Source organism: Natrix helvetica (assembly GCF_964273705.1).
Source record: "Natrix helvetica genome assembly, chromosome: 4".
Taxonomy (NCBI): domain Eukaryota; kingdom Metazoa; phylum Chordata; class Lepidosauria; order Squamata; family Natricidae; genus Natrix; species Natrix helvetica.
This window is the reverse complement of record NC_138550.1, coordinates 40,264,705-40,525,128: the sequence shown is the minus strand read 5'-3', so window position 1 is coordinate 40,525,128 and position 260,424 is coordinate 40,264,705. Positions and strand designations below refer to the sequence as shown.

At 38.8% G+C, this 260,424-nt stretch overlaps 4 protein-coding genes across 10 annotated transcripts; 2 read left to right on the top strand and 2 right to left on the bottom strand.

Moving 5' to 3' along the window:
- Positions 1-10,108: 10,108 nt before the first annotated feature.
- On the bottom strand, positions 10,109-49,559 carry GPA33 (glycoprotein A33). 2 transcript variants are annotated; one of them, XM_081952618.1, is made up of 8 exons: positions 49,417-49,559; positions 47,591-47,699; positions 28,951-29,111; positions 25,177-25,387; positions 24,378-24,542; positions 18,661-18,771; positions 16,266-16,389; positions 10,109-12,006 (listed from the first exon to the last, which is right to left on the bottom strand). In XM_081952618.1, the coding sequence occupies exons 2-8, from the start codon at positions 47,631-47,633 to the stop codon at positions 11,904-11,906; spliced, it is 918 nt and encodes a 305-aa protein (XP_081808744.1). In that variant the 5' UTR covers positions 47,634-47,699; positions 49,417-49,559; the 3' UTR covers positions 10,109-11,903. The 2 variants fall into 2 exon arrangements, with proteins under 2 accessions (XP_081808744.1, XP_081808743.1); XM_081952617.1 differs by lacking the exon at positions 49,417-49,559 and having other exon boundaries at positions 47,591-47,776.
- Positions 49,560-49,974: 415 nt separating this feature from the next.
- On the top strand, positions 49,975-62,538 carry STYXL2 (serine/threonine/tyrosine interacting like 2). Its single transcript, XM_081951468.1, has 6 exons — positions 49,975-50,120; positions 52,627-52,751; positions 54,838-54,932; positions 56,015-56,246; positions 58,257-58,474; positions 59,374-62,538. Exons 2-6 carry the CDS (start codon positions 52,645-52,647, stop codon positions 62,178-62,180), a joined length of 3,459 nt encoding a protein of 1,152 aa, XP_081807594.1. The 5' UTR covers positions 49,975-50,120; positions 52,627-52,644; the 3' UTR covers positions 62,181-62,538.
- Positions 62,539-90,131: 27,593 nt separating this feature from the next.
- Positions 90,132-203,353, top strand: POU2F1 (POU class 2 homeobox 1). 6 transcript variants are annotated; one of them, XM_081953343.1, is made up of 18 exons: positions 90,622-90,640; positions 151,629-151,670; positions 155,108-155,274; positions 156,319-156,387; positions 162,354-162,448; positions 168,643-168,696; positions 170,250-170,369; positions 172,113-172,292; positions 173,882-174,008; positions 179,721-179,815; positions 187,047-187,223; positions 187,838-187,979; positions 190,545-190,690; positions 191,760-191,936; positions 192,352-192,457; positions 194,345-194,690; positions 195,095-195,183; positions 197,377-203,353. In XM_081953343.1, exons 4-18 carry the CDS (start codon positions 156,327-156,329, stop codon positions 197,685-197,687), a joined length of 2,226 nt encoding a protein of 741 aa, XP_081809469.1. In that variant the 5' UTR covers positions 90,622-90,640; positions 151,629-151,670; positions 155,108-155,274; positions 156,319-156,326; the 3' UTR covers positions 197,688-203,353. The 6 variants fall into 6 exon arrangements, with proteins under 6 accessions (XP_081809468.1, XP_081809467.1, XP_081809466.1 ...); XM_081953342.1 differs by lacking the exons at positions 90,622-90,640; positions 151,629-151,670; positions 155,108-155,274 and adding an exon at positions 90,132-90,264 and having other exon boundaries at positions 173,891-174,008; positions 187,050-187,223; XM_081953341.1 differs by lacking the exons at positions 90,622-90,640; positions 151,629-151,670; positions 155,108-155,274 and adding an exon at positions 90,132-90,264 and having other exon boundaries at positions 173,891-174,008.
- A 9,815-nt stretch (positions 203,354-213,168) lies between these two features.
- CD247 (CD247 molecule) lies at positions 213,169-250,718 on the bottom strand. The gene is made up of 8 exons (XM_081951608.1): positions 250,365-250,718; positions 220,726-220,829; positions 219,486-219,542; positions 216,767-216,853; positions 216,468-216,503; positions 215,471-215,527; positions 214,247-214,282; positions 213,169-213,947 (listed from the first exon to the last, which is right to left on the bottom strand). Exons 1-8 carry the CDS (start codon positions 250,420-250,422, stop codon positions 213,879-213,881), a joined length of 504 nt encoding a protein of 167 aa, XP_081807734.1. The 5' UTR covers positions 250,423-250,718; the 3' UTR covers positions 213,169-213,878.
- Positions 250,719-260,424: the final 9,706 nt, after the last annotated feature.

Below are 260,424 nucleotides of genomic sequence, written 5' to 3'. Positions count from 1 at the left end.
GCAACATAAATCAACATGGATATGATACAGGGAGTCATCTACTTACAACCCCAATTTGGACTTGAAGTTCTGTTCCTAAGCAAGGCAGTTACATAAGTCACACAAAAATTTATGATCATTTTCTACCATGACTGATAAGCAAATGATCACAATAGTTAAGTGAATCACATAGATAAGGGCATCTGGGTTTACCCATTGACCGCTTGTCAGAAGTCAGCTGGGAAAGTTGCAAATAGCGATCCCGTGACCCTGGGACATTGCAAATGTCATAAATACATACCTCCAATACATATTTTATCCTCCTCATATACATGTATTTCTGTAGTTATTTCTATGTTTTAATCTGTTGTATTTTAATGCGGACTGTATACCGCCCCGAGTCCCTTTCGGGAGAGGGGGTGGTATATAAACGCTAATAATAAATAAATAAATAAATACCGTGTTTCCCTGAAAAAAAAACATGTCCTGAAATTAAAGCCTTGCCACATTTTTCGGGTGGGCAAAAATATAAGCTGGCAGCCTGCCCATAACCATAGAGTACACTCCTAGAGCGGCTGCTGCTGGAAGAATCTGAAGCCGAGTTCCAGAGTTTGGAAGCCGGAGAAAAGGTTTTGCTCGGAGCTCAGCAGCAGCTGCAAGGACAGCTGGCCCAGGGCATGGTGAGGCTGAGAGGCATGTGAGGTGGGGACGGAACAGGCGCTCACGCAACTCCTCCCCAGCCGGGCAGAACTCCATGCACTGACCTAGGGAGTATCCCAAATGTGCCAAGCTGGGGGGCGGGCAGAGTGCCACATGGCTTGGCGCCTTAGGGATACTCCCTAGGTCAGTGAATGGTGCTCTGCCCAGCTGGAGAGGGGATTTGCCGGGTGGCTGCTCGTGAGCATGGTCACCTCATGGCTGCTTTGCCCCTGAAGCTGTGCCCAGTCGCAAGGGAGAAGCTGTCCGGCAACCCCAAAACAATAAGCCCTCCCCCTCTAATAAGCCCAAAGCCATATTTCATGGGTCAAAAAAATATAAGATCCTGTCGTATTTTGGGGGAAACACGGTACCAGTTGCCATGCATCAAAATTTTGATCATATGACCATGGGAATACTGCAATGGTCATATTGAGGAGAGGTTGTAAGTCACGTTTTCAACCTTGTAGCTAAGCACTCATTAAAGTGGTTGCAAGTCCAGGACTACCTGATCTTCAAACTGAAAAAGCCAACTTGCTTTGCTTCGTTTTTATTGAAGCATTCTGAAACTTGCATAGCTATAATCAGCATAAATAAGGGAATGCTATAGGTGCTTTTTACATGTACATTTATAAAGATGTGGTTTGTTAGGTTGTTTTGTGGTTTCCCGGGTATATTTGTCTTTGAGTCAGTTTTTGATTCCTGGTTACTGCCTGGACAAATCCCTCCAGTGTTATTGACAGCGTTTTTCAGAAGTAGTTTGCCATTACCTCCTTAGTACTGAGACAGAAGGACTAGAACTCATGGTCTCCTGGTTTCTAGCCTTGTGCATTATCCACTACACTAAATTGGATCCTTATTTATAAGTAGAACATACAAATAAATTGGCCCGCATATGTATAAAATGAATTGTGTTGTTATAAATGAGATGATTTTATTCCTAGCTAATGTATAGGTATAATTACCATAGAGTTTGCATGCATCCAGAATAATTTTTTCTATTCATCATGCATCTGCTGAAGATTTTAATTGTGAGATAGATTCAGTGGTGTTTGCCTAGTATTAACCGCAACATTCAAGAAGGCCAATATCTTGGAACACCCAGCAGCTAATTTTTAAGAGTTACTTTATTATGATTTCAACGATGGCATTTTAACTATTTTTAATACAAAAAAACCCAGATCCTCTGAATTAATCATTTTATGTCTTAATTTTTAGGGAGACAGAAAATACATTCCAACCTCAACATGAGGCTGTTCGAATCCGGGGACCTTCCAATTTGCATCCTAGAGTATTAAAGGGTTACATTATCTTCAAAAGAAAGAAAGAAAGAAGGTTCAATAAAATAGTATGATGATACCTAGAAAGAATCTATTCTTTTGAAACCAGAGTAAAGCATGCTATTAATGTAATCTTTATATTGTCTCTGCTCACATACTTTTCCCTCAGCTCTGAATTAAGCCCTAACAAGTTCTAATTGCCATTTTCAAGAAATTTCACATACCCCAAGACTTCAGGTAAAAATGGTAAGATGTGATAGATGTTGTTGTTTTTTTCTCATATCTTTTCTTCTAAAGGAGTATAAGGGCCTTAATTCAATTGATTTACTGTACTTCTCTATGACAAAAGAGTCCCCAAAGAATCTAGTAAAATAAATATATGTGACTTGTGCTGGTTAGAGTTCAGAGCAAAGTATATAAAATGTTTAACAAGAGAGGAAATTTGTGAGGGGATCTTACAAAGTTTGCAGATTAATTGCAGTAGTTGATGTTTATAGCATAGCAGGAAACATATTTGTTATGCTATGCTAGGAGCACGGGAGTTTCTACAAAAACAGGAAAGTCAGCATGTCCTGTGAAGCAAGGGGGTTTTGATCTTTAAAAATTGATTCCACAAACTTAACTGACCCTGTCGGTATGTCTAAACTTCTAGAATTTTTTTACATGAGTTTGTGTCAGAAATTATTGATCTAGCAGTATTAGATAACTACTGAGAATAAATGAAAAGGGAAAGAAAAATCACCAAAAATACATGGGATTGTGTCATAAAGAAACAAAAACTGTAACTCGCATCTGAGCTGTAGTTAATGCCTGGCAGATATCCTTGATCCACCAATACACAATAGGAATCTGCAGTGAGGCATCAAGATGTTATTGATGTCTATCATTCTTTGCCAGACTGTCCAGTGCTGAGAAATCATGGGATCTGTAGCCCACAAACATTTGAAGGATTGCACATTCATCCTAATGTAAAGGTGGAGGCCTCTGATTTCTAATATGCTTATGTTGAAGTGTAGTGTTCAAGATGCCCTATTTTAGCTGCAATATGCAATGTGCCTACTTCTCATAGGAAAAGTTACTCCATTAAGTCTTTTTATATTAATCACAGTCTACAAATTATTATTTAATAAAACCTAATGACTTTTTTTACAGAAGGTTTTTCTTTAGCACTCATTTATTGAGTTAAGTGATGTCCACCCAGCCCACATGACATGATATATGCTGTCCCTAATGCTGATGTCTACCCTACTTGCATTGCCTTTATTCCGAAGTAATACATCAAATTTTAAGCATAGCTTAAGCATAGCATACAGACAGGAAAGACGTAACAAATGACTCCCATGACTGGAGAACAGCCAACTGCTATATTTATTTTTGTACTTTTATATTTTAACCAATTTTGTTAAACGATATCATTTGTTTAAAAGGAAGAGAAGCAAAAGAAAGAGGAAGTATATTGTACGTTTAAATATTCAGTTGTATTCAGAAATTCAAGTATTTTAAAACATTACCTGCGTGTATGAACAAATAAACTCATTCTGTTGGTGTCTATTGTTTTCCCATCCAAGGAAAAGAGGTGGATGATATTTTCAAAAACAAATTGGAATATATGGATTCATAATGATAGACTAAATAGCCTGACATTATGTCTCTGAAGCATGATCTTTTCATGAACTTTCTTCATAAGGTAGAAGACGACAAGAGAATCAGTTGCCCCTGATTTGTTGGACTTTTTATTTCTCAACAACTTTTTTCTTCATAATGTGGATGAAGATACAAGATAATCAGCTATGCTTAGCTTGATATCACAGCACTAAATAAGGAAAACTTAATTGACAGGTGGAAGTAGCAGCAAGGAGGGAAAGTGATAATGGAATCCTGTAGTTCTTGATTTTAATAAAATTGAATGTAATGAGACATGGTTTTGAACTAAGCAATGATAAATGGGATCCAGTGGTGGGTTGCAGGCAGTATGCCCCGGTACGGGTGTACTGGAGCCTGCCCGGAGCACCGGATATCATTCCGGTACGGTGCTCCGGAGCGCCCGCCCGAGCTCCTTACCTGTCTTTTAAGTCTTCGGCGCTTCCATGCACATGCACAGCAGGTACAGTGCCTGCACTCTGCTGAGCAGCTGGATCGTCGCAGAGGAGCTAAGACGTATACCCGTGCGCTGCATGCGTCCATGTGGACGCCGCGGGGCCCGTTCCAACCATACTGGGATCCGGAACCCACCACTGATGGGATCCCATCACATCATAATGCAAGCAAAATGGATGGAAACTGCTAAAGATAATGTCAGTTTTTTGCATCAGGTTAGATCAAGGATTACAAAAATGCAACTTTATTATAGGTTTTCAAAACAGAATTCTGAAAGCCTGCCAAGAGTTTTTCTCTTGCCTCTTAAACGATCAAAGGAGTGTTATTTTGAGTTTATTATATTTTCCTCTTTTACAGGACAAAATTGTCATTAACAGCTCCTGTATTCCTTTTGCAAAGGAGATATTAAAAGCACAGTTGCAAACAATTCAGGTGAGAACATAAAAACGGATAACAAAAGAAGTTGATCACACACACACACACACACACACACACACACACGGAGTGGGAAACAACTGGAAACATTTTTTAAATCTACAGGAAATGGAAGAGATCATAAAGCAAGAGTAAACACAGATTGTCTTATTCTGTAGAGTTTGTGCCAGGAAGCCAAAAACTAAGATTTGCTAAAATAACAAAGAATTAAGTATATGCCAACTAAAATACAAAGAAAATAATTAGTATACCAGCTGTTTAGTGAAACCAGTTAAATCCTAAAAGGGAACAATGAAAACAATACTTCTCAACCCTATTGTAATTCAATCCTTTCTCTTCATTTCTCCCCCACCAGAAATGTAATAAGCAGAATAGAAAGAGAATTTAGTCTAAGATTGATAGAAACATGGTAAAAGAATGTATTTTGTGTCTAAACATTCAGAGTTAAATAATTTGCATTCTAGAGTATTAAAGGGTCACATTATCTTCAAAAGAAAGAAAGAAGGTTCAATAAAATAGTATGATGATACCTGGAAAGAATCTATTCTAGAGCATTTCACAAAGAGATTGATAAACATCTTGAAAATAACTGACACTGCACCTTAAGAATAATTCAGAGAATGGCCATGAAAATGAACAAGACAAACTAAGCCTTCTAAAGACAAGGTGTTGGGTATGTTTAGAAAAGATGGCTGAAAATTGCATTATAGTAGGTATTACAGTAACAGTTAAAATGCCCATATGAATGTCAAATATAAGAGTCAAAGTTTTTCTTTTTTATATTGCTTAAATTGGGTGAATCTAAGCAGGTACAAATATAATGCAATTGATAACAGATGTGAAGATTTAACAATGCCATTGTTGAAATCATAATAATTTTGATTAATTTCATTAAATCTTAACAAATAACAGCACCACACACCTCATATCCCAAATTCCCATCGTGAATTCCCAAATGCATGCTTAAATAACATTTTACATATTAAAAGTGAACATGCGGTTGTTTCATTTTTCTTTTTATCTTTAGCAGTAATTTATAAATGTAACTGATTCCACAGAAACTGTTTTGCAAAGAATGCTTGTCTTAAGGTCTCCAACTGCACACCTCACAGAAGGACTCCTAACTATATTTTCGTTGATCACACCTCCAACTGAAAGTTCATTTTCAAAGCAAATGTTATTGCAGCTACCCAAGATTCTAAATCACGTAGAAGCTTGTAGATTATAAGCAGCACATTGATCTGGACCTGGAAACAAATGATAAGCAGGTGGTTCCCAACCTGTTTTTGGCCATGCCCCACCTAAGCATCTCTAAAATCTTGAATGCCCCTCTCTCTCCCCCCCCCCTCACAAACATAATTCTTACTTTACTCAAAAAGTGAACTCTACTCATGCGGAAGAAGCCTAAAAGGCCATTAACTTGGTTTAAACAAGGTTCAAATTGCCCCCATTAAAAATCAAATTGCCCCCAGGTGGGGTGTGGCCCCCACGTTGTGAAACACTGATAACCAATGCAGGTGGGTTTCCAATATTTTACTAGTTTGCTCGTGCATGCATGTGCGCACAATGCTACTGTGCATTGGCACAATGCTGTGCATGCACAGAAGCATCCAGGCAGGTAGGCAGAGCCTCCCGCCACCACTACTCCCAGTTTGCCAGATCTGGTCCAAAAAGGGAGCAACCCACCTCTGGTAGAGAGCCACCATATCCTGAACAGTTACAGTTGGGTAGCTTAATTCCTGGGTAGTCTTTGGCAATCTTGTACAGAGTTAATTACATAGTCCAAACACAAAGTAGCAAGACTATGAGTAAATATTGCTAATACCTAAGTTATACAAAGGCCCTTCTGACTCTAACTGCATCTAGGGAGCAGTGAATCCAAAAAGACCCTAAATTATGAACTTGCTCTTTAGGGGAAGCACACCTAAACAAACTGAAAGTTGGAATAGTCTCAGGATCTGTTAGCTTCTGGATCAGCAGTCTCTCCATCTTGTTTGGAATTAGCTTCAACTTATTCTTCCCCATTCAAACCCATAGAGTCCCTTGGTGGAGAGGGTGCGGCATATAAATTGGATTAATAAATAAATAAATAAATACACCCTCTGGACACCAGGTCAAAATATGCATTCAGTTTGGGGTAGAGATGTATAGTTGAGTATCATCAACATATTGATGACATGGGATCAGATTACCTTTCCAATGGTTTTCTGTAGCTATTCAGTAAGGTAAGAGAGAGGACTAAGCCTTGAGCCACTACACATCGGAATGCCCATTCCATACACACTGACTTAGAAAGGAACTGAACCTCCATAAATTGTAGCTCTAATCACCAAGCTTTGCAAATTGTTCAGAAAGATTCTATGTCAAGACTGTAGAACAATCCAGTGCAATAATAAGGTTATTCACACTGTCATTAATGAGATTTACTAATAAAGTTTATCTCGAGTGCCAAGGTCTGAATTCTGGTAGCAACAAATAATCTGTTTCTTCTAGAGGGTTTTGTTTAAAGAGTCGGCAATAGTTATCTGTCATCACTGGATCCAGGATCAATCTCTTGAGAAGGAAGTATATCAAGGACAAGACATTCACCACCCTTCCTGTCATATCTTTGGCAGCCTATACAGAACTCTGCCCACCTTTCAGAAACAATAAATTCAAAATCTTCCCCAATGACATCACAAGTTTGTTGTTTTATATTTATCAGTAAGTTCTTGCCTAGAGCAATAATAAATGATCAGTTAAAACTGATTTTAATAAACCTCATTATTTACTTAGAACTCAAGAACTGATTAACAATTTTAATTCAGTACCATAACACAAAAAAAGAGAACTGTACTATTTGCAAGTATTTTCTTTTTAAACCCACAGTAGATTTAAATAGCTTTTTACTTCGTATGATGCAGGTCTAATGACAAAAGAGTAAAATAATAGGAAGGGATATGTGTGGCCAACTAATTTTGTAAAATACAAACTTGCATAACTTTGAATACATTTGAAGTTGTTATTGGTGATTAAGGCTCTTGCTATAGTGATTAAATAAGAGGCTAATTTGAGTAAAATTGCTAAGGCAGGAAATTCATGGCCTTTATTAATTCTATGCCATGATTATCCAAGCAACATGTATTTCAGTTGTATCTAGAACTGGGGGCAAGTGGAATGCTTAGAACATTTTATGAAATGATTTATAGAAGGGCCATCAATTCTTCAGATTTGAATGTTTGATTTGACCCAGTGGTCTTTTCAACTGCAAACTTATTTTCTATTGTTCACTATGCATTTGTAGTGGCTTTTACGAAATATATAACCTTATATCCATCCTTAAGCTGCTTCTGAAATTGGATGATGTCTCAAGCATTTTTTTTCCTTCTCTGTTTAGAAGAAGCTGGTCATCTGTCATTTCTTCCCCAAAGAGTCACATAAGAACAGCAGCATTTAAAAGACATGCAGATAGAGAGAGAAACATTACTTTAAATATGATTAAATTAAAACCATAGAGGGGGAGAAGGAGAGATTTAACATGTGACTGGTCAAGTTTTATGTGAGGTCCTTGGTATTCTCTGAGCATGATTGTTTTCTTGTAGATATTTCATTACTAAATTATGTAACGTCATTATTGCTGCAAGGGAGTGGCTTTGCTCTCATTTTATATACTAGTGCAGTGATAGCTAACCTTTTCAGCGCCAAGTGTTGAAAGCATGTGCACACACACACCCATAATACAATGTGTGCGCTTCCTGGGTATATGTGTGTGACCCCCTGTGTGCGCCCTGCTCCCTGCGAATGGGCATGACCCCCCCCATGCATGTGAGCATGACCCACCCCTGTGCATGTGCATGTGCCCTGCCCACACATGCACACGTGTCTCCCGCATGCACCCTGCACCGAAAAACCAGCTGGCCGGTGAGAGACGCACACGCATGTGCAGCAGAGCTAAGCTGGGGCGACAGCTCGCATGCCTACTAGAGAGGGCTGTGTGTGCCACTTGTGGCACGCGTGCCATAGGTTCACCATTACAGACCTATAGAATTATAGCACTTTCCAAAAATCCTTTGGGAATGAATATTCAGTTGTGAGATCTGGTGTTTGGAATGCATACTTAGAAAAAAAGAGAGAAATAGCTTACTTGTTTATTGGAATAATAGAATTTATCCTTTCCAAAAATTATACTATGGGCAAAGAGAAACAGATCGGAGTGGGGTGGGAAATGAGGATTCATAATAATAATGTTCTATGATGGTTGTGTTTTTTTTCTGGATGCAAAAATCTCTACCCAGTACATGCTCCCCTCCTGACACACGTCTATTTCAGAGAATTAACAATGTTAATTGGTGATCAGGTAATGTAATGCAGTGCTATTCAGCCAGCCCCTTACTTTCCCAGTGTCCCTTGCCTACCCTGCAGATTATTGTGACAATAGGGGAAATGAACTCTGGCCTATTATTAAGGTATAGGGACTGAGTTTTTCCCTCTGCTATATTTAGTTTCTGTTAAAAGAAGAGATGAGCTTCTGGCTCTGAGCATCTGTGAAAATGTCTTGGTGAATCATATTCTTTGATGTTTACCTGATCTCTGTATTTTAACTCTTTATTTATGAGAACAATAAGACAAAAAGATGTTGACATTTTTTAAAAAAGTCACCTTGTGGTGAGATGGGTGGGAAGCAAATTTAATAATAATTGGGGGTGGGGTGGGGAGAGAACAGTGAATGCAATGCTGGTAAGCTTGACGTTTTTGCATGTTGCTGGACATACTTTTGGGGAATAAAAAAATTGGTGGCTCTTCATCACGATGACTATATATATTGGATAGTGGAACTATTATTGAAAGCATGGTGATTTAGGGCACTCCCTCCCAATTTCAGAAGGAAAGTGGTTGAAGAGAAGAATTTTGGGAGATAGGACTAAGGGACACTCAAGCATAGGAAAAAGTACTATGTGGGAATATACAGGAAAAGGGAGCTGCCCTTATTGTATGTCAGACAGACCAAACTGGGCAAATATTGTCAGTTCTTCCACAGCAGTCCATGATAGATTGTTTATAGGGGAGTGAGAGAGAGAGAATCAATTTTGAGATAATACAATAGAGATCAGGGGTCGGCAATCTTAAAAACTCAAAGAGCCATTTGGATTTGTTTCCCGCAGAAAAGAAAACACCAGGAGCCACAAAACCCTTCCCATGGCTGACTATTTTCTGAGCAGCCACAAAACTAGCATATGTAGTTGAATTAAACCAGGGGTGTCCAAACTTGAGAACTTTAAGACTTGTGGACTTCAACTCCCAGAATTCCCCAGCCAGCTGGCTGGGGAATTCTGGGAGTTGAAGTCCACAAGTCTTAAAGTTCTCAAGTTTGGACACCCCTGAATTAAACGTTCTGTTTTTTTTTTCTGAAACTTTTCTTTTCTTGGATTTATCCATGGTTGGCCTACCAGGGTTGAAAAGCTCAATAAATCGCATGCTGGCGTGTGTCACACATTGGCGGTTGTGACGCATATTTGGAGCGACAGGGAGCTGCAGCAGGGGAATGAAAGAGCCACATGCGGCTCCAGAGCCATGGGTTGCTGACCCGTGATGTAGATGATACTATGCCAATTTTAAAACTGCCTGTTCCATTGAGTACAACTGGCTATATTCCAGTCTCATGGCATTCAGGTAAGTTGAAGTGCGTTGTTATGGGCATTAGTGTCATAACATTAACGCTATTCCTCCCACTCCTAAAAGCAGAACTACAAACTTGGCGTACAAAATTATTTTAATTGTATTTCAGTTCAAAACAAGCCAAATAAAAAAGGAATGAAATGTTCAAATACCATTTGAATACAGATTCTGAAAGATTATGTACATTTTTAGATACTTTGTAATATTTGACATGGTATCACTGATGAACATATAAGTTTTCATAGTGTGGGATTTAGTTCCATAAAAAAAAAATAACAAAATAATTGTTATTCTGAGCTGGAAGGGACCTTGGAGATCTTCTAGTCTAACCTATTCAAGCAGGAAACCCTATACCACTTCAGACAAATTATGGTCAAATGTCTTCTTTAAAACTCCAGTGTAGGAGCACTCACAACTTCTGGAGGCAAGTCATTCCACTGATTTAATTGTTATAACTGTCAGGAAACTTATCTAGGTTGATTCTCTTCTTGATTATTTTCCATTTGTTGCTTCTTGTCCTTTTTCCATGTGCTTTGGAAAATAGGTTGACTCCTGCTTTTGTTTGTGGCAATCCTTCAAATATTCAAAAACTGCTATCATGTCACCCCTAGTCCCTCTTTTCACTAAACTAGACATATTCAATTCTTGCAGCCGTTCTATTCACTAAATATTACTAAACATTCACTAAATTCTACTTTCTAACAAAGTCAATGATAATGATCTCAACATTTTTAAAGTAAAAAAAAAACACCCAAAATATAGCAAACTATTAGAATAAAAATTATTAATAGATCACATATACAAAGCTGTAGCCAGCTGAAATTATGTTTCTTTTCCTTTTTATATATATAAAATCATCGTTAGCAGCATAATTGCACTGGTTCTGGAGCACTGTTAGCAAAAAGCATAAAAAAGCTAGCGGAAAACAAAAGCGAAAATGAAACATTTGTGAATAGTAGGAGAGGCACTTACATTTTCCTTCCTAAACAAGTGCTGTTTGGTTACTTGAGTTAGTGCATCAGAAAAGAGGATGGCTATTTAAATAAAAACTCAGAAAAAAATAATGGAAGCAGTTGGAGGCACAAGGGGAGCACATATTGCTGAATTGAAATCTGTGATAGTGAAGTAGTGAAATATAGCAAGAGTAATATATACAATTCAGGGAAAATCAGCATCTTTCTATATATTTATGTCATCACTGGAATAGTAGGAGAATAAGCTGAGTCTGAAAAGCTTTAGTATGAGCTGCACCTTGTCCGCCAAATGATTATCAAGTATCCAGTGCCTAGATGCTGCATAACGGAAGTCATAGATTTTATATATTTGTCTTACAATACTAAAAGTATTCCATAGAAACTGAGATGGGTTTAATTTTGCTCCTGTTTTCCAAATGCAACAGAAAAGGTCAGTGTTAAAGAATTCCCATCTGCTGCATTCAAAATTTGCATAAAATCTATGGTACAAGATAACACTTCCCAAGGTTTTTTTTCTTCTTTTCTTTCTAGCAAGCAGATGAGAAGGATCCTGGAAATTGATGTACCTTTTATTTCAGCTTATCTTACTCGGCTTTGTGCCTCCTTCTCCTTCTCCTGTATCTTTTACATAGCTATTCATCCTCTATTTCATCCCACTCCCAATGCATATATTAAAGTCCCATTTGTTGAATAACAAATAATATTGATTATAAATCAATATTTTCTTTCTCTTTCTTTTGGAAAGAAGGTTTTGGAAGTGTTTGCTTCTAGACAACTGAAACACAAATCACATTTCTGGCCTTTCTTCATCTTCATCCCCAAGATCTTCTTTGGAAGGTCCCCGGATTCGAATCTCCTCATGTTGAGGTTGGAATGTATTTTCTGTCTCCCTAAAAATTAAGACATAAAATGATTAATTCAGAGGATCCGGGTTTTTTTGTATTAAAAATAGTTATAATTACTGCATTTATTTATTTATTAAACTTGTATGTTGTGCATCTCACCTAGAAGCTATTCTTAGGTGATTTGCAATCATAAAATCATTATTGAAGAATATTTAGGCTATCTCTGTTAGCCTATTGTAGCCCAAAAAAACAAACTTTAGTAGCATCTTTTCGGATTCAGATTTAAATAAACAGTGATGTGTTCAAGAGAGTTGGGAAATTCTTGAAAAATGAGGTAATTGAGGCTCCAAACTCAATCAATATCAAAATGGATGAAGAAAGGCAAGGAAGAAGGTACCTAATGACACCAGTGTCTGGGATTCTTGGTGCTCTCTGAGATTGGTTGTTTTTTTATAGATGTTTCATTATCAAACTAGATCACATCATCAATGCCTATAGTGGCACTGATTATGTTACATAGTTTGGTTATGAAACAGTTACAAGAAAACAATCAATCTCAGATACTACAAAGGACCCCATAGTTCAACCTCGAGCTACAAATATACAAATCATCTATCTGTAAAGACTTCTCTGATAAACAAAGGAGAGAAACAAACAGAACAAGTAACAAATGGAAAGAAGACTATGTAAGAAAAGCAAAATTTGATGAAATAGTCTGAATCTGCAGTGATGTGATCAGGAAATCTAAGGGTCAGCATAAAATTATGCTTGGTATCAATGCCAAAAATCACAAACAAAAAGTATCCTTTAGCTATCTCCAGAAGAAGAGGGAAGTCAAGGAAACAGCTGGTGCACAATTAGAGAAAGATGGTGAGATGATATCAGATAACAAGATTGAATTCCTACTTTGAAATTGCACAAATTGAAATAGCAGCCCAAATTGTCAGAGGTAGAACCGTGGAGAATGTAGACAAGAAATGTAGATCAAAGTAAGTATGAAATTGGTAAGATAGCTAGTAGTTTTGAATGAATTCAAGTCTCCTGGGCTAGATGGATTAAATCCCAGGATGTTGAAGGAAATGATAGATGTAGCCACTAGTTGAAGTATTTGATCCTTTAAATCCTAGAGAAAAAGGATGTGTTAGAAAATTGGAAAACAGCCAAATGTTTAAGGGGGAGGGGAGTAAGCCCAGGAAACTACATACCAATATGTTTGACATTAATACCTGGAAAAATCCTAGGCAAGATAATTAAGCAATGGGTTTGCAAGCACTTAGAAACAAATAGGGTTATTTCTAGAAGTAGTATTCATCTGTTAAAAACAGATCATACCAGAAAAATCATATTCCTTTATTTGAGGAAATGGTTCAATTAATTGATCAAAGGAATGCAGTGGATGTAATATACTTTGGTTGACATCAGTAAGGCATTTGATACAGTTCAGCATTGTATCCATCTTGATAAACTGGAAAAATGTGACCACCAAATAACCATAGACAGTATGATCTTAGTGGTCTTTGTCTACGTTGAATGCTTTAACTGATAATTTATAATACGCTGGGATGAAATGGGTTGGGAGTTATTTAACTAAAGGTTCAAAGAGAGTCAAATTACAACTATATTATGAAATAACACTTGTAATATGTTAAAAACCCATTGTTCAGGCCTTCTGAGATAGCCTGAAACCTATGATTGATGCACATAAACTCAATTTGGCCTGTTTGTCTTACATAGAATCCAGAGGGGTGTTACTGGCAGATGGTGACATATATCACATTAGAAAAATAACATGTAAAGATGCCTTTAACTTTGTGTATGAAGTTGTTGGGACCTGCAACAAGCCACATGTCTACTTTGTATCTGTGCTATTGTTTGTCAACCTTGGCAGCTTTAAAAAAAAAGTGAACTTCAACTCCCAAAATTCTGGTAGTTGAATTCTGGCAATTGAAATCCAGACATCTTAAAGTTCACAAGTTGAAGAAACACTGCTCTACACTAATAAACTAGCACCATCATAAACCCTGACATTTTTGCACAAAATAATTTACAGACACAAATTTGGTATCAGGATTCAAAACAAAGACAAAAGCAGTAGCAAAACATTTTAACCTCCTGAAACATTCCATTGCAAATCTCAAAGTAGCAGTTTTAGAACAAAGAAGCTTTACCAGCACTACCAAGTGAAAGACAGCAGAGTTTACATACTGTAAATAAGCTGACGCAGTACTTCTGTACACCCCAACTTCATCCCACTCTATTTTAATCCTGAATAAGTTATACCACTCCATGCATCTGATGAAGTGAGCTGCAGCTCACAAAAGCTTATACCTTAAAATAAAATGTGTTAGTTTGAAAAGATGCTACTAAACTCTTTCCAATAATGCAGAACTGGAATGGCTAAACCAACTTTTTAATCTGCTGTAGCTAAATCCTGTATTCAGAGAGACTTGGTAAAAAAAAAAAAAAGCTACAATTATGTTTGCTGCAAGGCCAATACTTCTTAAGTAGATCTCTCTAGTGAAGTTGGCTAGGGTTATTTTCTTGGACAAGCATTTAAAAGTAGATTATTACTATTGAGGAAACATTAAATTAATCATTGAAGTTTCTTTTGTTCAACCAAATATGCTATGCAAATAATTTTTCTTGTTTTTATTTTGCTTTGTATTGTTTATCTGTCAAGCAGTCCTTGATTCTTCGTGCTTTTCTGTCTTTGTCTGTTGTTTATTTAACCAGTGTGCCTTTTGTATAAATTAAATCAGATTACTTAGAAACATGCCAAGAAAATGGATAGAGAGATGGGGCTGGGGAGAAATAGCTAGATTTCTTTTGGTCTATTCATAAACTTAGGATGTTTCATGAATTCATTTATGCTACTCATGCATATCCAAATGTGGAAAAGGAAAAATGTATACAATTAATTTTTAGATAATTGTTAAAATCTGAAACCTCCGAAGTGGTTTGGAATTACTCAATATGATGTAGCGTTACCAAGTAACGCTTGGTAAAAGTGTTATCAAGTGGCTTACCAACCCTTAAAAGTAGGGAGCAGTGAGTAATTCCTATTCCAAACAATGTCTAAATTGGTTTTTATCTGATAAATTTTAGTGTGGCAGAATGAAATATTTTCCTATATTTTTGCATATTGTCTTCCAGAAGTTATATTTATATTATCTAGAACAGAGGTGTTAAACTCAAGGTCCACGGCCCAGATTTGGTCTGCGATGTGGTCGGATCTAGCTCATGGGGCTGTCCTGGTCTACCCAATGCAAAGAAGAAAGATTGGGCCAGCATGGCTTCGCCCAGTATACCCAATGCGAAGAGGAAAAATGCCAACAGTTTTGAGAGTGGAGTCAAGCTGACCATGCTTACCCGGTTGTCCACGCTCACGCAGTTGTCCATACCTACCCAGTCAGCCATGCCCAACTCCCCCCCCCCCGAGTTCAACCACAGCCTTAATGTGTCCCTCAATGAAATTGAGTTTGACACCCCTGATCTAGAATAAGCTAAAAGCCTGGAGCTTTATAACTGCTTTAGAATGAAGAATAGAAATTTATCATATGCCAAAAGTGAAATGACCTTTCAGTCTGATGTGTTTGGGACACAGAATTTACCTGCAAGATCTCAGGTACTACTTTAATTGTTTAAATTAAGGGCCTTTGAAAGGTACATAAAAAGTGCTTTCCAACAATCTATTTCTAAGTTGAGGTTGACCTCAAAATATTGTAGAGTAATTTCTAAATTACTATTTTTATTTCATTTGCTCTCATATGTCACAGCATTTTCCCTGATATAATATATTTATCTCACACAGTTAGTTAGTTTACTATTATTACACCTCCTACACCCCCCCCCATAAAGCAGTAATATGTTACATCTGAATAGTATAATTTGAAGAAGAATGCTTTAAAGTTGGAAATCGTTTTATTGAATGGGAATTAAAATCCACCAATCCTTTTTAAAGGACAAGATGCACAGGTAGGTTTAACAGTGCACCTGGTGAGAGTGCTGAAAGGTTATACTTGGTTTTGCTGTATCAAGCATGAGCAAATCTGGAGGTGTAGAATAATAGTGGCAGAGTCAGGAAGATACTGACTAAATGTTAATTCGTAATATGCAAATTTCCCACTTTTGCGAACTAAACTGACATTGCTAAGCTTTATTTAGCCCAACTGTGAACAGTGCTGTAAATAATCTAAAGGAGGAAAAAAAACCTAGGTGTGACATCCATACCCTACCTTTAAAGTAGACAGTCTCTCTCTTCCCATCCCACTTCATCCCCACCTTTTTTACCAAAGGATACTCACGTTGCCTCATAGTCCTTATTCTTTGATTTCCTACAGCAACAACAATAAACCAAAACACTTATGATAATGATAGCAACAAGGATCCCACCAATGATTCCAGCATAAAGACCAATGTTCATGGATGCTGTAGAGAGAAAAGATCAGCTGTTAGTTATCACAGAACTAATAAGCTATTTGGCTGTGTTTTGGAAAACACGTGTGTTAGGCACATTTGAACATGTTTAAAAACAATATCCTGAATATTCAGTAATTAAGCAGCAGGAAATTCCATAAACGGAATAAAAATTCAGGATATGGTATGCTTGGGTGTAGAGCAGGGATGGGTTCTAGCCAGCATTACTGCCGGTTTGCTCATGCACATGATGAATGCGCACTATGCACTCATGCACAATTCAATAGATGTTGTTCTACGCATGCGCAGAACTTTTAAAAAGATGGCTGCGGCGACCGGGGAACCGGTTTGAGAACGTGGCCAGTCTGGGCTGCGGCCGGTTCTGTGACCTGGTTGGCATACCACTACCGGTTCCGGGGAACCAGGCCAAACCTAGGTAGGAAGCCACCTCTGGTGTAGAGTATGATTCTAGCCTACCTATCTATGAATAACAACGGACAGTTATTCTGAAATAAAAACATTATTATTAAATAATTTCAAATGAAATTTCTGAAATGATTTATTTCTGAAATATTATTAATAAATTAAATTAGGAAATAATAATATTACTGAAAAAAGTTATCAGGAAATAAATGAAGATTTTAAAAAGCCTGTCTTCCATGCAGCATTCCCAACCTTTGCGTACAGGTGGGGCAGGAGGGGCACTTCTGCATGAGTAGCAAGTGGAGCTGTGCCATGCTCACTGCTCATTTCTGTGGCCTGGTTCGGAATGGGGGTTGGGACCCCTGTTCTACTACATTTTAAAAATGTAAATGTGAACATCAACACACACACACCGCCAAATTCTGGGTGTAAAATTCTGGCATTTGAAGTTCAGACATCTTGAAGTTCCCAAGTTTGAGAAATGCTGCCCTACACTAATAAAAGGGGGGGGGGGAATACAAGAGATAGACATTATCTTTTTTTACTTTTAAACACAGAAAGTCATTTAATTGATAGCAGACTAGGTGAGAAATATTTAAAATGGGTGAAGTGCAGTTAAGGACTGTACGGTGTGGGAAGAAACTAGACATGTGGGCACAATTGAAATGTTCCATATTTTTTCTCATTTAAAAATGGGGTTGTTTTCAATATACTTCCAGTATCATAGTGGCCAGAAATTGCTGTCATTATTTGTAATGCTAGAAACTGCTCATGCTAAACAAGTTAATTGAACAGAATCTAGATCAGTGTTTCTCAAACTTGGTGACTTTAAGTCCTGTGGACTTCAACTCCCAGAATTCCGGGAATTGAAGTCCACAGGACTTAAAGTCGCCAAGTTTGAGAAACACTGATCTAGATCTTTTTGTTTGCCCGTTGGCATTCTGGTAGATGGAACATAATAGATTGCACAAACCAAATGCATCTGGACTTTTCATCTGACAATACCTTCTTCAGACAGTCACTAAATGTGCTAACACATGCCCTTAATTGTGGAGCTACTGCAAAAATATTTAGTGAAGTGTAGAAGCAAACAATAAAATAATTCCCTTTTTCCCCCATAATGAGAAAACAACACTAATTAAAGAGGGGGGAAAAAACCACAACAATTTGAAAAATATTTTGAGTTAAAATCCTTTTTAAAAACTGTATTTCAGCACTTATATGTTACTATTCCAGAAGAAATATAGGCTGAAACAAAAGAAAAGGGAGAAAAAGCAGTTAAATCAATTAAAAATATTTTTTAATTAGGGAAAATCTTTTGTGGCACGGAGATGTGTACTTGGCTCATCTACATAACAAATCACTAAAAATACTGCAAATACACCTTTTAGGGGCAGAAAATGAATTCTGCTGTGGACAAAATATAAATGGAGGATGATGTGATAATGTCCTATAGGAAAGCCTCTAAAAAGTGAATGAGCAATATTCAATGCTTAACTGAAGGACAGCACTCTGGAAGGCAGCTGCCAGTAAAACATATATTGGTAATTCTTATTGTGAACTACTCTCCCTGATCTAAAAACTAATAAGCTTATTCCCGTAAACCTATGGCAAACCTATGGCATGTGTGCCAGCGGTGATACACAGACCCCCTCTCTGGGCACATGGGCCATTGCCCCAGCTCAGCAAGCTGGTCTTTGGATTTCCGGCACACATGTGCCTTCCGGTTTGGGCACTCTGTGCCTAAAAGGTTCGCCATCTATTTTATTGACTTATTCTATCAGCTTATTAGCTTATTCTATCACTGTGGTATTCTCTTCTTCTTAAGTCTGCCCCATCCAAGCATCCCCAAACACTTACGAGGTAGAATAGCAACCATGAGATTGCATTTGTTCTCTCCAGCAATGTTTTTGGAAAGGCAGATAAAGTATCCGGTGGTGTTTATAGAAACATTTTGCAGCATCAGTATTCCTGGCAGAAAACAAGAAAAACAACCCGATCACATAGCAGGTTCAAGCAGAAAAAAATGTACACCTGTTTCTTATTTTACCATATATAAAATCAGTTTTGCATGATGTTCTAATAGCAGATGTATAACCCCATAAAGCATGATACAAGGAATCATAATAGTGCAGTTCAATTGCTATGTTTGTTGGCATGATTTGCAATCCTTTTAGAATGTTTTAGTACACCAACTCTCTAAGAACTCAAGAAGTCATCTAACATATTCTCGTCTCAGTTTTATTTTGAATGATCATGGCAAGATTGGTTAAGCAAAGAGAGACCTATAATCAACCAGGGGCTGGGTTTACACATAGTGTATTGTTCCTTCTCCTTTTCCTCCTACATCTAACTATGCCTTGGCAACATCTTTTTTTGCTGATTCTCAATGACATCTCCATCTTTTTCCCAGGAAAAAAAAACAGGTTCAAGTCATCCTTTATCACTCTTAAAGTAATACCCCTCCCCATACAGGTATACACTTTATTTGAACACAATCCAAGGACAGCCTAAAGGTATATAAAATCCGTCAGATTTTGTCACCAATTACCTTTGAGAGAAGTCAGATGATTGACAGTAAGTGGGAACAGAGTCAAGAGAGGTAGTATAGAAAAAGAAAACAGATTTCATACCAGTATAATTTTCTCTCCAGTTAAAGATTGGTGGGAAGTACTTTAACTCAGCACAATGGGAAACTCTCATGACATGGTTCATTTGCTTTTAACTGAATATAATGTGCATTGTGCAAGCACAGCCATTATGGTTGGTAAACCAAGGTTTATAGGTTTGCATGATATATTTAATCCTTCAGGGAATGTAATGTATTAACCTAGTTACTTGCGGGATCGCATCCTCCCACATACATCCCTGCGGCCAATACGCTCACACAGGGAGGGACTTCTCCTGGTGCCATCCACTGGACAATGCCGGCGGGCGACACCGAGGAGTAGGGCCTTCTCTGTGATGGGCCCAACCCTCTGGAATGACCTCCCCCCCGACATTAGAACCACTTCTGACCTCCGCTCCTTCCGGCAAAAACTGAAGACCCACCTGTTCCGATTAGCAGGCCTGGCATAATTCAACTGTCCCTCCTGGCAAACGCACTATATCTGGTTATTTTAGGGGTTTTTTAATTCACTGTATTTGTTTTTAGGGGTTTGAACTTATTTTAATCTGCTTTGTACAGTTCTTTTAATGTCATTCTTACCTCCTCCATGTCAACTGTCAACTGTACATACTTAATTTTATTGTATCTGATATATTTTGTATGAACTGTACACCGCCCCGAGTCCCTTTCGGGAGAGGGGGCGGTCTAGAAGCATTAAATTAAATTAAATTAAATTAAATTAAAGGATGTACTATGTAAAAGAACATAATAATAATTAGAACTCGGCTATCTATTAACGAACTGTAATACGTGGCAACTGCGGGTCAAAACTGTATATAGGTTTTGCTTTAATTCCAAATATATAAATTGATTTCTTGTCCTTATGATTTATTCCCAGATAAGGAATTATATTTTTACAAATCTAGAAGTAGCATATTTTTAACAATTGTGAATATAAAATGCAGGTGAGAAATTTTCTGAAATTTGTACAAATCTTAGCATTCTCTGTGAAATGGATTATAAACAAACTTGGTATAGTGCATGTGACTAATATGCCGCATCCATTAATAAATGTTTAGTAATAGAACACAGCTAATACAACAGCAAAGCTTTGTGCCTGCGAGTTATATTGGACTATTAATGATCCATGCAGGCTAGGCAACGATGATCTTATCATCTGGAAAATATTCTTCAGCTTTCTAAAGAATTTCATTCTTTGTGGGAATCAATGTTACAAAATCATAGTGTACTGATGAGACAGGACATTTTTATGGGTGCATGCTTATGCTATAAGTATCTGGATGAAAGCCATGAAGGTAGTGTTGGCTGCCAGTTTTGAAGACATTTCAGACAAGATGTCTTTAGTGGATTTTTTCCAACTTCTTTCCCCACTGCTTATTCACATCCTTCTGCCTTCTTATCTAAACTGTATATTCCTCAAAGGGGAAAAATGTGTTTAAGAAAGTGTTTCATCTTCTTAGTCTTGTTACAATGCTGCTTTTTTTGAAGTGACAAATGAAATGCAATGATAATCACAGGGAGCAGGAACAGTGACTTGCAGTTGAAAGTGGGCCCTTAGCAGACCTCATCTTGTTGAATACCTATCTATACCTTAACATAGTTTGGCATTGTAGCATAGTGATTGAGAAGCTAGATATCCATAAGTCAAGGCTGAAAATTATCCATGACATGCTCTGGATGACTGAGTATTATTTCTCTCTCCTTCATGGAATTACCTTGACTATAATAATAAATGGGGAAGGGACTGTAAATAATAATTGCTTTACCTGGAGCAGGAGGCATGATGTGTCATATAGAAATTTCTAAGCTTCATTCCTAATAATATTTCAAATGTTTCTTTATTTGCCCAACAAAAAGACTATAATATGCTATACAATGAATATTCTAAATAGTTCAGGAACAATACTTAGCCTCCAGTGTCATGCACTAAGAAGTAAATAAACCTAGATCAAAGACTAGAATTAAATTAATAATTTAAATTAGTTAAATGAATCTGACCATTTACCATTCATTTAGTAATTCTTCTCTTCTCCATGGGATAAGTAATAAATTGTAATCTAACTTTGAAATATTGTAAGACATGTCTACCATAATAGCAACTTGAATCTCCAAAGATTCCCAGTCAATTCCTTTCTACGTGGCAGTATGAAGAGCTTTTCTTGAATCAGGTAGGCTGGTTTGTAAAATCAGCCCCTGAATAGAATGAAAACTGCACATTCAAAGAAGAATGAATAAGGGGGATTTCCTTTTCATGCAAATCTTCAAATAGAATGAATAGAAACTCTGTGTTTGTCAAAGGTCATGCAATGGAGAACAGTGATAGAGTGAAGCAGCAGCATAGAAAGCTTATGTGCAGTAAAAGAAAAGCATAGAGAATCTGCACGTATTGATAAGAAAGCACTAACTTGAAATCCTCCATTTGAGGAGAAAATATATTATACCAAAATGTGCGAAATGCCTTGAATAAATTATTTTGTTGTGGTATATGTTTTGTTTCTTATGATTGCATTCTTTTATTTTTATGCAATTATTTATTGCTAGTCTTAATTTTTTTTTATCAGTTGTGCTGTATTCTCTGTAGACTTTTATATTGTTTTTACAATATTGTTTTATATTATGGGCTTTTTGCATTGCTTTAAAACATTTTATAATATGTTTTAATTTATTATAGTCCTAAAAATGTACAGTAAAGAGTACAATAAACAAAGTTATTTGTAAATAAAGCATATTGACCAAACAATTTGAAGTTGTTCCTTGCTCAATTTTTGTGCTTTTATGTGACCATTTATACTTTATCAATTTATATATAGTCTCTATTTCAGTCATATGAATCATAATGTTTAAATAGGGGAAAAGGCAGAAAGATTAGTCTTGATCTTTATTTTTGTTCTGTATTGTAAATTTACAGATAATATTTTTCATGTATTGGTTTATAAGAAAAATGAGAATAAAAGAAAAAGAAATAAGCAATGATATACAGGCAATTTATTAACATTTAGGAAAGTATTTTTTGATCTGGTGCTACCATCTATAGGTCCATCTGGTGTATAGCAAGTCTATTTTCTTTCCAATTCAGTAAAGTCTAATCAATGCTTTATTTGATGTTCCAGGATAAAAGCTATCTTCCCTTTTGTTTTCATTACAGTGTTGGTGTCAGATTTTGGTGAGTTAAACAACATGATGTTCTCTTTTATTTCACCTTCAATTATCAGTACATTTCAGTTTACAGAATATTGTACAATGGGGTAGCGCTTTCCAGCTATAGTAAGCCAAGTATTATGTCATACTAAGTATCATACAGTAAGCTAAGTATCATTGTTAGGATCATGTGGCATGTTACGAGACGTTATAGAAGCTTGCTACCTCCCAGAATGTGCCACATGACCCTAGCAGTTTGGCCTCTCATTTGGCCTACTAATATGGCTGACAGCTCTTTCCAACTGTGCAGTTAAAGAAATATGATAAGATAAGGTTCAAGGAAAATGAATAATGTTTCCACAGTGAGATGGTCTTCCTCTGAGTCTAGCTGGGAGAGTATCAAACTAACAAGATATTTGATAGAGAAAAATTACCACAAAATCACAAACTGCTGGAAACTGGCATGGTTTTATTCCTTCCACTAAGAACCTTGGGACTCACATTCAAAACTGGTGTAAAACCCACATTTAATATATAAAATGCAACTACATTTAACTGCTTGTGATTTCCTGCCCCAAAGCATTTTTGTATGACATGTTGCCTCATTGGACAATAATGTCTACATCAGCGGAGTCTAGTGTTTTGTGTTCAGCCTTGGAGCCATCTTCTCTCAGTCTTCATGCAGCCCCGGGGATGGATCGGCGTTCAGGGCTCAGGACACCAAAAAAAGGGTGCTGACCAGGGTCCTGAGCCCCGAACACCTATCAGCCCTGGAAGCCATCTGCGACCAAAGGAAGGTGGACCCCCAGGAAGCCACTGGATGTGGGGAAATTCCAGGCTGACATTTTTTTTTCTATCCAGGTTGCCAGGCTCACACATTTTGACTTCAAAATTATAGATATTCTAACAGCATTTATTTATGATACCAGTCATGTAAATGAATATTTCAATGTAGAAGTGAGATTTTAATCATACATGTTCAGACATTAAAGTACTTGTTTTAATTGCCATGGATCAAGAACCAAGCATTTAGTCTGAATTACTATGGGGAATAGAATGATTGTGAGTATAGGAAACCTCCCATTGGAAAGAAATAACAGCTTATAGCTGGAATCTGAGATATTCATTTCTGCATCGTTATACATACTGTTGCTAAAAGGAAATAGACAATGGAGAACTCCAGGAAAAATAAAGGTATCATAGAAATGCTCAGGTTAGATAGAAAGCTATTTTGTTTTTATTTTTTTTAAAGTGCATGTAGCTTTCAGTAATTTAAAGAAGGGTACTCATTAGCAAGGCCCCTTTTTCTCATTCTGCAGCAATAGCCTTTTGGCTTATTCTGTACTTCTGTAATTTGCAGAAGTGGAATTCAAACAAAGCTAGTTCTAGATAAGAAAATTTCTATCATTAATACTTAGGAATGATCATCTGTAAAATCCCTGTAAAATTCCTTTAAAACTACCATCTATTTCCCAAAGATCCAAAGTTATGAGGAATGAAATTGGCCCTGCAGACTCAGATAGCTGTATCAAAACAATGGATGCTAAAGTCAAACGTATAGCAAACCACTGATTAACTATTCACATTTTAAAAGTTCCTTTAGGCAGAGGAAAAATATGTTCTAGATGGCTCTTGCATGAGTTGGAACAGACTCAAAGAACATACTATGTCATGCATCCTCCCCCCTTTATGGAAAATTATTTTTAAGAAATTCAAATGACCATTCTCATTCTAATGATGAAGATAGACTTAAAAACATACAAAATAAAAGTAAAAAAATAATTTATATTAATGAGAAGTCAGAGTATACCTCCTACAGCTATTCCTTGAAGTGGTCGGCTTTGGTTCTGTATATCATAACTTTGCCAGGTATATTTAGGTTCCGGGGATCCTTCGTCAGAATTGCAAGTCAGGTTAATATTTTGACCGTATTCTCGTTTCCCAATAATATTGCATACTGGATTGGATGGACGCACTGGATTAAGAGAGGAGAAGAAAACAATAACCACGAACAGGTTCAGTAACATAAGGAGAGAAAAATCACCAGACACAGACACACACACTAATCCCATCCCCTCGTCTTTAAATTTTAATCCTACCAGTAATTCTCATTTTTCAAATCCATTTATTAGGAATAACATTTTTTTTGTTAGAGAAATGCAATTTATCTTTCCTATTTAGCTTCTTCATACAGACTTGTGGATAAATAAAAATGAGGGAAATACCACAGTTTGATGCCCTTTTAGTACATAAGTCTGAAATTTTTCCACCAGCACTTCCAGTTAAAAAGTGATTTAGCAAATGATGGGAAAGTCCTCTTCTGAGACTGTATATTCTAGAAATCTTCAGAAGAATCAAACTGGGTCCATCTGACTAAATATAGGATAGTTTATACCTTCCTGATTATTTCAATCATATTGCAAACTGGCACAAGGATCATCAGTACTGCCTCTCAAGTATTAGAATATATTCTACACCCCTGCACTGTACAATATTTTTTACAATATACACAACAGTGTTTGTCTATTTTAATCCACTTCCTGTTTAGTATACATACTACTAAATCCAGATATTGGACTGGCAGAAATACAAAGGGATGAATGCCTTACCAAGGACCAAAAGTTCTATGTCGACACTTTTTGATGGGAATACTCTACTCATTTCGACTAAGCATTCATAGGTCCCATTGTCTTGCATGGTCACCTTATCAAGGGTAATTCCAGCATCACCCTTTTCAAAATTGTTAGAGAATGTTAAACGACCTTGGTAAGTTGGTATAAGGCGTTCAATACCATCAAATGACTTCTTAGCAAATTCTCCCTAGATAAGAAAGAAGAGGACATGTTAGTGTAACAATGAGATTCCCACTGCTTGCATAAACAAATCCAGTGGGCGCTTTTCTTGCTACCATCTAAGCTTTTTGCCTTCTCAACTTATTTTTTAAAAAAGTAATGATTATGTTGATATGTGCACCAATGGGCCTACCGTCCCTATCCTAATGTTTCTTTTTATTCATATCCATTTCATGTATCCAAAATCTTGTTTATACATATATATGTTGTCTAATACATGCTTGACGAAATAAATATATAAAAATAAATAAATAAAATGTAGAAGTAAAATCAATTTATACTTCACAGAAACCACAAGTAATTGTTAAGAAAGAATTGTTAACTTAAGAATTGTTAAGGAAAGAAAGCCCATTGTCCCTGCTCTTATTTTAGTTATTGAAATGTTGAGTAGAGACATAAAATGAGAGGGCTGTGGGCATAAAAATTAAAAAAAGATAAGCTAAGAGATTTTCCAGATGATTTGGTGTTGGTTCTGAAAGACCCTTAAAGGGGAACTGAATTATTAATGGATAAAATAAAAGAATTTAGTGTATCAGCAAGTTTTAAGATTAATAAACAGAAGGATAAGATATTAATAAAAATATGAAAATACAAGTTCAGACATAATTGATTAACACAATGGCTTTTAAGAGTGAGAAGAAGGTTAAATAATTGGGTATCACTGTGACAAACATAAATTATATATTATTACAAAATAATTATGTTAAGACATGGAGTGGAATTGAAAATATTTGTTAAAATGAAAGAAAGTACAATTGTCGTTGTTGAGGAGAAATTCCATGATTTAGATGAATGTTATACCTGAATGTTTTTTTTTTAATTACAGATAATACCTGCTTTAACAACTGTTGCACCATTTAAACAATGGCAGAAGGATTATCTAAATTTATATGATGGGGTAAAAACTATGAATTAAACATAAGGTATTAGACAATGCAAAAGGAAGAGAAGGGTTGGTTTTACCCATATGAAATTATATTTTTCTGCTTGTTAATTAGTATGGACTAAAGGAGTGAGAATTGCAGATACACAGAAATCAATTGGAGTTAGGAGAACATGATTTGGTGTTTGGGTGACATAGATATTTGTGGTACAATAAAGCTACGGTTAATGTGGGTTTTAAAAGTCATTAGGCACTATTCTGAGAATATGAAATAAATACAAATCCAGTTTGTGTCCAAAACACACTTGTAGCTTTTCGCACAAGAAATATTTTACGTACAAGAAATGATGAAAACTTACTGTGATACATTAGAATTCTATTGAAGCAAATATAAAATAAAATCAAAAAGAGCTCTGATAATAGAAGGACATACTTAATGCTTTTCTTATGTGAAATTATTGGAAAGATTTGAAATATATTTTAAAAATTATGGTTTTAAACAATATAAAACTGAGTTTGAAATAAAATTATAGAAAAAAATATATGTAATTTCTAAAATGTAATTTTTAAAATTTTTTTAGTAAAAAAACAAGTTAAAGAATAGATGATAAGATTGGCTGAACATTTTGGTTACAATATACAAATGGAACATTGGGAACATATTTAATTGAAAGGTTTGGCATTTTCATTATACTCCAATCTTAAATAAGACTTTTATAAAATTATGTATTGTTGGTATTTGTCACTAGAGAAATTGCCTGGAATGTATAGTTATTTCAAATTTATGCTTGAAATGTGACACAAGCTAACTATCTCATCTTCTGCCATATCCTTCTCCTTTTGCCTTCAACGTTTCCCAACACTGAAACCTTTTCCAATGAGTCCTCTCTTCTCATTGCCAAAGCATTTGAGCTTCAGCTTCAACATCTGTCCTTCCAAAGGGTTAATTTCCTTTTGGATGTACTGATTTGATCGCCTTGCAGTACAAGGGGTTGCCAAGAGTTTTCTCCAACACCACAATTTGAAAGCATTAATTCTTCACTACTCATCCTTCCTTATGGTCCAACTCCCATAGCCATACATTACTACTGGGAAAACCATAGCTTCTTACTCTAGATATGTACTTTTCAGGGATCATAGATTCATGCCTACTGGTCACTTATTTCAATTAATTATCATGTACTCTACATGGAATGAAACTGGAACAGATTTTGGACAAGTAAACTATTGAAAAGAAGTAGTTGACAGACCAGTGTATAGCGTGCACTTTAAAGATGGTAACTCTGCAGACCTGAATCAACTATATTGATTTCCAATTGTTTCTGAGTATAAACTGAGAACAGGCTTTGCCTTATAAGCCTCTATGTAATGCCAAACTAGATTATCTGAAATATATTTCCTTCTATAGGAACTTGCTATAGTTATGAGCCTGGTGGCGCAGTGGTTAGAATGAAATATTGCATGCTCCTTCTTCTGACTGCCAGCAGATTGACAGTTCAAATGTCACCGGCTCAAGTTTGACTCAACCTTCTATCCTTCCGAGGTCAGTAAAATGAGAATCCAGATCAGAGGTGAGTTGCTGCCAGTTCAGCCCAGTTCGGCTGAACCAGTAGTGGAAGTCAGGCCTGGTTCACAGAACTGGCAGTGACCCAGGCCTGCCACGCTCCCGAACCAGTTGCCTCGCTGCCACCTGGCCACCACCATTTTGGATTTTAGTGAAATTGCACACAAAACAATTTATATTGAACAACGCATATGCATGCGGGCATGTTGTGCATGGGTTACAAACCAGCAGTAACGCCGGCAGCAACCCACCCCTGATCCAGATTGGTGTTTTTTTTTCAATAGATTTTTTTTATTAGTTTTACAAAATTTTGAGGAAAAGGGTAGTGGGTATGGTTACAAATTTTGACAGCTACATTATGCAGGAAATGGTACTCCCCCCAGTTCTCATAACTTTCACATGTTAATAAACAGAACAATTATTACTTAGCTATATTTTGACAGCTTATTTTTACCTTATATCTTCCAATAATTTCAATCTATTTTATATCAAACAGAAAAAATTCCCTGTATCAGCAATTGCATTATTTTTCTAACTCATTTCTGTGATCTAAGTTTTCTCAATGTTGCCTCTTCCCCCCCCCCCGCCCCCGCCAGCAAAGCCTCGGCACCTCCCGTGTCTTGTGTGGTATCATCAGCTTTATCTAGGAGAGCTTTGTTTTTTTCCATGAAGGCCTCCGCCTCCGTAGTTGTGTTAATTCTAACTCTACTGCCCTCCCAGAATATCAGCATACCTTCTGGCAAAAGCCACCGGAACCAAACCCCTTTTTCAAATAATTTTTTCGCTAAAAGCGCATACTTTTTTCTTTTATCTCTAACTTTCTTTGGGATTTGTTTCAGGATGACTATCTCTCTATCCTTGTATTTTAACATTTGCCCCCTTTGTGCACTCAGAATCTCATCTCCAGATTGTTGGGGCAATATGCTGACTCTGTAAACCACTTAGGGCTGTAAAGCATTGTTAAATGGTATATAAGTCTAACTGCTATTGCTGTTGTTATTAATAGAGGACAGAAAAGATTCTTAGTTTCCTTAAATGCTCAGCCATCACACTTTCCCCACAAGTGCATATGTATATATCTTACCGTATAGCCACTTCCCAAGGACTTTCCTCTCCAAGAGACAAAGTCTGTTGCCTGTGCCAAACCACTTTCAAAGTTGCATGGTAGGGTGATATTCTCTCCTCTTATCGTGTGTATTGCCTTTGAAGGTTCTGATAATGAAACCGCATGAACAGCTGCTACCACTGGCAAAGATATACACAGAAAGGTCAGATGTTTCTCTATTATCATGATTGGAAAAAAATGCTTTACAAATTTTGTATTCCCGAACACCTCCCCTTTAAAGTATTAAGAAAATGGGGGGAAATGAACAGAAACAAAGACTTTGAAGGAAAATCAGCTTTTGAATAGGCACTTTACTATTAAAATACCTACTACCAAATTACCAACTAATTATACAGCTCGATCTATTTATTTAAAAGATGTTAAAGCATAACTCTAGGAGGCTCACAACAAAGCCATAAAAAGAAAAACAAACGAAGCAAAAATTCAAATGCCAGATGCCACAACAACCATTACTTTACTTCAGTGACTCAGTAAAAACCCCAAGTCTTGATGGCATTTTGGAAGGCTAAATGTTGGAGGATTGTCTACAAGGGAGTTCCACAAGGATGGGGGTTCCACAAGGTAGAGGCACCCCCAGAAAAGGCAGGTTTCTAGGTCCTAGCATAAGTCAGCATTTCAGAAAAGGTACCTAGAATGTGCTACCCTGTCCAATCTGGGGTGATGAGCTTATCCCCCCAGATTGGATAGGGTAAAAACCCACAAATAATTTGGTCCCATGAAAGACAGGAACTTGAATTATACCTGGAAGAAAACTGGAAGTCCATGTAACTCATTCAACGCAATGTAATGTGGGTCAACCTGGGAGCATATCAGCTTTCTCGGGTCGATCAGATAGGAAGCAGACCAGATGAGCTAATTCTATTTTATTGCAAGGTGACATTAAAGGAATCTTGCAAATCTCATTTACTTCATGATAATTTAGGATTGTTTCTGAGCTTCTTTCTCTACCCTTTATGCAGCTGTGGGCTTTCCCACAGTGCATCAGTGCATCTGATATTTCCAATGCAGTATCTCTTCTCCCCTCCTCCCATCTTGTCCACATTCCATCATAGAATGTGCACTGCATGCAGCACTGTATTCTGGGTCAGTTGTAGGAATAAGGCGATCTTTAAGGACACCCCTAAGTAGAGAACATTGCAGTGAACCATACAGGAAGTGATTGAGGTGTGACTGGTTGTGAGCAAGGCCTCCCCATGCAAGAAAAGATACAATTGGGACACAAAATGAATCTGTGGAGAGCCTCCCCTTAGCCACAGGTAAGCAGGAGTTGTCATGCAGGAAGACCCCTAATTGTGCGCAAGCTCAGTCCAGGGATTACTGACTCTGCTGGCAGAACAGGCTCCGGCTGGAAGCAATGTGTGTGGGGCGTGGCTGTGTGCTCATTCTTGTATCCTAAGACCTACGTTCCCTCTAAGGTGTGTGGCTGCGCTAGCGCACAGGTGGCAAGAAAACACCGCACAGCAGTTTTCAACTGCCGCGCAGTGATTTCTATTGCCACAGGCTTTGGAAGCTGGGGAGGTCCTTTGCAGGCAGCTAGAACGGGCCGCCTGCAAAGGACTTCCCCAGACTTGCTTTGAGGAGCACGGGGCGACTGAGGCTAGTTGTGAAGCCCCAAAGCCCCCGCCGCCACCGGAAGAACTGCTGCCTGCCACCTCCTCCTCCTCCTCCTCCTCCTCTAACAGGCATGCGCTGCGGCTGAGATGAAGCCGCCAAAGCTCCAGCCGGCATCTCCGCGCGTGGCAGCGGCGCCTCCCCTCCGCTCGGAGCAGCTGAGCTCAGTCAGCGCTGGGTTACTCCTGCCCCCCCTCCTCCTCTGCCGTGCTTTTGAAGAGCCATGAGGCTGCGGGAGACAGTAGGAAGGCGGGGGGGAGCAGGGGGAAAAAAGCCTCATGGCTCCTCAAAAGCACGGAAGAGGGGGAGGGGGCAGAGGTAACCCAGCGCTGAGCTCAGGAGCAAATCTGGTGATTCTGTTGGAGGAGGAGGAGGAGGAGGAGGAGGAGGAGGAGGAGGAGGAGGAGGAGGAGGAGGTAGCAGCAGTTATTCTGGTGGCAACTCGTACTCATCGGCATCTTCAGCAGTAGCCCTGCCCACAATGAAGAAAGCAAAGATGGAGCAGATCCACACAGATGACGTCGCTGCAACATGACTGGAGGAGGAATTCTGGGAGTTGAAGTCCACAAGTCTTAAAGGTGTCAGATTTTTTTTCTAGGGGTGGAAGGGTCTTGTAACTTGACAGCTTTAAGACTTCCATGCTTCAAATGCCAGAGTTCCTGAGCCAACATGACTGGAGGAGAAATTCTGGGAGTTGAAGTCCACAAATCTTAAAGCTGTCAGGTTTGAAGACCCCTGGGGGTTTTATTCCCTAAAGGGTTAGGGGTGCAAGGGTCTTGTAAATTGACAGCTTTAAAAGTTGCGTGCTTCAAATGCCAGAGTTTCTGAGCCAACATTTTGGTTGGTAAGCAGGAGCGTTGTTAAGTGATACTGATATTATATAACACTTTGAATTAAGCATGTACCTTGAAGAAACATAACTTTGAGTTTCAAATAATACTGATTTCGTTGTTGTCTTAGGTGACATCTGTGAAAAAAAATTGGGTGCTCAGGCATGAAAATGTGCCGCTCAAACACTATACTTTTCTGCTCACATCGAAAAAAAATTAGAGGGAACATTGCCTAAGACTCTGAATTACTGTGAGCTAACGTGGATGTCATTTCAGTTTTTCCTGAGGGCTTTATCTTCGTTTATTAGACTCACTGTTTGAGCAGCTTGCTATTATTAAACTAATTGGCCATTGTCTAGGTAATGATCTTGATTATTAAACTGTGTTGGCTTTTTTGGCAGCTGCTGCACACTGATGGCTCCTATTTAGACCTTTCTTGATGGCTTCCCTACTACCTTTGGTTATGGGAAATTATCAGGGAAGGTTGCGAATGGCAATCATGTGATCATGGAGAGAGAGAGGGAGGGAGGGAGGGAGGGAGGGAGGGAGGAGAGAGAGAGAGAGAGAGAGAGAGAGAGAGAGAGAGAGAGAGAGAGAGAGAGAGAGAGAGAGAGAGAATGATTATATCCTCTCTTGGGCTTTAAACTTGCTTCCTGTTCCTGTAAAAGAAAGGTATTCTGATTGGTTGTCAGACTCCCATGGGGCCATACAGGGGTAATTTCGTAGGCTGCCTTGAGTCCCAGGCCTGGTTGAATCTTGCTGGGTGATGTAATGAAGGGGTTTTGGGCAATTCCTATTATGGTTTAATGGCTTTGCCCTGGTTAGGATCTTGACTGAGGGCTAATCCTATCACCCTGGAGCTGAAGGTCTTTTGTCTTGTAGATAAGCTGGCACCAAAATATCTGCTGGGGCTGCTAAGTTTCTGTGTCCCTTAAGATTTCTATTTCTCTTTTAGGGGAAATATTCTGCCTTTTCAATATTTCCTAGAATATTTCATTCTTCTAGGAGAGGGGTGGAAGCTAACTTTCTACAATGGGGTGTTGCAATCATCATAGTGAGCTGGTTGCCAAACTCCTGAATCACAATCACATGACCTCAGAGTACTGCAATTGCTGATAAATTGAGGAATGGATGGAATTATCAAACATTCACCACTGTCACAATATTGAATGAATTATCACTGAACAAGTGAAGGCTAAGTATGGGTTTCCTGTCTATTTAGTAAGAAAAAAAATGTGGCTTTTCATTTCAAATTTAATTTGTAGAATGTTCTTCATTGCACTAAATATAACTCTCCAGTACTTTAAAGATTTTTTGTACATGTCCACCACATGCGGTAAAATGTTTCTTCTCTTTCATGGCAACATTTATTACCACCACTTATTACAACCAATGAAAGAGAATATTTGTAGTTCAGTGTTGAACTATGGCAGGGGTGTCCAAACTTTTTGCAAGGAGGGCCAGATTTGGTGAGGTGAAAATGTGTGGGGCCGATCATTCAGCCTGACATTCTTTGAACCCTTAACATTAAATGCGAATTGACTACCGTATTTTTCGGAGTATAAGATGCACCAAGATTTTGAAGAGGCAAATTAAAAAAAAAGTTTTTGCACTCTCCCAAAAATGGCCCATTTTTCACGAAAATGGGCCTTTTTTTTTAAAGGGCATGAATAGCCTTTAAGAGGCTTCTAGAGTGCTCCTGGGGGCTGGGGGGGGGGGGCAAAGTTGAGCAAAAAAATGGCCCATTTTTTGCTCATTTATGCCCTCCACAGCCCCCAGGAGCACTCTGAAAACCTCCTAAAGGCTATGCGCAGCCATTTTGGTCAAGGGGGCAGAGTTTTGGGAGGCAAAAAATGCTGTATTCAGTGTATAAGATGCACCCAGATTTTTAGCCTCTTTTTTGAGGGGAAAAAGATGCATCTTTATACTTCGAAAAATACGGTATTTTATGAAAGACTAAACAAATAATTCCAGTGGGGAGAAGAGGCTGTGGGCCGCTTGAAATTTGAAAAAGGGCCACATTTGGGGCCCGGGCCGCACTTTGGACATGCCTGAACTATGGAGTTCCTGGTGCTCTCCACAGTTACCGGTGTTCTTATAATAATGGGTGTATTTAATGGCTATTTCAACTTAATAGTTTTTGTTCTGAAAATAGTTTATTGGCTGTAATAAATTGGTTTGTGATATCTATGTTGGTACTTTTGATAGATCATATATATTTGTGTATATCACAAACCAATCTATTATATCCAATATTAAATTATTAAACAATGGATTATTATTTCTAGCAATGTTTAATAGTTTTTAACTTTTTGTAAGGTTTAATTGTTGAGATTAGATTTTGATTATTATAGGGACACATTGAGGGATTAGATTTAGATAGAAATGGGTATATATATTTATTTATAAAATTATTTTAATTATGTTTTATGATACAGTGGTAAGTTATTAATATTGAATATATAGTAAACAGAAAGTTTCCTTTTCTTTCTATGTCTTTTTTCTTTAAAAAAATTAAATGTATTTTATTATGTTTTTGTTATCTGTTTTATCTGTTTAATACAGCCTTTAATAAAATTATTGAAAAAAATTGTTCATTCTTTGTGTGTAACACCAATCTGTGCAGAAAGGAAAGGAAACTAGGAAACAAACCAACCTACAACCCTGTTGCCCTGAAAATAAAATCTCCCTGGATAATAAGCCCAATCGGGCTTTTGAGTGCATGCACTAAAATAAGCCCTCCCCTGAAAATAAGCTCTCCTTGAAAATATTGCAACACAGCAGCAGCCATGAGGTGACCATGCTCATTGCCTCCTGCACCTCAAAAATGATAAGACCTCCCCCAAAATAAGGCCAAGGGCTTATTTTGGGGGTCAAAAGAAAATAAGACCTGGTTTTATTTTCAGGGAAACACAGCAGTTCTGCTGAGAGAATTTTGAGTTAAAAATTATACATGATAGGAAAAGAATAGCTGGTTAAAAATATTACTATGGAACCTGAGAATTTCTATTCAATGTAGTTGGATGTTACCAAATTAGAGAACACTAATCCCTTGCCACTATTCATGGGCATTGTCTTTGCAGACTCTGAGACAGCAGTCTTTCCATTTACATGATCTAGATATGTTAAGTAGCAGAAATATTCAAAACTTCCAGCTGTCATTAAGACATCATGGCTCCTTTCATCAATCAAATATGTTGTTTGGTTGCATACAAATGCCAATGCTGGTGTGATGAACAAGAGGGGCCCAAGCAGTTTTGAGAATATTTCTTGTTATATATCTATAACGGTAAGTAGGGTTTCCACCAAGGTCCTCTGTTCCAGTGGGAACAGAGGTTTGATCCTATTGGCTGAGAGTCCTCATAGAGGACTCTCCATGTGAAATGAAGATAGACACAGGGTCTTCTCTAACCATTATTCCTTGGGCAACCCTGAAGAAGGCTATTCCTAGCCTCACGAAGCAACACCTTCGCACTCCTGACATCCGCCTAAGAGACTACCAGGGGAACCAGCTCCCCATCGTGGGCCAAGGCTCGTTCCGCGTAAACTTCAAGCAGTTTAGCTGAAAACTCCCAGTAACCGTGATCAGCAACAAACTGCAAAGCCTCCTAGGGCTAGATTGGTTCCAAGCCCTGGGCCTCGAGGTGACCGATATCAACGCCGTGACAAACGCTCCCACACCACACATGCCGAAGGACAACGGCGCTGAGGCCATATTTAAGGAGTTCGAGGACGTCTTCGTCACTAGTCTGGGTAAGTATGTAAGGACCAAAATATCATTTAATTTGGACCCCAATATAGCCCCAATAAGGCTAAAACCCAGGAGAGTGCCTTTCGATCTCTGCCCTAAAATTGACAGGGAAATTGACAAGCTTGTAGGCCAGGGAATCCTAGAGCCGGATGATCATGCACGCTGGGAGACCCCTATAGTGACACCTGTCAAATCTGATGGGTCAGTCCACATCTGCACAGACTACAAATGCACAATTAATAAAGCGCTACAACAAAGCGCCTACCCTGTACCCATTGTACAGCATCTTCTACATTCACTAGGCCCAGGACAATTTTTCACAAAATTAGACATGGCCCAGGCATACCATCAATTGCCTGTAGATGGCGCTACGGTGGAGGCCCAAACCATTGTGACACACGGGTGTGCATTAAAATGCCACCACCTGCAATTCGGCGTTACTATCGCTCCTGGACTGTTCCAAAGCGTCATGGAATGGCTTTTGCAGGGGATTCCAGGAGTTGTCCCCTATTTTGATGACATTTTGGTATCGGCTGCAAATGAGGCGCAACTTTTGAAACGTGTATGAATAGTTTTGGCCAGAATTAGAGGAAAAGGTCTCCGCCTTAAAAAAGAAAAATGTCAAATAAATGTGCCTATGGTTGAATTCCTAGGGTACCTCATCAACAGCTCTGGGATTCACCCGACCTCACAAAAAGTTAAAGCCATTCAGGACGCCCCTACACCTCACAATCAAACTGAGCTACAGGCATTCCTCGGGCTCCTTAACTTTTACAGCGTCTTTCTAAAACAGAAAGCTACCGTTGCTGAACCCCTACACCGACTACTGACAAAAGTGGTCCTGGGGGAAGGCTGAAACTGCTGCATTTGCCGCAGTAAAAAGACTCCTGTCGGCCAGTTCCTTCCTTGTCCGATACAGACAGACCCTGCCTTTGGTGCTGATCTGCGACGCTTCACCTTTCGACATCGGCGCTGTCCTCAGCCATCAAATGCCCAATGAGACTGAGCCCCCCATAGCTTTTTATTCCAGGACCCTATCCACAGTGGAATGAAACTATAGCCAGTTGGACCTTGAGGCTTTGACTGCTATAGCCGGGGTAAAAAGATTTCACAAATATCTCTATGAGCAGGACTTTGAACTGATCACTGCTCACAAACCACTTTTGGGTTTGCTGGCTGGGGCAAACCAACTCCTGTGTCATTATCACCGCGAATGACAAGATGGACTATTTTCTTGGCTGCCATGTTCACCCTGTTCACCGACCTGGTGCCATTTTGGGGCATGTCAAAGCGTTGAGTCGCTGCCCATTACCAGAATTTCTAGCAGACCCTACTCCCGAGACGCCAGTCCTGCTTATTGACTGTTTGGAGACTGGTTCTATCTCATCTAGCGATGTGGCCTGCTACTCCTCCAAAGACTCCACTGTAAAACAAATTATGAACTGGGTGTGGAGGGGTGGTGCAAGGGGCCTGTGGGGTCTGAGTTCAAAATGTATTTTTATAAACATGATGAATTGTCTGTTGTTAATGGTTGCTTACTGTGGGGGGACCGGGTCATTGTTCCATCCAAACTGCTCATTGCAGTATTAGAGGCTTTACATGTAGGGCATCCTGGAATTGTCAGGATGAAGTCCCTGGCTAGGAGGTACGTGTGGTGGCCTAACATGGACAGGGAGGTCGAAGAATGGATGGCTACCTGCACACCAGGAGTCCAGACCAGCTCCCCCTGAGGCATCCGCTAAGGAGTGGGAGCGTCCTCAAGCACCATGGTCTAGGGTGCACATAGACTTTGCTGGCCCAGTTCATGGCCCGACTTTCTTAGTAGTTGTGGACGCCTACTCAAAGTAGTTAGAGGTAGTCCTGATGACCTCCACAATGGCAGAAGCGGTCATCAAGATACTACAGAGACTTTTCTCCACGCACGGCCTGCCTGATGTCTTGGTCTCAGACAACGGGCCCCAATTCACGGCCATGCCATTCAAGACCTTCCTAGCAGCCCAGGGAATTCGGAATGCCCTAGTCGCGCCATTCCATCCGGCTTCCAATGGTCAGGCGGAATGAATGGTGCGATCTGCAAAAGAGGCCCTCTCTAGAATGGGCCTGGAGATTGGCAAAGACGGGTTGACCACTACTTCCTAATTCAACAATCACACCCAGTGCCACCACCGGGAGAAGCCCCTCTGAGCTTCTAATGGGTCACTGGCTAAAATCCCACTTACACCGGCTACACCTGAATTATTCTGCCTCATCGCCCCCAGACTCCACAAACAAAATTCGGAATTTTAGCGTAGGGGACTCTGTATACTCCTATAACTATGCTGGGGGAACTCTGTGGATTCCTGCCACAGTGATAGGCATCACCGGCCCTCGCTCTTACCTTGTAGAACTCGAGGATGGTAGAAACTGGAGAAGGCACATTGACCAACTCCGGGCCGCCTCTCCAACTCCACACTTAGACCCCCGGAGGTAACTCCTGCTCGAGTTACCCAAAGCCCTACCCAAATGGAGCAACTGCGCACTGCTCCTACAGACAGCTCAAACCCGAGTTGTCCGGGATACTTATCTGGGGGTATTGCAGGCCCGCAGCGAGCTCTGAGAGAAACGGCTCTAGAAGCTCCAGCCATGGCCTGTGAAAGATTCCAGGAGCTTCCACCAAGCGGAGCTGCAGAGCAAACAGGTCTGTCCCACCTGTCCAAGGGAACCCCTCCTACTGAACTGCGCAGGTCAGGCAGAGCTACACAAAAGCCCGCCTACCTGCGTAACTACATCACCAGTAGGACTGTTCCATCTAAGAGGAGGGGGGTGTTAGATATCTATAACAGTAAGTATGGTTTCCACCAAGGTCCTCTATTCCAGCGGGAACAGAGGTTGGATCCTATTGGCTGAGAGTCTGACAGCTCCCTATAAAAGGGCTGCTGTCAGACCCAGACTTCGCTGGATTGTTTACACTTGTTGTTATCGTTAATAAAGAGCTGTTGCACTGTTAGCCTGTGTCTGCCTATCTATTGCCCACTCTAACATTTCTAATGTTTATCTCATGCATTTATTCTTATGATTTTTGCTACTGCCTCCCCTCACAGCAGAAAAATGTGTATTTATTTTCAAGTTCTTCCTGGTTGTCACAATTTTAACCAGCTTATAACAGGGATGTCAAACTTGTGCCATCACGACGGTGTCACATGATACATCAGGATCCCCCCCTTTTGCTAAACCGGGCAGGGGTGGGGCCAGCACATGACACAAGCTATGTGTTTGACAGCTCTGGCTTATAACTTTAGATGTGTGGCCCTTAGTGGCTCTAGTTAAAGAGCATTAAATGAGCTATCCCATTTTTGCTTTCTTAATAAAAGTGTCAAGAATAAATACTGAAACAAATAATGGGAATAATGGAAGGATTGTGGAAAAAGAAGTATGAGGAAATACTCTTGATGTACAGTGATCTGTCCATAAGGTATTATATGCATTGTACAGAATAAAAAATGAAACAGAGAGGAAAAATGATGATCAAAAAATATGATTTCATGGGTATTTTTTTTTCTGTATTCACTCAGTGCAATAAAATGTGCTCTGACTCAATAAGGAAGTGATCAAAGTCCTCTGTTATGCCTTTATTGGCTCCACACCTTACCAATGCATAACACAGTTACATATTTTATAATGCCGGTTTCACCCACTTTACCCTAATAAAATTTCCTGACAATGTAAGTAATCAGATAATGGGATTAATTATTATATTTAAGGAGATTAAAAAATCCTGGAATAGTCCCATCAACCCTGGGGGGATTCTGTATTGACCACTTTGGTCCTCGTAGAACCTTGGTCTACGTAGATTGCAATGTGCCCCCTACATTGTAACAAATGTCCTAATGTTTCAAGGTATCTGGGTAATTTTCTTCACAGTCCTTAGACTTGAATTCAGTGCCAGCAGGCAGCCTTACTCAACTTTTGATCAGCAGGAATCTCACAAGGTTTCTTTCATGTTCTGTCTATCACAATTGTCTGAGATAAGTCAATTTTCTGATGAAACATTATATACCTGGTTTCAGTTTAAATTCAGATCATAAAGTTAGCATTGAGACAGAGAATGGAAGAGAGCCTAGCCCTTTGGAGGAAGTGGAGAAAAAAAATACCCAGAAAGTTATATTTATATAAGGGGAGGGGAAGGAACATTGGAAAGTGACGTTCATATACTTGCTAAACCTTCTGAAAATTTATTCTGTCACCAAATTAATCTGAGACTCTTTTAAACTTCTCACATCTGCAAACATTTAACCAAATAAAAGATATGGGCTTTAAGATTAGGAATGTTCATATTTTAACATGTTTCTATTGTCTCCTAAGAATCTTATGTTTTCTTATTTACTTATAATGATTTTTATTTATTTGAAATAATTAAATGGAATTGTTAAATTGTTCCACAATGAGTTGTCTTGCAGAGAGTTGGCCGTGGTGAGTTTGCCTGCTGCAAGTTGGCTGTGGTGAGTTGGCTATGGCAAATTGGCCATGATGAGTTTGCCGCAGCAAGTTGAATGTAGCAAGTTGTCCCATTCCCCTCTTAGGGTTTATTATACCTTTCCTTCAGGCCCAAAGCCATATCTCCCATCTAAAGAATAAGTTACTCTGAGCCAACCAAAGCACTGCCAGACAAGAGAAGATGCAGGAGCCTAAACTCTGATTCCTCCAGAAAAATATCAGGAATTGTTATATATCAGAGAATCTAACTGCCACTTGGCCCTTTATGGTCTACTATGATTATTTGTTTATTTATTTGCTGAAATGTTATAGATAAGATGTTATAGATAGATTAAAAAGATAGACAGATTATAGTGGAAATTATAAAATATTAGAAAATAAAATAATATATAATTCACAGCCAGCATACATAACATTTTTTTATTTTTCACATAGGATCTTCTAGATCATTTGTGACACATCATTCAGGAAATCTACATTTAAAGCCAAAGTACTCAAATATGTAAGCACTTCTGCTTGTATAATTTAACCTTCCCAAAGATAAGCATCTACTTCATCATCGGTGAAATCATTCTTCCTCTATCCTTCACAAAACTTGGTAGCTACTACAAATTTCAATATCAGGAGGAAAAGAGTCATCTGAATAATACATTGACCATCTTTGAACCTCTGACGTTGGACTTGACATTAACTTCTGCCTTGGACAAGTTTCAGAATTGAGAGAGAAATCATTCCATGTCATACTTGAAATTTCTTTTCATCAGAACTTGGAACTCAACAAATTTTAAACCCTTACTGAGAAATGTATATTGTTTATATTTATGCTAAATATCTGTTCCTGTGCACTATTTATTCCCTACAAAAAAGTAATTGACATATAAGTTATTCCCTATCTCCAAGTGAAAGCATGTTTGCATTGGAGAAAAGAAATCAATTTAAGGTATTTCTATAATCAAACATTCAAAAACATTGCAAGATTTCTAAGATGAGGCAGAAATGACTGCCATCTCTTTAAAAGGTCATAATTCAATAGAGTGTTAAATACAAATTAATTTTCACTGATCATGTTTCACACTGTACATTTATGTTTTGCAACCAGTTGCTCCACATCAAGTTGTGTGGTGTTCCTATACTTATCAATATAATTAGAGTGCAGGACTTTGCATATAATAATAATAATAATAATAAATTTGAATTTATTAGCCGCTCCCTTTCCAAATAGGACTCGGGGCGGCGTACAATAGAACATATAAAACATAAAACATATATACAAACACATAAACATACATATATACAAGGACATACATGCACGGAGGAGGTAACAAGTTACATCACATTAGACAGTTAAAAATCACCGTTAAAATACCCCAATTATAACAAAATTTAAAATTTAAAAAATTTAAAAGGACTGTCAGGAGGAATAAGAAAAAATTTACGGTTGAGCCAGGCCAGATAATTGAAAGAGGTGGGTCTTCACCTGTACACGGAAGGAGCGGAGATCGGAAATAATCCTGATGTCACGGGGGAGGTCATTCCACAGGGCTGGGCCCATCACAGAGAAGGCTCTGCTCCTGGGTGTCGCCCCCCGACACTGTTTAGTGGACGGCACCCGGAGAAGTCCCTCTCTGTGTGAGCAGATTGGTCGTAGGGATGCATGGGGCAGGATGCAATCCTGCATGTAACTAGGTCCTGTGCCATGAAGCGCTTTAAAGATCATAATCAAAACCTTGAAACGCACTCGGTAGACTACAGGAAGCCAGTGCAGCTCGCGCAGGAGAGGTGTTACAGGGGAGTATCTAGTCCTCCCCATAATCACCCGCGCGGCCGCATTCTGGACCAACTGTAGTCTCCGAGTGCATCTCAAGGGAAGCCCCATGTAGAGAGCATTGCAGTAGTCCAGGCGAGACGTCACTAGCGCATGGGTGACTGTGCGTAGGGCATCCCGGTCCAATAAGGGGCGCAATTGGCGCATCAGGCGGACCTGATGGAACGCCCCCCTTGCCACGGCTGTTACATGGTCATCCATGGACAGCCGGGCATCTAGGAGGACGCCCAAATTGCGCACCTGTTCCATGGGGGCTAGTTGCACGCCCCCGATGGCCAGAGATGGAAGCACCTGGTTGAACCGGGAGGCCGGAAGCCACAGCCACTCCGTCTTGGAAGGGTTGAGTTTTAGTCGGTTGCCATCCATCCAGACCCGTATGGCCTCCAAACACCGGGACATCATTTCAACGGCCTCATTGGGGTGGTTCGGGGTGGAAATGTATAGCTGAGTATCATCAGCATACAGATGATATCCCACCCCAAAACCACGGATGATCTCGCCCAGCGGTTTCATGTATGTGTTGAACAGGAGAGGCGAGAGCACCGATCCCTGTGGCACTCCACATGTGAGTGGCCTCCGGGTCGATCTCTGCTCCCCTGCCAACACACGTTGCGTCCGGTCAGAGAGGTAGGAGCCAAACCACCGTAAAACGGTGCCCCTGACTCCCAACCCCTCTAGCCGGTGCAACAGGATACCATGGTCGATGGTATCGAACGTCGCCGAGAGATCTAATAGGACCAGGATAGAGGAACAACCCCTATCTCTGGCCCTCCAGAGATCATCAACCAATGCGACCAAGGCCGTCTCCGTGCTGTGCCCGGGTCGGAAGCCGGACTGGCGCGGGTCTAGATAATCATTTTCCTCCAGGTGACGTGGGAACTGCTGTACCACCACACTCTCTACAACCTTCGCTAAGAAAGGAAGGTTGGAGACTGGACGATAATTGACTAGGTCCGTTGGGTCCAGGGAAGGCTTCTTGAGCAGGGGCCTCACCACCGCCTCTTTCAAGGCGGCCGGTAGAGACCCCTCACCCAACAAGGCGTTCACTAGGCCCAGGAGCCAGTCGCGCGTAACCTCCCAGGATGCCAGTACAAGCCAGGAGGGACACGGGTCCAATAAACATGTGGTGGGTCGCAGACGTCCACGCAACCTGTCCAAATCCTCGATGGCAACCGAGTCAAACTCCTCCCAAAGCGGTCCCTCAAGACTCGCCACGGGGTCTCTAATGAACCACTGAAAGGGGCCCATCCCATCCGGATTTGAGCGACTTTGTCCTGTAGATATTTCCCAAACTCCTCTGCTCTGCCCTGTAAAGGGGCTTCCCGCGGTCTCTCAAACAAGAGGGAGCGAGTCACCCGAAACAGTGCGGCAGGGCGGTTATCTGCGGACGCAATAAGAGCGGCGCAATGTTGACGTTTGGCCGCTCTTAGTGCCACGAGGTACGTCCTCAAATAGGCTCGTCCCTGTGCTCGGTCAAATTCGGAACGGGAGGATCTCCAACGACTCTCTAGGCGTCTCTTGTGGCGTTTCATCACCCTTAGCTCCTCGGTAAACCAAGGGGCCAGGGTGGTTCGTCGCCGCAGGAGAGGCCGCAAAGGCGCCACCCGGTCTAGGGCCCCGGTAGTCGCACTATTCCATGCGTCTACCAGGTCCTCCACTCGGGGGCGGGTCAGGTCCACAGGAGGTGGCCCAAGCTCCGTCTGGAACCTATCTGGTTCCATCAGGCGCTTGGGGCGGAACCATCTAATACCTTCCGGTTCCGCCTCCTCGCGGCGGGGGGTAGCACCAGGGAAGTCCAGCCGGAGAAGTGAGTGATCCGACCATGACAGGGGAATAATGGCTGGATCCCCTATTCCCAGATCACTCATCCACTGGCCAGTGGCCAGAGACAAAATATAATAAAACAATGTAATTACAGCATCTAAGATATAGTTTTCATTGAGTCCTTTCAATTCATGAATATAAGTAGCTGATCATATCAAGTGTTCAAGACAACCAAGATACAATTCAAGAAATAGTCATACTAACTAGACTATTAAACTTTAACAATTTAAAATTTGCTAAGATTTTTTTGGGCAATTTGATTGGAACTTCACTCATTTGGTTGCAAAATAATATTTCAAACTATTATTTCTATTTAAAGAAAAGATATAAAGATAGCCTACTTGTAGCCATAGTCCCCTAAAATAGAAAAATCTGCAGTTTCCCTGCATATATTGTATAACATGGGCGTTTTCCATATTATAGTCTCCAAATATTATCCAATCATTTCTATAGAGCAGTTTTAAAAAGCAAACACATTTCTGATGGGCTCTTTGTACAGTTGTCAACAAAGTGCTGTTTCTCCCTTTCATCTCAGAAAAATGAATATGTGTGCCTGCATAACTGGCCATTGGCAAAGACAATTTATGAAAAAGACTTGGAAAGCTACTGAGGACAGGGTGGGCACTTGTATTGACAACTTCTTAAAAATAAATGCTTTCCTTTCCTATACACACCAGCAGCTTGTCTATCTACTGAAAATACAATAATAATACATTACTTTGTATATTTATATTACAAATAATGATGTACCTTTGTAATAAGTGTACCTGCCTGGATACGATGGGGTGACAGAATATATAATCTTTGGATTTTGGCTTGGCCTTTTAAAAAGAATAAGGCAGAGAAGTAAAACCACTTTAACTTAGTCTATTACAACCATACTAGTCTAATATTAGTATTATTGTATAACTCCGTGAAGGGCAAAAATAAAGCGAAGGACTTGCAAAGCTATGGAAAAAGTTGGAGGCTTAGGGAAAGTGCAATCCATTTGCAAGATCCTCTAAGCTTTTAGACTTTATCTAACAAAAAGACTTATGTTAAGGATGAGAGATTTGTCTAAAGGATCCTACAAACCAATTGCTTTACTAGAAAAAAAACTGGATTTCCTCCATTATAATAAATAACTGAAGAGGAAAGCTAAGATCACTAGTGTAGCATAGATATGAAGCTGAATTATGGGGATAAAGTCTGTCTATACCAGGGGTGTAAAACTCATGTGGTCACGGCGATGTCACGTGATGTAGTGTGACCTTTTCCCCCCTTTGCTAAACCGGGCATGGGCGTGGCCAGCATGTGATGCATTCATCCCACGGGCCACAAGTTTGACACTTCTGGTGTATACAATTAGGATTAATGAAACAATCCATTGCTGCTATAATCTATTTTGCAGAATAGTTTATTGTGTTCTTTTTCCCTTGTCTTCATTTAATTAAACAAAACAAAGAAGAAAAGGAAAAAAGAAGAAAAAAAGAAGAGAAAGGTGGAATTGGGGGAAAAGTTGTTCTCAACCAAGATATTCTTCTTAATAGAACAGACTAGGAGCCAGTAAACCCCACAATCAAATATCAAGTCAGCACAAATTTATCACAATAAGCAAGCCAGACCTCAACAGTGTAATTAATAGTAAATATTTAAGTTCAGTCCTTCACATCTCCAGTTAACCAATCTCAGATAGCAGGATTAAAAATGATGTTTTTCTGCCAGAGACACCCGAAACGTGCTACCAGTTAGAAAAGTCTGGTGCCAAAAAACCTACTGCCCTTGTCAACTTGCACAAAGTCCACAAAACCTTAGGCCTATATTGCCTGCGCTAAAAAGATGATAACTTGAGAAAGGAAGGAAGAGTATTCTGAATGCTCTAAGGCAGTGGGTCTCAACCTTCCTAATGCCGCGACCCTTTAATACAGTTCCTCATGTTGTGGTGACCCCAAACCATAACATTATTTTACGTTTTCTGTATTTTTTCAAAAATATTTGTTTTCCAATGGTCTTAGGCGACCCCTGTGAAAGGGTCATTCGACCCCCAAAGGGGTCCTGACCCACAGGTTGAGAACTGCTCCTCTAAGGTCTTCCTTTTGTTCCTTTATTGGAAGACATAGCCTTAAAATGAAATATTGTTCAGCTTTTTGAATACCTACAGTATATCATAGAAGTGATACATACTACTTTTATAAGCTTTTCACTGTGACATCGCACTTCCTTAATAGGTGCTAACCACAAGTGAACAAGCTCCACTCTGTAATCTTTATTAGCTAATTAGTACCTTCCAGGTCTCATGGACAGCTGCTTGAAATTGACAAGACCTTAATCAATTATAAATTAGCTGTATCTAGCATAGTCTTGGATTGATAAACCTATCTATCCCATGATGAACAAAGTAATTTCATATACATACATACATACATACACACACACACACACACACACACACACAACCACACACACCTAAGTCTGGTTGGTTGGTTGGTTGGTTTGCAGTTTTTCACCGTAATTTTTATCACAGATGCAAAGGAAATTAAACAGTGTGCCCTCATTCCCCTCCCTACTTGTCCTCCTTTCCAATTCTCCATGTCCTCCATGTCCTCCTTTTCAGATATCTGGTAACCCTATGCCTAGTGCACATTAGGTCAATATTTGGTTCTCAACACCCTGAACCACAAACTATTCAGATGAGAAAGAGTCAATTGCTTCACATCTCATGAGTTTGTAGGAAGAAGTGGAAGTGAAAAAGCAGGGTGGCAATTAGTGTGAGTTCTTTTAGACCCATCCCATTCAGTAGTAGCTCCATCTAGGTGACACCTAAAAAATAAGCTCCTAGAACATGATGGCGAACCTATGGCACAACCTGTCAGCTCCACCGTGCATTTTTTCGGCCATTTTTTGCTCTCTGGAGGCTTCAGGTAAGCCTCCTGAAGGCTCCAGAGAGCCTCCGGGGTGGGGCAGGGGGAGATTGTTTTTGCCCTCCTCAGGCTCCTAGAAATCCTTTGGAGCCTGGGGAGGGCAAAAAATGGGTCCATCGCATGCCAAAAGCAGGGAGTAGCATGGGGGTCGCGTGCATAGCATTATGGGTGTGGGCACACCTGTGCACAAACCCCCCCCCCGTGCTTTTGTCACACAATCCGAAATAGGTTAGCCATCACTGTCCTAGAAAATGTTGCCTCCAGCTTTAAAAAGATTATACCACAACTAAATAGATAGTATTAAGTTAGATGGGCTTGTGCTCTGCTTGATTATAAAGCCGTTTTATGTGTATACTAATATCTCATTTCACCCAAACCACACTTGGGGACATTTTTTTAACAATAAGGATCACATTTTCTCAGAAATAAGTAGTAGTCATATTTGCCATGAGAGGAAAGATAAAAAATCAAAATTCCACAAAGGCAATATCATGATTAGGAATACGCATTTTCTACTAATGAGGCTTCACATACTGGTTAGGGTAAATCAAGCTACAATGAAGAATGATTTTAAAGTATCTCTTTTTCAAATTTTAGAGTTCTCTCTAAATTCCTCTTATAGTATAGAAAAATAGCAAGACAATACCAATTTAGGAAAGCATTTCAAGTTATCCTTTTCCCCATATCAGTACAGAGAAACAAACTGAGTTTCTCTTAAACCTTTGGCAAGGCAATATACTAGAGTAACCTTACTAGTTTTTGTTTCCATTTTAATTCGTTCTATATAAACAGTTATTGTTTCACATTATAGCAACTACAATACAGAGAACATATCGGAAAACAAAAACATAAAAAATGTAACCTCTAGGAAGAGCAACAGCCAGAAGGAGATTTATATTGCTTGTCCCTAGAAATATTTCCAGGAAATTTGTAATACTAGATACACATAAAGCCATATTCCATGCCATATTTGAAAAAAAGAAAACAAGGTAAGGTTAGGTGAGGGTAGAAAAGTAACAAATTTGCAACGGAAGGCTAATAGATATTTACCCTGGCCTCAACTACAGTATATAACAGTAATACAGTCTTCTGTATGAAGCTTTTGGTGTACGCTGTCCTTATTTCATTCATGTTTATATTAAGAGTTCCCCATTTGTAACCTTCCTATTTTTAGCCCATTACTTCTAATGATACATTGCCTCTACACAGAGAGGCATTCACCTGGAAGCACAACAAACCAGTAACAAGTGGACATTTATCATGCCGTAAAACTTCAGAGATTTACTAAAGAAAATGTATGAGTATTTACTGACAAAGTAATCCTTTTGCCTGTCCCTCTCCTACAAGTGGTCTAAAGAATGGCAAGGTAGCATGATTCACTCACCTGCACTGATAATAAGGAGGGAGGCCCCCTTGTTTGCTTTCATAGTGGCTCCTCTGCTTTCCCCAGCCTTTTCTTCAAGTTGTCAAGAATGCAGGTGTTAATGAAAGTGCTATCCAATGTTGAAAGGAAGAAAAAAGGAATTGCTTCCTAGTTGTAGTTTGTACTGTGTCTTAACGTCCGCCCTAGATTTTTTCCACTCCCTCTTCCTTCTATACTTTCACCCTTCCTAACAAGAATTGCAAGTTGTGACACAGTATATTTGTTTTCATAACTTCCATTCTCTTGCTGAAGGGACAAGGAAACAATGCCTTTCTAAGTTGCTCTGACTTCTGCCAGTTAAACAAGCCACTCTTACAAATGTCTGTTGGTAAACAAAAGAACACGCAGAAAAGAATCAGTGGTGTTTAGGGCAGGGTTTCACAAAGTGTAAAGTGTATTTTTCTTGGAGATGTGCAGGGTAGAAGTGCAGAGTCCAGGGGAGGTGTGAAGAAACTTTCACTGTGTCCATTGTTATAATGAAACCATATTTCTCAACATTTCATTGTATGATTTCCATTGTTCACTTGTGTTCATTTTGATTTCTGGTTTTTTTTATCATACATTAAGATTACACTTAAGGGACGTGCGATGCAAAAAGTTTAGGAAAGTCTGGTTTAGTGGTTAACATGTTGGCAAGGACTGTGGAATCTCAGAATTACGTATACAAAAATTCACAGGGTTTTGTCTTCTATCAGCCCAAATCTACCTTATAGGATTGTTGTTATAGGAAAAGATCTCTGTTCATGATGCTTTGAATTTTCAGGATATATCAAATCAGGTTATAAATTGAACAAACAAACAAATAAATAAATAAAACAGCAATAAGCCAGATTTCTCAAGCAGCCAAATAAATGTGCTAGTACAGATACCACAAAAGGAACAATTATAGTAAGGCAACACTTTGGGTTATGGCATGTCTCTGGAGATTTTCATCCATCCAGGTTATGGATGTCCCAAAAGTATTTTTCCAAAGGGCAACTGGACTTTCTTGGGGGTTTTGTTTCCTTGAAAATGTTTCACTTCTCATCCAAGAAGTTTCTTCTGTTCTCAGACTTGAGGAAGCCTCTTGGATGAAAAGTGAAATATTTCACTTTTCAAAAAAAAGTCCAGTTGCCTTTTGGAAAAGCATCTTTGGGACTCTGGTCTGCATGTTTATGTTTTATTGGTACTGATTCAAAGGTAGCCATTACTTGTCATTAGAGAAATAAAAACAGTTCATGCTAGGCACTGTCTGTGGAATTGTGATCTAATTTATTTCTTCCCCTAGTGAAATGCTACAATATTCTACTTATTCAATATTGTAGCTACATTCCAGGTTACTAAAACTTCCGACTTCCTCCACCCACTACGCTGGAATTTGTTGTGTAGGTATATTTATAACTAAACTATTTTTTATGGTATCCCAAAAAAATCTACGCACTATCCAATCTATATTTGCATAGATGTATGCAAATATATTTCTATATCTATAAATTTTTGAAATTTACAAAATTTCATTTGCATTTTATACATTGATAACAAGCATAGAATATGAATGTGTAAGGATCTATTCAAATTTAATGGATATTTTGTTTTAACCAACCTCTTTCCTATTAATTTCTGAAACTGGGGGTCTAATATTCTGTATTCCACACTGCTTTGGGGCTTTTATTATAATATCAGATCTCTATTCCTTATATTATGTAGAGATTAACCAATCAATCTACTATAGACCAGACTTTCTTATTACACTTTAGTGCAAAAATTGTCACTGCTTTATAGTAACTAAAAATAATTATGTCTCTCACCTCTCTTTTCAGCATTTCTCTCTTCCTCGTTTCCTTCCCTCAGCCTCAAAAATAGCTCTGTGTGTGTACATGTAACACTCCTCCTCGCTTAGGGTAACATTTCATGTATCTCATTATGTGGGTACAATCCAGGAAGCAAGTGCCATAATTCAATCGTTAATCTTTAAAGTATCATAAGACTTTGGCTTATTTTCCCCAATTCAACTTCTCGTTTCCTTTGAGGCTTAGCTTTTCTGTAATAGCCCATTAAAAATAAGAGGAACAGGCAGACGGATATGACGATATTTAACCAGAGAATAATTTTAGTTCCTGATCCTCAAAGGGACACATGTAAACAGACATAGGAATGTAAAAATAATAAAATTAATTTTGGGGGGCATGAAACTTTGGAACTTTTTTTTCAGATAGTTGTTCCTTTATTTGAAAGGATAGAGTTAAAAGACCAGGCATGGCATTTCTCCTGCTATTACCCAGCAGCCAGCCAGTGCCTAGAGATGTTATATTTAGAAGGCTGATAAAGTTTGAAGCTGACAGTTGTCCTGTCCCTTTTCAAAAAAAATCACCGAGGAGGAAAGAAGGCAACTGCCTAGATCCTACTTTTTTGATTAGTTTCCTTTTTTTTCTTTTTTTTTAAAGATTTGTGCCTGAACTCTCAAAAAAGATAATTTTATCACCAAGGGATACACACGTTCACAGCATAAACGGTAAGTTGTTTTGAGCTTGTCATAATTTCTCAGGTCAGACTTGCTAGGTCACAGCAAAGTAGCAATAACAACCCACCCTTGCTTGTGGCTGCCTGGCTGCATTCCTGACATTTCAGAAAAGCTGCAAGGAGCAAAAATGAGAACTGCCGAAGAAGGAAATAAGGATCAAAGCTTTGGGGATTAGAGTGGGAGAGCTAATTCTATAAGGGCCACAGAATCCAGAGTAAGGGACCTACTGAAATAACATTGGCTTCATAACATTCCTGTAAAGTCAGAACATGATCCGATACATCCATTTCAGACTGGGGAGGTGGTAGAGAATTCAAAATGGAAATATTTAATTTTTTGTTTAATGTTCTCTTTTAGGTGAGTTCTTCTTAACTGGAAATAGATTCCATTAAACTCAATAGAATGTATTTCTGAGAAGACATGCAGAAATTTGTGTTTCCAAAACATGTTTGTATTTTAATAGCGTTGGACAAAAATCTGTAAAGAGAGAACTACTAGTCTTTAAAGATTTATTTTACTTCTCAAGAAGTTTGTTTTGTCTCTTTAAGTAGTACGTCAGAGTACCTCAGTCTCCAAACATTTTATTGTGGATTTGCAAAACCAGGTCAAGCATATGTGGACAGGTTCAGTAACATTCCATGGGCAAACCCCCAAAATTGGAAACAGTGTTAATAACCAAACAAAGCTTTGGGGATTAGAGTGGGAGAAAAAGAAAAACTAAGTGTATAAATGTTTACAATATACATATGTTTATAATTTATAAATATGTTTAAGTTATAAAATATTTTAAATGACTAATTTACAAATTAATTATAAAAAGACAAAATTTTGAAATAACTCAAGTTGCTATTTTGAATGTGCTAAATGGACCTGCTAAATGTTACACTACAACTGTAGCTAGCTGTAACTACTTTGACTAACTTCCTCTTGAAGCCTTACACAAATGCAACATATAAACTATTAAAATGTACCAAATGCTTTTAGTGCTTGCTTCTATTTGTTTGAAACATGACTTAATATTCAAATAGTTTCCATTCTCCCACAAACGTACACTCTGTGCAGTGGTGGGTTTCAAATTTTTTTAGAACTTCTTCTGTAGGTGTGGCCTGCTTTGTGGGAGTGGCTTGATGGCCATGTGACTGGGTGGGAGTGGCTTGGCAGTCATGTGACTGGGTGGGAGTGGCCAACTTGTAAAATATGGCGAAACTCACTTAACAATGTTCTTGCTTAGCAACCAAAATGTAGGATCAGAAACTCTGGCATTGAAGCGTGCAAGTCTTAACGCTGTCAAGTTACAAGACCCTTGCACCCCTAACCCTTTAGAAAAAAAAACCCAGGGATGTTCAAACTTGACAGCTTTAAGACTTTAAGGTTTAGATAGGACTCTTAGAGGCGGATGGGCCGATTGGTCAGCCAGCCAATCAGTGAGTGGCAGGCAGGGCAAGTGTGGTGCGGATGGGCGGGGGGGGGGGAGAGCTGGAGCCAGTTCTAAATGACACTGTAGATTTGTGGAAACTCTTCTATAGAAAAGGTTAGTAAGGCAGGACATAAAGCGAGATTTGGACATAAAACATGAAACAGTGTCAGACTATCAGACCTCCTGGGGGGCCCCATCTATCCCTTCTATTTTGTTATACATTTACTGAGTCTTGAACCGGAAACTTGAACTCTGGAAGTACAAATGTCAGATCATAACATCTGTTCTAAGGAGGCCAAGTCAGTTAGAGGTCTCGCCTATGAGTCAGGCATATAACTTAACTACATACGTCAGAATGAAACTAGTGTTTCCTGTATGCTTTTCTGCTTAGAATTAAGGAATTTAGCCAATAAGAATGCTTTAAAATATTTCCAAGTTTTGATGCTTTGAATACAATATAAAAATGTGTGTTTGGATTAGAACGCTGTCCAGATGTTAGAAATTGTTATCTCTGTTTGGATCTTTTGGTCAAAATAAAGCTTATCTTGACCTCGCAGTCCAAATCTCCTGATTTTCTGCAATATTTGAACTGGCAAGAAACACCCCCCCCCCCTGACTCTGTGTGTGTGTCTGTGTGTCTGTGTGTACACGTGTATGTAAGTACATAAAGGCATGCATACATACATAAATATGATTTGGGTTTTGAAAATGTATTTATTATGACACCATATTTTATTGCTATTTATGTGAATACCTAATAGCACGCAACTAATCTTTTGGTAAGAAATGAACAGACTTTTGCATTGGATAAGGTACTCATGAAGAATCTCATTTCCTTGCATAATTACAAACATTTTCTTTAACTGAATTCCATGGTTTAATTCTTCAGAATTCAAAGTTTGATCTTGGTTGTTTGAAATGCTTCATTGCAGAAAGCATCACATATAATAAACATTTAAAATTTCCCCCCTCTTTCTAAAATATAGTGTGCACTTTGTATGACTCAGCCAATGAGATTCCTTATGGAATTCTATGATTTAGCTGATTTTGATCCTCCAATGCTTTTCTTCCCAATTTCAGCTGGTTTCCACAACAGTGATGGCAAGCAGTATCGATTCAGACAGGGACCAGGAGGTGCCTGATGGAGAAGAACCTGATGTGAAGGCAGTGCAAGCACACTATCTTCGAAGCCCTTCGCCTAGCCGGTGAGTGTTTCACAAAATAAGTCTCTATATACCTCCCATTATGTAGAACTTTTTCTTTTTTTTCTCTCTTTTTATATTCACCCAGCACATTATTGAAATCCTTACCAAGAAGAAGGCCTCAAGAGTTCGTTCTTCTTTCAGAATCCACGATTGAGAGCACAAGCATTATTTTGCTAATTTAATTGATTCAACAGAGGTTTTGTACAAACACTAAGGATTCTTGGGAGAAGTGCTGCTGACATCCATGAGACAGAAGGAGAAGCCCACCCAGGCTGCTGTTTTTGCACCTATCTTTCTATAGCACTGATTGGTTTGAATGCTACTGTTCAATTCTACTTTTGGCACAGACTTGGAATTTGTGGGTATTCGATTGTAAACTAGTGAGTAAAATGGAGGGAGGTCTAGTTAAAAAGGTGATACATTTGCAATTGGTTTGTTTCAGCCTGTAGTGCAGTCTTTTTCATTGTCGCCTTCCCAATCCATTAAAAAAAATAAACTTGGTGAAGATTTAGCTGAGGGTGGGAACAGCCAGTGCTGCTGTTGGATAGCATTGGAGATCAAAGCTCTAAGCGGAATTCAGTTTGCATGTATTCTTTTTCTGTAATCCTCTCCCTCGCTCTGTGTTGCAAAACTGGAGTAAAACAGGAAGTAATTTCCAGTCTTGAGAGCACACAAAACCAGAAATCCATTGGAGGCTATCAGAAGGTAAATGAAGTAATTATACCAGTATAGAAAAACAGAAACATACCATCCAGCATTTGAAAAATGCAAGTAAATTTCCTTCTTGGATTTTTAAATAAAAAGGAGCTTAATATGAAAACCTGAGATGGAGCAATCTTTCAAATGTCTAACAAAGGAAAATGAAGGACAATGCTTGCATATTCTCTTTTCTTGCTTTTTCTATAGCCAAACCCTGCATGTGAATATGGATTAGCTGGAACTGGAGCCTTCTAATATTTGTACATTTCAACTCCAGTCCACATGGACATCCTCCTTGTTCTAGCCATCTTAGCTGCTATTAGCTTGAAACTTGACCGTACATGAACTGCTTCATGACCAGTTGCCATAGAAACCCTTTTTGATTAATACAGCTATGTTTGCAAGATTCAAAAAACTTAGAGACCCTCTAGTGGATAGAAAAGAAATACATTTTTCTACTTTAAAAGGTGACTTTGGCAACTTCTTAACTTGGATTGGTCAGCAAAGTACAGGAAAAGTTATTCTTATGGGTCTCCACATTGGTTTCCATTAGAAAGGCATTCTGGACAATAATTCCACAATCAAATGGAGACAGCAAGACATAATTTCACCTTCCTTGCCTCCAGCTTCTTTTCAATGAATTTAGATGGTCAACTCCATCTCCTACAACTTTTTAAAACATATTCTTCACATAACACCTATAATATCACTGTACCTGTTCCCCAGACGTTTCAGCATAAAGTTAGACTGGTCCTGTTATTGGTGTGTTTTTATGATTAGAAAGTCTCATTTATTGAGTGCCACAGGTTATTGCTTTAATCTTTGAATTTTAATTTCTGTACACTGCCCTGAGTCACTGCTATGAGATGGGAAGCCAAATAAATTACTTGAGTGAATAAATTATAGTTTTGACTGTCTACAATCTGTTACTGCTCCCATCTTATAAAGGAGAAAAGCAAAATGAAGATTGACATTGTGAGGTGGGAGTTGTACCAATAATATTTTTAATGAAATTTCTTCATGTTTTCTTTGATGAGTATGTGGTTACAAATAAGTTTCCACACTGCAAAAGTCAGTACACAGTAGAGAGAAACATCATCTCTTTTTTTGTAAAAATGATTTTATGTTGCAGTTGTTCATATTAGTATATTTGAGGAGAAGGGAATAAGGATGAAATCTTTATAGAGACATGTCAATTATCTGTAAGATATTAGTCATTTGGAGTAGCTTCTAAAAGCAACTCTCCAAACATAGACCCTCTGGAAACATCAGCTCCCTTGTATAATTTATCTCTTCTAAGCTGCTCTGTTTTCAAAAAGTAGAGAAAAGATGTAACAGTATAGAAGTTCCCAATGCTTGCTTTTATGGCATTTTCATTACCTGACAGGTTTTCAGTGCTATCAGATGCAGAGACGGAGAGCATCTTCATGGAACCCATCCATCTATCATCTGCTGTGGCTGCTAAACAGATCATCAATGAAGGTATGATTTGAAGAGCAGGATAATCAAACTATATGAGTATGAAGAAATAAATCAGCTGGCACTGGGAGGGAGAAAAGGGCTGAAAATTGTGCTACTTTTCAGTTCGGTTCAGGAATTCTAGAATATCCATAGGACCTTCATAAAACATCTTTCTAATATAGTGTGTGTGTGTGTGTGTCTGTTTGTCTGTCTGTCTGTCTGTCTACCTATCTATGTCAGGAATTGCCATCCTTTTTAAATTCACTTTCTATTCTGATTCCAGATCTTAGCAATCTTGATCTTTTTCATTTAAAATTTTCTGTCTTCATTTTCCATCTTTTTTGAGATTAGAATTTTTGTGATTTAAAGAAAGTCAAAAAGAATTGCACTATTATATGTTTGGTGCAGATGACAAAATTATTATTTGGAAAGCTACTTCATGTTTAATTCAAATTTATTTTGCCTGTACTTTCTCATCTGCAGAATTACAGATTCATTGTCTCTTAATTATTCAATTCTTTTTTCCCACGGGAAATTAAATTACTAGGTTTTTTCTCATTTGTTATCAAAAATTATGTTGTTTGTAGAGTTTAAAAGAAAAGAAAAAGAGTGAAGATTAATAACGTTCCAGGGGTTAGTATAGCCCTTGGACCCCAGAAATATCATTGTTGCCTTTTGGTCATACATCCAAATTTATAAGTTTTTAAAAATATGATTTTGTTGAGGTTCAGGGGTTGGAAAAGTGGAGGTTAATTCCATAGGTGCAAAATGTAGTTTTTACACATATACTTTGCACTTTCAATTCACCTAACTGAAATGTACTTCTCTGAAGCCCTGAGAAACCGAAGCAATTTTTACAATAAAGTGTAACCATCAATAAGCTAGCAATTAAGAAATGTTGCAGAGAAATGTGATTAAACAAATGTGAGTTAAATATTGATGAAACTCGACATTTTTTTTAGTAAATCCATATAGAGAATTATTTGTCTTGGGTGCAGGTATTACATGGCACTATAATTAGCTAATAATCATGTCAATGTCTATAGTCAATGGTAAACAAAAATGGTTGTAGTTTTGAAAATGACAATCTGGGTTCATTGCAGAACTGAAGACAAAGGAAGTAAAAATAGACACTGTATGTCCAGGGATGCTGGAATCTGCACAGCAGTTGCTAATGGAGGATCTATACAACCGAGTTAAAGAAAAGATAGATGATACTAGCCTGTTCAATACACCATGTGTTATGGACATTCAGAGAGCACTTATGAAAGACTATCTGGAATCACCAAGAGAGGCCATTGATGAGGTCTGGCCAAATATCTTCATAGCAGAAAAGTGAGTAAAACGATGTTTATGTCTGAATAAGATTCTCAGAGGATGCCTTCCTCTGTCTGTGTTATAGAAAATGACCACTATTGTTAGATTAATAATTAAGTATATTAAATTGCAATCTGTCCATCACATGAAAAAATGTGAGGAAATTATACAGTAGAAATAAAAAGTTACATTCAAAAGGTAAATACGACAGGTTTCTCTCAAAAACACAGTAGATAAATAGGGGAATCCTGATGTAATTACATTCTTTTCCCATAATATCAAGGACAGTAATAATAACTCATGAGACCAATACAAAGGGTTACAGCCTTCTGAATATACTGTTTCTTCCCAATATATATGAGGCTGACTGCTCTTCAGGTTCTGCAGGGAAGGCTCTTTTCACATCTTGATGTCAATAATAAGCCAGGGCTGACTGGTCTGTAGGAAAGGCCCTTTTCTGCACTACCTGAGTAGTGAAAATTTCTGTTTCAAGAGATCTACCTAGTCTCATGAATTTGTACTGCCTCAAAATGATTGTCAACTCATGAAGCATTCCTGACCTGCTCTTGGGTTGCCATAGGCAGGGGGATGGGGGAATGGAGCCTCACAGCTGCATCAAAGAACTTGCATTTCAGTCAAAACAAAGCACATTCCATCCAGCAATGTCAAGGTCATCTCCAGGGTGACCACAGTGACTAGAGGAAGTGACTTCTACAACCTGCAAAAAAGCTTCATTGGGGAATGTGACTAACACAACTTGGGGGGAGGGGGAAACAGGGTTAGAGCCAAGGCACGAATTAAGTGAAGTCAAAATTGGCTTCACTTGATTCATGCCGACATGAAACTCTTAATAAATAACTGGTTTCTCTTGAAGCTTGGCTTGAGGCTCATGATTTAATTAGGCCATCGGTCGGAACCCTGAGAACAACATTTTGGGTTTGTCTTTTTTACCCATTTTACCCTAGAAACTTTAGGTAAGCTCATTAAATGAACTCTCAGTTCATTCACCTCTTGTTTTTTTTTACAACAGTTCATTTGACTGTTCAAAGTTATAATGGCACTGAAAAAAGTGACATGACCATTTTTCATACGACACTCATTGTAGCATCCCCATGGTCACATGATGAAGCATCTGAAGTTGCTTGGAAACTGATTCATATTTATGATCAGAGATGGTTTTCAGCAGGGTCTGACCAGTTCTGGAGAACCAGTAGCGGAAATTTTGAGTAGTTCAGAGAACCGGTAAATACCACATCTGACTTGCCCCGCCCCCATCTATTCTCTGCATCCTGAGTCCCAGCTGATTGGGAGGAAATGGGGATTTTGCAGTAACCTTTCCCTGGAGTGGGGAGGGAATGGAGCTTTTACAGTATTCTTCCCCTGCCATGCCCACCAAGCCATGCCCACCAAGCCACACCCACCAAGCCACGCCCACAGAACTGATAGTAAAAAATGTTGATCCCATCACTGGGTATGGTGGTTGCAGTGGCTTATGGTCATGTGATCACTTTTTGCAATCTTCTGACAAGCAAAGTCATTTAACAACCATGTTACTAACATAACAACAAGCAACGATTCCCTTAACAACAATGACAAGAAAAGTCACAAAATGGGGCAACAGTCACTTAACTGCCTGCTAAGCAACAGAAATTCTGGGCTCAATTGTGGTTGTAAGTTGAGGAGTACCTGTATTTCTTTCTCTATTCTGTTTCTTTTTTTAAATGTAAATAGATGTTTTAATTACCACGCGGCTTACATCAACAATAAAAGGCAGCATGCAAGGAAACAAATAAGCTAAAACAAGTTGTTAAAATACAATCTAAGTCTCAAGAGTCCATATTTGCTTTAAATGATTTCTTTGTGAATTTTGTGAAACTATGGCAAAAACTTATAACTGACATAAACTTACTACATCAATTCATCATCAGATTCTAACAGACTTAACCAATTTTGTCTTGGATACTGTTTGGTACAAGTTAGTTTTCAGTTAGAATCTGGAATCTAATGTCTTTTCCCTTTGCATTGAAGGAGTGCTGCAGTAAATAAAGGACGGCTAAAGAGGCTAGGAATTACTCATATTCTGAATGCTGCTCATGGCACCGGTGTATATACAGGACCAGATTTTTATAATGGAATGAATATCCAGTACTTGGGCATCGAGGTGGATGATTTCCCAGATGAGGAGATTGCTAAACATTTCCGCCCAGCAGCAGAGTTTCTTGATGAAGCATTATTAACTTGCAGAGGTAAATAAGGCATACAATATAAGTTTACATAGTCAGGGCCTTTCTCCATTTGCTGAATTGAAGGAATTCATCCGTTGACTCAACTGAAAATTATACCAGTATGAGATTATCTGTCTCTATTGCCTAAGTCACTGCAGTCTTCTGATTCCTCTCCGAGGTAATTGATCACAAAACCTAGCAGTTTTTATATGCCATATATGACTTGGACAGCATCAAAATAATAGGAAAAATACTTCCGTCATAGGTAAGGACAACTGAAACCTGTTTCATTCATGGAGGATGGAACATCAGAGATATATAGAAAAAATATGATGTTGCCATTGCATCCTTATGCTGTTTCAACCTAGAAATGGAGACAGACTTTTCATACATTGATTCATTATGACTTGTGAAATGGCTTTTATGAACTTCGATACTTACAATGCAGCTTCTATTTTTTGGGAATTTTTTACAGTTATTTTTATCTTTTTTTAAAAAAAAAGAATAATTACTATGTGGTTACAAGCAGATTTAAAACTAGTAGATTTGTCATTCAACTTTGTCAATGATCGGCCCACTTATGAGTATTCGTGATGTTTAGAGTTTGGCTTTCCTTTCTTTTTTATTGCTGGTTATTTTGAAGTTATACTGATGTTTTAATGCTGTTCTATTTAATTTTTTTTTGTTTAGCAAAATACTATATAAAATAAAAGGATGTGGTAGGGAGATAGCATTATTTATTTAACTTATTTTATCTTACTATATATATATATATATATTATACTTACTTTCTAGCTTTAGATATTTGTATCATGAAGCCTAACAATAGCAGATTGTTTTTTACTTGCTCGAAATATACTAAACATGCAGCAATACTGTAATATGGTTCTGAAATTATTATTTATATAATTTATTTCTAGGAAAAGTTCTGGTCAGCAGTGAAATGGGTGTCAGTCGCTCAGCGATACTAGTATCTGCTTATCTAATGATCTTCCATCACATGACAATATTAGAAGCTTTACTGACTATCCGTAAGAAGAGAGCTATTTATCCTAATGATGGTTTTTTGAAACAGCTCCGAGAACTCAATGAAAAGCTACTTGAGGAACGAGAAGAGGAAGAAGATTCTGAAGACACAACAGATGACCAAAGTTCTGTTGTAAGAGCTGGAAGTTGTTCCTTGCTATCTGAGGCAGAAGATTCTAAGAGTATTGTGGGAGCCAAAGTCCACTCTATCATGGTAGAGGAAGAAGACACAACAAGTCTCCTAGGAAGTGCAATGAGTACCTCTTCTATGGGAAAGTTGAGCTTGTTTTCCAAAGAGCCTACCCTTATCAGTGAAGAGGAGGAAGAAGAACTCTATGGAGAATGGAGAAGAAAACAAGGCTTGCCTGACAAGGAAATTTTAAAGAAGAAGGAAGAAAGTAAGGCCTCAGACCAATCACTTCAAGGACAAGTAGAATCAGAGGGAAATGTAGATCAAATGATCCAAGCATGGCAATGCCAAAATGAGAAGTACCAAATGGAAAGCTACATGTTTTCCAAGGAAGAGGAATCTAGCATGGGACAAAAATCGTGCCTCATAAATGATACAAGTGATACTGAAAGTGTGAGTAGCCAAGAGATCAGGATCTTGAAACAAGAGCTAGAAGCAAGTAGCATCAACAGAATGAGAAGAGGGCGTACGGATTCTATGTCTACAGAAAGTAGCTGGGATATGTGGAATGAGAGGATGATGGAGATAGAAAAAGAAGCCTCTAAGAAATATTGCTCAAGAGCTAGATATAGTGATGAGAATCCAAGATCTGAAAATGGAACAAGAGAAAGGGATATAGATACAGAAAGTGTATTGTCTGATACTAGTTCATTTTATAATTTCTGCCAAAAAAACAAAGACAAGTTGACCGCATTAGAAAGATGGAAGATCAAAAGAATCCAGTTTGGTTTTCACAAAAAAGATTCAGAAGTTGAGCAATCCAAGGCTGAAGACAGTAGCCAACAAAATAAAGAGTCTATGGAAGAAGAGAAGAGCTTGTCAGATATCAATATGACTGCCTACCAAGCCTGGAAAACCAGACACCAAAAGAAAGTTGGTAGTGAAAATAAGGATGATATTGTAGAGCTTACCAAAGGTGAGGACTCCGCTTGTGCCAGGAGAAAACAGAGAAGAATGGAGTTACTTGAACACTCAAAGAAAGTTTTAGAGGAAAGCCAGTCTCTCTGTAGCTGGGAGGCAGAAGCTTCCATGAGTGGAAGCATCCCTCTGTCCGTTTTTTGGCCATCAACAGCTTCCGTCAATGGGACAGAGGATTCAGCTTCAGCAATAAGCATGCAGACCAATCACTCATCTTTTTCTCAGGCTAGAAGCAGTCATGGGGCTAAGTCAGCAAGTGTGCCTGGCCCATCCATTGGCCCAAATGATACAATATCAATAACCAGCATTCAGAATTGGATTGCCAATGTTGTTAGTGAAACTATTGCTCAGAAACAAAATGAAATCCTTATGTTGTCTCGTTCACCATCAGTATTGTCTTCCAGTGTTAAGTCAGGTGATCCAAATAGACATGCAGAAAATGACAGGTCCTCTCTGCTTAAAGCACAAACTGGCTTACCTTTACCTACTTCTACTTCACTGCTTCATCAAGACCCTCCGTATGCTGACACTCAATCTATCCTATCTTGTAACACTTCAGTCAGTATGGAGGACTCGGTCTCAACCAGGAAAATAACTCAGACAAGCAAGCCTCTTTTCAGTCTTTTTGCTGATGAGGTAGATCTGAAGAAACTTAGCAGAAAGGAAAGGGAGATGCAAACAGAAATGAGAGAGAAGATGTCAGATTACCAAACTGAGAAGCTTATCAGTGACAATAAACGTAGCACTTTATTTAAGAAGAAAAAGATCAAGGGAGATGATGAAGATGAAAAAAGAGAAAATATGTATGACAGAAAAATAGAAAATGTAAATGGTGGCCCTAGGCATCCATTAACAGATGATAATAATTCCAGTGACACAGTGTCTTCTCTCTCAGGCCAATTTGCTAAAGTTGGGGGTGTTATAAGGTCAGAAGTAGAAAACAATGTAAACAAGTGGCTCATAGGTTTGAAAGCAGAAGAAAAGCCCTCTTACCAGGACTGCACTGAGGCCAGTAGTGAGAAATATAGGAACTCGTCCACTTTCAGAAAGGTGGACGCCGAAGCTTCTAGTTATAGAAGTTCCAGGTCTCAGAGAGAAGAAATGAATAGTTCTGCAACCCATCAGTATAAGAATAAACTGCAAAGAACCTCTTCCCAATTTTCCTCTGCCTCTGCACATGAAGAGAAGGCATATTCATTTACAGAATCAAAAGTGAGTGAGATAAACTCTACAGAAGAAAGTCCAGAGCCATCTTCTTCTAGAACTCCAAAATCCTCCTATAGCTCAGAATCCTCCAAACCTTCGGCCAGATTGTATCACTTGGAAGAACATGAAGAGGAGTCCAGATTGGACATGACTGAATCTGGAGCAAAGAGAAAATTCACCCAGAGTTTTGCAAAGTCTGAAGAGGGTACAGTAAAAGAAGAAAATATGGAAGAAAGCAAAGAGTACAGCACATCAAAGTATTTAACAAGAAACAGACAAAGCACTCATAAGGAGGAAGAAGAAATGGATGATGATGCAATCATTGCTGCCTGGAGAAGTCGACAAGCAGAAACTAAAGCAAAGCTTCAGCGACGGAGGGAGGAGTAATAAAGAGTTAAGCCATGTCAGTCCATTTCTACCTTAACTTTGGAGAAAATCCTTCCAAGTATTTGTAAGCAACCAAGGTTTAAATAGCACGTTTTAATCACTTTATTTATATTTCTTATTCTCTTTTCCACTAAATAGTAGATCAAGCACTATTTAGGTCCAGATTTTCATTCAATTTGATCATTGTGGGAATAATCTGTAAACCCAATTTCTAATATTCTTTTATTTCGAATTACAAAACCACATAGCTATTGCTTGTCTCTTGTGTGTATCTATGTAGAAAATACTAAGGGTATACGTGTAATGTTGGTTCCCATGACAACTTGGAACAAAATATCACTTTTCAATCACATGGGAAGACCTTGTCTAAAGGTTTTGATTTTGTTTTCAAAGACAATTTCAGAAATAAAATTTACCTTTTAAACCAAATGGAAAAATCAACTTATAAAATGCATGTGATAGCAGCATATCCCTTTTAAGTGCCAATGCATGCAGGCTATGCTTTGGATTGGGCACAATGCCTAGAGTAGAGCTCCAGTGCTTAAGTATTTTAATAAAAGATGTCTCAGGACATCTGTTTGCATATTATGATAAATTCCAGTTGAGTTTCCCTAAAGATTCTTGTTCAGAACAAATCTAATGACAATAGCAATTTTTTTATAAGATCTCCTTTGTTCTGGCTATCAAAGGGACCCAGATTATTTATATCCCTTACCAAAATTTGATTTGGCCCAAACGATTGATATTTTGGAGGGGGGGGTGGATTTCCAGTCTTTGTCAATGCTTCATCTAATTTCATTCTAATTTTCACATAAATGTCCATCCCTACTAAACTGGGTATAGTTGGGGTTACCAAGTATCCAGTTAAAGGTATCCTTTTTTCTTTCATGCCCTCTGACACACATGTAACGAAGGCCAGATAGGAAGCATTCCCAGAGGAACTAATTCTATTGTAATATTGTAATGCAACCTATGCAAGGTACATTAACAGAATTTGCAAGTCTAAAAGTACATTTCTCTCCAGCTGCCTTTACAGCCTGAGAAATTAGGGAGGGTCCCTTCTGAGATATTTGGTAACCCCACATTCCTTCTGTAAACAAAGCTGCCTCTTGCCCAACGGTTCCCTTGGCTATGGGTCTTTCCCCCCCCCCACCTCCAAAGATCATTCCCATATACTATTGCAAGCACATTCCTGTCAATGGAAAAATAGTCTTTATGATGCTAAAGAAAGTAATTATCAGAGATAATCTAGTCAAGAAGCACAAGAGTATTATCAGTATTATCTTTTTGGGAATGAATACAAATACGTATGTCCCAGAATAATATTGCAGGCTCCAATCTGAGCTGGTCACCAGACTTGCGCTGGAGCCTATCCTCAGGGAACATCCTGGAGATTGACAAATTCCCTGATGGGCTCCAGCACAAAACTGAAAGCTTGGAAGAACCTCTGGTCTCGATGACTGACTCATACTGGACCCTGCAGATTGGATCCTTAAATTAACAGATTCTTGCAAAATTGAAAGAATTGCTCCCCTTCTTTATTCTCTGGAAAACTAGGGACTTCCATACCATTTCCCCCTTTTGTGGGTTGAAACATCTTTTACATGACAGGTGTCCAGTCTGCAGTTTTTCCTCTGTCTCCAAAGGGTCATTCCCACATACCATTACAGTTCAAGAAAGCAACAAGAGGCTCCAATATAGTAAGAAAAGAGATTCCTTCCTGTTTTATTGAGAACTCTACTGTGGTGGAATGTAGTCCAGAGTCGCAAGAAGGAGGGATTCTTTCACAGACAGCCAAGATTCCTGTCTCTTTGCTTTCTGTGAGAGCTCCTCACTCCTACGACTCTGGACTTTATTCTATCACATCTTCCCAGACCTGAGCCAGAAAATAGAATGACACATGGTGCAAACTCTGCCACCGTACCGTTATGAGTCACATGCTACAGATAATACAGGTGCTGATAAGGGCCTCTTGATAAAGCAGGAATAAACTGTTCTGTGGGTTTCCTTGTCCAGGCCAGATTCTAACACTCCACACATCAGACTAAAATCACTTCCTTTCTCCTAGCCCACATTAAAGAAAGTGACTGGCTGACATTTGGTAGAAATGCACTAAACACCGTAAATTGACTTGCCAGGTCTAAATCATGAGAATGGCATTGACTACCAGCCTTGCTAATGAACTGGGCTTGCCACTCAGATAAAATTTAAGTTAATACACTTTGTATTGCCTATCAGATGGAAGGAGGGACACATCAAACTGATCATCTGTATGTTTCCTTTGGCATAGACTGGTAAACACATGCAGTGAAAGAACCTGGTAATGAAGTTGATTGAATAGACTGTCTTATTTTAAATTGTAAGCAGGGGATCAGATATTGAATGGTTTCCTACACTGCTGTCACAGAAGTAGCAAAACAGGAAGCAAATTAGACTCTAGAAAGGGAACAGAGAAGAGCAAGAAAGGGGACTGGAGGCTAAAACATAAAAGAACGGTTGCTGGAATTAGATATGTCTAGTTTAATGAAAAGAAGTACTAGGGGTGACATGATAGCAGTGTTCCAATATCTCAGGGGTTGCCACAAAGAAGAGGGAGTCAAGCTATTCTCCAAAGCACCCGAGGGCAGGGGAAGAAGCAATGGATGGAAACTAATCAAGGATAGAACTTAGGAAAAACTTCCTGATAGTTAGAACAATTAATCAGTGGAATAACTTGCCTCTAGAAGTTGTGAATGCTCCAACACTGGGAGTTTTAAAGAAGAGATTGTATGAAATGGTACAGGATTTCCTCCCAACTCTGTTTTTTTATTCAATTTGATTCTTTTTTTTAAATATTTTTTTTATTTTCAGACAGACACAAACACACAACACATATAACATAAAACCCTCTTCAATTACACACAGTGTGTTGATTGGTTACAAAGTCTTCCTGTGTCCTTTCCATGTTCCTCACTTGAATTTTATCAAAATTCACATATTGACAATCAAGATATCTTTGTATACATTGTTATTATGCTTCCTCCTATTCTGAACCATTCAAACATTTTAGCATTGATAACATTCTCTAATAGTTTCCAATTCCATGTTTCCCCCCATTATTAGTATCATCAATCTAATATATACAAATTGATATAATTATTATTATTTTTTTTAAACATTTTCTCCCTCCCCCCCTCCCCCCACCCACCCCCCCATTCCCACCCTAACCCTCCCTAACCCATAACCCAACCCCTGACTTCCCAGATAGAGACAGAAGCACAGTTACCAGCAAATCTGAAAAACAAATATCCCAATAATAATATGCATATATCAGAATAAGAACAGGATAATACAAAAAAGACAAAAAAGGAAAAAAAACCATCATAACCTCCTTTCCAAAACCATTACTACATATTTATGAAACATTTCTCAACCAAATCCCATAGACACTTCCTTTGAACCGTGCCTTAATTTTACAAAATCAATCCAGGGATACCAATCTATAATATACTTATCGTAAGAGTGGTCTTTTAGATATACAGAAATTTTATCCATTTCGGCAAGATTTGCTACCTTAAGTATCCATTCTTCTATAAAGCATAATTCTGCTTTCTTCCAATATTGTGCTACCAGCAGTCTAGCTGCTGTAATCATATACAATATTAATTTAATTTCAGCAACAGTGCAGTCAGGTACTATGCCCAATAGAAAAAAAATTGGGGAGCAAATTTAATTTTTCTTTTAAGAATCTTCTTCTGCATTATCCACCATATTTTAATCCATAAAGCCTTAACTTTCATAAATCTACAGACAAATTACATCATTTTTATGCTGTTTCAAATAATAGAAAACCTTTCTTCTTTTTTGTGGGGAATTGAGTCCATTAACATTCCAGGTCCGCAGCCTGACCATCGTCAAGCTTAGTTTGAAGCTTCTGAAACATAGCCCTCATATCAGTAGGAAATCTCTTAGGCCTTGCTCCTCCCACGGCTTCAGATTGTGTAGGTACATCAACAGAGATACTCGAAGTTTGCTGTATAATCTTCTCCATTTTCTTTGCCGTTGCTCTAGTAATTCTCTGTTCTTTAAATTCCAATCCCAAGCCTACTGTTTCTTCCAGTCTCTCCACAAGCTGTTTATCAACTGACGCAAGTGCCGAGGCTGCTATCTCTATTGGCTCCTGCTGAACAGGCTGGGTCTTTTCCGATTCCAATCCTGGCTCGTCAGCATTCAGAACCTTGGAATAAAAATCTCTGGCCTTCTGAGTAGAATCCAATCGATATCTTATAATAATAATAATAATAATAATAATAATAATAATAATAATAATAATAATAATAATAATAATAATAATAATAATAATAATAATAATAATAAATATTTATTTCTTAGCCGCACCCTCTCCCGAAGGACTCGGGGCGGCGTACAACAAAACATAGGAAATAAATATATCAACATACATATAACAAAACATATACCAAGACATATATACGACATATACAAGGAGGAGGTGAACTGATAGATAAAAACAAGTAAAAACACAATGTTTAAAAACCCCTAAATAAATTGAATAAATAAATAAATTTTCCCAGAGTAAATCAAAGTAACGCCAATTGGCACCTCCCATCTAAATTGCAGGTTACGTTTCTTCAGCTCATCCGTCAAAAATTTAAACTCTTTGCGCAGCCTAAGCATTTTCAATGGTATTTCCTTCAAAACTTTCACCTCCTGATCTCGCACAGTACATCTCTGATGATATGCAGCCTGTACAATCTCATTACGCAGGTATCTCCTTTCCAGATGAACCACCACATCTCTTGGCAAGTTTCGTTGTCTTGCATACCAGGAGTTAACTCTGTAGGCTTTCTCAATCTGTTGGAGAATCTCTTTTAGATCCACTTGTAGAAGGGGGGCAAAAGCCTCCGCGCAAATCACCCTCAAATCTTCTCCTTTCCCACTGTCTTTATCCTCTGGCAGACCCCTTACCCGCAGAACAGCCTCTAACTGCTTGTACTGGAATAGCAACTGCTCAAGCTCAATTCTATCCGCCCTCTCTTCCAACTTGTCTGCCCGGTATTCCAATTTTCCAACATCCTTCTGAGTATCTTTAACCACATCATCCAGGAATTCCAAATTTACAACCAGTCCAGAGAGGGCAGAAACTACATCTTTTCTAATATCTTGATTAGCCAGAGCTGCCTGATCCCTCATCTCTTCCATAGTTTGGTTCATTTGATCCATTTGATCCTGTTGGCTTCTCATTTGTTGTTTCAAATCCAACATATTTTTCTCCATATCACCAAACTTAATGTTCAAAGTCTCCAATATTTCTTTATTGGTAATTGCTGCAGGTGGTGGATTTTGGGATTGAGATTGACGTTGTGCCAACAAGGACAGCTGAGATTGTTGTAAAGGAGAGGAGGTGCCCTTGGGCTTGATACCTCTCTGTGCAGCCATAACTTGCCAAGGCGTTTTTTCCCCCCTCTTTTTCAATTCCAACCACCAGATGGCACTGTTGTATAAGGTTTCAGTAAGAGTCAATTAAGGGGAACAAGCAGAGAAAGAAAAGTAGCCATTTTAAAAGGAAAAAGTTCTCCGTTTTTTCCCCCCCCAAAGTGAAAGTCTTTGTTATAAAGCTGTAGAATAATAAGAGAAAGCAGAAAAAAAAACCCAAAAATACTTGCAGCCACCGCTTCAGTCTCAGTCTGACCGTTACAATTCAGCACCAATCAACAATGTAAACGGAGACGTGCCTTCCAGAGCTTGCCCTGCAAAGCAGGGGGATCCAGCTGTTGGAGCTTCCTCTCGGGCCACCTGGGGAGCACCGCTTCTACCTCCAGGAATTCCTTCCTGGAGGGTCCAAACGGGCTCAACCCAGCCCGAAAAAGCTCTCCTCCGCCTCTTTGCCCGAGGCAGAGGATTTTCGCCCCTGGGGATCGCCGATGTCTGCGATTCCCGGCGAAACAATCAGCTGTAGATCGGACGCTCTAAAGGGAGCGTCCATTGCCCTGGTGGCAACCGCCGGAAGCCCTCCAAATTGATATAATTATTAAATATCCATTAAGCCTAGCTATTATTACATCCTTTCAACATAAAGCATATTAAATTTAAAGTAAATTTATATTATGACATTTTATTACATCATCCTGAAGTCATCCAATGATATTACATCTTTATATTCTATTCTATATAAAATTGTTTAACTTTTGTAAAAAGGTTTTTCAACATCATCTCCATATCCTCACTTACAGTATTGTATAAATTTCATATTATCAATCTAGTATATATAAGTGCTTTGTTATCATTATTAATCATTTATTTGACTACAGCTATTATTACGTTGTACATAGCACTCAAAATTTAACTACATTTAACTAAAATTTATTGTGACATTTCATTTCATCATCCTGTATCCTTCCAGAGATAGTGTAGTCCAATATCTCTTGCCATTTGTAAAGTCTGTATTCTAAATGTTTTATTGATAAGTCTTATGTGGACTTCTCTTAAGAACTTGTTGTTCATTGCATGCCTTGTAAGAATTCGAAACCCTTTATCTGCTCTTTTTATCAGCTTCATTTTTGTTATCATTAGTACTTTTGCCGAGATTACTCTCATTATTTCTGCCAAATTTTCTCCCCTTTCTTCATCTATTTTCTGACATCCGAAATGAAGATCCGGTTCATCAATTTCTGCTTTCCTTATTTCACACTTGTCATTTCCCTCCACTCTCAGTTTGCTGTCAGAGTCAACAATTTTCTTATCACTTTCATATGTCTCTGTTATTTTTTCAGTTCTGTCCTCAAACTTCATCGCTGTCCCTGTACTTTCTGTATTTTGATCTATAATTTCAAGTCTCTTTTCAATTCTCTCTGTAATTATTAAAACTTTTTGAATTTCTAAGAAAATTCTTTGCAAAGTTAATGCCTTTTCTTCTTCACGTTGTGCCATTTTCCAGATTATAAACACTGCCAAAACATCCGAGACTTTTTAGGTCAAACAAATTCAGTGGAGTTTTACAAATCAAGGCTTTCTCTTTCCTTCAAAGGAACACCTGTATCAATAAAAAGTTTTCACTGAGCCTTTCAGTAAACAAAGCTTATAGCTTTATCAGATATTTCCAAGCCTCTAGCCACTAGATAGCAGTGTTACCTCTTTTCCATCTGTTTCTGCCTCTCTGTCCGAGAGAGGAAAAGAAAAAAAACTTTAAACATTATGCTCCGTCCCAGCCTTACGAGAGAAGAAGCTTTTAATCCACAAATACAAAAAATGGAGAAAGTATAGGGGAAGAAGGAAAAAAAGAGACCAATCCAGTTTAAAAGTAAGAGGCATTTGTAAAGAGTCCATCCATAGAAACCAAACAAAGTTAAGATAGAAAAGATAACACGATCATCTTAGACCAGAGTTAATTCGCCACTTATTTTCTTCTATCTTCAATTTTATTTTAATTCTTTTGGGTTTCCCCTTCTCTAATAATAAAAAAAATTCTCACCAATTCGACACATTCCTGCACAGTTTCTTTTTCAGAGGCTTGTCCCAACCTTTGGCAGCCATTTTGGTTGCTTCTCCTGTAGCTGGCAAAAAGAGCTTTCTCCTGGATCAATCAGGGGCTTTGCGATGCCCCTGAGATCAGCAGGACATACTCTTCTCTATCACTGTTCCTTCAGAATAGTTTAGGTCCAAAAGGACCATCCAGAAACAGAGATATCAACAACAATCCTGGAGACCCAAGATGTCATGTCGTTGCGACGTCAAGCCCCGCCCTCATCTTGATTTGATTCTTATGGTACTATTCTTTTGTGACATGCTAAAACCTTTTTGGTTTCTAATTTGCAGAAATATTGATGTACAGATTATTGGTTAAGTAAGACCTCTGACAGTAAGTGGTGAAATAATAGAACCTTCCACATTGTAGTAAGGAATTTGAAATGTCACGTATCATTCAACCAAACTATCTGGCACAGGTGTCAAGGGGATGTGATGGAACTGAATCAGTCCAGGAATTGATCAACATGTTTTACTGCAGGCCTAAGATACAGCTGAGTCTCAAATCACATTCACAGTTCCGAAGCAATGTTCTCAGTCACCGTTCCCCCCTTGAGTTTAACTAAGCCTTCAGTTTAACTGAGGAATATCAAATTGCCAATTCCTTTAGAATGAAATGGATATAATTGTAGCAGTCCATCATGTTTAATATGAGAATCTTGTTTAAGACAAATGACCATTTGATTCTTTTTAAAACGGGCAAAGATGATTCAGCCTCATGTGCCCTTCGCATGATCATATCATCCTGTAATCTCTTTGGACTCAGGTTAAAGTCCTTCTACTTTCTTATGTTCAAAGCAAATTCATGACAGGGCCATAAATACCATGACTAGTTAAAAAGGAAGCTGTTTTCTCTACATCCCACGAGACTGCTTCTTGCAAGAAAGACGGGAGGGGTGGTGGTTAGGCTCTTTGAAGAATTCTTCTTCTTACAATACAATAGCAGAGTTGGAAGGGACCTCAGAGGTCTTCTAGTCCAACCCCCTGCCTAGGCAGGAAACCCTATACCATTTCAGACAGATGGCTATCCAACATCTTCTTAAAGACTTCCAGTGTTGGGGCTTTCACAACTTCTGGAGGCAAGCTGTTCCACTGATTGATTGTTCTAACTGTCAGGAAATTTCTCCTCAGTTTTAAATTGCTTCTCCCTTAGTTTCCACCCATTGCTTCTTGTTCTGTCCTCAGGTGCTTCATGTAAATGCATGAGAAAATTATCTTCTGGCTTTCATTCCTAATGTCATCTGAATCAGGCTCTGCTGTGACAGCTTCCTCTACTGGTTCTGTAAACATGGAGAAGGAGGATCAGCAGATTCATTTTCTCATTCTTAGAAAGCAAGTCTGGTTTGGGATTTTGAATACTGTCTATGCAATGCTGAAAGTGATTTCTGTGACACAGAAAATATTTTCCACTCATGACTCAGATTGAGCCAGGAGTGGAAAATGCATTCATGGCTCAATGTGATGATGCAAGATTAGTAATCTCGGATGCAAATTTATACAAATGAGATGCAATCCAAATGTTACATTTCTTTTTAGCTATGGCAAAGGCTGTAAAGACCTGCCCTCTCTTATGGATTTTGTATATGACGAACCAAAACAACAACAATAGTTTCCTTCCTATTATGTGGCAGAATTATAGAAAAAGATTTTACTGAGGAGATGCATAAAGTCTGAGCAATTTTCTCCAGCTATTATATTGCCCACAGATTCATTTCTAAGAAATTAACTTCTAATACCAATCTTCCTTCCCCATTCCACCCCAAAATGTATAAATCTTTCTAGAACCCTTGGGTTTTTAAAAATTATTTTTTAAAAAATCTGTTGAACAGTTTCCATTCTTGGGAAAATGGAACCCTAGTTTTCACTGATGCAGTACTAAAATCCACAACCTTAAAAGGCAGCATGGGTTCATTTGAAAAGATATTTCTGCAAGAAGATGGAACGTAAGTATGTCAGAAAGACATATTTGCTTCTCTTATGTGACATCTACTTCTTTGTTATGAAATTACTAGTACAGAAAATTTTCAGACCTGTAATCTCAGTGTTTTTACCAAGATATTTACCAGTATACCTGTATGAAATGGACCTTAGTTGGATATTGTCACACTTGCATATAATTTGAGCAAAGAATAGAAAGCATAATCTTATCAGAAGACAAATACACAGCCTCCTTGTTCCTGTAGCCTGTCCCCAGGGGAAGGCTTTAATTATACAGTTATGAATATCTTCTGGATTCTTTTGCCCTCCTTTCCATGGACATCCTGATTATAATCACAAATGCCAACTATTAATGTTGATAAATGCCATCTACCTGTAGAAATTGAAGAATATAATTTTATTTAAATTATTTAGACAAATTAAATGCTCACACCATTAGGCCTTTTATACTTTTTACAATATGCTTTTGTAAAATGAGAAAGGGTGGTCAAATGAGAAATAATAAATACATCCCCAAGAATAAGACAGGATCTTATTTTCTTTTGACCCCAAAAGAGGCGCTTGGCCTTATTTTCAGGGATGTCTTACTACTTTTGAGGTGTAGGAGGCGGCAAGCGTGGTTACCTCATGGCTGCTGCTGTGCTGCAATATTTTGGGGGAGGGCTTATTTTAGCGCATGCACTCTAAAGCCCGATTGAGCTTATTATCTGGGTAGGTCTTATTTTCAGGGAAACAGGATACTACAAATTTCTATTGTACTATGTTGACTTTTCATAGCTCCTGTTTTATATCAGTCCTGAGTTAAGCAGTGATATTTTTATATTTAGTTTGATCCAATTTAAACTTTGTATAACGTTTTGATAATAATCATAATGAAATTAATGCACCTATTCTGGAATTAATAACATTCAGAAGCAGAAATAACAGAGCAGAGGCTACCAGATCAATAACCATTTATAATACAAAACAAAGTATGCACACAAATAGAATTGGAAGAACTGCAAAGGTCTGTCCAGGGCAAAGCAATTGAAGTCTTATCAGAAGTGATTCAGACAGTAGAGACAAACCAGGGGAAGTCAGCAGTAGAGAAAGCCAACATCGTTATTGAACCATTTTCTTTCCCAAATTAGGCACCCTCTCCTTTATCTTCTTTTCAGAAAGAACATCAGGATTGACATGAAGGGTCCTTGGTGCTCTCTGAGCTTGCTTGTCTTCTTGCAGTCTTGAAGTGTCTAGCACTGATGATGTTACCTACCTTGGGAAATGAAATGTCTGCAAGGAAACAAGCAGGCTCAGAGAGCACCACAGCCCCCCCCCCCCCCGAACATAGCCTGGGACTGCTTGCATCCATCATATACTATGTCAATACATTACAGCATCCTAGGTTCTTGGGAAGAACTCAAAGCCATTGAAGGCCAACACCAGTTAAAGAACTGGCAACTGTGACTTCAGATTATTGTGATGTTGACAATAATAATTATAACAAATGCCACGTAAACCCCAGACTTAACAACTGGCAACAAGAAAGACAAGTCGGCAGAGTGAACACTGCAGTACCTAGAAACAGCAAAATAAAAAAAGAAAGAACTGGAGAAAATCACAAAGACCTGCAAGTAGACTGATTGTGGCAAAAAGAAAGCAAAGACAATGCTAATAGTAAGAGGTGCCTTGGCTGCAATCCCAAAACATCTGGAGCATCATTTGAACACCATCAGCATTGACAAAATCGCCATCAATCAATTGCACAGGGCAGCTTTAGTTGGAAGAGCTGATATCCTGTGACAATATCTTTAACACCATCAAACAACAACTTTTGCCTATCCCAGGTCCTTAGGAAAGATTCAATTGGTGGATTAAAATGCACACTTGTGTGGTTCCAATTCATTTATACACAAGTTAAAAATCATTTATTTCTATTTAGATTCTGAGGGAACTCAATTTTTACCCTGCAGACAGCTTCTGATGAACAAAATCAATGGGGAGGCCAACAGGGAAAATCACAAGTCACAGTCACATGATGTCTCACTTAACAACCACAGTAGTTCACTCAACAACTGCAGTAAAATAGATCGTAAAATTGGGTGCAGTCATGTGTAGCCTCACGTGTTGGCTTGCACTGCTGAAAATTGAATTTTGCAGTCCCTATTGTCGTCATAAGTTGAGGATTACCTCTACTTGCATTTGTCTTGTGTTCTTTAAGCAATTATCAGTCCTTAACAGTGTTCTTCCTCTTATTATGCTGTTATGTTGATACTTAGAAGCTTTGGGAGAGATGCTTTGAAAATCTGAGAAAATCATTAATGTAAGTTTATTGCTACTGCCTAGTTCCCATGGCTAATATTAGCTCAGCTATCTTAATGCATCCCAGGGAATTCTGAGAATTAGTGTTTCTTGTAGGAAGCATTGAAAATTCCAAGATTATATTTACTGATGAGTGATTCCTACACACTATAATCATGCTATAATCTATCTCATGAAGACACATTGCTCTTTTTCCTCAAGGAAATATTGAATAGAGCAAAACTGCATTTTGTCTAATGGGTTTCTTCATAGCTTCCTACTGCAGTTGCACAGAAGAGTAGCATATAGGAGCATATACTATTAGGAAACAGTATATTTTTATAAATTTGCAGTCTCGCTGCAAATGCTATGTTATACTGTCGAACACATGAACACACACACACACACACGATTTTGTGGCTTGATATCCACATAGATATCACAATGGTATAATGGGAGAAATATTTAGCTAGTGGTTGAGGAATATTTGTCTTATTTTTTTTCCATGGGGGAGCAGCAAGGGGGGATAAAATTCTTAATAATAGAACTTTGTGAACTATATTAAAAATGAGTATCACTTTCGCTGCTGTAATTTATTAACATGATGACTCAACTTGTACTTTATGTCTATATTCCTATTCCTAAACATGTGAAGTAATGTAAATCAAATTATGAAGAAAAAAAAAATATAGTACCCAAGCTAAATACAAAATTGATGAAGTCTTTATTGAGGTAGAAAAATGTATCTTGGTTTTTCATATAAGACATATTCAGACTAGTAGCTCTGTGTCACATATTCTATTTGGTTAATGTTTATTTTATTTTATTTGTTTGGTTGGTTCTCTGACTACTATGCATATAACTTTATTTTTAATGATCCTAGACCTAGGAGGGCCACAAAAGGCACCAGTAGAATAAATGTTAAATCTACAGTAATAAGGAAATTCATAATCACCAAACATAATTTGGATTGAATGGTTCTCATGTCATTCTAAAATTGCAAGTAGTAGAATAGATTCTGAAACTTAGAAATTGCAAATACATCAGTGATCAGAAAATTAAGATAGCTATAGCTAGGCTGTGGGAGAAAAGTCTGGATGGGTGCTAAATAAGAACAAAGAAAAACAGAAAACTAATTTATTTTCTGCAATTTGTCCAGACTTTTACAGGCCTGGTCTGGTAGCCCTAGAATTAATAAGAAGCAAAGAAAATTAATAGCCTGTCTTGCTTTGCCAGCTTGGAATGTAACCTTCAATGCAAGCAAATGCTATTGGAGTAAAATGTTTTTCAGAAATAAGCAAGACATATCATTCTGTTTCTAGTGGTAATAAACAGTAGGTCAATTTTCTACAGACAGATTCTTTAAATCAGTAGGAAATTCCATTTGGAAACTGGGAGATTAAAACTAACAAGGTATAAAGGTGATAGAAGGTAAAGGTAAAGGTTCCCCTCGCACATATGTGCTAGTCATTCCCGACTCTAAGGGCGGTGCTCATCTCTGTTTCAAAGCCGAAGAGCCAGCGCTGTCCAAAGATGTCTCCGTGGTCATGTGGCCGGCATGACTAAACGCCGAAAGCACACCAAACGCTGTTACCTTCCCACCAAAAGTAGTACCTATTTTTCTACTCATATTTTTTACATGCATTTTACATGCTGTCCCATCTTCTGCTAGGTTGGTAGAAGCTGGGACAAGAAATGGGAGCTCACTCCATTATAGAATGATAGGTGACCGGAATCAACACATTTATTCTATCAAATTCTGCTGTACAGTTAACAGATTCATAAGGATGATATTGTAGTTATATTTCCTTTTTCTGGGAGACTACATTCATCTAGCTGTTTTACAGAAATTGACAATGTGAGGGCAAGGATTAAAACTTTATGAAAATTTCAGTAGAATGTAATGATTTAGGTTGAAATATGATGGGCATAGTTTGTAGTCTAGAGCAGAGCCATGTTATCTCTTGTTAATATTGCAGATAACTTAGAACCTGAGTGCCCACCAAATGTGTTGGACTTAGTTACCTCTTCTTTCCATAAGCATTAAAGGTTACGCTGTCTGGGGATTCTAGGAGTATGACGCCTCTATTTGTAAGATCCTAGATTGGAGAGGTCTCCTCTAAATTCACATACTCAGTTGGCAAAGTGTATCCAGATGAAACTATTATTAAAAACAGCCTCATAAAATATCTTTGCTCATATTGTGACACAAAGAATACATCCACTTGGAGTCTATTCTGAAATTTATATAATAATTAAATCATATTCCATTGATGCAGAATTAAAATATTAAATCAATGAGAAATCAAGTTTCATTGATAGCTTCATTTAAAGGATAACTAATGGGATTTGGCCCTTTATCAATAAACTTAACAGTAAGTGTAGCATCACTATGCACTTTTACTCTAGTGGGCATGGTATTAAATGCAGTACAAAACGTTTTCTAAAGAGTATTTTTGCTAAAATAGTAATGCTGGGCTAAAAAATACCTTGTAGGATCTCAATATCTCCTCTTCCCCTGAAAAAAATATGTCTTGGTGGGTTTTTTTGTTTTTTGTTTTGCTTTTGCCACATTTTCAGAATGTTTAAAAGTTTCTTTCAAATGTATGTATTAGCTTTTTGTTTTGTTTTCTGTATCATTGGGTATGGCAGAGGCTGCTGCTATTCTCTAGTATATATCATCTGTTCTATAAAACCTCTCTAACTCCCCATTCTGGAAAAGAGCTGTGAGAGAAGTCTGTTCGTTATTAATTTATTTTTATTTTATTTCATAATATTAATATGCTGCCCTAGTTATAGACTTCCTTATGATGCATTCTCTCTGGATTAAACTAATGTGTAAAAAAAAAAAACCTCAGGGAGTTTTCAGGCAGCTGGAGACATTATTATACAATGAAAATAGGACATTTTCACAGATCCCTTGACACCACACACTGCCCAAAATATTCATGTGGCTGCTGAGGAGAGGTTTCTGTTATAGGCATGTAATGCTGGAAACAAATGTGCCTGCTTTCAGGAACTGCCAACAGGTGTTGTGTTTGCACTTCCTTGTGCTCTAAAGAAACTTTCAAAATAGAATCTGAAGCAGAGCGTAGCCTGGCAAATATGAAGTCAGACTTAGAGATAGCATTATGATATTGCAGCTGTAGCTATGGTGACAGAAGTATACTGGTTAGGATCACACCTTGTGCTAATAATAATTTACTATATAAAGCACAATTCATATAGTATACTAAGCCAAAAAAACAAACAAACCATAATATGGTTTGCAAAGTTTTGAAGGCAGGCGTTCTTACTGTATATAGTATGGCCACATTAGATAATACTTAAGCTAAGATAATAATATAATGTGTGATCACTCTTCCTTAGATCCAGCAACCTTGAAAAACTTTGGGGAAAAGCTTTTAAATGAAATTATAATTTTAAAATCTTATAACATTTGAAAAACATTGCTGGGAACAAGTCATTGAAATATTTTCCCTTTTTCTCTCCATTCCTTTCATATCTGAAAACATGCTTAAAAGTCTTTTTTTCTAAGTTGGATGTCATTAAATTCAATTATGCGGCAAAAACTAAAACAGCACATATATATATATATATATATATATATATATATATATATATATATATATATATATATATATATATATATATATATATATATATATATATATATATATATATATATATATATATATATGCTGTTTTAGTTTTTGCAGCATAATTGAATTATATATATATATATATATATATATATATATATATATATATATATATATATATATATATATATATATATATATAACACAATACATATATGTGTGTGTGTGTGTGTGTGTTGTATTTGTGCTGATAAATAAATAAATGGAGACTAGTATAGATCCATTTCGAGCTATTTAGCTCTCATCAGCTAGCCATACCCTTACTGGGATTTGAACCTGGGTATGGCTAGCTGATGAGAGCTAAATAGCTCGAAATGGATCTATACTAGTCTCCCTTTATTTATTTATCAGCACAAATACAACACAAATATAAAAAGGCAACATTAAAAATAAAATATGGTTTTCTGCCTGGATGGTTTTCTGTGATGAGCCGAAGGACAGAAGGAGGGAGTAGTGAGCTTCCTCCCATATTTGGGCATACCAGGGGTTGTAACACACACACATACATACATACGTACATACGTACATATATGCATATATATATGCTGTTTTAGTTTTTGCAGCATAATTGAATTTAATGACATCCAACTTACAAAATAATATATACACACACACACATACATACATATATATTCCTTAATTCTTATACTGTACTATTAAATTAGCAGATTTAGACTATATAGTCATTTTATACCATTCCAATTACTGTGTTGAACTGAATTAATTATCATAAGCTGTTTTGTACTCTGTTATGGATAGTTGTGTCAAGAGTAAAGATAGATGTCAGAACATTTCATCACATTTCACTTCAAAGTACAAGCAAATGGGTGAAACCTACTTACATGCAAAATGTCAAGAATGAAGAGATTTGAGAAGGTATTTAATCAATTTGACAGTTCATGTGTTCTTTTTCAACTGTACCTATTGTTGTCCATAATGTGTTCTATAAAAGACCATTTTTTGCCAAATAAATCACTTCTGCATATAAATACAATTATATCATCAATTCTGTCTGAAAAGAAAAATAGTATAGCAGATATGGAAGAATGCAAATCTGTTCAACAAACAAACAAGTAAATTCGACTTCAGAAGGGCCAAAAATTCTGATTTGGCAAATGTTTATATTTACTATAGCATTTTTATAAATCAATTTTGTTGTATTATTGCGGGTTACAATAAAATGTATGCCTATAATTTAAGAGTCATTCCGAGTTGCTTCGCCTGAGTTGGCCCCAGGGTTATTAAAAACCAGATCCAGCTCGATGGGAAAATGCGCATGCAATTGGGTGAAAAGAAAACTGAAGGGAATAATGGAAGCAAAGCTAGTAAATTGCTCTAGATAAAAATCCTTCCCCTCTGTAACTAAGAGGATTAGCTGAATGTTGTATGTGGCATCAATCAAACAATAAGCAAGAATGACTTTCGATCCAAAATGGTATTCCTGCGCTCTTAGAAGCTGCCTTTTTCTAGCAATACTATTTGTTGACTTGGGAATAAAAATGATTTGGGATTTATGACGGAAATCTAAAAAACTATAAAACAAACTTTAAAAGTTGTATTTGAGAGTAGGCAGTATTGAAAGAAATAGTAAATCAGACAGTCTTCAATTTTCTGCATTATTCTCCTCTCCTCTCTATTTGTTAACTATTTCCTTTCCTCTCCAGCTTCTGCTTTATGCCTCCTGTCTCCATGTCCTACTTTCCTTGCATAGCACTGCTATTTCTATTTTTTTGCACACACAGAAACCAAATACATACAATTACATCTACTAAAAATTACCACCTAACACAATACCACATTGTGTTACCACCACATAACACAATAAACTGCTTGACTACTCAACAATAAATCTCATGGAATTCAAATTCACTTGTATCTGAAGGATTACAGTTAATTTATGATATAGAAGGGATTCTCAAAGTTATGGATTCTCAAAGTTACTCCCTAAGTAACTTTGTACTTTAAGTAATAAATCTCTTTGTGTAATCACATTGTCCAGAATGAAACTAATAATTTCACTGAAATGAGGATTGAAGAAGAAATAAATATATCACTTAATAATTTACATGTTAAGCTATACTGTGTATCTAAAAAACAATGATAAAACTGGATAAATTAGAAGATATAAAATTATGAACTTTATTAATATATACACTAATGCAAGTTCTATGAAGTCTACAAATATACTACTACATGCTATGTTGGGAGATATGTCACATTTTTGTGACAGTTTTCCCCAACTATTGGTCGCCAGAGTGAAAAGACTGTTAATATTTCAGATTGTTGTATCCCAAAATAGTCTTCCAGATGATCAATAGTCCATTTGCTATATTTGGTAGAACTGAAAAAGGGATGTGGTGGCTAAGATGCTGAGCTTGTCGAACAGAATGGTCATCAGTTCAGTGGTTTGAATCCCTAGCGCCGCGTAACGGAGTGAGGTCCTGTTACTTGTCCCAGCTTCTGTCTACCTAGCAGTTCGAAAGCATGTAAAAATACAAGTAGAAAAATAGGGACCACCTTTGGTGGGAAGGCAACAGCGTTCTGTGCACCTTCGACATTTAGTCATGCCGGCCACATGACCACGGAGACATCTTCGGACAGTGCTGGCTTTTCGGCTTTGAAATGGAGATGAGCACTGCCCCCTAGAGTCATGAACCACTAGCACATATATGCAAGGGGAACCTTTACACACACACACACACACACACACACAAATAAGAACGACATTAAAAACAGAATTTAAAAGGTTAGGATTAAAATATTAAAAGTTAAAGTTTAAAAGTTTGAAAAAGTAGAAATAACATCCTTACAATTTTAAGCAATAATAGACTTAGTAAATTAGGACATTTTGTAAAATAAATGGATCTATAAATATTAAAAAGTTAATTTTAAAATAACATTCTGTAAGATCAACAATAAAAGAACATTCATATAACATTATATAACGTGTATCAATTTATATTGCCAAATTTGCTGTTTTTAATTTGTACAGAACATATGTGCCTTCAAGAATTGCCTTTCATAGTGCAGTCTTTAAAATGCTTACCTAAAATAAATCCACTCTGTTCAAGGGTATTTATGTTTTAATAAGTGTTCCGCCAACGCCTCCAACGCCTGAATGTCGAGAAGATGATTTATCGCTAGATCCATCAGGCGGCATCATTCCGTGTCTCGTGAGGGAGGGAACACTCTGAAGAGGATCGGGGGGGGGGACTCCAGTTGCAGGCCGTTCCTGACTGTGGACCTGACCCAGGCATCCTTGGTGATCAGGTCCCACTGATCCGCAATGTGTGCCAGGTGACCGCCTATGGGGAGATCCGGATTGGAGTCATTTCTCCCTGCAGAAGGGACAGCTGCCCCCCCCCCCGTGAAAGAGCCACCTGGACTGACCGTTTTGAAGATTGCAACTCCAATTGCAATCTGGTAGTCTTTGATACCACAAAATTAAAAGTGTTTAACAAAGATCTATTGTAGTAAGAGTTCCCTTTCAAAGATCTGTAGTAGAAACAGTACAGCAAAGGAAGTGTTTTGAGACAAAAGAGTACAGTGGTCCTTTTAACCCACAAACAATCCATGTCCCTCTTTGGGGCAAGCAACAGCATGAAAATGGGACTTGATGGAACATGGCAGACTTTGAACAATACCTAGTGCCACTCCATGAATTCAGAATAAAGAATGAAGGATGCCGTAACCAATTGAAATTACATAAGAACCTGAGATAGGAAGAATGTAATTATCCAGTTGGAATCTAAACTGTGACATTAAAAAGAAATGCTCAAGGTTGAAAAGGCAAAGGAAATCTTCGTCAAGCTAGACTGTGTACCACAGAAACAACGGCTATGAACTGGAATAAAAATAGAAAGAAAACATAAAGGCAATCTTCAAAGCCACATTTGTTTCACAATCCACTCCTATTTTAAGGAAGTACAGTAATTTTGGGACCCTTTGTCACTTCTAAAATAGAGTTAAAAATATAAATAAGATCTGCATTTGCAAACATTAGGGTTTTTTTCCAGAAAAACTAGAGATAAATATAAGTTTTATTATCTAGTGAGAACCAGCCTTTTTTTCTGCTTATTTCTGGAAGTCTAAGGTCAAACAAGTGGTCTTGTTTGGATTCACTGCTACTGTTTCAGAAACCCAAACAGAATATGTTTATTTTATATTTACTTCCCTTTTATCTGATCAGGTAGTTGTGTTGTTATATGAAAGAAAATATCTGATTGTATAGAAGGAGAAATATTCGGAAATAAATAGCAATTCCATACAATTTTTTTTATAAATAACAGCCAGTTGATATGTTCAGGAAATAAATGAGTAATGAATGGGAAAAGTGATGCTGAAGAAGGTAACTCAATTGTTCTGGGGGATATAAAGTAATAGAATAAAGTATATAAATGCATGCATCTTATTTTGTTGTCGCAGTTATAGCTCTGTAGAATGACAAGAAAAGAATATCAGAGATATAAGATCCCATGGCAATAGGAAGCCTGCCAAGTTGGAAATCAAAAGTGAAGACTGTAAAAAATAATGGCATTACAGATGAGACGTAATGTTAGTAGTAAAGGAGAAAATTTGTTGTGAATATTAAATGGAACTACAGTAGAGAAACCAGGGCCATATCCTCTCCAAAAGGTCAATAAATTGCTTAGCCTTCCTGATTAATATTTGATTTAATTTCTCTCTCCTCTATTGTTCAAACCGGGTAACTTTCTGATATTTCAACTTCAACACCCAGAATTCCCCAACCAGCATGTTATAAATGGACTTAATGGCTGCCTCTTATAAGAATAATCAATAATTGCTGCAAAAGCTAAATGTTAGCAGTATCTTGGGATATCCACCCCTTTCTACACCTGTTGTTTTTAACTGGTTACTAAGATGCACTTTGTAGCATGTTATATGGCTTCCACAAGTTCCCTGGTACCTATATGTATTACCTCAGAGCAAAGTGTGTTAGTTATGAATCACACGTCACAGGAGATCAATCAGAGGAGCCTCAGTGTCCCAATAAACTTAAGATTAATTGAAGTAACATAAACTGTGCTCAAATATTGTGTTAATAAATAGGCTAACCCATGGTTAAATAAGCAACAGCTTATTAATTAGCCATGGCCTGCTTCGCCCAAAAAACACAGTGAACCAGTCACAACAGTGGGTCTGCCCAACATATTGAGTCACTAATTGCAACCATATTTTAATTAGTATATTGCATAAACTTAGCCAAAATATTCCCATGCTTTTTATTCCCATGCTTTGTTTAGCATTACAGTATACAATTAAAACAAGCTACAATCTTGGAGAAAACATTGAAGCAATGTTACGCTAGATTACCTTAATTCAAGGACACAGTTAACTCCTTTAGGCTGTAACAATATTTCATACTAAACTACTTAGCAACTGTGGGACTGAAACAAATTTATAGAAGAGTTCAGTAGCCTAGTGCTCTTCTGATATGTTGGATCACGACTTCCAAAATATCTAGCCATTGACTATAAGACTTGTTTACAACATCTGGAGAGCACAGATAGTTTACTGCGTTTTCTCCCTTTTCTCTTACCCTAGAAAGGGGAAATGGTGCAAGCTTATATTATACGTAGAGAGAAGGACAAGAGAGCAATTGGGATATTTACTGGCAAGATTGGACTGGCTGGTGGACACTGGGACTGGGTAATCCCTCTTCCTCCTCAAGGGTCTTTGGGGACATGCTGTAATGAGGAATGGGGTGCAGTTTCCCTCCTAAACCACAGCTCCCTCCCCCTCCCCCCCAGCAAAGTGCCAAGTAGTTCCAAGAGTAGAAGGAGAGGGCGGAGGGCTGACAGTTTCATCAGAACTCTCCTGAGGGTTGTGATGGGAGAGAAATGGTGCAAGGATATGTTATATGTGGAAAGAAGAATGAACTAATGGGAAATGGTATGTCTTGTCATTCCTGTCAGATAATGATAGTGCCAATTTTGCCACTAGTGCAGTGTTTTTCAACCTTGGCGACTTTAAGTCCTGTGGACTTCAACTCCCAGAATTCCCCAGCCAGCTATGCTGGCTGGGGGATTCTGGGAGTTGAAGTCTACAGGACTTAAAGTCGCCAAGGTTGAAAAACACTGCACTAGTGATTCAAGCATCTTCTTAACATGGCCCATCCATCAGTGAAGTGATGGTACAGATAAGTCCTCAGGTTACAACAGTAATTTGGACTGGAATTTCTGTCCTAAGCAATGTGGTCATAAAGTGTGTCGTCACATGACCACATTGCTTAGCGACAGCAATCCTGATTGTTCCTATTTCTGTTGTCTAGTGCAAACTGCAGGTTGTTAAGGACAATCTTGGTAATTTCCTGCTGGCTTTCAACAAGCAAAGACAATGAAGAAGCAGGCAGAAAGTTGCAAGTAGTCCGGGGCTAAGGTAGCTGCTGTCGGGAAGCCATGCAAGTGGCTGCTGCAGCCTAATTTAAAGCTGCATGAAGCCACAGTTATCCCACCCCAGCAGCTCACAGCCCACCCCACAAACCCAGCAATGCAGTGTGGAACAAAGTCTCATGTCTCCAGTCCAGTAATGTACCCAGTTTCAGCCACCCTAACAACCCTGTACTCCAATTACTCTAGTTGTTCAGCACTCCATCGTCCCAGCAGATCTTTGCTCTCTCTGCTGAAAGCACAAATTCAGATAGTGATATGAGTCCTTCTTAGTTAATATAATAGCTGTCTTATTTGCAATGATGTATGAATCAGAGTGGCCACCTAAATTCTTGCTTTTTATTTTATAACCATCATGTTTAAGTTACAGACTAGAATATATGTTTGATGCAAGCTTAAAGAGAAGAGACAATTTATGTCCAGCAAGAGTTTTTCTTTAATGGTATAAAAGGTCATCATTCATTCTATCATCTTGGTATCATGCTGAATATTCCATTACTTCACTTTTTTATGGCTTTATATTCACAAGAGAGTAATTCTATATTATACTAGGGATCACTTGTCTTCAACATATTGTTATATTTGTGTAAGTCAGCCTTATCAGATGCTGCCTTCTAAAGAGTAATTCCTACTTGCCTAACATGTTTTTCTGAAGCTTCATCTATGGATGGTTTCACATATTTACAATTAATGTAGACCAGATGCTACCATTGTAGGTTTGAATATTGGATGCAGAAGAGCCAATCCTTTCCATGGATTCAGTCTTCTCAATAGCTTTGGGCAAGTCACAAACCTAAATGACTTCACAAAGTTGCTGTGAGGCTACAATGTGGTTTTGATCTCCACAGAGGAAGGATACGATATGAAATATTAGCAAGATGTGCTGTACTACTGTTCCTACTTAGAGTTCAAGCCAGAGATCATGTCATTTTATTTGGATATTTTTGTGTTCCTAGATGTTTTATTATGTTGATACTTTGTCCTTCTTGGACACCATGGGGAATATGAAACAAACAAATGGCATAGGGACAATCAAGGCAATTAACATGGGAAAAAATGCAAATGAAATATGCAATAATGAATACAGAAGCTGATTTAAAATTAAATCAACTTGCATGCAAATTACTGCTGAAATATGTGGAGGGATTGTTAGCCTAGTTCAGTTCTTGAATTCAAAAAAACATTTTAGATCGCAGAAAATAATTTTCAATGAAGCGTAGGTGTGTGTAATTTGACAGTGTAGTTTGTTTGTTTACAGCATTTATAATATCTCTGTATTATTGTTCATTATTGCAATTATGCCTGTACAATTACGCCTGCAACATGATCCCTCCAGGCATATCTGACTAATTCCCACATTTCCTTGTCAGCATATCTTTGGAGCATGCTGGCAATAGAGTCTAGAAGTTAAACGCCAAGACAGCTGGAAGACACCGGGTTTGAGATTGCTGCCCTATATTCTATCATTCTATCATAGATTATGTTTTGGGAATGGTAATAATGTAATCAAACTTTACTGTTATACTGCAAGTGGTTTGTTTTTTTAATAGTGTTTGTACAGATATATCTATGTGTTAAAAAAGAATAGGAGTACTGAAAATGGCTTAAAGCAATTCTTTTTTATTAAATTAATTAATTTAATTATTTAAATTTAATTCAATTAATTATTTTCATTGAAAAACAAATTACATGTTTGAATGGATTTGAGGCAAGTTGTGCCATAAGCAGATTTTTTTGAAAATAAGTGGCTGAGCAAAAGTTTTTAAAAGCATAGTGACCAGAGAATAAAAATGTCTTCTGGTATAGGACCAGGATAGAAAAAATAAAGTATAAATACCTCGATAATCTACCAAGCATGCAATAGTGCAAACTTTTAAAAGTTCCATATTGTCAGCTGTCCATATTCCACACCAAGTTAATACTACACTTCAACATTTTGCTAAATTTCCTAAAATAACTAATTTCAATATAACTTAGATCAGTGATGGCTAACCTTTTCTGGACCGAGTGCCCAAAGTGCGTACAAACCCCCCAAATGCAATGCTTGTGCAGCCCCAGTGCCTGTGCTCCTGTGCATGTATGGCCCCCGCATGTGTCCACCCCCCACATGTTCTCGCATGTGCCCCCCTGCATGCACACATGCCTCCCCCCCCCGCATGTGCAGCAGAGACCCAAAGACCAGCTGGCCAGCGAGAGGCAGGCATGACTGCACGGCAGAGCTGAGCTGGGGCAACAGCTTGTGTGCCCACAGAAAAGATGCTGCATGCCATCACTGACTTAGATGAACCCTCATTTAACCAACACCCTCTAACCTTAGAAGTGTGGAAGGGCTTAAACATCCAGAGTAAATAATACGCAAACACATGTTACTTTGATTATTTCTCCAAAATATCAAGATGACAGATAAAGGGAAAAACATGGAGGAATGGGGTTTATTATTATACATGCATCTCTCTTAACAGAAGGGCAAAATCCTCTAAGATAAGTTACAGACAGAGAAAAAGGCAAATAAACGATTTGTACAATAAATTTAACACATTCTGTGCAGTGTCTTCACTCTGCTGTCATCATTTGTATAAACTCTTCATAGTTTACTTAATCATCGCCACCAATAACTGCTTCTTTAAGCATTTTATTAATTTCATCTGTTAGCTTCTCTCCAAGATATGTCAGCACATGGCGAAGTTCTGCAGCACTAATATAACCATTACCATCCTTGTCAAAAACACAGAATGCTTCTCTAATTTCTTCCTCACTGTCTTTATCTTTCATTTTCCTTGCCATCATTGTCAAATGCACTTCTGCGAAGTGTATTGTGCTATTACTATCACCATCTACTTCATTGAGCATGTCCTGTAATTCTGCTTCTGTTAGATACTACTGAGTGACTTCATCATTCTCAATTTTTGTTCTTATTGCCATCTCCAGTCTTATTAAAAGGAAATAGGCTTACTTGAATTCTGCAGTCTAGTTTTCTGTTGATCTAATTTTTTAAAAAAATTATCAACCATTTTGGCTTATGCTAGACTTGGCGGTGGTTACTGCAGTCGAATCGAGACTGGTGCCTCTTTCCTTCTTCTAGATTAGTAGAATAAAATGAAATATGTTAATACTGTTAATGATATGTAGCTAATTAAGATGTGAGGGAGTTATATTAACATTATTAATTGTGGATAACTAATTAAGTAAAATGCTTATTATATAAAAATTGAATTTGAGGATATTGCTACCTATACAAAATAGAATAACACATGGAAAATGAAAAGATAAAATTGATTTATTTTTGAAGGGGCAAATAATATTGTTTATGTGTTAAGAAAAAAATAAGTTTTGAGATGGAAAATATGGGAAGAAAATAATACGGGTAAAATTGGAAATATGATGTAAAATGAATTATGTATATGAGAGAATGTTAAAGGGGAAAACCCAAGCAACACTTTGTTTACAAAAGAATTTAAAATTTGTAGCAAAAAAATAAAAAAAACTTACTTTGGAAAAAAAAAGACTGGTGCCTCTTTGTTCAGCATGGAAGGCAAGAGTGGTACGTTGTCTACCTCTTCTGTTTCTAAAACTGGACAGCTATTCGATTCAGTTCACATTGAATGAAGTTGTAAAACTGTATTTTTATTTTATTTATTTTTATATTAGAATTGAGATAGAGCCTTACAATGATGTTCTGTTTTAGCTTACTTTGGCTGATCTCTCTAAAGAGAGTTGGACATGATTAGGACGTTGGATGGAAGATTGCAGAGCTATAGGCAACATTGTGAAATGGGGGGAGGGGGGAGGGAGAATGCCAGGAGAAGGCAAAGGCAAACTACTTCTGTATAACTACCAAAAATTCCCTGCAAAGTTCCATGGAACCACCTGAACCAAACTGAAGCAAGTCTTTAACTTTTTAAATCTCACAACAAAATAATAAATCAAATGCACTCCTCTATATCATTGTTCATTAAAAACTCATGTATATTTTTGTAAATTTAAATGGTAATAATGGCTTTGGTTAAAAAAAAAACAATTGATGCTTATTTATATAATTTAATCATTGAAATTACATTCTCTCACCACTTGAATTGTGGACAATGGACCTTTTCTAAAAGTGATTTCATAAGGAGTGCATTCTGTTTCTAGTTTTGCCATTGTTGCTTGCCCCTTAGATGATAAATGTAACAATGAGTTGTCAAAGAACACTTCCAGGTTGTTTGCTCATCTCTTTATCTGTGTGCACAAAGATACTGCAATAAGATGTTTTTATGACACTGCCTTTGTCTCATCTACAGCCCATGTTGGAGGCAGCTCACTTTCATCTTTTAGAGATTTTAGTCTAAATGTAATATTTTCCTCCTTCTCTTCAACCAAGGCAAGCCATGGATTATAATTTACCATTTAATCAATGATGCAGGTAATAATATATTCATAGTCTGGGATCTACCAGCTCTCATTGGCCACTGTTGGCTGCTGTAGCATGTCTTCTGCCCTTTGATCACTGCCTTCAGTTGCATTTCAGATTGGGCTGCTGGACAGACTGAACACCTGGCTTATATGCAATGCCTGCCGGATTGATGTTTTCTAAGTGTTTGTTGGGTATTACGCATATTCCACACAACCTGGGAATACCACTGTTTAAAAGGGGTGGTGGTCTGTTAGCAAAGTGGAATTTGACTTTGAGTTGCAGCATCTAATCTAGTGAACAAATAATTCTGTTTTCAATCAACCTTATTCCCTCAATTGCTTATTCTCCTATTCTAGTCAAGAAAATATCTAAAATCTCTAAAGTTATTTTTCTTCACATTAAAATCCATTAGTTAACTCCTTCGGCCTCCAACACCTTAAACTCCAGAGGATAAGCAAAAAGAGTAAATATATGCTTAAATGCAGAGGAGACCCAATGGATTCTTCACCCATACCTTAGGGACTGTTCATGATTTGTCAATATCTCAGTTTTTGTTTTGTTTTTTCAAGAGATTGCAGCTTTTTGAGGTTGAAATTTACCAGGTAACCTTTTCCTACCCCGTCCAATGTCGCTTCTCAGGCTATTTATAATCTGTTTTGGGATAGATGGCCTAACTTTAACCACCTGAAAAACAAGAGCCCAAATGAAAGCATGGTTTGACAGATAAAGCTACTACTCTAATCATCTGTCAAAATCTGCCTCCCCCTCCAGCCTTTCCCCCATTAAAGGTAATGCTTTTCCCACTGGCAAGTAGAAGGAGAAATGAAGCAAAGGGATTATGGCCATGATTTTCCTCAGCCATTTCTTTAAATTCAGACTATCCTAGCCTGTTGAGGGAGAGCAGGGATCAGCAGTATGTTGCACAATATTTTGGGTTATAGGCATTTTGTAATTCTTCTTATTCTCTTTATTCTTATGACAACAGTTTTGTGATTCTAAAACTTCGGCTTGGTATTGTTTTTATTTTGCATGCAATTTGTAAAGAATCAGGAAAACTAAAATAGAATAGAAATATATAACTGAAATTTCTACATTTTAAATTGAAAGTGGTGAGAAGAATTTCCAAATAATGTACAAAGAATACATCCGAATAAAATATGGAAAGGATTGGAATGCTTAGATTCAAATGTCGAAAGGAACAAGTTAACACGAAATAATGTTCCCCCAGCGGTGGCATAAGGCACGTGGGAAGAAAATTGCAGTAACTAAGAATTCCCTACAGCTGGGGGCTCCGTTCCCAGGCAATGTGGGAGCTATGAGGTCAGGAAGAACTCAATACAAAACTAAAGCTGGTGCATACGGACAAGTGAGCACCTCTCCGCGATTCAACAAGAGCAAAGCGTATTTGTAATTTGAATAAACTTTTCATGAGTTCACCTAACTGGCTTGTCTTTGCGTCTCTTACGGCTTTGAGTAGAGTCGCAAAACAGGCAAAAAAAAGTCGCTTTGTAGCTGGTTGGAGTTACTTCGGTCCGCGGGGACATCCCATATTCCGCCCACTCGCCCTCACACGCATAGCGGACGTCTCGATTTCGTCCAGCAAACGGAGCCGGGAGCCGTGGGGGTGACGGAGCGGCGAGTGAGGGGGGGGAGTGGAGAGAAGCGGTGATGCGCACCGGCCGCGTCAGGCAAAAAGGGAGAGGGAGAGAGGCACCCAGTCGGCGCCTGCGCAAAAAGGAATGAGAGCAGGGAGGGGGCAGCCAAGGAGCAAACAAGCAAGGGAGGGTTTATCGGGCGGCCGATTTTGATTAAAATATTCAAAATGGCGGACGGAGGAGCAGCGAGTCAAGATGAGAGTTCGGCGGCGGCGGTGGCGGCAGGTAATCATTACTGCATTTTACATATTCATATTCATACTCGAACACGCGCCCCCCCGCCGCCCGCCTTCCTCGCTTAGCATAATTTATTAGTACTCAGAATTATTATAATTAACGGCACAGGAGGGAGCTGTGGGGGTGGGGGGGTAGCCGCCGTGCAGACACAAGAGACACAAGGCACGCATAGACATACACACGCGCGCGCGGGCACGGGGGGCAACGGGCAGGATCCCCCACCCTCGCTCCTGGAGCCCAACTCGGAGAGCTAGGCCGACCGTTGCTGCCGCTACCCAAAGCTGCTTTGCATATTCATCTACTGTATAATAGTAGGCTCTCAGACAAGGGGGGCGGCGCAGCAACGGCCGGAGGAGGGGGACGTGTAAGAGAAGAGCCAACAGGAGGGCGCTCAATGTTGCCGCATCCAGTCTTTGGGGGCGGGGGGACCCCAATGGATCTGCGTCCGCGTCCCCTTAGAGGTCGCGCTGGCTTAGGGGAAGGCAGGGAAAAGTGCATTTTTTTAAAAAAAGGGGGGGATTTCTGCGTCTCCTGCCCTTCTCCCGCAGGCAGCCTAATTTCCCCAAAGGCCGAGGCCTGCGGGCCGAGGGGAGTTTGGGGGTTGCCCTCGGGGTGGGCATATTTGGCCTAAGTCCTAAGACAAACCTCCAAGGCGCGCGCGGGCTTCTCCAGACGTATTTGCTTTCCCATCAGTCAATTGTATGGGGGTGGGTGGGTGCATATAACCTCCTTTCTTGGGGGGAGGTAGGGCTGCATTTAGGAAATGCACTGGGTCGGTTTTGTCCGCTTGCCCGACAGGACTTGGATTGGCCTGCCCAAATCTTCCCTCTCAAGAGATGGAGGGAGAGCGTGGGGAGTGAGGGGGGGTGTCTTTCCTTGGTTTGTGGGGCAGCGAAGCGAGGGGGAAGCGAGACTAGAGAGGTCAACAGTGCTTCCCCGTTTCCCATGTGTTTGGCAAGGTCAGGGTTTCTGGGGTGACAGGTTGAATGCGCCTCTTCTTTTCAAATTATTTCCTCTTCAAACTCCCCCCCCTCCTGCTCTCGTTCTCATTTGAATAATGTCTAATTCGGGGAGGTTTATATTATTGAAATGGCCGCCCGACTTTCCCCGCCTCTCATGTTTAGTAATTCAGGCCTTTAATAACAGCCACTCAGAGCCCAATGCCGTGTTTATATTTTACATTCGCCCCATGTGCTTTTGTGGTTCAATATGATTCTTCTTTCTCGCTCTCTTGCCTTTTTACGTTTTCTTGGCAAACGAATAGGGCCCTGAGATCAATCCCAGGCTGTGTGGGAAGGGAGGGAAGAAAGCTAGGCCCGGGCTCCTTTGGCAGGCGTTTAGGCCTTGCTCTCTGCTGCTTGATTTATTTACTAATAACTAAAACGTCCCCTTCCCCGCCTCGATGGTGAAAATAAAATCCTCCTGGGACATGGGCAACATCAGATCTGCTCTCAGCTTTGCCATTTTTTAAAAAAAATCTGCCTCAGATAAGGGGCTTGTTTTTAATTTACTGACCACAACAGGACTTTCTAAAGCTGCTCCTTCCAATTCAGTATGTGTGAGGTCTTTCTTTGTCCTTATTAGCCATGTTTTTAAATGGTGAAAAGAACAGTTTGTCTTTCACATTTTTGAAGTGTGAAATCTGCAATAAGCTTAACAACTCAGCTCAACAGATTAAATACAAAATTGTTAAATATAGAGATAGAATTGGTAATAGTTTTAATCTGAATTACAAATAATGTGCAATAGTGAAGGTAATGTAAATCACAATATTCATCTTGAAAAAGGTAATCAGTACTGTCATATTTAATTGTTAATATTGTCTTTGAAACTTTTAGATAACAAGTGTAAAGTAAAAAACATTGAGAAATGGGCAGTAAATGCAAGGAAAGGAATCTTAAGTTTGTTATGATTTGATATAGGTAAAATTGGAAACATTCTTGTTCTTTTTAGAACAAATACTAACAAATATATTGTGTAAAACACAATACCCAGTAAAACACGGCTCTAATTGTTAAGATAGCTTTATAAATGTAATATTACTACACTTGATTGATTGATGTAGTGAGTATTTTCTTCAATCTATGCAGAAAGATATCTGACAGTATATTTTACAGGATCTGTTTGATTCTTACAAAATAATCATTGAGGCATGATGCTAAATTAATTGACCGTATGTCCCTTCTTGGTCTTAGAGATATTAAGTGGAAGCATCATTAGGGGTATTGTATAAGTTGTAATCAAAATTCAGTTACTCCTATTTATAACAGCAATGTGCAGCTGATTGGGCACAAATATAATATGATTGCATTACAACTATTGTAAGTTTAAAGCATATGCTCCACCACTTTTTAAAATGTTGTCAAGTTGGTGTCATCAGTGACCAGATAGTCATGTGACTATAGCAATGTCCTATAGTCATGTGATTGCCATTGCAATCTTTTTTGCCAGCTTCAGACAAACAAGGTCAGTGGGGAAACTGGTTTCGATCTCAGTTGCCATGGTTAATGGAAGGCAAGCAAAAAATGTTTATGCCAAAATTAACATAGAATTATGTCATAGAAACATCTCTCTTAAATACTTGTATTCTTGTATTTAATGTAAATACATAAGGGAACGATGTTATGTATGTTTTGTTGCGATCCTCAGCTATTCCAGTGCTAGGCATACTAATTACAATTTATTTTGTATTTCTGTTTAAAATGTCATTAGAAATGTATGTTCTGAATACTGTCCAGTATAGTGCCAAAGATATAGATATCTTCGGCACTATTCTTGGGATCTGAAGGATAGGAAAACTACAATTGCATATGATCTGCAAGAATGGGCTCTGTTTAGATCTCTTGGGGGAGATCATACTGAGGTAGGCTTTCTCAATTGCTGTCTCCTTTATACTGCATTTTCCCCAAGATCTGTATAGATTTACATGTATTGGAACTTATGAAGAATATAAAAAAGTGATTATTTCAACAAGACATGGAGTGGATATGTTAGATATTATGGTATTTTCTTTTGGTAGCATTTGTTTAATGGTGATTTTATTGATTCTTGAAGTGTGAACAGATGTATGATTTTATTGTTTCTTGTGGTGTTAATCTTACTTACAGTTGTAATGTATGTAGACTACAGGTAGTTCTCGATTTATGGCATTTGTTCAGCAACTTTTGACATTAAAATAGCACTGAATGAAGGGACTTAAAGCACATGCCCAAAGTTACAACTGTTGCAGTGCCCCCACAATCATATGATCCAAATTCAGGCGTTTGGAAGCCTGCTCACGCTTATAAGCACCCACCTATCTTCTCATATATTGCCTTTTGGCACACTGCTTCCCCACTCACCTTTGCTTCTATCTTTTTGTTTCCGCTGCTGAGGAGGCTGGTTTAATGAAATGCATAAATGATCTTGAGAAAGGGGGAAAGAGATGTTTCCTAGGAAGCCTCTCTTCTCCACTGTTCTTAAGGTCATTCAGACAGTCCATTACAGCAGGTTCAGCCCATCTGAAAGTTCTTATGGGGCTGGGTACAAAGTAGTTTAAAGGATCCATAGTGTACCAGTCCCCTGTTTGTGCTGCATGTCTGGCTTATTTGGGGCTGACTTCACATGGCGAAAAATGGGGGGGACCCTTTAAGCTGCTTTGGGTTCCCCCCTCCCCCTTTTCTCTTTCATGATACATAGTCAGCCCTAAACATCCAGGAGCAGGGTTCATTCACAGTTTTCACCATGTGAAGCCAGGCCTATACGCCCAAGTAGTCATAATGGGCATATCTCATTGACAGCAGAAACAAGAAGGCAAAAAAGGTAAGCTGGGGCAACAGATTGAGGTCCTGGATGAGGAGGGTGACCAGAACTGGATTGAGGTGGCTTCAGCTTTCCAGGTTCTCCACAGTTCTGAGATTGCTTGCCACTCTGTAAGGTAAGGTGCAGGGCAGCCAAAGGGCAACAATATGAAAGAGATAGGCAAATGTGGAGAGTTGGTGGTAGTCCCTTAATTTAGGTCAGGGCTGGGAAGACCAAGCCCAGAATGACTTGGATTGTGGTGGATACTTCCTGTTTTTAAAAAATTCTTTTTATTTTGTTATTGGTGGCTCTTAAAAGAGCCTTTGGGGGTGGCGAAGGAGACTTTTCATCTCAAGCAAGATGGAGCTGGGGCCGATGAAGAGGAAGGGCACAGTCCCTATGGCCCTTGAGGAACAACCTGGGCATGAGGACAAGGCAGTCCCCGGTCCCTCAGGCTTCAGAAGAGTAGGCAGGGAGGAAAAAGGGGTGCAGACTGACAAAGGAAGGGGGGAGGAGATTGAAAGGGCAGGCAGCGGAACAGTGGAGGGACAGTGCTCCAGAAATTAGCAAATGCTTCCCCCACCTGATCCCTAAGTGCGGAGAATGGAGAGGCAGAGTCAGCACAGGATGACCTGATTACTTGGGAGAAAAGCACCCTACTCCTTCTCCAGAAGATCACCTGGAGAGTAGCATTTAAGGAGATGCCGTGGGGAGGGTTTTTTGTTGGAAACAAGTGTTGTATTTCGCAGCAACACACTCAACGGCTCCAAGAAGAGGTTTGCTCTGGAATCTTTGCTGGTGTGGACTGAGGTTTGAGCCTTTGCTTTGAAATTCATCGTCAAGTTTGAGAGCCTGTCTTGCCCCCAGAGCAATGCTGCTGTGGACTTTCACTCCTGGGATGTTACACAAAGAGTGTGGGGCGTGTGTATTCGAGCCTTGCTCTTGGACTGTAAGGGTAGTCTGGGGGCAGAGACCTTGGAGAATGGACCGGGAATTGCGGGATGGTGGGGGATGGTGGTTGAATAAAAGTTGTCAAGCTTCCACATAGATGTGTTGCTTGCGTGCCAACTCTGGATCATAACACATCCCCATGATTATGTGATCAAAATTCAGATGCTTGGCAACTGGTTCATGCTTATGACTGTTGCTAGGTCATGTGATCAACTTCTGTGATCTTCAGACAAGCAAAATCAATGGGGAAGCGAGATTCACTTAATAGCTAGGTTACTAACTTATCAATTGCAATAATTCAGTTAACAGTTATGCAAGGAAGATTGTGAAATGGGGCAAAACTCACTTAACAAATGTCTCACTTAACAACATAAATTTTGGGCTGAACTGTGATCTTAAGACGAGGACTACCTGTATTTCACTTTTATTGCTAACATTTGTTAATTTTGCTGGTTTCTTTTCAGTTTTCAGAAGACCGTTCAATCAGTTAATTGGTGACTGAAGTAATATGAAAAAGTGGATGGGCAGCTTCACTGGAAATCAAATATATAGTTAAACTTAGAATGCTCCGTACTTGGAATGGAAAGATAAAAGGCAGGGGTGAATGAGAAATGATGCTTGCTAGGCTAGAATATTCACAAAATATTATTGCATAATAGAATGATGACAATATATAGAAGTATCACAGGTGTATCTTTAGAAAGAACAACAGGTGGAAGAATAGACAGCATGACTAGAATGAAAAATAAAAATGATGGTGTACGTTGATGAAATTACATTTGAAATACACTGATATTGTGATCGAAGTGTTGAGGGTAAAATGACAGTGTACAGAATAGAATACCAGTCTGCCACATAAGACTGACAGTGTCTCCTATGAGATAGCATAAGATAATCCCATGGGTATTTCAGAAGGAGTACAGTGACAATTGGTTCCTTGCTCTTTCATCTATCTCCCTTTAACTCACTGTGAGAATAGTTGCTGTCTTCTGCAAGCTTCTTTTTTTAATGACAGTTCATAACATTTGTTTTCCACGTCTTGCCTTATTTAATTTAAACACTTTTTCATGTCTGCTCTTCTCATCTATTCTCTTTTCTGCAGCATACTCCAGTTTATGCTGACTCTTATGGCTCTGACTTAAGTGTTTCCATCTTTGTTGGCTTATTCACTTTATATCCCCTAAAAATGTCCTCTACATTTTTATTCAGAAATAATTCGGTATGAGAAAAGTGCCTCTACACAGCCCTAATAAAATCTACTCAAAAATATAGCTTGCATTATATCTATAAATGTTCTATTTTTTCATTCTTTTCAGTTTTTAGGCTTCACTAACTTTTATATACTTTTTTGCTTTTGGTATTCACCATCGTCTTATCTCTCCTCTTTCTTCTTTGCCCTGAATAAATGTCTTTCATGTTTCTGATATCCTCATCCTTTTAAAACAACCAATTCTTACATGCATTTTTAAAAATGCATGTCTATTTCAGCTGTATGTTATAATAATTTAAAATCTTTCTTTTGATATGAGAGACAGAATAGATCTATTTTAATAGCATTTCTGCTACTGCTCACTACCCAAAAAATGCCATTTTTACCTGGTACAAAAGAAACATTGATGTGTTCAGTAGAAGTCTTTCAGAATAAAGATACAAAGGAATCAAAGTTTGCATCAAGAGAAAGAAACAGAGAAGGATGGAGGGATAATGAGATAATCAAATTCAGAACAGTTCTTCCCATATTTAGAATTTGATATGCCCAAGTAAGTTGATGATAACTTTCAGTTAATTTTTGGAAACTTAGGATCCCATTTTTTCTAATGCATAAAAGGAACTATGCAACTATTATCCAGCAAAATTATAAAAACATGACAACAACTATTTCAAATTTTGCTGAAAACATGTATTTCCTGATACACATGCCAGTTTTCTCTGTTTGAAGTTGCATTGACTTCAAAGACAATGCAGAATAAAATGTGCAGGATATTTAGTTGATGCTGTGTTCCAGTTCTGAAATGTGTTGCCTTTATATTGCATGACAGAAATGGAAATTTTGCATAGGACTGTGCTGTATACAGAAATAGCAAACTTTGAAAAAATTATAAAATGGTATTTCCTTTTAAAAAAATGTAATATAGTTCTTAAAGCCAGTTAGACATATTTTAATAGGAAACAGTAAAAGAAATTAATACTTTATTCAACTATGGTTTCTAATTATTTCAACAGTTTACAAACCATAAAGCTGGAGTGTGTGTGTAAGGGTAATACATTAGGTTGGAGATGGGCAACCAGTAGTTTGCAAGCAGTCACTTAATGTCCAACCCCAACAACATCGAAAGATTATACTGCTGAAATTTAGTCATTATCAAATGCTTTTTAATTACAAAATTATTTTTAAAATGGATAAAACAATGTATGAAATGGATCTGGTACAAACTTGCAGTACTAATAAACTCTGCCTCTTAATACCTCCATAATCCAAAATAATAAATTAAGTGTCTATGTCCTAGGTGAACTAAAACATTTTTTAAAAAAATAATTTGATTAGTGGCTAAAATGATTGCCTGGCTTATTGACAAAGGTAGCCGATATTAAGAGTAATTTCTGGCTTTGTGGCACTTCTTTCTGTAAAGGTCTATCTTTTTCTCCAAATTCAGTTTAATACAATCTTGCAATATTGTTCAGAAAATAAATAAATATTTAAAGAAGTGTTTCTGATCTTTGCAAGAAGCACAGCAAATTTTATATTCCCCCCTGTATTGAAATTATATAATAATACACTACTTCCCACAATTCCTTCCATTCACAAATATGAAAATTATTGTCATTTCTGTTCAGGTATTGACACAATGTCCATAAAGGGTTTCCAGCATTTCTATTTTATTTTATTTCTAATCAAACAATTCAATGTCATATTCCTTTGATTTGGTTTTAAAACCTTGATGTTTTTAATTCATCAATTTTTTGTTATGGGATTGAATTTCCATTCAAGTTTTCTTCTTTCTACTAAAATATTTCTTTAAGATTAGAAACTCTGTTTTGAAAAAATCAATTAATAAGTCTTTGCCAGGTCATTTTTCTATCTCATAATCCACAATTTCTGTATTTTCTAGTGTTTCTATATCAGCTGTAATTTGCTTCACCTCTTTATCCTGCTAGCCTATAAGTTCTTCCACTTTATTTTTCTCATCTTTTGCTTCCTCTTTAGGATCTTTTTCAAGAAATGTATTGGTGGAGGCAGTAATTATTGTTTTCAGTTAACTATATGTTTCTCTTGAAATTCTTGAAATATGTGTTAATCTTTTTTGTCTTTTAAAGGCACTTTTAATGTCTTTGTTGTGGTTTTAATTTTTTCTCTTTTTCATTTAAATATTTTGGCATTTATATTTTAACTCTTTGAATTAGCTAAATTATATATGGTGAAAAAAGCCTTTGAAATGTCTCATATATCATAACTTATCTGTCATTTTCTAAGTTTCATTCTTTCTCTTTCAAATCCAACATTTTCTTTAAAAAAATGTTTGTCTCTTCCTGTCTGAAACTCAGTCCCCTACAATATTGTTTCTGTAGATATTCAGATTTCTTCATTTCTTAGTACTCAAATTTCAACCAGTTACCTCTTTTATGATAGATTAAAGAATTTATATTACCACAAATAGTCTAGTCTAGTCTTTCATTTATGAAAAATAATAAGGTCCCCCAACTCACACTCAGTGATTCCAGGTAACTCACAAAGATAAAAATCCAGTATAAAAATAATAAAAAGCAATAAGCCTTCACCCCATCTGATGACAACAATCAATCATATAATCCATTTGATGGCCTCCATCCCACTGTACAGTCCCCAGGCTCATTGGAAAAATCAGGTCTTCAGGACCTTACAATAAAATACGGACCAATATTATTTCTGCAGAGATGGTGTTCCACAGAGAGGAAACTACCATAGTTAAGGCCCTTCTTGGTCCCACCAGAGGAACCTTTTTAGGAGAGGGGACCTGTAGCACTTCCTACTTCCCCACTTTGATGGGTCTGATAATGTGACTAGGAAAAGACAATCCTTCAGATATCTTAATACCAAGCCATGTAAAGCTTTAAAGGTGAAAATCAGCACCTTGAATAGGATCTGGAAGCAAATCAGCAGTCAATGCAGCTCCCGCAAGAGAGATAACATGCACATATAGACCTGCACAAAACCATGCAGGCCACTGCATTTTGAACCAATTGAAACTTCCATATACTTTTCAAGGGCAGCGCTATGTAGAGAGAATTGCAATAGTAAAAATGGGAGGTGGCTAGAATGTGAGTGACTATGAGCAGGGATTGTTGGTCGAGGATGAGGCTAGACTTCTCACTTTCGACCATCACTAACTGAGAATGACCATAAAGGAAAGAAATGAATCAGAACAACCCATTCCTAATCCCCAAAGCAATCCCAGAAAGATACTATGGTTAATTGCATCAAAGGCTGCTAAGAAATCATGTAGAATGAAGATTAAAGTACTACCCCATCCTGCTCTTGCCAGAGATTAACAAAAAGCACGATCAATGCTTCCATCCAATGTCCAGGCCTGAACCCTGACTGGAAAGAGTCTAGGTAATCCATTTTATCCAGGAACCTCTGGAGCCACACAGCCACTTTCTCAACAAACTTCTTAATGGAGACGGCGGTTTAGAAACATGAAACACAAACAAATCTTCCCCAGAAAAGGAAGATTGGAGACAGGATGAAAATTATCCAATAGGGTTGAATCTCACAATGGCTTCTTATGAAAAGGGCAACCACCACCTCCTTAAAAGCTCGCATAGGGAAGCATTAATCATCATCAGAACCCACCTGCATGTAAGTTCTGGGATACTTTCACAAGTTAGCAGGGGCATGGATTTAAAACACAGTAGTTGCACACATACTCCCAAGATCAATTTCCTCAGTAGCAACAGGGTCAAACTGTTCCCAGATAATAGGGCAAGAAGCTACCCCAGGTGTCTCCACTAGATAAGCAATCACACCAGCACCTAAATGGGAACGAATTCAAGTGATTTTGTCAGTCAGGAAATCAGATTCCTCAACGCGCTCTTTCATGTAGACTTCTGTACCCTCCTTCCCCAGGAGGAGATTAAAGAGGAGAGGGTTGCTGGCCGATTATCTGCAGATGCTATTTGTGTGGGAAAGTACTTACACTTCGCTGCCCGAATCACCATGAGGTAGGCTTTAATAGCAGCTCTTACCTGTGTTTAATTGAATTAATTTCTTGTCTTCCACCATCCGCACTCTAGACATCCCTACTGTTTTCATTAATAATTTAATTTAAAAATTAAAAAACCTTAGCAATTTTAAAAACCTAAGTTATTTTAAAAATCTTAAAAATTCCAATATTCCAATTTTTTTCTTGTCCCTTAATTTATTTAAAATTTTCTTGAATTAAATTCTTATTTAGCTTTTTGGCCTTTATTTTATATTTTTTCTCTAAATTTCTTTTTCTTTTATTTAGGAATGAACTTTTATTCACCAGATAGTTTTTTTAAACATTACTTAGACTACTTCTTTTATCTTGGAAATAATTGTAAATCCAAAAGTATTTAGAAAGTGAGATTGACAAAGTATGCTAATCTCAGCTAATCCAAAAATATCTTTCCTGTCTGTCTGCTCTGTCTCTGTCTGTCTGTCTCTTTCTCTCTCTCTCTATCTAAGAATCTCCTTTATGGAGTCTTAGCTTGCCATTGCCCTACCTGAAAGTCCTACACAATGTAAGACTTGCATTTGGTGTCTCTCAATATTTGCAACTTCTAAAATATATTTTCATATTTTACCTACATTTTTATTTGGTTTGAGGGATCATAATTGCTTGTGTCAGATTGATTGCCTGACACAAGCATTGATTATGCATTTACAAAAGCATGCTGGAGTTGATCACAAGGGTTTTAAACGGAACCCTGTAAAGGTTGGAGGGGAAATCTAGAATTAAAAATTTAAGGACTTATGCGTTAACAAAAGTAAATTAAGAGACAAATTGAGAGGGCATCTTCAACATGAGACTAGACAAAGTAAATGGCTATGTCAGAACCATGCAGACAAAGAGTCTTTCATTTAGCATTTTCTAGCCTCAGTGGAAATGTTCTTACTATAATATTTAAGTCTGTACCTGATTGTCTTTAACTGTTGCCAACATCTTGCAACTACCGGTAAACTGCTCATAATTTTTTTTGGTAGTAATTTCTTGTGTCTCACCCTGCCTGGTGATCCTGGTTCACCCTTTGGACTTCCCTGTGCCAATTTTCTTGAACACAAGAAAATGGTTTTACTGACTGTCTTGGCTATCAGTTTTGTTTGTATTTGTGTTGTGGACATGTTCATTCCACTATGTTGTGTTTCCTGTATTTACAAAGCAACCTAGATAAAACATCTATAAATTAATGCACAAGAGTATAAAAATTAACAAGATAGGTCTGAAGTATTAAAAGAAGGCACATATAATTTAATAGATCTACTTCTTATGAAATGGCTTTTATATTTTTAATACTGTATAGCAGATGAGTATAACATTAAAAACGAGCAAAAACATTAAAATCATTTTGTGATTTGATGTTACGGAAATGTATTGCATTAAATATCCATAACTACATAGAAAATAAATTTATTTGAGAATATTGTCAAGAGCAATATTCTGGATTAAAATAAATGGAGGACAAATAAGAGCAATACTGTATGGTACTGACACATCCAACTAAGACGATATGAATGATAGTTTTCAGAAGCAAATTGCTAGTATTTTAAAGAAGCATATAGTAAAGGTGTGGGGAGCTATCATTAATCCAATATTTGGAGAAAGTTACCAACATGATCTTTCCAGAACTTCTTCATTTCTTTGGAATATGGCTTATACTTTCAGATAGAAGCACAAAGGGATCAGCTATCCTAATTAAACCTACCATATTTTTCAGAGTATAAGACACTCCCAAGTATAAGACACACCTAGCTTTTGGGGAGGAAAACAGGGAAAACAAATCTGCCTCTGCATTCTAGCAATTTTCCTCTTTGCAGCAAACAGCAAACTACAGACAATATACGCTGTTTGTGGTGTTACATTTCAGACTATACTTGAACAGATGCTGTTAAAATTGATGTGGCTTTCTGGAAGTATACACTATTCTCTGCTATTTACAAGACTATACAATAGCACTTGACATCTTCAAATCAAGCATTTATTTTAAAAAGCTTCTTCATTTTGTTAAATTGTCTAGAACAGCGGTTCTCAACCTGTGGGTCGCGACCCCTTTGGGGGTTGAATGACCTTTACACATGGGTTGCTGAGGAGCCTCCCGCGGAAAGGCTGGCGAGAAACCAGCCCGAAGGGAAGGAGCGGCTCGGGTTCCCCGCGCGGCGGAAGGAGAGGTGCCAGAAGACTGACAGGTTTCACAGCAGGCCAGTTCAGCTGCCTTCCCATGTGGGCGTTTTTCAGCGACTGTTCCTGCCTGGGAGCTCCTACAGGGTGCACGCCTTCGCTGGGGTTGAGCTGCATCAAAGGGGGAGGCTTGGGCAGCGAGAAGGGCAATGGTTGAGGAGAGGCTGTGGCGGCCACCAAGTCTCCACCTAACATCACTTTCCCCACCTTCCCCGGCACAGGCCTGGCTCCGTTGAGCTGGCTCTGCTTAGTTCCGCCGGGATCCAAGGGGGAGACCGTTAGCTGCTCATCTCTTGCGCACGTGCAAGCAAAATACCCTCCTGGGCCAGGATCAAGGCAGAGGGGACAACGAGTCTCCTCCTGCTGTCACCACTGCGCAATGAGGTGAGTACACAAGGCAGGGGAGCCATGCTGCACAGAAGACTCCTCTGCGCCAGACTCAGGTCGGCGCAAGCTGCTGTCCCCTTCGTGTTGGCTCAGGAAGGAGGCGAATGGGGAGCAGCAGCAGCAGCTGGTTGGGTGCAGGGAGAGAAGAGCTCCAGTTCTCCTGCACTGCACAGGGCTCTCCTTGCGCAGGGCTCTGGAACTCTTCCTCTCTGCATCCAGAGACAGCTGCTCCAGCTCTTTCATAAGCCAACACGAAGGGGACCGCGGCTGGCACTGACCTGAGTCTGGGGCTGAGGAGTCTCCTGCGGAGTGTGGCTCTCCTGCACAGCGCAGCCAGCTACTCACATCTCAGTGGCGGCAGCGGAAGGAATCACTGTCCCCACCGCCGTGATCCCAGCCCAGGAGGGTATTTTACTTGCACACACAAGAAAGAGATGAAAGAGAAAAGGAGAGAGAGAGAGAATTGAAAGAGAGCTGGAAGGAGAGAATGGGAGAGAGGGAAAATAGAGGGAAACATTAGAGGGAGAAGGGGGAGAGGGAGAAAGAAATGAAAAAGCTGAAGGGAGAGAATGAGAGAGAGGGGAAAGAGGGAAACAAATCGGGAAAGAAAGAAGAGAAAAGAAAGAAAAAGAAAGAAAGAAACTAACTTTCTCAGACCTATGACGAAAGCAATGGCAAGCTAGAGCTCTTGCCAAGAAAACTGCAGTTTGCCAGAAGGCACAAATTGGAAGCAAGTCTTATATTTTTTAAAGAAAATAACAGAGATGGCAAAAAAAAATGCATCTGAAAATAAGATTATAATTTTGGATAACGTATTATATTATCAAACTCAAAGAAATCAAAATATATATCCTATTGCTGTTAGTACAATCTTGCCAGCTTCTATCAACTTAGAGTTCACTATGAAAAGATTACAGAGAAGCAATTTCCTACAATTAATAACTTTATTTTGTATTTGCTATCATGTTCAATGAGAAAGAAAAAAAAAGGGAAAGGGAAGGAAAGAAAGGAAAGAAGAAGAGAAAGGGAGAGGAAAAATAGAGAAAAACAGAAATGAGAGAGAGGGGGAGAGGAGAGAGAAAGAGAGACCCTATTCTCACAGAAAACACAGACATGAAACCTGGGTAGGCATGTCGGGGGGGGGATGTCATATGACTGGGTGGGAGTGATGTTGAGTTGGCCACACCTACCCAGGTTTTGTGGCTCCCGGTGTTTTCCTTTCTGTGGGAAACGGATCCAAATGGCTCTTTAAGTGTTTAAGATTGCCGACCCCTGTGCTACACCATGCTTCAAGACAAAATTTCATTTATTTGTAAGAAATAAATATTTCACAATATATAATTACATATTGTTTTTGTGATTAATTACTATGCTTTAATTATGTTCAATTTATGGCAATAAAATTACATCCTGCATATCAGATATTTACATTACGGTTCATAACAGTAGCAAAATTACAGTTGCATAGTAGCAACAAAAATAATTTTATGGTTGGGGGTCACCACAACATGAGGAACTGTATTAAAGGGTCGCGGCATTAGGAAGGTTAAGAACCACTGGTCTAGAACAATATAAAGCAGTCTTTTAAAAAATGTCTAATCATTTGAACATTCTGTAGGCATTTATAGTTATTGCCTTACCTCCTTGCAGCAAACAGCCTGTTTCAGTTTAGCCTGATTAGAAGGGAAAAAAATCTGCCTCTGCCTCCCAGCAATTTGTCTCCTTGCAGCAAATAGTCTGTTTCACTTTCAATTTCAGTTTCAACATGGACCTCCCAATGATCAGTTGTTTCAGGCTGCAGGGATTGCATAGCCTATTGCTGCCTCCGCAAGCCCCATTTTCCCGTTTGCTGCAGGGAGGTAAATGGCTGGGAGGCTGAGACCGAGGGGTGAGGGCCGGTGGGTGGGCACGGCTAAATTCAGTGTATAAGACATACCCAAATTTTTACCCTCTTTTAGGGGGGAAAAGGTGCGTCTTGTACTCAAAAAATATGATAATGAATATGAATGATGTAGATTTAAATAATGGGGGGAATACTTTTGTGCTGTTGAAAATCGTATGGGGAGATTAAAAGTGACTGTAGTCAACTGCATACTTTAAAGAACATTTTAAATTAATTTGCAGCAATTATAAGTAGAGTTAGACAACTTGTAACACATTGGGTCATTGTTCCAGAGATATTTCCTTATCTAAACAAAAAAAACCAAGAAGAGAGAAGCAGTGGGAGCAGCTTCCAACATCTTGCTGGTTTGAACATGGCTGATCGCCTTACAATAGCTGATGGTTGGACCTATCTACCCAGAGAGTTAGCTAGCTGGCTGAAGGAATAGCTGGTTTATCTGGACAGTTGATTTATCTGGCCTCCGGAAGGCTAAGACAGGTCTAAACAGCAGTACTCATATGACCACAAATATGCCAAATTTCAATCCCATCCAGATTTTGGATACTTTCTCTAAATTAGCATATTTGAAATACATTGGTTCAAAAATTGTTGCCCTAGGATACACTGTTTCTGCCAATTAAAGATTACACCAGAACTTTAGCATTATATAGATTTTATGACAAAAGACGTTAACAAAACGGAAGCTTGAAATGGATAGAAATTCTTATAAAAGAGGACATTTAAGAGTACTATTACAAGGAGTTGCAATAAGAAAAACAATGGAACAGAGGAATTCTATATAGGGGGAAGGGAAGAGGATCCAGGAGTGGGTGTTGTTTAGCTCTTCTGCCTGGAGACTGAGCTCGTCATCTTTCTTGGTAATGCTTCCTTAGGCGGGAATCTCACCCAGTTTCAACTCAGTCTTTTACTGGTTGAGACGTAGAATTTTTTACTCTGCTACAGCGATTCCTGGACTCTTTCCTCACTCGTATAATAATTGGACTTTTCTAAATTGTATTGGAGATCACCAGAGGCGCGTTTCACGATCACGTGGCTAACCAGTCTACCGGCTTAGCCGCTTACCTGGCTTCTCAGCCAGGCATCTGTCATCCCGCGCCTTCTCAGCGAAGCGGGACCTTACCCTTCAGGGTGTTAAGTCCCTGCCTCAACTTGACAGTCTGCCAGGCACATTCAAATGTAGGAATGGAAAAGGAGAAGTGCTCATTGAATATGGCAAAAGTTTAATAGCTAACCAACTAGCCCAAAATAAACCCAATAACTCCTGTTTTTCTCTGAGAAGAGGATATGCATTCCCTCAAGACAGTTGTGAACAGCTGGTGGAAACAAAAATATTTTACTTCAAATTTGATGGAAATAGAGGAGATATATTATTCACCATGTAAAACATCCACTTCTCTGAGTTCAGATAAATTACATCTTAAGATTTTAAGAAATGCATTGTAGATTTGCAAAGCCTCTGGTCATTATCTCAAAAAACAGCTGGAGAATGGGTGAAGTACCAGAGAACTACTGAGGGCTGGGCATGCAATCATATTATATCCATTTATTGGAAAGAAAACATTTGATAAAGCTTTACTATCCAAGCAATCTCTTAATACCAAACACCAGTCCATTATCTTGAGTGTAACTGGATAATAAATACTCCACACAGATAACGGGGCAAAACAGAACTCCAGTCATTTCCAAAAGATCAGCATAGTTGAAGTCTAACTCCAAGCAGATCAAAGCAATTTTATCCATTAGATGCTTGGCATAATCTTCATAGTGACTGTACAAGGGATATTCCAGTCCCTCCAGGAGCGACTATGAACTTTGCACCAAAGTTTCAAGAACCCCATTTGGTTTATTAGATGCCTGGAGTGGATCAAATGAATAGGTCCCTCCTCCTTGTTGCTGCGGTAGGGACTGCCAGAAAAAAATTCCCGAGGTAGTTAGATCTCTGCAATGAAGGACAGGTAACAACATCCTGAACTCCAAGTTATGTACCACTGCTTTGAGATAAAAATCAGATGTAATATAACTTCACTATGCATTACATGGTCAGTAATCTAGATCAGGGTTATGTTCATGAATTTCTGAGCTGCTTCCAGCTCTGGGCCAGGCAAAGGCAGAGTGAAGTCCTTTAGTACCATAATCCCAGATAACTCAATCACAATTTGGCTACAAAATCAAGCAGCAGGCAGGTAGGAATACAAGCAGCAGGCATATCTGATTCTCACAGCCCAACCTCACAAACATGGCTTCATATCTGCTTATCTGGATGTGCAAAGCAGCACATCCTGGAAGCTTCCAGAGCTCATGAACTACTGTCCACACCATCACCTCTGCTCTGGAGCCTTGACTGGTTTCTGCAAACACATCACCAGGAGGTCTTGTTCATACATTCCAGATTGGCTGTCTCATCCATGATTACATAAAGAGGCTTTATTACTGACCCACCTGGCTATATTCAAAGGTACTGAAACTGATTAGGCCTTAAGGGTGTGGAATGTGGCTAAACCTAGAGGCTGCCTTACCGAGAATGGCCCATCCCTTTTATCTCTTACTGTAATGGAATGTATGAATGGCCTGAAGGGAGGGACAAGGGGAAATAAACCTGTCTAGGATTAAACAATCAGACAGAAGCCTCCAGTGAATTAATGGTCAGAGGAAGAAATTTAGGACTTGTCCTAATTGTTCAGGCAGTTAAAAGTGGTGGGCAGGAGATTTGTTCCTTCAGACTTGCAAGTTTACGTTAATTTAAGCTTATAATAAAGTAGAATTAGTTCATTTAGACATGTTTCCTGTCTGAGGTATCTGGGAGGATTGACACCTGCCACAGCTTCCCATGGCATTACCATCATGATATCTCTGCTTGTTCCTTTTACAGGACTCATCACTTCCAGGTCTCACCTTCCCCTTTCCCAACTATAAGGTCTAGCCCTAGGACAGTGATGGGGAACCTATGGCACGTGTGTCACAGGTGGCACGCGGAGCCATTTGTCAGGGCACGCAAGGCGCTGCCCTGTCAGCTGGCCAGCACACATGTGCGTGCTGGCCATCTGAGTTCACCCTTTTTTAAAGCCATTTTTTGCCCTCCCCAGGCTTCAGAGGCTTTATAGGAGCCTGGGAAGGGCGAAAAGAGCCTCCCCCGCCTCCCCCCCCCCGAGGCCTTCCGGAGGCTTCATGAGCTTCCCTGAAGCCTCCAGAGTGCAAACAACCGTCCCTACGGGCAAACCGGAATTTCGGGAATGGACTTCCTGTTTGCTCGGAGGGTCGTTTTGACTGCCCCGGAGGCTTCAGGGAAGCCTCTTGAAGATCCCTGAAGCCTTCGGAGCGCTTAAAACGACCCTCCGAGAAAACCGGAAGTGACTTCCGGTTTGCTCGGAGGGTCGTATTGACTGCTTCGGAGGCTTCAGGGAAGCGAGCCAAAAAAGGTTCGCCATAGGTGCCCTAGGACTTGAGTGCTTCTGACCAACACTGGCCAGTCTTCACTAGTTAGTCTTCAATCACATGCTCCCCCCATTTTTTTTTCCTCCAATCCTTTCTACTCTCATCTGGCAGGTCAGAGGAAAACACTGCCCTGCAAATCAGTCAAGCATCTCATCTCTCACCCCAAAAGTGGAGGAATAACTCTGGTTTTCTTCTAACAATTTCCTCAAAAAAAAAACCCACCAGCATCAAGCTCTGCAGATCAATCAGTCCAGTCTTAGTTTTCCACCAAACCTTCGGAAACACAGCTGAGATAAAATCAAGGCTGCTTCCAGCTAGTGATATAACACCTAGCAAGACATCCATGATAGAATATGAGAAAGATGTCAAAAAAGAAACCAAAATGTCTCCTGCCATCTGTTCTTTGATCCGTAGTAGCCACAGGATGCAGGTTTGTTCTCTTACAAGCCCACTGATTTACTTCTGCTCCTGCTGCTACCTGAAGTCTGGAAACTCCAAAACCTTGACACACTATGGGTAACGTCATTTGAGTTTGTTGAAAACTGGATGGCTTTAACGTTTTAATGTTTAAAATTAAAAGCATATAATTCTATCTACAGCCGAACAATAATGTTGAATTTGCTAATTAAATATTTGGACCCAGGTAGTCTTGGAAAATCATTCCCATTTGATAACTTGGTTAATATTTATGTTTTATTCTTGTGTTTTGGAACTGGCACATAGACATTACATGTTTTGCACTATTCATTTGCAGCAAAAGAAATGGAGAGAGCAGTAAAAGCCATTCATCATGGTGAAGACATAAGTAGCTACTAGTGCAAATGTTTTCGAATGAAAAAATGAGAAACTGAATTATGTGACTTTGTACAGAAAGCAAGTATTGGTGGACATGGAGGTATGATATGAAAGTTTGAATGGAGATATACTCTCCCTAAAGATGGCTTGTGATATAATAATAACATTAAACATTAAAATTAAAATATAGTTTACATGAATAAATTTGAAAACATTTGTACAAGTTATATATTACATTGCAGGAAATAGAATGATGGGATGACGTTTTTGAACTTAAAACTATCTGAAACCTATAGTACAGTGAATTATAGTGATCTGAACTTCATTCAAGTCCCGTTAAAGTTATATACAGTAAAGGTATACTGAATTATTTCTTTATTAAACATACTGTGCCAACTTTTGTTTGGTTTGTGGGAAAAAGTATGAGGCAATAAAATTTTTGTTGCAGATTCTTTGCCATTGCTCTGGACTTCTTTGCATTCTAGAGTACTCTGTGTACTGTGAAGCTATTTTTTGTTGGGATCAGTCCTGTGAGGAATAACAAATGGGGTTGCCTCCACTTGTACACCAACTACCTGACAGTGAATTAACAGATGGCAAGCCTTGACAATGCATTTAGTGCTCATTCTAGCTATCTGAGATTCAATAACTTTTTCTCAAAGAACTGCAAATTATTTATTTAGCATATGTCGATGGTACAATTAGCCAGGAGACAACAATGTTAGTTCATAGTAGTTATTTGGCTGTTGAATAGTCCATTTAGTTCACACTCACATCTTATCCATGATGTACCACATGGGTTGAACTAGCTCCGCACCAGAAAGACAAGTGGCATCATCCAGGGCCTTGTCTCACCATCAATGTCGCCTTGTAGTTGGGCATTGCATCGGGGCAGGTCAAGCACCAACAGGGGTCGATAGTCTGCACAAAACACGGTTTCCCACCACAGTAGTACCTATCTTATCTACTTAAATGTAGCATGCTTTCAAACTGCTAGGCAGGCAGAACCTGAAGCAAATGATGGGAGTTCACTCCGCCATGCAGTGCTAGGACTTGAATTGCCAGAGCAGAGATCATCTCTAGCATCTTTTAAGCCACTGAACCACCATACCTTCAGGATTGCAGAAATCTCATTGATCAGAGTATGAAATAGTTCCAATATGGGTAACCAATAATTTTCCATAATTCCATAATTTAATTCCTTTTAACATTTCAGTGAATCTAGTTAATAAAGCCCTCTGATAATTTAACGTTCTTGGGACTTCATAGGGAGTTTCAAACCAACACCTGATTATGACAACATTATCCTAAGGCTTCAGATGCCTTTCCAACAACAGTAGTGAATGTGGGCCCAGTGAATTATAAGACATGCTGGCTGTTTTTCAGTGCTGTTTGTTTACTTGAAATGTCCTTTTCTATTAATAGTAATTACATGGACCTGAAGTCAAATGATAGATTATAGTCCTATATAATTTGCAGTTATTTCAAATGTTTTCACAGACTTTTTTGTATTTCTATAAGCTTTCAAGTTACACATGAGTTGTACAGAGTTTAATACAAGCAAGAAATAAAGTAAAATGTACTTATGATTCTGAGAGACCTAAAGCTTCAGTTTCTCAAGCAATAATATTCTGAGGGAAATAATTTGATATGCTAAATAGTTTGGATTTTTGACAGCCCCAGCCATGATGGAGATGGGGAAAGGATTTGTGCAAATTATCTGTAAATTAACAGGTTGTTTATGTTGATACCTAGAATTTTCAAATTATTTCAGACAGCAAAACCAGTTGGGAAAGTAAAGCAAAAAAGTTTAGGAGCCCATGATCAAAATTCTAGTGATGGAAGATTTGATGCCTTTAAATGAATATTCTTTTTTGCTTTTAGTCTTTCACAGTGTCCCATTAAGTTCTTACAGAATATTTTAAATATACTCTGTGTTGCATTTAGAAGGTACATTTGTCTTTAGGAACAAGAGTTGAATTAGGGACAAATAGGAAGGGGAAAACCAGTGCCTTATGTAGAGGAAATAAAGCAAGTATTTTAATGAGATAGGAAAATTGGCTTTTTTGACTTTTATTGAGCTTCATAGGCCAGTGTTATTTCACATTTTAAACAAGAACACATTTCTATCAATGGTGGGAATCACTTGTTAAATAATATATTTGCAAAATATATTCTGTCCCAGAAAACCTAATTTTGGAGCACACTATAACAAATATGTGATGCATTGAGGATGAAACATCTTGCCTCTATGCATTATTTGCTCTAATTGTGTATGAGGCTGCTTTTGATTTGATTGAAACCTGAGAACGTGGATAAAAGCCAACTTCTATACTGTGTGCTCACTCATAATCCTGCCCTTCTGATCCACATTAGCAACAAGTGGTTGGTTGAATGGGTCCAAAAAGTGTAAATACAGTCTTATGTGATAAAAGTACTACCACCAAATGTCAGAGTCCGTTTACTCCTGGAAAAGCCCTCTTGAAATCCAAAGGTTTTTCTCAATTATTGCTGTACTACAAACACCCCCTTCTTAGGCAAAATGATTTAGAGGCTAGTATCTTCATTGTATGTGTTTTTGGAGAATCAGTTATTTCAGTATGGGTTCTGGTCTGGTTTGTGAGCAGAACTAGCCATGGTCCCAAAAAGATAATTTCCTGCAGGGAAAAAACCAGAAGAGTATGCTTGTGCTGTTCATACACGATTTCTTGCTAATTTTTATCTTTATATAAAATAGAATTTTATAGATGTGCTTCTAGATCTGGGACAAAATAGTATCTTTTAGTACAAGGTAGAACATAAGATACTATTTTGTCCCTAATTCTACTTTACAATTATATCAAATTCATGAGGGAAGTCTTCATAATTTCTGGGGTGGAGAGGCTCACTACTACAATGATGATATTCAACTACAGGTAGCCTCAACTTACAACAGTTCATTTAGTGACTGTTCAAAGTTACGTCACTGGGAAAAAAAGTGACTTATGACCATTTTTCACAGTTGCAATCATTGCAGCATCCCCATGGTCATGTGATCAGAATTTGAATGCTTGGCAACTGACTCATTTATGACAGTTGTAGGGTCCCGGGTCATGTGATCACCTTTTGCGACCTTCTGCAAAGTCAATGGGGAAAACAGATTCACTTAACAACATGTTAGTAACTTAACTACAGGGATTCACTTAACAACTGGCAAGAAAGGTCATAAAATGGGGCAAAACTCACTTAAATGTCTCACTTAGCAACATAAATGTTGGGCTCGGTTGTGGTTGTAAGTTGAGGACTACTTTTTCCACAGTACTTGAATCAGGGTTAGTATGCATGTTCGGGACTAATGGTTCAGGTGCAGTGATTAGGTGGTCATAGTCCACTTAAGAGAATCAGAAATCTAAAGGCGGAGACTTCGTGGGTAGTGGAGTTCTGAATATAGAAATTGAGAAGTTCATTCTTAATTCTTAGAGTCACTATTGTATTGAGGCCCAAGTGACATCTATGGTTAGAAATGTTTGTTAACAGCTTTATTTTGTATGCCATCTTTACTCCCAACAGGAAAAAATAAATCCTAACTGCTGTTGTCCCTATACTTATAATGGTCAGGTCATGCCTTGGTGATTATGGGCTTCTCTAGAGCCGTACTTTTCCACAGGAGGCGGGACTTATTAGATCAGCCCACCTCCAATGAATGATGATCTCAGATGGGTTTCAGAAGGAGCTGGGAATTCTAATCAAAGATCTGCTGAGTCCTTAGTTGCTGTCTGGAATAGGCAGGGATAAAGAGGTTTTGGATATATTTCTCCTGACCTGTGGACCTCATTGCCCCCATAATAAACAGAGGAATTGAGAGGATGGAGCAGTGTCTAAAGCACTGCTGGCAGAAGACAAAGAACAAACTCAACCAAACACGGCTGAGAACTGCTACTAATGCCCACTTTGTGGATTTAGTGTCAAAGCATAATACCTCTTCGCACTGATTGCATCTACAGATCATATAATCACCCAGCAAACCTCTTTAAAGTGACCCACTTCTTTCTATGGAGGATATAGAGGTCTACCCGTGGGGGCATTTGAGGCACTTCCTGATTCTCTGGAAGACAAAGCAACTTGGATTCATTCGCAGCTAGATGTTGATGTGGCTGCTGATCTGGTGGAGGTATCTGGGACACGTTCTTGCCTAGTTATTTAGGAATGGTTTGTTCGTATTGCTCTTGAGAGAGTGGATAGGAACCTAGGAAGTGTGAGCACCTTCTTTTTAGATTCAAGTCCATTTTGGTTTGTGGTCCACTCAGAACAAGAATAAGAGTCTTTTCCATAGTGGGTGCTTCTCCATGGAACATTATCCCCACAGAGGCAAGACTAATCCCAAAATTGATATTCTTCTGAAAGGCCCTGAAGACGTTTTTCAGTGGGCCTGGGGGATCTAAAGTTGATATAGAGCCCATCAAGTGGTCTGCTTGAGTGTTGTAATGTGGGGAGGTGTATTGGGTTTTATATTAAGAGTTTTATTCCTGTATGCTACCTGAAGTCGCTAAAAGTTAGGTGGCCATGTGCATTTCTTTAATAAATAAATGAATAACATATACCGTATTTTTCGGACTATAAGATTCACCGGAGTATAAGATGCACCATGATTTTGAAGAGGTACATTTTTAAAAAAGTTTTTGCACTCTGCATGCCTCCCAAACCCTCTGCACGCCTCATTTTTGGCAAAATAAAAGGAGGGGCATGCAGAGCTTTGGGAGGCTTGTAGAGTGCGCCTGGGGGTTGGGGAAGCAAAACCGAGCAAAAACTGCCCTTTTTTGCTCATTTTTGCCCTCCCCAGTCCCCAGGAGCACTTTGCAAGCCTCCCAAAGCCTCTACATGTCCATTTTTGCAAATGCTGTATTCAGTGTATAAGATGCACCCAGATTTTCACCCTCTTTTGAGGGAAAAAAGTGTGTCTTATACTGCGAAAAATATTGTAACTACAGGTAGTCTTCTACTTAAACCACAATTGAGCCACAGTTCTGATCACAGTTAAGTGAATCACTACATTTGTTAAGTTAATAACATGATTGTAAAGTGGATCTGGCTTCCCTATTAATTTGGCTTGTCAGAAGGTCTCAAAAGATGATTACATGATTCCGGATAGTGCAAGTGTCATAAATATGAGCCAGTCACCAAGCATCTGAATTTTGGTCACATGATCATGGGCATGTTGCAGCAGTCATAAGAGTGAAAAATGATCATAAGTCACTTTAAAGTCACAATGGCAGTGAACAAAACAACATATGACCATTTTTTACACTTGCAGCATCTCCATGGTCTCACGATCAAAGTTCAGGTGCTTTGCAACTGACTCATATTTATGACGGATTGCAGTGTCCCAGGGTCACGTGATCATCTTTTTGCAATCTTTTGACAAGCAAAGTCAATGGGTAAGCCAGATTCCCTTAACTGTGCTATTAACTTAGCAACTGCAGCGATTCGTTTAACAACTGTGGCAAGACAGATCGTAAAATGAGGCAAAATTCACTTGACAACTATAGCAACATAAATTGTGGGATAAATTGTGGGCGTAAATTGAGGACTATCTGTACAGTATTTAGTTATGGGAGAACAACACTGTGAAATCATGTATATATAACCAAGTTATATATGAACTGATTCTTTTTTTAACAATGATTTTTTGGTATTCCTTATTATATTTCGTCTTTTTCTGCATACTTTAAGGAATTAGGAATCAGCAGTGCAGTTCGTGAAAAGCCAGGATATCTGCTAATGGTCTCCACCTTTTTCAGTTTGAGTGGCTGACCATCCTGGTATGATAGCAGAAAATTCTGATAGCTATTTATATAAGAAGAATGAAGAAAAGTATAAGAAGAAGGCTATGTATAAACCTATTAAAAAAACTATACTTCAGTGATAAAACACAACAATTTTTGTTTGCCGAATAACTGCCAAGTCTGAGGCTGTTCGGGGAATTATTCAACATCCAAATTGCAAAGGACCAAGCTCTAGAGAATTCACATAGAATTATTTTGTCAGATGACATTTCATAAGATAATATTAAAAAACACTTCTTTGTATTGTGTGACAAAGTATTTCAAAAGGGCCTTTGTTGCTTTGAGCCTGCCTGTTGGAGCTACTGGTTTAAAAAAAATGTTGCCTCTACCTCCCATGTAGTAGTCAAATCTGCATCACAGAACTGGAAACTTTGGAACAGATTTGAGCATCATTCAAGAAAAAGACAACAGCAGAAATCCTTTTGGTGAACCAAAGTGCATTTCCATAACATTAGAGGTTGCCATGCATTACTATTCTATCTGTTCTCCTGTAAATGGGAATTCTGTAATTACAAAGTATTGTGAGATGTTTATGAGACCACATGGGAAGCTTATGTGGCTGTTCTTTGTGATAACTGCTGGATAAGTTCAAGATTCCTTTAATAAAACGTATTGTTCAGCCGTGTCTAACAGTCTCTGAATTCTCTTCCAGACTATCCAATATAGTCAAATGGCGCTTGTAAAATTTTAATTATAAGAATATAATACTTCAGATACTTTAACTCCAGTAGTTCAAGAATGTATATGTGAAAAGCAATATCTTGAATTGTAAATGGAAAAAAAATAGATGTAATTGCTAAATATATTTAAACAAATCTCTATCCTGCACAGCCTGGTGTTTTCTGAATGTTTTAAATTTTTCCAGCCCATCCAGTATGATCAATAGCCAAGATCAATGGAAATTCGAGTTAAAAGTATTTTGAATAGCACAATGTTGTGCACTCGCTGTTTAATTTTACTAGCCTTAATAATGCATTGTACCAGAATACCTAGAATAAACAATAATTTAAGTACTCTTCCAAATGTGCCTTAAAAAGAATTTGTAGAACACCTTATAGTTAAATGTATTGTAACTTTGGAGTTAAGTTATTCAATATATCAATTGCTTTTAATAAATTAAACAAAACACCATTTCATTCTCATCAACAGATACCTGCACTTCAATGCTAAACATTTCCTTGATCAGTCTTTGTAATTAGGACATAATAGCCTTTGTTCTTGGACAGTGATCTAAAACATGTGTTTCTTTCAATATTCAATAAATAAACATTTCCTGAAATTTATATACTCTGCTACAAAAAATAAGCAGTTATCTATTAATAACCAGCAACACAGTCAAATTACTAACATAAGCAAAGTTTTAGATATATATTATTATTTTAAAAAAACATCACAAATGCAGAATGGGTAGATGGTGTGGTAATGGAGAGTAATAAATAAACTTGCCTTTTCTAGTATTTGCTCAGTCTCTAGTTACAGTAGATGGAGTATATTGTTTTTCTTCTTTTGCTCCTCTAGGTGGCATCTGTGTTCCAGAAAAACATTCCTTGAAATAGTTCTGATGGCAAAGAAAGCTGGTGCAGTTTTTTTTCTGGCTTCTAACTCAGTGAAATATTTTAATACTGACGCCTCCCACCTTTCAGAAAGAAAGGGAGGGAAGATTTATCCATCATTAAGTCATTAACTATAGTTTACAAATGACAGTAGCTGAGTTTGCACAACTTAAAATGAACCATGTAAGTGCATTTTATTCAACCTACAGCCATTGCAAATTGTAAATAAAAGCATCCCAGAGAGATAGCTGGCCAACCTCTATTTAAACACATTCAGCAATGTGGAGCTTGCCACCTTTCTGAATAATTTGTTCCACTGTTAAACATTCCTTATTGATATGAGGCTTTTCCCAATACTGAACAGTCTTATTTATTTTTTATAATTTTGTTATGAATTATTAATTTTAATAAACTAAAAATAAATAAGAAAAGAAAAAAGAAAAGAAAAAGTTACAAAGGAAAAAAAGAAAATCAAAGAAATTGTTTCTGATCTTCATTTTTTTTTAAAAAACCACATTTTATGGGATTACAGGGTAGAGTTGGGTGAATGGACAGAGCTGAGCGTTTACTGGCCAGATACCCTTCCTGACATCACACACAGTTTGCAGCAGATTTTTTTTCTTTGCACTCTGAGGAAAAAACTGCCACTACCTAAGATTGAACTCTCAACCTTCTGTGTAGGAGGTGAATGCCTTTATTACTAGGCCACCATGCCGCTTATTTCTGACTTTTATTATAGCTGTTAAATCAAACATTATCCCTTTCCTCTTGCTTAAACATAACCACAATCCTTTTATTACCTTCAACACTTTTTTAAATCATAATTTTATATCTTCCAATATTCAGCAAAAATCTGTGAAAGGTTTGATATTCTGCAAAACTCCCATCATATGTACTTCAATATATATCTGTTTTACATAATATAATATAATAATCGTACTGGCTGACAATAGTATTCTCTTTTATGAATTTATCATAAGCAGATGTACTGTTCTGGAGTTGTCCAAGAATTCACTCTTACAACTTTCACTCCTTTTAGTAACAATAATTTTTCCTGTGCACTGCTTGGAGAGTCCAAGCATGGGTTAAATTAGTCTGGTTGCCCTAGGACTGAGGCAAACTTTTTCCTTAGCCACGCCTCCTGGTTCTCCTTTTTTTAAAAAAACAAAGTTTTTTATTGGTTTTTTAATGTTTTACATAGGGAAAAGGTAAGGGAAAGGTTACAAATTTTGGCAGCTGCGAAATGCGGTAGGTAACCCCCCCCCTCCAAACTCATAATATACATTTGCATAAAATTCACATATTACGTAATAGCATATAGTCAGTGTGGTAAATTCAATTGGTAATTTCGGTCGGTTTATATCACGTGGATTTTCTTGCTTATTTGTGTGATCTGAGCTTTCTTGATGTCGCCCCATCTCCCCCAGCTGGCAGTGCTCTGGCCCCTCCCATGTCTTGTACCTCTACTGAAGTGTCTTCTGGTTTTTCTAGAAGTAGTTTATTTTTTTCCATAAAGGCCTGCGCCTCTATGGGTGTATTAATTCTAACTCTTGTCTCCTCCCAGAATATTAGCATACCTTCAGGCAGTAACCATCGAAACCACACCCCCTTCTGGTATAGTTTATTCGCCGATTGCGAATAAAATTTTCTTTTCTCCCTCACTTTCTTGGGGATCTGTTTCAGAATGGTTATCTCCTTATCTTTATATGTCAGGGCTTGCCCCCTTTGTGCATTCAGGATTTCATCTCTTGTGCTTTTCCTAAGAAATTTAATGTGTACCTCCCTGGGGACATTGTGTGTTCTAGCATACGCTGAATTCACTCTATAGGCCAGGTCTATTTCCCACCCCATCTATTGTTTTTCCTTCTGAATATACTCAGCCAAAATGGTTATCATGATGTCCCTTATATTTTCATCATCTGTCTCCATCATCTAAGATAAAAAGACATTCTCTCAAACTCTATTTTCATTTGTTGGGTGTCAAGTTCTTTGTTTCCCCTTTGCACACCCTCTATCCCTCCCTTCATCTCAGCCGCCCCATCTTCCAAAAGATCCAGTCTCTGTGAGTTCTTATTAATTTTATCCTGGTTCTCTTTAATTTCTTCTTTCATCTCCTTCAATTGTCTCTTTATTTCCTCTTGTCCCTGTAGAAGTTGTTGTAACATTTGATGAAGCTCCAGGTCCGTAGATTTAGGTTGCTTGAAGGCTGTTAATGTTGATTGTGTGCTTGGACTGGAGGTTGCAGATGTTGGGGCTGAGGCAGCAAAGCCTGACTTTCCAGGAGGTGGTCTTTTAGATGCCATTGTTTATAAAGTAAAGAGTCCAGTCAGTATAGAGAAGGATCAGTCAGAGAGATAGAACAGTCAAGAGAGTCCAGGGGGCAGAGAGTCCAGGCACAGGGGAGTTTTCTAATCACCCTAGCAAAAGAGCAGTCGTTTTTCACTCCAGGGGGTTCAAAAGCAAACAATCCACAAGAGAATTATCTAGGTAGCACGGAGACAAAGACCGGAAGCCTGAAGTTAAAGGGTGGAGTCAAGTCTCACATCTCATGAAGACAACGGAAGTGTGCCATCTTGCCCTGCCAGCTTCGGGTATTGAGGCAACAAATAAAGTTTTCAAAGTTCCCAGGGCTTCCAGATCTCATTGTCTTAAACATTAAAAGTTTAAAGTCCAAGCATGGGTTAAATTAGTCTGGTTGCCCTAGGACTGAGGCAATCTTTTTCCTTAGCCACGCCTCCTGGTTCTCCTTAACGCCAGATTTCTTTCCTCAGTCTGGCCCATTAAGAACTCTATTTGTGAGCTTTAACACAGGCTTGGACTCTCCTCTATTAGGTTTATTTTTAATCCCTTTAATCTTTTTCCTAATTGAATCTTATTTAGCCTTAGGTATTTTTTTGTCCATTTTTAATTCTTTTTTGACACCCTTTTATTTGAATTTTCCTGCATCGGATGAGTAAGATTGAGGTAGGAACGGATGTGGAGGGTGCTTATCTTACTGCGCCGCTTTCAGTCGGCAGCGGAGATCAGTTGAAGAGTTTTCCCCCTCAGGATTGCGGCGTAGATTTTGGCGGCTGCCGAGGGTGGGCGTTCTTCTATGTGGGCCAACGCTATCAATACAGGACCCTGCCATTTGGCCTGTCGTCGGCCCCCTTCACCAAAATTCTGTCACTAGTCGCAACGCACCTCAGGCGCAGACCCGTAAGGCTACAGTGTTACCTGGACGACATAATCATCCAGTCGTCACCCAGGAAACAGGCCTTGTAGGACCTTCAGGTCACCCTGAGGTCCCTCCAGATCCACGGGTTCTCCATGAACCTGGAGAAAAGCCACTTCACACCGACAACCAAGCTTCTCCACCTGGGGGCAGTGATAGACACTTCTATCTGCAAGGTGTTTCCAAGGACAGGATAGACAGCATAGACTCTCTAGTCCACAAGGTTCAGGGTTTGAGGCAGGTCCCTGTGCTGCTTCTCTCACAACTGCTAGGGAAAATGATCTTGTTCATCCTGGTAGTTCCCTGGGCATGATCCCACTCCCGGGAGTTGCAGTGGTTCCTACTGCCGCACCAGAGATCCAACAGAAGCAACTCCCCCATGAAGGTCTGACTTCCACTGACCGTGAAGAGATTCCTCAGGTGGTGGCGATCAGCAGCCCTGCTAAAAGGTCATGTCTTCAAAGAACCTGCGAGAGTAGTCATCACGACGGACGCCAGCCTTGATGGCTGGGGTGCACACATGGGACATTGCGTGACTCAGGGCAAGGGGTCCCCTGCCGAAGCGGCCTGAAACATCAACTGGCTAGAGCTGTGGGCAGCGAGACTCGCCCTGCATCATTTCCAACAGGACATTCTAAACCGGCACGTACTACTGATGACAATGTGGCCACCAAGGCGCACACAAATCACCAGGGTGGCACGAGGTCAAGGAAGCTCATGGTGGAAGCAGAGGCCCTGGGCAGGTAGGCGGAGCGTCACGTCGAATCCATCCAATCTGAACACATCTCAGGAGTGGACAACACCCAGGCGGACTGCTTGAGAAGGACCACCATAAACAATGCAGAATGGTGATTGCATCCAGTCCTATTTCCCCAGCTGTCCCACAGATTCGGCACCCCCGTGATTGACCTGTTTGCCACCTGCGAGAACACGCAGCTCCAATGCTGCTTCTCCTGCTTCCACTCGCCGGGAGCAGAAGGGACAGATGCCCTCCGCTGTAAGTGGCCTCAACTGCTGTTATATGTGTTTCCTCCGCTTCTACATCTACCACAAGTGAGCTGCAAAATCATTGCGGAAAGGGCGGAGGTGTTTCTGGTAGCGCCTCACTGGCCCTGAGGTCCTGGTATGCCGACCTCGTCAGCCTATCGGTGTCCAGCCCATGGCTAATCCCTCAGGGCTAGGTCTCCCTCAGCCAAGGGGCCATTGTCCACCTGGATCCCCAATGGCTCCAGTTGGCCATCTGGCACTCCTGAGGTGGGATGGCCTGTTGGAGGAGGTGATACGTACCATCCAGGCAACCTTCGACAACCATAATTTATGACTCCACGTGGGACACCTTTGCCAAGTGGTGAGACAATCTCCAGCTTGATCCGATCACAGCATCTGTGCTCCGTATATTGGACTTTCTACAGGAGGGCCTCAATAAGGGGCTCGCTCCCAACACCCTTTGTCGCCAGGTCGCTTAATTATCCACTGTTTAGGGATTCAGTTCAGTCCTTCAGCAGACTACCAAGGGTTCGGTACTTCCTCAAGGATGCCTCCAATCTGCACCCTCCAGTGGTCCACCAGTACCCAACCTGGAAGTTATTGGTAGTCCTACAGGCTCTTACTTCAGCTCCCTTCGAACCTCTTCATACGACTTCTCTCTGGCACCTCATACTTAACACTGTTTTCCTTGTAGCAATAACATCTGCATGGAGAATATCTGAACTGGTGGCCCTGTCCATCCGAGAGGATCTATGTATTATACACCCAGACAGGGTGGTACTTAGTCTGGATCCGGCCTTCATCCCAAAAGTTAACACATGGTTCCATAGGGCACAAGAGGTAATTTTACCGAACTTTTGTCCGCATCCCAGACACCCAAGGGAATGTGTCTGGCACACCCTGGACGTCAGACAGGCCCTGCGTAGATACATTAAATGAACAGCAGACTTCCGCAGGTTTGAGGCCCTTTTCATGTCGTTCCAGTCAGGGTTCATGGGACGAAAAGTAACGTCTTCTACTGTTGGCAGGTGGCTACGAGCATGCATCGTGACTGCGTATGAACACCAGTCCAAAGCGGTCCCTCGACACATTACCGTTCATTCTAAAAGGAGCGGCGTAACCACCGCTGCCTGGGCAACCCAGGCTACAATAGACATCTGCAGAGCGGCTACCTGGTCATCACCATCGCCCTTTGTCAGAAACTATAGACTGGACATGTTTGCCTCAGCCGAGGCATCATTTGGCAGGCGGGTTCTGCAGGGGGTTGTTTCCACAGCAGACTCCCAGGACAGACCTTCTTCCCGTCCTAGTGACAATTAACTTGGATATGTCCCATGCTTGGACTCTCCAAGCAGTGCACAGGAAAATGATCATTGGCTTACCTGAAGGGTCCTTTTCTGTGCACTGTGGGAGAGTCCAACCTTACCCAGGGTCTTCGGGTCCAGGAATTTGGGGCCATCACATCGACTTGGACACGTTTTTTTCATCGCATCATCAGCCTTCACTGGTTCCAGAACTGGTAAAAAATCTGGCGTTAAGGAGGACCAGGTAGTGTGGCTAAGGAAAAAGATTGCCTCAGTCCTGGGACAACCAGACTAATTTAACCCATGCTTGGACTCTCCCACAATGGAAAAGGACCCTTCAAGTAAGCCAATGGTCATTTTCTTTATTTAATATTTATAATCTATAAAAGCATAAAACATAGGTTTTAATTTATAAAGTCTATAACATTTTCATCCCTTTTATCACTCCGTATTTCTATAATCATATTTTCTTCTCAAAACTTCATGTTTTTCTTCTTTTTTGTTATCTCTTTGCTTAACAGTCTGCCAATCAGCTTCCTTAATAAATGTAAACATTATTCTTTCCCAAAGAGATGATTTATCTTTCATTTAATTCAAAAAATACTTTAAAAGAGACAATATTCCAAATGTAACACTACTTTTTGTCTTTAAAAAATCCTAGTAAGATTTTTGCCTTTAATTATCCTTTAGAAATTAGATCAAGCAGACCCAATATCTTTTAAATAAAATTCATGTAAGGCTATGAGCATGGTGTCTTCTGCAATTGCCAATATATTCTCTGGACACTGCAGACCTTTGCAAGAAACTGAAGTTAATGTGGGTGACCCCATGTTATCTTTGTCCAAGTAACTCCATTAGTTTATCATATTGTTCCTGTGTTGGTCTTCATGTCTTCATCATCCCTGCTGGTTTGCAGAGATTTGTTCCATGTTTCCATTCTCAAGCCTTTTATTTATTCATTCATTTATTAAACACATTTATATAGCTGCCAATCTCGCTGAATGTGACTCTTGTTTTGCATAGCATAAGAACTTACAAAACAATGTCACAAGCATGAAATAAAAAAAATAAAAGCAAAATTGTGGATGAACAACTAAACACAATACAACCATTACATAGGCTCCATAGGAGGTCTCCAAAGTTGCTCAAAGATCTATATGTCAATGCTTTCCAAAATACTAACAGGAATGAGGCTAACCTCACCTTGGGGAGGATAATATTTCAAAAGATAGCCACAGCAGAAAAGACATGTTATCTGGGTTCTGTCAGGTGAAGTTTTTTAACAGACAGAACCGTACCATCATAGGTGTCAACAGGAAGAGATAGTCTGTCAAATAATCTGGACTTGTGCTATGTAGGGCTTTAAAGATCCAAACTAGCACTTTGAATTGTACCCAGAAGCAGACTGGCTCCCAATGCAGCTCAAAAGGAAACAGTGTATATTGTACTAGAATGTACCTATCTTAATTTGGGATTACTGATTTATTGTTATTCAGTTGCTAAATTTTGTCCAACTCTTCATGGCTCCATGGGTCATAGCACACCAACCCCTCCCTGGGTCTGTTCAAACTCATGCTTGCTATGTTGATAACACTAACCATCTCATCCACTTCCTCTCCCTTCTCCTAGACCCATGATGGCAAACCTATGGCACGTGTGCCACAGGTGGCACGTGGAGCCATTTCTTAGGTCACACAAGGCATTGCCGTGTCAGCTCCAGTGTGCATGCGCACGCTGGCCAACTGATTTTGGCATGTTATCTGCGTTCATTTTCCCAATGTGCAAAACAGAAGTTTGGGGGTGGATTTACGGGTTGCCCATGGGGCCGTTTTTCATACTCCTGAGAGAAAAATGACCCTATGGGCAATTCGGAAGTCAGAAAAAAGGCCATTTCCGGCCTCCGGAGCGCCTGCAGGGGGCGTGGGAGGCCGTTTTCACCCTCCCCAGGCTCCTAGAAAGCCTCTGGAGCATGGGGAGGGTGAAAAGCAGATCCAATGTGCCATTGTGTGCCAAAAGGGGAGAGGGCGGGGGGGCGCATACATGGAGAGAGGGCACGCATGCACACGACCCCCCCTCACTGCCCCCACTTTTTGCATGAGATGGCAATTGTTTAGCCATCACTGTCCTAAACAATGTCTAACCTCATCCTTCTCCCCTTCAATCTTTTTCAACATCAGGGTTTTTTCTAATGAGTCCTCTCTTCTCATTTGATAATCAAAGTATTTGATCTTAAGTTTTAGTAAGTTAAGTTTTAGTTTTTTAATTCTATGCATGTCTGCAGTGCTTCCCCGAATACTTTATTTCCATTTTAGAAAATTACTATTTTAACTTTTACAAAAATATGTCTTCCTTCATTTTTCTAACTCTAAAAGACTTTCAAGGCAGCTTTCAAGTGTAATTGCATACTACGTTTTGCTCATTAAAAGATTTCAATATTAATTGTTCTAGAACCCTAACGCATATCCTTCCTGATATATATTGGTCAAGCTATTTATATTCTTGGTGTTTTGAAAAAGAAATTAATAAAGTATTTTCACTGCAGTATATTATTCACCTGTCATCTCCAAATGGTTTGACCTTTGAACATAAAAGTAAAAAGTGCTAATATATTAGTTAATATCTGATTTATTGAAGTTTGCTCAGGAATAGATTATATATCAGTGCTCAGGAACAGATGCTACATGTATTTGATTCTTAAACAAATAAAATAAATTCCAGCCTTATCCACAAGAACTAAAATAATGTGAAACAATCTCTTCTAAAGCCCTAGAGATTATTATGAGATTAGGTAAACTTTGGCTACATGGATGAATAATTTACTGTAATAGAAGGAAAAGGCTTTAGGAATTTGATGACCTGCTTACTAAATTTTCACCATAACTTCTACTGTAAGCCAAAGATTGCAGATGTAGTCCCTACTATGATTTTGTGGATGGCAGACCTTTCTTCTTCTGTGCAATCCGTACAGCATATGCCACTCCATGAATTTAGAAAGATCCTTATAACTCAAACCCCATAGTTGAGTTGTTACACTTACTCTTAACCCTTGTTGTTTCTCTAATTAATAGTCCTGTGCTTGTTCGGATTTTGGCTTTTGATGCAGTCACTCATTCTGGCTGTTTCTTCATTTGGTCTTTTTGTTATGCTTGCCATCTGTCCTCGTTTTATCCCTTTATGCTACAGTATCTGCAATAAATAGTCCTTGGGGAATGTTAGTGAAAAGACACACCAATAACATCAAGACTGACCTCTGAAATTCTAATAAGCTATTCCTGTTTCAATAATTGGATAGATTTTCAAATATCAGCATAGGTATTCTTGTCAATTGAATTACATTGGTTGAATTACAATAATTATACTTATAATCTTATAATATCAGAAAGCATTGTAATATTTCTTTAGGTATTCCAGAAAGAGACCATGCTATGTGGGATAAGGATTCATACTGTGTCTTGGGTACTATAAATTATTTCAAAGAAGGTGAGTCTTCCAAACATATGTCATACCTTTCTGTATTAAAAGCAGTTGGAAAGATAATTAAGTGGCACTAAAGTAATTCAACTTCTAGTGAAGATGGTTTTTAAAATTGTACACCTATAATTACTCTGAGTAGTAATATAAAATATTTTAGTAAAGGTTCATATTATCCAGAGAGACTATTGGAAAAAGGCAGAGCAAGAAAATACTGAAACATATCATATAATGAAAGGCATTTTAAGTAGCATGAAACGGGAAATTTAAGAGAATCTTGCATTAGAAATCTAAGTTCAGTAATAATATCTTGTATATATTATGGGCTTTCATATTAGGAAGGCTTTGAAAACCTATAGCTGATTAGTTCTGAGAATCAGGTTTAGTAATAGAAAGGATGAATTCTTCGATCTATAACATTTAAAGATTTGAAATGTTTTACCTAACATCTGCTTAAACAATTCATAACTCTGGGAATTTTGAAACTAAAAATAATGTAAATATGAAGCAGTATAGCTTCTGCCCTGTTATAGTATTTGTCTCATAGCAACTATATCCCATCTGTGAAGAAACAAGAACAGAAAATAATAAAATTAAAAAGGATTGTATTCAGTGATGATATAACAGCTAGATTTCTTGATGTCATCCATTAGCCAAATTCTTGGCTTGGTTACCTTTCCCTAGTTGGTCATATGCTGCTTATCATCCATAGCAGGTCTGGACTTGAACATATCAACCACTGTTGGCTTTGAGCCCAAAGACTCTGGCCATCTGCTGCTCCGTTCTACATTAGTGAGTTCCCTGTTTAATTGTCTGCTGGCTAACTTCCACTCTGTATTTTGCTTGAAGGACCTGGCTCAGTTCTTTATTGTCCTTTCAGATCCACCTGATCTTTGTTCCATTTGGCTTCCTCTTGTTCCACCTGGTCTGTTCCAAACAGTTTGATTGAAAGTCACAGTTTTACATTTGGGTGATGGGTAATGAGGAGAGAAGGCATGCCAAACATGATTTAGAACTATAAGTTTAAACAGCAACACCTGCTTGGAAGAAAGCTTCCAAAATAGCAAATATTAGAACACATAGAACATTTAAAGTATATATTTGGAGGTTCATAATATATACCAACTTTGAAATTGAATAATAATCAAAATTCTCTTTACATGTAAAGTCACATATTTACATTTGGTTTGAGACTTTTGTAATTCACTGGAAAGAAGAACTGCAAATTCCCTTCTGCCAATAGTTCCTCTTTTCAAATAATGTTCTACTTTTTTAAGTAACTTGAAAATTCTTTACTTGGTTCTCTTGTCTGTAGCCCTATTCTTTGCTACTCACTTTATTTCCTTCCCATTAGTTCTACCTAGTGAGGAAGGCAAGTAGATTGCTGATCTGTACATGTGCCATTTCCCTTTTATTTAAGCAGGTGATAACTTTGAATTAATGTTATTTCATCTCCTAACACTGAAAAGTAATAGAGAAACAAAAACTTGCTTTTGGAAATTCGGGTGTTTTCAGAAATATTCTTTCTTATTTAAAAAAAAAATCTTTTTGTATATCTAAACTGATTTCTAAACAATCAAGAATTATTCAGTAACCACTATATTTTTAAAAGTAGTTATAAAAAGAACAATTATGAAACAGATTGGAATTTCACAAAAAAAAAACTTTTTGGGACCACACATTATTAATATTCCTCTAAACATTTGGCAGTAAACTAAAATTTAGTAACAATATTTTTCACTTGTCATAATGATGATTGTTTGCTGCCCAGAATCACTTGTTTGAAATTGGCAACTAGGAAAAATAAATAATGCAAAATTGAAATGCTAGATACAGTGGATACAAAATGAATATAAAATGTCAATTCACATCTGTTAAAATGCCAGGTTTTTGAGATGTAAAAAACCAGACCAAGATAAATCACTTCAGAATTCTTTGTACCTTTAATATAATGCATAAGCTGTATAATTCAACTGAAAAACTAAAATTTATTAAGCAAAAATAATAAAAATATATAATAATGTAGTTTCATAAGTGTGCCCACTCTCTTATAATTAATATTGTGTCTATGTCCAGAATTAACCAATCACATTCAAACTGATGGTAAATAGTAGTGCACACCTGCCATAAATTAAAGGGACTCTGATCAAGCCAATATAAAGCTATGACATTTATTCAATTGCTTATTACAGCAAAAGCCATAGTCTGCAAAGAGCTTGCAAAGCATCAAAGAGATCACATTGTTGGAAACAGTGGTGGGTTCCAGGCGGTACGGCTTGGTACGGGCGTACCGGTGTCAGATTCGAGCATCACACCATGTTTCCATCGTGGCCTTGTCTCAATTTCTCAGCAAAATGATATCCTGCCTCTCCATCATGCTGTGGGCACAGCTGCATTCACAGCTCCAATGGTTCCTCTTACCTCACCAGAGGGCTAATGCCAGCAACTCATAGTCTTGGTTCCAGTTCCTCGGAAGGTCCAGCACTCCCTACAATGGTGGCAATCTCCAGCAATTTTGAAGGGTAGTTTTTTCAGAGAACCAGAGCCCCTAACCATCACGACCGACGCCAGCCTGTTCGGCTGGGGCATACACCTGCACAATCAGATAGCGCAGGGCAGGTGGTCAGCCAAGGACTTAACTCACAGCATCAACCGGCTGGAGCTAAAGGCAGTGAGACTTACTCTCCTCCATTTCAGGGCAGACATCCAGGGGCATCACGTAATGATTCTCACAGACAACGTAGTGACAAAGGCACACACCAACCGCCAGGGGGGCACCTGATCCAGATCCCTGATGGTAGAGTCGGAGACCCTCGGAAGGTGGGCGGAGAAACACCTGTGTTCTCTTCAGGCGGAATACATTTCCAAAGTGAACAGTGTACAGGAGGACTGGCTGAGCAGGGCTGCCATCGATCAGTCAGAGTGGCGCCTGTACCTGGATTTCTTCCATCAGATCTCCCAGAGATTTGGCCATCTGCAGGTCAACCTCTTTGCCACCCCAGAGAACATACTCCTTCCCAGGTTCTTCTCCGGATTCCATTCCCCCCACATGGAGGGGATCAACACCCTCCATTGTTGCTGGGCTCCCGGCCTCCTATACGCATTCCCTCCGTTGCCTCTCATCCCCAGGGTGATACGGAAGATCTTGGTGGCTCCCTTTTGGGCCAGATGTACCTGGTTCGCCAATCTCATTAGCCTATCGTCTATCCTTGGTGCATTCCCCAGAATGAGGTCTCTCTCAGCCAGGGCGCTCTTCATCTGGAGCCCAATGGCTCCCGTTAGCCATCTTGCACTTGAGAGGGACCTCCTGAAGCGGGACAGGCTCTCCAACAAGGTCATCCAAACTATACAGGCACTCAGACGGCCTTCCACAGCCAGAATCTACTATTTCACCTGGACTGTTTTTTCGAGGTGGTATTCAACGGCTCAGATCGAACCAGTGACTGCTTCAATCCCACAGATCTTAGATTTTTTGCAGGAGGGCTTGGATCGAGAACTGGGGCCAATACGCAGGTGGCAGCGTTGTCAACAATTTTGGCTCCCAACAACCATCTATCGCTTGGGCGACACTCCACAGTCCGCAACTTCCTTAAAGGAATCTCAAATCTACGACCCCCAGTAGTCCATCGCTATCCCACCTGGGAGCTGGGGATTGTTCTGAGGGCGCTTACCACTTCCCCCTTTGAACCCTTACGATCTTCCAGTATCCGACATTTGACTCTTAAAACCAGCTTTCTCATAGCCATCTCCTCTGCCAGGAGGATTTCGGAGCTAGCAGCCCTCTCAGTCAGGGAGGACTTATGCATCATTCACCCTGACAGGGTTGTTCTCCGTCTGGACCCTTCCTTTCTCCCAATTCCATATTTCATGGGGCCCAGGTGGTCATCCTTCCGGACCTTTGGCCGCATCCTAGACATCCAAGAGAAAAACGCTGGCACATGCTCGACGATCGGAGGGCCCTGCACAGTTATGTTGAGCATACAACTTCATTTAGACGCTCTGAATCCCTTTTCATATCCTTCCAGCCGGCATCAATGGGACGCAAGTCTCTTCTTCCATCAGCTGGTTATGTGCTTGTATCGCTCTCTCCTATGAACATCAGGCCAGACCAGTGCCACACAATATCACAGCCCACTCCATGAGGAGCGCAGCGACTACCGCAGCCTGGGCGACGCAAGCACCCATAGATTAGATCTGCAGAGCGGCGACCTGGGCATCACCTCCGTTCGTCTGGAATTATAAGCTAGACGAGTTCGCCTCAGCAGAGGCACTGTTTGGGAGAAGAGGCCTTCAGGGCGTTCATTCCAGTGGAGAGACCTTTGAATCTTCTGAGTCCCACCCTAGTGCCATGGGTATGTCCCATGCTTGGCACTGCGGGTGAGTCCGACCTCATCCTAGGGCCTCTCACCAGCTTGCTGCTACATCATTTGGAATCACCTTCCGCCTATATGATGAACACTCTGTTGTACCACTTCACAGATTCATGCCTTCATTGAAAAACTGGATTAAGGACAGAACCAGAGGCGTGGCTAAAGATTTCCAATTCAGTCCCGGGCAGATAGGCAGAATTTAACCCATGTTTGGACTCTCCCACAGCACGCAGAGAAGACCGTTCAGGTAAGCCAACACTCATTTTCACAACAATTAAAATACCATTGAAGCAGAATTGGTCTCATGAATTCTAACATTGAATATAAAGCATCAGAATTGTATAAAAATTGAATATAAATTCTATGAAATAAGGTTCTTTCATTGTACTGCATTAAGAAAATGGTACAAGCCTCCATCTATTAAGCTCTGATTTGTTTGTAAATGATATTATTATGTAATCATGATCAATAAATAAGGGAAAATGGCTAAAAATACCTCAAAATGTAAATGTTATTAAACATTTAATTACTTTCTTGTAACTTCATTTATGCATAGATTTGTTATATGAAGTATAAATTGTATTGTCTGTCCTTTTATTTCTATGAGAGCTGATGCTGCTCTTTCTTGAAAACTGTTGTTTTTCCTGTACACCGCTTGGAGAGTCCAAGCAATGGGTTAATTCAGTCTGCTTGCCCTTAGGACTGAGGAACTATTTTTCCTTTAGCCACACCTCCTCCTGGTGTGATCAATCCCCCAGAATTCTTCCTCAGTCAGCCCGTTTGGACGTAATTAGCTAGAGCTCTGAGCTGAATTAATCCTTTTTTAGCTTGGACTCTCTATTTGCGTTTTATTTCTATTTCCTAACATTTCCCCAACTTTGTGAGACGTTTTTCTTCTCATCGCTGCGTTTTTCTACAGCAGAATCTACATTTGAAGGCCAGGAGGTAAGCTGGAAGGTGGTGGGGGGTGCCCCTCAGCCGATCCTTATGGGACGGCTTCGGAGGCCTGCCGCTTGTCGTTTAAAACGGCGCGGCTGCAGCGGCGAGGTTTCTACGTCCCCAGGCCCCTCGTTTGTTATTTTAGACGTAGTATTTTTCGTTCCCCGGCCTGCTAGAGGACCTCTGCCGCAGGGAGGAGTGGGCGATCGTCGCCATTCGAGGCGCGTTCGCTCCTCGCTCTCCCTTAGCCCCACGCTGTTGCGGCGGCCATTTAGTCGCGAAAAAAAGCACGCCCAGCCATGGCCGCCATTTTGCATCAGCCTCGATTATCAGGAGACCGCTGGAGGTGGCAGGGCCTAGCAAGGGTTTCTCAGGCTGGGATCGCCACCTTCGTCTTTTGCCTATTTTTGCGAGCGGTGCTGGTTCCTGGGCCATACCAACGGTCATTATACCGGCTCAGGGAGGAGGCCTAAGTAAGCGCAGGCCAAAGCATTTTTCTAGTCATTCTCCTCCCTGCTTCTCCTGCGGAGCCTTGCGCCTCGGTGCAGGCCCCAATCCTACCCCTGGGCCTCTGACTGGTATTAAGCATGGGATGTTTTTCATACGTATTGACTCAATTACTGTGCATATGCAATTTTAACGAATATTTTCGTTCTGTTCCCCTTGCAGCAACCAGTCTCTCTCTCTAACTTCTGCCTTGTCATAGCCTTGCTCCATCTTGTGTGGTCATTGACTATGGACCTGCCCAGTCCCCCTGATTCCCAAGATACTAGGCCGAGCCTCTCTCAGGCCCCTAGCAAGGGTTCCTCCTCATCGGGGAGTGGGGGTGCGGGCAAGAGTGGTGGGGGTAGCTCTGGGAAACAGCGTTCCAGAACCCCTTCTGTGGCTGAGGCCAAGGATGCTGAAAGGCGCCAGCGGGCCCTTGACAAGCAGTTTGAGAAGGCCAGACGCCAGGCAGACAGGGAGCAGTCCCTTTCAGGAATCCCTCCCTCCCGGGAAGATCTCCAGATGGTCCTCGCCGAGGAGGTGGAATCCCAGGACCTATCCCCAAATAGGTCATTTGCAGAGCCGGCTTCCCCGGCACCCTCTTGGGCCTGTGAGCAGGCCCCTCCCCCTGGGGATGCTAGTATAGATGATATGCAGGGTGAGGCTTCACCCCCCCTAGAGGAGGGCTTGGATCCTGATTCTGACTCTGAGGATTTATCTCCCCGCATGCAGGAACTAATGGCCCGTGCCATTGCCAAGGGCATCACGGAGGCCATGAAATTTAAGAGTCCCACTGCAGTGGCCCCTAGGGGTCCCAAACCCGATCAGGCAGCTCCCCCTCCAACAAGTGTGCTCGCCATCCTTCCCTGGAATCCTCGGTGGTCAGCGAGGCCTCTGCCATTGAGGACCCTGACCCGGAGGTGCTAGGTCTCTCGGACGACGAGGACCTTCCCCCTGAAGCGCCCGCCTTTGCGGGTCTGTTCAAGCCCAGCCTTTTCAAATCTGTCCTTCACAAGGTCAAGGCTGCCACCAGGGTGGGGATCAAGCCCAAACCGGCCGCGCCGGCGGCGGATGCCACTCCGGCTAATCCCAATGCGGTCATGTTTGATGTCCCAGCACCCCAACAAGAGCTGGTTCCGGTCCCGGGGCTGTTTCTCGACCTAATCCAGCGCCAGTGGGCTCAACCAGCCACGCAGTCCTCTCCCAGTGGGGTAGATAGGAAGCTTTATACTATGGAGCCAGTGCTGGAGGACCTTTTGGCCCTTCCCACTGTCGACCCGCCCATCGCTGCACTCACCTCCAACTCCTCCCTACTGGCCGACCTTCTGGAAGGCCTTAAGGCGGAGGACAAGAAGGCGGAAAAGGCGTGCCACAAGACCCACCTGGCGGCTGCCTGGGCCATCAGGGCTTCTTCATCCGCCTCCTTTTTTAATAGGGCCTCTGTGATCTGGCTGCGCGAGCTTCTAACCAAGCTCCCGGCGGGAGACGTCCGCCTCCACCAGGACGTGTCTGAAATAATCGCGGCCTCCCAATATGCCGCTGACGCATCCCTTAATGCCACTAAATTCGCCTCCAGGGCACTCGGCTCTAATATCACTTCTCGCCGGCTGATCTGGCTCCGACATTGGCAAGCGGACCAGAAAAACAAGTGGAAACTGGCTTCCGCCCCCTTTAAGGGGTCCAAATTGTTTGGCGAGTCCCTGGATCCTCTCCTCATCGAGTCCAAGGACAAGAGGAAGATCCTTCCTTCTCTAAACAAGAAGCAGGAACGTAAGACCGCTCCCTATTCTAGGAGGCAGTCCTTTCGTGCCTCCGAGCCTTCCACCTCTGCCTCTTCCTTCTCTCCCTCCAATAGGTCCTTTGGTCAGCAGGGTGACAGGTCCCAGGACAGGGCGCCCTTTTGGGACAGAGGCAGGCAGCAGTTCGGCTTCCGCAAGTATAACCGCGGTGGGGCCTCCAACAGGCCATTCCGTAAGTCAAAGTGACTGCCCGGGCTCGGCGCCCATCGGGGGTCGCCTCCAGCTGTTTGCCTCCCATTGGGCCCAGACAACCGAGGACGCTTGGGTTCTGCAGATAGTCAGGGAAGGCCTCTCCCTGGAGTTCCTGTCCCTCCCCCCCCCGAACCTTCATCCGGTGCCCAGTCCCATCCTGCCCCCAAAAGAGGGACCGTATGGACCAGGAAGTCAGACATCTCCTAGACATCAGGGCCGTGGAACCAGTTCCCCAGGGCGAAGAGGGGAGGGGGTTTTACTCCATCCTCTTCCTGGTGCCAAAGAACTCGGGGGGGGGGGTGTGGAGAGCCATCTTGGACCTCAAAAACCTCAACAGGCACATCGCCTACCGGAGGTTCAAGATGCAGTCACTGCAGACCATCCTGGCGGGGATTCGACAGGGAGATCTACTCACATCTATAGATCTCAAAGAGGCATACCTCCACATTCCCATCCGTCCTCAGCACAGAAAGTTCCTGCGCTTCTATTACGCAGGTCGCCACTTCCAGTACAAAGCTCTCCCATTCGGCCTCTCGTCCGCTCCTCGGACGTTTACCAAAGTGCTGGCGGTAGTGGCGGCCCAGCTAAGACGCAGGCCCATAAGGCTCCAGTGCTACCTGGACGACATCCTTATCCAGTCGTCGTCCAGGCAGCAGGCATTGCGGGATCTCCAAATCACTGAGATCCCTCAAAAATCACGGCTTCACTCTAAACCTAGAGAAGAGCCATCTCACTCCAACAAACAGACTTGTACACCTGGGGGCGGTGATAGATACCAACTTGTGCAGGGTTTTCCTCTCCCAAGACAGGTTGGCCGGTCTAAGATCCATGACCCACAAGGTGATGAGCTTGAGGCAGGCTCCAGTGGTCCTTCTGTCGCAGCTGCTGGGAAAAATGATCTCCTGCATTTCCATCGTGCCATGGGCCCGCCTGCATTCCAGGGCGCTTCAGTGGCTGCTGCTGCCGCACCAGAGGGCATCCAGGAGCAACTCTCCCAGGCTGATTCGAGTTACGCCGGAAGTGAAGAGATCTCTCCGCTGGTGGGTGTCTCCGGCCATCCTCAAGGGCCACCTATTCAAGGAGCCCGAGAGGTTAATCATCACCACAGACGCCAGCCTCTCCGGCTGGGGAGCCCACATGGGTTCCCTGGTTGTCCGGGGCAAGTGGTCCCAAGTGGAAACCAGCTACAGCATCAACCTGCTGGAACTGAGAGCTGCTCGCCTGGCCCTGCGCCATTTCAGCCGGTCCATTCATCGTCAACATGTACTTCTGATAACGGACAATGTGGCCACCAAGGTCCACATCAACCGCCAGGGCGGCACCAGATCCAGAGCACTGATGAGGGAGGCGGAGTCCCTGGGCCGCTGGGCGGAGCGCCATCTGGAATCTCTCCGCTCCGACCACATCTCCGGAGTGGACAACACACAGGCAGACTGGTTGAGCAGGACAACCATAGATCCTGCGGAGTGGAAACTGGACCCTCGCCTGTTCCACCAGATGTCCGACAGATTCGGAAATCCGACCGTAGACCTGTTTGCGTCCAGGGACAACAAGCAGCTCGACCGCTTCTACTCCCGGTTCTTCACCCCGGGGGCGGAGGGGACAGATGCACTGCGTTGCAAGTGGCCCCGCGAGCTGCTGTATGCCTTCCCTCCCCTGCCTCTCCTTCCTCAATTCATCTCCAAAGTCATCGCAGAGGGAGCAGAAGTCCTCCTCGTGGCCCCGCACTGGCCCCGCAGGTCGTGGTTCGCCGACCTTGTCCACCTGTCGGTGTCTCCTCCGTGGCGCATCCCTCCGGACCAGATCTCCCTCAGCCAGGGGGCCGTGGTTCATCCAGAGCCCCAGTGGCTCCAGCTGGCCGTCTGGCACTTGAGGGGGACCAACTGAAAGGCCAAGGCCTGTCAGAGGAGGTAGTGAACACCATTCAGGCGGCGAGACGCCCTTCGACCACCAGGATTTACGATGCGTCCTGGGCCGCCTTCGCAAAGTGGTGTGGGGAGCTGCTCATCGAGCCGACGACCGCGCCTGTTTCCAGAGTCCTTGACTTTCTTCAAGCGGGACTCAACAAGGGCCTGGCCCCGAACACCCTTCGACGCCAAGTGGCGGCCTTGTCCACCGTCTGGTCGGGTGACCATCTTTTGCCTCTCAGCAAAATCCCGAAGGTGCGCCTTTTCCTCAAGGGCGCCTCTAACCTTCGCCCTCCCACCGTTCATCGCTACCCCACTTGGCAGCTGTCCGTGGTCCTGCGGGCCCTCTCCGGCCCTCCATTCGAACCTCTACGCACTACTTCTCTTCGATTCCTGATGCTGAAGACGGCCTTCTTGATTGCCATCACATCAGCTCGCCGGATTTCGGAGCTGGCGGCTCTTTCTGTTCACCAGGACCTGTGCGTCATCCACCCTGACAGGGTTATTTTGAGGCTGGACCCGACTTTTACCCCCAAAGTAAACTCATGGTTCCATAGAGCGCAAGACATTGTGTTGCCAAATTTTTGTCCTCATCCGTCGCATCCCAGAGAGCGCTCCTGGCACAATCTTGATGTCAGGAGGGCCCTGAAGGTTTACATTGCTCGTACTGCGGAGTCCAGGAAGTCAGAGGCTCTTTTCCTCTCCTTCCAGCCTGGTTCCCTAGGGAAGAAGGTCTCTTCCTCCACGATTGGCAGGTGGCTTCGTGCCTGCATTGCGCCAGCCTATGAAAGTCAATCCAAAGCCGTTCCGCGCGGCATCACCGCACACTCCACACGAAGTGCTGCTACCTCGGCGGCCTGGGCCACCCAGGCCTCGATCCTGGACATCTGCAGGGCCGCTACGTGGTCCTCTCCTTCTCTCTTTGTGCGACACTATAAATTGGACATTTTCGCCTCGGCTGAGGCGTCCTTCGGCAGGCGTGTGCTCCAGGCGGTTGTGTCTGAGACCGAATCCCGGGAGCCTTCTGCCCACCCGGATGGACAATAACTTGGGTATGTCCCATTGCTTGGACTCTCCAAGCGGTGTACAGGAAAATGACCATTGGCTTACCTGAAGGGTCCTTTTCTGTACACCGCGGGAGAGTCCAACCCACCCTGGCTATCAAGGCCGGCATTCGGGTTCTTCGTGTCAACAGTACATCATCTTGGACGCTTCGCTCCGTCCGCACGAACTGACTCCTAAGAATTCTGGGGGATTGATCACACCAGGAGGAGCTGTGGCTAAAGGAAAAATAGTTCCTCAGTCCTAAGGGCAAGCAGACTGAATTAACCCATTGCTTGGACTCTCCCGCGGTGTACAGAAAAGGAACCTTCAGGTAAGCCAATGGTCATTTTCTGCAAATAACAGGTGATTACTTTTTATAGTCAGGCTGTGAACAGTGAACATAGCAGCTTGTCCCTTGCATTATTTTCTCCATTAGTCTAAGAAGTACAGATTTCCAAAAAAAAAAAGTCCTTGTGAGAAGATACTATAATTGACATTTCATTCACTAAGTGTTTAAACTTTCTAATCAATCTGAGGCAACTACAACCTCTGCTTTGGTGCCAGCTGTGTATGTTGCCATGGGAACTCAGTAGGGACTTAGCTGCTGATTACTGTTCTAGGGACCACACCTGGCTTATTTGCATTCAATTTAAGTTGAGGAAATTTCAAAAGAAGAAAAGGGGAGCTTAGATTAGCTAGTGGGTTGCCAAAAATGGATTGTCATTTTGACACTGCCAGTTTGGACAACAAAAGCTATTTCTTATTCATCAGAGTTTTGGCAGACTCATCCGTTCTTGGAATTTTGTAGATATCATGGTGGTAGATGTTGGTACAATTTTGATTAGCTTTGCATTCTCCTGTATCTTTCCTTTTATTAAGCAAATTCATTTCATCCATTGTAAAATTGATGATTTGATGGGAAATACTTTCATGGGGGGGGGGGGAGAAACCACTCATTATTCATGTGTTAATCTTGTGTTAAAGGCTTAAAATGAAAGAAAAATCTGTCTGTTTTACTTCTTACAAGTTTTATAAAAGAAATATGAGAAGTTGACCTATTTATATGTCAGTTGTTAACCCAAGATATATTGTATTTTTTGGAGTACAAGATGCACCTTTTCCCCTCAAAAAAGAGGTTGAAAATCTGGGTGTGTCTTATACACTAAATACAGCATTTTTTTGCCTCCCGAAACCACTCCCCCTTCACCAAAATGGCTGTGCATAGTTTTTAGAAGGCTTTCAGAGAGCTCCTGGGGGCTGCGGAGGGCAGAAATGAGTGAAAAACAGGCCGTTCTTTTGCTCATTTTGCCCCCCCCCCAGGAGCTCTCTACAAGCCTTCTAAGGGCTATTCATGCCCCTTTTGGGGGGGAAGGGGGGGCATTTTGGGGAGGTTTGCAGAGTGCAAAAACCATTTTTAAATTTGCCTTTTCAAAACCCTGGTGCGTCTTATATCCGGTGCATCTTATACTCCGAAAAATACAGTACATGTTTTGCTGATTCAGAGACCCCCTACACTCTTCTTTTCCCAATCAAAGATATTACAGTGGATTTACAAATGAAACCAACCAATGTCTTAATAATTAAAAGAGACATAGAAATAACAAACCATAGAGAGATTTGGATAACTTTTTTTATTTTGGATTTACAAAAGAGATGTGTTAAACATATGAAGGAATTTCTGAGAAGAGACAATGAGAAAATGAAAAGAAATTATGTTCTTGGATACTGGAATTTAAAAGGATTAAAGATTAAGATTTTTATAAATGAAGAGAAGATATACAAAGTTGGTTCATTTAAGCAAGGATAAAGTATGCATGTTCCAGACCTTCGCCCTAAAACTAACTAAGTGAGCAGAGTACACCCAACTAACCAGCTTGACTAACTGAGATGAAGGAAGCTGTAAATCAAAACATTTTGTAAGGAAACCAGGTTGGGAAAATGTGCTGGGGAGTCCTTGGTGCTCTTGGAGCTTAGTTATTCGCTGGTCCATCAGACAAGTACAAACAGTGCGGCAACCAGAAAATCAGAAAAAAGGAAATAGACCATCTGTTGAAGAACATACGTTCAAGATATTTTCAACATTGTTCAAGAACATCTTCCAACAAAATGGGTACCCGTCGAACTTTATCAAAAATGCCTGACCACTCAACTTAGTAGAGAACAACCAATACAATCTATGGAAATAACACTGCTATACACCAAAAAACAGCTCAGAAATTTCCATTAGACTATTATACCTATATAGATCTTAGTAGCACAAAAACCAGCTAAAACCCTCCACAATTTCTTAAGTAAACCAGTGGCTGAAGAAGAAAAAACAGAAGTCATCAACAACATACACTACAGTATAACAACCACTCTGTAAGACAGACAGAAGATTAACAGAGTGCATCCATGAACACCAACTAGCAGACAGAAGGCACAACAACAGATGGGCTCAATCATAGTTTTAGCTGGAAAATAGAGCATTCTGGATCAAGGTAAATTAAAAATACTGAGGAATTCCTGGAAGCTTGGCATTCGGATAAATCAGTAGGCACATGGAGATGAACTACATTTACATACCATTTGGGACAGAATTTAAAAAAGGAAACAAAAGACCAGAACACATCTCTTCCAGCAACCAATGCCTTGGACTTCATTTTTCAGGACATGTTAGTTGGAGGATTGACATTCCAGATAAGTGGGTATTAATATCAGACAAATAAGCAGAAAACAATACCCTAATCAAGGAACAACCAAGGGGAAAAAATACCTTGAGACAGATCAAGGTATATATAAGCAGGGAGTGAAGCCCATATTCATTCAGACTATTGACATTACTTAGTTTGGTAATGTAACTTCTGTAAGCAAACAACACACTCAGGACCAAGAATTTCCGTGAGAGTTTGCTAATCTCAAATTAGGCTTTAATACTGATTTAGAAAGTAGAGATTAGCCATTGATAAAGTGCTGCCAGTGATACCAGTGATGGTGAACCTATGGCATGCGTGCCACAGGTGGCATGCAGAGCCATTTGTTAAGGCATGCAAGGCATTGCCCTGTCAGCTCCAGTGCGCATCCATGGGCTGGCCAACTGACTTTGGCCTTCTTTTTTTGCCCGATTTTCACCCTCCGGAGCCTTCTGGAGACTTCCCTGAAGACTCCAGAGGGCGAAAAACAGCCCTATGGGCAAATGGGAAGTTCGGGAACGGACTTCCAGGTTGCCCATAGGGCCGTTTTTCGCACTCTGGAGAGCCTCTTGGGGGAAGGCCGTTTTTGCCCTCCCGAGACTCCTAGAAAGCCTCTGGCTTAAAATGGGTCCATCGTGCACCAAAACCGGGGGAGGGGAGTCGCATGCGCATGGGGGGGTTGCATGAATAGCATTATGGGTGTGGGCATGCCCGCACATGCTCCCTTACATTCCCCCCGCTTTTGGCATGCAATGGGAAAAAGGTTAGCCATCACTGCCCTATACTGTTGTAGCAGGATCAAAAAGGTTTTTAAAAATCTTATTTTTCACAATTGCTGTGACTTTGGAAATGAGCAGTAGGATTACTGAAAAAAGACACTTATTTTTGGCAGCTATGGAACAGCTAAGTAAGAAAATGGATATTACAGCTAGCCTTGCTATTTCCAGAATTTGGTAAAAATGAAAATGAATTGCCAGATGGGAATTATAGAAACTAGGCATGCTAATTTAGCATATCTTATTTGCATGATTAGTACTGCTGTTTTGCATAATATGTAACATTCTGGCTTGGGGAAGTTGGGATATGACAACCATATCCTCTCAGTAGTGTGAAGAGAAGAAACATCAAGGAAAGAATTGTGATTAAAGAATTGCCCTGGATAATGCTGAATGGTTTGTTACAAATTCTGTTAACCTACAATACAAAGTTTATGTGTACAGGATCATACAGGGCATATTTCTTATTGTCTATTGCTATTTAGCACCTTGGCATGAAGTTAAATAAGTATTCATTTCCTTTTTCCTATTCTTCAGTATTTCAAACTGAATGATAAAAGCAACGCTTCTGTGGTATCCAATTGCTAACATTATTTTAATAGACATTTATCTCCTAGTAGTTTTTTTCAGCAAGTTTCTCTCTTTCCTTTAGATTCCTAAACCACCTCTCATGTGTTCAAAAAAAAGGTCTCAAGTGGTTTGGGAAACTTAATTTGGATCTTTTTTTTACTTTCACATATTCTGTTTATTCTAAGTGTAACATAGGCATTTATAATGAATAGAATGCTGTGAAGAGAGCAAGATAAGGCCAAAAGACATACCTGAGACAATAGCAATACAGTGCAAAACGAAACCATAGGTAAATGGACCAGAGATGAGTTTTGGAGAAAACTCTAGGATTCTGAATAAATACAATCCAGAAGAAAGACATATATTCTATTAGGTATAGGAATAGATTGGTGACATAAGAGTATGTCTTATGTCATTCATTCTTTGATCTGACAATGAATGAATGACAATGATGGCTGCTTGATAGTATTTGCTTGAAAAGAGTCTCTGTTTCTATTAATGTTTTAAGTGGTGGAGTCCTTGGCACTCTCTAAATTTGGCTGTTGGCTTGCAGACATCTTGTTATCCAACTAGGTAACATCCTCAGTGCTAGTTTTAATGTTTTAATCATAAGTATATTCATATGTAAACCCACCAAAGGAATATATCTAAAAGCTTGCTTGATTTGATTACGATGAAAGATTAATATAATTAATGTAGGTTGAAAAAGAACAAAATAGATACAGAAGAAAGGAAAAAGAGTGAAACAAACTTGGACTAGTAGTGTTGCATCTAAATTAATAAATGAATTGATGTCCTCTTTCCAAACAAAACTTTCAAACTTGCTTTGACAAGACTTCTGCTCTCAGGTAGGATTCCTACTATGCTTCAGTAAATCAGTTCTGGAATTCTTCATGGAGAACAGGACTGTGGTTCATCAATGATCCAGTTGTGTGTGTTGAAGCCAGTCTTCCATACCCAAAGCTATATCTCTGTTTATACTTGCTGAGGCTGCCTATCTGCTATTACAATGATTCTTAGCAACAGTCTCAACCATCTCCTGAAAGCTGTTTCGGCCATTGTAACTTTGAACAGTAATTACATGAACTGTTACATGAAATAAGTTGAGGACTGCTTACGTATTAAAGGATTCTACAGAAGTATATAGAGCCGTGATGGTGAACCTATGGCATGCATGCCTGAAGTGGCACGCAGAGCCATGTCACCTGGCACGCACACAGCATTGCCTGTTCTTCTGGGTTTCTGGCGTGCATGGGCACATGATGATCAACTGGGCTTTGTGCGCTCGGCAGTGCCGGAAATTGGAAGAGCTGGTCTTCCATTTTCCGGAATGAGCATGCACACTGACCAGCAGATTGTCGTATGCACATGCACTCCAATAACCTGAAGACTAGCTAGCCAGCGCACCTACGCATGCCAGAAAACAGAAGTTCATTTTCCGGTGCACAAATGCCCCTTTAGCAGCTCCTCTTCTGGGTTGCCTCCAGACGAGCGTGCACGTCAAGGTTTGCCATCACTGATATAGAGATTAATGGGAGATATGAAAAGGATATTGATAGAATGATGAGGTAAAAAGTATGTACAGTTTTTTTATTTCTGCAAAAAACGAGGATGCCATTCTGAAGGTCTTAAGGTTAGGATATCATTTTGTTTGTTTTATGAAGATTTTGAAATGTTATCTATTTCTTTATGTAGATTTTATTTAAATACTTTTAATCTTCAAGAGTCACTTGATTGCAGCTGTTATCAACATATTAAATATATATTGAATAATGTAGAAAGAAAAGATAGCTTTAAGGCACAATCAAAGAGCAGGAAAACCTAGAACATTCAGAATAATTTTGATGGAATTAACCAATTATTTGGAAGTGAATAGCAAGGACCCTCCAATGGAATGAATGGAATTAAAAACAGAAGTGATAAAAGTATGGGTTGAAATGAAATTGAAGAAACCCTGGAAGGAATAATTTAGATATTGATATGGGAATGATAGTAATGTGTCAAAGTGGAATTGAAACAAATGTCTGCATCTAAAAAAGTGAAAATGAAGTCATAAATACTGTTAAGAAATGGTAAGGTTTGGATGTAGATGATTTAACAGAGAAATATAGATATGATTTGTTTAGAAGTGATTGTGTCACCTGATCTAACAAACATGGTGACAATGATCAAAATTTGAAAAGCGCACCATACTACATGCTCAATATGTAGTGACAAGATTTTTATATTCATCAAATTTGTTTAAAAATATGGATTTGAGAAAGTACGTTTATTATACATTTGTCAAATTAGAGAACCAATATGATAAAAGTGAATAATGCTGAATTAAAGAATGTTTTGCATGAATATAAAGAAAAATTGCTGAATATGATAAAATAAATATAGCACTAATAAATGGAATGTTTGTTGAATGATTCAAAATTGAGCAGGAAGTAAGATAAAATTGTGAGATAATGTCTTGGTTGTTTTAATATATTTATGTGTTAAAGATAAAGGTGTATGGCTTTGGCTGGAGGTATGAATATTTATGGACTTTAGTATGCAAGTAATACTGTGTTTTTGACCAAGAAATTTAATGATCCATCACTGAAGGCTTTTAAGAAGAGATTGGACAGCCACTTTTCTGGAATGATATAGGGCAGAGGTGTCAAACTGGATTTCTTTTGAGGGTCGGATCAGCATTGTAATTTTCTGCAGGCTGGCTAGAGAGGCGGGAATACAGGATGGACGCTTCCTGCAGCACCCTGCTGGCCAAAATCGGGCGCCGGGGGCTGTGTGTGGCCCCCCATATCCCATTTGGCCGGCTGCAAGAGGCCATCCAGGCAGAAAATGGCACAGGGGGGTGTTTTGGTTTCCAGAGGCACCATGGGCCAATCCTTTGCTATTTCCAGGCTGGCCCTACAGGCCACATTTAAGCACCCTCCAGGGCTTGAGTTTGACACCCCTGATATAGGGCCTCCTGCTTGAGCAGGGGGTTGGACTAGAAGATCTCAAAGGTCCCTTCCAAGTTTTGTTATTCTTTACGTTGAAGAAGGGAAAACAATGAGTAGGTTGGATAGAAAAAGACAGGAATTTTACTAGAATATTCCTAGAAGAGCTGCCGTTTGTATCAGGGACAGATAAAAATACAGAGCATTTCTTACTGATACATTTGACCCAACATCATGATCCTTATACCTAAATAAGTAATTAAAGCTATCAACAGTTTGTAATCATTTTATTGCAATGCCCTGAGTTGCTCTGTGAGGGAAATGGGCAGTTTTTAAATATTGTAAGTAAGTTAAGTAAGTAAGTAAGTGTTAAATATGTATTTCAATGCACTAGTAAAAATCCACTTGTATGGTGGCCTGACTGTACTTTTCAATAGCTACAGAAAATAAAAGTAGGAGAGTTGCATTTATATTATTGTTATAAGCTTTCCATGATTGCCGACCATAGGAATTAATGTTCATTAGTTACAGGATTCTTATGTTTCTTTGTTCCCCCTTGAGCTTCAACAGCTCTACTTTAACTTCAGTTGTTGGTGAGCTTTTCACAGAAGAAGGGATATGTTGCTTTGGGTTTTTTACTTGCCAAGGTATTGAGGGATGGCATGTTATTGGTTGATTAATTAGAGTGGAGCATGGTCATTGATTTTTCTTTATAAATCCTCGTTTTGCATTTAGTAAGATTTCACTATAAGTAAGTCATTTCAGATTGCAAGTCCACCACCACTAACTCCCCACACCTTCACCACAATTTTTCTTTCTCTTCAAACGTTTTGGAAGTCGGACTGATGGGGATACCTTCACTTTCACTACAGTGTTACCTGTATAACAGTGATGGTGAACCTTTTTTGTGCCAAAAGTAGGGGGAGCGCAGGGGGGGTCGTGTGCAGACATGCCACACCCATAATGCTATGCGCCTGATGCCAGAGCGCATGCGCGCAAGACCAGTGCTCCACCCCATTATTGGCGTGCTTTTTCGCCCTCCCAAGGCGAAAGGAGCCTGAGGAGGGTGAAAACAGCCTCCCCCCCCCCCCCAAGGCCCTCCAGAGTGCAAAAAACCAGCACTACAGGCAAACCAGAACTTCAGGAACGGACTTCTGGTTTGCTCATAGGGCTGGTATTAGACCTACGGAGCCTTCAGGGGCCTTCAGGAGGCTTTCCTGAAGGCTCCGGAGGGCTAAAACCGGCCCTACGAGCAAATCGGAAGTACGTTCCCGAACTTCCAGTTTGCCTGTAGGGCCCGTTTTTCGTGCTCCAGAGTTTTCAAGGAAGCCTCCAGAGGGCGAAAAATGGCTTCAAAAGAATGCTGAAGTCAGCTGGCCAGTGCACATGCCATAGGTTTGCCATCACGACTGTATAATATCCAGTTATTGAAATCAGATACTTAATATTTGTAACTAGTTTGTTAGCATAAAATCAATTAAAACACAATCCACAAAAGGGATAAAAATAAGAAACAAAACAATTACCCAAATAGTTACATTATTCAAGAGCACAACAATGTGATAAGAGTTTTAAGCAGCTCCGAACTGCTCTTGATATGCTAGATAATAAATATCTATAATTTGTCCTGTTTTGCACATCATAAGATTCTGCTTTAAGTTGCTGACAAATAGTGAACAGTGGAAAATATGGATAAAATTGTTATTGTGCTATACAACTGGAACAGGAAAAGGACAAAAACAAAAACATCTGAGATAACCAAACTCTGTTATCCTTTCTTAAATGATTTGCTACTAAGTGATCCTTAGTAGCAAGTAAGGTCTTAGAATAAAAGGGAGTTGCTGAATATGTGAAGGAAAATAAGAAATAGAGCATAAAGTACCTAGCAGTCTTTTTAAGATGGTATCAGGTTTTTAAATTAACTGCTGCAACTAATCATTTAAATGGCATCAAGACTTTACAAACTTACCCTTTACAATAATACAGTTAATTGCTTGTAGAGAATGGCCAAAAGATTGAGATATGTTGGCATAATTGAAGTTTCATCATTCTTTTCTTTCCCCCAGCCTTTTATAAAGGATATTTCCATATAGAAATTAATTATAAATGCTTTAAATAGAGGAATATATGACATCAAATTACCCTTGTCCTGAATTAGTTTCAAAAATTATATCTTTTTGATATCTAACTTCCCAAGCTCTTAGATTGTGTCCCAAAGCAAGAGCTTTGGCATTAAGAAGTGTTTAAGGAAAAGAATATAATTGTTGAAAACACGGTCATTCTTTGTGTCTGCACCTCTGCACCTGACCGGAAGTGGATGGGTGGAAATGCCAGTGTGGCAGAGGAAGATTGGACCATGTGATGGACTTGTGGGTGTGGAGGCAAGATCATGAACTTTCAACTGGGTGGGAAACCCCGGAAGCTTTCAGATTCAGGTTTACACAGATTGTACCAACATGTATCTCTTATTAAATTGGAACTTTGATGAAAGCTATGCCTTAAACTCTGATTTAATTCTGGATGATATTTGGAACGTTGACATCTGGTTGCTAAGGTCCTAAGGTAAGCAAGTGCAGGGAGCATGGGGCAGCTCCACCTCCCTACCCCCACTCTAGCTTGATTTTTATGTATGCATCTAGCCCCACCTCATACAACCAGACAGTGGGACTGACTGGGTGTAGGCGCACACATGAAAATCAAGGTAGGGCTTATTTTCAGGGAAGCACAGTAATTAATATAATTAATATAAGCAATAAATTCCTTTCAGTTCAAATCATTTACACATATTTTTAAAATATATGTTGAATAGGGATTGGAAATAAACACGCATACAGTACATTTAACCCTGGAATCATTTCCCCCACCCATATTTTTTCAAGAATTCTGCCATACAATATTAACAGAAATGTATTTTCTAGCTACTTTTAACAGCACTTTTGAATTTCTAGAAAGGAATTTTTTATTTTGCAAACAAACACATTCTACTCCTTACTATTCCCGCTCCCAATTCCCCACTAATGAAACAGCATAGTAAAGAAAGAGAAAGAGTGTGGCAGGCCAAAGATCCTAAAAGAAATATGACTTGCAGGCCTGACACCATGCCTCCCATACCCTGACGCTTGCTGTGCCATTGCCTGACTTCTACAGCCACTCGCAGCCAGCTACCATGTGGCACATTGTGCTGGTGCCTCCCCTTGTGGCAGGATGTCTGGTGTCGCACCCGAGCCACTGCTCTTGCACAGAATGGTGCCATGCGGCCTCTCATGGCAGGCTGCTGTGTGACTCATCGCACCGGTGCCACCGCTTGTAGCAGGAACACACATGGTGTATCACGCAGATGGCGCCACTCATAGCTGGAAGCTGTGTGGCACATCACGCCAGTGCCACCACTAGCGGCCGGATGTCACCTGTTGCACTGGTGCCGCTGCTCTTCTGCAGAATGGCGTGATGTGGCCTCCTGCCACAAGCAGGGGCACCGGCACAACGAACCATGCAGAGTTCTGCCATGAACGGCAGCACTGACACGAAAGTTAATGTTTTAGAATGGCCAAGTCCTGTCTTGTCCTATAAAAATGCTGTGGAACGATCTGAAGCAGGCAGTTGATGAAAGGAAGTCCATTGGCTTCCCTCAGTTGAACCTATTCTGTAAGGAGGAATGAGCAAAAATTCTCTTCCGCCCACAAAGATAGAAAGAGCCTGAAAAACATAAGTAGCACCAGCTCTTTCTACTTTCCGAAACATTACCTCTCATTTCTCAGTAGCTGCACAGAAAGAAAAGGTAAAAGGAAATGCATGGTTGCAGAAGTAAGGAAGGCACTTCCAGGAGTGTGGTGAGGCAGGGTAAAGGTCCAGGCATCTGGAAGTGGCTGTGCATGGGGAACCTTGTGTGCTGGTGGGCCTAGCTGGCTTATTATTATTATTATTATTATTATTATTATTATTATTATTATTATTATTATTATTATTATTATTATTATTATTATTATTATTAATCCAATTTATAGGCCGCTCCCTCTCCACCAAGGGACTCGGGGCGGCGTACAATTCATTACACAACAAATAAATAACAAGGAGGAGATATACAAAAACATAGTACAATACATAATAAATAAATAATCAATTAGTTAAGAACAACATAATGCAATTAAAAACAATTAAAATACCCAAAGTCGAACTTAATTTAAAATTTAAAAAATTATCCAGGGGGATTAGAAAATATATGCCCTCCACCCATGGTAGGTTCCCACATATTGATGGGCACTGGGTCTTTCGGCCTCTCTGCCCCCTGAAGCTCCCACACGGTCATTTGTTAAGACAAATTGGGATTGTGGCTGTTGGTGCGGGGCTCATGTGAGTACCTAGCTTTACAAACAAAACAATTCATGGTCTAAATTCTGGCCTCAATTGTAGTTGTAAGTCACGGAATATCTGTAGTGACTAAAAAGCAAGAAGCTAATATAAGAGTGACAGTTACAGATGTTGGTGAAAAAAAGGACAATTCATAGCACAAGTCTATATAATATGTATTAATAACAGATACAAGTAAAAGTGAAACAAAGTAGACTTAAAAACAAGAAAGGGTCTAAGAAAAACAATGGAATATGAAAAAAGTAGAACTGGATAAAAATCTCCTAACATAGTGTTAACATCAAATATACCGCTTAGAAGATATTTCCTACTTTCAAGGGCTTCTGGTACTCGAGTCATTGCCAAGTTGGAAATATACTATACTTATGCAACAGAACTACTGAACCCACTGAAATATGCCAAGCAACAGAAAAAGAATCAGTAAAGACTCTAACCAAACCATGCCAGCAAATCTGGAGAGCAGCACAGACTGGCCAAAAGATTGGAAAAGAACTTTCTACATTACAATGCCAAAAAAGAGAGTTGTACATTATCCTTAATACCACATTCTACCAAAATAATGCTTAGGGTTGAAACATGCAGAACTTTGGGTAATAAATTCCTGGTTTTATTTATTTTTATTCCTTTAAAAAATTAAAAGAGATTATGCTTTTCCCACAGTAGTGTTTAAGTTATTTTATTTTGATTGAAAAAAAATTAATTGTTGAAAAAATGGTCCCGTTCAATTAAATAAAAACTATAGCTCCAGTATGCCTGACTTATCACTTACAGAGCAAAAGTATTTTGTTTAGATTCTCACAGGATAGGTGTGTCTTCCATGAGTTGCAAGATCCTGGGAGCTGTAACTTTTTTTTTTTGTTACTTCATATAGCCATATGCAACCACAGGAACTAATACAGGTAATATCCGTGTTATGACAGTTCACTTACAATACAATACAATAGTAGAGTTGGAAGGGACCTTGGAGGCCTTCTGGTCCAACCCCTGCCTAGGCAGGAAACCCTATACCGTTTCAGACAGATGGCTATCCAACATCTTCTTAAAGACTTCCAGTGTTGGGGCATTCACAACTTCTGGAGGCAAGCTGTTCCACTGATTAATTGTTCTAACTGTCAGGAAATTTCTCCTCAGTTCTAAGTTGCTTCTCTCTTTGATTAGTTTCCACCCATTGCTTCTTGTTCTACTCTCAGGTGCCTTGGAGAATAGTTTGACTCCCTCTTCTTTGTGGCAACCCCTGAGATATTGGAACACTGCTATCATGTCTCTCCTAGTCCTTCTTTCTCTTAAGTTAGACATACCCAGTTCCTGCAACCGTTCTTCATATGTTTTAGTCTCCAGTCCCCTAATCATCTTTGTTGCTCTTCTCTGCACTCTTTCTAGAGTCTCCACATCTTTTTTACATCATGGCGAACTTAGCGATGGTTCAAAGTTACGACATAACCCCCCAAGTACTTACAACACATGTTGTAGCACCACAACAGTCGTTCACACTTAAGAACTGTTCTGACCCAGCTCCCCAAACACGACAAACCCTCTGAAGTTAAGTCAAAGATTCTTTTATTATTTTTGCCGGCAGCGCCAGCAAAAAGTTTCTTTCTCACCACAGGCTAGAAAGTCCATCTGGCCAGAAGATGAATAGTTGTCTGCCACATCTATTCATCTCCCCCTGCCTTTTATCCACAAAACTAGGGTGGGGCTTTGTTAGCAGCAGAAGCTCTTCCTTCCAAAGGATCAGCCCATGGATTTCCACTGCTCTCCTCTTCTGCACAGCCGCATGTCAGGCCCTGGACCGAGCTGTTCCTCCTCCTCTTCATCAGCCACCTCCAGACCTTGGGACTGTTGACTCTCCATCTGAGGGCTCATGGCTGGCCCAGGCTCCGCCTCTGTCTCTCTCTCTCTCTCTCTCTCTCCCTGCCAGCTCCACTCCCTCTTTCCCCTCGGAGCTCTCAGGTTGCCTTGATGTTGATCCTGACTCCCATGCCTCCTCCACCTCTGATTCGGCTGCTGGAGGGACCGGCGACCAACAGACCACAACAAGAACAATCACAGAAGCTCTGCAACGTTCGCTCTGCATATCCCCCCCCTCCCCCGGGTCCCTACAGGCATTAAGCCAGTGGATACCCACCTTGCGAAAATCTAGCGAGCCTTCGGTTTTTTGGCCTGTTTGGTGCTTCAGGCCTTCAGTGCATTTGCAGAGAATGAAGACCTAAAGTACCACAAGATCACATGAGATCAGTAGCCCGTGCATCCCTCCGGGCCTTCATTTTCATTGGCAAAGATCTAAGTCCTTTGCTTATGGGAATGGAGCCTGCGAGGGGTGCATGCATCCCTCCAGACCTCTTTCTCATTGGTAAAGGCCTTTCCTCAAGGTCTTTGCTGATGAGAAGGGAGCCCTGGTTCTCATTGGCAGAGGCCTTTCGTGTCCTTAAGTCTTTTGCCTACAAGAACAGATGCTTGTATGGCTAAAGATACAATTAATGCCTGTGCAAATACACATTAAATTTTAGGTAGGTTTGAATTAATCAGCTAATTATTTATCTGCAGGTTTCTGATTGAAATGAATAAGTAAAAATACCATTACTTGATTTAGCTGAAAAGTGCTCATCATGGTTTGCATAAAACTCCTTGCTATTATGAATGTAAAATGACTTGTTCGAAAATTTTATTTTCCTTCACAATGAAACAAAACAAAACTATCCAGTAGTTAATAGCTCTCTTCATTATGAAAGGTTGACTAAATGGTGGATTATGGACAAATCCAATTAAGCTGCAGTAATAGGCTGTACCTAATGCTGATCAAAACAAGTGATGGGACAGATCCCTTTCTCTTCCTACAGATTCCTTACTTCCTTCAAATCTCATCTAGAGCACATTTTGCAGTCATATTTATATGCTATAGTTCTTTTTTAAAACTTCATTGTCATGATTTTTTTTCTTAAGCTAGTTTTTGAGAGAGTGGTTTTCATTGGATTTTAATAAAATTAGACCTCTTAGGAATATAAATATTTACTTTTGCAGATGCAAATAAGTACATTTAGGGAACAGCATTTAAGGCATCTAGGGGAGGTAGAAAATATTGCTTGCCATCAGTGGTGGGATACGACTGGCACGGGCGTACCAGTGCCTGCCGGAAGCACCAGGTACCTTTCCAGTACATTGCTCCGGAGGGCCCACCTGTCCTCCTTACCTGTATTTGAGCCAATCGGGGCTTACGCGCACAGAGCATACAGTGCCTGCGTGACGCTCCACCAAGCAGCTGGAGCATTGCGGGCAGTAGGTACACATGTGCATGCTGCGCGTGTGCATGTGGTGGACGCCCGGCCCCATTGCACCGTACCGGTTGCAATGGGATCCGGAACCCACCACTGCTTGTCATATCTGTCAGTGTTGGCTACCTTTACATAGCAACTGACATGAGTATCTGGACTTGTGCGTCTTTTCTCTGCAGGATTTTGTTCTTTTGCAGGACTCATTTAGCAAATAGCACATAAATGCATAGGTTGTAGTTAGGTAAATTGTGTTCACCTTCTAACTTGCTAATAGGGGTGGAAGGGGAGGGTTATTTAGATGGTGAAGAAAGCTTTTCCAAATCTCATTTATTACAAAACTAATTGTTGCTAGGAGGAATAAGATTAAAGATGCTTAAGTCTGTGGGGTTGTTTTTAATTTGTATGTGTCATTTCAGTGGCATTTTAAGAGAATGTTCTTACCTCTTTCCCTTCCCTATTTCTCCATGGTACTGTGCTCAAGTTAGGTCTGAGGAGCAAAGCTATTGGAAGAAATTTCATTTTGTTCCCTAATTATTATGCTGGCACTTGGAAGATAATTTTTCCCTTCATGCACTGCCAATTAATATGTAAATGAGCTGATAAATATTTATATCATGATTTAAATTATGCAGGGAGTGCTTTCAGTGTACTCTGCAAATGAATTGTTCATGGACTTCAAAGTGCTGGCTGCTGTGCTAACGAGGGGAGATTTGCATAAGGCCCTAATCAGGCGCATACTGATTAAGCTTCATTATGGAAACTGCCAGCTGCAATCTTTGTTTCTATTTTATTAAAAAAGGGGAACTTTTCATGCTTCAGTCGCCTTGACAATGTCAGACACAGCTAGTAGGAGAGACTAAAAGTCCACAGAGCAACTGAAGTTTCTCTGTTCAGTTGAAGATTGCTATGGTGTAACTGAAGTTGTACTTTTTCCTACTCCTGACCCGCCCCCTTTCTTCTTTTAAGAGTAGTAGTATATACCTTTTATTTTAGAAAGTATTTTTTCTCTTTCCTTGGACTATCTAAATCTACAGAAGATTGCACAACAATGCTGGACTGCAGTGACTATGTTTTAGGTGGGTATCAGTTCCACTGACTTCTTGCAAGCATGTAATATGGAAATAGCGCTTGTTAAAATTGACTAAACATACAGACCTAATTGCATATGTACGATTGGGGGATGCATTTGAAATGTTGAAAACTGTCAGTGATTCAGTAGCAAACGCCTTCCCCATTCTTCATTTTTCTTCCAGAGATTCTTACTCTTCAGCATTGGAGAAATGGAGTTGCTCATGACTGTCAAGAATGGAAGCTTACAGAATTTTAAATTTTAAAATATTTGCCTTTTGACAGAAATAAGAATTTGCTTATTTGAATATATTACTTAACTGCATCTATTCTAAGGTGTTAGGAGAATACTGTCATCCATTGTAGCTTCATCAATTCATCATATCTTTTATTTGTATGTGTATATTTCTGAACTGAAGTCATACTTCACTATTTAAAGCAAGTAAATGTTTTTGATACCAATGTTTAACTACTAACATTATCTCCTAATTTAATTCCTATTAAATGAATGATTTTATTTTTTAAAAAAAATATTTGTAAGGTTAATAGAATTTTTTTTATCTCCATAACTTTCAGTATTTAGCATTTTTAAATTTATGAAAAAGAATTTAGTTACTTTTAAATAAAAACAGCAGAGATTGAACTGTTTTTAGAATGATTATTTCAAGCTCTTCATATAATTTTCCAACATGATTTTCATTTCATTTGTATTCAAGTGTTTTTCATCTGGCCTTTTGAAATTTTGGGAATCTGATAAATTAATTTTGATAACTGTATTTTTGATAACTGTAAGATTATTCATGAACATTGGCTTTATACATAGATTTCAGAATTAGCAGAACCATTCCCTTCATACCCTTCTTATTTGTTTTGAAATAACGATTATGTGGTTGGCTAATTTTGGAGTATTAGAGATCTGTCAGAATAGTACTAAGAATGAATCTAGAAGTAAATTAGCATATGACTTCAGTACTGCACCTGTTATTTTCTGTCCTTGCTTCATTAGAATTCATTTACTTTAGAATACAGAATTGTTTTAGTGCCATAATAAACATTAGATTTGCTGCATTTTATGAAAAAGAGAATGTGGATTTGTTCCACCGTGTGTTATCCAAATTATGGTGCTTTATAGCCACAGCTTTCCATTAAAAATATATTTGTCTAGTTAGTACTTTTGCATTCACCTTTTAATTAGACTCACTTTAGAATATATAATTGTTTTAATGCCATAATAAAAACATTAGATTAGATTTGCTTCATTTTATGAAAAAGAGAAAGACATAGTTAAAAATGTGGATTTGTTTACATGTGCTATTCAAATTATGGTGCATTATACCCATTATTTGCCATTAAAAATGAATTTGTCTAGTACTTTCGCATTTACCTTTAAATTAGACTCATTTTACGGATTATAGCAGGATTCCAATTCTTTCTGCATTTTCTTATATTGGTGAGCCAGATGCCTTTGGGAGTTCACAAGCAGTTCATGGAAGTTCTGTTTGCTTTTGAAGTCCTCTTGAGCTACTTAGTGTCACTGTATAATATGGTTGTAAATTCATTATAGCAGTCTTGTAATAAGGCATAAGGGATTATCTGTCTTCCTTCAACTAAGTTCTAGACAATGTGAGAGCAAGTGCATTCTCTTATTTTGAAGTACATACATCATTTCTTGCTCTTTATGATCATTTTTATACTATTATGGTAATACATCCCATTAAACATGTTTCCATTATATTGAAATCTTTTTGTGACAAAATATTGTATTTGTTTCAACTTATGTTTATGCCTAACATAAACAATCTCTGTGTGTGTCTGTCTGTCTCTGTGTTGTATGTGTGTATTTGATGCAGTCTAATAAATTCATTAAACTTTCAGAACAAGCATAGAATATTCTATTTTACAAATGTGTTTATAATTGGTGGACATAGAAAAAATAATTTTTGAATATTGAGTCATGGTAAATAAGACATACTGCATATTTATATTGCAAATATTCAGCATTAGAGCAGTGTGTGTGTGAGAGAGAGTGAGAGAGAGAGAGAGAGAGAGAGATAACATTATGATTTTTAGGCCAAGGTGTAATCATGAGGAAACTGGTCTTTTATATGAATGACATGATTTTACAGAAGATAGTACTGTACCATCATTTTTGGCATGATTTTGCATACTGACTATTACTATATGATCTGTCTCTGTTTTGTATTATTCAAATAATTGTATGTATGATGCAAGAGTTAAGTTTGCATTATGGTGTAGCTCCTGACATAATCACTTGTTTATGAAAATGATAAAACTAGGGTGATAAAACTAGGATGTAACATAATATACAGATACATACATTCATATAAACGTACCCAATATGACATTTTCATACTAAGAGTGATAGCCCACTCTTATTTATTTAAATTTATTATATCCGTCCCATATACTTTGACTAAACCTTAAATGGAAAAAATATTTCTTTAATGTTCAACATGCATTTTCCCCATGCTATATTAAAAGAGGAACACAAGATTATGTTCAGAAAACTGCTAATGTGTATATAACATAGTAATTTAAATTTACATTGAAAATAAGCATATTTCTCCATGAGCAGTAGAATTTCCTATTCTTATGTTTCTTCACCGCCATCTTGCATGCATAACCCAATTTTGCCCCCATATTGCCTTCTAGTGGCAGAATGGAATTTGCCAATGAAATGTTACTGTTGAAACCAGATCAAATTTTTAGTTTAAAAATCTTTTTGAAAACGTGAAAGTTACCCTTACAAGAGGGTTTTGTTTAATGCTGTATTGAAACAGATAACTTCATGGAATCTTCATTTTCAAGATTGGAATTTGAAGTAATTTGTGTAATGGCAAGAAAATACATTGACAATCTGGAATATGATTTAGTCAGGTTGCTTAAAGCTTCATTTTTCAAATTAACATGTGCTTAACAAGTAACATTTTTCTCCCATCTCATTTTTACCTTATGAAAAATGACAGTCTTTGCCTAAAAGTTATTATTTTCTCAATATTTGTTTGTGCATCTAATAAAGTAAGTGAATTATTTTGTTTCACAGATTGGGAGGATTTGATTTTGCCTTTGGCAATTTTCACTACAATTTTAACGCAGTATTTACTTATAAATAAATACTATATGTTGTCCTAAAATAGCACCCTCTGTGCTCTCCTAGTGGCTAACACTTTTTAGTTTTTGCCTGTAAAAGTCTGTGGAAAGCTAAGAACATCCCCAGGTATCTGTTGTATAAGATTTGTTGATTATTTGGACAGTAGATGTTACTTACTGACACAATTGGGCCTACATTTTGCTAAAACTCCATTTTAGGAGCATGTTATTCAAGCAGAGTAACCATTCAAGTAGGCATTCAAATCCAGATATTACTTCTGTCTTCTGATTTATAATTCCCAGGTTGAGTGACAATTTACCCCATTGCTTTCAGAAATGGACAGCTGTTGTTTCTACCCAGGATAATGATGGCTAAGAATAGATGTGAGGAAAAAATTACAACAGAAATAAACACAAGGCTTCTTGTACCAGGGATTTTCCCTCACTATCAATTTTTACAGAAAAAAATTAAGTTCATGAAGATTTAGTACATTAATAAAGGTACAAAAGACAAATGGTTTATTGAGTGTTTTTATTTACTTTGTTTTTCATAATGTTCTAGAAAAAATACCTGGATTGTAGTAATTAAAACCCTGAATGTGCCATAACTGGAAATATGAAGAATATATGGTATTTTATAAAGACAACAAACATATTGGCTACAATATCATTGCTTCATACAATTCCAACATAAATCAGTTTGCTTTTAGAAAAGAGTCCCCTCATAACTGGAAAGTAATGGAAAAGTTAAATAAAGATCTAGGGTATAATGAATGATAGTACTTGAAATGGGTTCAAAATTGTTTTTTATGATTTAGGTGTTTGTTCCATCATTTAAATTTCAGAACTATTCAGTTTTATTTTCTTGAATATTTTTTTTACTCCTAGAAATAAATTTAACTCTCCTGCTATCAGCACAAGATGTAAATGTTTTATTGTTATTAAATGTTTACATTACCATTCCACAGTGACAATATTGGGGAGATTTCAATGTTAGAGAAGGAGTTCTTTCTTAAAAATTAAATGCTGGGATGTGTCATCACATTCAAGTTAGCATAGTAATACAATGATAGCTTACATATATCATGGGAACTTCTCAGAAGATGTATTTCATCAGTACAAGAAATGTGATTGGCACTGGGAGAGTTACAGTGGAAGGAAAGTTGTGTAAGAATTTCGGTAAAATAAAGTTTAAATAAAACTCAGTCAACAATGCCAATGAAACAAAATATCAGTGCAAGGTTACTTGTTTAGCCAACATGTTTTATTTATTGCCAAAATAGTTAATTGCAACAGTGAAACACATACTTCTTATTCCAGTAGTTCTTTTTAATAGTAAGCAGTATTTAAAATTTTGTAGCGATATGTGGGGATTTTTATGCCTTGGTTTTCTTTTAATATATTCATTAATGCAAACTTAGCAATTAGGGTACAGTGTACTGTAGACTGATAAATAGAAATGTCATGATTACTTCAGTCATAAAGATAGAGTCAGTAGTACTTTTCCCTCCTAATCACTGTCTTTTTTGTTTATTTCTGATGCAGACTCAAGAATGAATACTCCGTCAGAAACCAGTAAACCTGTAAAAATGGAAAGCGGGGATGGGGAAACAGGTATGGATTATATAATATTTGAATTAGATTTCTTAGTAATACCACAATAATTACATGAACAGATTTACTTGCTTCCTACTTTTTTATGTTCAGTATGGCAATATGTTGAGCAAGGCATCTATGCATCAATCCTATGTAAATGTGTATTAATAATAGATATACGTTTTGTCCTGAAGTATAAAGAACTGTCCTTATTAATACCTCTATTCAGATTTGTATTTATCCAATACATACCTTCTGTTTACCCCCTCCCCCACATGATAGAGAACCTGTTACAAATAAAATGTGAAGTTGGCAATAGTTGCTTTTTGTGCTTGTTGGCATGTTTGTGTTTGCTGTTATGAATGAAATAATTGCCTATGTGTAACAGAAGAAAATATTGACAACCTAGATTTCAGTTCTGTAGTTATTTTTGAGTTTAGTCCATTATATCAGTATTTTACAGTAATAACACGGCATTCCAAAAGTTATGTTTTTTAAGCAGTTCTTTAACATGTAAAACAACTATTTTAACTGACACTGTGCAAGTAACTTCTGATATTTGCAGTGGGAGGTGGTAAAGAAACAGTCTCAACAATAACTTTTAAGAATTTGTTTTAAATTCAAATTTTTTATCTATAGCTATAATCTTCAGCTATTTTGAGTTGCTGTCTGTTTTTCTTTACCCTTTCAATTTATTTTTCACATTGTAATTGTACATAGTATTTTGGTTTTGTCTGAGTACGATCATATTTATTCAATACTAATTCTACTACAAAGAGCTTTTTTTCCTTTGATTTTCAAAAATATATTTAAAACAATTTCCAGCCTTCATAACTACTGCTAAAAATAATCTTACAATGGTTTGCAGCAATATAAGTTAATAAAGAATAATATATGAATAGTGCAGTTTATTATGATACCCTGGGAATTGATTGGTTATTCCCTGAAGAAATGCTTTCTTTTTATGAATTGCTCAGTAATTTTGTCTGCAGTTACCATTTCTGCTTCATTCAGTATCATAAACATTTTAATTAAATTGTAAATGAAATGAAAAAGAGGTCACTGAATTATATTCAGGAACAGCATGGTTGAGAACTAGAATGAGACTTAATAATATCCTAAAGCCATATTCTCTGATCCTAATTTTAGTCAAATTATATCCCATTCTGTAAATTTCTCAGAGGAAATGGGCAAGAGGATCCTTTTGGCCATTTCCACTAAGAAGGGCTTAGTCTCAACTATGCAAGTTTTGATATATACAGTACCTGCTGATAAATATACAATAAGCACAAGGCACCAAACAATTGATGAGGTCTTTGGTCTCAACTGACTCACAAAATTCCCAAAATGTAACATTTGGTTCTATTGCCGTGACTGCGAACCTATGGCACGCATGCCACAGGTGGCACACAGAGTCCTCTCTGGGCACATGAGCCGTCGCCCCAGATCAGTTCCGCTGCACATATGTGCGTGCCTCCCAGGAGGCAGCTAATTTTTGGGTCTCTGCCGCTCCTGCGTGGGGGGGGGCACATGTGGGAGATGTGTGCACATGTGTGGGGCAGGGCGCATGTGCACAGTTTGCATGCATATGCACAGGTGTCACACATGGGGGTCACACGCATGTGCAGAGGTCACATGTGTGGGGACGGGTGCATGCAAAGGCATGTGCATGCGCAGGAGATGGGATGCATGTGGGGGTCACGTGCGCATGCAGGGCACAGGGCATGCGCACACATTGCATTATGCTTATGTGTGCACACACTTTCAGCACTCATCACTACAAAGGTTAGCCATCACTGCTCCAGTGAGTTGCTCCATCTCTGCCTTGCTCACACTAATTGGGAATATGTGCTGTTGCTATTTACATCCTTTGGATTTTGGATTGAATAAGATAAATATTCAACCAAATAGCTTAGTTAATAAGTGCTTTTATAACTTATACATGTAAATTACTATAGGTTTATAACATACCAGATACTCATGTCGGGTATGCTGGAGAAAGCAGAGTTTTTAAGATGTTAAACAGTGAAATTCAAGTTCAATAAAAATATAAAGTCTCCAGTCATATTCTTTTCCTATTAGACTCCTGGGACAGAGATTTCTTTAACAAGATTTATTGAAATGGCAATTAGTAAAACTTTAATTTTAGCAATTGGATTGGTTTCATGTTACAAAATAATTTATCTTTCAATTTATTAGGACAAACAGTTGTTCATTTTAATATGTTCTTGTGAGCTGAAGAGCTTACTGTTTTTTCCTCAGATAACTAAAACAAGCAGATTTTTATTTCCAAATCATTTCCTGAATACTCTGAACAAACTATTATAGTATCAGAAGCATAATTATAAATTAGAAAATTAAAACCAATCATTTCAGAAAATTCAGATTCAGAAAATAAAATACATTATTGGCTTTTTTATTTATCTGTGAATTTATATATTGCTTATTTCAAAAAGTGTAGACAATTTATACCTCAGAACAGCAACAAGAACAAATCAATACAAGATTCTAGCCAGCCAGACTAAATATTCCCATTGAGCAGTTGCCTCAATTATTATTTCATCCACACCAAAAACTTACTGAAAAAGCAGTCTTCACAGTTTTTGAGAATGCTAGCAAGTTAAGAGCAATACTAACTTCAGGGGGAAAGTTGTTGCAGAAGGGACTTTTACCACAAAAGCATAGTTATTTAATCTCCATTTTATTTTGAAGGAGAGAATCCTCAGCCTGCAGTATTGGCTATATGAAGTGGACAAAATCTATTTTGTCAATCTATCAATATTTTTTCCTGACAATAAAGAGTATTAATAGAGAATGACTAGGACAATCAATTGGAGCTGTAAGCCAACAAGTAATCAATATAGTTCCTGCAAACACTGGTTATTCTTATGACTTGTCTTTAATGGTTGCCTCATGAAGAGCGGGCTGTACTAATCTAACCAGGAGCACATAGATAGTTGTTGCTAGAGCCTCGGGTCTAGAAAAGGCTGCAACTGGGACACCAACTCCAGCTGTCCTGATTATGGCCTCCACTTGCTATTCCCACAGGAGCTTAAAGTCCAGGGCGACCTCTTAAGTTGTAAACCTGTTCTTTCAAGGGAAGTTAGGTGTAAGAGGCAGCGAGCATGGTCACCTCATGGCTGCTGCTGTGTTGCAATTTTTTTCAGGGAGGCATTTTTTGAGGGGGGGGGCTTATTTTAGCGCATGAGCTCCAAAGCCCAATTGGGTTTATTATCCAGAGAGATCTTATTTTCAGGGAAACAGGGTAGATATTAAATAGCAGGAGATGCTGAGGAGCCACTCCTCACCATCAACTTATTGAGACTACCTTCTTGGGAAGGTATACAGTCAGTATTGATAGATTATTTGCCACTGAGAGATAAAGCAGGACAAAGAGCAGCACCCTCTCCCCATCTAAATGGATAATTTCTGATGACTGAAGAGCTGCCCCAGGTTTTGTGTGACATGTTGAAGCTATACTGTAAAAATAGGCAGGATTATGTCTGGTCATTATTAACAGGAACCAGTGAGGATTTCATTCTGTCTTCATGCCTAAACCCTGACTGATACAATGCTCCATCTAACATCTTCTCAACATTTGTTAAGAGAAAAGATTGGAGATGGGTAATACATGTCTATAATGGCTGCATTAGAGCATGGTCTCTTGAGAAGCCTTCCCTATCTCTTCCAAGTCTGACAGTATCATTCCGTCCCTTAAAGAAGCATTCTTTAGCATCTAATGTAGTTTCTGTTTACTATCTAGTTTCACTAAAAGTTGCTAAATCATATATTTGAAATTCTATAAAGTTAAGATATTTTGTTGAAGCTATAGGTTAGGATAATAAATCTTAATCTGTCCAGAGTTCATATTATGTATTCAAATAGAGAAAGTAGTACTTTTCCATTTATTTCCAAGAACAGAAATTCTGATTGTTATGTTCAGCCTTGAGGAACTTTTTAGTAAGTTGTTTACTCCTGCCAGCAAACCCAGTTATTGTATCCTTGGAAGAATCAATTTGATGAAAAGTGTTCAAGCATCATAATATATTTAAATCAAACAAATATTAGAACCTTTTTTATTTTTCACCTTTTTCTGTGTTAGCGTTTTATATTTCCATGTTCACTTACTTTTGTGATCTGATTCCATGTTGTATTTCTTCAGTATCCGTTGTCCCAAAGATACTTTTTCAAAAGGCAACTGGACTGTCTTTGTCTTTCTTTGAAAAAGCATCTTTGTAATCAAACCTGGATGACAGAGAATCTCCATAGACATTTTGTATCGGTTGCATGACTTCTAATGGCTGAAAGGATTTTGAGATTTTTTTGTGATATGTTGAGGCTGTATTATACAAGTAGTCAGGGCTATTGACCAGTTCTGCCAAACAAAATGAGTACAAAGTATCTGCAAGACTTAAGCTATCAATTGTTCCTCTTAAATTGCCTCAAAAATGCAAAAAAGGAGTGTAGATGTTTAGCTTCACCCCTTGGAGGAATCTAGGGATCACACACAAAAAAATCTAGTGGGCTGCATGTAGCTCCTAATTCAGTCCAAAGCAATTAACGATATAACTAAAGATGTTTTATTACTGTCATATTTTAAAGAACCAGCACTGCTTCAACTTATTGTACTTTTTGGACTATAAGACACTCCAGACTATAAGATGCACCTAGCTTTTGGGGAGGAAAATAAGGGGGGGGGGAAATCTGCCTCTGCCGCCCAGCATCCACTCGGTATTCATCTGGCCTGTTTGCTGTGACCCGTTCGCCACCACCGTAGCCCGTTCACCACCGCCTGTTTGCTGCTGCCGTCCGTTCACCACAGCCCATTTGCCGCCAGCGCCAATTTGTCACAGTCCATTCTAGAGCAGCTGATTGGTGCCTCACCCTCCCCTCCCCATGCCGCAATATTCAGAGTATAAGACACACAGACATTTCCACCCACTTTTGGGGAGAGGAGTGCGTCTTATACTCCCGACTTATTTTAACTTTATTGTAAACTTTTTGTATTAATATTTTAGGTGCTTTTTAATTTTCCTAACACTATATTTATTCAGGTGTTCTGATTATGAGTAATCCTCGACTTACAACAGTTCATATGTGACCATTCAAAGTTACAGTTGCATTAAAATAACTGACTGTTTTCACATTTATGACTGTTGCAGCATTTCCATAGTTATGTGATCAAAAGTAAGATGTTTGGCAACTGACTTGTATTTATGACGGTTGTAATGTCCTGATGTCATGTGATCTTCTAACAAACAAAGTGAATGGGAAAGCCAGATTCAGCTAACAACCATGTTACTAACTTAACAATTGCAGAGATTCACATAACAAATGTGGCAAGAAAAAGATTGTAAAATGGGGCAAAACTCACTTAACAAATGTCTCACTTAGCAGCAGAAATTTTGGGTCAATTGTGGTCCTAAGTTGAGGAATTCTTCTGCAATACAGTATTGTGTATCCATCATGTACTGAGAATGTTCTCCAATTGCCTATCATTGTGAGGATGAAGAATGAATCGTTTTAATAGTGATTACTGATTTAGTGGATGATGTGAGAAGTTGCATAGCACTTATTTTATTTTTTTGTTTGGTTTCAGACCTAAGACTTGTTTGTTTATCTACATTTTTAAGACAATATCATAGTTCCTTCAGCAATTTAGCTTCTATATCAACTAATTGTTTTAGATCCTGTTTTGTATTTTATTGTGTTGATCTTTATATATTTGTATTTTTAGCTAGTTGGATTTTTAACTTTTATGATGGAAATTTTAGTAACATTATTCTACTGTAGGTTATTAATGTGGCTTTAAAACAGAACAGTAAATGTGGTAATATTTAAAATTTGCTAAATACCGAGACTTAAAATCCGGGCACTTTAAGCTCTTTGTCTTTAAATTGCTACTTGCATTTTAAGGAACCAGCAATTTTTTCAGAATTGTCTTTTAAGAAGAATTTTAATTGGCTATAACTTTGCTTTTCTAGGCACACAAACAAATGGCCTAGACTTTCAGAAACAGACGGTGCCTTTTCCAGGGGCAATCTCCACAGCCCAGGCGTTCCTTGGACATCTTCATCAGGTAAGCATGGTTTTTTTTTTTCTTTTATACAGACCTCTTGAAAAAAGTCACATAGATAATTTTTATGTTCAGGATTAGTAGAGTATAAGGCTGATATTTTAATAATTTTTATAAAATCTTCCAGATTCTAGAAATATTTAGCAGCCAACATGTGGAAGAAAGTTGAAAATGGAAACAGCAAAAAGAAATGCTCAATTGTTTCTTTATAAAAAGAGTACATCACGATCATGTAGTATGTCCTTTGTTACAGTGTCTGATATTGCCATGGGAAGGAATCCATGCATATCCACAAAATTACACAATGTTCTTAGCACATGATACAATTGCATATATTAAATAATTGCATAAATTATGAACATTCATAAGGTTTTTGGAATATAAGGGCTGTCAAAAAGACAATTAACAGAGCAATGAAATAATTTCCAATTATCTTTATAATTTACTGATTATAAAGATACTGAAATTCAGCTAAAAGTTATTATATAAAATGTGATTCTTCAAGTGAACTAGAGGCTGCAAATCATGATAATTGTTACCATTGCTTGGACTATTGCTTATTTTCAGTTTCTAGGTAAAAGCTACTATCAATAACTGTTGATGGCTTTGGAATCCAAATAATTAATTTGTCTAGAATGATGCAAATTTTGTAGCGGGATCACTTTAATAAGGATAATCAATTTGATGCAGTAGTTAAGGCATCTAGGCCAGAAACTGGGAGACCATTAGTTTGAGTACCGAGATCAAGTTTTAGGTACAAAGCCAGCTGAGTGACCTTGGGTCAGTCACACACTCCCAGCTATAGGAAACAGACACTGGCAAACCACTTCCAAAAATCTTGTCAAGAAAACTACAGGGATTAGTCCAGGCAGTTTCTAGAAAGTCAATTCTGATTCAAAAGATACACATGTGCATGCACACACGAACACACACAACTTGATTATAAACAATAAGTTTGAAGAGTTTCATGCCTTATTGAGTTAGATTTAATTTGACTGGATTTATGTACTTAGATGGAAACATGACTGATTCAGACATTTGATTTCAAAAGCTCTTGTTCTCAGACACTAGAAGCCTAAGTGCTAACCAGATAATTAGGGGGATAGTTAAACGAATGTTAGCAGAAGAATTTCCAGTAGTCATCATGAATGAGATGAAGGATTTTGACAATGAATTTTTATTTTATTTTATTTATTTATTTTACAAATCAAGTGGTTGGCAAACATGGAGATAAATATGTACAAACAGAGGAAGAGATAGCACAGTGATTGTATATACTGTACATAAAAACATTTCAGTAAAACGCTATTTTTAAAAAGTGGCAGTTGATAGTAAAAATAATTTTCCATTACAGATTCTTACTATCGAAAAGGGGAAAAAATGAATAAGGAGTCTGCCACATAAAGAGTAGTTGAACAAAAATAGTTTCTTGACTGTTTCTATTGTCATATTCAAAGTAGGATGACAGATTTTTAAAACCCATGTTTAAATGAGATGCTTATTCATTCTAGAAGTCAGGAAGTTAGTGTAGTGCTGCTAAGGAGTGAAAGAAGTTTCATATTCTAATGTAACACACATTTAAATCTGTAACTTAAATCATAATTTTACAATGCACTGGTGTTTCCTAGACGTGTAAATTGTTTGATCTTTTGGGTACCTTAGAACATCTAATAAATCAAAATTATCTTAAAATTTATTAGCTTTGATGAGATAAAAAGAGATTCTTGCTTGCCTATCCCTTTTCTATATAACATTTATTCTTTATGCGATAAGTGCATGGAGGTTCTTGATCAAAAGAATCCACTTTTTTATATATTATTTATATACTATTTAAAATTTTGCATTCCTTCTTGGTCATTTTAGGGTACTGCCAAAATCGTACTTGTATCTTGGAGTTTCTCCAATACCTGATCTTATAGTCAAAGAGGCTTTTAATATTGGCATGCTTGGAGGTTAATTTGTCAGACCCATCACTTCTCAATTCCAAAAGCAAACCCTGCCTCCAAATTCTGTGGAGCACATAATAAATGTTTTTATTTTCTTATAAAATAGAAAGTGAATTTTGATTTGGAAAGGACAGCAAATGTTTCCCTTCTGATTTTAGTTTAACAGATTTTATTTATTTGTTTGGGAAATATTGGAAATTTGGGAAATGTTACTATAGCCTAGAAGAGATTGCCCCTTCTCACATTTACTTTTTTAAGTGAAAAACAGTTGTCTTTTTTTTTTAAAGGATTTTTTCCGCTGTTATTTGTAAGAATAAATGGCTGTCAGGTACTTTTCTCCCATAAAAGTAAAGAAAGGCATGATCATTAACATCCATGCCCCTGGAGTAAGGTCTGCCCCCACCCTCCTATCTTTCTGTAAGAGCTTAAAGACCTGGCTCTTCCATTTGGTCTGATACCCAATGAAGGAGTATAACACTGGAGGTGATAGTTGGACTAACTAGCTGATCCTACCTCCCCCTGGCCATACTGTTCTCTCCATGTCCATCTTTTAATTAATATTGCAGTACTTTATTTTTATTGTTTCATTGTTTTACTATTGTTATATTTACATATATATATTTTAAATTTTTCATTGTATTGTTGTAAGCCAGCCAGAGTAGCCCCACAGCGATATGGGCGGCAAATAAATTTTATCTGTCTACCTACCAGCTGCCAGACTTCATTATTTCTACACCTGGTAAAATTTGTTTTAGAAGATCAATTTCTCTCACACTTCTATTTGTTTGTCTGACAGATGTTAGAATTTTCTGACAATTTAGGTGGTAATGCTGGTTCTATGGAAAATATATTACATATGGATTTCTCTTTTCCCAACTGTCTTACTACAATGTATTGTACATGAAAGGGCTTAGGAAATCAGTTACCTGTAATAGAAAATACAACAATAGTCCTAGTTTGCCTATACAGTGTCTATACAGTGTTGTTCTATACAGTAAAGTATTCTTTTTTTAAAAAAAGAGAAAGACTTAATTCACAGTTTGAGTTTCAGTAACAGTGTATTCTTCAATGGCAGAACACAGAAGCATTCCTGTACTTGCATAAACCTTCTCAGGTATAGACAAGAAAACAAGCCTGTGCTTCCTAATAGAGTTTCCTTTGGATTGAACCTCAGTCCTGGCGATTTTGTATACATAGCCGTACTATTTCTTGTACAAACCATAGAAATTATTTGTCTCAACTTCCAAGCCCAGTTCAGGTATTGCAATGTATGTAGCATACAGCTAGTGCTACTATGAAAATCGGTTAGCTTAATCAACTTTGGTTATACTTCTTGATGAGATGTGCAGGAAAAAATATGTTAGTAAACAAAATCAACGTGATTTGGCTATCTTAGCCTTGGGACATATAATGTTCACTAACAGTGAAATGTAATAGAATATTGGGTATTTGAAGTGAATGCAACAAGGCAGTAATACATAAAATGATCAGGATGATGCTAGGGTATATACATGTAGGTGATCAAGGAACATGCATGAGAATATACATAATACTATACATGCATCAATTTTAATGTATTCTATACTACATGTATTACACATATATATATATAAACGTATTCTACAATACACGTATTCTAACAATTAAATCATTTAGTCTGTACTACCTCTAGTGAACATCTTCAATTCATCTATTGTCCACTATTCCTAAGCTTTGTGTGCTGGTTGTTTTTTTAAAATACATTTTAAAATAATTTAGAATGTATATAAATTTGTCACTGGGCAGTAGGTATAAAAGATTAAATTCAAACATGTCTTTTGCCATTTATATACTACTAAACTCGTGTGCGTGTATGTGTTTGTTTGTAACCTTCAGTTGGTGAAACTGTGCATCATAGGACCACCATTTTGGAATCAGCATACCTCAGACTAACTTACAGAATGCGTATAAAATCTGTGGGAATAAAATGTAGGAAAGTTGTGGCAGCTTTAGTGGCTGCGCTGTCACACTCAGTTGCAGTCACAATCTAGTGATTTCTAAACATTCACTGCCAGTTTCCTACAAGGAAACTGTGGGAAAGCCAGCAAGAAATCAAGTTGCTCCTGCTCCATTTGCTTTTTTCCTCATCCTTAGTTATTCTGCCTTTTTGTTCAGGTAATGAAATATTTCTGAAATGATGACCCAATGGGTCACAATTCTCTAGTTAACTATTATAGGATGAATTTATTTAAAAATAAAATTTGGGCTATACAAATATGTATAGCATAGCATCATTCAAATTATCTAATGAGATTTTTTTAAAAAAATAATGCAGCATGTTGAACTTAGTTTTCATTAAAGTGGTCTTAAGTATTTTTGCCAATCATGTGTAAGAGAAACATATTCATAATTTGATACTACAAAAAGAATTGAAACACCCAAAATTGTTTTTACCTTCATCATATCTCTATGACAGCTATGTTGCAATGCTGGTTTGCAAACCTCTCTAATGAATACTATCTCGTAATACTACTGAGCAGAGAGAGATTAAACTGGCTGTTGGCACTGCTGATAGAAGCTTTTTTACAGGATAATTACTTGCTTGGTGACAGATGGCATTCTTATATTTTTGTGGAATACAACCCAGAAATGTGGAAAAAGTTGGAAAAGAGTATTTGCTTATATCCTAACTACCTTGTTTATGTCTCCTATTTACATATATGCTACCTGATATATATGAGTTCCCAGAGCTGTGCTGTATTTCAACACAGTATGTAGGAAAATCCATATCCTTTATAATTTGGAAGTTTGTGTTCTTATGAAAATGATACACAACATGGTGGAAATCCCTACTTTAAAAAATTGTTAAACTTCTGTATAAGGATGCCCTAGTCCAGTGATGGCGAACCTTTTTTGGCTCGCGTGCCACAAGTGGGGGGAGCGCAGGGGGGGTCGTGTGCAGGCGTGCCGCACCCATAATGCAACGTGCGACCCCCCACTGCGCATGCGCGTACAACACGCGACCCCACCTCCATTTTTACATGCTTTTTTCGCCCTCTCCAGGCTCCAGAGGCTTTATAGGAGCCTGGGTGGGGGAAAAGAGCCTCCCCTGCCCCCCCAGAGGCCCTCCGGAGGCTTCAGGGACTTCCGGGTTGCTCGGAGGGTGGTTTTAAGCGCTCCGAAGGCATCAGGGAAGCCTCCGGACGGTCCCTGAAGCCTTCGGAACGCTTAAAACCACCCTCTGACTTCCGGTGACTTCCGGTTTGCTCGGAGAGTCGTTTTAAGCGCTCCGAAGGCGTCAGGGAAGCCTCCGGACGGTCCCTGAAGCTTTCGGAACACTTAAAACGACCCTCCGAGCAACCCAGAAGTCACTTCCGGTTTGCTTGGAGGGTGGTTTTAAGCGTTCCGAAGGCTTCAGGGTAGCCTCCGGACGGTCCCTGAAGCCTTCGGAACGCTTAAAACGACTCTCCGAGCAACCCGGAAGTCACTTCCGATTTGCTCGGAGGGTGGTTTTAAGCGTTCCGAAGGCTTCAGGGAAGCCTCCGGACAGTCCCTGAAGCCTCCGGGGGGCGGGGGGGCTCTTTTTGCTCTCCCCAGGCTCCTATAAAGCCTCTGGAGCCTGGGGAAGGCGAAAAATAGCTTTTAAAAAGGTGAACTCAGCTGGCCAGCGCGTGCATGCGCGCTGGCCAGTTGACAGGGCAGCGCTTCGCGTGCCCTGACAAATGGCTCCGCGTGCCACTTGTGGCATGCGTGCCATAGGTTCTCCATCACTGCCATAGTCTCTTTGAGAAGAACATTTTAAAAATTTTCATTGGGGTGATTTTTAACCTATAAAGAATGCATTACCATCCAAAGGTTCACACAACATGTTAAAATCTGAAGAAATTTAACATTCAGTGAGATGCATATTATTTATTATTCTGTGCTCCACAAATTTCTAATGAACTTTTAATAAGATTCTAATTTGGACTGCTTCATAAAAAATGCTGTTTTGATTTAGTCAACTACTGAAACATTCCCGATCAGTTCAATTCTGCAATGGGATTCAACGTCCTAGCAAATTTCACTTATTATGATTTCATATCAATGTATTTTTCTTGGCAAATACTGCCATTGCATTCTGCTAACTAGAATATTTTATTAGCCTATCTTACTATAGCCTTCAGGGTTTAAGTAGTATTTAAGACTTAATACTTATTGTATGTTTTTCAAGCTGGGAAACTTTGTAGCTATTTTGCTGATTCTATTCATAAAAATGAATTGTTTTTATAGGTTCAGCTTCCTGGATCAAGTTTACAAGCTGCTGCCCAATCCTTAAATGTACAGGTAAGAATTACTATAAATTTCTCATCTGTCTCAGTCCATTTAGTTGAAATATGAATAGTGTGACACAATAATCATTAACTTAGGTGTTCAACAGCAATTAATGCTGTTAAAACTATTAAAAAAGAGCTCCTTTTATATTAACGGAAGCGAATATCATCATCATCATCATCATCATTTTATCCTACCTTTTTAGTATATCATTTTGGAAAGTTATACAATGTTGGAGAAAATACATTTATTTTCAATAGTTGAATCTAAAACTTGTTCATTTCTATCAAAGATATATAGCTGACTAAATAAGCTTTGTGTATTGTATGATGCTACACCAAATTGTGATCCTCTGATTCTTACTATGAAGACATTCACTCAATGTTTTAAAAAAGAAAAGGAATATAACAAATAGTATTTTGAAGTGGCTTCATTATAAGAATGCTAAAGACCGAAGGCTATTCTTGAAGCCCTCTAGAACACACATCTAGTTACCAATGATGCTTCTGAAAGGAATAGGAAAAGTGACCTTCTTCTGTAAAAAAGAGGCTGAACATTGACTTGGTTGCCATGGTAATTTTTCAATCCCAGAGAGAGATGTTGGCAAACAGGCTATATCTCCAGTGCAGAATGTTTACAGTCCTGTGCTGTAATTATCTCTCAATGACTGGCAGAATTAATCAGAGCCTCTATGTTAATTAGCCTGCTCTGCGGTCCCCAAAACAGGTGGTGGAAAATATGCAAATCTATGCAGAATTTTAATGTTCTCCATAAACGATTTTAATTAGCATAAACCCCTCTTTGGGCTTTTCCCCCCGTCTTTCTTTTGCTTTCTTGCTTGCATTTCCTACCTTGTGGCTATATATTAATTTGTTTTTCTATAAAATAGTTTAAATATGTAAATTGAGCTTGCCATTAAAAATACCAGAACTTCACTGATTAGAAATAATATTTGTATTCTGAGTGTTGGTTTTCTTTCCCTTGGTACTTTGGTATGTTTGGTATACAAACATTTTAGTATCTTGTTTAAATTGAATGCCATATTGATAAAATGGATATATGGAAATTGTGATCCTGTGATCCAAACCTTCAGTGTATTAGTATTGGTTTTCTCAGTACTTAATAGGGTTGGGCAATGTCACATACTTGGTGAAGGTGTGCATCTAAGAATTATCAGTAACATTGCATTGACTAGGAAAGTTTGGAAGCTTTAGCAGCACTAATTAATGTATTGGTTTAAGCCAATGCATAATGATAGGGAGATAATAAATCAGAGGCTTTATGTATTCAACATATTCATTTCTATCCAACTATGAAAATAACCTGAAATTACTGTTCTTTTCTTTTATTCCAAATATTTTGTTTCTTACTGGTGCGAAAGCAGATACAACCCCATCTATTATCTATGATTACCTATAGAAATGAATAAGTTTTTTAAAGTGTTTTTTTTTTTTTAAAACAAATTAATTCGCAATCAATGAACGGGGAAACACTACAGTAGAATATGTTTTTGTCCACACTAATAACTGCTGTGATCTACAAAGTTTGTATTTTTCTTTCTCTAGTCTAAATCTAATGAAGAATCTGGGGACACTCAGCAGCCAAGCCAGCCTTCACAGCAGCCTTCAGTTCAGGCGGCCATACCGCAAACACAGCTTATGTTGGCTGGAGGGCAGATAACTGGGGTAAGATCAGCTGTAGTGAATGAGAATGAGCAACCTTCTCAAGTTGTGGTATTAGCCAAACAACCCATAAAAGGAAAATGAAGTAATCCCAGTGAATCTGAATTTATCAATATTATGCATTCCTGTAAATCTCTGACAAGATGACAAAATTGAGATTTTTTTTTTTTTTGATTTTTCTGATAATTACGTAGAGAGAAAGTACAAAAATTCTCTTTGCTGTTTCTTTTAAATATTGCTTTTTCATATGACATTCTGGATTCTAATAGAATAGACTTTTGATCTCTAGGCCCAATATGTTATATTTAAGTTTCACACTTTTAATTTTATATGTGGTGGCAGTAGTTGTCCTTGCTGGCTACGACAATATATTTACGTAAATGTAAGTACATTTGAAATCTCCTAAGCAAAGCAGCTCTATTGCAAAATGTTAGTGATTATAGATACAGATAATTTTAACAAAACCTCAGTCTAAACTGTTAGTACATTTTTACACATTTGTTTTCTACTCTTTTGAAACTGAAACATAAATTTTAGAAGACAAGCAATTTGTGATGAAATCAGTAGCATCATAGAAACAGCAATGTAACTTATTACATGATTGAAATAAGAAATGTATTGGTGTCTCTGAAATCACAATAAAACCACTCTCCTATTCATGAATATTGAATCAGGTATTTTAATATTCATCCTAAAGTGTAACTTTGAATACATGTTTTGGTTTGTGGAGATTCTCTTTTTCATATAGAAAAATGAACCCTTAGATTAACATTTTAAAAGTTGGCATGAGATGAAAAGCTCTTTATATAGGCTTCTCAGTTGAGCTCTTTGTACATTTTTCAATTGAGCATGTATGCCATAACAATAGCAAAATAACATAAAAATCACAATTTTACTGTAATCTGAGCATCATTCTTTAAGGCTTATGATAAGATTATGTGTGTATGTTTGCATGGACCTATTCAGCATCCTTCAAGATTGTTGAAATGCTGTGTAGGTCATATTGCTGAAATGTTCTTGCCTGTAATATAAGGGGTGGATCCAGGTCTTTGAACCTAGCAGCTCTCTCATTACAGAAACTGGGGAGAATATTAATGTGTCAGAGGGAGTTCGATGCCACCTGTTTCATAGAGATAATGCATGTTTGGAAACTGGCAGAGATGTCAACTTACCAACTCAATGTTATCAAAACAAAAAGACAGACGGAAGAGGGGGTGCCTTGGAAAGGAACAAATGGTGCACATGTTCCTCATCTATATCTTAAGGCATAATGGGGACGATGGAACATGGCAGGGATTCATACTAATATGAAGCAGCTGGAGTATTATCAGTTGTTTGGTAACCACAGCCAGTATTGCTATTTTTCATTCATCTGGCTAATCGCTTGTGCTTCTGGTGGATGTAAATTTCCTTTCAAAGCCTGTCAATGATGGCTTGTTCTTTTTGCTTGCTATTTCCTGTCAGTGCTGTTTCTCTCCACTGCTTGCTTGCTAATTACTTTTTTCACATTAATCTTGAAGAGGAGACTCTTGCTTCTCTGATCTCAGTCGTACAAACGGTCACAAGCACATGCCAGCCCCATTTGGGTGATGTAAAATTAACTGGATAGCTTGATTTTTTTTTTTTACTGAAGCAAAAAATATAAAATAGCTTACCTAATAAAAACTTCTCAGAAATTAACAGTGACACTTAAGAAAGCAGCTTTTCCTTTCTTTTATTAATGAATGTCCTAAAACTTGTTTCTAGCTTACGTTAACACCAGCCCAGCAGCAATTATTACTACAACAGGCACAGGCACAGTTGCTGGCAGCTGCAGTGCAGCATTCAGCCAGTCAGCAGCACAATGCTGCAGGGGCCACCATCTCAGCTTCTGCTGCAACGCCCATGACACAGATTCCTCTATCTCAGCCGATACAAATTGCACAGGTGAGGTTCAAACTGTTAATGGCTTTAGTTGGCCAAGTGTTATTTTGTTGTTCACAGAGCAGCTGAAGCTTAGATCCATTATATATTTTGTTGTGAGAATGTCTTGGGTGCCCAGTAACTGCTGTGCCATATCCTTGTTGCAGAAAGTGTGTAACTTTTTAAATCTATCACTATTCAATCCAGGAAGGAAGTAATTTATTTTTTTTTAAAGTAGAAAGTGAGAGGAGGAAGCTTAGTTGATAAAGCTGAATTGTGGAATCAGCAAAGCAAAACTTCATGTTCAAATCTTCATATAACCTCTAGAACAGGAGTCCTCAACCTCTGGGCTGTGGCCCATTCGGAACTGGGCCACGCAAGTAGTAGGTGAGCATGTACGCATGCACAGCTCCATTTGTGTGAACAGTGTGCGCATGTATCAGCCAGTCTCACAAATGGAGTGTGCATGCGAGCACGCATGCCTGCCATACAGAAAGAACTATCCCCTCTCCCCCCTGCCAGGCTATCAAGCCAGAAGGGTTGGGGACCGCTGCTCTAGATGCTTTTACATTGTAGGCTGAAAAAAATACTTCCATCATTTTCTTTATCATTAACAACATGGCTTTTCTTATTTGAATTTCTATTACAACTTATCACCAAATAACTATCTCTTGTAATAGATTTAGTCATTGAAATCAATGACTTAGGAGATCATCCAAATGGCACATTGACCATTAAATTAAAATCTTTGTGCTGAGTATAGGAATCATATTAATTCATTAATGGCAAATGGTAAATCAGCCTCAGCCTCTACCTGAACACATCTAGTAAAGGGAAGACCATTAATATTATTAGGGAACTGCTCTTATTGTTATACAAGTTTGGCCTTTCACATTAATTTTCATGAGCTTTTCAAACTATGTGAAGTCATTAAGCAGATCTTTAAAAATTATGATGTGATGTTTCTTGTCTTCTGTCTAGCTTTTGTTATTCATATTGTTATATAACAGTATTATATGATAGACTGATAGATAATATAAATAACAAAATACTTATTTTCATATCATAAAATAATCCGTTTTTTCCATTCCTCATATTGAGTAATTTGTTACCTCTGATTTACCAATGTTTCAGTGGTCATCATGTCAATCCATCAGTACGATTCCCAGTATTTATTTTTAAATAGAAAAACAGTAAACATCATGCTGATGATGAATTTGTCTTGGCCATCTACAAAGTGTGCATTGCTTCATTTATATTTCATCCCTTTTCTTATTCATAAATGGGGAAATCATACACATTTTGGTGGCTAGAGAGGAGAAAAGGTAATAGAGAAAGGCAGTATCTTTTCCCCCTTCTAAAAATGACAGTTGCTTGCACAGAAGTAGGTGCATGAGCACCTTCAAAGAGACCCTCAATCTTTCCCAGCATTAGGGTTTTCTCCAGTGAGTCCTTCCTTCTCATTAGGTGGCCAAAGTGTACCACGGTGTATATGAGTACATTGTGTTCAGGGAACAAGAAGTTTGGAGTCAGTCCTTTGGCTTTATTTTATTATAAAAAGAGAAGGGGAAGATCCTTGGTTCTGGATATTTCATATGTTTTCCTTCTTGAAGGATCTGCAGCATCTACAGCAGCTCCAGCAACAAAATCTCAATCTGCAACAGTTTGTCTTGGTGCATCCAACAACCAACTTGCAACCAGCACAGTTCATCATCTCACAAACACCGCAGGGGCAGCAGGGTAAGCAATACATTTCTGAGATGATCTTTTAGAGTTTTCCATATATTTTTTTGAGATGCTAATTTTTAAAAAAATGGTTACAGGCATGCTTCTTTTGGGGTAAGAAAAAGAAAGTGTTCTATTGGAACCATGTGACTGACGGTAGTCACCTGATCAGGATGCATCTACTCAGTGTCCCTTTATACGAATCATTTTCTGTGTGAAAGATAAAGAAATTATTTTTAAAATAGTTTTTCTTCTAATTGCATATTGATTAGTCAGCAACAAATTTACATTTCTTCAGAATGTTTAGAAGTTGTTCATCTGTATCACTTACTTGAAGCTTAAGCAAATACCACTAATAGTTAATTGGATGAGCTTGTTCCCAGCAAATTCTACAGAATAGACATGCCATAAACCTTCAAGAGGACTTTATTATGAGAGTAGTATTTTTATATTATAGATTTTTTTTCTTTTTGGCTTAAAGCAGGGGTGTTAAACTGGTGGCCCACAGGCCGGATGCATCATGCACAGGCCACGTCCACCCCAGCTCCGCAAAGGGGGAAAATGTCATGATACAAGTGACGGCAATGTGATGCCGTGAGTTTGACACATGTAGCTTAGAGGAAGCACAAAATGCTGGTAGCTTGTAGATAAAGACAAATAATTTGCCCTTCCCCTTTTCCTCCTTTTGTCAGGTTACCATTTAAGGACCAATTGTATCAGCCATTATTAAACACTGGCTTTCTAGAAAATGGGATGATAGTGCAATTTGCTAGAACAAAGGTCCATTTGTATATTGCTAATAATACCTGTGGAGAAATCTGGTAAGTAACAGCTAAGGGCAGAACCTCTATTTAGACATGGAGCCCAGTAAATAATTTTTAAGTAATGGCTTGGCTTACCACAGGATTCCCATATGGAACTTCTGGCTAATAGCTCACAATGGAGTTCTGTGGGCAAAACACTTTCTGGACAGGTCCTCTGAAATATGCTTGTGGTTAAACATCCAGAAGATGGTTCCCTGATTATCTCTGTGGAGATCTTGCAAGGATTTTTATGTTATTAACACCTAGTAAAAGATATACACACATTCACATATAACAGCAGGCTTTACACTGAGAATGTAACATTTATCTCAGCTTCTTCACAGCTGCTCTCTTATTGGATAAGACTACATATTTTTTGACGTGGATTAAATTTTGATTAGGTTGAATTTAAATGTTTAGGTATCGATATAAGCTTTAGAACTTAGAAATGGATATCAAAAGTTGCTAATTGCTATTAAATTTCCTATATACTTTCTTGGAAGTATAGATATTATACGCAAACTATAGCATACACTTAAGCGGTTAAGTCCATTAACTCCTGTAGTATAGTTTCTAATATGAAGTAATTGTTTGCTCTGTAATTTGTCTATAGTATTTCTGATTCTTAGAAATCACTCTAAGTTGGATTTAATAAGAGGATGTGTTCTTAGTGCTTTAATATGATCATTTTATCTGGTGTAGCTTGGTCAAAAAGATTGAAAGCCATGTGCATTTGCTTTTAAACTATGCACAACTTCCTGTAACATCTGCAGTTCAAAAAGCTATAGTTCCTGAGCAGGGCTTGACGTCGCAACAATACAGCATGCAACTTGGGGCTCCAGGATTGCTGTCTACATCTCTGTTCCTGGATGGTCCTTTTTGGACCTAAACTGTTTTGAAGGAACAGTGATAGAGAAGAGCATGTCCTGCTGATCTCAGGGACATCGCAAAGTCCCTGATTGATCCAGGAGAAAGCTTTTTTTGCCAACTACAAGAGAAGCGGCCAAAATGGCTGCAGAAGGTTGGGACAAGTCCCTGAAACAGAAGCAGTACAGGAGAGACAGTGTGTCGAAATGGTGAGAAAAAAATTTATTATTAGAGAAGGGAAAACCTAAAAGACTTGGAGTTTAAAATAAAATTGAAGACAGAAGAAAATAAGCAGCGAATTAACCCTGGTTTAAAACTATCGTGTTATCTTTTCTACCTTAACTTCGTTTGTTTTTATGGATGGACTTTTTACAAATGCCTCTTACTTTTAAACTGGACTGGTCCTTCTTTCCTTCTTCCTCTATACTTTTTCCATTTTTTGTATTCGTGGATTAAAAGTTTCTTCTCTCATAAGGCTTGGATGGAGTGTAATTTTTAAACATTTTTTTTCCTCTTCGGGAGCTTGGAGTTTACAGAGAGAGGCAAAAACAGATGGAAAAGAGGTAACACTGCCATCTAGTGGCTAGAGCTTGGAAATATCTGATATTACAAAGCTATACGCTTTGTTTACTGAAAGGGTCAGTGGAAAATGTTTTGTTTATACAGGTGTTCCTTTGAAGGAAAGAGAAAGCTTTGATTTGAAAAAAACCACTGAATTTCTTTGAAACCTAAAAAGTCTCGGATGTTTTGGCAGTATTTATAACCTGGAAAATGGCACAATGTGAAGAACAAAGGCACTAACTTTGCAAAGAAGTTGCTTAGAAATTCAGAAAGTTTTAATAATCACAGAGAATTGAAAAGAGACTTGAAATTATAGATCAAAATACAGAAAGTACAGAGACAGTGATGAAGTTTGGGGACAGAGCTCAAAAAATCATAGAGACATATGAAAGCGACAAGAAAATTGTTGACACTGACAGCAAACTGAAAGTGGAGGGAAATGACAAGTGTGAAATATGGAAAGGAGAGATCGATGAACCGGAACTTTATTTCAGATGTCAGAACATAGTTGAAGAAAGGAGAGAAAATTTGACAGAAATAATGAGAGTAATCTCGGCAGAAGCACTAATGATAACAAAAGTTAAGCTGATAAAAGGAGCAGATAGAAGGTTTCGAATCCTTATAAGACATGCAATGAACAACAAATTCTTAAGAGAAGTCCACATAAGACTTATCAAGAAAACACTTAGAATACAGACTTTACAAATTGCAAGAGATATTGGACTACACTATTTCTGGAAAGATACAAGATGATGAAATGAAATGTCACAATAAATTTTACTTGAATATAGTTAAATTTTGAGTGCTATGTACAACGTAATAATAGCTATAGTCAAATAAATGATTAATAATGATAAAACATTTATATATAATAGATTGATAATATGAAATGTTATACAAACTAAGTGAGGATTATGGAGATGATGTTGAAAAATCTTTTTATAAAAGATAAACAATTCTATATAGAATAGAATATAAAGATGTAATATCATTGGATGATTTCAGGATGATGTAATAAAATGTCATAATATAAATTTACTTCAAATTTAATATGCCTTATGTTGAAAGGATGTAATAATAGCTAGGCTTAATGGATGTTTAATAATTATATCAATTTGTATATAAGTATATTAGATTGATGATACTAATAATGGAGAAAAAACATGGAATTGGAAACTATTAGAGAATGTTATCAATGCTAAAATAATAGAATGACTTAGAATAGGATAAAAAAATAACTCTTTATTATTGGATATATTAAAGATGATATAATGAATCATTATAATATTAATGGTTATATATTTAGAATACCTTGTCTAAAATGGAGAGACAATAGTGATAATCAAACAAAGGAAGCATAATAACAATGTATACAAAGATATCTTGATTGACAGTATGTGAATTTTGATAAAATTCAAGTGATGACTATGGAAAGGACGCAGAAAGACCTTGTAACCAATTGACACACTGTATGTAGTTGAGGCTTTTATGTTATACGTGTTGTGTGTTTGGAAATTAAAAAAAAATATTTTTAAAAAAGCTGTAGTTACTACGAATTGGAAATAGGCTTCCTTTACAAATTAAAAAGCCCATTAATTTATGATGTCTTAGGTTTTGTTTCATTTTTCCTATCCTTTTGAAAGGACAGAGAAGACGTGTATATAAACTTTTTGAATTTTCTATAAACCCTGTATCTCCATCAAAGTAATTGGAAGGAAACATTAAGTCCTGTCCTTTCCTCTTCAGTAAAGATTACAGTATACAGTATATATACTAAATAAAGGGCCCTCAATTTACAGGTAGTCCTCAACTTTCAACAGTTCATTTAATGACCATTCAAAGTTACAACGGCACTGAAAAAATGACTTATGACCGTTTTTCATAGTTACAACCTTTGCAGCATCTCCATGATCACGTGATCAAATTTCAGATATTTTCAACTGGTTCATACTTACAACCATTGCAGTGTCCCGGGGTCATATGATCTCTTTGTGACCTTCTGACCAGCAAAGTCAATGGGGAAGCCAGATTCACTTAACTAGGTTATTAACTTATCAACTGCAGTGATTCACTTAACAACTGTGGCAAGAAATGTTGTAAAATGGGGCAAAAATCCCTTAACAAATTCTCATTTAACAACAGAAATTTTGGACTCAATTGTGGTTGTAAGTCGAGGACTACCTGTATTTGGTTTTTAAATGAATTGCTGTAGGCAAATTCATGGAGTTCACCAAGTAATATTGAAAAACAGAATCAAAGGGGACATACCCTAAACATGATTTGCTGAATGTTTTTGGTTCGCACAGAATAATTACTCAATACATTTATTATTTTTATAATTTAAGTACTGCCTAACACCAATGACTGAGTGGTTTGGGGTATAACGAAACACAAAAACAAAGCAAGATGGTATCCAGTTGCTCCAGATAAAATAATAGAAAAACAAATACCACAAGAGATTCTTTTCATAGTAACCAAAGGCCTGGGATGTTTTTAAGGCCTTTAGAATTCCACCAGGGTAAGAATCATACTGGTTTCAGTGGAGATCTCATTCAAAAGGGCCGGCATCATGATAGAAAATCACATTTCCTGGATCCTAATTGCACTGTTCAATCAAAAGAGCCTGGAGCCCACCAACTATATCAGCATATATGGACCAGGGGAGACAGATGGCCCTTCAAATAATCTGTTCCTATGTTATGTAGGGTTTTATAGATTATATCCAACATATTGAATCGCACTTGGAGCATGCTGGCAACCAGTGCCGCTTGTAAAGTAGATGTCTCACATAGACATTCTGAGGTATGTCTATCACTGCCCACACTACTGCATTATGGACCAGTTGAAGGACGTTCAAGGCAGTCCCTATGTATAGCTCAGGGTAGTAATCAAGCAATGAGGTGAATGGAATAAGACTGATTTTCTGAAGGGCTTCCCAATTTAGAAGGGGCACAATTGGTTCATCTACTGGAGCCAAAGGTCTTCCCTCCTTTCCAATCCATGTCCTTCTTTGCCTGACCAGTTATCTGATATACACCTCAGTCATATACTGCACTACTTACAGTAGATTTCATAACCTGAAGTCCAAGAGTTTTAAATGGCCCTCCAAACCTTTTGGTTTTCCAAGCAGCTATAATTATTTGGGATTCTTAATGTGATATGAGGGCAAAATAAATTTATTTAAAATTTAATTCAATCTCATATTTTTTTTCTTTATAATCTTTAGTCTATAGCTCAGAATTAAAGTGCAACTATGGCTTGAGAGACTGTGCCCACATGAGTTGTGCTTTCAAAAGCACAATAACATAAGAGCTTACCTAATATTTTACTTCCTGCTCTGTTTCCATTGTTTTTAAGAAAATAATATAGACTTTGTTTAACAGTGGCTTGAGCAACAAGTATGATACACATGAAGAAATGCTGTGCATTTTAGAACCCATACTTCAGCAAACTATGCTAATTAATTTCATTTATGTAAATGAAATTCAATTTTCAGGCCTCCTGCAAGCGCAGAATCTCTTAACGCACCTACCTCAGCAAAGCCAAGCCAACCTCCTGCAGTCTCAGCCAAGCATCACTTTCACCTCTCAGGTCAGTTCATTCTTTATTTATTTTGTTTTATTTATTCTGCTAACTGATGAGATACAGTAGAATAAATGAAATAGTACATGATTTGAATTCTCGGTCTCATTCTTCAGGATTATCAATCCAGGTGGCCTTCAAAATGCCTATCATGTCACGTTCTATAGGGTCAAACATTGCTGTGCTTGTTTCCAAGGCCACAAATTTACTGGACAAGAAGGCATGGAATGACATTACCAATTCGTTTTCATTTTCAATTGCCTGCAAACAAATATTTTAAAGGCTACTGGAAGCATAGTATTTTCAGCCAGAGTTCCCCAACCTTTCCAGCTTTGTTCACACAAGTGGGGATATGCGCACTCTCCCACTACTTCCATGGCCTGGATCCGAACAGTTCAAGGCCTTGTAGTGGGCCGGGGATTGGGGACCCCTGTTTTAGGGGAAAGGGAGAATGAGACAGGAGTAATGCTGAATATTTTCTTCCCAAACATAGTCCATCATCATGATCACAGGTAAGTCTTTGCCCCATTCTTGTAATTTTCTTCAGATCTTTCTCTTCTATTCTGCTATCTCTAGGTGCTGCAGCATCCACCTTCAGTAGCAGGAGACTGCAGAATAGCATAGCATGCTATGCCTCCAAGGTCCCTTACAACTCTGCTATGCTATGCAATGCTATAGCAGAGTTGGAAGGGACCTTGGAGGTCTTCTAGTCCAACCCCCTGCTTAGGCAGGAAACCCTACACCACTTCAGACAAATGGTTATCCAACATCTTCTTAAAACTTCCAGTGTTGGAGCATTCACAACTTCTGGAGGCAAGTTGTTCCACTGATTAATTGTTCTAACTGATCTTGTAGTCTTTACTATGGAAGGAAAAATAGAGATGTTCTGATATCTCTTTCTCTCAAAGAGGTTTCTTTCTGTTATTCCAACAAGGTTTTAAAATGATATTTATTTCGATCCTGAATCCCCATTTGTTTATTTTCAGTGTTTCATTTTGAATGTTAGCATTAGGTGAGGAGAAAAGTTATCTCTATCCATTTTATCAATGGCATCAATGATTTTATATAATTCTATCATATCTTCCCATACCCTTCCTATTGTTGTAGACTTTCCTCACGAAAGCTGCTTCATCCCACCAATCATCTTCCCTTTTTTACATTAACTTCAGCGCTGATGATCAGATCTATACACAATTGTCAAGGGCGATTTGCAACATAGATTTATATAGTGTAATTATATTGGTAGTTCTATTCCCTTTCTATGATTCCATTCTTGACATTTGTTTTTTATACAGCAGCTGCTGGCTGCATTGACATTTTCAAGCTCTCCACTATTACATAGTTACAAGATCACCTTTCCTGGTCAGTTACTACCAGCTCAGATCCCATTAATATATAGATAAATTTTAGATTCTCCTGTGCGCTGCTTGGAGAGTCCAAGCATGGGTTAAATTCAGTCTGTTTGCCCAAGGACTGATTTTCTTAGCCACGCCTCCTCTCCTCATTGAGAACCAGTTCAAAAACTCAGTCCAGCCCAGTTCGGATGCGTTTTTGGGGAGTTCCTCAGTTTTTGGGTGAATAGACTAGGACTCTCCTAGTTAGTTAGATATTTTTTTATTTTTTTATTCGTTGTAGTCAGGAGGAAAAATTTCTTTTAAAACGCCTTTGCTGTTGTACTGCTGGGAGGACTTCGGGGCTTCTCGGCTCTTCATAACTGATGGAGCCTAGGTTCATTGGGGCGCTTGTCCAGCGGCGGCTGGCGAGCGCAGAAGCGGCAGGGGGCTTCCTTCCCTCCCCCACCCCCCCGGCTGTCAGTTTGAGTCTTCTTCTCCCGGAGACCTTGTCGGAGGCTTCGGATTGCGTCTGATAGCTCCCTTATCGCCCGAAGAAGCGCGGCGGCCATTTTTGAAGCCGTTTCGGCACGCTTTTAAATTCCGGCCATTGCAGCTTGCTGCACTTTCCCTCCTAGCCAGCAGATCGCCACGGGGGAGTTCTTAGCCTTCGTTCGGGGCGCTGGCAAGGTTTCCTCCTCCAAGAAGACCTAAATTGGGCGGCTTAGGAGAGCTTTGGCTCTTGGGTCATACTCCTTTCCGGAGGACACATCTGCGAGGCACGCAGCTTCTGTCAACTTGCGCCGGTGCCAGGCCTACTGTTTGCAGTGTTGAAGACTCCAGCTGAAGACATCAGGGCTGAGAGAGGCAAGAGGGTGCCAGAGGACCAGCCAGACCACTCATGAGGTGGAGAAGGGCAACAAGGGCACCAAAGAGGTGGCAAGGCCTTATCCAAGGCTGAGGCCTGCAGGCATAGGGCTTTAGAAAAGAACTTTGAAAGGTCCCGAAGACTGTTCCTTTCATCTGGACAGCCATCTAGGGATCCTAGTTCCTTGCTCCAGCCTCAGGAGGTTTACTCTGGGTACCCAGAGTCTTCTTTCATCCAGGAAGAAATATGTCCATTTGACTGCTCAATTGTTGAGGAAGATCTGGTTTCCTTTCGACAGGCTGGCAGGGAAGGGCCAGGGACATCAAGGCCCTTTGAGGATCAGGATCCCAACCTATCCTCTGAGATGCAAAAGGCCATTGAACAGGCCATTGAGAGAGGCATTGAGGCTGGTAGTGGAAAGAAGCTCCAGGCCTCCAGAGCTACTTCTGCCAAGACTGCCCAGAAACCTGTCCAAGGGGATCAGGTACAAGGTCCTCCTTCTCCAGGCACCTCTATTGCCACAGAGGAATCCGTCCTGGAGGAGGGCAATGCAGAGGAACAGGAATTTTCAGAGGAGGAGAATCCTCCTCCTGATAAACCTGCCTTCACTGGCTTATTCCGCCCTTCTATATTTAAATCGATATTGCATAAGCCTAAAGCTTCCACCCAATTGGGTATTACTACACAAGGGACCACTACCCCCTCTGTATCTCAGGATCCGAAGGAGGGGCTTTTTGATGAGAACACTCTGGCACAGGAACTAGTTCCAGCACCAGACATGTTTGTCAATGTGATTCGGCGCCAGTAGGCGCAACCGGGTTCCCTAACTAATCCCAGCGGGGTAGATAAAAATCTTTACTCTGTGGAAAGCAAACTAGACTATTTGTTGCAACTTCCACAGGTGGATACCCCAATTATATCCCTTACTTCTAATTCCGTCGCACCTCACTGGTCCAGGAGATCCTGGTACACAGACCTTGTCAGCCTCTCCATTCAAAGACCATGGAGGATACCTCAGGAGCTGCTCTCCCTCAGCCAGGGGGCCATAGTGCATCCGGATCCCAGCTGGCTCCAGGTGGCCATCTGGCTCTTGAGGGGGAACTCCTGATGAAAGACAATCTGTCTGACAAGATCATTCGTACCATATACGAATCGCGTCGACCTTCCATGACTCAAATTTATGATGCCACCTGGACCACCTTCGCTACCTAGTGCCGGACTCATGACATTGTCGCGGTCTCAGCTACCGTGCCACAGCTGCTTGACTTCTTGCAGGAAGGGTTGGACAAGGGTTTGTCCCCCAACACCCTTCGCTGTCAAGTTGCTGCTCTGTCCACCATCTTAACTAGACATTCTTCAGTGTCCTTGGGGCAGCAACCTCAGATGAAAAGCTTCCTAAAAAGGGCTTCCAACTTATGTCTGCCTACTGTTCACAGATTCCCCACATGGGACCTCCCACTTGTTCTCAGGGGTCTGACCAAGACTCCATTCGAGCCGATCCGGTCCATCAGCCTTCGGCACCTGACCTTGAAAACCGTTTTTCTTATTGCTATTACATCAGCCAGGAGCTGGCAGCTCTCTCGATTCGTGAGGATTTGTGTATCTTTCATGCTGACCATATCACCCTCCAGTTATAACCCGCCTTTCAGCCAAAAGTTAACTCACTGTTTCACAGAACTCAAGAAGTGGTACTCCCTAACTTCTGCCCTCACCCTCAGCATCCCAAGGAACGAACCTTGGCATAAGCTAGACGTTCGGAAGACAGTTTGCAGATACATTAAGAGGATGGAGGGGTTCCGCCGATCCGAATCACTTTTCGTTTCCTTTCACAGGCACCATAGGATGGAAAGTCTCCCCTTCTATGATCGGTCGCTGGCTGAGGGCTTGTATTAAGTTGGCCTACCTACAGCAGGGCAAGGCAGTACCACCTAGAATAACGGCTGATTCTACAAGGAGTGCCGCCGCCACAGTTGCGTGGGCGATGCAGGCTCCCGTGGAGAAAATATGTCGGGCGGCCACATGGGCTTCTCCAACCTTATTCATTAAACACTATCACATTGACTCCTACGCTGCAGCCGAGGCTTCCTTTGAGAGGAGGGTGTTACAACGGGATGTAGCAACTCCGCGCACCTTGGACGTTTCTGTTTCCCTCCCTGGGACTTCATAGCTTGGGTATGTCCCATGCTTGGACTCTCCAAACAGCGCACAGGAGAATGACCGTTGGCTTACCTGAACAGTCGTTCTCTGGGCGCTGCGGGAGAGTCAAACCCCGCCCTGGAGTTTACTCCCTTTCTACTAGATCGCATCAGACTGTGTGGAGCAAAGACACTTTTAACAAGACTGGAAGAGACACCATGCACAAGTCCATCACAGACCAACGCCTTCGTTTTTGAACTGGTCCTCAATGAGAGAAGGCGTGGCTAAGAAAATCAACTCAGTCCTTGGGCGAATAGACTGAATTTAACCCATGCTTGGACTCTCCCGCAGTGCCCAGAGAACGACCGTTCAGGTAAGCCAACGGTCATTTTTAAACGCCAATATGTTACTCTGAACTGTTTTTGCTGGGGAAGCCCATTCTTTACAATCACTTTTGATTTAGCCGCCTTTCATTGCTGCTAGTCAGCCCTACTTCCATTTAATTTATGGAATATAAATTATATCCATTGTCCTGAAATAGGTTTTTGAGGGATTTCCTCTTTGTACATCTCAGCATTGTGAGATTTGAAAATTTATGCCTACTCTTTGCTACCTGGTTTTAATTAATTGCTAATCTATGGGAGCACTTGAGTTGACCCAGGATTCTTGGATCAAAGCTTTTCAGAAATTGTGAAATATCTATTGAGTCATCCTTGTTTATATGCTTACTGATAGCCTCCAAAATATCTATACTTCATTTTATATTACTATAAAATTATTTAAAATATTAATTTCCTTCCAAACAGCTATGATGATACCAATTGTATCTGTTTCTAAAATTGAAATAATGTATACATACACATACCACACACATACCCCCCCCACACACACACACCATATACTGTAACAGCTAGATAACCTGTATGTGTAAAAGAAATTTCAGATTAAGCTGTTAATATTATCCCTAATCTGGTACATGAGAACCTGTCTACTGTACCTTAGATCCTCATTACAACTTGGTTAGATTAGTGCAGTTACACTGTACATGGGTTTACCAGGACACTGTTAGCCATATGATAATTGACACATATTCCTAGTACATAATACTAATACCACACATTGACTAATCAGTTTCCAAGTAAAATTTAAATTTGTGGCTCAGTGGTTAGAGTGCAATACTGCAGGCTACTTCTGCTGATTGCTTGCTGCCTGCAATTTGGCAGTTCGAATCTCACCAGGCTCAAGGTTGACTCAGCCTTCCATCCTTCTGAGAGGGTAAAATGAGGACCCAGATTGTTGGGGGCAATATTCTGACTCTGTAAACCTCTTAGAGAGGTCTGTAAAAGCACTGTGAAGCAGTATATAAGTCAAAGTACTATTGCTAAAATTTTAAATGCTGGTTTTAGCCTAAGGTGCCCTCTGTGGTTTGCCACCCTTTACAATTGCAGGACTACCAACTCCTACCTACCTTTTCCAATCTACTCATTCATTCAGAGAAAATCTTGTACTTCCATGCTTCCAAGAGACAAACTAAATCAGAGTTAGGAGGCACCGCTTTCAAGAGCAATACCATTGTTTTGGAATAATTTTATGGTGGAGCTTACACTGATCTCTGCTATGATTGCTTTCAGCAAGATGGAGCTATTTTAGAGAGTATTGTAGATATTTCATGTATTATACCATCTTTTATAGTTTTATTAAACAGTGTCGATCTTGTTATATATGTACATTTTATCATTTAATCACTGAACCGTAATTTAAAATGTAGCATGAATGTTTAATTTGTTCTCAATCTCAGAGCTTCCAAGAGTTAATAGACTATGGTTAGATAGAAATACAATGAATACATAACATTCTTTAGCTCATTCACATTGCATAGTGCTGCAGTTCCCAAACCTTGTCATGTCACCTAAGTCACAAGAGCAAACTCAAAGGAGTTCCATGGGATATTTTAAATGTTAACCTAATTTGAATAATCGTAAATGCTACTTTGGCATAAATAAAGTGCCTGTTACATACATACATACATACAGGCAGTGGTGAAAGTCAATTTTTGTTACTACTAGTTCGGTGGGAGTGGCAGGGGAAGGATACTGCAAAATCTCCATTCCCACCCACTCGGGGCAGCCAGAGGTGGTATTTGCCAGTTTTCCGAACTATTCCAAATTTCCGCTACTAGTTCTTCAGAACCTGCTGAATTTCACCTCTGCATACAGGTAGTCTTCAACTTATGACCAAAATTGAGCCCAAAATTTATGTTGCTAAGTGAGAAATTTGTTAAGGAAGGTTTGCCCTATTTTATGACTTTTCTTGTCACATTTGTTAAGTGAATCAGTGCAGTTGTTAAGTTAGTAACATGGTTGTTAAATGAATCTGGCTTCCCTGTTGACTTTGCCTGTCAGAAGGTTGCAGAAGATGATCACATGACCCTGGTATACTGCAACCGTCATAAACATGAACCAGTAATCCACAAGCTCTGGAGACACAGTCGGTCGGTCTTTTTTTGGGGGGGGGGAGAACTATGTTGCCCAGCGCATGAATGTAAATCACATGACCATGGGGATGTTGCAATGGTCACAGATACAAAAAATGGCCATGAGCACTTTTTAGTACCATTGGAACTTCAAACGGTCACTAAGTGAACTGTCGTAAGTCGTGGACTAAGTATTACCTGTACTTAGTGAAAATAATTGTTCATTATTTCTTTTGCCATAGAGGTACCATGAAAAATTTACTGAGAAAGCAAGGGTGCTGTATACCACCAAGGTTGAAGAACCTCTGGCACAGTGACATAAATTATTGAGTGCAAGTGCACTTGCATTGAAAACAGGACAATTAGAATATCATTCTTGTAGTACATTATTACTGCAGTTTCCATATTACTCTACTTTCTTGTATTTCTTAGCAGCCAGCAACCCCAACGCGCACAATAGCAGCGACCCCTATTCAGTCACTTCCACAGAGCCAGACAACACCAAAGCGAATTGATACACCCAGCTTGGAAGAGCCCAGTGATCTTGAGGAGCTTGAGCAATTTGCCAAGACTTTTAAACAAAGACGGATCAAACTTGGATTCACTCAGGTAAGATCGCGCTTCCATGTAGAAGGGATTTGGTCAGTGGTATTCAGATCTGAGGCTCTTAATCATTACTTTTCCCAATTAGAAGTGGTTTCTTATTTCTAAATTTGCAATATTATTTAATGTTTATTAATACTGATATATTTAAATAAATGCTTAGTGGATATTTTGCACCCAATTTGATAAGGAACTTTTGAAGCATATGTGTTGGACTCCTAAAGATAATGTACTAACAAAGAACTTCTGCTTTAGATAGAGCTGACACTTAGTATTATGGAGCCTTACTGTCAGCACAGAAACGGAAAAATGCAAAATGACCTCAGTTCATCCAACTTCAGGGTTGATATGGGATGATTACTCAGAACCCTGACATTTTCATCCATATATGGGGAGCTATATTATGAAAACATCTTCATAACTTCCCATAGAAAATCATCTGTGGCAAAGTTTTAAGACATGACCTATTGCAGTTGTAAAATGAACCTATTGTACTCTGTGCAATAAGTATCTCAAGACATTCTACAATAATGGTTTACTGAAAGTGGAAAACCATCTCTCACATGCTGAATAGAAATCTTCTTACATCTGATATCCTCAACAAATTTTTGTCCTTGTAGGGTGATGTTGGGCTCGCTATGGGCAAACTGTATGGAAATGATTTCAGTCAAACTACTATTTCTCGCTTTGAAGCCTTGAACCTCAGCTTTAAGAACATGTGCAAGTTAAAACCACTTCTGGAAAAGTGGCTCAATGATGCAGGTAAATAGTTGTAGATTTTCTCATAATTTCACAGCCGATTTGTGGAATTCTGAATATGCTTCCTGTTAATTTTCCTGAGGATAAAAGTACACTTTGCGAGAATTATATATGTAGATGACTTAATAAAAATTTTGTGGAATAGGATTTATAAGTAAAACTTGACAGAAGCCCCCAAACCTAGTGGGGAACCTAAGCAAAGGAGGAGGCGGAGAGCTGGGCGGAGGAAGGAGGAAACCCTAGCAAGGACTGCCTGCCGCCAACTCGACTCCACGCAGAGCGGGCTGCAGAGGGTGCCATACGGCAGGTTGATCAGGGTGGTGTACTGCTGCAGGAAGCCACGCTGCTACTGCTGGAGCTATGTTGCCCCACTGAGTTCAGGGACTTCTGCCCCTCATGCCGCGCTTTGCAGCTGCCAGAGCCCTGCACGGATCTCTTTGGGGTGCTAGGCAACCTGGTTCTGGGAATCCCTTCCCCCAGAACCAGGTTGCCCAGCACCCCATAGAGGTCTGTGTAGGGCTCCGGTAGCTGTAAAGCACGGCATGAGGGGCAGAAGTCCCCAAACTAGGGTTTCCCCCCTTCCTCCGCCAAGCTCTCCGCCTCCTCCTTTGCTTAGGCTCCCTGCTGGGTTCAGGGGCTTCTGCCCCTAGTGCCATGCTTTGCAGCCGCCGAAACCCCACACAGACCTCTTAAGGGCGCTGGGCAACATAGTTCTCCCCCCCCCCCCAAAAAAGACCAACTGCCCGCGTCTCCAGAGCTTGTGGATTTTTCAGGGTTTTCTTTAAAAAAAATACCTCTCCATACAATCTTGAAAACCTGCGAGGTTGCTTTGGGAGAGGGCAGACGGGCAGCATTCCCCCTCTATTCCTGGACACATGCAGCCTCAGAGCCTGCAGCCTTAAAGCAAGCCTTTCCCATGAGTGTGAGAAGTTCTTAATTGCCTTTACAGTGCAAGTTGCTGCAGGCTCCAAGGCTGCAGCCACCCAGGGACGAGGAGGGGGGAATACTGCCCGTCTGCCTACTCCCAAAGCAACCTCGCAGGTTTTCAAGATCGTCTGGAAAGATCATCTGGGGGAACGGACTGTGCTGCCGAGGATGGTTCCAGACCGGAGGCCGGTGGCGTTGGGAGCCGGGCTGCGCACAGAGGAGCCAACAGCTGGGGCACCCTGAAGCAGCGCAGGCCAGCATGTCCCGCAAGAAGAGCCCCAAGGGCAAGGGCGGCAGTGCCACGCCCTCCGCCCTGCCGCCACCCAGCAATGCACCACCGCTACCTCATTGGCCAGGCAGGGGTGCGGGCACTGCCCAGGAGGGGGCAGCCAATGGGAGGGGGTGCCCAGCCAGCCCTCCCTCAGCAGCAGCGGCGTGTTCCACAGCGTCGCCTTCAAGGTGGGTGCAGGCGCCACTTGGGCAGGACAGCAGGATTCACCCAGCAACCACTCAAAGGGCGGAGGATTGCCCTGGCCCAGCTGGTGGCTGGCACGACCAAGACGGCACGTCTTGGGGAGGCTTGGGGGCGCGAAGGGCGCCTGTCTTCCCCTGCCGGGCTGGAGCACGGAACAGCCTCACAACAAGCGCGTCTGCCGCTCGCTGAAGATGTGCTCAGAAGCGGCGGTGGTCTTGTTTTCCATCCGGTTTCCAACCCTGCAAAGGTCCCGAAAGTGCCTGGGCTCCGCCGCTCCCAAATGGAACTGTCAGCCCTGAGCAGGTGCCTGAAGCTGCTGCTTGCAGGCATTTGCGGCTGCAAGTAGACTGCACCTGTAGCAGGAAGCTCTTTACCCTGTGACAGCTCTTTTAGTCTCAAAGATGCTTTTTCCAAAAGGCAACTGCATTGTTTTCCTTGAGGAAGAAGAACAAAATGTTTCACTTCTTATCCAAGAAACTTCATCAGTTGTGATGGCGGTGTGTGTCTGTGTGTGTGTGTGTGTCTGTCTGTCTGTCCCGAACTTTTGAAGCTGGTGGGGCGGGCTCTGGATAAAAGTCAAAACCTGAGTTTGATGCTGACCTAGAGATTTTGTTGGAATCCTGGTTTACGCTTTGGAGAAAGACTCCCTAAACTTGTGGCTGCTTTCATCAAATCTTAGAGTGATAGAGAAAGAAAGGAAAGGAAGGAAGGAAGAAGAAAGAGAAAGAAAGAAAGAAAGAAAGAAAGAAAGAAAGAAAGAAAGAAAGAAAGAAAGGGAATTTAGGACCACAATTGAGCCCAACATTTTGGTTGCTAAGAAGAGCGTCGCTAAGTGAGTTTCACCACATTTTCCAAGTTGGCCACTCCTACCTGGTCACATGACCGCCAAGCCACTCCCATTCGTTCACATGACTGCCAAGTCACTCCTACAAAACAGGCCACGCCTACAGAATAGGTTCTAAAAAAAATTTGAAACCCACCATTGGTGGATATGCTTCTTGTTTTGTTGGGATGGATTTCTATGGGTGAACTTCAGGTCCCAAACAATAAAACTTTGGAATGTATGTATGTTTTCAGGCAAGCACAATCAATGAAATTTAATTTCTTTAAATTAACTTAATGCTTACATTACATTAATTACCATCACTAACTTGACCTTTTTGCAGAAAACCTCTCATCTGATTCAGCTCTTTCCAGTCCAAGTGCCCTGAATTCTCCAGGGCTGGGGATTGAGGGCTTGAACCGTAGGAGGAAGAAACGCACCAGCATAGAGACCAATATACGTGTGGCCTTAGAGAAGAGTTTCCTGGAGGTCAGTACTTGCACTTACTCTCCCAGGATATAAGGTTTTAGTTTTTATTGCAATCATTTGTTTTTAAAAAGTTGATGAAATGGGGTGCAAATTTTCATACATGCACAGTTTTAGGATTTGTGTAGAAAATAGATCACGTACAAACAAGTATATCTTTGCATTGAGATGTCATTTGCATTTTTTATGTTTTAATTTTAATAAATAATTGAAGATGTATTAGAGAGAAAGAGCATAAAAGAAAAAAGAAAAGAGCAAAAAAAGTAGGAAAGAGATTTACAAGCAGTATAAAATTAAATAAGAATTTTCAAGGTAACATTAGATTAGCACTGAATACAAAGGCAATGGTTATATCAGTATAGCATTTCAAAACCATTATTAAAATAATATTCAGTAATTAACAAAGGCAGACAGTATAATAAGAATAATTAAACAGAATGAACTATTGGTAAAAAAAACATCTAATTGAAGAATATCTATTCTTACTGCAATAATTCAGGCAAGATTTAATCATGTAAAACCTTGTGACAAGAGAATCCCAAACTTAAGATGCAGTACTTTTCCATAAGCAAAATTAAGATCTACCAAGTTAAATTCAATTCCACATCCGACTTTTTTTCCCAAATAAAAAGTTATTTTTACATTGAGACATATGTTTACAACTTAGTCTGCTACTCTTTTACATAATGTACCATATGTGGTTTCCAGTGAGAGTCATATAAAGTATTCTAACAGTTAAATATGAAGCCAACTCTAAATAAAGGGATATAAATATTTCTTTCACTCTGTAACAAGATGAAGTTTGTATCTAGCATATCGGTGGTACTTACTTCTTTTGTTGTAGTTTTCTTTTAATATAGAAAGAAATATACTGTAGTTCCCAACTATACCATACAACATAAAATAGTCTAAATCAGTGTTTCTCAAACTTGGCGACTTTAAGTCCTGTGGACTTCAACTCCCAGAATCCCCCAGCCAGCATAGCTGGCTGGGGAATTCTGGGAGTTGAAGTCCACAGGACTTAAAGTCGCCAAGTTTGAGAAACACTGGTCTAAATGGTTTTATCTTTCAGAACCAAAAGCCTACCTCGGAAGAGATAACCATGATAGCTGACCAGCTGAAAATGGAAAAAGAGGTGATCCGTGTTTGGTTCTGTAATCGGCGCCAGAAGGAAAAAAGAATTAACCCACCTAGTAGTGGAACCAGCAACTCACCCATCAAAGCAATGTTCCCTTGTCCAACTTCATTGGTAAAAATTCAAAACCATTTGAATTGTGTTAGATTGGGAAATAATGTAACAATTTTTGCTAAGAATAGCAAGAGGATGATGTTGATATTTTTGCTCTTAAGGATCTCAAAATCCAATACTTATGATGAGTGGGCATTAATTACCCAGTTCAGTTCTTATTTCTATTTTGTAGTTGGTGAAGAAAAATAGCACCGAACACATGCAATTCTAAATATGTATTTAACTCTCCCTTTGTAGTATGTTAATGTATTTACTTTCATTCTTACACACACACAAAAAGATTAATGATTTTAATAATAAAAGACAGCTTGTTACAGTGAATAGCTAAAGATATATAGAAGTTTTCATTTGACTCCTTTATTCATTTGTGAGATCTTTTTTTTAAAGGCTTCAGCTATTTTCTTTTGATCTTTAGGTGGCAACTACACCAAGCCTTGTGACAAGCAGTGCAGCTACCGCTTTGACTGTCAACCCTGGGCTCCCTTTAACCAGCGCAACTGTAACTAGTTTGGCAGTCTCAGGTAAGAGGCCATTTAGACTGAAACTGAATCTAAAAGCTTGCTCTTAAACATAAAATTATCATCATATCTATATACTTTATCCTCTCAGAGTACTTTACAAAAATATGCGTGTGTGTGTGTACACATACATACATGCATACATACACGTAAACATACACATATATAACCATCATAATAAACCCTAGTGCTTAAAAATAATCAATGCAAATATTTTTAAAAATGTTCATTTAATGCACAGTAAAATAATAGAACTATTTAAATGCAGCCAAATTCTGACATAGTAGTTATACAAAAATGTAGGGGTGAATAAACATACCTGCAGTGGGTTTGGTTGTTGTTGTTGTTGTTGTTTTTGAAAGAACAGAAAATGGAACTAAGCCAAACTTCTGTCAAGAAACAGTTCCATAATTTAGTTATCAAGTCAATGGATCATTGTGTTGCCCATATTCAGATTTACTGCTTTTTAAAAGGACACCAAGGTTTGTTTGTTTGTTTGTTTGTTTGTTTCAATTTGTAAATTTTTGTAAACTACTCCTCTCATAAATAACTCTTAATTCAGATTGAGGAAAAAATGGAATGACGTCTGATAATATATTTAATAAATACTTACAATTCATCAGTATGCAGCATCAAAATTATTATTTCTTCTGAAGTCTCTCAGTAAAAAATATATCTTTTGTTGTATCATATTTTCCTCTACTAACAAAGTAGTCCATACAATTAAGTCATCTGCCTTTCTACAAATCTTAAGCATTTTTATATCTCAAATAGTAATTCTGTATTTGGCTCAAGAACTTTACTAAAGTTTACTAACTTTACTTGTACTAAACAACACTGAACTTTAGCTTAATCAAGAGTTGCAGAATAAGTCAACTGATTTAAAATTTAAGGCATCCATATTATGTTAATACTGTTCTTATATAAGAATTTTGTTTCTTAACATTGTGATTGCCTAAGGTTTTGGGCCATATTGAGTTTTTAAAATAAATTACTGTTAGTCTTTAATTGTTGATGCGAAATGTTCATGCAAAAGAATCACTGAGTGTGTAAGGGAAGAGAGACTAAAATCAGTTCAAGTGATATGCATACTTGACTCCCTATAGTTGTGCTTGAAACTGTCTTCTGTAATAGGATTTTCAACCAATAGGTACAAGTTAAAATTCACCTTATATAGTTTATGTGGAAATGCTTTAATTGGAGCAATAGAAATATTGAATAGAATGATATATAATTCCATCTTTAAAAAAAAAATCAGAGATCATTGCTAATTTTTCTATAGCCAAAATGGTTGCATTAACAAAAAGGAGATACCAACAGGTTTGGGGAGCTCCAAGATTTGCAGAGGTACAAAAAAAAATCTTTATGAAAAATAAAAACCAAAATGAATAAAATAGAAACAGATTTACAAAAAGGGTATTTTCAATGCCACTCAATTTCTGACTGACTTGCAAAGAGATCAGGAGTCTCTTGTTTTGGACGAAGAACTAAGATAGTAGTATTGCGATTGACGAGGAAGTTGATAGCATCAGGAAATGCATGCGAGTCCGAAAAGAATTAGTGTTCAGTTCTTAGTTGAATTAGATTTCTTACACATACCAAATGCCATATATTGCTATGAGGGGCCAGGCATGGTTGGAAATAATATTGTGTATTTCTCAAAAGAAATAGGCATATGAAATTAGCATATTCCATCCATGAAGTTTTTTAACACTGTCATAACCTTTGCATCACTAAACAGGACAGTTGTTAAGCAAGGATACTTGTATCTGCCCTGAGTTAGCCACTATTTAAATTCAAGTTAATTCTTACCCTTTTGTTCCATCAGAGTAACATTGGCTCCATTTAGCAATGTCTCACCCAGGTACTTCAAATATTGTATTGTTTTAGGCACCACAGAAACCATACCCAACAATACCGCAACCGTAATTTCTACGGCACCTCCAGCTTCCTCGGCAGTAGCATCACCCTCCCTAAGTCCTTCTCCTTCTGCCTCTGCTTCCACATCTGAGGTATCCAGTGCCAATGAGACAACCACAACACAGACAACCTCCACCCCCCTGACCTCGGCACTTGGGTCCAGCCAGGTGATGGTAACTGCTTCTGGTCTGCAAACTGCAGCAACAGCTGCACTACAAGGAGCTGCACAGTTGCCTGCAAATGCAAGTCTGGCTGCTATGGCAGCTGCAGCAGGATTGAATCCAGGCTTGATGGCATCTTCCCAATTTGCAGCTGGGTGAGTATCTTTAAAACTTGTTTTAAAGTTCAGGGAGAGAACCTAGGGGTCATCACACTTCAGTACCTTTATCTAGAATATATGGTGATTAAAAATCTACATATCTTGTTAATTCTCTGTTAATGAAAGTATAACAGTAGAACACCTGACACTTTTCCTAGTTTAAAAATATTTAGTGGCTCCTTGTACATATTTCTATCACTTTACTCTTCAAATTTTTACAGTGCTATAGTGTGTTATTGTATAACCAAAATTAAATAGTTTATTTAATAGATCTACTTCAGTTCTTATAGTTAAAATTCTAGAAAAAGATACATTTTGCCTTTAAATTAACAACTCACCTGTTTGTTTGTTTGTTTTTTGGTTGTTGTTTGGTTGTTTTGCTTTGCGTTTTGGATTTACAGAGGTGCCTTACTTAGTCTCAATCCTGGGACACTAGGTGGTGCTCTCAGCCCGGCTCTGATGAGCAACAGTACATTGGCAACTATTCAAGGTTAGTTACTACTACATTATACTTTATGTCCCTGTTAAGTTTCTTTTTTTCTGTTTTGAAAGCTGTAGATATTATGTATAATTAAAATGTAAAGGCCTACTTGAAATAATTTAACAAGGACTTATTTCTAAAGAAACATGCCGTAGTTTTCGGAAGTATAAGACGTACCGGAGTATAAGACGCACCAAAGTTTTGAAGAGGCAATTTTTTTAAAAAAGTAGGTAGGTAGATAGAGGGATAGAGAGGGAGAGAAAGAGAGAGAAATGCAGTAGGTAGGGAGGGAGAGAGAAAGAGTAGGTAGGTAGGTAGGTAGGTAGGTAGGTAGGTAGGTAGGTAGATAAAGGGATAGAGAGAAAGAGAGAGAAATACAGTAGGTAGATAGGGAGAGCGAGAGAGTGTGTGTAGGTAGATAGGTAAGTAGAAGGATAGAGACAGAAGTAGAAATAGAAAGAGAGAGAGAAATACAGTAGATAGGGAGAGAGAGAGAGAGTAGGTAGGTTGGTAGGTAGAGGGATAGAGAGAGAAATAGAGACAGAGGGAGAGAAATACAGGAGGGAGGGAGGGAGAGAGAGAGTAGGTGGGTTGGTGGGTAGGTAGAGGGAAAGAGAGAGAGAAATATATAGAGAGAAATACAGGAGAGAGGGACAGAGAAAGAGTAGGTAGGTAGGTAGATGTTTCCAGGTGTATTTATCCATGTGCTGACAATCTGCAGCACCTAAAACTTTGTTTCTGCTGGCACAGCACTTGGTCAATGTAATTCTCATCAATCAGTTAAAGAGCTTTCCAAAAGGGAAAAAAAAGTTTTTGCACTCTGCTAACCTCCCAAAAACGGCCCCCCAAAATTGCATGCATATCCTTATGAAGGCTTATAGAATGCTCGTGGGGACTGGGGGGTGGGTCATTTCTGCCCTCCCCAGCCCCCAGGAGGTCTCTGAAAGCCTCTATAAGGCTATGCACTGCCATTTTGGTGAAGGGGTCAGGGCTTTGGGAGGCAAAAAATGCTGTATTCGATGTATAAGATGCACCCAGATTTTCAGCTTCTTTTTTGAGGAAAAAAGGTGCATCTTATATTCAAAAAAATACGGATACATGAATAAAAATGTCTACTTCAGTCCATCTTAGGATGAAAGGCACCAAGTAAGCCTCTGATATACATGTTCACATATTAAATTACATAACAAATCTTTGATACCTTAACTACCTTGTAACTTGCTTTGAACTCAGAGAGCTTGTTAGGATCAGGGGTAAAACCAAAATATATACAAAATTTCCCCAAAATGTTGGAAATATTGGGAAAATGTTACTTTCTCTTCATTTCTCTCTATCTAAAGGTGGCAAAGATACCTAATTGTCCTGCCTCTTAATTTCCTTACAAGAGGCCCGTGTGGTAGGGTGGACTGAGTGTGAGTGATTGGTCCAAGGTCATCCAATCAGTTTTCATGCCAAAAAGATGCCTGGAATCACATTCTTGTGGTTTCTACACCAGCACCTTAACTGCTACACCAAACTGGCTCTCTTGTGAAATAAACAGTCACTTAAAATACCCCCTTCCATTTGAATTTGGTACATATGTAGAAGTATATCTAAGTCTATTTGGTTTCTGAAGTTACAGACCAGAGATTTCTGAGGATATGAGCTCAGTGATTAAAGATGCTTGAACACCTTATTGAACAGGCAATTCAAATCTCATTATGTGGTCAATTAGGCAGAATTGGCAATCAAAATACCCCCACTGTGGCAAAAAAAGAGGGTTTCTCATCTCCCAGCTCCTTGATTAGAGTCTAAGGCAGTGTTTCTCAAACTTGGTGACTTTAAGTCCTGTGGACTTTAACTCCCAGAATTCCCCAGCCAGCTATGCTGGGAGTTGAAGTCCACAGGAAAAGTCGCCAAGTTTGAGAAACACTGGTCTAAGGATTATTTGCCTTGATTTTGGAAGTCATCCCAAGTTTTTAGAAATGCAATTTTGTGATTTTCATAATCCTTCATAATGAATCTAATGAACTTTCATTTTTCAAATCTGTATTTCCTATGTGGCCAAAATTGTACATTTCCTTACGTGGAAAATGAATTTGCAATGCAAATCATTAAAGAGACCTTAAAAGGAAGTTCTTTTCTTTTTTTTTATGTTGTTTGCCTGTTGTATTTTGGGGAGGTGGCTGCGTTAATGTGGATATTTATTATTCCTCTTTTTAGCTCTTGCATCTGGTGGCTCTCTTCCAATAACATCGCTGGATGCAACTGGAAACTTGGTATTTGCCAATGCTGGAGGTACACCCAACATCGTAACCGCCCCACTGTTCTTGAACCCTCAGAATCTTTCACTGCTCACCAGCAACCCAGTTAGTTTGGTCTCTGCTGCTGCAGCTTCCGCAGGGGCCTCTGGGCCAGTTGCCAGCCTTCATGCCACCTCCACCTCAGCGGAATCTATCCAGAACTCTCTCTTCACAGTGGCTTCAGCCAGTGGAGCTGCTTCCACCACCACTACAGCCTCCAAGGCACAGTGAGTTGGGCTCAGCTGTGCTAACCCTAGCCTGTTTCATGCTGCAGTGAGATTGGCTGGCAGCTGGGCTTCTGAACTGCAAATTATGTTTGGCTTCCTCATGCCGTCTTACTGGGGACAAGGGAGAGAAGGAAAAATATTAGAAACAGGAAAAAAAAACAGCAAGAAAAAGAAGGATTGAAAACTGGGACAAACAATTGCCTAATTTTATAAGAAACACTGTCTTTTCAGGATCGCTTCATTGATTGGAGAACTTTCTAACCAAAAATGTAAAAAAAAAAAAGGACTACTTATCATTTCCAGCAGTCTCAGTGACAGGTTAAGGTGGGTTATCAACTCAAACATAGGAATGGGTTTTCTTTTTTCTTTTCTTTTTGATCTGAATATCTTTTTTTAATTATCTTTTATTGGTCTGTTGTACAGGCCATAATGTCATACAAGATGTTTATAATCTTATCAATCGTGTTGGGGGTTCCTTTCTTAACTGGTACAGTTTAGGCAGGCCTGTATTACTTGTGTATCTCTTTATGATGATTATTATTTTTTATATAAAGAGACAAAGAAAGTTTGGACACATTTCTCTTTGCTCCTGGAACAGTTTCAGTGAGCTCCCATGCCACTCAGAAGGAAGGGAGAAGAGAGGGAAGCGCGTGAATCACAAATATTCTTTATAATATCCTTGGTGGAGCGTTTTATGAGATTCTCTCAGAAGTGTTGGCAGTTAAAATAAACATACTGAGGGTCATGTGCAAAGATAGTCCACACATGTGAGGTGGGAATTTTGTTTAGACAGCAGTTTGTTCATCACATTTGGCCAAATCTAGCCCTCATTTGCACGTCTTTGGCTCTTGTTGATCCAAGGGGGAGAGGATTTGGCCTGCAGAGTCTGTTTCAACTATTGTGGTAAATGATTCTCTTATTTCCTAATTGCATGGAAATTGCCACTTTACAACTTTGGAAATACTTCTGTTATTTACTTTCTCAGGAGACTGCCTATATTGCTGATAACTCATATACGTCCACTAAATCTTCCTACCAGCTGTTTGGCATAGGATTTCAAAAAAGAAAAAAAAAACCTGCATTGGCTCATTTTTAGACTTTTTTTTTTCCTGAAGTCTCTTGCTTTTATGATTGTATTTTGAATTTAAAACATTTCTGTTCCAGAAGTAAACTGGGTCACATGAACAGGAAGTACCATTTACGCCAACACAGCCATAACAAGCAGCCTTGTAATCTTGTTCCATTGTAAACAATCTGTAGTGTTTTTACCATTGCTTGCTGCTGTGGGAAATAGTGATAAGGGGTGATTGGAAAACAGGCCAACTTGCTGTGGAGTACGATGAGCACTGGCATGTTGCATGTATTTTGCAATGTTTTGTGCCGTTTCTGGTTTTTGCTGCTAAATCATTTATGGCAGTAAACATCTCTACTAAAGAGGGTAAAACTGTTCTCAAGCATCAAGTAGTATGTGCAAACAACTGCTGACAATGGATGAGAGAGAGAGAGAAGGAGGAAAGGAGACAGAGAAAATGTTATATTGACTTGAACTCAGATGAAAAGAAGTTGGATCACTACCGCATAGCTGGCACTTTCCTATCTCTTTGAGACAAATTGGAAAATATCAGAACTGTTCAATGTTCCTTTCTATTGCTATTTGGAATATGGGGAAGAGGGACAAGGAAGTTCCTAAGCTCACATAGCTGCAATCCATTACTCCACCCCCCCAAAAAATATTGTCTCTCATCAGCTAATAACAGAAAGAGAGTTCATTTATATTGCCATCTCCGGTTGATGACTCCAGTTTGCAATCCTGTATTAACTATCAACTGGTGCAAATCTGTCTCCTCTCCACCTGCTATCATGCTGCCTGTTCTCTGTTCATCTATGAATCTTCAACTTCCTGATTCACAAGCTATTTAAATGTAAGAAATTATTTCCTAAAACTGAAAAAAAAACACTTGTGAACTGTTACGCAGGGAAATGAGCAAATGTCCGTCTACCGTCTTTAATGTGTGTTTATTTTTTTTAATGTTTTATTTTTTTAAAACTAAGCTTGAACCAAAGTCAATTTCTAGCAAGCTGCTGTACTAATGGACTAGTTTGTATAAGTGCAGTTCAGATGCAGAGAGGTGATAGATGCTACTGACAATTTCTTTTCATTTGTTTATTATTTTATGTAAAAATTGCTGCTTGTTTTAATCTTTTGGTGGGGAGAGGTTGATCTTTTTGTATATCCTTAGGGCAAAGTCTTAACTTGATTATTTTCTAATTTCCATGGTTTGGGGTGGGTAAATAGAATGACAATGGCAAATGCTTACTAATTTAGCTGATTCTGCATTTTCCTTAGCAGTTTGGATCAGTCTAAATCCTGAGATATGCTATTTCCATAATTCTAGTCTCAGAATACAATTATAATATTTTGGGTCAAAAGTTTAATTGACTTATAGCAACAGCATGCTACAGTCAAAGTAGGTAAGAAGGCAGGAGAATATTCAAGATGCTGGCCTATAGGCCATTATATTGACTAATTTCTACCAAAGTAAATATCAGTCCAGTAAATGTTTATTTTGTCCATTGAAAAAAAGATTTTGCTTTTTTATACATGCACAAACACACACATAATTATAAAAGCAAAGAAGGTAATGGCGACTTTTGATTGTGTTTGCTCACCCGTAGGCTTCAAGGAAAAGGTCCTATGGATTTATGAACCAAAAAACAAAAAATACCCATTTTATCATCATAAACATTTCAAAGAAATTCAGGGAAATTAATTTGGCTTGTCTGCCTGTAATTGATTAGGTTCACTGTTTTTGTTAGGTGTGAAGCTTTGATACAGAGATACTCAGAATTCTAATTATCTCAGATGATTGCTATAAAACATTTATAATTATTTTAATTTGCTCATACAATGCATGAATCCAACAGGCATTGTATCAACTTATTTATAAACATTTTTCAGACCTTTCCATTCTTCCCTGTGTCGTACAAATAGCCACACTCTTAAAAGGTGTTATAACTCTTGTACCAGAGAAACTGGAAATTCAGAAACAGACAAACCAGCAATTGTTTGGTTGAATTGTTTGATTTAAGTGGTTCAGTTATGTATTTGATGAGTTATCAGGAGATTGTTTAAAAATTTCCAATAATACAAAAATACTGGAGTTTTAATGGTTATCACTGTTTATTATTTTGCCACCTACTTAGTTCTACTCAGTAATATGCATGCTCCATACATTAACATAAATATTATTGCACAGTCTAAAATAATCATCAGCTTCCATAATATTTTAATAGTTACAATTGATTTAAAACTTCAGCAAAATATCAGATGTGTACAATTGGAGAATCTGTAGGAATAAACAATATGGATGGCCAGAAAACGCATACATATTCTAGTAGTTGCGAAAACTTTCTGATAGTCACTACAAATGCAGTTTATGCACTCAAAAATATGTGCATTGTATATGTATCTTCTAATAACTAGAGACGATCACTTATTTATTCTATCACTTGAGTTAATTGTGTTCCAATCTCTCATGTTCTAAAATATGTAACAAGTGATACTGTTTCCATTTCATAGCTAAGTTATTTTGTTTTCCTATTCATCACATTCGGTGAGACACCATTTTATAAACCAAAATTTGCAATATTATTCTTATTACCTTATTTTACATCAATCTTATATCTGGTATCCTTCACAGAATTGGATCACCTTTCTCTTTGCCTCAATACAGAAATAACACTGGCTGAGGGTGATGGGAATTTCAATCTAGTGCATCTGGCAAATTTCAGATTAGAGATGATTGCCATAAAAATTTATTAGTGATTCATGGTGGAACAGATAGATTTCTATCCTAGTTTCTCCAGTCTTTGCAGCTGAAGATAATTTCTGAAAGTTGAACAATCTATGTTCCTTTCAAATCGGGAGGAAACTTTTGATTACCCTTAATGAAGCCAAAATACCAGAATGTTAAAGGTGTAAAAAGAATGACATCTTGAGAAAATAAATCTCTTGACAAATATTTTAAGATACAGTCTGAGGTTAATCTAACTTGTGAGTATTTACGGTCATTGAATTAAAGTAAATACTTTCTGCAGTGAGAAAGTTGTTCTGTACAACAGGTGTTGAAAGCATTGAACCCATGAAGTTTAGAATTTCAAAATTGATTTTCCATTTTGATCATGTGCTACCAGTTATACATTATGGATTTCATGTACAGGATTCATATATGTGACAAGCCTCATTTGAATAGTTTTTTAACAGTTTACTTTTGAAGAGCATAACATTCATGCTTTTCTGATGTATTATGGCTCCTTTTTGTTCAGGGCTCGAAGTTTATGTAAGACAATTAAATGTAGACTTTTCCCCCTTTTTCCCCCTTTCCTTTGGAAATGTATAAATCTGTCTATATATATAGCAACTTTATTGAAACACAATTATTACAGCCATGCCAATAGACTGTCCAGTTATCCTGTTGATTTAAGAATGTCTTCTAGGCCACCTGCAGTAGCTCAACCCACTGAAAACTCATTGGTTTTATAAACATCTTCCGGCAATATATAATATTGATTCTCTGGCCATTTGTAGCTTAATGCTTCAAAGCACAAGAAATAAGCCAACAGCCTGTTGAACTGTTCAAGTAACACAGGGAATGAGACCTATTACTATTACCTTTTTTTTCCGGACATAGAGATGTTTTTTTCTTGAATACTAATACCTAGGATCTGTAGACTGACTGTATATGAAATATGGATTATATCTCTCAGATGTGGCAGCACTGGAATGGCTGAACTCTCTAAAAATATTGGACCTTTTTGCCATTTCTGTATCTATTCCATATACAGGTCTATATATTCAATGGTTTTATTTGACGCCTACAGAAATTGGAAATAATGCAGTGATCAATTAATACTCCCAGTATCTAAATAACCATTAAGAGAGTGGGCCACATTCATGTTAACTTTAGTAACCTGATGTGGCAATATCAAAAGGCAAGATGGATAGGAAGAATTCTTTTAGAGGAAAGTGCAATCCCAGGTTACATCTTATTTTTATCAACAGAGATTAGATCTTAGAAACATTACATGTTGGCCCAAAGATGTAGGCATACTTTGTGGCGGATACCATGCTTTTGAGAATTTTAATGTAGTGAATGAGGATTCAGGTGGCCAGTGAGGGAAATACAGCAGTCTTTCTCTGCTGCTGAGAAACAATGCAATCCCAAAGGTTGGATCCACTTTTTCACTTTCAGTTGCCAGAGGAAATAATGTTGCACCCTGACTTGATAGAATGCATTATATTGCATTACAATAAATGTAAATTTTAGCTATATACTAGATAATTCAGCCAAAGATGGTATATGTCATTTGAAGATATAAGGAAGAGCAGAGGAATTGCAAAATTTCCAATGCTAGAAACCAGGCTTAAAATCCATCGTTGCCTTATTCTCCTTCACTTTTCTTTTCACTTGTATATGATGTGTGGAAAGTTTATTCAGATAGTCATTTTTATCTGGGCTCTTTATTTATTTTTTTGTCTGTCCTGATTGATATTTTACCACAAACAAGAATCTAGAACAATGTAAACTGGCTCTTTGTTAAAAGATATAGCCCGAATTTAATTCACTATCACTGATTAGCAATTGTTTATGTTTAATTCTGACAGCAAGATATAATAAGTATATTGCCAATATACTCTAATTTTTCAATCCAAACCAAAATTATAGACTGGGAAATTTTTGCCAGTAAGTAAATGTAGGTATGCAGCCAGCAGTGGACAGGCTCTGAAACTGTGTTTGGCATTTGGGGGGCAAGGAGGGTAGAACAGGACCACTGAAATAGGGGATTTGAGTCAAATGAAATGTTACAAGGAACAAAATAGTAAGCAAAACATATATTTCTAGAACCAATTTTCCCATACAAAATGAAGCTTGCAAATGGTGAGCTCTGAAAAATATTGTTGAGGTCTTGTTTTAGGAAGCCCTCCCATCCCACCCCCTATTAATTTAGTATGAAAATAATGCCGGTCCCCTTGTAATTTCAAACACTGGAGAGATTTTGCATAATAAATATGGAAAATTGATTTCTGACCTAGTAATCATTTGGCACACTCTGGGATTTGATCTGGCCATTTTGCTTTTGGAGTTACCAAACTATATTGATGGTGCAAAAGTAAATACGTGACTTTCTATTTTGTTACATACAATGAATAATAAACCATGCTAGCAAACACATTTTTTTCAGTTACATTTGCTTAAAATAATGTTAGCATTAAATTACAATTCTCATTATGATTCTCATACTATAGATGGACCAAACAAATGGCATGAAAGAATATTCTTGACCTGACTCTTTTCCCTGTTTTATCTCAAAAGTTTGAAATGTTTATACTTAATCTGTGTATCCCTATATGTACTTTTTAAATATAAATCCTACAAGGATTCAAAATTTCATAAATGTATATAGGAAAAAGTTATCATAGAGTAAACACTACCAGAAGAAAAATCTGTTGATAAGAGTTGTCTGACCTTAGGATACATTGGCCAATTTTGCAAAGCTACATTCTAGTATTCTTAAAGCAATATATTATTTTAAAATCTCAGCTGCATAATTCTTGTTCTGTGCAGCATTGGAGCCAAATTTAACTTGTCAGCATTTCAGATGATTAGGTGGGAAAAGTTAAATCATACCCCTGAGTATTTCAGTTGGATTTGAATTCCTTTCTTAATGGTAAGAGGAGAAGAAATACAACTGTAATTAGTGCCAATTCATTGTCCTGAATTCTTCTTACTTTATTATGGATTATTTATTGGTTTTTAACATTTTAAGTAGGTTTTTTTATTGTCCACTTATTTTTTGCTATTGCTTTCAAATTCATGATGTCATATTGGGTCTAAATGGAAAATGATTTTTTCATTCTATTCGTATTTCTACTAGTCTATTTTAAACATACACCATGCAATACTAAACAAATTTCTATTTTCATGATATAGAAAGACATCTAAATCAACTGTTAATGAAAATCTGAAATCAAATCAATCTTTGATTAATCTCTCACTCCCTGCCAAATAACAATTTATAAATAGGAAGCTCAGTTTTTAATTCTGGTTAATTATCAATAGCACATGCCAGACTTTGAATCCCTTATTTAAGAATATGAAGCTATTTCACACATTTAGATTTTTCCTAAATGAAATACTATATCCCATTTTAGGAAACTATAACGTAAATATGCAGCGGATGTTTACCTTTGCTCTGGGAACACAACCTGCATTTCTACTGCATGCACAGAGATTTGCTCTTAAGGCAAATTACAATGATCTTTGATTCACACTGGAACTAATGTAGCTTTATTACTGAGAAGGAAAACTATTTACGATGTTTAATGTTGCTGTATATGTAGATGCCTCCTGGCACATTCTGACTTCTGTTCAAACCTGTGTTGTTGAACTGAACGTTAGTATCTTTGTTATATATTTTCTCACCAGGAGAGTAAAATGAAGACATCTTGACTGAAATAATTCGGAAGATCACTCCGTCCCTTCTCATCTCTTGTTTTTAAAGCAGGCAATGTTACAGAATTGTAGAAACAATGCCTTTGGTAGCAGCTGGTTTTCTGGCACCTTTAAAAAGATACCTCAGCATAGCTTTGTTAGTATTGTTTGTAGACTGAAAAATCAGGAGAGAGCATCTTTATAAATAGTGGAGGTAATTGTAGTGGTAGAGTTTAGTTAAGCTTCTGGAAACCCAGTGTATATGTATTTGGAATTCTGTGTTTTACAGGGATGGCGTTGGAAAGAAGCAAAGTATGTTAACTATGCTAGAGGTAGGGGTGTAAAAAACATTTCAAACTGTTTCAAGTGTGAGACTTTATGATGTTGTTCTGAGTACAAAATGGTTGCCCAAATGTTTTGGAAACTTTTCAGAATTGAAACAGGGCTTTGCAAATAGCTCTGTTTCAGGGTTGAATACTTACAAAATATTCAAACCAGCCAGTAACTGACTCAAAATTGGAAGTTTTAACAAAGTTTCACACTTGAATAGCAAGTACACTCCTACTAGAAGTCAAATGTTGCTTACAACTTCCATCTCTCTCTTTTTTTTAATTTGATCTTGCCAAAGGAAGCAGACACTTACTCCTAAATCTGGGATTCTTTGATTTTATCAATAATATTCAATATTTCAAAAGACAGCATGCAGGTTACCAATTTGAGTTGCTATATTGTGTTATTTGTACACACAGAAAATTAGCAACCCATTTCAACCTGTGTAGTTGCACTAGGTTTACTCTTAAGCCAAAATGTTTAACTTGGGGGTGGGAGGGGAAGATTTCCATCTAAATTAAATCAGAAAGTTATGGTAAAGTGGTTGCTTTTTCCCTACTCGTTGATTGTAGTGTTTAATAATAAATACTTTTAAAATAATTTTAAAGTAACAATGTTAACCTTGTCTAGACCAAAAATTGCAGAAGATAAACCAAACTAAACACTAATCTCCTCTGAACACTTAAACAAAGTGTACATGGGGGAAAGATGATCTTGTAAGATAGTCCTTGGGAGAAAGGATTTCTTACTGAATAGATCATTATTCTTGTATTAATTTTGCTGAGAGACTGAGTCATTTTTTGCAAATAATGCATATTTTGGTTTGAAGATTGAATTCTTTAAATTTGTCTATTCCATCCTTATTCTAACATATTCTTTAAAATAATGTTAGTGTATGTGTATTTGTGGGCTGGCATATTATTTGAGAATGAAGGACTTTGGTTGACTGGAGGGGAGAATTTCCAATGGCTTTTATGCTTAAAGGCACTGGTAATCTTGGCCAACTTTCCTGTTTTTGGAGTGTGTTAAGATTAAAAAAAACAGGTGGTCTTAGAAGTTCATATTGATAGCTTTTTTTCTTTGAGGACATAGTTTATAGTGGTTTTTCTTCCTGTGCAAACTGTGCTTAATTTGGCTGATTTCATTGAGTACATATTGGAATGAAGAACTGATTAAAACAAAGCCCAAAGTCATAAGCTATTATTTGGAAACAGGGAAACCTGAAATATTAAAAATGCATCATCTTTTGGCACAGTTCAGATGTACTGGGTGATGTCTTTTTCTTTATATAATGGAAATGTTGGAGATAACTGTTTTGTTTTTTTTTACTCACCAGAAGAGCTTTCAATATTCTCACATGACATGCTGTGGCTTGATTAACTGCCATAATCAAGTTCGACGTACGCTCGTATAAAGAAAGCAGTTGTGTAATTATATATGGGTTGTCCATTTCTTACTTTGTAAATCGGCTAGAATGCATAACCTCACTGAAAGCTTTAATAATAGATTTGGTGTTCTGACTTTATGTAAAGTGATATTAATATTGTGTGATTTTCCTAAACTAGTTAGATTTATAGGTAGAGAATAGGAAAATACTATCAAAGTTAAGAGCACTTGGAACAAAAGATATTGAAAAGGAGAGGAAGGAAATGAAACAGTTGGTAGGTGGGATCTCGAAAGAAAAATTCTTAATGGAGAGAACTGCAATGATTCTCTTCCGCCTTATTTCTTATCTTTGTTTGCTGAAGCCAAAATATTGACTTAAAGTCTGTTGTGAACTCTTCCTCCAATGTTCATTGTCACAATCTTCTTCTGACACACCAAAAACAGTATTGCTTTTTCAGTGGGTAAAACCCATCAAAATAAGTTTTCCAAATAATTTCTAACTTCATTTGATATATCAGAAAGTTTTCAGCATTGACGGTGCTGGTGATAAGAATACTGTAAGTTATTTGATATATGTTGGAATGTATAAGTCTGCATTTAATTAAGATATACATCAAGCAAAGCTACTTTTCGGTAGTTTTGTAAAGGGCATTATTGTGGGGGCAGGGAGCCATTGTTTGCCCTTTATCATTCTTATTATGATTTTAACGCTTACGATTTGGTTTCTCTGAACTGCAAGGAGAAAATACCGTAGATATTGATATGGCAGTGCATAGATAACTCTACTTACTCAAAACTCATTGGAGAATAATTGCACTTTTCTCTCAAATCCACAAGGCAAAATCTTTCAGAGCACCATGAGACATTTTCACTCCTTGATCCTACCATGTTGGTGTTCCATTTCCTTTTTCTGTAATAGTATCTAAGGCTAGGTATGAATAGGTGTCGGATATTTATCCGCCACAGGTACAGGAGCTGTCGTATACCTCATTTCTAACTCGTAACCGAGTAACTTGCTTTAACTTTCTCCAAACCCTACAGAGATGCCAAGTCTGCCACCCTTCCTTTAATTAGCATTGAACTCTGGCCTATAGCAAACCGTGACCTGTAACCTGGGGACAGATCCCCGAAAGCCTCTGAATGTTGCTGCTTAAAAGCTACTGCAAACTGAGGGCAAATTGCAATCTTTTATTTGTTTTGGTTACCGGGGGTCATCTTGTAGCCTTTGAATACCCATCTCTTTCCCAGCCTGTGCATGAAATCTGTATGCTGCCTTCTGCCACCTCCTGGCGAGATGTCAGGGCTCTTGTTTTCCAGGATCAAGCCAGGGCCAAATTGTGTGCATACATACCACTTTCTACCTTTTAACCTGTTGTCTTTGTGTGTCACTCCTTTTCTAAAAACATGTTCTTTTATTATTTGACAATCTTGTTCATTTGCCACCCCCTTCCCTCTGGGTTAACCAGAAGCTGCATCCATACTCTTTTTACCATTTTAGTTTGAATGTACTTTTTACCCACCCCTTTAGAAAGGGAAGCTTTGCCAGGTCACGGTGCCCTGCTATATGCTGAGGGGAGCGGTTTCTTTGTTTTGTTTTGTTCTTTTAAAAAATTCCAGCCAAAACCAAAGATTTCCTAATGATTGTATAAACTCAAAACAAACAAACAAACCAAAGACAAAGGGCATCTTCAGCGCCAATCAAATCCGGGAAGCCATCTTTTCTGGATGTGGAAGAGATGGACCCCAAAGTGGTTTTTGCCTTCCAGTCCAAGATGCAATGGATGGCTTGATCGAAAGTAAGGTGGGTTTGGTCCGCAAGGTCGCTTTTCTCCCACTCCGTTTGGGATGCAAAGTACTCTTACAAGATTACAAATCCAAGGGGCCTGGAGAAAAGCTTGGGGAAATTTGATGGAGCTTTATACATTGGTTGTGAAGCTGAAGACCTTGGTGCATGATTGGCTGCTCTGATGGGTACTTTTAACCCTTGGTGAGCTGGGTGATAAATTGATTAATACATGCTAGAGTGCACTTCTGAGCTTCCCCCCTGCCACTGCTTGGAAGAGGCTGTCCTATTGTGAGAAATATCTGAATTTTTTTTTTTCTTATTTTCCGCTTTTTTCCTTTTTGTTACTTGTTCATTATTTTTGCAGCACCACTGTGCAACTATGCATTGTATTTCTCAACATTATTGCTAGGTAGATGCCTATGACTTTTTAAACTTTGGGGGAGGGGGGTTGCCAACGAAGGAACTTTTTACACAAATCTTTTAAATCTCAGTTGAGTAGGGGTGTTTGGTTCTAGGGTCATACAAGCTCTATCCCAAAGCAAAATCCAAATGTTAATAATATTAGCCTGATGCAGATACCAAAGATAATTTCTTTCCTGCAGAACCTTAGACTTGTGTATTAAGTACAATTACCCAGCACTTGCATTAGTCTAACCTCAGTAATTCCAAAGCTTAGATGTATATTTTGCTATATTTCTGGGATATTAAAAATGTGTTTAAATCCTTGTTTGTTTCTGTGTAATGCTCTTAAAAGTCATAGCATGGAGATAATTGATTGTCTTATTCTTAGTAGTTTGAAATAATAGTATTTTTGTATGTTTTGGGTGTCTCTATGTACGTATTAACACAATAGTTTTCACTGCCTAGGTGTTCATAATTGAGGAAAAATGTATATAATCTGTACTTTCCATCAGATTGTCAATTTAGATTGCATTTTCTCTTATTGCCATTCTGAACAGAGAGCTTTTTTTTTTTAAAGAGACAGCATGCTTATATGGGTGAAATTGAACCCTTGCCCTACTCAGAAGGCATTGTCCATTCATATCCAAAAGTCAGATAAGAAGCCAGGTAAAGCCGTTTCCTAAAGGGTAATGCATGGTTCTGATGTCATAACTTTTTTCTGTTTGTTAAAAGAGAATTATGTTGCCGTAAAACAGTGGAAACATTGATTAGAAAAAGGTTTATTGCCTTTTCTCTTGCAAAACCTAGTATGTAATCTTTGTGGACTGCACAGCTTCATTTACATTGAACAGATTTTTTTTCATTGATTCTTCTTTTCATGATCATTTGTATAATTTTAATTTGGAATGTATGTCAACATAAAAGAAGGTTTACATATCCTACACCATTCATTCTCGCTTAGGCTCACTCTGAGACCCATATCCCGAGGGAGCGCAAAAGAATGCTGTCTCTTTAAAGATATCTTCTGTTTTCCCCCTAGTGGCTGCCTGCAGGCGGCTGTGGGCATTGAGAAACTGTAGATTACAGTGAATCAGGATAAAAATGGTAGGTTTTGTGTAGATGCATTTGTCTGCTGTAATTTTATATATATGAGACTTACTGTAACTGTACAGTTCATTTCTGTTGTAAACTTCATTAAACCATTTTTCCAAGTGTTTTAACACCCATGTGCGTGCTTGTGATTTTTTAAAAAATACTAGAGACAAAATGAAATGCCAGCATCTAGGTTTTCTACTATCTTAAACTGACCTTACTTTATGCCAACGGTCATTTGTTTTCTCAGTGAAGTGCAAGAACAGGTAGGCTTTTCTCTCGTCTTGTATTATAGTCTAAAATCATACACAATATTCCTGATAATTTGGTGACTGGTTATGTTTTACAGTGGTTTTCAACACTGAACTGAATGTATATAAAACTCAGTTTTTTTCACTATTCAAAGGAGCCTTTTTCAACCTAATACCCTCTAAATATACTGGACTACCACTCCTGTCTTCCCTAAACTTTAACAACAGCTAATTCATTATCAAAGGATGTCAAGACAGAGAAAGCTACTGGTAAGTAAGAGGATGAAGATACATTTTGTATCTATGTACCCACATATGCAGTTCTGCATAATAGAAAAAGAGATTAGAGGCAGTTTTAAAATTTGTATTGTGTATTAATTCAGATGCGCTCCTATTTGTGCAATCATAATAACTAATCTTTAATATTATCGTTTAACTTTTTTAAATTGTTGCCTTTTAGGTTTATAAACACTGGACGTCAAGCTGACAGTTATTTTTTCAAGATTATTTCAAATATTATCATATATGATCTGATTTCCTCATAGAAAAGTATTTGTGATATATGCTTTTTAAAATGTTATTAGATACATTACACTGTCTGGTATAGAATTTCTGGTACAGCATTAGATGGATTGAATAAACACCGCTAGCCTATACAAGAGATACTAACATAGTATTTTCAAACTCTTTGAACTTAAGAGATGTCCTCTACATGTCCAGTACAGTTTAGAATTTGCCATATCCGTGAGTCTTTTGAACTTGATAATATACATACTAGCCTAACATTGGATAAGTAAATATAAAAACTGCTGTGATCAGAATTCAAGGTGCCAACTCCCAATTTGTTGACTAGACATCTCAGTTCCAACTAATAGTGAGTGGAATACATAGCAATCCAGAGTATGATTACGGGGTAGTATTCTCAAGTATGAGTTCTTTGCTTACTTTCAGTTAGGTTTTTCTGGACTTATTGCCTCTTTTAACAAGCATCTTTTTAAAGTTTGTTGTATTTTCTGTACATGATATAGAGACAAATTCAATAGACTCAAATCCTGGGGGGAGGGGTGGGAAATGAGGCAGGTAAACACAAAGAAGATATTCCAGGGAATTTGAAATTTTGCAGTGGATTTGCTCCCAGTCCTCATTGCACCTAATTTTACTCGAACTCTCATTTCTCTTATTGATGTGTAACCCACTTTTATTTTTTATTTTACTATTGTAATGTTATTCTGGTCTGTGTCTTTAATAAAAACTTTGCTTTATTTGGGAGCTATATTGGACACGATGTAACGTCTGTGCAAGCATTCCTGTTTTAAAGCTGGTGACCCACTGTGGTTCTGAGGGGTTTAATGACCTCATCTTTCGTGTTCCCTAAAGTTCCTGTTCCATTTTACTTATTTAACCATTCAAAAATTATGTTAATTTTTAACATGGACATGCTGCATAATATCAGTCTGCAGCATCTTTATTTTCTAGAATTACTTAAAGCCTACATGCATTCTATAAACTTTAAAAAAGTAGAAGTAAGGACTAGCTACTGCATACCAGTGTTTTATTTGGAAATACACTCACCTGCCCAGAAAAAAAAGGTGAGCACAGGTAATGCATAATATTCTATAGAGGGGAGAAAGAAGCATTACAGGTACAGTAGAATGTTGTAGGTTTGACCAATAGTTAGCTTTCTCTGAGCTCTTTCCTGCCATCTAGCGATCTGTTTTTGCAGTCTAAATCTGGTAGCCAGCATTGTTGCTAAGTCATCTAGGGCTGCCATTTTGTTAGGAATATATAATAGTAAGAGCGCAGTGGTTAGAGTGCAGTACTGCAGGCTACTTCTGTTGATCACTGGCTGCCAGCAGTTTGGTAGACCGAATCTCACCAGTCAAGGCTGACTCAGCCTTTCATCCTTCCAAAGTGGGTAAAATGAGGAACTAGATTATTGGGGGCAATATGCTGACTCTGTAAACTGCTTAGAGATGGCTGTGAAGCACTGTGAAGTGGTATATAAGTCTAAGTACTGTGCTAAATACCATATACCAGTTTGATTATCCTATATATTGCAGCTGATCAACCATTAGATGGCAGGAAGAGGTTTGGGGGGGGGGGGTTGTATCTGTGTCTTTCAGTAGTCCATATTTTGCAGTTCAGCTACATTACTCTATACCAGGGGTGTCCAAACTTGGGAACTTTAAGACTTGTGGACTTCAACTCCCAGAATTCCCCAGCCAGCCATGCTCTATATTGTAAAGGGAAAAGCCTATCTCCACATTCGATTTATACCCACAAACTCCAAAGGTAAGCAGGCACTCAGCTGGAGATGATGAAAAGGTGCAATCTCCCATGCAAATTCCCTGTTTTTCTTCCTTGCAGCCTTCACAGTTATATTAGACTTCTTAAAATCTGATCAGTATTAATCAAAAGAAAGCCCGTTAATGGATTCTGGTCAAGTTGTAAGCTTTTGTATTCACTGCAGTTAATATGTGTTGAAGTATGAGATACAGCCACTAGGAATAATGTACATAATGAAGCAACAGACAATATATTTAACCATTATTTTAATTATGCAAAAACAGGCATAAGCCGTACTTGTTTACTTCTTCATAGCACAAGACTATTGTTATGATTACTATTCAAAAATAAGACTTTTGTTCTTTGATGAAGTAATTATAAACCAAAACTAGTTTTGGTTGCTTTATTAAATATACTCATATTTCTGTGTCCAGTTTTTTTTTTTTTTGAGGGTGTTTTGTATTTTGCTTATAAGTATCATTCAAATCAAATAGTAAAGGCTGTTAGCTTTTTGATGCTACAGAAAATTTTGTGAGAAATTATCCAAGCTTGTGAACAGAACTTTCAGTTTTCTCATACACTGAAATTCAAAGTACCATCTGAACAAATTTCTTTCCTTTTTATTCTAATCTTCAATATAAAAGATATCTACCTTCAGTTCTGAACTATTTAATGATTTGAGAGTTATCAATTTTTAAAAAATGACTATTTTTGCATTCCTTTATCACCAGCCCTACTGATATGACTGATAGATTGTACAGTAATCCAAATTCCTGGAGAGTGATGAAAGTTCCAGAGTATATTCTCCCCCCCTCCCCTCCCCAAATAGTTCCCCAGCTATCTTCAATTAAAAACATCTATAGGAAAAGAAAATATTTTGCCTTTTTCCTAAGGAAGAAAAATATTTTTGTTATTTAACTATCCAGTGAAATAGCAATCACAACTTCGACTCCTAAATATGAGCAACTATACATTAAGCAGAATCTTTAAACTTATGTACATTTTTTTAAAAAACCTAGGATGTTATTTGGAAATGAAATGGTTTTGCTGACTGTACAATAGCATTCTTCAAACAAGGCAATGGCTTTGCTGAAATGAACTGTCCTCTTTGCTACCATTCCACCATAAGGAATGTTCTTTTTTCTCTTCCTTTTTAGGTTCAGTTTTAACTAACGAGGAGAATGCAACTGCTTCATTTGAAGGACATTGTATGTGTCCTTTGTTGCTTGACTGAGCCCCTGAGAAAGAGAAAAGATATGATTAGAAAACAAATAATCAGACTTTATTAACCATAGATTCAGATTCAGTGTTCCCTGTAGCCAGAGTACTAAAGCAACATTTATAAGAAGAGGAATTCAACTACTACTTAACCGTGAGGCCTTGTCCAACTTTCTTGCAAACATAGGCTGGCAATAGGACCAAAAGTACTTAGAGAATGAAGGGGACATAAGAACAGTGGATAAATTGCTTTAGGCAGATCTCCTCAGTGAATTAAGAATTAAAGAAATTACAGGGAGAGGTTCTGCTGTTATCTTACCTGATAAAGAATATCATTGCCTTTGCCACCAAATTTCTAGAAAAAGAAAAAGCTAGGATTAATCAGGAGAGGAATCAAGCAGTTATTTAGTCAGGAATCTCTACATAGGCACAGGAAAGCACAGTCCAATCCCTCCCCTTCGAATGTTGTTAAACCTTATCTAGTCTAGTCCGGGTGCAAACCACCAGTCTAATCTAATAAGATTCTTGTATTATGGACATGAACAATAAAAATAGTTGTGCGGGTACAGCCCCAATTGTAGTCATAAGTTGTACCCCACAATTTAACCCAATTGACATAGATGCTATGGAAAAATTATATTCAGAGAACAGATTTGTCTTCTGTTTTGTTCAACTATTCTAGATAATTTTATGTTGATAAGAGAACTTCTCCCTAGCTGGTGCTTTCAGCTATATTGAATTAATACTATCATTATTCTGCATTGTGGAATTGGGGTTCAATGCAGCTTAAAGTAGGAAGCCCCAACCCCTGATACATGGCCCAGAACTGGACCATGGCCTTTTGGGAATCGGGCTGTGCAAGCGCGAGCACATGAAAGTGCATTTGCACAAATGTCATGCATAAAACCGTTCCCTCTTCCCCCTCCACCGCTGGTCCGCAGAGCCAGGAAGGTTGGGGACCACTTGCTTAAAGGATAGGAGTGAGAAAGCTTGAGTAGAAATGCATGTGTAAGATTTGTATAGATGCCCATTTTAAAACACAATTCTGGATGACTCTCAACAATAAAACCCTAAATTACAAAAACCATAAAGCACAAATTCAAACAACCAAAACCCAGCATCTCACTCATCTTCTTGGGATACTCCAACAACCAATTCAGAACAACTACACTCTACTTCAATGACTGGGTAGAAAGCCATGTATTGATGGTCTTTCAAAAGGCTAAAAGAGAAGGGGCTTGCCAGAAAAGGCACACTTCAGAGATCCTACTAGTTGGCAACAATTCAAGGAAGGGACCTGGAGGTATCTTCCTATCTGATAGGCAGAAATCTTCAGGGACAGGCGGACTCATGGTATGTAAGACATTAAAGGTAACAGCCAGCACCTGGAAGAAACGGAGCCAATGCAATTCATGTAACAAAGAGTAAACCTTAAAGTGCCCACTCAGTCCAGAGAAGTGCAACCCTGCCTAGCGTCAACAGTGACAAATTTGTGGATGCAGCTACCTTTTGTGCATCTAAAATGATAGCAAATATCACTTACCTCTCCTTTCTTTCCAATTTCACTATATGCTTCACCCATCTTATCCCGCTGTAGGGACTAGCCATGGAAAACAATACAACAGTATTGGTGAAAAGGAAATTAAGAAAAATCTGTTTTCTCTAGTGCCTTTTCTTATAGATCTGGATGTATTTGATTAATCTTTTCATTCTGGCCAGTATATCTTTACTCATTCTAGGTCAAATTGTAAGAAAAAGATTTCCAGAAGTGCTGATGATTATTATGCTAGCAGAACATTTACTCTTCATTGCTTTTTCTTTGTCAACTCTTATAAACTCAGGCACTATTTATGCAGGTTTGAGAGCAATGCTATCTGGAAAGCAACCATTTCCAATCTTTTCTCCAACCTGGGACTTGGTTAAACTATAAACACAGGATTTGTTGGAACAAAGGAAGCTCAGATTTCCTGTAGATGCTCAATAGTTTGATTTACAACATAGAACTTAGGTTCCTCTGATACAGAAAGCAAAATATCCACACACAAAACTGATCAATACTCTGATAAACATCTCCCAAAAGTCCAATGAGAAGGATGACGATACATCAACACCATAGGGCTGTTCCTGCTGTCATTGTTAGCCCTTTCAGGTAGGTCTGGTAAAAATCAATCCAGAAAAATGCCCTAGAATTCTGTTGTATTGATATAAGAGCTAATAACAGAAGCTTAAAAACTTGACAGCTTTGTTTTCTGTTACAGGAAAAGAAAGGCAAAATGGGAAAATCTTGAGTATCTTAAGATTCATAAACCTAAAAAATAGACTGGTTGATTTTTATATACTTCTATTCCTTTCTGCATCGTGTGAAGAAGTAGTTGTGTTACATCCCAGCATAGAGAATATTTATTTCCAAAACCTTATTCATAAAACTCTGGAAAAAGTTGCAAATGAAGACAATTTCTTTCCAAACACAGACACATATATCCTTAGTAGATAATTAAGTAAACTATAATAAGTCAGTTTAATAAGTCAAGTTTACTCACAGTGTAAACTTTGTCCTGAGGTTTCTTTCTTCTGCGCTAGAAAGAAAGAAAAATTCTCCCAATCATTCTTATATATACCCAAGTCTGAAGACGTAAGAGAAGGCATGATAGGTGAGCTGACAGAGCAGTTACATCAAAATCCCCTGCACAGCTCTGTCATAACTGTCAGAGAAGTCGGTTGTAGATTGATATTCATTTCTCAAAGTACAAGGGGGTCATGGTCTTGGGGTTTCCTCCGCTAAGCTATGCTTATATATGTTTTGTGGTAACTGTCTGCATAGAAAAGATGGTGAAGATACCTGGTTTTCCACAGCCATTTCAAGATCTGAATCTGGTTTTTTTATTGCCAAAGAATCGTATTCATCTCTGCGTCCAGTAGATAGTTTCTGCAAGAAAAGAAAAAAAGATACTACTAGCTACAAGGTCTGATCACCCTTTGAGTTAACCAATTTCCCCTAAGGTAACTGACAGGATGAGAGTAAAAATAAAACAAAACCCAAACATCTTGATTTTAACCAAGCCAGAAGTACTAAACCCGTGATGGCAACGAGCGCGAGCCATCACCCCAACTAAGCTCCTCTGTGCATGTGCACATGCATGCCTCCCGCCAGCCAGCTCATTTTTGGATCTGCTGTGCATGCTGTAGAAGCACGCGTATATGAAGGGGTGTGTGGGGTTGCGCATACATGCGAGGGGGAGCGTGGGGAGTGCAGTATCCCCCACACCCTGTTTTTGGTCCCAGGAGGCTTCAGAGAGGCCTGTTAGGCCCAAAACAGGCAGTGGGGGGATGGCACCCCCCATGCCCCGCTTTTGGTCCAAGGAGACTTAAGGGAGGCCTTCTAGACCCAAAATGGAGTGCGGGGGTGGGGTCGCATGTGCATGTGCGAGGGGACAGCAGGAGCACAGGGGATAGTATGGACATGTGCAGAGGGCCAGGGCACATGGGGTAGCATATGCATTGTATTATGGGCATGGGCATGTGCACAGAAACATGCGCGCATACGCGCACTTTGGCACACAAAGACAAAAAGGTCAGCCATCACTGCACTAGACAAAAAAATGTGAAAAAAGATGAAGTAGATAAAAACATATCAGTAAACATAATTTTCAAAAGTTTTTAATGTTTAATTTTTTCCCCATCTTTTCAATTATACTTTAGGTACATGAGCATTTTCACACAGTTTATATATATAAACATATAGCAACAACTGTTTATTATTTTATTTAACCCTGAACCACAGACGTACTATTTCAGCTACGCTATTACAGACATGAGGTCATAATGATCACTCATACAATTTACTTAATCTATGAAAATAATAGGTGGAATATGTTGTTAAATTTACTTTGTATAGTTAGAATTTTCATTTTTTTGATCAAATTAACAAATTTTATAAATTCTATTCACAATCGGGATGGTCCATTTCTAAAAATAAGGGTGTTTCAAACATTTTGGAAAACTGTTGCGGTCACTATGACCTCAGGTCTGTGGTTAAGGGTTTATCTCTGTAGCACCCTCTTCTTTCCCATCCAGGGATAAATCTCTCACACATTAAGTATCCTCTCTGCCTTTTTATCTACCCTATCCCATTACTCACATAAAATTGGAAATTTGTATAGGCGGTCTTAAAATTCTGACAACAATTGAGCCCAAAATGTATGTGGCTAAGTGAAACATTTGTTAAGTGGGTTTGCCCCATTTTACGACTTTGCTTGCCACAGTTGTTAAGCAAATCATTGCATTTGTTTGTAACACAGTTGTTAAGTGATTTTGCTTGTCAGGTCCCAAAATGTGATCACATGACCCCAGGACATTGCAGTCATAATAAATATGAACCAGTCGCTAAGCATTTGAATTTTGATCACTTGACAATGGGGATACTGCATCGGTCATATATGTGAAAAAAGGTCATAAGTCACTATTTTCAATACCATTGTAACTTTGAATGGTTACTAAATGAACTGTTATAAGTTGAGGACTACCTGTATATAACTTCTCATGAACTGATTTCATCCCTAACCCTGCTCACCCATTAAGCTTTTCTATTCTCACCTTAAATAGTCAATGTTCATTATTCAGCCATAAAGTTATCCCAGTGTCCTTTGAGGACAGGTAGGAGGAAAAAAGGTAAGCATACAAAGTACTATTTAGTGTTGCTTTAAACCTCTTATAATATATTCTGTGAGCCCTAAGCAACCATGTGATACTAAAAATGAAACCAAAACCACCACGTACAGAGTTTTCATAGCAGCATCCCTATATGGGTGCCAGAGTTGATTTTTTTTTCTCCAGCAAGACTTAGAGAGTTCTTCAAATGGATAACTAAATATTTCAAAATCCCATCAGAAATATAATGAAAATATTGCAATAATTGCAAGTGTCTCTTAGTTGGAAGTGTTTCTTGCCAAATGTTTTGGTTTGTAAATGTTTGAATTCCTTACTATTGGCTATTCTATGAATCCAAATCGATGAGAGTGAAATCTAAAACATTGGTGGAGTTCTCTCTTTCTCTTTATGTGTCTATCTATCCATCTAGGGCAGGGGTGTCAAACTCGTGGCCCAGATGCGTCACACGCTGGCCAGGCTCCCCCCTGGTTTAACAAAGGGGGGAAAAGTTGTGATACATCATGTGATTGACACCCTTGATCTAGAGAGACAGAATGTGTGTCCTTCAGAAAGCCTACTGAATAGGAAAAAGCCTGTCTCAAGTAAACCACAACTATTACCTTAATTACAAATGAGCTACATAACTATGGCCTGGAAGTTCTCTTATAGCTGCACGCAAGAACCTCCTCATTCCTTTTAGTTTGGCATTTAGTAATTTTGGAAGAAGAAGGTAGTATGGAATCCCTATACTATACTAAAAGGAATCATTTTGACTTGACCCCCTGACTACTGTATGTCAGATTGGATTCTACAGGCAGACTGATATTTCAATTTTTTATGTTTTCTCTTGTATGTTTTCTCATCACTTTATTTGCAGATTATATAAGAGACATAAGAAGTCCACTACTTACATTATATATGTCATTTGCATTTTGAGAAGGTTTGGATTCAGTGGAGCGATTGCCTAGCTGGAAAAAAATATACACAAACATGTCATATAGGAGCTTTTATTCACAAAACTGCCCATTTCTATTCCAAAGGCCATTAGTGATTTATGAAATAGTGGCAGTGTATTATTGAGCCTTCAGCTAACGCTATATATTAGCTCCCTCCAAATTACTGGAACTGCATTTCCCAGAATTCCCTGTGGGTAGGACACCAAGTTATGGTAGGCTGCTATACTTTATTTCATGATTTCCTAACTCTGGTTCTCTCCATAAAACACAAACTCATGGTTAAAAATAGCAATATCGAACAAAACAAAAACAACAAAACAGTTTTTCAAACTCTTATTTTTAGTTATTCACTAGCTGATAACCCAGTGTTGCCCTGGTATTTATTTATAGAGGGAAAATGTCCGGACCAATGTCCCCCTTACTACTACAGAGGGAACCCCCTTGTGGAGTAATGTGAAGCTGTTACCATGGCAACTCCACTGCACTGTACAGTAGAATCCATTTTACTGCAGTAGAGTAGATGCCATTTTAAGGCACAACAGGCTATATCTTAACAGAACACACACACATACCCTGAGGGGTGTTAGGGGTGTCTTACCTCCACAGTATTTTTTTTCCAGAGAGTAAGTCATCTGTGTACCAAGTTTGGTTGAAATTGCTCGAGGCATTCCAGAGTTATGCTGGAACGCGCGCACATACACACACACTTAACAATTTCCCATATTTTACAAACTGTTTACAAATGATATCTGCCTAGTAGTCTTTCCAACTGAATATGTCTCCTCACTGATGTGGAACTTCACTTCCATAATACTGCAAGGCACTGTGGCCACTGCAGGATGCAATGCAATATAGCTGGGAAGCACAAGATTGAAAAAAGTAAATCTGCAAAATCTGAGAGGAAAAACTAATAATGAAGGGAACATTTTGACTGGGTACTGAACTCTGGGTTAAGATACAGAAGGATAATCTTTCTATACTAGTTGTATGAGGACATTGCAGTATTGCAGAACTGTTGCGGTGAAAGTTCATTTCACAGAGGACTCTCAATTTCCACTTCTAAAGTTTATATCAATGTTCAAACATACAATCAAAAGGATTATGGTCACAGGGATCTTTTTTACTTCAGGTTCTTCTCATCTGGTTGTGTATATGTAAAAATAAATAAATAAATAAATCTCTGAAAAAATCTTACCTTTTCTTTCATGAAAAGGGCTGTGATGATGATAGCATACATTAAAAGGACCCCATCCAGAATGTAGCACAGCCTTGGATCTGTTAATCCCAGTGCATCAGCATCTGTTTTTTTTTAACCAAAAAAAATACCAATAAGTCAGTTCTACAGAGAAAGGATTTAAAACAAACCAGGAGCTCAGCCTTCCATAAACTAATGATCTCAAGATTATAATTCCTATTTTCTCAATCAGTGTGCCTAATGCTTGATGATTTTTAAGCAACTTCCATTTTTGTCAACTCATGGGGGAATCAGAAAGTTACATATTGCCATGCATGTTTTGCAGACTTGGCTATTACTTAATTAATTTTATTTATTTATTAAACTTCTAGACCGCCCCCTCTCCCCAAAGGGACTCGGGGCGGTGTACAGGTACAAATTTAAAAACCATACACTCGACAATATACATAACTAAAATTGAATTAAATATTCCCTGTACAAATTTATAAAAATTAAAAACTTAAACCTTAAAACCAAACCATAAAATTTAAAAATACAAACTGAGGTGGGAAAGCTGGAATTAGGCCAGGCCGGCTAGGTGAAACAGGTGGGTTTTGAGTTTCCGGCGGAAGGAGCGGAGGTCCGTAGTCGTTCTAATGTCAGGGGGAAGGTCATTCCAGAGGGTCGGGCCCATCACAGAGAAGGCCCTACCCTGGGCGTCGCCCGCTGGCACAGCCTAGTGGACGGCACCCGGAGGAGTCCCTCTCTGTGTGAGCGAATCGGCCGAAGGGATGTATGGGGCAGGATACGATCCCGCAAATAGCTAGGTCCCGTGCCATGGAGCGCTTTGAAGATGATAATCAACACCTTGAAACGCACCCGAAAAGCCACAGGCAGCCAGTGTAGCTCACACAGGAGAGGTGTTACGTGGGAGTATCTAAAGACTCCCGAAACTACCCACACGGCCGCATTCTGAACCAACTGCAGCCTTCGGGTGCATCTCATTATTATAAAAAATAATTTGTTGTTGAAGTGATATAAAGCCCCGCATTGATATTATTTTACATAACAATGGTTCAATGATTCTAGAATATCCAGGCTCCCCAGAAAAACATCACACTAAAATCCCAGTAAAATTAATGGGCCATAGATCATTGCAACTAATTTGTCCTACTGATTTCAATGGGTTATAACACCAATGCCACCTTTTTTCAGGATTTGGCCCATGTTCTTTATTCCAAACACAATTGAGGCCACCTTTTAATGACTCAATAATACTATTTAAAGCAGAAATAGACAATGTTACTTTAGCGAAGGGCTATACTTGTCTTTAAGTGATATGTTAAAGGTTGAACTCTTAAAAGTCAGTACATTAACAAAGAAAAACTCAAGTTTATTACATATAAATACACTTTAATTAAATATTAATCCTCTATGTAATCATTTCCTCTTTCTGTGACATTAAAATTTTCAGTTCTCCAGGAGCTTTCAGAGAAACTGTGAAGCTCACTCAGGATTTTGTTTTGCTCCCTGGTCTAGAAGTATTTCCATATTTATTTATTATTAATACATCCATAAACTGTCCATTTTGTTCCTGAGAGATCTCTAAAACAAGCATCCAATATCTAAAGATATTTCATTATGCTGCAGTATTCCTATTCATCTTGTGGCATGATTATAATATTTGACTTATACTGCATTCAGTTCTGGTTGCCACGATGTAAAAAAGATGTAGAAAGAGTGCAGAGAAGAGCAACAAAGATGATTAGGGGACTGGAGACTAAAACATGAAGAACGGTTGCAGGAACTGGGTATGTTTAGCTTAAGAGAAAGAAGGACTAGGGGAGACATGATAGCAGTGTTCCAATATCTCAGGGGTTGCCACAAAGAAGAGGGAGTCAAACTATTCTCCAAGGCACCTGAGGGTAGAACAAGAAGCAATGGGTGGAAACTAATCAAGGAGAGAAGCAACTTAGAACTGAGGAGAAATTTCCTGACAGTTAGAACGATTAATCAGTGGAACAGCTTGCCTCCAGAAGTTGTGAATGCCCCAACACTAGAAGTCTTTAAGATGATGTTGGATAGCCATCTGTCTGAAACGGTATAGGGTTTCCTGCCTAGGCAGTGGGTTGGACTAGAAGACCTCCAAGGTCCCTTTCAACTCTACTATTGTATTGTATTGTATTGACTTGGACTGAAAAGACTCAGGTTTATGCCTCTATTTATTCACAAAGGTCACTGGTTGACTTTGGATCAAGATTCTCAGCCAAACCTACTTCACAAGACTGTAATTATAGAGATAAAAATAGAGGAGATCTCTACATATGCCATCTTGAGATTTCTGGAAAAAAAGATGGGTTAAATATGCCAAATAAATATACTTATTTGTTAGAACATATGAAATTATTCTTCCAAAGCCTTCAACAGATCCAATGTAATTGTTTACATCAGTGATCCAGGGGGGACTTCCGAGGCTAGTCTTGAGAGACCATTCTGGGAGCAGTTTGACTCAGTTGCCACCGATGATTTGGACAGGTTGTGTGGGCGACTGCGAGCCACCACATGTTTATTGGACCCATGTCCCTCCTGGCTGATTCCATCGCTGGCCATTGGGGGCGAGCAACTGGCCCCCGTGGAGCGGGCTCGCAATTTGGGCATCCTCCTAGATGCCCGGCTGTCCATGGATGACCATGTGGCAGCCGTGGCAAGGGGGGCGTTCCACCAGGTTCGCCTGGTGCGCCAATTGCGCCCCCTATTGGACCGGGATGCCATCCGCACAGTCACTCATGCACTGGTGACGTCCCGTCTGGATTACTGTAATGCTCTCTACATGGGGCTCCCCTTGAGATGCACCCGGAGACTGCAGTTGGTCCAGAACGCGGCCGCGCGGGCAGTTATGGGGAGTATGAGGTACTCCCATGTGACACGTCTCCTGCGTGAGCTGCACTGGCTCCCTGTAGTCTTCCGGGTGCGTTTCAAGGTGTTGATTACCATCTTTAAAGCGCTCCATGGCACAGGACCTAGTTATTTGTGGGATCGTATCCTGCCCCATACATCCCTGCGACCAATTCGCTCTCACAGAGAGGGACTCCTCCGGGTGCCGTCCACTAAGCAATGCCAGAGGGCGGCGCCGAGGGGTAGGGCCTTCTCTGTGATGGGCCCAGCCCTCTGGAATGACCTCCCCCCCCCAACATTAGGATAACTACCGATCTCCGCTCCTTCCGTACGAAACTCAAGACCCACCTGTTCCAACTAGCTGGCCTGGCTTGAATTATAACTACATTCTCTAATCCCCCTGGACAATTTAAAATTTTAAATTAATTCTGACTTTTGGGGTATTTTAATTGTTTTAATCTTACTGTGTTGTTTTAACTCATGATTATTTATTTATGTATTGTAAAATGTTTTTGTATATACCTCCTCCTCGTCATTTGTTTGTATATTGAATTGTACGCCGCCCCGAGTCCCTTTGTGGAGAGGGAGCGGCCTATAAATTGAATAAATAAATAAATAAATAAATTTTAGAAATGTTTACATCAACTTCATTGAAGAATAAGCATGCCAAAGACCAACTTTCTTGTCTATTGGTGCCACAGCAACAGTTATTCAACACACAAAAGAAAATAGCTAAATTGGATATTCTTAACATAGTCAGTGCAGTGGTGGGTTCCTACCGGTTCGGACTGGTTCAGCCGAACCGGTAGGGTTTGGCAGCCTGGGTCGCTGGAACCAACAGCAGCCTAGGCCTTCCACACCCCTGAATTGGTTCTCCAGTCTCTTCTCCCATCTCTGGCATGTTTTTCTGCGCATGCGCACAAAATGCCCTCTGTCAGCAAACCAGTAGTAAACCTGTTAGGAGCCCACCACTGAATCAGTGGTTATCTTTGCAAGATCATGCAAGCATGATTAAATAGATAAACTCCAGTTGATTCTGTCCACATGAAATATTAAGCTAGATAGCCATGATTTGCACAGCACAGTGGGAAATATCACTGTGCATGCTGTCACAAACTCCATGTTGCTTATAGTGTTATGAGAATCCATCTTTCATTCATTTCTTTTAGAAAAATAGGACTCAATTCTCCAATGTCCAACCATCCCCTTGATATTCTTTGGAAAGTGTAGCCTTATTTTTAGTTATGTACCTTGGCATTACCCAATTAAATAAGCAATAAAAGCACTAAATTAAACTTTCAGGTATATTAATCAGCCAACATTTTTCTCACTTGATTTTTATATTAATCAGCCAACATTTTTCTCACTTAATTTTTTACCCACTAATACTATTGGTCACTGGGAAAATGCTTTGAAATATATTGTCCACTGGAATCTCTGTAGATCATGGTATACTTTTTACTGTGTTTTTCAAACTAAGGGCCACAATTGGTCTATCAGTAATATGACATGTTCTTATTCCTAAAATAAGGTAGGTGCACAAAGATAAGCACAAAGTCAATTTTATCTTTTGAATGGAAATTTAAATTAAAAACCATGCAATTGATGCCATCATTTGTATATATGTTTAATAGTTTTTCCATTTTGTCGTGTTAAAATATAATTAAACGGAAAGTTTCAAAGGAGCTTTAGAGGCTGTATCCAAGGTTTAGGAATGAGAGCAGCGTCTTATGCAGTCTCATAAGTGCACAAATTACACATCCCTGTTGTAGAGAATGCTAAAGTAGATGATAAAAAAGCTTTTATCAGGATAAAGCCATTTCCTCTGTTCCATTTCTACTGAGCCAGCCACCTGCCTTGTGGTTTTCTGAATTGGCAGATTCATTTAGGCACGATTCTCAAAACTGCCTCATAGTACCACCTATTATCATACTGCTGTGTTGAGGTAATATAAAGCCTCTCCACACTGCTATTATTTTTGGTACAATGATGGTTCAATGGTGCTATAGGATGCTACAAAATCAATGCTACATTACTTTGCTTAAAAGGATGCCACAGACTCACTTTCAGAACAAATATCTGCATGGAAATTTATCTTCAAATCTGTATTTAATCAACTAATAGACATTTTCCATTCTCTTAGCTAAATACGAATATGGCATTAAAGTACTCACTGATCCATTGGGATGAAGGAGCCCACGCCTCGTTTGTTTTAACGAGGGTCATTAAACTGAATAAAACATCACCTTGAAGGAAACTTTATATTGCTAGAGTTAAAATGGAGCTCAGTTTGATATCAGCACAGAGTTCCCTTCATTGATTGTGGTATGCAGTGTGGTTACTCAGAAATGTTTTCAAACCTCTCTTTTCAAGACTGACAGCTGGGGCTCCTTCCTGCAAGGTTTCCTTTGCGAAGTTTCTGTATCAAGATTGTGTGTTAGGCCAAGGTAGTTCTTGGGCTGAGAAAGGGGGCAAGTTTTGAAACGGTAATGATATGGATGCAATCTGAATTCCAGGAAAAAGGAAAACAGATGGGGAAGAAAGGTAGATTCACTCTCCTCCTAGTAGAGAAATACTCTTACAATATACTGAAATCTTCATAGCAAAGATTGAGTAGCCAGCAAGCATGCAAAGCTGGAAGAAGGATTATCCACACACCTGTCACCTAGGTTTGCAAAGGTGTGCAGTAGCAACCAATTAAATGTTTGTTGAGCAGCCTTTCTTACTGTATTTTTTGGCGTATAAGATGCACCGGAGTATAAGACGCACCAAGATTTTGAAGAGGCAAATTTTTTAAAAAAGTTTTTGCACCTCCCAAAACGGCCAGTTTTTCATGAAAATGGGCCCGTTTTTTTTCCAAAAAAGGGCATGAATAGCCTTTAGTAGGCTTGTAGAGTGCTCCTGGGGAGTTGGGGGGGGGGAAATGAGCAAAGAACCAGCCCATTTTTCACAAAAACGGACCCATTTTTGTCAAAAAAGCATGCATAGCCTTTAGGAGGCTTATAGAGTGCTCCTGGGGGTTGAGCGGGCAAAAGTCAGCAAAAAACGGCTCATTTTTAGCTCATTTCTGTCCTCCCCAGCACCCAGGAGCACTCTGCAAGGCTCCTAAAAGCTATGCACGGCCATTTTGGTGAGGGGGATGGTGTTTCAGGAGGCAAAAAATGCTGTATTCAGTGTATAAGACACACCCAGATTTTCAGCCTCTTTTTCAAGGACAAAAGGTGTGTCTTATACTCTGAAAAATAGGGTAATTAAATTCTCTCCAAACGCATGTCACTTCCAGACTTAACATGGTCACACATTATTGAGAAACTCCACATATGCTCAAGTTAGCAAAGACTACTCCTTCCCCCTCCACAAAAAGAATCAGAGAACAACAAAGTACTCACTCAAACCCATGCCTGGAATTCAATTCCCAGAATTCTTCAACAGCCATGACTATTGCTGAGAACTGAAATCCACTTTTGGAGGGCATCTTGTTTTGGGAAGGGTGACCCAAATTAACGCTAAAGACATAATGAACGAATAATTTGGCTCATATCTCAAACTCTTGGAACTGGTATTTGATTTACCTTTATTTAGAAGGCAGAAACAGAAGAATTTATTTTACATTTGAGGAGCGAGAGTAGTTCAAAGAAGATCCGTAGATAAGTCCAGCAAACCTTCTGTCCCTTCTGTCTCAGGCTGAATTGCTAGAATCTTCTAAAAGTTGTAAATTGATGAAAATTCAGATTATTGACTGTACTCAAGCACAAGAAGAAAATAAGATGGTTGCTGCCCTTAACACTCATCTATACAGAAATTCTGGCTTTGTACCCCCTTCCCTCCCCCCACTTCTCACATTACAAACTGGGAATATCATCACCTTAATGAAAAACTTTGTGTGGAATTGCTGTCTGCATTTGAACACCAGCTTTTTTCCAGACAACAGCATAACAAACGCAAAGTTTGATACCCTACTTAAGTTTTTGCTGTGAAAAGGTGACCTATTTCCCTAGCCAGTATTTTTGAAATCTATTTTTCTTGTGCCATATCCATCATCAGATGTTGGAAAATCATGTTGGTGATCCTATTTTTATCAACAGCCGCACGAAAAAGTGCTGTTGAGTTTTCTCCAAACTAGTCCCTTAGATTGTGAAGCCATAGTGTTCTTTTTCTGCCTGGACTTCGTTTGCCTTCAGTCCTTCCTCACACATACAAGTGAAGTATGCTGTATTTTTATGTGTGTCGCATCACATGTCCAAAATATTCTAACTTTCACTTTTTTATAGTTTTGATTATTTCCCTTGGCTTTCCCAAGTGGTTTATCACCTCCTCATTTCTGATTTTGTCAACCCAGCTTATATGTAACAGCCGCCTATAAATCTACATTTCAAATGCTTCTAGTCTCTTCAAGTGGCTTTCTGTCCGAGACCAACTCTCCACTTCGTAGAGCAGGATAGAAAAAATGTAGCACCTGACAAGCCTGATTTTTAATCTTAGGCTAATGTCGTGACTGCAGAAGACCTTTTCATTTTGAAGAATGCTGTTCGAACTTTCTCTATCCTTGTTTTTACTTCAGTAGTCATGTCCCAGCTTTCATGTAAATTAGAACCAAGGTACATGATCCTTTCAACTTTTTCTAGTGGTATTCCTTCCGAAGTTATCGATGGTAAATTAATGGGTTGTTTGCCATGATCTTTGTTTTTGAGGTGTTAAGCTTCAAGTCGTATTTTTCAGATATTTCTGTGACTCTGTTGATGAGAAACTGAAGATCTTCATTCTTACTGGCAAGCAGAACTGTGTCATCAGCATAATTGGTGATCTGAACACCATTTACTTTGAGGCCAGCATCGATGTTTTCTAGTGCTTCATTGAAAATTGATTCAGAGTAGATATTAAGCAACAGCGGAGACAGAAAGAACGTTGGTCCTTACCTGAACCTGTCTTTTCTGTAGAATAGAGGGGGGAGTTACACATGGGTATAGTCAATTAGTCAAATTAATTTCTTAATTTTTTAAAGGAATCACGAAATATTTCCTACCTAGGAGCTAAAGCAGTGCTTGGACCAAAAGACTGAGAGGAAACTGGGAGCCAATAGGGAATGGTGGAATATTAAAGAAAATTCCCTCAGTCTATGGACCAATCAGGCTTTGACTATACCCATGGGTAACCCTCCCTCGATTCTACAGAAAAATACAGCCCCATTTCACCCCTCTTCATATTTCAGCATCATCCGAGTATTTTCGGCCTAGTCTCATGTTTGCTACCTGATGCTAATATAAATTCTTTCAAAATCAATGAATCACATGTAAACACTGTGATTGACATCTCTACAATGCTGTGCAAGAACTTGAATGCTGAATAGGGCATCTCGTGTACCAAGATTGTTTCTGAAACCAAATTGTGTGTTACTTAGACGTTCCTCAATTTTTTTGTATATTCTTGTGTGAATTATTCTCAGGAATATTTTCAGGGCATGATTTATTAAACTTATTGTTCTGTATTCAGTACACTTCTTTGCATTGGGGGGAGGGGGTTGTCACAAAACTTTACTTTAGCCAATCATTTGGTATTTTTCCTGTTTCACATATTCAACTGAAGAGCTGTAGTAAAAATTGCTTCCTATTGTCTTCCAGTATTGTCTTCCAATGTATTTTTCAAATACATTGACTAATAATCCCAATGTAGCCCCTGACTCTTAAGTGGTGGAAGCTGTAATCCATTCCATGTGAAATACAAGCCACTCACTAGGAAAAGGCTGATCAGTTAAGGAAAGGGAATGTTGAATCTATTCATAAGCCATAGCAGCCATAGCACAGGTACAGTATAGGTGGTACCTCGCTCAGTGGTAGTTAACTGTGAGACGGATCTTAGAGTCACAGTGAACAATCACTTAAATATGAGCCAACAGTGTGTTACAACTGCCAAAAAGCCAACACAGCTTGGCTGATTAACAGAGGGATAGAATCAAGATCATGTGTTAATGTTAATACCACTTTATAATGCCTTGGTAATGACACACTTGGAATACTACATCCAGTTTTGGTCACCACCAAAACCAACACCAAAAGATGTTGAGACTCTAGAAAGAGTACAGAGAAGAGCAACAAAGTTTATTAAGGGAGGCTAAAACATATAAAGAACAGTTGCTGGACTTGGTTATGTCTAGTTTAATGAAAAGAAGGATTGGGGTGACATGATAGCATTGTTCTGATATCTCAGGGGTTGCCCCAAAGAAGAGGGAGTGAAGCTATTCTCCACCAGATGGAAAGACAAGAAGCAATGTATGGAAACTAATCAAGGAGAAAAGCAACCTAGAATTAAGAAGAAATTTTCTGACAGAACAATTAGCCAGTGGAACAACTTGGCTCCAGAATTTGTGATGCTAGAAATTTTAAAGAAGAGATTGGACAACCATTTGTCTGAAATGGTATAGGGTTTCTTGCCTAAGCAGGGAGGTTGGACTAGAAAACCTCCAAGGTCCCTTACACCCCTGTTATTCCTATTCTGTTTTGTTCTGTTCTATCCTTAGATTCTTAAGGTCTTGAGATATCTTGAAACATTTTCAAAAATATTGTGAAACAGACATTTAATTTCTTCCTAATAAAATAACAGAATAACAGAATTGGAGGGCACCTTGGAGGTCTTCTAGTCCAACTCCCTACTCAAGGCAGAAACCTATATCATTTTAGACAAATGGTTGCCCATTTCTTCTTAAGTATTAGAGCACCCACAACTTATGGAGGGAAGTCGTTCCACTGATTAATTTTTCTAACTGTCAAGAAAGAATATGGTACCTGGTGAAATTTCAAATGATGACACAGGAATGAGCACCTAGTTAACATTAGAGCTTCACAAAGTAGTATTCCAGAGACCAGAGGCCTCATTATAACTGCAATTATGGCGAATTTGTCATATTTTTATGTGTTTATTTTAAATCTTACTGAATTGTCATGCATTCAGAAGGTTGCAGCTTAATCTGCAAAACTATAAATATAGCTATTGTTATAAACTAGAACAGTTTGTAATAAAAACAAATAACTTTAATAGAGGGCAATGTAAGAATTAAACAATTAAAAAACAATAAGCAAACTAATGGCAAAATTGGAGTCAATTTTGATTGAGATGGATTGCCACATTTTAATAGACTCGGTTGTATTGTGCATTAAGCCACAATTTGCTTAACTATGTTTTTTTGGAATAAGCCATAATTGGATATATTCACACAACTTCTAAGCCATCCATAGCCATTAAGAATGTAAGCTGTGAATATTTTTTTCTAAATAATATATATATATAAAACCCACAATAGTTGTTTTCATAGTAAGCAAACCAAGCAAGCAAACTATAGTGTATTACAGGAAACATCATTGCTGTATTATTCTGATCTTTGTGGGCTATACCTACGCATTAGAGTATCTGAACATCTTTTCCAAGGTCTTCATTACTGCTTTACATTGCTGGTCTGAAGCCCTTTTCTTGACTGCTTATTTCTTTATTGTTAATAGTTGATTCTAAAAGATAGACATTGTCTACTACTTCAATAATTTTATCATCAGTTGTAAGGCTGGTTATTATGCCTGTTGTCATTAGTTTGGTGTTCTTCTAAATTTTAGTCTCAGACCCCAGATAAGTCTTAACAAAGGGGAAAGGATAAAATCTCCATTTCATTTTCTCCACTACAAGATTTTTAGCAGAGAGTGAAGAAGTAAATCCAGATTGAACTTTCTCTTCCAAACAATCAAAGATGGAACGTTAGCTCTTCTACTCACTTGTTTTCTTTTCATAAAAATGTTTAATAAATACAAATATTTTCAGACCCAAGACATATTTAATTAGTGTACTGATGTTTACAATGCCTTGATATAGATCTAAACAGGAGCAGGACAACTGCTGGTCCCTATGAAACTTCACAAAGCAGCAACTGGATTTCTTCCTGTAATCAACACTGGCTGGATTATGCTCAAAGGAGAAAAATAGCACAATACAATAAAATCCACTCCCAGCCTCTGAAATCAGTTCAGGATACTATGAACAATAGTATCAAAACTGTCTATAGCTTCTGACAGTCAAGAAGAGAAATGGATGTACCACTCCCATCCTGCTCGCACCACAAGCCCGATCGATGCTATTTCAGTCCCATCCAGGTCTGAATCATAATTGAAATGGTTCTAGAGTACTTTGAAGCTGCTGATGGCCATCTTCTCCACAAACCTCTGTAAGAATAGAGGAAAGGTTACGTAAAGACACGCGCAGCACACTGCCATGATCTCAGTGGCTGGTTACCCCTTAACCTATGAGCTCACCTAAATAGCAGAACCAGGCACTACCAGGAACTATTGAGTGATGTGAGTTTCTACCCTGGGTGGGATGTTCTTAGAGATTGACATGGAAAATAAGCCAATTACAACGCTGTTGCTATATGCTCATTGCTTTGCTTGTAAAAACTGTATAAAAAGAAGAAACCCTCCGAAGGGAGAGAGGCATTTTGGAATTAACCCTGCGATGTCGGATCTCTGAATCCATCAACCTTCCCCCAAAATGGAAGGTTGGAGTCTGGCAAAAATCCCCAGTAATATTGGATCTAATAACAATTTATTGAGGAAGGGATGAACCAAAAGATAGTGAGTGGGGGGAGAGAAATGCCTTTCAAGGAAGAATTCACCACTGCTAAAATCCAATCACACATCACCTTCAGATTACCTTAGCTAACAACTAAGATGGACATGGAACTAATATACAGATGGCCAAACTAATAATTACCTCTTACTCTTACTGAGGTTCATTTCCATTCAAGGAAATGTGAAAGTGGCATTCCCACTCATGAACCTCAATCAATAGTTCTTGTTTGGGGGCAAACCTATCTTCCTTGTTGAAGAGTTGAAACAGCAAACAAAAGCCAATGCTTTACTTCCTTTCCTGATGCAAAAACCAACCCCAACCCCTCAATCACAGCAGGAAGACACATGAAACCTGTAGAACAAAGTAGACCTACGTCACACCAATGTTGAATTGATCTTATGTGAGCACTATGCTTAAGACATCCTAAATGGTTTTCTCATACAAGATCTTCACTAGGTTTTCTTCCCACCACACATTGGCTGATGGATTTTACTAGTATGAAATCCACTTCCTCAACAGGGTGCAACCTTAAGTTCTGCCCACTGTGATTTTCGCAGCTGAATTTATTGAAGTGCTGCTCGGTGGGGAAAGAAGCTGAATGAACCATTAAGGCGTGCTGTATTGAAAAAGTAAAGTGATACAGAACTCTAGAAGGCATAGCCTTAGCAGATTTTTGTTTTCAAATAGGGAAAAGATCAGAAACAAACTCAGGATGGTAAAAACAGAACAGAGATAGTGAGACCAAAATTCTACCCACTTATTTAGGAATAGACTCCATTTAACTGTTATATTGTACTTATCGCTGAACAGATATGTATTACTATATATTGCCAAATCACTGATCCATCAGATTTTATCTGCAATGTACAGTAAAGATTGACTGTTGATATAGTAACAATATTTTTGAGAAGGTCATATCTCTGAAACATTTCCTGCTCTGCCTTTGTTAGGGTGGGATAAACGTTTACTCTGTACAACTCTGAGGAAAGTCCCATGACAAAGGAAATCAAAAATAAAGAATTGGAAGGACACCAAAATCACCAAGTTACTAACTTCTACGGGAATACATTCTACAACAATGCCAGAATCAATACAGCTGCTCACTCAGTTGCCACAGCTCTGCCTCAAGGGGCTGTGACACTTGGAAATTACACTTACCTATGAATATGAGCTGACTGTGTGAACAGGTTGAAGGAATAACAGCCCAAGGCTGCATTTGCTATACCATATGATACCCTACACCAGTGATGGTTAACCTTTAGTGCCGAAACAAGAGCATGCCGTGCACATGCATGTGGCAGCCAGCTGCTCTTCCAGGTTTCATCGCACGCATGCATGCCAGACAGCTGGTCCAGTATGCATGCACACCGGACAGTTGCTCTCTTCTGGGTTTTGGCGCACGCATGCATGCGAAGACCAGCTGGCCAGTGTGCATACACGTGCTAGAACCTGGAAGAGAGCAGCTGGCCTGTGCGTATGCGCGCCAGGCCAGCTATCCAGGGCACATGCACGCGAAAGAACCCAGAAGAGCAGCTGACCATTGCGCATGTCCACAAGAGGGATCTGCATACCACCTCTGGCACACATGTCATAGGTTCACCATTACGGCCCTACACCCTAGGATTTCCAGATTGTGAGGCATAGATCCCTTGGGGAAGTGCTGACAGAGTCCAGAGGAGATGTGAAGAACCTTTTAGCTACATTATTACCATAAAACTACCTTTCCCAAAGTTTCATTTTATTATTTGTATCTTTCATTTATGTTCATTTTGGTTCTTGGACTTTTAGGGCTAAAGTAGACCACCTAAATTACCCTAGAGGACTACTAGCCTTGATGACATATTGATAATGGAGGAAATTGCCACTTTCTTTAGATTCCAGTAAATATTGAACAAATAATTCATTTTTCTCCCTCTCCCTAATGCACATGTATGTATAAATACATATAATCATACCATTTTCCTGACAGAACAATTAATCATTGGAACAGCTTGCCTCCAGAAGTTGTGACACTGGAAGTTTTTAAGAAGAGATTGGACAAACATTTATCTGAAATGGTATAGGGCTGGGATGGCGAACCTATGGCACGCGTGCCACAGGTGGCATGCAGAGCCATTATCAGGGCACGCAAGGCGTTGCCCTGTCAGGTGGCCAGCACACATGTGCGCGCTGGCCAGTTGAGTTCAGCCTTTTCTAAATCCATTTTTCACCCTCCCCAGGCTCCAGAGACTTTATAGGAGCCTGGGGAGGGTTAAAAGAACCTCCACACCCTGGAGGCCCTCCGGAAGCTTCAGGAGTTTCCCTGAAGCCTCCGGAGTGAAAAAAACGGCCCTAGGAGCAAACTGGAAGTTCGAGAACGGACTTCCGGTTTTCTCGTAGGGTTGGTTTAAGGCCTCTGGAGACTTCAGGGACCTTCAGGGGGCTTCCCTGAAGCCTCTGGAGGACTAAAAACGACCCTACAAGCAACTCGTAGGGTCGTTTTTTGCCCTCCGGAGGCTTCAGGGAAGCCACCTGAAGGTCCCTGAAGCCACCGGAAGGCCTCCGGAGGGGGCAGGGGAGTCTGTTTTCACCCTCCCCAGGCTCCTATAAAGCCTCTGGATCCTGGGGAGGGCAAAAAAGCATGCAAAAAATGGGGGGAACGCCTCTCATGCATGCATGCACGCTGAGGGGGGGGTTCGTGCGTTGCATTATGGGTGTGGCACGCCCATGCACAACCCCCTGCGCTCCCCCCCCTTATGGCACGCGAGCCAAAAAAGGTTTGCCATCGCTGGTATAGGGTTTCCTGCCTGAGCAGAGGGTTGGACTAGAAGACCTCCAAGGTCCTTTCCAACTCTGTTATTCTATTCTATTTTATTTTATTCTAATCTTCTAATCTGGTATCTTTATATGCACCAGAGATATTATTGCTGTCTTGAGCTATTTATCTGGAGAAACTGAACTTTCCAGTTACTTCAGATATCAATCATTGAAAGCTCTTTTGTCCCTTCAGGCAGTAAAGTATGGAAGCTCTTCAGAACTTTAGCAACAATTCCCAGGAAAGCAGCACTTCATTTTTGTTTTTCTATGGCAAAAAAATTAGCTTTCACTGCCTTAATGGCATAATTAAAGCTGTGCCTGATACCTATCTCCATTCACACTTTTGTTCCTAAAGGATTATAGCTAGCAGGAAAGAAACAATGCCGAAAGAAACCTTATGATGATATTCTTTCAGTAATTATTCCCCTTAAACTGATCCTTACATGCTGCTCTTCATATTTATTAATGGGCCCTTCTTTACCATTTTTTCTCTTTTCATTGTATTCTGCCTGCCTTTCTTTTTCAGCTTAATTGATTCCCCAGACAACATTTATTTCTTTTTTTTTCTTTTCATGTTATCCTCCTTTTTATTCTTTCAAAAAAAGAGTATATAAACTTAAAGGCTTAATTGTTTTCTTTTTTGATAAGGAGAAAATGCATCTCATTGAAAATAGGGACATATATCAACACCGGAATGGTGAACTAGAGGGCTCTTATCAAGAAGAATAGGATATATATACACATTAGATATATTTACAAACTGTATCAAGCCATAATATGTTGTGTTTTGGCTTAACCATTATGTGAATCCAGTAATTGTGGTTATAAACCCAAGCCTTGATTTCTATGAAGAAGAACCAATTCAAAATATAATTTAGAACTTGAAATGATCAGATCGATCAATATTTTTTACTTTAACCTGACCCTACCCTAAGCCTAACTAATTTATTAAAATATATTCCCAACATTTATTTGGGTTACCCTATCTTATTAAGACTCTCAGCAAAGGAAAAAGTAATTAGGATTAATAATAAAGAAAGCTTTAGAAACAAATATATATTCTGCCTTTGATCTCTCACCAAAACTTGCTTATGCCTTAGTGCCTGTGTTCAACTATTACACTTTTTCAAGAAACTACAATTAAAATAAACTATGCTATATTGTCAAGGTCTCCTACATCTTGGAGGTAACAGTTGCAGTATCCCAGGATCATGTGACCACTTTTTGCAACCTATTGACCAGCAGTCAATGAGAAAGCCAGAGTCACTTAACAACTTTGGCAAGTTCATAAAATTGAACCAAATTCACTTCACTATTTCAGTTAATAATGAAGTTATTAATTTCTGAACTCAACTGTGGTTGTAAGTTGAGGACTACTTGTAGGTGCGATTCCTCACTTCTTCTAAACTCCAAGTTCTATCTACATCTATGGTTCCATTTTTTTATGACTAAAGGGCCAAACATCCTAAGAATTGGGTTATAGATTCTTACCACTTTAAGTTAAAGGTAAAGGTTCCCCTCGCACATATGTGCTAGTCGTTCCTGACTTTAGGGGGCGGTGCTCATCATTTCAAAGCCAAAGAGACAGTGCTGTCCGAAGACGTCTCTGTGGTTATGTGGGCAGCATGACTAAATGCCGAAGGCGCACGGAACGCTGTTACCTTCCCACCAAAGGCGGACCCTATTTTCCTACTTGCATTTTTACATGCTTTCGAACTGCTAGGTTGGCAGAAGCTGGGACAAGTAAGGGGAGCTCACTCCGTTATGCAGCACTAGGGATTCAACCCGCTGAAGTGCCGTCCTTTCTGATCGACTAGCTCAGCGTCTTAGCCAGTGAGCCACCACCCTACCACTTTAAATTGGAACTTGCTAATTTGCTAATGTAAAAAAAGAAATAAAAGAATTTTTAAAAAACATCAGGTGAGTCATAAAACCTGAGAAGTACCAGGAGGAATGTCTATGGGCCCATATGAACTATATTAGATATCATGCTCGGTATCCAGATTTTCCCACAATGTGAGAAGCCATTCTAGAAGTTGGTTTTCACATTTACATTGCACCTAAGCCTGTCCCAAAGTTAAAACAGTATTTTCTTTTTACTCCATATCATCCATATATATAGTATATCAATATGTATCAAATCTGCTTTATAACTCTAGAGGAGCCCAGCATGGATTATTACTTTGTAGTAATGAAGGGGGATTTGCATATTTCAATGCCACTAAGAGCTACACCATCAGAAAAATACACTGCCAGAAAAGTCAACTATAGATAAGGGATCATACTAAATATGATCCATACCACAAATAAATTATAACTCACCCTAATATATTCTACAATTAAAACCAAATGGACATTCACACCCAGAACAATGACACAATCATACTGGAAAATGAGCAGCGTTCAACAAGCTACTAGCGAAGAGCAGGGGCAAATGTGAGACGTGCTAGAGGTTATGATGTGGCTGGATTAAAAATGAAAGAATATCTACAGTATCTGCTGATGTGGTCAGAGGCAAAAAGGAAGCTCAGTGCTGCAAAGATGTATATTACCAGTACCTGAATCAAGACAAACCTGATATTGTCCCAGCAGAAATGTCAAAATTCAGCATTGACATTTTGGGGTCAATGGGTCATAAGATACAGGAGGATCGGGCTTTCTATAACATTCAAAAAAAATCAGAGAAATTAAGTACCAAATTTTTTGGAGTATAAGACGCACCTTCCCCCCCCCAAAAAAAGAGGGTGAAAATCTGGGTGTGTCTTATACACTGAATACAACATTTTTGGCCTCCTGAAACCCCGCCCCCTTCACAGAAATTGACGTGCAGAGAGTTTGGGAGGCCTGCAAAGTGCTCCTGGGGGCTGGGGAGGGCAAAAACAAGCGAACAATGGCTGCTTTTTGCTCATTTTTGCTCCCCCCCGTCCCCAGGAGCACTCTACAAGCATCCTAAAGGCTATGCATGCCCTTTTTTTTGAAAAAAGGTCCAGTTTTTGTGAAAAATGGACCACTTTTGCTCGTTTTTGGGTGGGCCGAGCCCCACTTTGCAGGCCTCTCAAACTCTCTGCATGCCCCAATTTCTACAAGCAATGAGGTATGCAGAGGGCTTGGAGGTCTGCAGAGGGCAAAAACTTTTTTTTTAATTTACCTCTTTAAAACCTTGATGCGTCTTATACTCCGGTGTGTCTTATACTCCAAAAAATACGGTACCTATATTTTTTTTTTAAAGGATGTCAAAGCCCGTACTCTGTTATAGTTCCCAAAATTGGGTATTCGGCTCATATTCAGATATTTAATTTTTGATTGAGAGTTACCCAAAAGTGAATGAAAGATGGGTGGCTGTATAAATGTTAAAAACAAACAAATAAATTATCGTAATAACAAGTAGATATCTAACAGGAATCCAAGCAACATTACCATTATTCAAGTACATGTACATGCAGATACTGTGGAAGTTGAATGACTCTAGCATGACTTGCAAGACTCTGGTGACAGACCTGTAAAACAAGTCATGCTAATGAACAGCAGTTGAAATGATAAATTGGGAGTAAGCTAGCATCTGGAATATGCTAGGAAATTTTGGTCTTGGTGCATGAAAGGCAAGCACACAAAATTCTGGTATATCTAAATAAGCAAGGCAAAGAAACTTGGTATAATAATTAAATGGAAAGGATAATGATGTAAGAATTTTTTTAAAAAATCAAGATAATCTTTTAGGAAAAACTGGCTCAATAAATGATTTAGATGGTAATCCGGAGCCGGTTTGATACAATGGAAAAATTGCTGTGCTAGAAATCAGGAAATTGAGTTCTTGGCTTAGACATGGAAGCCAGCTGGATGATTTTGGATTAGTCATTCTCTCTCAGTTAAGCTACAATGTACACTGAGAGCATATGCACCAAGGACAAATTCCTTGTGTGTCCAATCACACTTGGCCAATAAAGAATTCTATTCTATTCTGTTCTGTTCTGTTCTATTCTGTTCTAATGAATTAGAATTATAAATAATAATTAAATATATAATGTATTAAATAATGAACCGATTGGAGAAAAAGGCATAAAAAGAAGTAACATAAATACATAGAAGATTTATATAGAAAGATCCCCAAATCAATGGTTTGAATACTGAACCGTAGTCAGATATTTTTAAAAATGAAATTCAACTGGCTCTAAAAATAACAACATAGCCGTAAGGGCCAATGACAAAATGGGTAAGCGTTTTCAATTAGCAGGACTCAGGAAGCAGCATACAATCAACAAGCAACAAATAATAACAGAGAAAGAAAGAGCCCCAACTTACAATGTACTGTATTACACCACATACAAGACACCTATAGAAAAAACATTTCTGAATTGGAACAATTCTAGCATATTTATTTATTTATTTATTTATTTCTATCTAGCATACAAAACAGCTTTATTTAGTAAATGTGTTCCTATCCTAATGTGATCCTTTGCAATTATTTTGTGCATTGTGTACACCACCAGTACGTAATTTTTAGATGTCTCATTAATTCCACTGAGATTTTCAATTTGGTACATTAATAGCCGCCATTACATTTGTCAGACAAAAGGATGGCTTTGTTTTGCCAAAATACTTCAAGGTATGTATGTGACATAAAGGATTTATTCAACCTTTTCAAAAGACAGACAGAATTCCTCCTAGAAAGTGTTAAAAATGCTTCCAGTGACTGATGCTTTTTAGTTTTGCGCAGATGGTGTTGCATTTATGCTCCGGGTAGGAGAGATATTGTGTGTATCAAAAAAGAGTTGGAGGGACAATCTGCAGTTGCAGGTGCAAGATCAGAGAGCAAAATCTGCAAATAAAAAGATCTGCATTTGGAAAGGACAGACTTGACATCAACAAGGGCAAATCAAAGGTGTTGTCAAATCAACATCAATACATTCTCTGACAATAGTACGTTAGTTTTACCCTTTAAAAAGCACATGGAGGCCAGGATATCAGAAGGTCTGCATGGATGGAATTCAAATAGCTGTTGCACTTAGCAGCTAAATATAGAATCTGATATACAGATTACAGCATCCTCGACTCATACATTAATTAATGGAGTTATAAAATAATATAGACTACTTTGAAATGCCCCCCCCCCGGTGCATTTTATGAGTGGTAGTTATATAGAGTAACAAATGACCAATAGTCAGAATATAATATCATGATCCATCATCCCAACTTCCCAAGCATATAGAGATTTTCTTGACGATTAAATAATGGCTCTAGCATATTGTAGACTACCATGACCTGAAAATCAAAGACAGATTTCCCTTATGCCATCATTCTGCTGAACACCTAATCCTCTGAGTTCTGTCTTATGTCTAAGTATATTCACCCATGTTATATGGCTGTAGTATTATTATTATCCTTCTCATCTTCTCTACTACCCCTTCTTATTAGTATCGTTATTATGATGATTATTACTCTGTTGCTTTGCATGTACACTGACAGCTTCTGCAGCGAAGACACATTCCTTACGTGTCTAATCACACTTGGCCAAAGAAAGTATTCCATTCCATTAAACCTGAAGATGTGGTTGCATTAGAATTTCACCACATATTTTTATTAGCACAATACCTCTTAAAATACGTTACAGCTGTTAGAAGGATAGGACAGCTGAGAATTATACTTTTAACAGATAGGCAGCTTAACTTAAACAGCAAAAATATTGTAAAAAATAATATTCAGTGATTACATTATCTTAAACAAACACTGAGACCAAGCTTGGTGTAGTGGTTAAGGCATCTCAAGCTAAAAACCAGAAGACTGTGAATTCTAGTCCTGCACTACGTGCAAAATAGATGGGCAACCTTCACCCAATCACTTTCTCTGAAACCTAGGTAGGAGGCAGTGGCAAACCACTTCTTAAAAACCTTGCCAAGAAAACTGCCAGGACTTGTCGAGGCAATCATCAAGAATCAGACACAATTGAACTTATTACCCTATTACCCTACTGAAAGTTCATAATTATAGTACCAAGCTAGGGAGAAAATGTAAATGTTATTGTTATGCTGGAACAGAGCTACACAATGTTCATACAGCATATTTCTATTTGAATTCGGCTTTGACTAACTATATTTTTCTTTACAGCACTTGATATTTTAAAGTACAACATCACTCATTTCAAAATTAATAAAAAAAGACTTGGTGATGGCATCTACCTCCTTATGGGAATTGAAGCAAAAGGATATATGTACAACAGTTAAAGAGGTAACACAGCTCCAGGATGAGATGGATGTAGGTAATAATTGCAAATGTTAACTCATCTAAATAAAACCTTCACTTAACAGAGTTCCCGTTTACTGAGCAAAATTCCCATTATTTTTGCTCTTTTCAAAAGATTTCCAGCAGACGCTTCTGTCAATGGGTAGTCTCTACCTCACCTCAATTCTAACATAATCATTAAATGAAACTAAGAAAACAACCTCCTAAGTGGACAAAGCTGGTATCAAATAATAAACAGGCTAATCCTAGATTAACTAGGTAAGTGTGGGTGGCTTCAGTTGAAATGACAATACAATTTGTCATCCATTTTCTATAATAGAGTTTATTATAGAAACAAATATTTTCCACTGACTCTTGAGGAAAGTAGCCAAAGACACATATACAGAAGTCTCAGTAAACAAAGAATGAAGCAAAGGAGAAGGGAAAAAATTGACCTTTTTATTGTAAAAACAGCATGTGACCTGGGTTATTTTTTCTCACTGCTTAGTGAGCATATTACAAATCATTACAAAAATGTGAACTGCATCAACAAATAGATGGCATGTGGAAACCAATTATAAGAAATATACAAGCTTGTGAATTTCTATTTCCACTACCTACCTAAGAGTAAGCCCCAATGTCTACTTATTTATCAGTAGTTACAGTAAGGATTGCTCATAAGTAAGCATAAAAAGAGATAAGGCAGCTTTAAAAAGCTACTGTGCTTGTACTCCCGTGACAGTGATGGGATACGACCGGTACGCCCCGGAATGGGCGTACCGGTGCCTGCTGGGAGCACCAGGTACCGTTCTGGTATGGTGCTCCATAGGGCCCACCCACCCATCCATCCTCACTGGTATTTGAACTGATCGGGGCCTCCACGCACACGCACAGAGCGTACGGCGTCTGTGCAACACTCCACCGAACAGCTGGAGCGTCGCAGAGCATTACGGGCGTTAAGTACGCATGTGTGCGCTGTGCACGCACTGTGCGCATGCATGTGGTGGATGCCCAGCCCCCTTGCACCGTACCAGTTGCAACCGGATCCAGAACCCACTACTGTCCTCTGAGTTCCAAATGACTATTTCTCCATCATTTTCAAAACATGCAGAATTTTGATGTATTTCCTTGTATATATTTTATTACTTTTTGTTTACAGTTTTTCAATTTTTATTGCTTAAATAACTCTGGAATCTGCTTGGGAAAATATTGCATGAATTAAAAAAAATAAACACCACTTATAGACACTGATAAATGAATGATTATGTAATCATATTTTTTTGTTCCAGAGGCTGCTCAAACCCCCAAACACCGATTTCAGGGGCAAAATTCTGCTGTATTTAAAATGAAATTTAATAGCAAATATTGGAACCATGGTCTAGTTCATGGTTTCATTTCACTATACATTTGCCAACTTTTTGCCATTATATATAATTTTAGCAAAATTATGTATGCTAAAAAGAGTTTCTATAAATGTCTCTTTCATGCAATTCCGATTAAATGCTTGATGAAAGCAGGGAACAGCTAGCTGGACATTTATTACTCATTTCTCTCACAATCCTTATAGTGTGAGAAATTACTACAATTATTACAACATATATTTTCATGGTTTCTTACTGTAAAAAATCAGGCCCTTAAAATATTAGACTTGTAACCTTTCCAAGGAACTCCACTAGTTAAATTCAAATTGATCTTGCAGGAATATTTCTCTTCTATAAGTGATGCTTTAGACCAGGCTACATGAGGTCTTAGACAGTTAATAATGCTGCCCCCACAAGATCGTAATATAAATACCGTGTTTCCCCGAAAATAAGACAGGGTCTTATTTTCTTTTTACAGACAAAATATGGCTTGGGCCTTATTATGAGGGGTTTATCGTTTTGGGGTTGCCGGGCAGCTGCTCTCTTGCGAGCGGGCTCCCAAAGAGCCGGACACAGCCTCATGGGCGAATGGCTGTGTTGCGCAGTTGCAGCAGCGCAACACAACAGCCATGAGGCAACCACGCTCACGAGCAGCCACCCAGCAAACCCCCTTTCCAGCTGGCACAGCATCATTCACTGATTTAGGGGTATCGCCAAGCCACATGAGTGCCTGTTCGCCACCGCCCTGCTCCCCTGGCTTGGCGCCTTCAAAATGCCTGTGAATGGCACTCTGCATGGCTGGAGAGGGGCGTTGTGTGAGCGGCTGTTCCGCTCCCACCTGCGCGCCTCCCAGCCTCACAATGTCCTGGCCCAGCTCTTCCTGCCCGGCTGGAAAGAGGGTTTGCCGGGTGACTGCTGTGCCTGGCTCTTTGGAAGCCCGCTCGCAAGAGAGCAGCCACCCGGCAACCCCCTCTTCAGCTGGGCACAGTGCTGCTCACCAACCTAGCAGTATCCCGAAGGTACCAAGCAACGCAATCACCTTTGCCACCCCCGTTCCCACAGCTTGGCAACTTCGGGAAACCGCTAGGTTGGTGAGCGGCGCTCTGCCTGGTCGGAGGTGGCGGGTTGTCCAGGGGACTTATTTGCGGGGGAGGACTTATATTTTTGCCCACCAGAAAAATGTGGCATGGCCTTATTATCAGGACATGTTGTATTTTCAGGAAAACATGGTAGTTTTTTAAAAAGAAGTTTGTTATTCCTATACATCAACTACATTATATATTTTATATATTTTACATGCAGTCCAAGACAATTTCTCTTCACTCAATGCAGCCCAGGCAAGCCAAAGATTGGGCATTCATGCTTTACAGCCTTATATTAAAGTTTTTTGCAAAAAGAAAAAAAAGTATACTTTAGTCATATATTTATTACATTTGCCTTTCAGTTTTTATAATCTCTTGCATGAAATTTTATTACTTTAAATCAGAACTGTCAAACTTGCGGCCTGCCGGCCGAATGCATCACACACCAGCCACACCCACACCTGGTTTAGCAAAGTGGAAAAAGACGTGATAGGTCACAGGATGACACCGTGCAACACGAGTTTGACACCCTGTTTTAGATAATATCTAAAGGTAAATGGCGCATTTCCCTGTCAAGTTGGTGAATAACAATATGACTGAAAATTCTCTATTCATTAACATATCCATTAAATATCCTTTTCTTCATATATTTTATTTTCAAAGGATTTGAATCAAATAGTGATTAGATGTAAGTAATTTAGCTTCATTTGAAAAGAAAGCAAAAATAAATTGAAATTAATATTAATATTTAGCAGTTTTTTCTCTAAAATGCTTACTATAATGAATATTACAAGAAATGTTACACATAGCTTTTATCATCATGTTTAATTTCTTGTATTATATATAGATCTGATGAAGGGATCTCGTCTATCAAAACTGTGGTTTTGCTATACATGAAAAATATCAAGCAATTTAGAAATTTCTCATCTTTAAAGAACTATGAATGCAACCACGAATGTATAAATAACCCCAATTCCTCAGTTATAAAGGTAGCATGTTTTACCCCAGTGCTGAAAAACCTACAGCCCTCAAAATGAGGAAGGTGGTTGAGAATTATAGTTCAATAACAAAATTAAAACTAGAGATTATTGCCATCTCCGTTACGGTTGACCAGAGTATAATTATGCTATTAATCACGTTTTTAAAATAGGAAAAACAAAGCCCAGATTTAATTTTCATTTATTACAAATAGATGCCATAACTCCATTCTTGCCCATTTTAACCCTCCGATCAATAAAGAGAATATTATAGATGGTTCATAGATCATACTAAACCATGATGTTATACAACATGGTAAACCTAAATTGAATCATGTATCCAGGTAGTCCTTGAATTACAACCACAATTTCTGTTGTTAAGACATTTGCTAAGTGAGTTGGGCCCCACTTTATGACCTTCTTGCCACAGTTGTTAAGTGAATCACTGCAGTTGATAAGTTAGTAACTTGGTTGGTAAGTGAATCTGGCTTCCCCATTGACTTTGCTTGTCGGAAGGTTGCAAAAGGGGATCAGGTGATCCCAGGACACTGCAGCCATCGTATATTGGAACCAGTTGCCAAGCATCTGAATTTTGATTATGTAATCACGGGAATGCTGCAAAGGTCGTAACTGTGAAAAATGGTCATAAGTCACTTTTGTCAGTGCTGTTGTAACTTTGAACGGTCACTAAATGAACTGATGTAAGTCGAGGACTACCTGTACAACATTTGAACTATGCCTATCAGTCTGGCCTCCCATATCTCTTAAGAAAAAAAGTCTAAAAGGAAGGGATTACAAGAGAGTAAGCAGGCGCAGAATAGAGAACACATATCAAAAAAAAAAGTGCTAACCCTAGGACACGGATGACTATGAGCCACCAGCTGCTTAAAAGGCAAAAGAAAACCTTGAGGGTGAATCTTATTAAAGTCTTGTCAATTTCAGGCATCATCTGACAGCACAGTCTCATAATCTACTGCTGTAATTAAGATTAGAGAGCTGAATTTGTTAATTTGCAGTTAGCACTTTTTGGGAATGCATTACACAGTGGAGAATAGCTGCTCAGAAAGAGCTTGCTGATTTAGGCAATCTCTCTGTCTGGTGTGGGGAGAGAAAAATGGATCAAGACAATGCATTCTAACTGACACATAATTACAAAGGTAATAAATAGAGGTATTGGTCGTAAAGTTACTTTTTCATCACCACTGATTGCAAATGGTCTCTGTGTCATTAAATGAGACTAACTATAGTAAGATAACATGCCATAAGAATTTTACAGTATCCGTGTGCATTATCTATTTACCTTTTAAAACTGGGATGCTTTTACAATCATTACAGATAAACTACTGAAAATTGTAAGATTTTCTTAAACACTTCAAGGAGGTGAGTTGTTTCTTATATCAAAATGATTGGACCTCGAGTTTGATGTAATATAAAGTAGTGTAGTATTCTATGGAATGCCACAAAGAAAGAAGAATTTTGAATAAAAAAACTTTTTATGACAATACTAATACCTAATATAATAGCTACCTTATATTCTAAATTGCAAAGCAAAATAATAGGTTTGGGGGAAAAAATTAATCAGAATTCTCTATAATGTTTTAAAATGTCAGAAGTCGTAAGATCAGCACAATTATGTACTCATATTTGTGTTACTTAAAAATAATTATTGTTATATTACAATAATAAACAGCAATCTCCCTTTAAGGAGACTTATTTCTCCTAACTGATTGCACTTAACTATTGTTTGATTGTTTCTTCAAACCAAATCCATCCTGTAACATAGAAAGTGTTGGTCAACATGATTCAGCCTAATGTAAAATTCATGGTGCCCTTTGCCATAATAAGCTCTGCTTTTCTGGGATGTAAATCACCAATGTAATAACTGGACAAACATTCAAGAATGCGGAGCTAATAATAATCACACTATGCCAGCTAAGACTTAAAATTCTACAAATCCAAACACAACTAAAAGGTATTAGGTTGGAGAAGGCTGTACATTCACAAACATTCAAGTGCTGTTGCTAAAATTCAAATAAACTCCCATTTCAAAATCAGCAGTAAAATAGACGTGTGTAAATCCAGTCTCTATTTAGAAACTTGTCAAAAATGCTTTTAAATACAGAAAACTAAAATCAATCTAAATATTACATGGAAAGAAAGTTAGAGAAACAGAGGCTTAAAACATTAAAGATATTACTTTCTTTGGTTCATTTTAGCTTTTGAGAAATCTATAGACTTAATTCATAATTGTTGGGCATTTAATTTTCCTCTTGGCATGTATTTCCTCATGGCATGTATTCTGTTATTTTAAGTTCAAAGAAGATTTTAAATGAGGTAGAAATTTAGGTCATACAATGAATATTTAAAGAGAAATAGATTCTATATCTTATAATCCTTAGAATTTAAGACAATTATTTTTAATTGGCTAATTTTCAGGACTGAATAAAGTCAACAAAATGCAAAGAATGTTTCATTTCTAAGTACATATTTGAGCAGAGAAGAATCCATAGTAGATCACATTGATAATTGAAAATAAAAGCCCATTGTTTTTCCATTTTTTTCTGAGGCACTAACGAATTCAGAAACTATTGCTTTACTTGTGAGACATTTGTATATAAGAAATGTACACTAAACTGCAATCCTTATGAAGTTTAATTGGGCTTATTTTTGTGTTATCTTTTTCCGGCATTCATTCAGATCTAAGCAAGAAACACAACTGAAGGATCACTTTTCTCAAAGAAAAATAAAATTATGAGATTTTCAACAGATACCTAAACTTAATTGATCTTCTTGTGTGGCATGGATCAGTTTTATAAAATTTAAATCTACGGTATCATTTACAAAAGCAGCCACTTTCACATGTTCATGTGCAAAAGAGGATATGGTAGCTTACATCTGGAATAAATATTAGGTAGGAATTGCCTGAATGGTTTAAAATTAATTCAAAAAATCAAAACACCCTTCAGTATTTTCTCCACTTTTGTTCTCGAAATAAAAGTTTAAATAGAACACTGGTGGTAACAGGCAATCATATATTGTATATAAAACAGAACATCTACAGGTAGGTTAAGAGAGCTACTAAAAGTAGGGCTAGGAGGGCCATTCAAAATTCCCTCTCTTCCTCTACTGCAGTCAAGTCACACAAAGATCCTGGTAGCAGAGGAGAGCACACAAAGGTGTTAATCCTGATCTGCAGAAATGACAATACAGTGCAGAAAAGAGGAGACTTCACCAGACAGGACATTCAAGCTCAGATACATAATAAATTATTAAATTAATCCCAAACCTTTTGAATAATAATCTCTATCTGTGTATCTGTGAATCTCTCTCTCTCTCTCTCTCTCTCTCTCTCTCTCACACACACACACACACACACACACCTCAAAGTACCTAAAGAATGTCAAATTATTTTGGCATTTCAAAAAGCAAAATCACATAAATGTTACTCGTCGTCCTTGTCAATAAAAATACAACACCATAATCAATAATTTCCTGCTTTTTATGGTATCCAAAATCAGCTGTTTGAAATAGCCATTTTGTTCTAATAGTATGGCTAGTCCTATCAACTATATTTACACCACATACAAGACCGTCAACATTTTATGAAAATGTAGAAAACCCAGTACAGCCGGCCTACGAACGGCAACTAGTATCTTTCTGAAATAAAAGTAATTAGTTATGCATATATCTAATACGCTCAATATTCCACAAAGATTGTTTCTAGATTAATGTAATAAATATGATTTTATGCTGAAAAATACTACACATCCTTGCAATTATAGGGTTTTTTTTTTAACTAAGGAACATTATTGTGTTCACACATTATTAGTGAATTACATGGTTACATGTAGCATACAACACTTATACAAGCAGCTATGTCAACACTGTATTGTTTACAAAGCTTATTTTTTCTTATGATCAGGAACTACTTCCATAAAAAATATATTTAGCAATTAAATAGTCAATTATTATATATTAAGATCAATTTTAATAAGTGATATATATTACTTTTGCTTAACCGTTGGTTATCAATGAGAAGACTTGGCAAAGTTGAAAGACACCATCTGAACTAAAGTTTATCACACAACACTATGTTTATATTCTTCTCTCTGCAGCTATATCACTGTAGACTGAAGGTGTATTTCAGCAGAACACATCTTTGAAGTCAAACATTTTATATTTTCTTTCCAAAAGATTTGCATATGATATTGCTTTGATGCTTAGAGGGCCAATGTATTTGAAAACCTATGTGCTGATTGTGAACAAAACTGTGCCAGGTAGATGTATCCAAAGCCTATCCTTTAAGGCGCAATAGTTTTCGAGAGAGGGAGAGGGAGAGGGAGAGGGAGGGAGGGAGGGAGGGGGAGAGAGAGAGAGAGAGAGAGAGAGAATGTGCATTTGTTTTGTACATACTGTATTGCCATGTAAAATGAGCATTTTACCATTTGCAATGATACCATTCGACATGTACACATACAATAGTAATCTTTCTTAGAATAGGTAAAAAGTTAACATGTTTCCATGAAAGGTTTGCATGTGATGGGATCCAGAAGGCTCAAAGCTGCATTTTGTTTTCTTTGCTTTCAGGACATACTAATACAGAACGTAAGTTGTTTGCATGTATCTTCTTTATAATGTTGCTCATGAAAAGAATAAAATTTGACCCTTTTAACTTCTGTTTGTTTTAAATGTTATCCAGCTCTCTTATAAAGAAGATGAATAGTTAAAACTTAATAGTCTGCAAATGAAATTTAAATAAGATTTTCTGACTTATTTTTAAAACAAATTAATACATCTATGATCTTTTATGTAATTTAACAACTTTCTAAAATTTGCAGCATAATTCTAGGAATATTTATTCAAAAAAATCCATCATGTCCACTGAGATTATTCAAGATGTGTTCATTGGATTTCAACCATAGAAATGCTAAGGGTTTAAAATGTTGCATCACAGAAGTACGTAGTGTTTAAAAAATGAGATTTATTTATTTTTCCAAAGTTATTCTCACTATGTTCAGTACTTATAAGTCTATATAATATTTAGTCTAAATCTGCAAAATATTATTTGTTCATTCTTTTTATTCATCCCTAATATAAGTATGTTCTATTTTTTGTAAACCTCCAAGTACTACATTGATTAATACGTTATATGCCTGAGACAACACCATCATAATCAGCTAATTTCTAAGAAGTGAGAGGTGCATCTTTTGAGTAACAGTAAGGCCATATAAGTCACAACGTGACATTTCCCTGATCAAATATAAGACATGACAGTGACAATTCCCATTGACAGACTGTGGGTAGTCTATCCCTCATGAATAACACTACTGGAAAATTCTGCTGGAGCAGTGCACTATTAGTAGGTGGACAGCAATGCCAAAAGATACCCTTTTTAGTCCAACATTGCTTGCAAATAGAAGCAACTCACATGGCTTCCGGGCCAAAACCATAGGACATTAAAAAAAAAAATTTTTTTTAATCCATCTGCCAGCCTAGCTCTTCTCTTCATTAGGTGATAAAGCTTTATGAAAAACACTGATCCAAGGTGATGGAATTTGAACAAAATGTGTAGCTGATTTTTAACAAGGAGACGTAACTGAAAGTTTACACAGAGCTTTCCTTCCTGGTACAAGGAGAATATGACATGCAAGAGAAGCTTGCGCTTTCCTCCATTTCGGGGAAGATAAATTTTTAGAATAGTTTCTTAGAATATGAAAAGCCTGTCTTACCTGCAACTGGGAGCCGAGCCTGAAGGATGGCATTGATAAGTATTCCTTTCAGCTTCATTTCCCCCCCAAGGTTGTAAGCCAGTTGGGGATGAAGAAGAAGGCTGGAGACCACAATTGAACAGATAGCAGGACAAGGAAAAGACAAGAAAAAAGGCTTTGTTCTTCTGCCTGCCTTCACAGGAAGTACAAAGCCCACTGAGATCTTTCAGAAACCACCTACTGGCAATAAAGTTAAAATACATACTCTTTTGCTCTACCATCAGAAAATTCAATTAAAAAGGGCTACAAACATGTATATCTGGAATGATCAATGATTGTTAAAGTTTGCAGCAGATTGAACTCCAGCAAAATGGTGTTTTATGCAATCTCCAAATTTCAGTGCAAAATGTCTGCCTTAACTTCACCCATGGTAGCTATCTGTCACTTTGATTCCAGCCAATAGCCCTAGCCAGACTCCAAGATTTCCTTTGCCACATTTTCTTCCTACAGGATATCTTGGAGCACATCTCCCCATGCCCTGATTGAAAGTGGCAGTGTGGGCCTGTTCAGCCCCCCCACCCCCAATCTTTGGATTCTTGTATGTCAGGAACGATTTTTTCAATTGTATGTGTACCAGAAATATTAATACAGTTATCTAAAGCACTTTGTTGCTGGTGATTGTCTGGCTGCTCTTTTGTTTTCACTTGTTGCCACCTGGATATTGGGGGTGGGGATTGATAATTTACCTATAAAATAGGCTATATTAAATGTTATCATATAAGCCTATTGTTAGCCAAAGGTAAAGGTTCCCCTCGCACATATGTGCTAGTCGTTCCTGACTCTAGGGGGCGGTGCTCATCTCTGTTTCAAAGCCGAAGAGCCAGCGCTGTCCAAAGATGTCTCTGTAGTCATGTGGACAGCATGACTAAACACAGAAGGCACATGGAACACTGTTACCTTCCCACCAAAAGTGGTTCCTATTTTTCTACTTGCATTTTTACATGCTTTCAAACTGCTAGGTTGGCAGAAGCTGGGACAAATAACGAGAGCTGACTCCATTACGCGGTGCTAGGGATTCGAAGTGCTGAGCTTTCTGATTGAGAAGCTTAGTGCCTTAGCCACTGAGCCACCATGTCCCTATTTGCTAACAAATTTCATTGATGTCATAGTGAACTCTGGCCACATGCCTACTAACTGGGCGATGAGCATCACAGTAACACTCTTATGGAATAAAGGTGATCCAGCAGATTGCCGAAACTATTGAAAATTGTGCCTACAAAACACAGTGGCTCATCAACCAGCGTTTACATGACATCATAAAAATCGGTACCAATCAACATGGCTTTGTCAAAGCCTCTGGTACTACTGACCCCATCTTGGCAGTTCTCATGCGTATAGAGAAATACTAAGAAAAAAGGGAAACATTTTCATTTGGCTTCCCTCGATCTTGAAAAGGCCTTTGACCATGTTCTGCATCAGCTAATTTGGTATGCATTACGTGACCACGGTGCCCAAGTAACTCATAACAGGGGTCCAGATGCTGCATGCAAATACCAGCTGTCACATGAAATGCACTGTCCGTCTTTCTGAAAGCTTTCCTGTGAAAGTTGATGTTCATCAAGCTTCAACATTGTTATGGATATTATCTTAACTATGGAACAATTGCCTTTGCCAATTTACCCTTCACCTCAACGTCAAAAAGACGGAATAGTTAGAGACCAGCCCAAACACCACCACCATACAAGTCAGCAATGACAATCTAGTGAAGACCAACTCCTTCCATTACCTAGGATCCCGTCTGCAAAGTGATGGGAGCATCAAGAGTGAACAAAGCATGGTTGCGGTGGAAGGAGATCACTAGTATGCTATGTGATCAACACATGCCAATCTGTCTAAAATCCAAGGTGTAGGAGACAACAGTGCACCCAGCAGCGCTATATAATGCTGAGTACTGGCCAATCACCAATGCATTGAGCATTATATGCCATGCACATAGTTGGTTGGTCATTAGGTGACCATGTCATCAATGATACACTCTGGAAGCAAATGACCACCATTCCATTATCAGAGAAAATGCGGAAGAAATGCCTACAGTGGTACAGCAATATTCTATGAGCAGCATCCCACTCCATTGCCCACATCGCAAGTATATATAATATAGATGTGAAAGGCAGAAGCAAAACTGACAAGAGACAATAAACACAGCCATGAAAAACTTCCACTTAGACGTGGAGGTTGCATTTGATTACACAAGATGGCACTTGTTGATCCAAAAAGCGAACTTGGCTTGTGCAGGAAAAACACTAGGATGATCATGTAAGCCTATTGTTGCAACTGACTCCTAGCAAAAGGGAAGAGATCAAAAAATGGTTTATCATAAATTGATATTTTTACTAAAACGGGAGTTCCTTTAAGAATGGGAGGCTCAGGCAAGGCCCTGGTTAGTCTTTCCTAAAGCCACGATGACCAAGCCCCATGCAGAATTCAGCTTTGGAAGGTGTGAAGGCTATAGAAGCTGGGCTCAGCCTTCTGATTTTCTCCCAAGTTGCATAAAGCCAAAATGCACAATTTTTTGAACAAGTGCAAAGAACACAAAATCTAGAGATAATATTGATAGATATAAATAGATAGATATAAAAAATCGAAGCATATTGTAACATTTAACCAGTAAACACCCTTTGAAATAAAACATTGTAACCTGTGGGACAATTCCGACTAAGAGCTTGGAGAGGTGTGGATCTAAGCTGTAAAATTTCTTCCTTCCCCTTTCTACAGAAAAGTTTCTGGGTGGCCTGCTTCTACCTATTCTTTCCAGAGAGCAGATACCTAGGACCAAGTTTTCTTTGTTCTGATTCCGTTCTCTCTTATTCTCTTAATTACTATGTAAGCTTCTCTCTCTGTTTGGAATTTCATACTTTTACAGATCTAGCTAGATCGTATTATGGCGGGTAATTATGGATGTTGTTACTCACATTCAGAATGGACCAGATTTGGAAAATAGCTGATTATTTACAGGACTGCAATACTACCTGTATGTTTTATGCAGTTGTTAATTGTGGAACATGGTTGAAGGAAAAGAGGAAAGGTATTACTATAGTCATTTGAAATTGTACTTAATCAACATTTGGTAGAGCAACATTAAAAGGTGACTAAACCAATAACTATTTTTCTAAAAATAAAAACACTTCTGAGTTTTTCTATTAGTATAAAATATATTAATTTAGTATATATGTTTGCCCATCCTCATAGACCAGTGGTGGGTTTCTGCCGGAGTGCACCGGATCGCGCGATCTCGTTGGTCAATGAACCCGGAAGTAAGTTCTTGCCCTGCCCCTGTCACGGGACGGCGCTTGCCAGTGCTCCCACCAGCTTGGGCGCGACCAGAGAAGTTTCTCTTCTCAGAAATGTCTTCAGTGGAGCGGTGGCAGCCTGCATCCCTTTCAGGAGCTCCACTGAGGAAACTTCTCCGGTCGTGCCCAAGCTGGTGGAGCGCAGGCAAGCGCCGTCCCATTGCCAGGGAGATAGTGAGTGAGGTGAATCGCATGGTTGGCATAGACCAACACATGCATAAAGAAACTTCCAGCATCAGAGGAACAAATGGAGCACATTTCAGTTTCCATCCACACTTCAATAGTACTACACCAGATTGAAATTAAATGCTTATTATCTATATGTTAAAAAAAAATTGGGGGGGGGGGAATTAAAGTTTGTGTGTATTAAGATTAGGATGTTAAAGTTTTGGTTTAATTAAAAACTCTAAACCTAAGAAGAGATTATTATGATAGGTTTCAGTCAGCCAGATGTTTAAACTGAATTTGGCACTTTTGTCCACCTATCTAATCCTTCCCAAGGACCTGGGATAGGCAGAAATTGTTTGCTGGTGTTAAATATACAGTATTGTTGCAGGACATAAATTGTTCTATTTATTACCGTATCTTTCAGAGTATAAGATACATTTTTCCCCCTAAAAGAGGATAAAAATTTGGGTGTGTCTTATACTCTGTAGCTTTTTTGAAGCTTTTTTCAGCCCTAATGAGGTGCTAATGAGTGAAGAGACCTTCCATGCTTTGCCTGATTTTCTCATTGCTTCTCTCTCCGACAATCAGCTGTGCTTTAGAAGCTGTTTTTTATCCCCAACCAGGGGATAAAAAGTGCACGCGCACGCGCACACACGCTCAAAACCAGCAAACTTATGTGCTGAAGCTGACCATACTAAGGACACTAGCCAGATGAATACCTGGTAGGCAGATTTTTTTCCCTATTTTCCTCCCCAAAAACTAAAGTGCGTCTTATACTCTGAAAAATATGGTATTTTATTTGTATTAGGCACCACCCAAACCAATTCTGGGTGGTTCAGAAAATATACCAGAAAACCAAGATAAAAACACAAAACAAAATACATTAAAAAGTAACATCTGGCCACTCAAAAGAAAGACATCCAGTGAAGGGGCTCCATTCACCCTAATCCAAGTCCTGTGCTTAGTCCATTTATTTCAAAGCATAGTAGCTAAAGTTCATACCATGGATTATATGCTTGAAAAGAAAAACCTAATACAGGGGGAAAAAAGTATATTTTCTTTTCTCTTTAACAAAGAATAAACAACATGCAAAACACAAATCAAAGCATTCATCTAAATACTATATAAGTCAAAAACTGTATAATTAAATAGATGCAGAATTTAGATGCAATAATAGATAGGTAGCAATGGGAATATCAATGCAAGAAGAATATTAAATTTATATCAAATATTATATTTAGAGACAATTGATATTTTTTCATTAGTATATTATCCCACTTCTGATTGCTAAATTAGATAGTTTATCTTCAAAAAATTGTTATAAAGGAAGTGATCGGGTTGGCTCATTCTTTCTTAAAATGTAATAATATTGTAAATCTCAAAAATTTTGAAAAATGATTCATATGTGAATAAAACTAATCTTAAAAGTTGAAATCACAAATCAACGTATGATATTTTTATTAAACTTTATGAAACCATGTATATTTCCCACAAAATATACTGAGTTATGGAGATCTATTTTGCTATCTAGAATTGTGTCTCAAGGCTACATCTGACAGAGAATGTAAATTAATTTGGAAACCATTCCTAGATTAGAAATAAATACATGGATTTGTGTTGGTTATAAAATCTTCTCTCTACATAAAGTCTGTATTTTAATTTTATGGCATATCTAAATTAGAATAAACTTTATTAATATAAATACAATGTATTGCAATTTTGAGAGAACTTGTTTGCATTTCAAGTCTTGTGAGGTGTGCTTGTTTGGGTTAACGGCAATCACAAGTTTAAAGACTTTACAGGAAGTACATGACTGCTAAAAAACCAAGTCTTTGTCAGAACCAAGTTACGGTTATAAATAACTCCATTGTCTGGGGTTGTTGCCCCAGACAATGAATCCAGAATCAACACTCATAAACTGCAATTAGGAATTAACCAATGGCCTTTGCAGCAGATTTTCTCAGGCTACTTGATATTAATGGAAGACAATATGAAGGCCTTTGTCATCTGAGAAGAGGAAGAAAACAGGTATAAAAATTAGTAGAGGGAGAGAACAAATCCACAAAGACTCCAGTAGAACCTGGATTGTATGTAGCCAAAATTATTTTTTAAGTCCCAAGGAGCGGAAACAAAACTAACACTTATAGTTCCTCTTATCAATCTCTCAAGGACTAACAGGTTATACATAAAAATAAAACTTTTGATTACCCAAATCAGGATTTCAATTGAGAAGTCCCAGCCAAACCTGCCTCCCTATTTACCTGTGTAGGTTTCCCTTTACAGAAAGTTTCATTCAATTCTTATTAGGTTCAATGCACTAATCTCCTAGAAATTCCACATTTGCTGCCAGAGATATTAACTATTGCTTTGTAAAGGGATTATCTCACTCCCACCTTGTAGCATTTTTTTTTCATGGAAGAGACCTGACACTATATCTCTGTATTTCATAAGATCCACTCCTGACAAAACAACAAACAAATAAGCCACTGGTTAGCCATCTACTTTAGTTTTTCCTGAGTGGTAGTTGCTCTAGCTTAGTATTTGTGAACAAAAATAGCAGAGTCTTGTGGTACTGAAGAAAAGTCAATTTGATGGGTTTGGTTTTGTGGATCACAGTCTTATTTCATGTATGGCATATAAACCCGAGAAAGGAGTGTGTGGGATGGGATGGTATAATAAAAAGTTTCGTTTATTACTTTTGTCAAATCAAGTTGCTAATAAACGTACAAATGCAAGACTGTTTCATTTTCTTTTTCTTGTAGCAAGGTGCTCTCAAACAAACGCAATCTTCATTTCTCAGAGAAACCACACTTCTGAATAAGAATTTCCCTCAACTTTTCTTTACATATATGACGGCGGCAAAATTTATTTGCTCCTCCTTCTGGAATATTCTCCCATTGGAGGCGCGGTCCATCTTCCATACTCCTGGTCTTCCAGAAAAATTTGAAAACTCGGCTCTGCTATTTGGCCTGGGGCCTCAAAAGGGGCTTGGTACATTGGGTGGCTGATTGAGCAAAGAAGATCCCTAACCCCAGACTGCCCGTCATCTTGGTTTTTAGCTTTTCTATTTAATTCCTCTAATTTTAATTATCTGGTAGAACTTTTTTTTTTTACTTTTTATCCTATTATAAGCCACCCAGAGTCACTGTATCACTGAGACGGGTGGCATAAGAATTCCAGAAATAAATGAATACAAATTAATGGGGCCCATATGGAACACATCCTTTTATGTATCTGAGGACCAGTTAGTTCAGACTAACATGACAGAATCAACACTCAAAAAAGTTTATGTTTATATAAGACTACCCATACCTTTGAATTTCATCTGAAAGCTGAATGGTTGCCTGTTAGCTTTCAGATGAAATTCACGGGTATGGGTAATCATACAGAAAACTCTTCATGTTTCAGGGTCTGGTTATTTGTGGAACTGCCTCAATGCTATTACATCTGCCTTTTCTATTAATTCTAGTACAACCGGTGTGATGGGGGTCCTTTCATTAAAATTGTTAATCTAAGAGACCTCAGTGTAGTGGAAGTAGATAGACAGCTTTGAAGAAAATTGACCGCAACTGTTAAGAAAATATGTGCTTAGCTTGGGAAAACAGGAAAACAAGAGAAAGAAACTCAAGATTGTTGCACCTTAATTCTCTTTGGTAGAGGATAAAAAAGGGGGAAGTGCTGATAGGTTTTTAAGAACCTGTTATTATAGCCCATATTCATTGAATGCTAACATTTCTATTTTTGAGCTGGGGTACCTTGAAGGTCTGACACTTGAAAATACTTTCAGTCCATTCCTGATCTTGGAATAGCATCTCCTCTGAGGTCTAGACTGTCCTTATTCAGCCATTTTTCAGGAAACCTAAAAAAATGTGATTTTCTCACAGACTCTGAGGTAGAGTGACTTGTTTGCCTATTTAGCGTTAACGCAATATTCCTTGGTGTTCATGGAGATTCCTTCCTCAGTATAGTAATATATAGTTTTTCAGTTATTTATAGCTGTTTTTCTACTTGTTTTATTGTTTTACTATGGTACATATCATTTAAATCACTTAAACAATAATTTGAGGCACCTTACAAATTGAATAAATGAACCAAAAAAAAAAACCCCAGGCAAATAGATTATCCAAGAATGGCAAGAAAAATATTAAAAACTTTTAAATGCTTAATTCCCTCATTGTTCTTGAAAGACATCCTGTGCATTCCAGATTTATTTTGTTTTCAGCCAGAATTTGTACCATATCTTACTTTTTTTTTTTTAAATGGTTGATTTGACTCCTTTTACAAACACAGACACACAAAAACAGGTCATCTAAAACAAAATCTTAGTAGACAAATTGCTGCCATGTAATCTTTCATCAAAACATTGCTATGAATGCCGTATGAAGAAATCTAAGTGGTAGCCAGAGTTGCTTTTGGTGAGATAGGTGGCTATATAAATGCCATCCATCAATAAAATAAATAAACTGTAGAAACTTGAAAAAAGTTCTAAGTATAGAAATGTAAAATGGTCTGTAAATACAGAAAACACCTCCTTTTTAAATAAATGTATTTAAAATCATGGTTCATATCAGAAAAATTGGTTCAGAAAGCATACTAACTTTATTTTTTCCAGATGATTCACACTGCTAAAATTTTCCATCGACTTCATATTAAGCATAACAAACAAAAAATTCAAATTCATTCCAGGAATTAGTTGTTTTCATATTATTTAACAACGCAATAATTATATAAAATAGATTTTTCATATGCAATGAAAAGTATGCACTTTATCATAGTAAAAAAAATTATAAGTCACTTTGGTTATTCAGAAAGGTAGGAAAAGCTGTTAATATAAATTAAATGTATTTCCAAATACGCCAGCAAAAGTGGTAACAATATAGTAGAGGCAGCTACAAATCGGCTTCTTTTATTGTCTGTAAAGATTATAACTCTTTTAATTATGTGAATAAAATAAAGTGTAAATTTGTTTTAGAAACACATTTACAAACAAAAGGCAAATGAAAGAGACCTTGTTTTGGCTGGATTTATATTAATTTTTGTGAGTTTTATTACATTCGTTTTTCGTTATAACCGTAGCAACCTCAGACCTTATTCAAGTATTTATATTTATAGTCTATCCCATCCCAGAAAACTTTGTGAAGCTTTTTTTTTTTAAGAAAACACTCCAGCATTAAAAAGATTATTCACTTAAGGAGCAAAACTTACCATGCATATTTCTCATAATTCCCAGAGCCAGTCCATCATTTAACCTAAAGTCTGAGTAAAAGTCTAGGTTTTTTTAAGAATGCTCGAATAGGGGAATGATAGAACTCATGTGGCTTTATGCATAGACCACACCATTTATAGGAAGAAGCAATGCACATCTATGGAAACAGAATGTGTGTTACATTTATGCATAATGTTACAAAGACTGCACATTTATTCATACTTATCTGGATATTATTCATGAAAAAGATATATATAGAATTTCACGCAAACATTATTTTCCCTTTAACAATAACAAAGGGGAAGCTTAAGTCGTTCCCGCCCAACACCCCTCCCCCTGGATCTAAACCAGGCTTGGAAAAAAGAAAACCACCAAAGAAGAGGTGGTTCCCAACTCAATGTTATTAAAGTCAACAAGAAATGAAAAGGGGTTAGGATGGAGATACCAGCCACAAACACAGCCCACCAGAGGTCATCCACAAATCCCAACATACTATTAATCACATCTTGGTGCTATAGCACAGCCTAAAACAAAGTGGAAAGGTTCAAAGATTATCTGTTTCCTGCAAGGCCTTTAGGATTGCATACTACCTTCTCTACAATTTTCATAAAAATGGAAGGATAATAATTATAATCTACTACATTTATATAATAAGATGCCTGACTCTCAGTGACTCTGGGAAATTGGGCAGCATATATCAGTGATGGCGAACCTATGGCACGCGTGCCATAGGTGGCACACGGAGCCAATTGTCAGGGCACGCGAGGCGCTGCCCTGTCAGCTGGCCAGCACGCATGTGCTCGCTGGCCAGCTGAGGTCACTCTTTTTTAAAGCCATTTTTTGCCCTCCCCAGGCTCCAAAGCCTTTATAGGAGCCGGGGGAGGGCGAAAAGAGCCTCCTCCGCCCCCTTGGAGGCCCTCCGGAGGCTTCATGAGCTTCCCTGAAGCCTCCAGAGTGCAAAAAAACGGCCCTACGGGAAAACCGGAAGTTCGGGAACGGACTTCCAGTTTGCTCAGAGGGTTGTTTTGACTGCTCCGGAGGCTTCAGGGAAGTGTCCTGAAGGTTCCTCAAGCCTTTGGAGCGCTCAAAACGACCCTCCAAGCAAACCGGAAGTCACTTCCGGTTTACTCAGAGGATCATTTTGACTGCTCCGGAGGCTTCAGGGAAGCGTCCTGAAGGTCCCTCAAGCCTTCGGAGCGCTTAAAACTACCCTCCGAGCAAACCGGAAGTCACTTCCGGTTTGCTCGGAGGGTCGTTTTGACTGCTCTGGAGGCTTCAGGGAAGCGTCCTGAAGGTCCCTCAAGCCTTCGGAGCGCTTAAAACTACCCTCCGAGCAAACCGGAAGTCACTTCCGGTT

Excerpts from the sequence above, each read along its gene's own strand:
- CD247 (XM_081951608.1), bottom strand. The coding sequence starts at position 250,422 with ATGAAGCTGAAAGGAATACTTATCAATGCCATCCTTCAGGCTCGGCTC. Across the intron at positions 214,283-215,470 it reads AAATTGGAAAGAAAGGAGAG|AAATTTGGTGGCAAAGGCAA; the intron begins GTAAGTGATATT and ends TTCTTTTTCTAG. Across the intron at positions 213,948-214,246 it reads GCAATGATATTCTTTATCAG|GGGCTCAGTCAAGCAACAAA; the intron begins GTAAGATAACAG and ends TCTCTTTCTCAG.
- POU2F1 (XM_081953339.1), top strand. The coding sequence starts at position 90,207 with ATGGCGGACGGAGGAGCAGCGAGTCAAGATGAGAGTTCGGCGGCGGCG. Across the intron at positions 192,458-194,344 it reads AACTAGTTTGGCAGTCTCAG|GCACCACAGAAACCATACCC; the intron begins GTAAGAGGCCAT and ends GTATTGTTTTAG. Across the intron at positions 195,184-197,376 it reads TACATTGGCAACTATTCAAG|CTCTTGCATCTGGTGGCTCT; the intron begins GTTAGTTACTAC and ends TCCTCTTTTTAG.
- GPA33 (XM_081952618.1), bottom strand. The coding sequence starts at position 47,633 with ATGAAAGCAAACAAGGGGGCCTCCCTCCTTATTATCAGTGCAG. Across the intron at positions 29,112-47,590 it reads CCTCCTTATTATCAGTGCAG|TGGTAGCAGCTGTTCATGCG; the intron begins GTGAGTGAATCA and ends TATCTTTGCCAG. Across the intron at positions 18,772-24,377 it reads TCAAGGAATAGCTGTAGGAG|GAATACTGATGCTGCAAAAT; the intron begins GTATACTCTGAC and ends GTTTTCTGCCAG.
- STYXL2 (XM_081951468.1), top strand. The coding sequence starts at position 52,645 with ATGGCAAGCAGTATCGATTCAGACAGGGACCAGGAGGTGCCTGATGGA. Across the intron at positions 52,752-54,837 it reads CGAAGCCCTTCGCCTAGCCG|GTTTTCAGTGCTATCAGATG; the intron begins GTGAGTGTTTCA and ends ATTACCTGACAG. Across the intron at positions 54,933-56,014 it reads TAAACAGATCATCAATGAAG|AACTGAAGACAAAGGAAGTA; the intron begins GTATGATTTGAA and ends GGTTCATTGCAG.